The sequence below is a fragment of the Lemur catta genome, chromosome 1, assembly GCF_020740605.2.
Source record: "Lemur catta isolate mLemCat1 chromosome 1, mLemCat1.pri, whole genome shotgun sequence".
NCBI lineage: Eukaryota > Metazoa > Chordata > Mammalia > Primates > Lemuridae > Lemur > Lemur catta.
This window is the reverse complement of record NC_059128.1, coordinates 76,793,156-77,081,513: the sequence shown is the minus strand read 5'-3', so window position 1 is coordinate 77,081,513 and position 288,358 is coordinate 76,793,156. Positions and strand designations below refer to the sequence as shown.

Sequence of the window (288,358 nt, the reverse complement as noted above, 5' to 3'; positions counted from 1 at the left end):
TGCCCACAGGGTCTTAAAGTCTGATTTTACGTCCTCAGGAGATGTTGCTGGACAGAGAGGAACAGGCAGTTTTGAGACCCAGGCCTGCAGACTCGCACAGCGGGTCAGAGCCCCTCTGCCCCCCTCTTTCCCAGGACTCCTCTCTGCCGGGCCCTCCCTCACCCTACTCCCGCCTGCATCCTTGTGTCTACTTGCCCCAGTCTCCCATACCCACCTCCACTGGTCCACAGGCATGGAGGACCCCCCAGGGTGCTCAAACTCCAGTCCCTGCTCCCCACAATTCCCTGCCCACCACAGAGCCTGCTCCCTGCAGGGTTCTGAGTCCACCCTTACCTGGTGGTCTCCACGACATCCTTCCTCAGTTGCTGCAGGTATTCTCGGCGCCTGCTGGGCAAGTCAAGGTCCCGGCTGGGGAGATCTCTGCTCGGCAGGAGGCTCAGTTGTTTCTGGGGGCTCAGGCTTCGTGTCCCGCGGAAGTTCTGAAGTCGCTCAGCCCGCTCTTTCCTGAGGGTCTCAATGGTTGTTTTTTGCCTGAGACAAAAAAAATTGACTCACTGAAGTTGGCCTCGAATGCCCTTGACCTCAAGTCCTACCTCTGACCCCTGGAAGATCCCAGAGATGAACAAGGGCAGAGGGAAGAGCAAGCTGTTAGTCCGCTCAGGTTCTTTCCTCTCAGCCCACCCCTCGCCCTCCCAACTCCAGGCTGGCAGCCCTTACCGAGCACAGACCTCCTCCCAGGTGGACAGCACAGGTTCAACGGGAGCAAGCGCCTCCCCTGTCCCACTCTGTAGCACCTGCAGCAGGGCATCTGCCTCCCCGAAGCCATGGTGCAGTTTTGCTTCTGTGAGCTCCATGCTCAGTGAGAGGTTCTGGGCCCCAACTTGCAGGGGGATCTGCTCCCTCTGGGACCACTCAGGATTCTGGCTCTGGCCTTCAGGAGGTTGTGGGGGTCTCTGTCCCTGCTCTCCAGAGCTGACATCACAGCTGGCCCCCAGCTCTTCAGTCACACCCACACCCCCAGAAGAGCCACCCTGAACCCCACACCAGTTACTAAATTTATTATGCACAGGGAGGTCCCTCAGACTGTGAAGCTGGGGCTCGGGGGCCACACACATCTGGGAACTGGGGTGCAGCAGCCCCTCGGGTTGGCAGGCCTGAGGTGGGCTCAAGGCAGAACCCCGCAGCCGTGCAGTATCGGTCAGCTCAGAGACAGGGCAGAGGCTGAGGTGTCGTAGGCCTCCCCACAAAGAGGAAAAGTCCGGAGTAGGCTGTGGCTCCACTGGAGACACTGAACTCTCACCCCCACTTTCTGTCCTGCTCTGCCATCGACTTGGCCCCCTACTGCTCAGTGGGCCACGCTCTGGGGAAAGGACCTCCTCAGGCACCGGGCCGTTGGCCAGCCTCTGGCTCCTGCGCGGTGGCGGCGGAGGTGGCAGTCTGCTTGGGCCCGCGATGGCGGACCTGGGCTGAAGCTGCTGAGGCGGCTGCCCTACGTAACCAACCTGGAGTTGTGAGCTCTCCTGTGGGCTGCGTGGGGAGCAGAACTCAACGAAGGGCCTCCCGTCACTTCTTTCTGAGGGACCTTCTCCACCCAGAGTCTTGGCTCTCTGGGAACCATCTGACTCGTCAATGGTTTGGGAATAATTGTCCATTAGAGGCTCTAGGGTACCAGGAGGAGGATCCTGGCTGGAGTACAGCTGCTGGTGACGGTCAAGAGGGTGAGCTGAGGGGGCTGAGGGAGTCAAAGAGCCTGGGGGGAGACCCAACTCCGGGGTGGTGGCACTAAGAGTGAGGATTGGGGAGGAGGCCCTATCCACCAGCAAGGCACTTGTGGGGCCCAGCTTCTGCACCCCAGGCTCCCCGATGGACTGTGAAGCATGGGGGAAGGGCCCTGGGGAGCGAGAGGTGCCGAGGCTGGAGCTGCTGACAGCCGTGCAACAGGATTCCTCTGGCTGGGAAATGGGGGGCAGGAAAGAGTCAGGAACTGGTGGGATTACAGAACGAAGGGCCTGCCCAAGGGGGTCTTTTTGAAACCTTAAGTGGGCTGAGAGTGTCGGAGGGCTCTGGGACCTGCAGTGAGTGCTTTCTTCCTGAAGGTCTGGGGGCTGTGCCATTTTCCATGCTGTTTCCTCTGCCTCTCTCTTCGGAGATGCACCTGGGACATCTCCCTTTTCTTGAGACATGGTTGAGACATCTGAGCTCAGCACTTTAAGGATCACATTGTCTTCCTGAGGTTTGGCCTCTGAGGCCTGGTGGCACGGAGGTGAGGCCAGGTCGGTGTGGCTGCCCTCATCCACAGTGGTTTGAGTATAGCCATCCATCATAAGGGCCTGCGGGGCCTCATCAAGGATGTCCCTTTTGGTGTCCTGCTCCTTTTTGGCCACACCGGGCTGGGAGAGACTCCCAAGCAGCTCCAAGGTACTGTGCAGGAGCTGTGAGAGGTGGAGAGACAGGCTGTGCATGCTGGCCCACGAGGCCAGATCAGGGGCTGACGCCGCACTGACTTCAAGCTGAGCAGAGGAGATGTCAGTGCAGCTCCAATGGAGCCTGCAACCCAGGGTCTGTGTGCCCTGCTCAAATGTGTTCGTCCTCACCTGTCCGGCACGGCAGTCTGTCTCTGACAGATATGGCGGCATAACCTCATCCACTGGACCTACAGCACTTCCTTCAGCCAAGCGGGACTCGCCCCTCAGACAGCCTGCTCCCCCAGGGGGGCGGGGTCTCATCTCAGGACCCGAAGTGGGGGCTGCTCCTTCAGGGCCGGTCAGGACATGGGGGCCCCCTAAGACAAGTGAGGAACTCCATACGTTTGAAGCTCGGGCATTCTCCATGCTCTTGCAGGTGCTTGTCAGGTCCCAAGCACCGGCATAGGTACCATGGTGGGAGTGGAAGGGGGAGTTCTGGTCTTCTAGGCCATTGCCCATGCTGGAGCACAGGGCCACATTTGACGGCATCAGGCCCTGGGGTTCCTGGCTACCGGAGACATTGACTGCACTGCCAAACACATATTGCTTCCAGCCGATACATGCAGGCCCCTCTGGACGCCAGGGTGGGATGCAGGGATTGATATCCCTGGAGCCAAAGTGCAACATTCCTTTGTCCACCTGAGAGAACCAATTCTTTGGCCTGACCTGGACAGCCAGTTGCTCTGGCTTTCCCTGCTGCGCCTGATCCAAAGCACCAGCCACCCAGCTGGTCACGAGAGCAGGGGTTGGCATGCACGAGCGAGAAGACAACGTCGGGTAAGGAGGGGTGGCAGGTTTTAGGGGCCTGCAATCAGCAGTGCCATCATGCAAGTTAGATGAGGCTTTCTCATGGCAGTCCTCAGCCTTCAGAGATGTTCTTAGCACTGACTTTCCTGAGGAAAAGCCCCTGAGGTGTGGGTTCCACAATCTGTTAGGCCCCTGCGTATCCTTGTCTGCAGGGGAAGTAGGCTTCGCACTCAAGTTCAGCTCTTGAAGAGATCGAGAAGAGCTGACCACAGAGAACTGTGGTCTAGGGGAGGACTTGGAATGTTCGGGGCCAGAGAAGACTGCGATCACAGGACGTGAGCACCAGTGGTGGGGCTGGCCAGGCCTCTGGGCAATAGGCTGTGGTGCTTCACTTGGCCCCAAGGGCACAGCAGCTGGATCCTCAAAGTCCAATGAGAAAGGCTTAGCCACAGCCACTTCCTTGTTCCCAGCATTTATAATCTGACAGCCATCCAAGCCACCTTCCTTGGAAGGTGGGGTATTCCTGCACTGGGCAGGGTCTTCACCATCACCTGAATCCTGGTCTCTCTGCTGTTCTTCCTCCTCCCAGGGACTGTTACCCTGGGGACTGCAGGTATGTTTGAACCTTGCTACAAACTTGGCTTGGGGATCCAAGCAATTATGATCCCTGGACTCCGTGGCAAGTTGTGGGTTTTCTGAAAGGCATGTGATGGTATTTTCGAAACATTCATGCTGTGACTCTACCACTGACCCACTCTCAGCAGATCTTTCACTTAAATTCAGAGTATGTGGTCCTTGAGTTGCTGCAGGTGGTTCTGCCTTTGTTTGAGACACGTGTGCATTCTGGCAACCTACAGGGCTGTCCTGAAACTTCCTCAGTGCCTCAGAGTACATGCCTGCAGGGAAACGGGCAACCTCAAGTTCTGTGCTGGCTTTCTTCTCAATAACCTCTTTTTCAGGAACCCCTACTGACCTTGAGCTTCTGTCAGCAGCTGAGTGGCTGAGAAAACCGGTCTTCACATCAGGGGCAGAATGGGAGTTGCAGCCTTGAGCTGGAAATAGGACAGCAGCCACAGAGGAGGGATCAAGAGTGCTGCTCTCGGTTGGCCTAAATTCCGTATTCATGTCTTGGGGCTCAAGACCATGTGCCAAGAGCATGGCAGGTTCCCTGGAAAAGCTCTCTCTTCTCTCATCCATTTCACAGGCCCTAGAAGCTACTATACAGGCTGGGTGGACAGTATGTGGGGCGGTCTTGAAAGTCTCCTTCCCCAGGTCACCATCTCCACAACATAGTAAAGTGGAGGAATGGGAGGAACAAGCCTGAGTAGCAGCATGTTGAAGACTGCACGACTGGCAGCAAGGAATTCTGCTCTCCTCTTCTCCTCGAGATGGGCTGAGAGTCCGGCTGCCTTTAATGCTCCCTGAGAAGACAAGGCAATCTAAAGTTTCCCTTTGGCATCTGCTCGGAGCTTCCTCCCTAACTCCCCCAGGATCTGGGCTAGGTCTTTGATCTGGAAATGAAGTTGGCTCCGGATACTTGCTGCCAGCCCCGCAGGCTTCTGTCAGCCCAGACACAATACTTCTCTTCCACTTCACAGGCTGCTGCCTGGGAGCTCCCAGTTCAACCCTCCTCACGGTTTCAGGCAGAACAGTCCCTTGTTTGGGACTTGCCCTCCCTTCTTCTAAGCCAATGTAAGCCTCAAGGCTTTGGACGTGGTCTTGCTTAGCAGAGAGACTTGCGGAATTCTGAGCATCACAGATCACAGACTGACTTTTAAGTTGGGCTGTTTCTTTTCCCTGTGCAGTCTCTAAGAAGTTACCTGAACCTTCTCCATATGGGGTGTCTGGAGTTCTAGGTTCCCGGTGCTCTGGGCTGCTGTCCCTACTGCCAGGGGGCACGCCCTCTGCAGTCTCCCATGGAACCGGCTGACTTCGCCTAGGCAGAATCACTCCAGGATCATCACAAGGGGCCTGAGGAGATAAGGCAGCCACTGCTTCCTCTGATACTGCCTTCCTGTCCCCCTCCACAGCTGCTGAAGAAAGACGACTGTCTGAGGCCAAAGGATCAGCAGAGGAAGATGTCCTGGTTGCTTCTTTCTCTTTCTCTATGATTTCAAAAGAACTAGAGTGACATGTGACCTGTTCACAAGCTCCCAGGAAATGTCTCAGTTCTCCAGTACAATGTCTTTTGCCCAACGCAGAGGCAGCATAGGGGGGAGCTTGCATGGGATGCCGTGGCCCTCTGTCAATTTCAGTATTAGGTGGAGGGTGAAAGCTGTCTGCAGAGAGGGGTGTGGCCTGGACTTTCCTCTCATCAACTGACAGATGTCCTGGTTCAGCAGATAGAGAAGTCCCATGAGATCCCTGTGCTTCACCCTCATTCCTGGTTCCGTCTGACACTGACTGGTCCATTTGTGTACGCTGAGGCCTGCCACCAGCCCTTGAAGAACATTCAAGTTCTAGTAAAGTTTCATAGTAAGGAAAGACTGTCCCCCCAGCCACAAGGTCATTAAGCTGCTTTCCCTGGGCCTTTGCCTGTCTGATTTCCTCCAAGATAGCCAGGCACATGGATGCATAGACAGAGGGCTCCAACAGCCTGGGCTCCGGAGTAGGTACCCTCGGCAGGGAAACAGGTGTTAAGAAAGTACCGCTGCTAAGTCTGAGAGCCTCGGCCTCCTGCTCTGTCTTCTGCCTTGCCTCTGTACCCTGGTCGTCATCATCTTCTAAGGAGAAGCTGACCCTCTTTTCAAGCTGGCTAGAGACCCTGCTCAGGGAACTGGATCTTATTTTTTTTTGTACAGCCACCTCAGCTTCAGAAGCAAAACCTTCCCTGGTACTCAAGCCCATAGAGGCAATTCTGAGGTCCCCTCCTTGGCCTTGGGGGATGGTCCTTGCTGCTATCCTGGCCTCAGTGCTCTCTGGTGCACCAGACTGATGATGAGATCCCAGGGCCGTGGATATCACAGACTCACAGTGAGCAGCATATGCCACAAAAGAGCCTCCTCCAACATTTCCCAGAGGGCTGTGGCTTCTGGTCTCTCTACTCTGGTCCTGAAGCTCAACTCCAGTTACCAAGGGGCTACTGTGAATTTTCAACAATGTGGGATCCAGCACAAAGTCAACTGAAGAGATGCCTATAGCATCAGACTCGTGAAGACAGCTTCTTGGCAGGCTTGGAGAATTCAAGGGCAAGGTATTACCCAGGTCTTGGGGAGGAGCTGCAGAGGGGTCTGTCTGGCTCAATAATGGGCAGACCATCTCCTGGCTGAAAAATGTGTCCATATAAAGCTGATTTGGACTAGGAAGTTTCCGAGTCAACGAGACTGTCTTATTTTCCTCCTCCTGTAGGCTCCCTTCCCCTTGCACAACCATTCCAACTCTGCCTTGAGCTTTTGGCTCCTCTCGCATGGAACTACTTATGTGTTCAGCAGTTTGGCTTTCCTGAAAACCTTTCACAGTCTCCAATTCCTCAAGACTTCCTAAGCCCCAAGGCTGCCCTTTGAGGCTTGCTGACGTCTTTACCCACTCGCTATCATTCTCAGAAGACCTCTCTGGCCTGGGCTGCAATGGCAGCGCTCTGGCCAATGATTTCATTCTCCTTGGATGAAGAGAAGTGTTGATGGACTCTCTGTGAGTTGTGCATGTCCCTAAAGAATCACACATGTCCCTGGCAGATCTGTCTAACTCTGCTGAATGGGTGTGCCCTCTCACAGATCTACTCTCTTGTACACATTCCCTTGACATGAAGGGACTTGGGGTGATTTTCTGGACCTGGGGATCATTCCCAGTGCTACTGTTAACCTCCATTTCTCTGGCTTCACCACCCCTAAAGACAACATCATCTGTCTGTTTTGGAGATGGCTGATCCGTGAAGGACAAACAGTCTCCAGAGCTGGCTGGCCTAAGGACATGGTCAGCCTTCTCCTGATCCTTCTGGTCCTGGAACATAAATTCCTTATCGATTCTTGGTGTATGGGAAGCCTGAAGCTGCTTATCCTGCTTAGATTCAATTTCTAAGATGCCACTTTCCAGCTGCATGACACTCCTAATTAACCTAGCCATTTCATCAGTACCATTCTGTTTCTTTCCAGAAGGTTCTTCCTTGGGGTTTAACATTTCTTGTGACTTTCTAGGGCCCTTACATTCACTGGGGTTTCTTTCCTGAGAGCATGTAACTAACTGGAATCTTTCATATGTAGACTCTGTCCCTGGAAGCTTAAACTCTTCTGAGCTATCCTGGGGATGAGGAGCTTCTCCAAACAGCCCAGTTTCATTCTTCCCTTCCCACAGTGGACTCTCATCCTCAGCCACTATCACTGGGCTGCTTACTCTGTGACGTACTGATCTAGACTCTAGAGAAACAGCAGTTTCCCCTGGCATGTCCTTCTCAAGGCCTAAACTGATGGTTTTACAGATGAAATCAGACCTGGCCCCAGAGAGGAACTGTCTCTTTACACCAGAGGCCTGGGTCGGCCTCAGATCTGCACTCTGACCCTGCTCTTCCTCCCCGCCAGCCTCAGATTCACAAATGAGGAAGAAAGGCTTCCCAGACCCCCAACTATCTGAGGAAGTGGCCTCTTCTCCCTCAAGTGCTTCAACATCATGTTTTATATTCAAAATTCCCACTTGATTTTCAAATTCACACACTTTTGTGCTGGCAGAAGGGAGAAAAGGTCTGTTCTGAGCAACAAAAAAATAAACTGAATTATGGCTTTCTTCTTTAATATTTCCAGAGCATTTCCCTAATTCTCTGATAACTCCCTTGGTGTTTAGATCAACTGGCCTCTCTGCTGTGACCCACTGAGATGAGGCAATCTTGGAATTCTGGTTTTGTAACAGCACTGGCAAATTATTCTTCAAATAAGCATTCTGGAGGACTTGGTGGTGACCAAAGCCCCAGGCTTCCCTAGCAGGTGGGGAAGGCACCCTTGCTTCTCTGCAAGCCGGAATCTCTAAGGCAGTTTCTGTGAGGGCATCCCTGCTTTTGGTCACATAGAATGTTTCCAAGGCAGGTGGCTGCAGGGAAGATGGGAACGGATTCCAGGGAGCAGAGTGGAGGTACAGCTCTGGACCTGAGGGAAAGGCAAAGGAAACATTTGTGTGTCTTTCAACTACTTCCTTAGCGCCCTCCTGGCAATCTGCCTTCTCTTCCTGTAGGGCACAGTGGCTGTTGGGACTTAATTGCCTTGGCTGGATTACACTATTTTTCCTGAGAGGGGCCCGGCCTTGGGGTGAATGGCCTGCTTTGGTGGCTATGGTGACATTACTGTGACAAGTGCTCTTCTGGAAACAATACTCATCAGAGGAAGTCATAAGTCCAGGTTTCCGGCTACCCTGAAAGCACTCTTCCACATTGTTCTGTTTGACTGCACGTGATTCTATCACAGAATTTGGTATTTTGTTCTCTTCTGAAAAGACCTGTGCCTTCATGGATCCAGAAGCCAGTGATTCTAAGTCTGCTGAATAAGTTTCATTATAACTCACCTCATTCTCACTAGTGCTAAAGAAATCTGAAGTACCTTCTAACTTGGCACTCAAACTGTCCTGCTCTTTCTCTGCTCTCACACGCCTGATTTTGGATAGACAGACTGGAAAGTTATTAAAATCCAGACTGCTAGATACCCTAGGACCTGTTGGCAATATGGTATCTCCTCCTTTGCCAGAAGCTTGGGTCAGGAAACCAGAGTCCTCCTCAAGGCAGCGGAAAGCTGGCCTGGGCTCTTCTACGGCCTCCAAACCAGGACGAGAGAGTTCAAGAAGATACTTTTGTTGAAGGGCAGCCCAATCCCTTTCCTGGGTGCTGCCTACATAAGTGAATGAGGTGGCAGAGGCAGCTGGCACACCTGATACACTAGAATTCTGGGATACTTCAGAGCTGCCCTGCTGGGCTGTGTCAGGGATACCTCTGCCCTGAGAGGTGCCATCAGCTCCTGGTTGAAGACAACTTTGAGTTCCCCAGAGTGACAGCTTGGATGTACCAGAAGCAGAGGTTGTGTCCTCATCTCTTGCACTGCAGGATAGCACAGTAATGCCTTGGGGCAGTTTGGAGCTATATGACAGGACTGTTTCTATGCCTGATGGCTTTAGTTCTTCAATATTTAGCCAGTATCCAGTCCTCTCCTCATCACAGGACTGAAATTCCTGTATATCAGGACTTGGACATAAAGAACCCACTATTCCTGGAGGGCTGCTGAGATTGGTCTTAGAGTCGCAGGAAAACCAGGAATCCATGGACATCAATGGGCTGTCTTTTGAAAGCTCCATGTCTTGGGGAGGGTTGGCTCGTTCAGAGAAGCTCGCCTCCACCTCTGACTCAGACAGCTCATAATGGGGCTGGAACTGGGGGTCAAGGTGAAATGAGCTGCTCATTGGCAGGATGCCATCCAGCCTAGCTCCTGTCCTGTGGTCGATGGAATCAAGCCTATGCGGTGCCTCCTGGTCCACTACAGGCAGACTGGAGTTCTGCGGGTGCCAAAAAGTCTCTGTGGGTATCTCACCAGCTGAACCAAGCAAAGGCTCTTCCTGCTGGTCTTCCTCCAGTTCCCCTCCAGCACCAATCAGGCTATCCAAGGAAAAGCTCCTGTGAGCTTGAGCAAGTAGGACACTGTCTGAGGGCACAGTGAAGCCCCTCACAGAGGTTCTAGTTCTGGTCCTGGACTGGCCATGGTTGGTGGGATGACTGCCCGTTGGGCTATCTTTTGGACTTTGGTACTCCTTTTCAGCCAGTGAGTCCTCAGATATTTGGCTGTCGTCACTGTCAGAGTTCTCTGGCTCTGGGAGATTCCATTTCTTCCCCTGGGGGTCCTCTGGCTTCAGTGGTTCCTTCAGAGCTTTGGCACAGACACAGGAGAGAGAATCCTCTGAGTAATTGCTATCTGTGTCAGATAATTCACTGTCTTTTTCCCTTGCATAGAATCCTACTGGGCTGGAATCTCTACATGGGGCCGTGGTGTCTAGGTCCCCTGTATTGTGTTGTCTCTGCAAAGGACTGCCATGAGGCAAATGAGAGAATTTTTTGGCAATGTCTCTGACCCTTGCTGCCAATGCCCTCTGATGCCTTTTTGATGCCTTGATTGGAGAAGGTGCTTTGTATTCTCCCCGAAAAGTCTTGGCTGCCTTTCCATGCACAGCTGCCTGCTTGGGTCCTTGAGGACATAGGGAACTGCAAGTGGCTCCCTTAGCAGCTTTGTGGGTCTCAAGGTTCCCTTCTTCTCGCCACCCAGCTTGTATGTGGCCAGGGCCTGCTAGTCCCTTAGCCCTTCTGATCTGGGTGGTAGGGGTGAAGGTCTTTGGCTCATCCCTTGCCTTTAGCTTGCCAGCTGACTGACTCAGAGATGCTAAGCTCTGGGACACTATCCAATGGGGCTGCTTACCCACTCTATCCATTTCCTGGATGCCAACAGACTCGGGGCTCACAGTGAGGCAAGTGTCTGGAGCTGAGGCTCCCCTACTGGCCAAGGCTCCTCTGGCTGTACAGGGCTTCCCTGGGCCTGAGGAGTCGAGGCCATTCTTGCGGAGATGCCCTGTCTTTGGTGGGTAAGAAGCAGCCCGTGGCAAATATTCTTCTGATGGTGTTTTCTCTGATATTTGGTGAGTGGGGTCAGGCACAGGTAGTGACATGGTGGCGGGATCCAAATTCAGGAAAACACTGTGGAGACAAGGAAAGCCATCTCAGAAGAAGTAAGAGGTCCCCTACTTCCTGCTGACCGAAGGAATATAAATTTCCACTTAGTTTGCTCTGAAAGACATTAAAAACCAGGCCCATGTTACTATCTCTTATAGACTGCAAAACCAGAGAAAAGCTCTAAAGGTGTAATAGGTAACTGTGGACCATGGTCTTGGCTCTCTGAGAAGCCCCAGGTACATCCTGTTCCTCAATTTGTTTTTGTTTTGTTTTGAGACAGGGTCTCATTCTAGAGTGCAGTGGCATCATTATAGCTCACTGTAGCCTCAAACTCCTGGGCTCAAGCGATCCTCCTACCTTAGTCTCCCTAGTAGCCAGGACTACAAGCGTCTGCTACCACATTCGGCTAATTTTTCTACTTTTTGTAGAGATGGGGTCTCGCTCTTGCTCAGGCTGGTCTCGAACTCCTGACCTCAGGCAATCCTCTCCCCTTCTCAGGCCTCCAAAAGTGCTAGGATTATGGGGGTGAGCCACCACACCCAGCCCTCAATCTCTTTAATATTATAAAAATGTTGAACTGAATCTAATCATACCTTTAGGGAAATTTTCCAGTTGATAGGCAATATGAGAATGGAGAAACAATTTAAATGATATGAAGAATCTATGGATAAGTCTATATAAAGCGGTACATTCTACAGAACTGATCCACTTTAATATTCATATTCAATAATATGAAGAAATAAAAATAAAACAAAAAGAAGAATGATTAAAAGAAACCTAAAAGACATATCAGTGTGCAAATCTTGGATCTTGATTTGAAAAAACAACTATAAATAGAGATTTTTTGAGGCAATTAGAGAATTTTTTTTTTTTTTTGGGAGATAAGGTTGATCAGGCTAGAGTACAGTGGGCTCACTATGAACTCAAACTCCTAGGCTCAAGCAATCCTCCTGAGTAGCTGGAAATAACAGACATGCACCACTACACCCAGCTGATTTTTTTTTTTTAAGAGATGGGGTCTTGTTGTGTTGTTCAGGCTGGGCTCAAACTCCTGACCTCAAGCAATCCTCCCACCTTGGCCTCCCAAAGTGCTAGGATTACAGGTGTGAGCCACTGCACCCAGCCCAACTAGAGAAATATGAATGCGGCCTAGGTTTTAGATTGTATCAAGCAATCTTAATTTTGGTAGTTGTGATAATGACATTTTGCTAGTAAGGCAAATTCTTATTTTTTAAGAGGTATAGACTTAAAAATGTAGAATTAAAATGACATGATGTCTAAGAGTTGCTTTGAAATACATGAGAAAGCAGGAAGATGGGGAGACATAGCAAGTGTAGTAAATCCTGATAATTGCTGAATATGGGTGATAAGTGTATTATTCTCTCACCCTTACATATGTTTAAAATTTTTTTCACAATAAAAAGTTTTTAAAAACCCCACCTAGTACTCTGAAGACCAGAGAGGTGAGCAAACAATGGCAACAGACATCAATTGTGAACCTCCTGCAGAGGCCCTGAGGATATAAAAAGGTCTAAGATACAGGCCTCTGGTCCAAGGAGTCTGGGAGATAATATATCCTTCCCCCTTTACTGCATGTAAGGAGTGATGGAGAAAAGAAATAAGGACGATCCTAACGTGAACCTGGGAGTCAAAAGATGTACTCGCTTACCAGGTGAGAGGTGCGGCCAGGAAGCTGATTTAAAGAGCAGGGCAAGGAGGGAGGGAGGGAGCAGGAGGCAGTGTGGGAATGAAGAAGTCTGGTCTGAAGCAGGAGGAGACTGAGGTGGGAAACGCAGGACATATACGGAATGTATATGGGTAGTCCGGGTCTAAGGAGCAGATGAAAAATGAGGCTGAGAGCCTTCCTCAGAAGACAGCATCAAAGAAGCCAGAATCACTACTCTGAGGATGAGGAATAGGGAGAAGCCCGAGTCTGAAAAGATACACAGAGAAGGAAGAGAAGTAGCCAGAGGAGGGGAAAGCGATGAGGGAGAGAGGAGCACACATGTCTCTCACTTCACAGATGGAGGAAACTGAGGCACTGGGGCGTAAAGAACATTGCCTGGGCAACAATGTTACACACTTTAGCCAAGTGCTTCCCGGTGACAACCACTGGCTGTACCTGTGTAGCTGGGGCGAGCGCTGGCTGCAGAGGCTTCGGAGGCTTAAAGAACTGCAATTTGTCAATCTGCCTCTACATAGAGGCCCTGGAACCGTAGCATCAGGGCTGGGGACCCAGTATGGGGACTTCTGGGTGCTGTCATCCTGCAGCCAGCACAATGCCCTGAGCTGCTCCAGTCTCTTCTGGGCTTCCAGCAATCTCTGCTTCTTGATGATCCTCTCTAGCTGGAATGAGACATTTTTTCGCCGGACATTCCGTTCTGCGGCTCGAACAGCGTGTCTCCGCAGGAGTTGCAGTTGTACCACCCTCTTCTGGCTTTGGACAAGTGGGGATGGTTGAGCCTCAGGATCTGTCTGAAGCCAAACAGCAGGTGCCACAGATGCCTCAACTTCTTTCTCTGCTACATGGCTGTCTTCCTGCTGCTGCTGCTGCAAGCTAGCCAGCCAGGTCTCTTCTCTGAGCAGCCACTGCCGATCTGGGAACCAAAAACACCCAGAGAGAAGGTCAGCACCTTCCTCCCTGCCTGTGGCTGCCTGGACCGACTCCTCTGGCCATGGCTAGACCTATGTGGAGTGACAGAGCTGGCCAGGGCGATGTTGCAGGATGAGGGCCGCAGGGCTACGGGGCCTAAGCACAAGAGTGGGCACATGCTAGGGCAGGCGGCAGGGCATGGACAAATGTTAAGTGGAGTGGGCAGGAGGCCCACCACTCTGAGGGACAATAAGGAAGTTAGCTTCCTTATTCTTGCTTCTAGCCCCCTTGTAAGAGCCTCTTGTCTCTGAAAGACGCGAGAGAACACCTAATACCAAAGGTTCCATCATATCACAAAGAAAACAAAGGAGAGAATACAGAAGGCTGGGGCAGCATGAAAAGGAAGAAACGAGAAGGTAAGGCAGACATTTTAAATGGTGGGCACCTACTTTCTTTAATCTGCTGGCTGATGCAAGCCTGGTCAAATTCCAGTTCCTTCTCAGCTCTAATCTGTTCTGCTAGGATTTGTTGCCTCAAATCATTCACATAGCACTGCTGCTGCCGAATCTGGGCCCTGGGGGACGTCTCTCCATCCCTTGGTGGCTGATGGTCCTCGTCACATTGCTCTTCAAGCACTCTCCTGTCACAGAAGCATCCAGGGTTACCCAAGAGGAAATGCAAACCAAGCTCAGGACAAACTGGTAGCAGTCTAAACCCCTCCAAGACAGCCCCTGAATTCAACAGAGTAGAGAAAGGCTTTGGACTTCTGGCAACTTAGGACAAATAGGCATGGTGTCATAGGCAGCTTGTGATGTCACAGTGTAGGAGGGGAGAGTTGTCATTAAACTGGCATATTCTTAGATTTGTGGGTTTAGCAGAAACACAAGTTCATTTTGCTTAAGGAAAATCACCAGGAAAGCTTTTGTTTTTTTAGGAAAGTTGTTTTTTAAAAGACACAAAATTATCTTTTGATTAAAACCAAGATGTTTTGTCCTTTAAAAAAGAATAAATATCTTCTGGAAATATCAAGTAGAGAAGCAGCTCCAGAAACACCATGGGAATGGAAATTCTCCCCTACATGTTCAGCAATTACTGTTGCACCTCCATTCCCTGAAACAGAAGTCCTCTGTAACCTGGTAGTAAGAGGCGGCCGACCCAGGGGGCAGAGAGAATTTACATGCACACTACACCTGCGTGTGCGGCAGGAGACCCAGAGGAGAGCTGGTCTCCATTCAAGGGCTGTCCTCGGTGAACAAGCCCTGGAATAGAATCAAGAGTTTTAGTCTCTGCCATATCTTTCAGAGATAATACTGAAGCATTTACTGGTGAAATGTATCATGAATTTGTCTAGATCCAGTGGAGAGGAATAGGGGAAAGTGAGTGTGGATAAAAATGAAATAATATTAGCTAAGAGTTGATAATTTGTGTATTCAACATTGCCCATAATAAAAAGTTTACAAAGAATTCTAGATTCTAGTCATGCCTTACTCTGCCACCAGGTTCTTGTACAACTACGGATGAGTCAGAGGCTTCTTCTGAAAACTGACAGCTTCCAACTACTTGCTGACCTTTCCCTGGGGTCACGCGTGGTCTTCTATGCAAGTACCTCAAATGTTTTTTCTGCAGAGTATTTCCAGCCCTGTCATCCAGGTTTCTAAAGGGGCCAACTGCATGAGCACTCCAGGGTGGGCACAGGAGGGAAGTGGCTGAGAAGAGTCAGATTTTGCTAGAGGCTAACAGAAAAGCCAGAATCAGACCTGCCTCATCCAGCACTCAGCCCTCTACAATCCCAGAACATCATGACTCAAAGGCTTGAAGAGGCTCACTTAGTGGTCTGATGCTAGAACCAGATCTCAGGCAGTACGAGAAGTGTGCTGTAAGGGATTCACTCATTTTAGGAGAGTTACTATTTTGTAGAGCAGAATGAAATCACAGAAAGTATCAAAGCAGAGGTCCAGGCTGGGTGCAAAGGCACAGTAGCTTATGCCTGTAATATCAGAGCTTTGGGAGGCTGAGGTGGGAGGATCACTTGAGTCCAGGAGTTCAAGACCAGCCTGAGCAACACAGCAAGACCCCATCTCTATTAAAAATAGAAAAATTAGCCAGGAGTCATGGTGCGCACCTGAAGTCCCAGCTACTTGGGAGGCTGAGGCAAGAGGATCCCTTGAACCCAGGAGTTTGAGGTTGCTGTGAGCTATGATGGTGCCACTGCCTACCAGCCTGAGTGATAGAGCCAGACCCTGTCTCCAAAAAAAAAAGAAAAAGTAAAAATAAAAAAAAAATGCAAAAATAAGGCAGATGTCCACAAACTAGAGCCTGTGGGTCAAATTTGGTCTGCTGCCTGTTTTTATAATTTATAAATAAGGTTTTACTAGAACACAGCCAAACCCATTCATTTATGTATTGTCTAAGGCTGCTTCTGCATACTTGCTTTGCCACACTGGCAAAGTTGAGTAGTTGCAGCAAAGATCGTATGTCCCACAAAGACTAAAATACTGTCTTGGCCCTTTACAGAAAAAGTTTGCCACCCCTGTCTTAGAAGAAGTTAAGATTTTAAAATGCAGTCTTGGGAAGTTAAGATTTTAAAATGCAGTGGAAGATGGATGGCTGGAGAGGGAAGGGTGGAGTAGACAGACTGGGGGTGGGAGTGGAAGCTGACACAACCGCAGTCCCTTCCCTGGGAAGGAGGCTGTGAAGTGATTCAATCTGCAATGGGTCCAAGGACTAAGACAGGCCCAGGTACTTGTGCAGGTGTACTCAGCAGAAAATTGGTGCCGATTACTGTGGCAAAAGGCCACATACACACAGCTGGAGCATATATAAAGAGGAAAGGTATCTCTAGCACAAGTGAGGCAGAAGGCCAGGGATAGAAACTGGAATAGAAAACCGGTTAATGGCAAAAATTAGAAAAAACAGTTAATGGGAAACATTTTGTACATCTATTTATAGGTATCATGCCTGTATACTGCTCCCTAGATTTTGTCTGACCACAGAAATGGCTGAATTACAAACATGAGCCCACCAGAGGATCCTAGACAAACCCACCTAAGACCCACAGACCACCAGATGCAATAGGCAGGGAGGGGATCTTTATTTTGAATTCCCTGAGATGACTTAGTTTCCTTCTCTGGCTGTCTCCCCAACCTTCAAATTTACAATTTGCTTCTCCCTAGAATAGCATTTCCCTCTACCCTTCCCCTGGGAAAGCGGCAGCTATGATATAGTTTCCTTCATAGCAGTGCTGGGACCTGCAAGGAAAGGGTGTCTGGGGTGATCACCCAAGATGCCACACAGTCAGACAGAATGGCTCCCTCTGCTAAGCACATTAGTCAAATTCCCAGAAAGCAAGTGCAAAAGGAAATAGCAACCTTATGCTACATGTCTGGGTAGATTACAAAGAGCAAGTCTTCATTTACCTGCCAGCCAAGGGACCCCTGTCTCTATCAGATGACTGCCCTTCATCTTCGGTGGCTCCAGCATCCCCCAGCTGCTGCCTGGTCACCTGCTGCCAAGGACTCCACTGCGCCCTCCCTCTTCTTCTTTTCGCAGCCCTCCTCCACTGCCTCGGGGTCTGGCAGCTTCTGCAGCAGAATGCAGCAGCATCTACTTACTAAAGCAATAGTGGCAGCAGCAGCAGCAACAGTGTCTCCCAGGCTCTAGGCACTTAAGGTTAAGCCCCTAAAATTCCAAATGGGAAAATGCCAAGAACAGAGGCAATGGTATTCAAGGACAAATTCCTCTCTGGTCCAGATTACTGCTGCAAGCAACAAAGGAGAGCAAACTGGCCAATTCCCCCTGGATCTGGAGTCACCTACAGCTTTGTAGGCCCCACAAATGCTCCTCAAGAGACAGAAATGAGGGAAAGACAGCCTAGCACAAGAGGCGGCTTTGGAGCCACGCCCATCCAAGAGCAGAGGGAGACACTCTCATAGACACACAGCCACAAATCCAGACTGGGAGCCCAGCTGGCAACGTGCATTTTTCTCTGTTCTTATGGGTTCCTCTACCTGGTCATTTTGCCCAATCACAGGCTTGAGTAACATACCACACCACCTCCACCAAAGGCTGGCACACAGATGCTGGCTATGGTAGCTGGGCAGGGCCAGCCCAGCCTACAGGCTCCTAGTACTAGGGCTGAACAATGGAGGCAGGGGGTGGGAGAGGCCTTAATTCTGAAATCCTTCTCTGTCCTCACTGAAAGGGCACATTCTTGGTGTTTCTGAAAGGTCATGGCAGTGCTCACGGGGCTAGAGAGACATACAAGAATTTTAAAAGGCAAGAGGAGACCACAGTGTACTGTGGGGTAGATGGGTCAGCTAGGCAGAGAAGAGAATACAGGAAAGAGAAAGGGGGGCAGCCTTCCTGGGCAGCTCCTTCTCAGAGCCTCCCAGCAGTGGGGGCTTGGGGTGTGTCAGCACTGCACACAGACACTTGCTCTTTCAATCCTTGTCACAAGATCCCTGGGAAAGAGATGGAGATGGTAATATCCTTCCTTTAGAGATGAGAAAACAGGCTCAGAGATTCAGTGACTTGTCTAAGGTCACACAGTTTTTTTTATTTTTGAGACAGGGTCTTGCTCTGTCACCTGGGCTAGAATGCAATGGCGTCATCATAGCTCACTGCAACCTCAAACTCCTGGGCTCAAGCAATCTTCCTGCCTCAGTCTCCCGAGTAGCTGGGACTACAGGTGTGTGCCACCAAACTCAGCTAATTTTTCAATTTTTTGTAGGAATGTAGTCTTGCTCTTGTTCAGGCTGTCACACAGCTTTTATGTAGTACAGCCAGGATGTGGACTAGTTTTGTCCAATTGCAGTATCTCTCTTCCACATCCATGGCTCTTTAAGTGGCAGTATTTTCTGTGAAACTTTGAACTGTGAAGGAAAAAAAGATCTTCAACGAGTCTTCCCAACACAAACCTTACCTAACACAGGACCTCCTGACTTCACTACAAAAAGGGAGGGCCACTCTGACAAAGCAAAAGTTCCAGCCTCAGTCCTGAGTCTGCCTTGGCCATGACACTCTCCACCCTATGTCACCTCTTCTGACTCACCCTTCACTGCACAGAACTCTCGACACTAGGACCCTCCTCCATAAACTTCTGTTGTAGTGTCCTTCAATGCTTCACAGCCCTGCTGTGAGGACTTGCCCGCTGTTCATGCTCCTCGAATCAGAGCACTTCTGCTCCTGTAACCAACACCAACTACCAAGTTCAGACCCAAGACTCTTCATCTGCCATCAGATGCTGCTGGCCTGATGAAAGAGAGTCAGATCTCTCTGAAGGAACCAAGGAACCAAGGGCCATCATAACTCTACCAAGAACCCTGTGCGGAAGGTGCGTGGCAGCTCCCGATGCCAGTGATGTCACAGGTACCATGTGCTACAGGAACTCCCTGAGGCAGAGGTTACGTGACTAATGGGAAGAGAAGGATTCCCAGCACCCAGCCTGCGAGGCATCTAGATCTGGGAAGGGGGTTCTATGAGGAAATGGATGAAGTATGACTATGAAGTGATAAAGTAGTTACCATCAGTCACACATCAAACTCTGACTAAATGCCTTAGTCACAGAGCAGGTGCCATGGTTATGAAAGGGCAGAACCCCAAGATATTTTTATATTGTTCTGATAGTTCCTGACCCTCTTATGTACCAGTCCGGTTTCTTGGTTATGAAGGGGAAAACGGATTCTCAGTCACACACTATCTTTTAAAAACTCAGAAGAAGTCTTAAGTTCTGGAAGCTAACTGACATACACTATGAGCTCACACTAGGCAGGCCAGAGTTTAAAGAGAGAGATAGAGAGGTAAATTCAGAATCAGTATCAAAGACATCTGCAAACACATCACAGTTAAATCTTGTTGCGACAAGAAAGTGGGCATAGGAATATCAAATAATATACCTCTTTCAGTGATGAAGAAAGTTGAAATACCAGAGGAAATGAATGAGGGCCAAGACCACTCTCCTGCCAACTACAAACTCAGCCGCTAGTTCAGCATTTTCAAATTACATTGATTCAGATCAGACCTCACTCAGATCTTGTCTGCTACACTAATCACCTCCCTGCTCCATGTTGTAATGGACTGAGAAGCAAACCCAGTGGTTCCACGTCAGTATGAGCACCTGTTTCTCACCTTTCCTTCCAAAACAAAGGGTAGAGACCCAGACGGGAAGCAGTGACATCTCCATCCAAGTCCAGCCATTCCAAAGAGCCACTGCCACCAACAGCCTCTCCAACCTGGAACAAGAAAGCACAGTGAGGCTGGTGTCATCACTCCCAGCCCAACAGAACCAGATAAGGCTCAGGCTTTTCCTCTAAAAAGGAGAAACAGGGAGGCCAGCAACAACCTAGAAAACACAACTGTGCTAACCTGCCTTCGCCGCCGCAAAACAGCAGCCTCTGCTGGGTTGCTGAATCGGAACTTCTGTGCTTTCCCCAGAGTTATGACAGCACCTGTAGCACAGAGACAAATGAGAATTCAATAAACAGATCATGTTTTGAATACATACTACGTCCAGGACACTGTTCCTTGAGACAAAGTCATGCTCTCGATAATTGATCATTTAGCTGAGTGATAAGATATTAATAATATATCTCACAGCATGCATTTTGAATCAATAAAATAGACAGGAGAAGGTCTAGTACTCCAAGGAAAAGCACGATGAGTTCCAGGTGGAGTAATCAGGCAAAGCTTCATGGAAGAGGAGGAATCTAAGCTCAGTCCCAAAGGAAACAGAATGTGAATAGATTAATAATAGCAGTGACAGTGACAGAAATAATGACAATGGGTGTTTACTAAATGCCAAGCATACTGTTAAGAACTTTACATGGATAATGTTCATTCAATCCTCACAACGATCCTATCATCATCCCCATTTTACAGATGAGGAGTGTGAGCTCAGAGCCTTTCCCAAGGACACAGAGCTAATGAACACAGGTACAAATTTCAGAGAGTCATTCTTCACTCTGGGGCTCTGGAACTGAAGCTCATTTAGGGGAACAGGATCACATTAGAAAATCTTCAGATCTCTGGGTGTAGAGGCTGAGTGATCCATCTTTAAAGCCTGCTTCAGTGAGTTCTCTGGGCCCATGAGACTAGAGCTGGTCCATCACTCAGCCTGGTATGAACAGTGCTGTAGACAGTCCTACCTTGGGTCAGACGGCAGGAGGCAGTGACCTCCCTGCCATTGACTGTGCAGCGGGCCCCCCGGGCAGGCCGGAGAACGACTACCCCACAGGCGCTGGTGATCGTGCAGTGGTCTCTTTCAATCCACTGACCCTGCAGGACTGCAGAAGAGACAACGGTCACTCAGGTCAGGGGACAACCCAGGGCAACACCCCTTCCATTCTTTCTGTGAGATCAGAATCCAACATCTCGAAGATCTCACACCGTAACAAGAGAGGAAGAGCCACCACCTAAAACTACCCAGACCTGAAATCCTCCCACGGTGTGGGTCTCCTATCACACATCCCAGCTCCAAAACCTAGCAGCAGAAAGAGAAGCAGACCCTTTAATATAATACTTCAAAAACTCCTTCCTCTCAGAGCATAAGATTCCTCCCATGAAACCTTTCAGGCACAAATACTTGCCCCAAGTGTCAGACCCATATTCTCTGTCACTTACCAATGTCCTGTTCCTGGTCTGAGTCACTCCTTCCTATTTTTGTTGTCCCCTCCTACAGGGAAAAAAAAGCCATTTTAGTGAGACTAAAAAAGCATACAGCCTTGCCCCCGAAGGAGACTCCACAGTCGAGTGTTATCACTGTCCTCCCATTCTTATCCCAGCCTTTTCTGTGCCACTTCCTAACTTTGGCCCCAGCTGCTCTGACCCACCTCCTACTTACTCTGCAGCCCAGGAAGCCCCTGAGAAGGCAGAGGTAAAATAAATAAATAAATAAATGACAAAGCAGCAGCAGCCACTTGCAAAGTCCAACAAGTTTTGGCAAACTCCGTCTTTGTCCTATAGCCTGAAGTTAGGGAATAGCCACAGCCATCAGTCAGAAGTTCTCTAGTCTGAGGAAGTGAGCCCACAAGCACAGCTTTCCCCCAAGGGGCTAAGCGTGGTCCAAGTTTGGTCTAGTAAGTCTCAAAGAGACAAGCGTTTTATGAAGATTTATGGAAACACGGGGTTTTTACCTTCTTGGTCCGCAGATGAAGTTTAATAGACACCAGATTCTAAGAAGGGTAAAGCACAAATAGGAGAAAAGCACTTCTAGAATAAAAAAGAACTGAAAGAGAGTATAAGAAAGGAGGGGGAAATTGGAGTTAGTACACATGAATCACTGGGTTAGTAGAAGAAAGGGCCTTTGGCCTTGGATTACGGCAAATGCACTTACGACCACATAGCCCTATTTGAAGAAGGCAACAATACAGCAACAGAGGTGCTAGATTTTAGATATGTCTTTATGATTTATTGAATAACCATTCAATATGTCACAGGCATTATGCTGAGTGCTTTATAGATATCATTACATAATCCTTGAACAACGCAAAATGTAGGTATTATTTATTCGTTTATTTTTTGCAAAACAGGGTCTTGCTCTGTTGCTAGGGCTGGAGTGCAGTGATGCAATCATAACTCATTGCAGTCTTGAACTCCTGGGCTCAAGGGATCCTCCTGTCTCAGCCCCTTGAGTAGCTAGGACTATAGGTTCACGCCACCATGTCTGGCTGATTTTTTTTATTTTTTGTAGAACCAGGGTCTCGCTATGTTATCCAGACTGGTCTCAAACTTCTAGCCTCAGGCGATCCTCCTACCTCAGCCTCCCAAAGTGCTGGGATTATAGGCTCATTTCCTTTTTATATAGAAGAATCTGAAGCTTACAGAGGATAAATTGCCCAAGAAACCCACATATGAAATAGGGGAGCTATGACCAGAATTTGGGTCTCTGGGTCTGCAGCCCATGCTTTTCCAACCTCACTATACCACCTTCCCAATGACTAATGTTTTCAGGGTGGCCGGAGAGTTCTCCACTAGGCTTCACTGTCAGCAGCCAAAGCAGGGAGGTTCCTGCAGGTCCCCCAAAATAGCCTGTGAGAAGGAAGAATCCTGGAAGAAATGAGGCTCTTCCCTGCATACACACAAATAGCCAGAGCCCAGCCTTTCCTGCTCAGCCACTGAGGACCAAAGGACACAGACACTGTCAACAGAAGCAGAGGGAAGTTCAAGGGAAAAAGTTCAAAACCCTTCATGTGAGTTCAGGGACAGCTGTGATCACGAGGCACATTCCTCCATAAAGGATAAAGGCCGTAGCACATCATAACATCTAGATTTCAGGGCAGAAACCACACAAAAAAAGTGATGGCATCTCAGATGACAAGGACTGAGTTGGTGCCTGTGTTTTCTGCCCCCTATGCCTCTTTAAGCAGGGAGAATTAGTGGCATAAAGGCAATTATGAGGATGAAGTTCAGGGTTATCAGTAACCTGTGCTCCACCTATCCTCCCCTCTGCCCACTTCCTGCCCAAGGAGCTTCCTAAGGTGACCCAAGGGAAACGGCTCCCAGGATATTGCCAGAGACTAGTTCTAGGTCTACAACCAAGTTAGCGAAGTAAATAAAAATACAGAGAATCTTGGGCCACTACTGTTATATCATTACCTAGACCAATATGTAAACAAAGAAAAAGGGGAAAAATGGGTACATAAAATGCAGAAATGTCAAGATTAGAAACAGACTAAAATCTCATCACCCAGGTCCACTGGAAATGCACCAAGGAGGGATGAAAATCTTCACTATGTATTAAGCAATGAAAATCAGCAATCCTATGTTCAGATGAGGTCATCACTAGTCTGTGTGTCTACAATTCAATCTAATAGTCATGTCCTTTAACCCTCTGCTGCTATCCATAGCTCTATTACTTGATTTCTAGCTTCGTCTGCTCATTCCACATCCAACCAATACCATCAAATCAGTTCTACTCAAATATTGACCATTTTAATGGATCTGGTCTCTTCCTGACCCCCAATTTCTCCTTGTGGTTCTGACTAATGGAAGGATCTATATAGCCATTTGGTATTTAGATCTGTTGCCAGGGTAAAAGTAGACAGCCACTTCTGCCTGAGGCATTTTCACTGAGATAATTTATTCCCACTGTGCCAGAAAATAAGCTACTTTTAACTTTCTGTTTGAGAGGCTCAGTCTGACAACTTCCCTAAGGGCTTATCCCAAGAACACAGATGAGCTTTCCCGACATCTCACTTCCATATGCTCTGCAGCATTAGGAGCCTAATTTCTCCAGGGATAACAGCACATTACAAATCCCCCATAAACTCTTTCTTTGTTCTTTTTAAGTATTAGCTGGGGACAATTATGAGAATCAAAATTAGATTTTCAGTAAGCACAGGGATTTTGGCCATGTGAAGTGTGTTCTGCCATCCATAGGAACTGTCCTCCCACAGTCGGACATATTTGATTAGCACAGAATACAAGACTGTCTACCAAGAGTCACTAACTCTCAAAACTGTTGCAATTAGAAATAAGGACTAGCCTCCAGGTGAGCCAGGTCCTGTTTGGAAAGCCTTTACTTCAATCTATTTTTTTCTAGATAGATGCATGTTGTCCCGGCTACCCCTCCACCCCAGCCCTCTGGACTCTTCCCTCATGCTTTAAGCTTCCTTTATCTACGTTCTCTCTCCCTCCTTCTTTTCCAGGAAAATGTAGTGATGGAGAAGTGGGATGTGCACATTTTGTTGATTTGGGGTTGAATGAAGTGGGGAAGTGTGAGAAGAGAACTTTCAAATCTTCCGAATTCCCCTTTACTCTCTGAAAGCTACCTTTGAGCAGCCTGCATTTGCAGAATTTAGGAGCACTAGCGGTATTTTGAGGTTAGGACTTCACTCTCCGTGATTGTACCACTGTGCTGTAGGAAGCCAGAAAACGAATATGAGAAGCATCATTCTTTAAAATGAGGAAATTAAGGCACAGAGAACAAAAGTAATTTACATAAGAACAATAGTAACAGCAGTTGAAAAACAAATGATTGTTCTGACTTCCAGTCTTCTACTCTATATACCTGCAAAAGCAAAACATCACAATTTGTCCATTAGACCAGTTTCCTGAGAGCAAACCTTAAGGCAGCTCTGTGGCATCTGTGTCAATTCACAGAAACACAGCGGCTGCCCCTGGCTTTTCCCTCCTTGACTATTGGGGCCCGTGGCTCAGGAAGAAAAGGAGTACACCAGCCTCCTCACCTTGAGGTGATAGAGCACAACACCTGTGCTGAGCATGTCATCCTCCAAGGCCATCAGGTGTGGCAGGCTGGAGTCGATGACCACCCCAGCCTTCCTCCTGTCGATGTCCACGCTGTAATGCTCCAGGAGGGCCTGCCAATCATTCCACTTCTGGGTCCAGTCTTTAGTCATCTGGTCTACCTGCAGAGGCACAGGAGGTGATCTTAGACACTCAGCATGAGAAGCTGACGAAAGGTCAGAGGTCATCCTGACCTGTTTCTCCAGGGTATATTACTTTCTCATGATCCTTTTACTATTCAAAGCCCCACAGAGGCCCATGTACCTCCTCCAACTGAGAGCTCTCCTTGTTTTTCAAGGTTTTTTTCAATAAGCAAGTGTCAGTTTTATAAACAGAAGCTCCTTCAGTAAATGTTATTTGTAAAGTTTTCTGCAATGAGCATGTATTGTTTAAATAATTAGAATAACCATAAATGTTATTTTTAAAAGTTTTTGAAATTAATTGGGATGTTAGACATCTTTGTTTATAATTTCCCCCTTCCCCCACCCCACTTCTATATGAGCCATGTTTGAGAATCCTTTTATGACCTAACACTTCTTTCCCAAGGTGCAATACCTTGAGTTATAATGTAAGCTTTCACATGGCTAAAGGATCCACAAAGCACTAAGAGGAATCTCCCCAGGTAGAATTAAGTCTATATGGAACTAATCCGGAACAATGTAATAAAAACATATCAATAATAACAAGAAAATACTATGCATCAGTTACAGAATTTTAAAAGTAAATATACCTATGCTTGGAGGCCTTAAGCTACAAGTGCCTTAGGGACATGAATAAACAGTGTTGAACGTAGGGTCCTTTTTCTTCTTTTGGCAGAAACTGATGCCTAGGCAGGAAGCTTATCCTGAGAATGGAAGAACTGAGGAAGCTCAAAAAAATTAGATTCAGGGCCGGCGTGGTGGCTCATGCCTATAATCCTAGCACTCTGGGAGGCCGAGGCGGGAGGATTGTTTGACCTCAGGAGTTCGAGACCAGCCTGAGCAAGAGCAAGACCCCGTCTCTACTAAAAATAGAAAGAAATTACATGGACAACTAAAAACATATATAGAAAAAATTAGCTGGGCATGGTGGCGCATGCCTGTAGTCCCAGCTACTCGGGAGGCTGAGGCAGTTGGATTGCTTGAGCCCAGCAGCTTGAGGTTGCTGTGAGCTAGGCTGATGCCAGGGCACTCTAGCCCAGTCAACAGAGTGAGACTCTGTCTCCAAAAAAAAAAAAAACTAGATTCAGGTTAAGTACTTCTCTGAAAAAGGTAATACTTCAGAAAAAAAATTATGCCATGTTTAGCACAAGTATTTTATGTACCCTAGAAACACTGTTTTAAAATTACAATCATTGAGTTGAAATCTGAAAACCAGTGAGAATACAGGGTACCCCCAAAGAGCTGGCTGGATTGGGACCCCCGGCATTGGTGAGTGGCAGGGCACTCTGGCTGACAGCCTGGCACAGCTGCCCCTCTGGGCGGCTTCCACTACTCACTCCTACTCTGCCTAAGGTCACACAGCCAGCAAGGCGCACATTCATGTCCAGGTTGCTGGCCTACATAATGCAAAATGCCTAACGAGCTTGGAATGATTTTGGCTCTTCTACTTCATCCCTTATTATAGAGGGATGATACTTTCTCAACCAAAAATCAGAATACATAGCTAAACAAAGATTTTTTGAGAAACTTCTGGATGTATAATGTAGTCCTAAAGTTTATATTTAGGGTATCAATACTGACATGGCCAGAATACTTGAATAACATATAAGGATGATGCAATAGAATACTGGAAATTGGGACATTTGGTTGTAGGATCTAAATCTAACCTGTGACCAAAAAAAATGCCCACCATTTCTTCCTTTCAAATGTCTCTGGGAACCACCATTTAGTCTACTGTTCCCAAATGTCCTGTCCTTCCCCTTACAAGAACAGTCTCTTTCCTGGTTGATCTCCCTATTTCTAGGGTCCCCCCGCCGGCTTTTAATTCATCCTGCATACACTTCCCCAAGATACTCTTTCATGATGTCACCAACCTGATTCAAAAAGCTATAAATCCTGTTTGCATCAAGTTCCAATCTTCCAAACTGGCTGTAACCTTACCTCCACTACTGTCTGCCATGAACACCTATTCTAGCCTATTTAGCCTTCCTCACAGTGTGTGCTTCCACACGGCCTCTCTCAACACCTCCTTCTCCACAAGTTCCAAGACTCTATGTTTTCCCTCCCTCACCCCAAATGCCTTACCACTTGTCCCTAACAAATCTATCAAACCTTCAAAGGCCACTTCAAGGTCAGTTCTCTGCCTTCCAGCTCCAGCACATGAAGTCTTCTCAGAAAATTCCAACCTATAATGATTTCTTCCTTCCCTGAACTCTTTTTGTATAGATAATACAGTTGAAACACGCCACTCTCTGTGTTTCCAACTAGACTGCAAGTCACTTGAGGGCAGGGACTTCTTTGTATCTCTTGCAGCATCATGCTGAGCACCTATTTGGTGCTTAAGCAACGAATACATGTTGGTTGATTGATTTACTGACTAGGAAATAAATTGTTCCCCCCACCCAGGCTACTCTCACTAGTGAGTTATCATGAACCCCTAAAGAAAACACATCAGAAATTCAGAAGGCCATTTACTAGTCCCTAAGGCAAACATATCCCCCCCACTTCAAGGCTGAAAGGAGATAAAAACTGTCTTTAAACTAGATAGATCCTCTCTGCCCTGCCTAGGGAACAGCCCTGGCCCAGGAATAATGGAGGGAGCTCTCAGGGTAATGTAAAGCACAACTGAGTTCACCCAACACACCCACCTTCAATTCATTTTGGAAAACGAGTTCTTTCAGATCTTCATCCTTTTCATCATTCAATGAACTGAAGTTCCTCTGCACAAACAGAGAGAGAGAGATGTACTTTGATATTTTCCTGATCTGAACTTCAGGTGGGTCCCACCCTTACACTTGTGAAGGAATATAAGGTACAGCTAAAGGAAAGATTTTATCATTAAAATCAGAAATAATTCAGGAGCCTAGGCATTTGGGCTCATATTGGCACAAAGAAGGAGAATTCAAACAAATTTTTCTGGACGGCCCCATTCCCCATGTCTGCCCCAACAGAGCAAGGCCCAGTCAGGCAAATGCCCTTTGGACAAAAGATGATATAGTGAGAAAATGTCCACCGCATCTGAAGCTACACAGAGAAATCAAAGACATCCCCCCCGCCCAACTTTGCTCCTGCCTCTGCTCCATGAGTGTTTATCAAACAACATGGAATGCAGCAGGGCCCTGATTCTATGCAGAAGAAAAAGGGCTCAGGAGGAGAACTTCACTTAAGTATGCGGAGTTCTGATTGCCTGCATACCAGTTCAAAGCTCAGCAGCATGGCTTTCAGTCTTTCAATCTCTTCTCTGAGCTCTCTGATCAGCTTTACGTTAGCATCCTGAAACACAAAGAACTCAGTCACCACTGATTGGTATCAGGTCTCACCCAGCTAGGAAATGCTACATGTAATGAACTTGGAAGTGAATTACTCCTTTGGAGTAACTTCTAAAGCAGTCATTCCCCATATGTGGTCCCGGGATCTACAGCATCAACTTCACCTAAGAACTTGTTAGAAATGCAAATTTTCGCCCCACCCCAGACCTACTAAATCAGAAACTCTTGGGGGCCCAGCTGTGTTTTAACAAAACCTCTAGGTGATTCTGATACACACTGAAGTTTGAGAATCATGGTCCTAGAGGAGAAGGTCAAGCTGGTAACACAAACAACAGGGCACGTACAGGTAGGAGATACTAATCTTACTGTATTCTAACTAAATATTTTTTTCTCATACCCAGAGAAATGTGACTAAACGTAATACCCGCCCAGTCACACTGCCTTGTAAAACAGTCCCTGTACGGGCTGTACACGTGTCTGGCCACCAGCTATGATCCCTGCTCTGGAGCTTTTCGCTGAAATTGCAAAAGAGATAAGGAACATTTGGAAAATTCTCATTATTATTCAGCTTTCAAAAACCAATGAATTCCTATACTCTCTATTTAAACAGAATAGTCACTGAAATTTGGATAGAAAAAAATACGGGCATAAATCAATATCAATTCAAAATAAAAGCAGTAAACACAATTTAAATGGCCTTTCTTAGAGTGGCAATGTTACACCAGGAATCTTAAGAGAAATGGCCTTAGAGAAATATCTAAAATATTCATAAAAGGTTACTGAATGAAGGCAGTAGAGATATAAGGGAAGGAGATGACATTAGCAAACAGACTTCTACTACTTCATTATTTGGAGAATAAGTTAGGCGGGTTGGGGTGAGTACAAAAAGAAAGAAATCAATTGGAGAAAAATAAGGAGAACTTTGTGTAAAATAAACCAGACTTCTGAGGAAGGTCTCACCTCATTCACCCGTGGCTTGTTGATAATATTTTTGGCATTGGATGCATATCTCAGCGTGCTCATTGTCTCACTGTAGCTAGTGTGCGCAGGAGACACAGCTGAGGTACAAGGAGAAAGTTAAAAGACATGCCAAGCCCTTCCATCCCAGTCCTTAACCACTTGGCTTGCTACTATTGCCCATGCTGTGTAAGTCCCATGATGAAACGAGAAACCTGGGTGGTCACGGCCCTTTCTCTGAGACAACGCCAATCCCAACACAGAACCAGCTCTAGCATCCCACTCACTGGCAACCATGATGGTTTTGGAGTTGCCTCCAAGACTGTCCTTCAGCAGCCAGGTCAACACAGAGTCTCGGTATGGGATGTAAGACTGTCTCCGGGAGGGTCCCTCTCCACTGCTGGTCCCAGAAGTAGAGCTAGGGATCCCACTGTCACCGCCATTGCTGGCTGAGCTGTTGAGGCTCAGGCTGCTGCTGAATAATTGGGAGTTATGGGCTTAAAGACAAAAAATAAAAGTGGAAGAAAGAAGGAATTATGAAGAAATGCATTAAAACACTAAAACAATGATTGGAAAACACAGACTTAAGTATCACACTTCCTAATCCCTTTCTGCATATGATAGGATATTTTAAGTTTGAACCCTGAATTAGACTTTGGATCCAAGACAAGGAGTGGATAGCCACACTATTTTTAAGTCTCCCCTCTTTTTAAAATGATAGTGCTGGGATGATGGTCACATTGTGCTCTAAAACCATAGACAAATATTAAATTTTCATGCCCCAAACCAGAAGGTAACCTTATCAAAAAAAACCTTGTAAAGTGTCTACCCTTTTGACAAAATGAAAACATGAGTTTTTTTCTCAAAGTCTCCCTCCCACTCCAATCATCCAGTGTATCAGCAAAATACCTAAGGTGGAGATGACAATTCCTAGAGTCACAAGGGACTTGTTGATATTGGCTCCTTCAGTAATCCGGTCCTTACAGTAACTGGGATCTGCTCTTTCACTAAAATACAGTCAATGAAAACAAAAACAAAAGCAAACATTATTTTTATAACGCTGCTGAAAGATACTATTAAGTTATACATAATGTTGTAAAAGACTCACATAATAAATTCCTTTCATAATTCAGTTCCAGAAAAAATGTTACCATCTTATAATGAACTGGCCTTCTTCAGTTTCTCAGGCAATAAAAATCAAATAATTCACTACATTTCTGTTTTCATTTTGGCTGCCAGAGCACTTTAAGCTAAACGTAATAATGCTCATTTACAGTAATGATATTAGCATAGCTTTTTGGTATATCCACTTCCTCTCTATCTCTATTGTTTTAAATTCACATATTAATGGCTTTTTGGTATCTGCATCAACTGCTAATAGTCTCAAATTCCTTTAAGTAAATGGCAGATATTAAAAATTCACACTTCCAATTGGCTGATTCTTCTTTCAGATAGCACTTAGTTTTTAAGGAAATGCTATACCATATTAATTATTTAGCAGTTTTAAAAGAAAATTTGCTTTTTTTTTGTGATCACATTATCCCTAAGACTTTCTTTTTTCTAGATATATATGTAACTATAATACAATTCATGCTTCCTTCTAATACTTAATAAAATGCAGTATCTTCTTCTCAACCTCACAGTATTTTTAAAACTTTATTTTCAGAGATTGCATCTTGTTACGTTGCCTAGGCAGCCTCAAATGATCATTCCACCTCAGCCTCCCAAGTAGCTGGGGCTACAGATGCACACCACCATGTAAAACTTTTCTTTTTTATCTTTCTTAAGTAATGTATAGAGCTGCATAAAATCAATATTAAGTCTGGGAGCAGTGGCTCATGCCTGTAATCCCAGAACTTTGGGAGGCTGAGGCTGGAGGAGCACTTGAGGCCAGGAGTTCCAGACCAGCCTGAGCAACACAGTGAGATCCTGTCTCTACAAAAAATAAAAAAATAGCCAAGCATGGTGGCACATGTCTGTAGTCCTAGCTATTCGGGAGGCTGCAGGGGGAGGACCACTTGAGCCCAGGAGTTTGAGACTGCAGTAAATTAAAGAAAAAAAGGTATGCTTAGTTACCTTCACTTAGAGCAGTGGTTTTCAATCTTGCCTAAACATTGGAATCACCTGGACAGCTTTAAAATACACTGATGTCTACGTTCTCCCAAACCTCACTAATAATTTGATTTATTTGCTCTGAGGTGCAGGAAAACTGGGAGTTTTAAAAAGTTCCCCATGTGACTTGGGCAGTCAAGATTGAGAACCCTGATATAGAGGAATTTTTCAGCCCCTGAAAAACTACAACTTCTTAGCATTCAAAGACTTTTCCTTTCTAATTTTCTCAGGATGATTGAAATATTAAAAAGACTGGACAAGCTTATTCCCTGTAAAATGGGCAAGAACAAGATCATTGTCAAGGGAGTAATTCCCCTTGGCTTTGAAATCCAATTACCTGCCTGCTAGGTCCACAAGGTTGATCTTGCTAGCAATTTCAGTGGGGAGGTTGTTCTCCAGGATTGCCTAAAGGAGAAAACACATTTAAAGCGTGTCGTTTGGAATGATTTGGATTTTTCCCCCCTTAGACACTTTTAACTAAGGTGATATTTTGGATTTTTATCCAACTCATTCAACAAATACATGTTCTAACTTGCTCTGAACCAGTTGAACTCTCCATATCTGATACATAAAATCAGTAGGTCCTGGATCATCATTTCATTAAAAACACTAGCAGACTTTCACAAAGTAATAAGGGCAAATCCCCACGAAGCTCTCTGAGCACAAATTTCAGGCGCACCAGGAATTTCCGTACAATTTACCAGGCAAATGCACGCCTCTCCTCCCAGTGCTCTGACTCTTATCAGCAGAGAGCCACAGCAGATGTGTGGCCCTGATGAGGTTTATCCCTCAGTCACAGCATGTTAACTTGCTAGGGCAGGAACTCTGCCCTGTTTGTTCTACTCAGGGGCATCGGACCCAAAAAACAAAACTACTTTTCTTCCTCCCTGCCTCCCAATTCAATGTGGATTTTTTACTGTGTCTGTTTTAGAAAATTTTAATGTTATTATGCATCTATCACCAAACTCCAGTTTTAGAACACTTCCAATAACCCCCTTTCAAATTCCCTGAAGTCTGTTTGCAGTTCATCTCTGTTCCCATTCCCAGCTCCAAGCAACCACTCATCAACATTCTATCTCTATATAAATGGAATCATATAATGTCCAGCTTCTTTCACTGTGCATAACTGAGATTCATCCATGTTGAGGCATGTATCAACAATACTTCATTTTTGGCCAGGTGTGGTGACTCACACCTATAATCCTAGCACTCTGCTGAGGCTGAGGCGGAAGGATCGCTTGAGGTCAGAAGTTCAAGACCAGTCGCAGAAAGAGTGAGACCCTGGTTCTACTAAAAATAGAAGGAAATTAGCCGGGCAACTAAAAATAGAAAAAATTAGCCAGACATGGAGGCGCACGCCTGTAGTCCCAGCTCCTCAGGAGGCTGAGGCAGGAGGATTGCTTGAGCCCAGGAGTTTGAGGCTGCTGTGAGCTAGGCCGACATCACAGCACTCTAGCCCAGGCAATGGAGCTAGACTCTGTTTCAAAAAAAAAAAAAAAAAAAAAAAAACCTTCACTTTTATTGCTGAGTAGTATTGAGTAGTATTCCATTGTGTGGATATACCATAGTTATCCACTCACCTCTTGATGGACATTTAGGTTGTTTCCATTTCAGGGCAATTACAAATAAAAATGTTGTGAGTATTTTTGCACAAATTTTTGTACAAACATATGATTTTTTTCTCTTGGGTAAATACCTAGGACTGGAATGGATGATCATATGGTAGGCATATGTTTAAATTTTTAAGAAACTGCTGAACTCTTTTCCAAAATTGCTGTACCATTTCATATTCCCACCAGTAGTGCAGTGTATGAGAATTCCTGCTCCTATACATCTCGTCAATATTTAGTATAATTTTAACTTTAGCTATGTTAAAAGGTGGGTAGTTATATCTCATCTGTTTCTAATTTGCATTTCCCTAATGACTAATAATGTTGAGCATTTTTTCAAGTACTTAGCTGTCCTCTCTATATTTTCTTTTGTCAAGTGTCAGTTCTCAATTTTTGCCTGTTGTTTACAGTTGTTTTCTTATCAAAGAGTTTAGAGAGCTCTTTATACATTCTGGATACAATTTCCTTATCAGATGTATATTTAGCAAACAAGTTCTCCCCATCTGTGGCTTTTGTTCTTCTCTTAACAGTGTCTTTTTATTAAAAGAGCAAAAGATTTAAGTTTTGATCAATTCCAAATTTCAATTTGTATTTTTGTGTTTTTAGTGCCATAGCTAAAAAACCTTTGCCTAATCCAAAGTCACAAAGGTTTTCTCATATTATCTTCTACCAGTTCAATAGTTTTGGATTTTACATTTAGGTCTATAACTCAGTTTGAGTTAACTTTTGGATAAAGGGCAAAAGGTAAAGATCAAAGTTATTTTTTGCCCACATAGACATCCAAATATTCTACTACCATCTGTTGAAAATATTATATTTTCTTCACTGAATTCCCTTTGCAACTTTATTAAAGACAGTTGTCAGCTGAGCACGGTGACTCACTCCTGTAATCCTAGCATTCTGAGAGGCCGAGGTGGGAGGATTGCTTTGATGTCAGGAGTTCAAGACCAGCCGGAGCAAGAGACCCCATTCTCTACCAAAAAAAAAAAAAATAGAAAAAATTAGGCGGGCATGGTGGTGAGCACCTGTAGTCCCAGCTACTCAGAAGGCTGAGGCAGGAGGATTGCCTGAGCCCAGGAGTTTGAGGTTGCTGTGAGCTATAATGACACCACTGCACTCTAGGTCAGACAAAAGAGACTGACTCAAGAATATAAATTTAAAAAAAAAGTTGCCTATATACATGTGAGTCTGTTTTGAACCCTCTCCTGTTCCATTAATCTATCTTAACGTTAATACCATACTATCTTGATTACTTTCGTTTTATGCAGTGTATGGTTTATCCTGGAAAATGTTCCATGAGTACTTGAAAATAACAAGTATTCTGCAGATGTTAAGTGGAAAGTAGAGTCTTCTGAAAATGTCAGGTCACACTGGTTGATAATGTTGCTCAAATCTATATTCCTCACTGATTTCTGTTTGGTTGCTCTACCTATTATTGAAAGTGGCATACTGAAATATCCAACTATTGTTGAATTGTCTATTTCTCTCCTTTCAATTCTGTTAGTTTTTCCTTCATATATGTTGAGACCTGGTTGTTGAGAGTGTATGCATTTATAATTGTTATATTTTCTTGATGTCCTGTCCCTTTATCATTATGAAATGTCCCTGTCTCTAGCAACTATCTGTCTTAAAGCCAATTTTTTGCCGGACATTAATATAGCACTCCAACTCTCTTACAGTTACTATTTGCACTGTACATCTTTTTCCAGCCTTTTACTTTCAACCTATGTCTTTGGATCCAAGGTGTTTCTTACAGACAGCACATAGTTGAGTCTTGCTTTTTATCCTGACAATTTGTACCTGAGTCTAATCAAATGTAATTATTGGATGTGCTCAGAACCACATCTGTTTTTCTTTTTTCTATGTCTCATGTCTTTTCTGTTCCTCTGCTCCTCCTTCACGCCATTAAATAAGTATTTTTAGAGTACCATTTTAATTTCTTTTGATTTTTTAAAATTATATTTTTGAGTTATACTCTTAGTGGTTACTCTACAGATAATATGCATCTTGACTTATGATCTACTTCAAAATAATACTAATTTCTGTAAAATATAGAAACTTTGCTCTATATCTCCTTTCATGCCCCCTTGTGCTATTATTTTCATATATATGACAATGTCTATATATGACAATGTATATTAGTGTTACAGTTGTTTTAGACAATCTTATTTAATGACATTAGAAGAAATAATATATTTATGTAGTTTTTTACATTTACTCACATATTTACCATTCCCAGAACATTTCGTTTCTACCTGTAGATCTAAGTTACTTTGTGATATTATTTTCTTCCAGCCCAAAAGATTTCTTTAGTTTTCTTTAAGGTAGGTCTGCTAGCAATAAATTCTCTCCATTTTTTCTTTTTTCCATCTGGGAATGTTCTTATTTCATCTTCATTTTTGAACGCTAGTTTTGTTTCATATACAATTCTTAGTTTTCTTTCAGCACCCTACCTTCTGGGGTTCAGTGTTTATGATGAGAATTTAGCCATTAATCATGTAATTGTTCTCCTGTATGAGACATTTTTCTCTAGTTATTTTCAAGATTTTCTCTTTGTCTTTCAATGGTTTAACTATGATGTATCTAGGTGTGGATCTCTTTGTGTTTATTTTACCCTGGAGTCCTTTGAGCTTCTTAGATCTATAGACTAATGATTTTCAACAAATTTGGGAAGTTTTGGCCATTATTTTCAAAAAAAATTTAGCACCCTATTCTCTGTCTTCTCTTTTTCTGGGATTCCCATTGTATCTATGTTTCTGTAGTAAATGTAGTCCCAGAGGTTTGTGCAGCTCTACTCATTTTTCTTCAATCTTTTTACTCTATCTTCTGCAAGCTGAATGATTTCTATCAGTCTATCTTCAAGTCCACTAATTCTTCTGCGATCTCAAATCTGCTTTTAGTTCCACTTGTGAAGTTTTATTGCAATTATATATTTCAATTCCAGAATTCCCATTTTAGAAATTTCTAAAACAAATTAAAATTTTAAAAAATTTCTATCATTTTATTGAGATTTCCTATTGAGTTGCTGTCATCAGGCTTCCCCACCCCACCCCACCTCCCCCGAGACAGACTGTCACTCTGTTGCCCAGACTAGAGTGCCATGGCATCAGCCTAGCTCACAGCAACGTCAAACTCCTGGGCTCAAGCAATCCTCCTGCCTCAGCCTCCCGAGTAGCTGGGACTACAGGCATGTGCCATCATGCCCGGTTAATTTTTTCTATATATATTTTTAGTTGTCCAGATAATTTCTATTTTTAGTAGAGATGGGGTCTCGCTCTTGCTCAGGCTGGTCTTGAACTCTTGATCTCGAGCGATCCTCCTGTCTCGGCCTCCCAGGGTGCTAGGATTACAGGCGTGAGCCACCGCGCCTGGCCCTTCCCTTAATTCTTTAACCTTAGTTTCCTTCTGTTCTTTGAATATATTAGCTGCTTTCAAGTCTTTGTATGGTAAATCCAACATCTGAGGCACTTAGAGTCAGTTTCTATAGACTGGTTCCCCCCCCCAACACTTGCATCATACTTTATTTTTATATGTCTAGTAATTTTTGGTTGAAAACTAGACACTTTGGACAACATATAGTAGCAGCTCTGGATTTTGATTTTCTCGAGGGTGGCAGTGATGGTTGTTGTTCTGTCCACGTGCAGACAGTGGAATATATTAAAAATTCAGGCCCTTTTTAAGATTACCCCAGCATTCACTAGCCACAGGGACCTCTTGTGCCCCCTCTGCACATAGGGGCAGGTTCTGTCAGTCAGTGTTATATGGGTGGTTTGGGCTCACTTAGGTTTGTGCTGTGTATGTACACAGCTTCTGGTCAACCTATGACATATATGAGGATCTTATCAAGTCCCACATGGCTGTATCGCCTCCCAGAATTCCCTGTTAAATCTCCTGACATGTTTTGCCTGAAACAGACCCACAAGCTGAGGCCAGTGTAGTCACTGGCCCTCTTTATTTGCTTGCTGTAGAGATTATCACTTTGAGAATGCTCCAGATCAAGTGAACCCCTATGGCAGTGGCAGCAGAAAAGCTGCTGGTTTTCACAGCCTTCTTTTCCCTGACTGAACCATCCCATTGACAGAGATCAGAGTTTGAGTGCAATGGGAACGGCTCAAGGCAGAACACCAAACATTTGCGTTGTTCTTATCTGAAATTCAGTAGTTTTCTTGAATAAATGCTTCTCAGTTTATTATATGCCTTTAGTCTATTTTCAGATCACAGAAATGGTTTTGTCCAGCTTTATAGTTGCTTTGGGGGGATATAATTTGTTAACCTCCTCACTCTATCATAATGGAAGTGAATCTTCTAATTTCTTCATTTTAATGCTTATTTTCCTTTCAAGTTTGATTTTGTTTTAAATGCCCATAATGATCACACAGATGTGAAGATGTTTGAAAATGTTAAAAATAAAATACAAGAAGAATATATTTTGATTAGTCTTCATGAAATACCTATACCCTTCCCAGCTTAACAGATTGTATGTAGGTCCTCTTTACAATATTAGGTTATTTCAGAGGACCTGTAAATATGAGGGTAGGAGGGAAGGAAAAGAAATAGGAAGAAAGACAAGAAAATAGTCAAAAAGGACAAGGAAGAAATCTCACCAAACATAGGGATAACCCACCTGCGTGTAGTGGATAGTGAAGATGGCATGAGATCTGCTGCTGGCCTCGTGAACATGGGTGGCTGCTGTGATTCTGTGTGTATAAGGGAAACAGTTAGGACAAGGATTGTTTATGCATGGTGGATCCTTAAGGATCCATAGAGAACACAAGAAATATTAGTGCTGAAGTTACAGAATAGAATCATAAAACATCCAGATTTAGTCCAGTATAGTTAGGAGAGTAGTCCAAAGAGGGCAGAAGCAGCACTTTAGGTGCTGATATCTGAGTATAAAAGGGAGTGTAGCTTCACACTAAGCCACACTGGAACATTTTTTAAAGCCATAGAAGCAAAAATCAGAGTGAAAGGGGGAATACTAGAGTGCCATCAACCTGGAAGGAATAACCCAAAGACAGACCCATTTAAATAAGACAAGTGGAGGGAAAGAGCTTGCTGGAGAAGCAGTCTCAAAGACAAGGTAAGTTTTGCTCAAACACAGAATATTTTTTTTTATTCCTTTTTTTGTTTTTTAATTTTTTTTTATAAAATTTAAAATTTTTAAAATTATTTTTTACTTCCTTTGTAGACCCAAGGAACAATATTAATCTTACGGTGTCAGAAAGGTCTTAGAAATGAGATCTCGGATTATGTCAATGTCATGCTTAAGCCAGATGGAATTCGTAATCTCCCTTAGAAATCCATTCCAGTGTTAACCCTTAAAGTCAGGAGAGTCTTCCTTTTATCTAAATCTAAGTCCATTGTGCTTGATCTTAAGACCATTCACTGACTTCCGTTCTCAGAGGAGCTGGAGAATTAACGAAAAGGGTCAAAATCTAGAGGCTAGTTTAGTGATTCAAGAATAAAGGGTAAATGCTGAAGCCTGACACTTAAAGATCAAGGAGTTCAGGATATCCTAAAGACCACAAGCAAGTACCTCCAGGAGAGTTCCATGAAACCCTAGCAGAATGTTAAACTTAAATTTTTTCCTTTATGTTCAATTAACTTGGGCTAAATACAGGGCTATAAACACCTTTTTTCCTTATAAAAAGCCTTTTTTAAAAAAAGACATTTATTAGTAACATTCTAGGTATTTCATAGTAACTAACAGCATGGAATGTCATCACAATCTGGAAGACCTTTTAGGAGAGTCTCCAGCACTTAGTTATTCACAGCAGATTCGAAACAGTCTTTTGGGGGTTACCTTGTAAGTATGCAAAACTAGAGTAAAAATAGTTTCATGAAACATTCTACACTATATTCGTCCTTCTATCTATCAACCCTAAGGAGAGGACAATGCAGGCAAGAATCTTCTCTTTGATCAAAATACCAGAAGCTGTATATTATAAAACAAAGTATAGAATAATTTCTCTGGGGTTACTGCCTAATATTATTATATCCAGAGCAAACTGAAGCATCATTACTAATGACAAGAGTACTAAATCTTGTCACTGCCCCTTATCCTGGGTACATAACTATTCTGGGAAGGGCCTCCTGGTTGTGAATGTCTCTGCAGACAGAGAATTATAACTGTCATCAAGCACTCCCCAAAGGGGAAGAATAAGGAGGATCAAATGATGATAGGAACAAACAAACCTGTTACCTGTTTGCAATTCCCTCCTCCAAGAGTTGGATTACTTGCTTATAGTTAGTAACTACATGTTGAGATAAACCTATCAGATTTGGGAAGAGGAAAAAAAAAATTAAATGCAGTTTGTGAAAAAGTTTAGCCTTTTCCTATCGGTCTTCAACTTCATCATTCCTGTTTTATATTATCTGACAGATAGGAATGAGGGAATTTGGCTGAATAATAAATTCAACCAAGAAATTTTTATTGATAGCCTACTGTAGGGTACTGTGATCAGCTCTAGGAACCTATGTCTCTGCCCACACAGAGATTATGGTCTAGAATTCATATACTGACTATGCTAATAACAGTAACTATAAAATTCTTTACGATTTTGCTACATTGGTTATAAGAAATGTTCTCATATAACAACTTCATTTGGCCCTCACAAAATTCCTGAGTTAGGCAGGTACTGTTTTCCCCACAAGGTGGCAGAATCAGTTTGGCCTACACAATATACAGAACACACGTCCCAACCCTCCCACTATTTATAATCATGTGAAATTATACTATACAAGATAACATGGCCAAGTGCCACAGGAGTAGGAGAGAGAATAAATGCCACAGAGATCCGAGGAGTGGTCAGGGCAGGCTCCATGGAAGAAGTGAGACTTGGATTTAGCCGCTGTAGAATGGGGAAGCTTTAAATAGGTGAGGAGAAGCCTAAGAGCATGAAAATAAATCTTCATGGCTGGTTACTGACCAAGTCACAAAGGGCCTTCACAACTGCTCTGTAGAATCTCTGTATTAGAGATTCAGGAACAAAGTACTTCATGGGCTTATTGCTAAACACAATTACATCAAAAATTAACAAAGTAATTCGGACATTGACTGGATTTTTTAAAGGAATGATTGCTATTATTTAGATGTGATAATAGTTCTGTGATTATTTTTTAAAAACATTGCTAGCTAGGTGTGGTGGCTCACGCCTGTAATCCCTGCATTTTGAGAGACTGAGGTGGGAGGATCGCTTGAGGCCAGGAGTTCTAGATCAGCCTGGGCAACACAGCAAGACACTGTCTGTAAAAAAAAAAAACAGAAAAATTAGTCCAGCGTGATGGCATGCACCTGTAGTCCCAGCTACTTGGGAGAATCACTTGAGCCCAGGAGAGTTTGAGGTTGCAGTGGGTGACAGAGTAAGACCCTGTCTCAAAAAACAAAAACAAAAATAACACAACACTGCTTATCTTTTAGGACTATGTACTAAGATATTTACAGATGAACTGAGGTAACATTTGGACTTTGCCTCAATACAGGATGAGAGAAAGTGGACAAGAATCAAGATAAACCTTTGGTACCAACTGAATGTTTTTGTAAAACAAAAACAAACAAAAAAATGTAGATAAAGCAGGACTGGCCAAGGCTTAATAGTTATTGTGACTGGGTAATAGCACATGGCGGTTCATTATACTACTCTGTTTTTGTATATGTTCAAAATTCTCCATAATGAAGAGTTTTTAAAAATTTAACCAAGGATGGAGACCTTCTGCTTTTGGTAATGGCAGATCAGACAATATAGACCAACTTTTCCACTAAAGACTACTAGAAAAAGCTCGACAAAATATAAAAGATATCTTCTTCTTTTTTTTTTTTTTTTTTTTTTGAGACAGAGTCTCACTTTGTTACCCGGGCTAGAGTGAGTGCCGTGGCATCAGCCTAGCTCACAGCAACCTCAAACTCCTGGGCTTAAGTGATCCTACTGCCTCAGCCTCCCGAGTAGCTGGGACTACAGGCATGAGCCACCATGCCCGGCTAATTTTTTTGTATATATATTTTTAGTTGGCCAGATAATTTCTTTCTATTTTTAGTAGAGACGAGGTCTCACTCTTGCTCAGGCTGGTCTCGAACTCCTGACCTCGAGCGATCCACTCGCCTCGGCCTCCCAGAGCTAGGATTACAGGCGTGAGCCACCGCGCCCGGCCAAAAGATATCTTCTTGAAGGCACAGAGGAACAGCCAGACAGTAAAAAATAGCCAGACATACAGTGGGGGAGGATGGATGGAGGCCAAGAGAGATACGGCCAGCATTTGGAGATGGAGGGGGAGTGACTGACAGTTTTATTGACAACATCACAGAGACAAGGAGACAAGGATTGCAGTCCAGAGCCTACCCAGGGTGGACTCTTTGAAACCCCATTTCTTTGGGCTGGAAACTCAAAAGGCTAAAACACAGGAATAGGTTAAATTAGAAGTAAACAAGCCTTTGAAGAAACTGCAGCTCAGCTTTGAGCATTCCCAATCCTTAAATTGGACTGAGGTGATTCTGGATCACTAGTTTGCACAGGAACCTAGTATAAATAAACATTAAGTTTTCTGCAGAGGAAGACAATATTTTCCTAGGCCTCCAAATTCTTTTTATAAACAATTTTGTAAATATTATCTGGCACAAAATTACAATAAACTAAACACACAAGTAGAGCTGGCAACATAAATGAAACCAGCAAAACTAACAGTAAGTAGAAAGCAATGCAAGAAAGACTTAGATACTGGAGTTACCAGGCAGACTTAAAAGTTAACCTGCTTACTATTTTACAGAAGCTAAAAGATAAGATTGTAAAATTTCAGAGAAAAACTGGAAATTAAAATGAAAGAATCAAATGGAACTTTAAGAAATGAAAATACTACAAGTGAAAATACGAATCCAATATATAAGTTAATAGCAGGTTTAATAGCTGAAGAAAGAATTAGAGAACAGGAAGATAGATTAGAAACATTCAAAATTTATAACAGAGAGATAAAAGATTAAAAAATGCAGAGGAGAAGGTAAGAGTCACGGAGTATATGGAGAATAGATCTAACGTATCTGTAATTGGAGTCCCAAAGAAGAGGAGAGAATGGGGGTAAGAGCAATGTTGGAAAAGGTAATGGCTAAAAACTTTCCAAAACTGATAAAAAAAAAAAAAGGTATAAAATCAGATTCAAGAAGCCCAGCATGATTTCTTTCCAATCACCTGAATAGTGTTTACCGCACATGTTAGATAAGTTTTTACTCCTTCCCTCCACCGCCCTCCCATCCATCATGATTCTTAAAAAACCTAAATCAACCCCTAAGTACTTCCTAATAAACTGCCAAAAACCAAAGACAAAAAGAGAAGCCATAAAATAATTAGATTAAAAGACGACTTCTCACCAGAAACAATGGGAAGCAGAAGATAGTGGAATAATTTTTAACTGCTGAAAGAAAGTAACTATCAACTTAAAATTCTATATTTGGTGAACTTACCCTTCAAGAAGAAAGAAGAAACAAAGATTTTTCAATCAATTGAAAGCCAAGAAAATTTGTCAATAGCAGACGCACACTAGAGGACATACTAAAGATTATTCTTGTGGCAGAAGGAAATTCCAGAAATAAGGTAGGAAATTTTTAAAAAATTAAGAGCCATAAAAATGGCATATAAGTCAAGAAGGGATAAACAGAATTCAAGTCTTATAAGGTTCTTTCATTGGGAAGAACTAAAATTTAATATTAGTCTTTGATAAATCAATGATCCATGCTGTAATCTTTAGAGTGACCACCAAAATAATAATAAGACAATGTGTAAATAAGCTAACAGAGAAGAAACATGGAATAATTTTTAAAAAGTTGAGGTATACGTAGGATCAAGATGGCCAACTCGACTAGAGGTAGTTTGTGCCTCCTGTATAGACAGGAACCAGAATAGTAAGCAGATTCTCACATTTTGAAAAGATTGTCTAGGAAAGAATGCTAGGATTCACCAGGGAAGTGACAGAAAGCACCATATAATAAAAATATGAACAGAAATTAATAAATATGAAATAAGCTTACAATGGAAAGAATCCACAAAGCCACAAAGTGATTCTTTAAAAGGACAAATAAAATTAGTAAGCCCTTAAACTGAACAAGGAAAAAGAGATAAGCTATCATAACCAGTGTTAGGAATAAAAAAATAGACATCCTAATTTACTAAAATGATAAGAGAATATTATACTTCATGCAAATACATTTTAAAAATTTAGAAGAAGTATTTTTAGAAAAATATAACCTTTCAAAGCTGATGTAATAAAAGATAGAATACGTGAAAGAAATCAAGGCCATAATTTTAAACTTCCTCACAAAAAAAAAATCCCTTCAGACCCAGACAGGCTTTACCATTAAGTTCTGCCAAATATTTAAGGAAAAAATAAGCCCAATCTTATTTTTTAAAAAAATTCTTCCAGGAAACAGAAAAAGAGGGAGCATTTCCCACCTCATTTTAGCAAACAAACATAACCTAAACCTAACAAGGAAGAAAAGGAGAAATAGAAGAGGTGAAAGAGAAGAATAGGAAGAAGAGAAAGAGGAGGCAGAAGAGGAAGAGGACAAGGAAGAAGATGATCACTGTAGGCAAATTTCACCCTTGAACATAGATGCCACAACTCCAAATAAAATATTAGAAATGCAAATCCAGCTATATGTAAAAAGATCAATATAGCATAACTAAGTTAGATCTACTCCAGGAAGGCAAGATTGCTATGACATATAAAAATCAATAAGTATAATTTACCACATTAACAAGATAAAGCATGAAAATCATATGATATAGAAAAGCACTTGTGGGCCGAGTACAGTGGCTCACGCCAATGGCTAATGTCAGGACTGAGGCAGAGAAAACAGAAAATGAGCCTGGAACATTTTATCCCAGAAAGCAAGGAAGTACTCAAAGAATGATGAAGATATGGCAAAATGTTCCACTTGAAGGAGATCCCAATGGTTAAATCTGGGGTAATTTGAGTGTCAAAACAATAAATAGGCCAGGCACAATGGCTCACATTTGTAATCCTTGCACTTTGGGAGGCTGAGGCCCGAAGATCATTTGAGGCCATGAATTTGAGACCAGCCTGAACAATGCAGCAAGACCCTGTTTCTACAAAACATAGAAAAATTAGCCAGGCTTAGTGGTGGCATGCCTGTAGTCTCAGCTACTGGGGAGGCTGAGGCAGAAGGATCACTTAAGCCCAGGAGTTGGAGATTGCAGTGAGCTATGATGATGCCACTGCACTCTAGCCTGGGCAAGAGAATGCGACCTGTCATCAATCAATCAATTAATGAATGTAACTGAAGGTAACCCATTTGAGTAAAATAGGAATGTATGAATCCATACTGATATAAAAAATAAATTGAAAGTTTGACGAGGATAGGATTTTTACATGGTTTCAAAGCACCATTCCACAAAATATTCATTGGTTACAAAGGGGAAATGGTAACTTCAAAGTGAAGAATCCTGGCAGACATCACCTTACTAATGAAATGAAAAATCCTGAGTAATGGGACCAATCAATCAAGTGTACCTCACTTGATGGTGTCAAGTTTATGAAAGTCAAGGAAAGACTGAGGAACTTTTTTGACTAAAGGTTACTGGAGAGATACCCGAACTAAATGCAATCCAAAATTTCAACTAGATAATTATTGGAAGAATTGGTAAGACTTAAAAGTGGGATCCTTTTAATACAGAGATTTGTTCTGTGAAGTTTAGATTTGGTGGAGGGACAGCACTTGGGGATCTGGAGGGCCACATCTGGCCTTGAGGCCGCAGATTCCCCACCCCAGGGTGGTAGTGGTGTATCAAAGTCAATTTCCTGATTTTGTTGGCTGTATTGTAATTATGTAAGAGATTATTCCAACAACCTAAAATATTCAGGGGAGATAGGACATCAGGTCTGAAATTTACTCTCCAGTGGTTCAGGGGAAAAGTTTTTTATACTGTACTTGCAACTTTTTTGTAAGTTTGATTTATTTAAAATCAAAAAATAAGAACTCTTATAAAACTAAGAAGAAAAGAGAATTCCCTTATTTGCTAAGGCGGTGCTACTCAAAATTGGTCCATAGACTGGTTCAGTTCTCAAATTGTTACTGGTACGCAATCAGGTAAGTACAGAAATTGAGAGTGTTAGAAACTTTTATAACAATAAAAGAATAGTTTTGATAAAATAATTTTATATCTCTTGACTTTAGCAAAGAAGAATTGGAGCTTGTAATTAAGATACTGTTTTCATTTTTCTATTAAAATGAAGAGTGGTTCCTTCTGTTCTTATTGTATAAATATACTGGTATACCAAGGATTGGAATTTAGAAAAAAAAAAAAAAAACCTGATTCTTTACCACAGAGACATTGAGAAGCATGTGATAGAGGATCTATTGAAATAACCACTATTGCAAACATCAAAATTAATGGTAAAATGTTGAAGCTTTCCTCTAGAAACTAGATTAGATACTGTTACCACTTTTATTTTATATTGTACTAGAGCTCCTAGTCATTGCAGAAAGGCAAGGAAAAAGGGATATTAAAGGGGTGTGGGGGCGGGGGGCTCCTGTTACTTGAAGACTGAATACACAGAAAACACAAAATAACTTTTTTTCAGAGTCCAAACTACCTTCCTCTAACATTTCTTGCTTTGCACCCATCCCTTTATATCAAAATAAAGGCCAAAGCAAAAATATCATATTGTCTTTGTCTTAGATGCCAGTTTAAACTCTGTAATCACAGGCCTCTTATGTGCGCTTTGGGCAGGGCTCTGTACATTTCAGATTTCAACCTAATCTCTTATCTAGTTAATAAACATTTTAACAGAAAGTAATAGGTTACCCCTTTCCTTTTCTTTGAATTTAGGCAGCTATCAAGGTCCACCTCACAATCATGAACTGGAATTACAAATTCTTTAAGGGCGTTATATTTTCATAGTTCCCATGGCACCCTAAATAGTATAGGCATCTAGTAGGTACTCAATAAACTCTCGTGTAATTGTTTGCAAGCCAGAAACCACTTTCCACTTTAGAGTCATATTCACAAAATGCATAAGCCTAAATACAGACAAATAATACATAAAGAAAGCAAACATTTTCAAAAATAAAAAGTTTTCTAAAATATCATCAGAGGGTAGTAACATGAATAACACAGTTCAGTGTGACTACTCCTAGCTTCTAAGGCTAGTTATATACTATTTGAGCCCATGGCTCCTTTACTAAAAAAAATGGAGAAATGTCCACCTATCTTTGTAATGGTTTGAGAAAGTCTGGACTGACTTCAAGAAACTTGTAACCCAAGACCTAGGAGACTTTTCCTTGGCTTAGAATTCAGTATTTCCTACCAAACATCCTCTCTCTCCCTTCAAGAGGTCACTCCATAAAGGTGTCCAAAAGAGCCCTTAACTGTGCACCATGAGCCCTGAGATTTCAGTCCTGATCCTGTCACGAAGCTGATGTACGATCCAAGCTATACGGCCTTGCATGAGTTCACATCTTCTCTCAGTTGCAGGTACTACACCAACCAAAGAATTTACGATCCTAGGTCTCCTTCCAGACTCTCAATGTATAGTATTCTGTCCATTCCTTTCTTCCAGTCCTAGGCAAGGTCCCAGTTGTAAATCCTGTCCCAGCTAGCTATGTGACTTTGGGAACATCCCTTAATCTTTTCCCAGATTTCATTTTATCTTTTGTATAATGAGGAAGGCATTTGGACAATGTCTGAGGTATCCTCTGGTTATTAAACGCACATACACAAACATACACACACATACGCAGACACACAGAAAACATTTTAAGAGGAGAAGCTTGATACTCCTGCATCACCTCATGGTCTGCCATGAAAGTAATGCTTTACATAGAAATGTTTACCCACAGAAGTTTTGTGGGTTTTTTGTGGTTTTGTTTTGTTTTTTAAGATGGGATCTTGCTCTGTTGCCGAGGCTGGAGTGCAGTGGCATCATCATAATTCACCGTAGGCTTAAACTCCTGGCCCAAGCAATCCTCCTGTCTCCCAAGTAATTGGGACTATAGGTGCATGCCACCACACCTGGCTAATCTTTTTTTTTTTTTTTTAAGAGGTGGGGTCTTGCTAATTGCCCAGGCTGGTCTCAAACTCCTGGCCTCAGGATCAATCCTCCTGCTTCAGCTTCCCACCATCTTCCTTCTTTCATTAGACTAGCTCTTGCTATTAAGTAGGAACAGTTGGGTTCTTCTGTGGATGAAGTTTTTACCCTTTCAGGCCAATTATAAGAAGTAACATAGAGTCAGGTATGGTGGAGCATGCCTATAGTCCCAGCTACTTGGGAGGCTGAGGCAGGAGAATCACTTGGGCCTGGGAGGTCGAGATGAAGGCCCAAGCCAGCATTGAACATAGTTGAGACCCTGTCTCTTAAAAAAAAAAAAAAAAAGTAACATAAATGTTATGTTCCTGTTCCTCCAGCATTATGCTTATTTAAATCCTGACAAGGAGAGGAACATGAAAGATTAAGAGCTGATCTCTTATCAGGGCATGGCCAATGAATGACACAGTAGGTATGACAGTCACTGATTCTGCTACCAGTGTCTTTTCCCAAATATTCCAGCCTGGAAACAACAACAAAAATACCACTTACTTTGCCAGGAGCCAGTTTAAGTTTCCTCTATAAAACCGTGCCAGGCACTGTAGCTCATACCTCTAATCCCAGTGACTAGGGAAGCTGAGGCTTACTTCATACCGCTTTCCCCCCTCATTTACCATGGTTTGCTTCAGCCACACTGGCGTCCTTGAAAACAGTAAGCCTTCCCTCAGGTCTCTAGTTCATGCTACTCCCCCTTCCTGAAACACTCCTCCCTAGCTACACCATTCTTCATATGACTGGCTCCTGTACTTCTTTCGGGTCTCAGCTTAAATGTTACCTGCACAGAGAAGCTTCTCCTGACCACCCCGTACAGGTGGGTCATCTGCACCTACCAATGTTCTTTTTCTTCACTACATCTAGTTATTTTTTATTAGCCTTTATCGTAACTTGTCATTAAGTGTTTGTTTTCAGACTCACATCCACTAGAGTATAAGCTCGCCTGTGTGGGCAGGACCACATCTTTTCTACTGATCAGTGCATACCCAGTGTCTAGTACAGTAGCTGGCACATGCAAGCGTTCATTACACATATGGTGAATGAAACAGTGCACATTAGGAGAGCTTCCCAGGCTTCAGTTTGGTCTCGGATCCCCAGGACCACAGTAGCTCACCTTGTACATAGGGCCCCAGCTCTGGATGCTCCCTGACCCGCAGGGTATAGGACTTTTTTTGACCAGATTGCTTCAACAGATCCCGCACCCGTTCATTATAGATTTCTAGGAAACTAGAGACAAGCAGAAAAAGGCAACATAATCAGATTTTTAAAAAAGTAGGAAAAACATTAAGCCAAGAATCATAAGGTCCTAGTTCCTGTTGCAGCTCTACCTCTGACACTAGTCTAAGGCTTTGATCCAGCCAGAGTTCTCCCTCGAGTCTCTTTCCATACGTACACAATACAGTTTTGAGCATTGGCTGTCTTTATCTCGCACTTTTAGGTTTATAATATCAGTGCTGATTTAAATTTAGCCCTCAAGGGGCTATTTCAGTGTGGTTTTTAGGGCATCCTGTCATCAGATTGTGCCTTGATCAGGCCTCCACAGCATAGGGTCTACAGAGCTAGTTTCCTGAGTGACTTTCAAACACGATCCTTCAGATCTTTTGTTCTGTGAAGGTTCCTCAAGTGCAGATGCAACAAGGGAAGCTAAGTAAGAAGGGTTCCAGTCCCCACCCCTGCTTTAAGTAGGATAATTATCATTTTATATGTTTTATATACTGGGATTCTATATATAATATGCTGTCTCATAGGTATCTACTGAAATCATATTCCTTTAAAAAAATAGTTACAATTCTTTATTAAAACCAGTAAAGATTTTGTTAAACAAGAAAGTCGACTTCTCAAAGAAAGGTCTTCCTCACCACTCCACCTGATGCCTCCATATGGTTAAATAAAAAAAAAGAAAGGTCTTCCTCACCAGAACATGGATGCTTGCCTACTACCTATGGAGTAAGCAGTCAAAAAAAAAAAATGTTCCAGTTCAAAGATGACCAATATTCACACTTGTCTCATAATTTTTTTCCCTAACCTTCTCATATCTGGACATAAAAACCCCAGCTGTCTCTCAAAATAGTGATTCCCAGATTTTATGGACAATAAAACATTTTATATATGCATACATATAAATGTGTATATCTACACAGAAGTTTGAAAATTATTTTGCAAACTTAAAAAATGTAAAAATAACATTCCCAACCATTTTTTAAAAAAGCAATTGTTCTTTTTGGGGTGATGAAAATGTTCTGGAACTATTAATAGATAGTGGCCATGGTTGTACAACCTTGTAAATATTGTAAAACTCCCTGAACTGTACACTTTAAAATTTTATGGTAAGTTCATTTTATGTTAGGTGAATTACAGGTCAATTTTTTTAAAAAAAGATATTGAATACCAAAAAAAAAAAAAAAATATGGAGAATAAAGGGAAATTGGTAACCTGACACCAATATTTCACTATAGATTGGTTAAAACTTTATCTTGGAATAGCCAGCACTAATCTGGGAACTAGAGTTTGAGAACTACTGCCCTGGAGAATAATCCAGTAGGGGACTAGAAGAGAATCCTAAAAGACAACAGGAATCTGTACAGAAAATAAAGAAAAGGGAAACTAGACACCCAGGCTAAGCTGGGCCACAGGAGAGAACTGTTTGTTAAGTCTAAGGATAGGGAATTAGGTTTTCTACAATCAAGGACCTAAGTATGTTTCTCATCTCTCTGTACTGCAAGATAGTTCTTCTGTGGCTTTTCTCCATCTCTCTGGTAAATCTGGAAGCAAAGAGAGGACCAGCTGAACGTGCTAGAATTTGGAGTGGAAGTAGAAACACTGTAGGTCCCACATCTTGATAGGTGCTTACCTTACTTTTATCCTACAGGAGGAAGGTGGTGAGGCATAGTCTTCCTCCCTGACAAAGAGACCCTGCACAAATCAGAGGGTTGAGGTTTCATTGTAGGGAGTGTACAAAGGAAACCTACTTTGAAAGGAGCCAGTCAAAAGAGAGTCTCTACCTCACATATTCGAGGTGTCAGCCCAACAGAAGCCTGGAGAACAAAAGAAAGGAAAGCATTATTGTTTACTCAAGGGGATGCTCTCCTCCACCCAACACCCAGGAACCATCCTCAGCATGGGGGATGGGCACGTGGACTCCTTGTAGCCTCTTCACACTTTAGGTAGTTTCCATGGAGGCAAATATAAGACTCACATGCCAGTGCTCTCAAGACACACTCATGGGAGGAATGTACCAGATGAGAGGCATATTATCACAAGATGGAAAAGAAGAGAAGCTAGCAAACCCAGATACCTGCTTTTATGTAATGGAGGTTATGTCATTCCTGGATAAACTGACTTTACCAGCGTAGTTCCTCCTAGACTCCTATACCTCTTAGCCCTACACACATGTAGACCAGAATACATGGGTATTCAAAATACACATTTAGAGAGAGGTGGCTTCTTTCCCCATCTTGTATTCAGTGCTAACTTGTACTCAGGATAAGGGTTTTATACCTTTGGTTTAGTGGGCGATTTCTTCTTTTAATTTCAAATACTGTGAAATCACACTACACATGGGCAAATTAAGAAATGAGTTGGGCCCAAGGCAGCAGGGATGATCATTTAGGAGGAATAGTGTCCTAGAGAATGTCCTCGTATAGTGTTATTTGTCAACCACCTCAACAGGGTACTTCTGAACCTAAAACAGAGGTATTCTTGAGGAATTCTGCCCTTTTAATTTTCTATAATAAAGGAAGATTCTCATTAAATCCTATATACTACTTTTTAAATCCCCCAACCCAGGAGCTGGTTCTGCTTCCTTCTAGTGCACGGATTTAACACATGTAGGTGCGGAGCTGAGCCACAGTAATCCCATCTCTGCACAGCCCCACTTAGCACTTAAGTGGGGTCTTGTCTAGGTCTTGTCCAGAACAAAGGTGCTATAAAAAGCTTCAAGTGATGAACTTGGAAATAATGGGAGAAATTCAGTAAAACTGACTGAGGTCTACTTCATCAAAGGGGGCTATAAAATTCTAAGGCTTTCTGGGTTTTAATAAAGAGAAGCTAATTATTCAAAGTTTATCTTTCTAACTTAGTGCTGAAAGGCCTATTCTTAATACAAAAGAGGGCTCACTAAATCTTGTTAAAGTTGACTACAGAAATCAATCACATTCCATCTGACAGTGGCAAGGACAATGTAAGATTCAGGCTCGCTGTGGCATTAGGAAGATAGCTCATTACAATATTAAATAATACTCACTGGGGTCCCCAGCATGGTATATGTCTTCCCAGAGCCTGTCTGCCCATAGGCAAAAAGGCATATATTATAGCCTTTGGCAGCTCCAGATAGTACTTCCATCCCCAAATCCTGGAACACCTGTAACAACAAAAGCAGAGAGAATGTCAAGGTGGTCCTTCTTCCCAGAACAATCTAAAAAAAAAAAAAAATTATAGGCCCTGCATGGTGGCTCATGCCTGTAATCCTAGCCCTCTGGGAGGCTGAGGCAGGTGGATCGCTCAGGTCAGGAGTTTGAGACCAGCCTGAGCAAGACCCCATCTCTACTAAAAAAAAATAGAAATAAATTATCTGGACAACTAAAAATATTTATAGAAAAAATTAGCCGGGCATGGTGGCGCATGCCTGTAGTCCCAGCTACCTGGGAGGCTGAGGCAGGAGGATAGCTTAAGCCCAGGAGTTTGAGGTTGCTGTGAGCTAGGCTGATGCCACAGCACTCACTCTAGCCCGGGCAACAAAGTGAGACTGTCTCAAAAAAAAAAAAAAAATTATAAAATATTTCAAACATACATGACTCATTTCATAAAAATTTCACCACCATTTCACAAAAATCCATTCAGCTTCAGAAAAAGATGGCTAAGGAAAATTCACTCAGCCAGCCAGTCATTTAAATATTTTTAAAAGTGCCTATTATATGCTGGGAACAATATACTTAAGATTTAAAAAAAACTATATGGTTCCTAGTCTTAAGGCAAAGAGTCTACAAGAAGGGCAAAGACATGTAAGTAAAATTATTCTTTTTCCTTCTCACAAGAAGATGTTTAATATGGTTAATAGGGTAAAGCTACAGTGAAAAATATTGCCCATAAACATATAAATTCAGTTTCTTAAGATGCCACACTGAGGATACATTAAGCCCTGAAGTTAGGGAGGGATTTTCCCTGTGGGTCTATTTTCTATCCACTGTCTCTTCAGATTGACCCTAACAGCTGGCTGGTTCTGCTGGCCATTTACCTCTGAGGTAGTTTTAGTGAATCAGAAACAGCTATTCTCATGTGAAAACTCCTACACTTTGTGTACTTCCTGAAAGTCCTGTTGTCACAGGAAAAAATAGTCAGGCACAGCTTCCCAGTTTAACCAATCTTTGGCAGAATGTCACATGGACATCTGCATACCACAGCTTGAATGGTAGACACTGACCCTTCATATTGTTGCTGCCCAGCTTCCAAATACTCTTCCTGTTTGGGGAGAATCTGATTGTGTCAGTCTTGGTGGGAACCAGGGCCCAATCCTATACTAAAGAAGCCAAACAGGCCAGATATTCATCCCCACCCTCCTGGCCCCCAGAACACTAGCATACGAATGAGGCCTGCTAACTAGATAGATGTTCTCACTTGAATTTTGAAAGAAAGACACAAAAACAAAGCAATAGTTGATAAATTCTCCATGGTGGCATTAAGAGTCCAACAGCATTTCTTGCTTAGCACACAGTGGTGGCAGTGCCAGGTGTGGGTGCGATGGCTTACACATGTAATCCTAGCACTCTGGGAGGCCAAGGCAGGCACACTGCTTGAGCTCAGGAGTTCAAGTCTTATGGAGAAGGCACAGCTTCCCTGAGCAAGAGTGAGGCTTCATCTCTACTAAAAATAGAAAAATTTTTAGGCATTGTGGTGCATGCCTGTAGTCCTAACTACTGAGGAGGGTGAAGCAGGAGGATCACTTGAGCCCAGGAGTTTGAGGTTACAATGAGTTATGAAGATGCCACTGCACTCTACCCAGTGAGACTGTCTCAAAGATAAAAAATAAAAAAGAAGTACCAACTGTGGTGCTCAAATCAGACCATTCAGTGATATGGCTTTGCCTAGGTTCCCTGCTGCCTAGGGTCCCATGCCTTCCTGCCCATTTTTCTACTTTCCCTTCAATTCTGTGAATCATCTGCTATGGTTCCAAGTTATACTGTGGTTCTTATAATTCAAAGCTGTATGATCTTGGGCAAGTTACTTAAACTTTGTAAGCCAAATTATAAGTTTCTTTACTTGGAAAATGTATATTTTGTATCTATATCACAGGTTTGTTAGAAAGATTAAGTTAAGAAATACATGTAATTGGGGACAACAGGGACAAAGATAGGAGTTACTAACTCAAGACCACACTATCGTGCTCGCTTTGGCAGCATATATACTAAAATTGGAATGATACAGAGAAGATTAGCATGGCCCCTGCACAAGGATGACACGCAAATTCGTGAAGTGTTCCATATTTTTTTTAATTAAAAAAAAAAAAGACCACACTATCTGTTCTATGTTTTAGCAGCTGCAGTTGGCTTTTTAGCCAGTGAACTGTTTATGTTTTATTTTTAATGCTCCCAATATTCAGACATAGGGCCAAAAGAACCCAGGGAGCAGTGAAAAGACTTCGGCCTTAGACAATTCCCACTCCCTTCCCCAACCTTCCTCACAGCACTCTCTGTTCATGACTCTGTAGTAGCAAAGATAAAAACTGGGCAGGGTTCTCCTTGCCTCCTGAATTCTGTCCAGGTGAAATTTCCAGGGACTGAAGGAGGGGTTATTTCTCTTCATTAGACCACCTGAGTTAGCTGCCCTCTATTTATTAGTTGGAAAATCTTTCACAAAACCCCACCTTTCTTTCTAGTACCCCAGCAGGAAACGGGAACAGAGATCCAGACAGAGCAAAAGTCACATCTAGATTGAAATGTTACTTCTTCCCACAGCTCATGCCCAGCTGAGCAGAGTGAGCTCAGTGGATTCTGAGAAAAACAAAAATGTTACTTTGTTCATGTCTTTATCCAAATTCAAATAATTGCCTGGAGGTTTTATGAAAATATCTTTGAAGATATTGTTTTCACCCAACAGTAAAAGATGTCAACAGGCAAAACCACTAGGCTCCAAACCTGGGATTGGTGGAAAATGTTAAGATGTAGCTACACCATTCTTCAAGAACTGTGGGGGCTTAGTTCATTTTAAGTACCTGGAAAAACTGCAGCCTTAGATAGAGTACCACACAGGGGCAGATGACACCATGTCCCACTCCCACCATGACAATGTAATGAAGCAGATGGAAACAACTCCCTGTGAATACCAAGAACAGTTTTAAGGGTAAAATAAGTCACCAAAAGGCAATCTGAAACTAGAGGGTCGACTTGAGAAGGAGAGGTGGGCAGTCTGACTTTTTTCCTGGAGTACAAGTAGATGAAAGCATTAGATAAATAATGTTTAATGTAGCACTTCCCATCTTTTTAAGCATAGCTAGATAGGTGACAGCCCACTGGATGCTTCGTACAGGGACTCCTAAAACCTGAAGCCAAAACCAAAAGCCCTAGCAATACCCAGTATCCTAAGGGCAATTGAATCTAGAAATCAGAATTTTTTTTAATTCTCAAAAGAATAAGAAGACAAGCCACAGACTGTGAGAAAATATTTGCAAAAGACATATCTGACAAAGGACTATTATCCAAAATATACAAAGAACTTTTAAAACTCAAAACACCAGCCTGAGCAAGAGTGAGACCCTGTCTCTACCAAAAATAGAAAGAAATTATCTGGCCAACTAAAAATATATATACAAAAAAAAAAAAAATTAGCCGGGCATGGTGGCTCATGCCTGTAGTCCCAGCTACTCAGGAGGCTGAGGCAGTAGGATCGCTTAAGCCCAGGAGTCTGAGGTTGCTGTGAGCTAGGCTGATGCCACGGCACTCACTCTAGCCCGGGCAACAAAGTGAGACTCTGTCTCAAAAAAATAAATAAATAAATAAATAAATAAATAAATAAATAAAACTCAAAACAATGAGAAAATGAACAACCTGATTAAAAAATGGGCAAATGATCTGAACAGAAATCTCACCAAAGAAGAGCTACAGATAGTAAATAAGCACATGAAAAGATGCTCAACATCATATATCATTAAGAAATTGAACAATGTGATTAAAACAAATTAAAACAATGTGATACCATTACACACCTACTAGAATGGCAAAAATCCAATACACTGGCAACACCAAAGGCTGGTGAGGATGTGGAACAACAGGAACTCCCATTCATTGCTGGTGGGAATGCAAAATGGCGCAGCCACTTTGGAAGTTTGGCAGTTTCTTATAAAACTAAACATACCGTATGATCCTGCAATCCCACTCCTTGGTATCTACTCAAAAGAGTTAAAAACTTATGTCCTCACAAAAACCTGCACATGGATGTTTATAGCAGCTTTATTCATAATTGCCAAATCTTGGAAGCAACTAAGAATGTCCTTTAACAGGTGAATAGATAAATAATTTGGACAATGGATTATTATTTAGCACTAAAAAGAAACAAGCTATCAAGCCATGAAAAAACAGAGGAACCTTCAATACATATCACTAAGCGAAAGAAGCCAATCTGAAAAGGCAACATATTGTATTATTCCAACTGTATAGCATTCTGGAAAATTCAAAACCATAGAGACAATAAAAGGATCAGTGGTTTCCAGGGGTTAGGAGGGAGGGAGGGATGACTAGGCAGAGCACAAAGGATTTTTAGGGCAGAAAGTATTCTGTATACCATAATGGTGGTTACATGCCATTATGGTATACCTTACACATGTGTCAAAACCCACAGAATGTACACCAAATCTGAACCCTAACGTAAACTATGGATTCTGGATGATAATGATATGCTAATTTATGTTCCTAGACTGTAACAAATATACCACTCTGGTGCAGGGTGTTGATGGGGCGGGGACTAGGGGGAGGTATTTCATGTCCAGGTGGGGGTGTATCGGAATTCTGTACCTTCCGCGCAATTTTGCTATGAACCTAAAACTCTTCTAAAGAACTGTCTATTTAAGAAAATAAATTCAGCAAGATAAATCTTAAGGGATGGATCTCCCTGATTATTGCAGATGTGTCAGCAATATTATGAGACATATTCTTAAATCCAACTAGAATTGACATCTCTGGAGATTTCAAGATGACTGTCTAAGATCCAAGAATAATGGTAGGCCTGTATTTTTCCAAAGATATTTTTCACTGATAGGTTCATTCATTTGGTTTTAGTAGTTCTACAGTTCTTTTTATTATATACTATGTTACCTACCCAAAGTAGACTCATAAGATTAAAAAAAAAGACTTTAACTTAGAATAAGGGAAGAGTTCAAAATAATTAATATAAACAATTGATTTCAAATGTAGCCATCGGAAACTCCTGAATGAGTGGGAACTAAGGATACTTTAAGGTCAAAAGAACTTAAACAGTTAAAGAAAACCAAAAACTAAAAACTAACTCGGTCTGTTAGCAAGAACTTTTAAACTGGAAAATGATTCTAGACAACTCCTGGAAACTGTTCAAACATATGGTTTCACTAATGCTGCTAGTGACTTAGGAAAACCTTAAGTAACCCAGGGTTGTACATACTTATACTTGACAACACACAGAGATGCTAAGATAAGGCTGATACCATTTGTGGATCTACTGACCCATGCATGCTCTCCAAACTTCTTGCAGTAGTATAGAAAAGCAGGGTTCAGGGCCCCTTCTATGAAGACAGAGCATTTGTGTAAAATATAAACTTAATGGGGCCTCAACTTCATTGGGGAAAGGGCTTAGAATGATTTCTCTCTTCCTCTGAACAGTTACACTAATAGTTTAATGGTTAAGAGAACAGATGTTAGAACTTCTAGGTTCAAAATCTGGCTCTCTGGGCAAGTAACCTTACTCAGTTTCCTCATCTGTGAAATGGAGATAAAAACAGTATCTATACCTCACAGGGTTTTTAAGAGGATTAACTGTGTTAACACATGTAAAGCCTTTAGAACAATGCCTAGCACAAAGTAAATACTAAATAAACATCAGTTTTTATCGTTATTATCCTATATTTTTCCATTTTTCTGTATAAAGACTAAAAAGAGTCATATTTCTCTCTGGTTCCCTCATATTTATATTTCTTTTTTTTAAGAGAAAGATGACTCTTGAGTAGTCCTTGTACATAAAAATGAAAAAAAGTATAACAGTACAATAAAGTATAACAATAAAGTATAATAACCAGATACCTGAATACAAATACCATGTTTAGTACGTCCCAACTTCACATATATACCTTTTCAACAACTTTTATCTCTCTATCCTATTAAAAATTTATTTCTGGCTGGGAGCAGTGGCTCATGCCTATAATCCTAGCACTGTGGGAGGCTGAAGCAGGAGGATTGCTTGAGGCCAGGAGTCCAAGACCAGCCTGAGCAAGAGCAAGACACTGTCTCTAAAAAAAATAGAAAAATTAACTGAGCATAGTGGCACACGCCTATAGTCCCAGCTACTCAGGAGGCTAAGACAGGAGGCTCTCCTGAGTGCACGAGTTTGAGGCTGCAGTGAGCTATGATGAAGCCACTGCACTCTAGCCCAAGTGACAGGGTAAGACCCTGTCTCCAAAAAAAAAAAAAAAAAAAGCATTTCTGAAACCCCCCTCACAAATCATTAAAGAAATAATTAAAACTCTTTCTTTATATCTTGAAGGTTTTGCTAAAGTTTGGGGGTTATTCTTTCCCTTTTATAAATATGAAAATCATCCCAGCACTCTGGGAGGCTAAGGAGGGAAAATCACTTGAGGCCAGGAGTTTGAGACCAGCCTGGGCAACATAGCAAGACCCTAGGTCTCTACAAAAAACAAGAAAAAATTAGCTGAGTATGGTGGCATGTGCCTGTAGTCCCAGCTACTCAGGAGGCTGAGGTGGGAAGATCGCTTGAGCCCAGGATTTTGAGTTACAGTGAGCTATGATGAGATTGTCGCACTCCAGCCTGTGCAGCAGAGCAAGACCTCATCAATTACATAAAGAAATAAATAGAAACAGAAATGATATATGTGTGTATATACAAATATGTATATGCAAATATGCATTCCCTAGCTTTCTCTAACTTCTACTGAAAGAACCTGAGAACAAGAGAAATGATCACATGTAGCACCCAGAACTTGGCTTCTAAATATCATAACAACATGGACATCACAATTGTTAAATTAAGTTTAGCCTAAAGCTGCCTCCTTATATTTTTTAAGTTCAGCCTAAAGGTTTCTCCATACACAGTGAACTGTAACCTAACTGGATGTATGACAGACTGTAACCTACTCTTGTAACAAGTAGCCGAGTCTCAGCCAATCAATCATAGGTGGCCAACTGTTCAACCATGTTCAAACCTGGGTTCATACGGGTATCAGCACTGCTACTTCCCAGCTGTGTGACCCAGTGTGAGTCACTTGCTGTTTCCTTTTTCCTAAGCAATAAAATAAGGACAGTGACGAAACCTCAAAGTTTATCGTAAGACTCAAATGAAGGGAACTATGAGAAAACAATACATGAAATTGCTAATCAAGCTCAAGACATTTATTTTACAATCCTTTTGAGACAAATTAACAACCATAAAGAGAAAACTAAACACTATAGATACAAGAAACAGGCTGTGGCACTATATCAGAGTTTGAGCAAGAACAGATGGTATAATCAAATTAGAATAATTCAAGATCAGTTAAATAAAAAGACTACTTACAAAGGTAGGAAATGGGAACCACAAAGGATAGTGCAGTAACCTGGAACCAGTAACAGTGGAAATTCACCACCCCTAGGCCCAAAGGGACAAGGGAAGGAATTAGTCACCAAAACCTGGAAGGAGAGAGTCACGCAGAGAAAGCCAGCTTAGGAGAGCCTTGAGTTTAAATCAAAAGATGCCAGACTGAGACAATCCTACAGGAGGAAACCCCTTCTTCTGATCCCCCTCTAGGGCTCTCCTGTGTTCAGCCCCATCCTTGAGCCAGAGGGCAAGTGAGCCATTGATTAGTACAGTAAGTCAGCCCTTGGGGCACAGAGTAAGGTGGAAAAGGGTGAAGAGTTGACACGGAGGGGTAAAAGGAAGATATTCAACAGAATAATTATAGGGAAGAGAATACCAGGTGGAAACCAGGGAAGACTTCATGAAATAGGGGACACTGAACTGGGCCTCAAGACATGACTTGGATCTTAACTATGAGGATGATTTTCTAGGGAGCATGAACAACACATGTAAAACTGTGAATAATAAAAATGCATGGCTCTTCAGGTAGAATTGAGAACATCAGGTATGCTGGGAGATAAGACTAAAATGCCATATACATACATAATGAGTGCGATGCACATCATCTAGGGGATGGACATGCTTGAAGCTCTGACTGGGGGCAGGCAGGGGGGCAAGGGTTAAAGCAGTGGGGACTTATTATGCTTACTCAGGTAGACTGGGTTATACTGTTTTCAGGAAAAACTGGTCTGTTTTGGTATCTTTTATGTAGCATTTAGCATGAGTAACTCCATTTTGGTTTTGTCTGGTTTGTTAGGGCCTAGTGCAGGTGCTGAGCCCAAAACAATAGCCTCCTATAATTTTTAACAGTAGTTTATAATTTCAGCTTTGATTTCCTCTTTGATTCAAGGGTTATTTATTAGTGATTTCTTAATTTCTGTCCTATCCAGTTGTCCTTGCGCTGTTCATGTCTTACGGTGGAAAAATGGCTCCCCCTATCATGTTCCTTGAGGCTCTACCATAAATAGTGCAGTGCATGTTAAGATGGAGGAAAATGAAACCTAATCCTTAGCATGGCCCTGACATTTTAGTCTTTTTTATTTCAGCATATTATGGGGGTACAAAAGTTTAGGTTATGTAGTGGCACACACCTATAGTTCCAGCTACTCAAAAGGGGGAGGCAGGAGAATCACTCAAGCCCAGGAGTTTTGAGGTTGCAGTGAACTGTGATGATGCCACTGCACTCTACCCAGGCTACGGAGCAAGACTGTCTCATAAAAAAAAAAAAAAAAAAAAAAGTGAAAGAAAGAAAGCTGTGTATATTTAAATAGATAGCAATGTCTTTTATTCCTGAATATGTTAACTAGGATTCACCCAAATATCACCCTATAGATGTACTTTCCTTCAAATTTTCTGAGATCTAATAAAAATATGTGAAATAATGGTAATCTAATCAGAGACTAATAAAATCAGGTGAAAATGATTTATTCAACCAGTATTTGTAGAGCATCTACTAAAGCAAAATACTGTGCTAGGTACTGCTCTTATTGTTTAAGGTGAATTGTTAGGATTAGTTTGCACAATGAATACTTCATTGGAAGTGTTCTATTGAAAATCAGGGTTTTAGATCCACATAGCTAGTAACATTTACTAAGCAATTATTTTGTATTAGGCTCTTTCCTTAGTACCTTAAGCATTAACTCATTTAATCTTCATAATACATCTGTTAATATGAAGTAATTACTATTATCAGTCTCTAATTTTTATAGGAGAAAACTGAAACCACACAGCCAGTAGGTACTAATAAAGTTCTTGCTCTCACTCACCGTGATAATCTGCTGCTAACAAAATAACTTTGTTGGCAGGGTTACCAGGAAAAGCAAATCTTATCTGTTGAACACTAAGCTATTACCCTACAATTTAAAATTGTTCTTCAAGATTTCCTTATTTCCTGTTGTTTTACTTTACACCGGAAGAAACTTTACTATGTTTCCCTTTCAGTATTTCTGAATAGCAGTTTCACTGATATTTCGTAATGGCCTTTGGCCAAAAATAATAAAATCTGATCCTACCGCCATTTGTTAATCATTTTTGGAGTCTTTTTGTTCTAGTAACCTTTCATTTATACATGAAGAGAATTATAATCTCATCCCCAACTTTCACCTACATGGCCATTATTAAGTGACCAGAATTTGAAGCCTCATTAGAGACTGACATATTTTTTCTTTCTTTGTTGTTTTCAAATTAAAAAGAATGCTCACTTCTTGTACCAAGTGAAAAAAATACAACAATGTATAAGGAAAAAGCTCACCCCTAACCATACTCATTAAAGTGCTCCAAAAGTACCTTGATGTGTACCCTTTCCTACCTTTCTCCACGTATACAAGGACATACGTGGTCTTTTTGTTTTTATTGAAATAGATGCATATAATACACATCAACCTGCAACTTGTTTTTTATCACATAGCATATCATGAACATACCAGTTAAATCTATTAGCTATACATGTAACTCCCTTTTTTCTTGTCAAGGATGAAATGTCATGTCATGATCAACATATGGTACACATGTAGCCACAGTTACACAAATACCATTCGCAATATTTGAAACAGCATTATGCTGTAGGGGAATGCTTAATTTTCTTTTTACCTACCTTCTCTCTTCCCTCCTCCTCCATTAACCCCTACTTCCAGGTAACATGTTAACAACAAGCATCGTTTCTTGTTCTTCTCAGTTATAATCATAAACACACATACACATATTTACGGGTTTTGATTACCTCTTTTAAAAATGGGGTATTATAAGCTGTTTTTCTCAGTCAACACCATCTCATGAAAATTCTTCCAAGTCAGCTGCGATATATTCTGTGGTGTGAATGCACCAAAATTGATTCAACTATTCTACAGTGTGAATGCACCAAAATTGATTCAACCATTCTACTATGAATGGAATGAGCAATAATTTTGTTTCTACTATCTTATTCCTACTAACAATGCTTCAATAAACATCCTTGACCACATATCCTTATGAACTAGTGTTTTTATTTTTATAAAATAAGTTTCAGGAATGAGACTGCTATGTCAAAGGGTAAAATATTTATTTTAATAAATATTGCCAGATGGCTTTCCCAAAAGGCTGTAACAATTTACATTTTCATTGACACTGTATAAGAGTACCCTTTTCTGCACATTTCCACCAGCAATCTGCATTATTGTTCTTTTTAATTGTCCTTAGATTGAGTGACACAAACTCATATCTTGTTACTGTAACAATGAGTTTGAACTCATTCATTTTGTGGTCATTCAGATTTGCTCTGTGAAGTGCCTATTCATATCCTTCATCTATTTTTCTACTGGATTGTTTTTCTTTTTCTTGTCCATTTGAAAAACTTCTTATAATATTATAAACAGCAGTCCTTTATCTGCCATATGCATTGCAATTTTTTCCCCAAATCTGTTGACTTTTTTAAGTTAATAGACTTTTTTTTTTTTTTTTTGAGACAGAATCTCACTTTGTTGCCCTGGCTAGAGTGAGTGCCGTGGCGTCAGCCTAGCTCACAGCAACCTCAAACTCCTGGGCTTAAGCGATCCTACTGCCTCAGCCTCCTGAGTAGCTGGGACTACAGGCATTCGCCACCATGCCCGGCTAATTTTTTCTATATATAGATTTTCAGCTGTCCAAATCATTTCTTTCTATTTTTGGTAGAGACGGGGTCTCGCTCTTGCTCAGGCTGGTCTTGAACTCCCGACCTCGAGCGACCCACCCGCCTCGGCCTCCCAGAGTGCTAGGATTACAGGCCTGAGCCACCTCGCCCAGCCTTAAGTTAATAGACTTTTTGAGCAGTTTTACATTTACAGAAAAACTGAGCAGAAGGTAGAGTTCCCATACACCCACTCTGTCCCCACCCCTCAGTTTCCTCTGTTATTAACATCTTCTATATTGGGTACATTTGTTATAACTGATGAGCCAATATTGATAATTATTAACTAAATTCCATAGCTCACATGAGGGTCCACTTTTTGTGCTATATATTCTGTGGGTTTTAACATGTAAATGTATACTGTATTATGAAATGTATCCATCATTATAGTACACAGAATAGTTTCACTTCCCTAAAAATCCCCTGTACTCTACACCTAATCATCCCTCCTTCCCTTCCCCAGAATCTCTGGCAACCACTGATCATTTTTACTATCTCCACAGTTTTCTTTTCCAGAGTGCCATATAGTTGGAATCATAAAGTAGGTAGCCTTTTCAGATTGGCTTCTTTCACTTAGCAATATACATTTAAGGTTTCTCCATGTCTTTTCATGACTTAATAGCTTAACTTTATCACTGAATATTAATCCACTCTATGAATGTACCACAATTTGTTTACCCATTCACCTATTTAAGGACATCTTGGTTGCTTCCAAGTTTTGACAATTGTAAATAAAACTGTTATGAATATCCATGTGCAAGTTTTTGTGTGGACATAAATTTTTTAACTCATTGACCAATGTCAACTTTCCCCTCATCTCGAGCCAAGATCTCCTAAGAATCCATGCATTCCAATCCTTACCGCCAGGCACTACAAAAGAGCCCAGGTCTGTACAAAGTTCAGTACCAGCATCCTCAGAGGAACCTGAGGCTTCCCCTGAACTCTCTAGGCTGATTGCTGCCGACCCCAATAGCTTCTTGGTTTAATAAAATTTAGGGCTAGGAATGGAGGGCAGCTGAGAAACATTCAAGCCTTGATCTTTCCAATTATCCCCTAAGCATGTGATCTTCCCTGATTCTTCAGCTTCTTGGCACAATGTGCCCCAGTTTTCCCTATCACCCTGTAGAGTACTAGAAATCCTCTCTCTTAGAGCAATGTGTCCGGAATTAGTTGTACCTTCAAAGTGCCCTTATTAAAATGCACATGCTACCAAAATGAAGTATTACCAATATATTACCACAGAATCCAGGTTGGAGGGATACATAATTTTGAACAGAAACATGACTGGAGAAATTATAATACACTGGACAAGTTCTTGATTCTGATATCAGATAAGTCAACGATAATAATGACAACACTTACATAGTATTTATCTGCTAAGCACTGTTCTAAGTGCTTTACATTTATTTACTAATCTAGTCCTCACAATAACTCTAAAGTTTGTTTTTTTTTTTAAGAGAGGGTCTTGCTTTGTCACCTGGGCTGGAGTGCCCAGGCATCAGCCTAGCTCACAGCAACCTCAAACTCCTGGGCTCAAGCAATCCTCCAGCCTCAGCATCCTGAGTAGCTGGGACCACAGACACATGCCACCACGCCCAGCTAAATTTTTCTATCTGTAGTAGAGATGGGGTCTCCGTCTTGCTCAGGATGGTCTCAAACTCCTGAACTCAAGCAATCCTCCTGCCTGGGCCTCCCAGAGTGCAGGTGTTACAGGTGTGAGCCACCGCACCCGGCCCTTTATTATCTCCATTTTATAGATGAGATAACTGAGGCAAAGAGATATAAACAGACTTGCCCAGGATCATAGCCAGTAACTTGTGAATCTAGGAAATAAACCACACTATTAATCACTATGCTTGACCACCTTTCACCTAGGAAGGCGTTAGGATGCCAAAGAGGAAAGTCTAGGGCCTCTCTGATATCTGACTCTAAAATATCCCCTCCCTGATAAATGCAACTGTTTTATTACCTTTATTGGAAGATAAAAACGGAAATTCCTCTCTGTTCCTAAGCCAGTCCCGAGTCCCTAACTACAACTTCCCTTTCTGAAAAGTTAAAAAAAAAAAAAAGGAAAGAAAAAGAAAAATAATAACAGCATAACAGCAAGAGCTTATATATTGGCAACAGATATGCATACTCACTTATACAGATTACAAATAGACATAAATTCACACAGAAACATAAATTCACATTCCTAGCTTAAGCCCCTAGTTCCTGGCTGGCCGAGGTGGCTCACGCCTGTAATCCTAGCACTCTGGGAGGCCGAGGCGGGCAGACTGTTTGAGCTCAGGAGTTTGAGACCAGCCTGAGCAAGAGCGAGAGCCCGTCTCTACTAAAAATAGAAAAGAAATTATACGGACAGCTAAAAAAAACATATACATACATATATATATATATATATATATATATATATATATATATATATATAGAAAAAATTAGCCGGGCATGGTGGTACATGCCTGTAGTCCCAGCTACTTGGGAGGCTGAGGCAGGAGGATTGCTCGAGCCCAGGAGTTTGATGATGCTGTGAACTAGGCTGATGCCACGGCACTCTAGCCCGGGCAACAGAGTAAGACTCTGTCTCAAAAAAACAAAAAAAGCCCTAGTTCCTGAAGGAACCAGAAATGCTGAGCTTTGAGATCACCAAAGGATTTGTCTTTGTTTATACAGGATTTTGCTATTGCTCACAGTGCTTTTTGTGCTAAAGAATGTTCCCATGTCCAAGTGGCATGTGAGATCTGATATGTCCCATATGTGGCTGTCCTACCCTCTGGATATAAGCAAGGAATTCAGAGAACAGACAGATGGATATCTAGCGCTAATACTTCCCTCCTCTCTACAAAAAGATGGATTCATTAGCTAGAATCCTGTGAGAAATTATTAAAGATGGCTTTACTGGAATAGAGTCCAGAAGAGTCTAAGTTCTTGCCATTCCCATAGCCTTTTCTAAAAAGACAACCACAAATGATTCCTTGATCATAATTTGCCATGTTTTATGTCATTTGACTCTGCTTTCCAGGCACTCACTGACTCAAGCAAATGTAAGCAAATTTAGCATGAGCATAAGCGACACTGTCAGCTATTATGTGACCCAAATAAGAATGCTAATAAGGGTATGCTAAAGATTAAATGACACAATCAACTCTCTTGGGGAGCTCTCCATCGGAGACAGAGCTACCACTGGCCTCCTTCAGTTACTGTCAAATTCTGAGCAGTAATGAATAATATTGTAGTGCCATGTGGTTTGGCTGTGTGACTGCTGAGTTTCCCGTTTCCTTATTTCTCCACATAGCCTTACATTAATGGTCCACAATGTGAGATAGCCTAATCACACCTTTCTTCCTTGCGGCCTTAAAAAAAAAACCCTATCACAATGGCAAGTTTAACAGCCAACAGCAACAAGCACAAAGCAGAAACACTGAAAAGCAGTTGCATGAGAAGTAGACTTGTTAGCAGTCTGCCAGCAGCTAGCTGGCCTGGACAAGGACAATAAGGGTGGCAAGATGGAAGATGATATAGGACCAGGTGCAGTGCCTCACACCTGTAATCCTAGCACTTTGGGAGGCCGAGGCAGGAGGATCACTTGAGCCCAGGAGTTCAAGACCAGCCTGCGCAATAGTGAGACCCCCATCTCTAAAAAAATACAAAAATCAGCTGGGTGTGGTGGTACATGCCTGTAGTCCCAGCTACTTGGGTGGCTGAGGCAGGAGGCTCACTTGAGCCCAGGAGTTTGAGGTTGCAGCAAACTATAATGATATAATGAAGCCACTGCACTCTAGCCCAGTTGACAGAGTGATAACAAGACCCTATCTTCAAAAAAAAAAAAAAAAAGATATGATATGATTATCAGTGTTGAGGGAGTCTTTGTCTAGTCACAGGCAGAATCCAAGAGGGGTAAGCTGTGTCACTGCCTAAAGGATAGTATATAAAATAAGAGGACACTAGAGATACAGGAGAAGGCTTTCATTCCATCAGGTGAAACTTCCAAAATTGAAGATGTCTGCAATAATTGAGGCAAATTATCTGGGAACCTTTCCATTCACAATAATTAAGAATCCCATAGGGCAGAGGTTAGCAAACTTTTTCTATTAAAAGCCAGATAGCAAATATTTTAAGCTTTCTGGGCCATATGGTCTCTGTCACAACTACTCAACTCCACCTTTGAAGTATACAAAAACATCAGTAAATATTACATTAAAAAGTGGACGTGGCTATGTTTCAAAGAAACCTTTATTTACTAAAACAGGTGGTGGCAAACAGGTGGTGGCCACTTTGGCTCACAGACAATAGCTTACCAGGCCCTGCTACAGGGCAAAAGTCATTTTTAGAGCCAACTTCTTCAAAAATATAAACGGATTTGTGGGTTCCAAGAGGAAAAAGGAACAAAGTAAGACTAAAGAGAGTCCTGCATACATGAACAACCTTCCAATCTTTGGAAACACATCAAAATAATTTATCATTGAAAACAAAATGAAAGCACAGGTACAGAGCACCTTGACTCGTTTTCTTACTATGATTGATATTGTCTTAAAGTTAAAGCCATTCAGTAGGTTCAACATTGAATAATCTAACAGCCAGGAAAGGCTAAGTTAGGCTATTATAGCAAACCCCAAAAACATATTGGCTTAAAACAACCAAAGTCCATTTCTGGCTCATGCTACATATGGACCCAATTGACAGAAAAACCTATCTCCAATGTTGCTGATTGTGGTGCCAGCAGGAAAGAGGGCTTTGGAGGGTCATACCCCAGAAATTCCTTGCTCAGATATTATTTCTGGTATTAATAATAACCCATTGGCTAGAACCAATCACACGGCCCCACCTAACCACGTGGGTCCATGAAGTGAAATCCTATCATGCAGCAGATGAAGAGCCAAGAATATCTAAAGGCATAGATACAAGAAAAAAAAAAAGAGCCAAGAATATTTGGTGAGCAGCATGAATGACTATCACATAAGCCACTTTTACCTAAATGATCACAAAATGAGACTTATTCAAATACATTTCTGATTAACTGGTTAGCCAGAAACCACCATCACCTTCTTTTAAAGTAAAATTTTAGGTTAGGCACAGCGGATCACACCTGTAATCCTAGCACTTTGACAGGCCAAAGCAGGGGAATCACTTGAGGTCAGGAGTTTGAGGTGGCACACCAGCCTTGGCAAGAGAGCGAGACCCCCATCTCAAAAATAAATAAATATTAAAATTTCAAATCGTTTGGTAGATTTTTCTTTAACGTCTAAGGACTTTGAAATCGCAGGATCCCAAAGCCATCATTATGAATATCAATTCTTAATGACCACAATGATAGATGCAGAGGATATGGGAAATTAAGCTGAGTGTTAACTGACCATGTGACATAACAAGAAACCACTTGGGGAGCAGGGTTCTCCTGGAAAATCGTGGGGACAGGATACACAAAGTGGTTTTACCACATCCCCTTTTGGGACTGGTATGTATTTCACAACTCCTTAGTTACCTAGTGCAGACTTCTAGACGTAGCAGATATTCTACCCATGTACACTTGGATCCCCTCACCAAGACCAAGCTGCTGGTGTGCTTTCACCCCCAAAAGTCAGTGCCTGTGTCTCTTTGTTGGAGGACTGTCCTCAGGTTGCTGGAACTCCTTTTGAAAGCCAGATATCCTATGGGACAGCCTTAACCAATGACTGATGGGTGCAGAAAAACTCTGATGAGGAAATTATTGATCAGGAAAATTCTACATTCTGTCTATAAGGCATCCCTGTGAAGTTGAGCCAAAGTTACCCTCCAAGGGACCCTTGCTTGCCCTCCCTCCCTTGCTGGTCGCACTTCCCCACCCCAGCTACCCTGGCAATATGTCCTAATAAATTACTTTCACACGACTCCTCATCTCAAGGTCTGTTACTGCAGAAGCTAACCTGAAAAACTGCCCATGCACAACTTTAAACCAGAAAGGCTACGTTATGTGGTTCTACAAAAAGAGCCCCAGATTTGGACTTGAAAGACTCCAAATGACAGTCCCAGCTCTACAATTTATTAGATAAAGCTCTATTAGCCCTCCTAAAATGAAGAAATAATGGCAACTACCACAACAATTTTCTGCCAATCAAATGCACGTGAATGTGACAATCTACGTGAAAGCACTTCATAAACTAAAGGATACTGTACTATGAAGAAGTCAGCTCATTTAAGATAGCTGTTTTCCAACTTAGAGTGATCCTTCCCCTAACCTATGACTATGCGCCAGCACGGTGGCTCATACCTGTAATCCCAGCACTTTAGGAGGCTGAGGCAGAAGGATCACTTGATACCAGGAGTTCAAAATCAGCCTAGGCAACATAGCAAGATCCCATCTCTACAAAAAATTTAAAAATTAGCCAGGTGCAGTGGCATGCACCTGTAGTCTCAGCCACTCGGGAGACTGAGGCAGGAGAATCACTTGACCCCAGGAATTCAAAGTTACAGTTAGCTATGATCATGCCAGTGCGCTGCAGCCAAGGTGACAGAGAGAGACCCTGTCTCTAAAAAACAAAACAAAAACAAAAAGAGTTATAACTATGCGCCTACCTATCTACAAATAGTAGAAAATTTGTAGAAAACTGGTTCTCAGATCTTAGCATGCAGCACAATCTTCTGGAGGACTTGTTAAAACATAGTTTGCTGGCTCCCATCCCCAGAATTTTTCTAGGGTAGAGCCCAAGAATTTGCATTTCCAACAAGTTCCAAGGTAATACTGATGCTGACCTCACTTTGAGAACCACTGTTATAAAGGAAAACTTCAGCCACCTCTGCAAGTGGAATTTACAGAAGTTTACAGTGGTTCTACCATACCACAGAGAGAATTTCTAGGAAACAAAGACTCCACTTTAAAAAATTATTGTGAGATTTTCTTTCCATACTATAGATATCCTTAATTTATGAAATAAACATGTACAAGCAAAATTGGTTGTAAAGAAAATTTCTCGAGGAAACCTTGTATCACATCTTAATCCAAAACTGATTTGCATTTAAAAATCAACAGTTTCTTCCATCAGAAAAGAATCCCCTCACATGAAATTAAAAAGCTTTTAGTTTAAAAAAGGAAAAAAAAAAAAAAAAAGAGGTTCAGATAGCTGCCAGTCTAGTGTCTTGATAGATATTAAAGTATCAAGAACAGGCCAGGGGTGGTGGCTCACACCTGTAATCTTAGCACTTGGGAGGCCGAGGTGGGCGGATCATTTGAGCTCAGGAGTTTGAGACCAGCCTGAGCAAGAGCGAGACCCTGTCTCTACTAAAAAAAAATAGAAAGAAATTAGCTGGACAACTAAAAATATATAGAAAAAATTAGCCGGGCATGGTGGCACATGTCTGTAGTCCCAGCTACTTGGGAGGCTGAGGCAGTAGGATTGCCTGAGCCCAGGAGTTTGAGGTTGCTGTGAGCTAGGCTGACGCCACGGGACTCTAGCCCGGGCAACAGAGCAAGACTCTGTCTTTTCAAAAAAACAAACAAACAAAAACAAACAAACAAAAAGTATCAAGAATATCAACAATTTATTCAACATTTATGATGTATCAGGTAATGTTCAAAGTTCAGTGTTCACATTGAATGTGTTAAGTCATTTACTTTTCACAATAACCCATAAAGTTGATAGTATTATCATCTTCATTTTACAGATGAAGCATCTGAATCAGAGAGAGGTCAAGAAAGGTGCCCAGAGTCATGCAGCTTAGTAAATTCAAACCCCAGCAGCTTGGCTCTCCTTCCATTCCTATGTGAGCCATACAACCAAGCTTGGAGCTACACCAAAACCCACTACGGCTCCCCAGGAAGCTTGCTAGTTGTTTCGCCTGGAGGTGAATATCATCTAATAATGCTGGGCTGTAATATAATCCTATGTGCAAATTTTTTTTTTTTTTTTTTTTTTTTTTTGCAACAGAGTCTCACTCTTGTTGCCCTGGGTAGAGTGCAGTGGTGTCATCATAGCTCACTGCAATCTCAAACTCCTGGGCTCCAGCGATCTTCCTGCTTCGGCCTCCTAAGTAGCTGAGAATACAGGCATGTGCCACCACTCCCAGCTAATCTTTTCTATTTTTCGTAGAGACAGGGTCTCACTCTTGCTCAGGCTGGTCTCAAACTCCTGAGCTGACACGATTCTCCTGCCTCGACCCAGAGTGCTAGGATTAGAGGCATGAACCACCATGCCCAGCCAAGGATGGAGTTTTTGTTTTGATTTTTTTTTTTTTTTTTTTTTTGAGACAGAGTCTCGCTCTGTTGCCTGGGCTAGAGTGAGTGCCATGGCGTCAGCCTAGCTCACAGCAACCTCACACTCCTGGGCTTAAGCGATCCTACTGCCTCAGCCTCTCAAGTAGCTGGGACTACAGGCATGCGCCACCATGCCCGGCTAATTTTTTCTATATATATTTTTAGCTGTCCATATAATTTCTTTCTATTTTTAGTAGAGACGGGGTCTCGTTCTTGCTCAGGCTGGTCTCGAACTCCTGAGCTCAAACAATCTGCCTGTCTCGGCCCCCTAGAGTGCTAGGATTACAGGCGTGAGCCACTGTGCCCTGCCGAGTTTCTGTTTTTAACACTCATTCCTGCCTATGTGAAAAAGTTTTCCTGCAACTATGCTGCTAGGAGCAAATTTCCTGTTTTTAAAATTGTTTAGTCTGAATGGGTCTCTCAGGACCAATCTTTTTTTTTTCCCCCCTCAAGACCAATCTTAATGCAGGAGAAGTGAGCTGAGCCCCCAAGACAGTTCCAGTTTCATAGTTGGGTTCTGCTGGCCCAGATGAAGCCTGTATCATTCTCAGCAATCCAAGGTCTTGTTGAAGAGATTAGTGTTGTGTTGATTTAAACAGCACCTGCCTCATGCATTCCACTGTCAGGGTACCTTCTTCCTTCAAGCCACACTTCCCTCCTCCAGTCCTAAAGACTAGCTTGCAGAGGGGAAGTGCTGCATGTTAGAGTCACAAGATCTCTGACCACACTCGTCTTGTGGCACTTCTTCCACCCCAGCCCCTCATATCAAGTCACTTTAACCAAGCAAACAAAGTGTGACTCTAGCCTTAGCCAATATCCCTGGGACAACACTGCTTCTCAAGGTTGTCTCAGCCACCTACCAAAGAGCACGCAAAAGACAAAAAATAAAATGATGGAACAGACCTAAGGTGGGTGAGCACTCAACAATTACTCCCTAGTGACAACTAGGAAATATACTGACACAAACCTGGACAGGTGCTCAGGAACTTGAGTCTGATTTTCAATGAAGCATAGTAAGACCTAAAAATCCTAACGGAGCTGATAAATGCCTGAGAGATGCATTCTCTTTGCTGTATAAATACTTCTACTCAGAGGAGGTTCATTCATGCTAAAAAATAAATACTTGGAAATTAAAGCAGGTGGAATTTATGATAAACCTAGAAAACGATAATGGATTTAACTCAAAAACATATATTAAGATTCTTCTAGATTCAGTCTGGAGGTCCTGAATTCATTCTTTCTCTTCCTAATATGAAACTGGACTACCTAAGGTACTTAACAGATGAGAAAAATCTGCTCAGAAAAAGAGATACTAGGAAATGCAGAGCTGTGCTGAGAAGCAGCATAATGGCTACAGGGTTGCTACACAGATCCCAGACTCCTTCAGGGGCACCTATGGTTACATTTCACTACTTTTAAAAGTACACTTCAAAACCTGGCCCAAGTCAGAATGGGTGAAATGAAGCATCCATTTGCTATAACATGTGAGCCATTTTTTGTGTCTCAGAGAGTAGCTGGGTCAATGAGGGCTATTCAGGGTGTTCAGAAAAAAGCACCCTGACTGCATCTGTATACCAGCACTTGCTCTGGATACAAAATTAAAAATAGGTGGTGGTCTCCCCTTCTCAGAGAAAGGAGTCAATAGGGAGGCTTGAAAACACTTGTTCCTTATTCATGACTCTTGCCCTTTCCTACAGTAGATGCAAGATTGACAGTCCAATATTTTCTAATTTCTAGCTAATTCACATCATATTTCAAATGTTAGAGGCAAGCACATAGAAGAGGCGAGTTCATCCAACAGGTAACAAGGTGTAGCGGCAACAACAAGGGCTTTGGAGGCAGCAGACTCAGGCTTAAATCTGGGCTCTACCTCTTAGCAGTATGACCGCAGACAAGTTACCTAACCTCTCTGAACCTCAGCATTCACCTCTGTAAAATAGAGATGATAATAACCCACTTTACAGGGTTGTTGTGAAGAGTGAATGAGATGATTTAAGTACTCAGTTCAGTACCTGGAACAGGGTAGGTTCTCAAAAAGTGCTGTTTTCTTTTCTCCCTTCCCATTGAAGCAAGCTAGTTATGAGAACATTTTCCAAAATTAAGTATAACTTTTCCAAACCCTGAAATTGAATCTCTAAACTCCATGGGAATGTTTCCAGATGCTTATGGAAGGAGGAAATTGTTTCTATTTTCTTAAAATCTCTGATGTGGGAGAAAAGGAAAAGCAATACTAGCCAGAGACCACTGCATGTTTGTGCTTTAAACATCACCACGACACCACCACGAACAAGACAAAATTAGTTTAATAGGGGAGGAAGAGTAAAGAAAGAAAAGCAATTATGGGTTTCCATTCCTGTCAGATCTCATCTCAGCAGAACCACTATCTCTACCAATTGCATGGAAGCTATATTAATTTTTCTCCAACATCAATTCAACACATGTACCCAGAAAGCATTTGTATCTTGTCTAAACATCTCCCTAGAGAGACAAGAGTTGAGCAATAAAATTATTAACAAAGGAATAATCCTCCACTGCTAGCAAGAGGAGCAAGAAAAATGAGTTTGTGCACTCCTCTTCCATTCCTGAGGACCAGCTGTTTAAGGAGCTGTTTGTGTACAGATGATGATCTCATGGGCCTGAGAGCATCTCTTCTGCCCTAAGACTAACTCCCCAAGGGCTCTGCCTTTTACAACTTCAAAATCCAGACTGGGGGTTGCCTGGACACATCTGGTCACCATTTGATTTCAGGCTTCTATTGTGTTCAGCCTGTAGGGGGAAGTGAGTCTATAAATAGCTCACGTTCCTCTGCCTCACACTTGAAAAATAAGAAACTGTTAACGCTGCTTTTCCTACTGAAATAAGAGATGTTTTTGCTGAAGTTTAAACATCTGAACCCAGCCCCCTCCGTAACGATCATACATCGAGTTAATAGGCTAAGTAGCCAGCTTCAACCAAATGATTCATACACCTATTTTATATAGTACTAAATGGTATCCAGAATGAAACCCAGGAGGGAGCTCCAAGTTAGGATTAGTGAATGATTCATATAATGCTTTGAGAAGTCTTTGATCTTTTTGGAGACTCACCCAGCTGTGAGGTTAAATCTATGTATGTGAAACACTACCTTCAAATTTTAAGAACTGTCCCTCCTACCTTTGGAAAGGGATCTATAGATTTAAATCCTAATCGATCCTGAATAAAGCAATCAAACTGTGAACCAGATTTCCTCCCCTGACAAAAACAACCTATATTCCTCTTCAAGATTCTTCAAACACTTGGTTAAAAAATTTATTAAAATATTTGCCACGCTGTGAAGTAATCATCTCTTTATGCATCTGTCTCCCTCAACAACTATTAGTTTTTAAAGGGCAAATACAGTGTCCATTTCATATTGGTTCCAGTGCCCAGCACAATTCTTGGCATATTTTTAAATAAATGTATGTTGAATGAACAAACAAGGTAGAACAATCACATATGACCTTAATGAGCTTCCACAAATAAGAGAAACATCAAATTTGATGTTGATTTAAGGGAAAGGTAAGAGAAAAGCAGGTCAACCAAGTAGAAGTCGACAGAATAAAGATATAAACAAATTGGTTTTGGGGGCGGGTGGGTTAAAAAATAAACAAATTGATTCCTCTGCATCCCTACACTTGCTCACAATTTTTAAAACGCTATTTTTACTAGAAGCTGAGCTTACATAAATGTATGTAAATCACAGAATAATTAAAGCTACTATTCTATAATGACCACTCCTGATTTCAGATCCTAGAAAAGAAATATGAGGCCAAACTCCTGTCCCAAGAAATGTACTTCAGAAAGAGCATCAAGTAGCAGCAAGGATCCATGTTAGATATATCCAAAGACCTGCAACTGGAAATGCTCCAAAATGTTTCATAGTAAATTATCAATTTCTGGCTTTGTTTGGCTTTAGAGTATAAAGAAAAGTCACCCAGTCATGCTATAGAATCCACAGCATGCTATCACTATGCCTGACAAAAGGTTCTGACTGGCTTTGGTTTAGGAGACAAGCACTAAATTAAAATTTGCTCTAGAGTCGATAGAATAAATCACAAACCATGTGGATCATCTGCTGACACCAGATTTAATGCTCTGGTTTGTGAGATAGAATTCAAACATATTCTCCCCATCTTTGCAGTGATAGCTGAAATAAAGGATATACTAACAATAGACAAAAAAGCTGAGGGTTTTGCTCAGAAAACCCTCATGTAGAAAAAGATATACTTTGAATGGTAAAAATTGGAGAGGTGAGATGTAGTAATATATACCAGGAAAGGAGCTAATATAAGGAAAAGTAGGAAAGTACATGGCATTTTGGGGAATGGCAATAACAAAAATAACTAGGATAGTCTGAGAAAGAAATGAGAATGGAATAGCCCTGTCCAATATTAAAAGGTAGTTAAACAATATGGTATGTGTTCTATATATATTTGAAAATTTCTGAAACAGTATGGTTCTGGCACAAAAATACAAACAGATCAAGCAAACAAAGTTTTAAAAGAGTCCCCAAGTATATGTAGGAATTTACTAAATGATAAAAGTAGTTTTTCATTTCAGTGGAGAAAGAATGGGTATTCAATAAATGATATTGGGCTGGATAGAAGGAACAAGTTCTAGTATTCAACAGTATAGCAGAAAAATTACAGTTAACAATTTATTGTATATTTCAAAATAGCTAAAAGAGAATTGTAATATTCTCAACACAAAAAAAAATGTTTGAGGTGATAAATATCCCAGTTACCCTGAATTACATATTGTATACATGTATCAAATATCACATGTATCCCCAAAATATGTACAATTATGACACATCAATTTTAAAAATACAATAAATAAATAAATGGTATTGGGACAACTGGCTATCTGGGAAAAAAATAAAGCTGAAGCCCTACCTCATTTCTTACACCAAAAAAATTTCAAATGAATCATATATTTAAATACTAATAAATCCATTAGCATGTCAGGAAAAAAAACCTATGGTGAATACACTTATAATCTCAGAGTGAGAAAGCCTTTCTAAGCCTAACACTCCAGAAAACCATAGAAAAAGTTTGATAAAACATTATCAACCTACATTAAAACATACACATGTACAATCATAAAGAGAATCAAAAGTATAAACAGGGAAAATATCTGCAACATCTGTGACAGATGGATCAATTTCCTTAATACACTAACTCTTAAAAGTAAGAAACATGATGTTTGGAAGGAAATTCTAGACAGTGGTTACCTCTAGAGAATGAGAAGGGTGGGAGGTGTGCAAGGGGAAGGCTTTTCTGCTTTTTACATTATACTCTCCTATATTTTTTAATATTTTACAATTAGCTTATATTGCCTTTATAGCCAAATATTTTAATAAACTAATTAAGTAGGTGATACTTTGGTTTATGCCACTGTCTGCTTTCTGCTGAGCACTAGAGAGAAACCAATCCCATCTTTTCCCCACACTTTCTCTGAACCCTTTTCTGAACACTGCATATAGAAGCAGCCATCTGTTGGTCAGCTGCATTGGCTCCCCAAACAGAGGACTACTGAAATGGTGTTGAGAAGGTATTTGGACACAGGCTGACTGCACAAGTGTGTAGGAAGAAAATTCAGCACCTGGTGAGGCAGACCAGGCGGCTTCCTCTGGAGAGACCTACTGTTAGAAGTCTGCCTGTGCATACTTGCCTACTGTGGTGGACATAACAGATCTTTTGTTCAAAGGGCTGCTCTTCATTTTATATCCTTTCGCTTAGATGATTTTGCAAACCAGTTTGTCCACAGACTCTCAAAGTAATCATCACTATCATGCTTGTCTTCTTTAGCAATTGACAATTCCTTTAAATCCCAGGACAAATCCAAGTGTAAGGGGCAAAGTAGGAGTATAAGGCAATTTCTCATCACTGCAGATGCAAGCAAAAGAACTTCTGGGTAACATCAAGCACAACTGTCTCAGGAACTCTGTATTTATCCTTAGGCTGCTCTAGGTCTGCAAACGACAAGCAAGCTTTGGTCATGCCTCTGCTACAGACAACCCCTCTCTCCAACCCAGACCTCAAGGGCTTCTGCAACTACCAGGAATTACTGTTGGGTCACAGGGTATTAAAAAAAAAAAAATACAAACAAGCTTTTGCATTTTAAAAGATTTTAGTTTCCACTGTTCATTTTTATAAAGGCATTTAGCACCAGCAGCAAACATTAAGAATAAAAGGTATCTAGACTGGGGGTAGTGGCTCAGGTCTATAATTCTAGCAGGCTGGGGGACTCAGGCGGGAGACCAGTTGAGGCCAGGAGTTCAAGACCAGCCTGAGCAAGAGTGAGGCCACATCTCTACAAAAAATACAAAATTAGCTGGGCATAGTGGTGTATGCCTGTACTCCCAGCTACTCGGGAAGCTGAAGCAGGAGGATTACTTGAGCCCAGGAGTCTGAAGCTGCAGTGAGCTATGATGATACCACTGCACTCTAGGGATAGCTGTTCCTGTATTTATGAGTCTGAAAGCTACTCTTTAAAGATCCAAAATGAAGTTTCTAGGGAGGGGCAAAATGAGTTAGATGAGGCCAAAAGAATGATCTATTCTTTTAAAATCTAGCTCACGCACTGCTTATGGAGTTAAGCAGCTGTGCTGCTGGCAGAGGGAGCATACTGAAATGAAACACTCATGGTAACTTCCCTTCCCCCACTCAGGCCTGCAGAGCCCCATCCAATTATTGCACAAAAAGGCTTTTTCTTATCAACTTCTCTCCCTTCTACTGCTGTGTCCATCTTGGTTGGGAAAAAAACAGCACTAGTGATGGAATGTACACAGCTCTGCAAATAAATATTCATGAGAAAATGCTTTGACACCCACACGCTCCCCAGCTCCCCTAGCACATACATGCATCAGGGAAAGGGGAGACACAGAGAAACTGACAGGCATCTGTGGTTCTCTGAGGCGATCTGTGAAGCTGTCTCAAAACAAGCAGCAAGATTCAAGAGTCAGAGTCCTACCTTGTCAGTCACCCATCAAACCATTATTAATTAATCCAACAGCCATTGATTATTTAATATGTGTAGCACTAAAAATGTGGAAATAAACAGAGCTGTATTGTAGTGTGGGGGAGAGTTTGGACTATGGAGTCACACAGCAAGTGTTTGAGTGCTGGTTCCACCACTTGGTTGTATGACCTTAAGCAAGCTACAGACCTATCTGACCCTATTCCTATCTATAAAATGGAGATAATACCTACTGTAAAAAGTGATACAATCATAACAGCACCTGACCCTCTGTGAGCTCTTAAATTCCTCCTCACCTTCATGTTTCCCTCTCCTCTTGCTCCTCCAAGCTTCCTCCTCAGTTTCACTAATCCTTCCACCTTCTTTACTCTTTCCCCAAAGGCTTCATTCACACACCAAGTTCAGGAGATAAAAGAAAAGTGAGGCACAAAAAAGTGCCGGTCATACTCCTCCTCTCCACCTCACCCTACTTAACAGATCACCTGTCTTCATTGTGTATTGGATTAGGGTTTCCAGGCAAAAACTCTGCTTTTGTGGCAACAGTATCTAATCACAGCCTGGTCACAGTAAAGAACCCATAACAGACACACTCAACGCTCACCCATACTACTAGATGGCAATAGTGTAATTTCCTCATCTCGATTGAGTACAGAGGCAGGGATACATCTAGGCTAAAGAAAGAGAGCTTTCTTGGAATTCTCCTAGCAGCACATTACCTGCCATGCTGGGACCTTTGGGTTGCAGTTCATGGCCCCTACCACTAGAATAAGCAACAGCCATCCCTCTGCAACACCAAGAACCATTCTAGACAAGCCAAAAAGAAAAAAAAAAAAATTCTTTAACTGTTATTTTGTTTCTCTAGGCCTTCAACCTTTTTTGAGACAGAGTCTTACCTCTGTCACCCTGGGTAGAGTGCAATGGCATCATCATAGCTCACTGTAGTCTCAAACTCCTGGGCTCAAGCGATCCTCCTGCCTCATCCTCCCAAGTAGCTGGGCCTACAGGCGTGTGCCATGACAGCTAGATAATTTTTCTATTTTCATTTATTATTTTTTGAGACAAAGTCTCACTCTGTCACCCCGGCTAAAGTATCGTGGCATCAGCCTAGCTCAAAGCAACCTCAAACTCCTAGGCTCAAGCAATCCTCCTGCTTCAGCCTCCTGTAGCTGGGACTACAGGTAAATACCACCACACCCGGCTTATTTTTAGTAGAGATGAGGTCCCGCTCTTGGCTCAGGCTGGTCTTGAACTCCTGAGCTCAAATGATCTGCCTGACTCGGCTTCCCAGAGTGCTAAGATTAGAGGCATGAGTCACTGCACCCAGCCTCAACTTTAAAATATAATAAGTGTCTTGGCCTGGTGAGGTGGCTCACGCCTGTAATCCTAGCACTTTGGGAGGCCAAGATGGGAGGATTGCTTGAGGTCAGGAGTTCTAGACCAGCCTAAGCACCATAGCAAGACCCTGTCTCTATAAATGACAGAAAAATTAGCCAGGCATGTTGGCATGCTCCTGTAGTCCCGGTTACTTGGAAAGCTGAGGCAGGAGGATCCCTTGAGCCCTGGAGTTTGACATTGCAGTGAGCTATGATCATGCCACTGACTCTAGCCTGGGCAACAGAACAAGACCCTGTCTCAAAAAATAAATAAATAAAAATTAAAAATAAGTGTCTTGAGTGGTCTTTAACATTTCTTCCAATATTAGCATTCTGGAATTCTAAAGTCAAACTATTTAGCTACCATATACCAGGATTCAAAAATTCTCCATGAGTTACTCTTCCTGTCCTAATTACATACAATTTTCTACAATTTAACTGAAATCCTCTATTTTATCCTATAGAAATGAAGACCATCTGGTTTGTAAAACTCCTCATGATCTGTACTTAAGGAGCATTATCACTTCTATGTCTTCCCATCTCTGAATGAACATTCCTTCATTAAATAATTACACATAGACTGCCCATGAAGTATACTATACAAATAGTGGCTTTTCTCTTGGCTCCTACAGCCCAGCCCTTTAATCATTTCTGGGAGCGTGTGTGGTTTCCGTCTAAAGCCTCTCCAAGTTCTTGACTTCCACATGCTGAAGTCCAGAACTAGATAAAATACTGACCAAAGAAATCTTGTAACTACTTCTCTGTTTCTCTCTCTCCCCCCGACTCTCTCAGGGCTCTTCAAGGGTAGGCAACGATGAACTCTGTGTATTGTTTGGTGTTCAGTGTATTGTGGAGACCAAACAAATATTTTTAAAAAAGCACAATCCTATTACTACTATCATAATTTCAGTTTTGAATCGGTGGTTGTGGGAAGAAAATCTCCTCACATGTTTTTTTTAATCTAGAAAAGCTACAAGTGTTTTAGCCAAACAGACCATTTTAAAATAAAGATTCCCAGGAGAATAGGCACAAGTGCTTTCCACAAAGGGCTGGGTGGCTTTTTGTTCCTGGTCATGCTTTATTGTTGACTCAGTCTGCATTTGTTTTGAACATCCGCTTACAGTCATTGGTGGGTAAAGCTGAGCTAATGCTCCTCATGGAAACTTTTACAAACATACAATCACCCAAACACAATATGCTTCAGCAGAGCATTCCTGCTCCAACAGATGTTCCTCACTAGGAGGAAGGAAGGGAAGTTAGTTTTCCAAGCAGAGCATGCTGGCCCCAAAAGGGATCATAACGAGATTCAGAACAGAGATTTTCAAACCTAGTTAAACTCTTAGGAAAAAAAGCATGAGCCTTGTGATAACGGTAATCACACAGGGACCCAAGCCACTGCACTCACTTATTTTACTCCTAGGTGCCAAGCACAGGGCTGAGCACTTTACAGAATTATTTCGTTTCCTCCTCACAATAACTCTTTCAGGCATGTATTATCTCGATTTTAGAGAGAAAGAAACTAGGATGCAGACAGGTTAAGTAAGTTGTCCAAAGTACGACAGCCAATAAATGGCTGTGCCTGAATTCAAATCCAGGTTTAATTTCAGAGTAGACGTATTTTGACTTTAATATAGATTCAAGTCAGATAAAATGTAGCCCAATTTTGAAGAAAAGCTTCTGCTGCAAGTCTAAATGCTAACAAAGACTGAAAACACAACTTAGACCAATAATGACTTGCCTCAAGAATAGCAAGATAGTGACACCAGGGTCAAGGGTAATGGACAAGACAGGTAGTATGATCCCCTGCATCCCTCTATTCACTATAGTCATCTCTCTCTCTCTTTCTCCTTCCCAATTTTCCATCTCTTCCTTTTCCCATATCCCTCTTTTTCTCTATTTATACTGTAGCATAGTGATGAATACGAACTTTGCATTCAGCTGATCGTGTGTTCAAATCCAGAACTCACATCTTATTGTGTGACTTTGGCAGACCATGTAACCTCTCTAAGCCTAAATTTCCTCAACTATAAAAGAGAGGAAGGCCGGGTGCGGTGGCTCATGCCTGTAATCCTAGCACTCTGGGAGGCCGAGGTGGGCGGATCGTTCGAGCTCAGGAGTTCGAGACCAGCCTGAGCAAGAGTGAGACCCCATCTCTACTAAAAAATAGAAAGAAATTAGCTGGACAACTAAAAATATATAGAAAAAATTAGCCAGGCATGGTGGCACATGCCTGTAGTCCCAGCTACTTGGGAGGCTGAGGCAGAAGGATTGCTTAAGCCCAGGGGTTTGAGGTTGCTGTGAGCTAGGCTGATGCCACGGCACTCTAGCCCGGGCAACAGAGTGAGACTCTGTCTCAAAAAAAAAAAAAAAAAAAAAAGGGGGGGGGGGAATATCCTCTACCCTTTAAGGTGTGTTCAAGGAATTGAAACAGGCCGGGCGTGGTGGCTCACACCTGTAATCCTAGCACTCTGGGAGGCTGAGGCGGGAGGATTGCTTGAGGTTAGGAGTTCGAGACCAGCCTGAGCAAGAGCAAGACCCCGTCTCTACTAAAAATAGAAAGAAATGATCTGGACAGCTAAAATTATATATATAGAAAAAAATTAGCCAGGCATGGTGGCACATGCCTGTAGTCCCAGCTACTCAGGAAGCTGAGGCAGGAGGATCGCTTAAGCCCAGGAGTTTGAGGTTGCTGTGAGCTTGATGCCATGGCACTCTAGCCCAAGCAACAGAGCGAGACTCTGTCTCAAAAAAAAAAAAGGGAATTGAAACAGACAATATATATAAAGATATGAACAGGTCACTAGTACAGTAAATGTAATTTTTTTTTTTTTTTTTACCTTTGAGAGTCAGTGAGTGAGGCTTAGTGGAAATGACATATAATTTAGAGTTGGACAGTCTTGGATTTGAATCATTGCTCCACCACTTACTGGCTAAGTGACTGGGGCAAGTCTTGTAAGCTATGATTCAGTTTCCTTATCTATACAATGGAGTAAATAATATAGATTTAGGCTGGGCATGGTGGCTCACACTTGTAATCCCAGCAACTCAGGAGCCTGAGGAAGGAGGATTGCTTGAATCTAGGAGTTTGAGATTAGCCTGGGCAAAATAGCTAGACCCAGTTTCTTAAAAAAAAAAAAAAGAAAGAAAAGAAAAAGAATATTAGCCAAGTGTGGTGGTACATGCCTGTAGTCCCAGCTACTGGGGAGGCTGAGGCAGGAGGATTGCTTGAGCCCAGGAGTTTGAGGTTACAGTGAAATATGATGGTGCCACTGCACTCCAGCTTGGGTGACAGAGTGAGGCCTCATCTCAAAATAACAATAATAATATAGACTTAACAGAAATTAAATGAAATGGTAAACATTTATAATGGTATCTGGATGTCAACAGGCATTTAATAAATAAAGATGCCTCTCAGTAGAGCTGGCAGTAGATGACGTGTCCTCTAGTGCTCCATAGTAGCTGACACCTGATCTATTTACCAAAGTATGTCACCACTAAGGACCAGGAAGTGCCAAAGCACTAAGGAATTTTAACCTTGAACCTGTCTTTTGGGCTCAAGCGATTCTCCTGAGAAGCTGGAACTATAGGCACCTGCCACCACGCCTAGCTAATTTTTCTATTTTTATATAGAGGGGGTCTTTCTCTTGCTCAGGCTGGTCTTGAACTCCTGGCCTCAAGGGATCCTTGCCTCAAACCTTCCAAAGTGCTAGGTGTGAGCCACCACTCCTGGCCTTGGAGACATTTTTGATTGTCACAAATGGGGGACTGCTATTGGCATTTAATGGGCAGAGGTCAGGAATGCTGCCAAACATTCTACAATGCACAGGACAGACTCTCCACAACAAAGAATTATATAGTCAAAATGTCAGTAGTGCTAAGGTTGAGAAACTAGCCTAGATGACTACCAAGTTCCCTTCAAGCGCTAGCATACTAAGACTATGAAGAGGCAGCACCAACACTGAACAGGTAACTTTTTTTTCAAAATTTATCTATGAATGGCTTTTTATAATGTTGCTCAAAATCCCCCTAAAGCTAGATATTTGGAGAGTCCCTCAATATCCATTCCCTCAATATTCATTGAGGGAAATTTAAATATTTGGATATCTGAAATCACTGCTACATTTCTGAGAGTGATGGCAGGCCTTCCTTCAAGAAAGAAGGAAGAGACCCAGAGATGAAAGAGACACTGTCCTCCGGGGACTTGGTTCCTTACCATTTATAGTTAGAATCAGTGGTTCCGAAGCCATGAGATATGATTCCTTTTGGGAGAGCAGATGATTTAACTAAGTATGAATCAAGGTCAGAAGATGATATGATACACACAACAGCAAAGATGAATCTCAAATACCTCATGCTAAGTCACAGAAGCCAGACCCTAACAGCTATATACTGTATGATTCCACTTATATGACATTCTGGAACATATAAAACTGCAGGGAGGGAAAGAAGATTAGTAACTTCCAGGGGCTGAGGGTAGGGGAGATAGACTACAAAGGAACATAAAGGATTTTGAGAATGATGGATTGTTTTATATATTAATTGTAGCGTCAGCTACACACCTATATGTATCTGTCAAAATTCACAGAACTGTATACCAAAAAGGTGAATTTTACAGTATCTAAATTATACTTCAATAAGACTGACCTCTCCCCTCCAAATGTGATCACAAATGCTATGGAGAGGATGAACTGGATTATATTGAAATTCTTTCTCATCCCAAGTCCTAAGATTTTACGAATTCTGCCACTCCTACCCCTGGTGGCCTCAGAGCCATAATGATTAAGGTTAAATCTGGGCTCCAATTTATGTGTTAAAGCCGTGAGGCTCTGGACTGGATCATGTGGATGTGAGCTCTGCCACCATTTTGGGACCTCTGGCCCTACTCTGACTTGTGACAGAGGTTCCATTTCTTCTCTCTTCTATCCTGACTCCTCTTGGGACCGATGAGGGACTCAGACAATTAATAAACAAGCTGGAATAAACCTCAGGAGACACTGGTTTTATCTCTCTGCACAGGCTTCCTGTCTGGATCTCATTTGATCTTTCCATTACATTTCAAGGCAGGCAACAGAATTATATTTATGAATTCCCCTCCCCTTTGCCTTTTGGGCTTTCACTAGATTATTTTTATATAATTAAGCCACATAAATATAAAACATGGGCCTCACAACTAAACTCATAGCCAAACTCATTGATAATAAGCTGACATAAGTGTGTATCTATACATGTTTTAAGACATACACATCTCCTGCAAAATTACCAATTTATCAAATGTTACACAAAATAGTTAATTCTTTCTATGTACAGAACAGCACAGGTATACCATAGGCAAGGTGGTCTGAAACAGCTATCAGATGCTCATACCTTCTGTTAACAGAAAGACCACTGTCTTCTATGCCACAAATGTGATCACAACTGTGGACTTCTGTAGGAGTCCCATCCTCGCTTACTGAGAGTCAGTTACTTCCCTGGCTCCTTTTGGAGGATCTCAATGGAACAGTTACAAATACCAGTAACCAGATACCTCATACACAAGTGAGTGCTGGGATAAAAATCAAGACAAGCTTGGATCTGCCAGTGTCCTTATATTCCAAAGGACAGAGAAGACTCAGTAAGTGGAAGGTAATGTCCACACTGCCCTTTTCCACTGAGCATTTACAGCAAACACGCTGGGACTACAAAAGTAGGGTGCTTATCACAGAAGGGGCCCACAGAGACAACAAATCCCAAAGCAGTCCAGGGTCTTGTTTCCACATCCTCAGATGACAAGAATGGAGTAATCATACTGCCATGGTTTAGAACTATCCAATCATCTTCAGAAGTCTGCATCAGCAGAAAATCAATACTGCAACCTCTAAGTCACTCAGACTTGATAATGTTGTTTCTCGGGCATGGTTACTAAAAGTTTCCCGGCCGGGCGCGGTGGCTCACGCCTGTAATCCTAGCACTCTGGGAGGCCGAGGCGGGTGGATCGCTCGAGGTCAGGAGTTTGAGACCAGCCTGAGCAAGAGTGAGACCCCGTCTCTACTAAAAATAGAAAGAAATTATCTGGGCAACCAAAATATATATAGAAAACAAATTAGCCGGGCATGGTGGCACATGCCTGTAGTCCCAGCTACTCGGGAGGCTGAGGCAGTAGGATTGCTTAAGCCCAGGAGTTTGAGGTTGCTGTGAGCTAGGCTGATGCCACGTCACTCACTCTAGCCAGGGCAACAAAGTGACACTCGGTCTCAAAAAAAAAAAAAAAGTTTCCCAAAAGACTAAAATATTTGGCAGAAAACATACTTTGGCTTTTTATTCAAAGGTATACAGACTTATTTCCAAGGGTTTTTCCTAAGACATAGTCCCATACTATTCTTTTCTTTCATATGTAAGTATGATGATACTGAACCATAGAAGGCCAAATAAATGGCTTTTCTAATTCTAGGGATGGACTTTCACAGAGTACCCTGGTGGCTGCTGGGGTGAGGGATAATGTCTGTGGTCACAGAAGTGAACGAGGCAAGGCTTGCTGGCCACGATGGGAACTGAGTGCATGGCCTCTGGCAGTGCTCAAACCAAGGCAATGTTGCCGCTTCACAGAAACAGCGAAGTCCTGCAGACTCACTGGCCACACCTCCTGCTGCCTTGCAAACTTGAGAGCTGTGCTAAGCAGAACTATAAGACAAAAGAAGGCTGACCTTGGCTGGTCCTCTCAATCCTCAGAGAACTGACCAATAGAATCTGCCTCCTTGCAGGCTGGCAGACTAGCTGTCTAGCCCTTTCCCACTCTGCCTAGGGGAACAAGTATAAGCCTAAGGCTCAAAGAAGATACTATCCTCTAAGATTCTTGAACCTTTGTGCTACATACAAGGTCATTCAACTAATATGGGAGAACACTACCTGAACTAATATTATACCCACCTGAATCATACTGAGGCCCAAGCCTAAATGGACACTAGCTAACTCCCATGCCCTGATCAAGCAGTCTTTTCCCACCTCCTTTGTTCTTTCTGGAACTAGTATCTCTCACTACCATTTCTCAGACCCAAGACATCATTAGTTTCAGACCAAAATATCATAAGAAGTTGTCAGGGCCCAGATTCCATGTTAATTTCTCAATAATTACCCATTTATGAAGCACTGAGGAAACACATGATGAGATTACTGCATTTGAAATAAGTTTCTTTTGTTAACATTACCACAGAAATGATTACTTGAAAAGGCCAATGTTTTCTTGATGTATTGAAAGTCTCTTCGTGGTTTTTTTGTTTGTTTGTTTGTTTTTTAAGACACAGGATCTTGCTCTGTCACCCAGGCTGGAGTGCAGCAGCACGATCATAGCTCACTGCAGCCTTGAACTCCTGGGCTCACAAGATCCTCCTTTCTCAGCCTCTTGGGTGGCTGGGACTATAGGTGTGCACCACAACACTCCATGCCCAGATAATTTTTCTTATTTTTTATACAGAGGGGGTCTTGCTATTTTGCCCAGGCTGGTCTCGAACTCCTGGCCTCAAGCAAGCCTCCCACCTCAGCCTCCCAAATAGGTAGGACTACAGGTGCACACCACTGTGCCTGGCTCTGAAGTTTCTTCCTTTTGAAAACCTGTCAGTTGTATTGAAATTTTCTTACAGATTAAAGCACCAATTAGGGTATTTCCAATCTGTGCAATTGTGCCATAACAACCTTGAAAAGTATCTTAACAATAAAGATTTTAAATAATTTTTTAAAAAAGAACTGAAGAGAATGAAATTAAAATAAGTGACATTACCACATCCTGTGATGCATACTGGGGGTCTTCTGGGTTGACTGACCAGTAGCAGTAATCAAAGCCGAATGCCACAATCTTCTCCCGGGAGTCCCCAAAGCTATCTGGTCGATTGTCCACCTAGAATTAAACAAAGAATCTCATGTCTTCTCTATCATAGTATCAGAATCTGTCCAGTGTCACTTGATTACCCTCTACTTTAGCTAGAGACATAGACTGGTCATGAGAATGTTTATTATATCTACCAGAAAAAGAAAAAAGTATCCACCTCATGAGGTACAAAGTGCCAGAGAACTAAATGTGTCTATCATACTATCATGTATCAGCCTACATGTAAACCAACCATATGAGACATAAGAAAGCTTGGGAGAGGCCGGGCACAGTGGCTCACGCCTGTAATCCTAGCACTCTGGGAGGCCGAGGCGGGTGGATCGCTCGAGGTCAGGAGTTCGAGACCAGCCTGAGCAACAGCGAGACCCCGTCTCTACTAAAAATAGAAAGAAATTATCTGGCCAACTAAAATATATATAGAAAAAATTAGCCAGGCATGGTGGCGCATGCCTGTAGTCCCAGCTACTCGGGAGGCTGAGGCAGTAGGATCGCTGAAGCCCAGGAGTTTGAGGTTGCTGTGAGCTAGGCTGATGCCACGTCACTCACTCTAGCCAGGGCAACAAAGCGACACTCTGTCTCAAAAAAAAAAAAAAAGAAAGTTTGGGAGAGAAATTCTCTCCTTCTCTGGGCATCTTATCATCACTACAGGTTGAGTACCCCTCATCCGAAATGCTTGGGACTAAAAGTGTTTCAGATTTTTTGGATTTCAGAATTTTTTGCATTTTGGAATATTTGCATATACATAATATCTTCTGGATGGGAACCAGTCTATACAGGAAGTTCATTTATGTTTCATAACTATCTTATGCACATAGCCTGAAGGTAAGTTTTTTTTTTGTTTTTTTTTTGAGACAGAGTCTCACTCTGTTGCCCAGGCTAGAGTGCCATAGTGTCAGCCTAGCTCACGGCAACCTCAAACTCCTGGACTCAAGCCTCCTGAGTAGCCAGGATTACAGGCATGCGCCACCATGCCCGGCTAATTTTTTCTATATATATTTTTAGTTGGCCAGCTAATTTCTTTCTGTTTTTTTTTTTATTTTTTTATTTTTTAGTAGAGACGGGTCTTGCTCTTGCTCAGGCTGGTCTCCAACTCCTGAGCTCAAATGACCCACCCACCTCGGCCTCCTAGAGTGCTAGGATTACAGGCATGAGCCACCGCGCCGGGCCCTGAAGGTAATTTTATACAATCTTTTTAATAGTTTTGTGCATGAAACAAAGTTTTAACTGCGTTTTGACTGCAACCTTTCATATGAAGTATGAAATCTTTCCACTTGTGGGGTCATGCCAGCACTCAAAAAGTTGCAGATTTTGCAGCAATTCAGTATTCGGATTTTCAAATAACGGATGTTCAACCTGCATTATTTCTTCTCTAAGTATTTCTACAAAGGATATTGGGAATGCATGAGTGGTTCAAGGGCTTTCACTGAGGTCCCTGGAGTATATCACCCCGAGTAAATTAGAAACCACATTGGACAGAAGAGCCAGGAGCAATCCAACTGCTCAAGGTAGATGAAGGTAGAGCCACAGCTTAGAATTGCACAGAACTCCAGGTACTGGGGAAAATGGCATTATTCACAGAAATGCCTTGTCTCAACTATTTCAAATTTACACTCTGGTCAGGGAAAGACAATTCTGGCATGAGCCATCATAAACTATAGATGAATGAGGTTGTCAGAATGATTAAGAGATTCTTAGTGGGTAATTGACCTCAGGGAAGTAAGCAGCCCCAGGGAGGTGTGTAGGGGGCAGGTTAAAGTTTGATCTTGACTGAGATTTACTCTTAAGAGCCAAAAATATGAGATCTCAGAACAAAGCAGCTGAAGTAATTAGGAAACAGAGATAAATAAGACACAGGAGACAATAAAAGGTCCTTTGTCCCTGCGGAGCTCCAATTGATAGTTTGCAGGTCCTGTTCTCTTTTAGCAAAAAGAAAGATTGCGTCACAGGAGTAACACAAAAGTGAGCATGGCTTTAAGGCCTGAGGTCCAAATAACCCTCACTTTTGCCAGTTTCCTCAGCTCTCAGGAATGCTAAGTACCACCACCTGCAAGCTGACTGTAGCAGTAGTTACATGGTCAGCTTCCCCTGTCTTCTCTCCATTCTCCAAGGCCCAGAAAGGAAGAAACCCTTCCATCTTCTGCTGGTTTGGTAAATGGAGGAACGGGGTGGAAAAATGAGCCCTAAGAGGGGATGAAGGTTATAAGAGGAAGTTCTATGTTTGCCCAATTGTAACTCAAAATTCAGCCTGATTTGTGAAAGACAATTTGTAACAACACTCAGGCTAGTGATCGACTCCCTTCTGGGATCTGAAGGCTGTTTACTTGGCCCTCACTATGGCCAAAATGAATCCTGCATTAGCAGGTGCATACTGAATTCCTAATAATGCCTGTAGCTGAAGTGATATCAATTGAAAGCACTGGGAGAGAGTCTTAAGTGATGGTCAGGTGAGTTAAATAGACATGTGGATTGCCCTCAGCATGATTTAAGCTAACCATGGCCCTGTGTTTACTTTCAAAGCAGCTACCAACCGATTTCCAAAACAGCTGCTCCCCATTTGATAGAATTTAGGCTGTAGCAACCAAATGCCCTACACTTATTTCTTGGTTTATTGTTTACTTTATGATTAGTCCAAACTCTTCCCACAATTCCCCTTATATACCCTTCGATTCCCAACTCTAAACACATTCACATACACACCCGCACCCCAGAAGCCCCTGTAATAATACTAGCTCCCTGGTGGAAAGAAAATGGAAAACAATTTCAGGCTTACCTTTAAATTCCTGATTTTTGCCACTTTTCCATCAAGTTCCACAATAATTCTTCCCCCTTCTTTGGTCTCCCTAGAAACAAGACCCAAACTCATATGAGAAGAAATGTTGCGCTTTTTTTTTTTTTAAGTCAAGAAAAAAAAAGAAGCTAAGACCAGCGCTAGTGGGACAAAATGTTTCTCTTCTGCTGTACCCATAAGTGAAGAGTCTGTCTCCAGAAATAGCTGTAAACATCATGTCAAGAAGTCCACTAGCTGGCATATTTCCCTGGATCATTAGAATTTGGCTCTGGAACAGCTAAAAGTCACCCCTTAATTGGGCACCCTCTATGTATGAGGCACTGTATTAGGTGCACTACATACTGTACTTTATCTTATGCTATCCTAAAATATCCTCCTGACATAGCTTCCTAACGTATCTTTTTGTTTCTTTTTTTGAGATAGAGTCTCACTCTTCCCCGGCATCAGCCTAGCTCACAGCAACCTCAAATTCCTGGGCTCAAGTGATCCTCCTGCCTCAGCCTCCCTAGTAGCTGGGACTACAGGCATGTGCCACCATGCCCAGCTAGCTAATTTCTTTCTTTCTATTTTTAGTAGAGATAGGGTCTCGCTCTTGCTCAGGCTGTTCTTGAACTCCTGAGCTCAAACAATCCTCCCACCTCAGCCTCCCAGAGTACTAGGATTATAAGCATGAGCCACGGCGCCCAGTCTTCCTAACATATCTTCATTTTACAGTTAGAAGCTGAGAGAAATTATGTAAATTGTCAAAAGCAGTGGCAAAGCTGAGATGTAAACCCAGATTTGTCTGACTACAAAGCCTGGGCTCTTAACTATATTTTAGAAGTCAGGCTTAGAAACTCTAGGGAGTATCCTTGGCCCAGCACATAACACGGCATCATCTCGCATTTTTTCTGGGATTTTGAACATGGATATCGATGAAAAAGGTATTGGAGTCCTCTCTGTTGAGACCATGAGAACATATTTCTCAAATCCTTTCTTTACATCTTCTTAAATCAGAATGAGAGCCAAGAACCTTATGAATCTTGCATATTGCAGTTGTGTAACAATGCTAACAACTAACCAACCTCTACATTCACTTAAATGGACTTAATCCAGGTGACTCACATACCTGAAACCTCTTTTTCATAACAAAGATCTTCAGCTGAAGACCATGAAGTTAACAGATGAAAATTACATTAATTGGCAGCTGGGGAGAATGGCTCACACCTGTAATCCCAGCACTTTGGGAGGCCAAGGCAGGATGATTGCCAGGAGATCAAGACCAGCCTGGGTAACAAGTGAGACCCTTTCTCTATAAAACAAACAAAAAGGCCAGTTGTGGTGGCACGAGCCTATAGTACTAGCTATAGGGGAGGCTGAGCCAGGAATATCACTTGAGCCCGGGAGCTGGAGGTTGCAGTGAGCTATGATCATGCCACTGCAGCCTAGTCTGGGCAATAAAGTGAGACCCTGTCTCCAAAAAAAAATAATGAAATAAAATGAAATAATAATCATCTCCTCCACTACAGTGAAAGTTATCAATCAAATTACTCCCAGCCTGGAACCTGAAAGTTGAGACAACACCTTCAGCAATCTCATTTTTATCCTTCCTCAAGCTTCCCAGGCTGTGATGTAGAGCACCAGTGGTCCCCAACCTTTTTAGCACCGGGGACCAGTCTCATGGAAGACAATTCTTCCAAGTATTTGGAGTGGGGAGAGGGAGGAAGTGGAGTTCAGGCGGTAATGCCAGCAATAGGGAGGGGAGCAGCTGTAAATACAGATGAAGCTTCACTCACTTGCCTGCTGTTCACCTCCTGTTGTACGACTCCCCCCACCTTCCTAAGTTTCGGGGAAGACAATTTTTCCACAGACAGGATGGGGAAGGAGGATGCGATGTGGTGGAGCTCTGTGGCCTCCCGGGGTTGGAGACCACAGAAGTAGAGGAATGGGCAGGGGGGAGCACAGTGAGACAGAGGTCTTTTAGATTTAAGATTTTGTAAAAAAAATCTGTGAGTCTAGGATAAAGTCCTAGATAGAAAATTTCCCCCTCCCAGGTAATGATATTTGTCACTTAAATTTCCCCAAGGCCCTAATGCACTTTCTTGCCCACTTCATACTAGATGGTACTTAAAGTGGGAGGGATATTTTTAATCCTTCAAGATCATAATCTGCGGCCAGGCGTGGTGGCTCACACCTGTAATCCTAGCACTCTGGGAGGCCGAGGTGGGTGAATCATTTGAGCTAACGAGTTCGAGACCAGCCTGAGAAAGAGCGAGACCCTGTCTCTACTAAAAAATAGAAAGAAATTAACCAGACAACTACAAATATATAGAAAAAATCAGCCAGGCACGGTGGCACATGCCTGTAGTCCCAGCTACTCGGGAGGCTGAGGCAGAAGGATTGCTTGAGTCCAGGAGTTTGAGGTTGCTGTGAGCTAGGCTGATGCCATGGCACTCTACTACCTCGGGCAACAGAATGAGACTCTGTCTCAAAAAAAAAAAAACAACTCATAATCTGCCCATCGGAAGCTAAAACTGCCCAGTTCCCCTACCCCCAGACCTCAGATAATCTTTCATCTTTGGTGTTAACATTTTATAACACTTTTTTCTTTCTGCATCTTTATGTTGGTTTATTTTATCCCTCTACCCACTATAAAATATACCAATTATAGTAAATTAGGACAATAAAAAAAATCATACAATAAATTTTTCAAATCTGTTATCTGGGACCAGGCACAGTGATTCATGCCTCTAATTCTAGCGCTTTGGAAGGCTCAGGCAAGAGGGTCCCTTGAGGCCAGGAGTTCAAGACTAGTCTGGGCAACACAGTGAGACCCTGTCTCTACAAAAAAATTAGCCGGGTGCAGTAGCATGCACCTGTGGTACCAGTTACTCAGGAGGCTGAAGCAAGGGGATTGCTTGAGCCCAGAAGTTTGAAGTTGCAAGTGAGCTATGATGACACCACTGCACTCTAGCCCAGATGACAGAGAAAGATCCTATTTCTAAGAAAAAAAAAAGATTATCCAACAATTTTTTTAAATTTGCCTTTTTGTGAAGGTTCATTTGGGACTCTCTCGCATAAAGCAGCAAAGGAGAAAAAAGAAAAACAGTGTCCCAAACTTGACCCCTTAGCAGAAAGATTTGACACTATAGGGGGGTGAGATGCTGCTCCTCCCCTACCTAGACCACTGCCATTGGTAACCTACTAGTTCCAAAATATCCTAGAACAAAACGAGGGCTAATTGAAGTTAAACAGAACAAAAAGGGCACCGGCCTTTCAGAGAGCTAGCCTTAAAGAGCTCGATTTAAATCTACTGAGGTGGAGCCTTAAACAAGACAGAGTGGCTGCTACTACCGCTTACCTCTGGGATGTACCAATATGCGTTCATTCATTAGGGTTAAGAGTTTTGAAAAGGGGTAAGTCCACAGGCTGCCCACAGCAGAATTACGGTGATAGGAGATGGGCTAATTCCAATTTCTGTTTGAGGAGGCCCAGGAATGTTAACAAGCTGCAGCATAACAAGCTCCCCAGGTGGATTTTATGTATACTATGGTTTAAGAATCACTGTCCTAGAGGGGAACATAACCAAACTGTTATCACTTAGTATCTGTTCCTCGTAAAACTTTCAAAAACCAGACAACCAAGTACAGGGGCCTGAGGAACACAGTTGTTATTTATATAGTGAACATCTTAGTAAACACTTAAAAGGAACCAGGCTTTAAATATTTATAATGTATTCATGTATTTAATTTCATAAAAACCATTGAAGTAGTTATCCCTATTTTACAGATTTAAAAAAAGAAGAGGAACAGAAAGCTATATCGTATGTGAAAAGTAACTTCTGACAGCACGGTGGGGGAGTTTTCCAGAGCCTACAGTAGTAGCAGACCAAACACCTTCTCTCAATAGTGAATGCTTCTGGATAGACAAGGGGCACTATCTCATTATGAGATACGGAATTTCTGATTATAGGAAACAACTGTGAGGTACAGGGGAGGACACCAAAAACATTTCCTATACAGTACTATCATTTTATTGAGGGTCAATTCTAGTCCTACTGAAAAATTGGGCATTTGAGAAAGAAGGCAACTTTTCTGTAGTCTCAAGGAGGAGCCTGGCTTGGTTTCCTGGGAGATGGGCTCAGCCTACTCCACCCTCCCCTCAGCCAAGCCTAGAGTAGAGGGGCCAGGCATCCTCGCCAGGGGAGAAGCATTTAAGTAAGGAGCCTCACCTGGGCTGTCCTAGCCTCACATTTACTTGGCCACGATAACCTGGCAGGAGGAGCTGGTGAAAAGGATGAAGAGCTGACTGATGAGGAAAGATGAGAAAAAAAAAAAAAAAAAGGAGCAATGTGGTCTGGTGAATCAAATCTTGGTTCTAAGTACTTTTAGGCCTTAAACAAGACCTGGAAAAACAAAAAATGGAAACTTGGACCAGATCATCTGTAAGATTTCTTCCCAAGTACAACATGAGATCCAATGACTTTGTTAACCAAATCTGTGCCAATGATTTGAAGGTTGAAACAAACCACATAATCAGCAGATTCCTCACATTCAGATGAGCCCCAGCAAAGACTGTAGATGTGTTAACACACCTGGGAGTATAGCTGCCATCTCTGAAGGATTCTGGGAGAAGAGAGAAGTGGTCTGGACTTCTTAGCTAGAGCCACACTGGCATTATCCATATCTGCTCCTGAACCTTTAGCCTGCAATAATCTGCTCACACCTGGATATCTGTAGTCTTGGCATTCTACCACTTGCTATTTAAGGTGCTTAACTTGAGCTAAAACTAAATAAATGTTTGTGTTCTTCCTTTCACTTTTGTTTCATGAGATGTTATTCTCTACCATGGCTGCCAATAATAACCCAATTTCAACACCATTCTCTTAATCTAATCGATGCTATTATAAATTCGCAGTTTCCAAGAAATTGAGAAGTTACTGTTAGGACTGGTCAATACTGTTAGCCTGAGAACCCAAAAAGAACAGTTTTACAAAAACAGGATCTACCAGAGGCTACCTCGTGGATAGCAGCTGCACCTGTGAACCCTATCCCTGACCCCCAACCCCATTCCTGAGCCACTACATCCAGTTATGCAGAACCCAGATGTCTGTCATAAGCCATTTACTAATCAAAACAACAGTTCAGGCACCTGCTGCTTTCCTTCTTTCTTCATTGTACCTCTTTTGCCTTTTTCCTATTCTTTTCTTTTTGTTTCTTTCCCCCTTCTCATTACTCTTCTCATTCTGTTAATTACAAGACTTTTCAAAGCCAATTACTTCTATAGGAGGACAAACATAATCCCCACTAGTAACAAATTCTTTCTACGTACTGGATTTTTTTTTTGAGACAGAGTCTCACTTTGTTGCCCTGGCTAGAGTGCAATGGCATCATCATAGCTCACAGCAACCTCAAACTCCTGGGCTCAAGCAATGCTCCTGCCTCAGCTTCCCAAGTAGCTGGGACTACAGGTGTGAGCCACCGCACCCAGATAATTTTTCTATTTTTTGTAGAGACGTGGTCTCGCTCAGGCTGGTGTCAAGCTCCTGACCTCAAGTGATCTTCCCACCTTAGCCTCCCAAAGTGCTAGGGTTACAGGCATGAGCCACTGCACCTGGCCTGTCCTGGAAATTTTTAAACTTCCCAAATGATTCCAGTATGTGCCTTCTGGTCCCAAAGCCACACTCTACCAGCTTTATCTTTTATCACTCCCTCTCCCACAACAACCGCCCCCCCCCAAAAAAATAAAACTTATCTCTGTTCCCTAACAGCCTTTGCTCTTGATATTAATATTTCTTACTACATAAAGGGCTCTTAACGCTTTCTCCATCAGCAAACTCTAACAGATCTTTAAAAAACAGTTCAAATACCAACCTTCCCTGACTTTACAAATATGAGTGGAAAATTAGCGAGAAAGAGAAGACATTATGTGGTGGGACACTGGATGCCTCAAGACCCGAGAGGTGCAGGATCAGATTTACCCATGAGAAAATGAGCACTGAGGACGCTGAGGGAAGACATTGGAATAACTTCCCCTCCTTCCCAGTTCTGCCCTTGATCAAGTCAGCTGTCAGCATACTTGAAACCACGATCTCTCTGGGCCTCAATTTCCCTCTCAACGCCCTTACAATCTGCTTTCTCCACATCTTCGCAGAGAAACCCACGTGCTCCCAGAAACACACACCATTCTGCCTCAGTCTTCACCCGTACTCCAGAGCCACCAAGGAGGCAGAGGAGACTGCCCATCCCTCTCCCAGCCTTTCTCAACGCGCCGAGGGAGAAAGGCCCCAGTCGATGCATCAAGACTTGAGCCGCGGTCCCTCGAAACTCCTGCTGGCAGGACGCCCGGGACGTCCGCACGGGGCGGCCCTCCCCTTAGGCCATCTGGGAACCGCTATCGCGCAGAGCACGACGAGAAAGCTCGCCAGAGGCCCTGTCCCGCCAGGCCTTCACGGTTTCCGGACCCTGAACCCCCGGGTCACTTTGTGTCTGATTTCTCCGCGCCACAATCTCTTGAGGCGGAGGCGGGGACCTCGCGCTCCTCTCAGTTCACTTGACGGCTCAGGCGCCCCCTCCCGCCTACACTCACCTCTTGCTGAGGGGACGGACCCTCACGGCTACTCGCACGTTCGCCATCCCTCGGCCACAACCCTAGCCCTGCAGGTCAGCCCAGCGGCTGCATCCCCTGCCCCAGCCCCAGCCCCGCCCGTGCCTCTGGGGACACCCCCGCCCTAGAGCGCGTCGCAACCCGAGGGGGGCGGAGACTGAAAAGCATTGACCAATCCTGAGCCCAGTGGGCGGGAGGACACCCGGCCCCGCCCCGCCTCGCTCCACCCAACACGCCTCCGGGGATGCCTCCGCCCTAGCGCGCGCCGCAGCCCGAGAGGGGCGGTGCCGGCAGACCGTTGGCCAATCCTGAGCCCAGTGGGCGGGAGAACGCTCGGCCCCGCCCCTACTCGCTCCACCCTGTTCGACCTCCCCCCACCCCGGGACGCCACTGCCCATGCGCGCGCTGCTGCCCTGCCCGGGCGGTGTTTGCAGACCCTCTCCTAATGCTGAATCGTATGGTCGCAAGGTGGTGGACTAAGTCTGTAGTTCCCGGCCCTCCCTACTAGGAGATAGCCTTTGTTCTCGAATGCTATGTGCATGCAATGTAGAGTCAAACAAATCCGTGTTGGTTAACGTCCGAAGGTTTGCAGTGTAATTTGCTAATTTTTTTTTTTAAGAGACAAGGTCTCCCTCTGTCGCCTAGGTTGGAGTTCAGTGGCTCCATCATAGCTCACTGCAGCCTCCAACTCCTGGGCTCACGCAGTCCTCCCGCCTAAGGCTCCGGAGTAGCTAGGCCTACAGGTGTGCGCCACCACACCCGCCTGGCTTGCTAAATATTTTTACTCACTGCATTGGCCTGAGCTGTCAGTTCTGTGGTTAAATTTTAAGGGCAATCTGGGTGCGGTGTTGCCCAAGTGGCGTGCTCCTGTAGTCCCAGCCACTCGGGAGGCTGAGGCAGGAGCATCTCTTGAGCCCAGAATTAGAGGCTGTAGTGCACGATGATCCAGCCTGGGCCACACAGCGAGACCCCGTCTCAAGAAAAAAAAAAGGCAGAAATGAAATGGGCAACACCGATGTTTTGCAGTTCCTCGCATGGAGTATTTATTTGGAGCGTGGAGAAGAATTTAGGGTGCTTACTGGCGAGCTTCTCTCAATTGTGCTGTAATCTCATGGCAACCCTGGCAGCGTTTGTGGTAGTGGAGGGAATGCTGTCTGACCAGAATTGGCTTATTAGTTCATCCTAGAAATGCTATTGAATCAAGCACTGATCTAAGGCACTGAGGATACGGTGTCAAACAAAACAAAGTCTCTGCCTTCGTGGAAATTAGAATCTACAAGGAAGCGGGGAAAGAGATAAATACATAAATGTGCAACATGTCAAATGGTGATAAGTGCAATTTTAAAAACTGTCAACTTAAAATCATGAGTTCTATAAATGTAGAAGAGGAAGAAAGCTTTATTTCCTAAGAAGGGGATCACAACCTGCAGGCAGGGAAGCAGAGGAAACCAGAGACAGGAACTTTGAGGAAGGGAGGTTCAGAGAGAAATTTATGCTGAAGATGTTGGCTAAGAATACATATTCAACAGGATATAGGAGGAGCTGTGAACATTCATGAATGGGAGGACACGTACATGTATAGTAAGCAAACATGCGTGTTACGTAGGTCCGGTGTTCACTAGGGGGTGGAAACTTAACATATAAATGTATTTCACTTAAGCCCTATACATCAAAAGATGAAGCAGGGACATAAAGACCCTCAGCTCACAGCCTCTGTAAACCAGCCAGAACCAGTCCACGGTCAGTAGTCTATTATCAAGAGAAAGTTACTGAAATCAGTCTCTTGTTCAATGAAAGCTGTAGCTGTGGCTTGTGGAACGGGGGTCGATTAGCATCTGGTGGTGGATGAGCTGCAGTTGTTTCTTTATCTTGAGGCCAGTGCTTGTTTAGCTGCTAGAAAAAAAGGAAAACCTTGTGGCAGTTAGAACATAGTTTATTCTTTAAGTGTGTGGGGGTGGTGTGTGTGTGTGTGTGTGTGTGTGTGTGTGCGCGCGCGCGCCGCGCGCGCATGATTTAACCCTTTCCTGGCATAGACTTAGATCCTGTTTATAATTTGGTATTTTATTGCCACAAAGAGGCCATTCTGTCAGTATGATCTCTACTTTAACAAAAGTGAGGAGATATAGTAATAGTCTCTGTGTGTGTAGGCAGAGGGAAATGTGCTATTTTGTATAGGGTCTTCAGGAAAGGTCTCACTGATGAGGTGGTATTTGAATAGATGTGAAGAAAGTGAGGGAGGGGGTCTATGCAGGTAATCAATTATTTAACAAATATTTCCAGCTGGGTGCAGTGGCTCATGCTTGTAATCCTAGCATTTTGGGAGGCTGAGGCAGGAGGATCACTTGAAGCCAGGAGTTCAAGACTAGCCTATGCCTACAGGCATGTGCCACCACACCTGACTCATTTTTAAAAATTTTTTGTAGAGATGGGGGTCTCACTGTGTTGCTCAGGCTGGTCTTGAAGTCCTGGCCGCAATCACTTGATCCTCCCACCTTGGCCTCCCAAAGTGCTAGGAGTACAGGTATGAGCCACCACACCCACCCAAGGACTCCCTTTTTGACATAACCACAAAACCATTATCCAAGAAAATTTGTTCCTTAATACCATCAAATATTCAGGGTTCAAGTTTCTCTGATTGTCTCATAAGTTTGTTTTTTTAAAACAGTCTCTTTGTTTGAATCAGTATCCAGATAAAGTTTGGTGTGTCTTTTAGTCTTATAGCTTTCTTGTCCCTCTCTTTTCCCCCTTTGGCACTTATTTATTTAAAAAAAAATTAAAACCACAATAAAATACCACCTTACCCCTGTCACAATGGCCATTATTAAAAACTCAAAAACCAATAGATGCTGGTGTGGATGCAGAGAGAAAGGAATGCTTATACGCTGTTGGTGGGACTGCAAGTCAGTACCACCTCTATGGAAAACAGTATGGAGATTCTTCAAAGAAATAAATGTAGTCTTACCATTTGACCCAGAAATCCCACTACTGGGTATCTACCCAAAGGAAAAGAAGTCGTCTTATCAAAAAGACACCTGCACGGAAATGTTTATCACGGCACAATTCAAAATTGCAAATAAAAAGGAATGAAATAAAGTCTTTTGCAACAACTTGGATGGAACTGGAGACCATTATCCTAATTGAAGTATCTCAGGAATGGAAAAACAAACACCCCGTGTACTCCCCAATAATTGGGAGCTAATCAATGGGCACACATGGGCACAAAGAAATGTAAAGGTAATTGGAAGTCATGAAAGAGGGAAGGGTAAAGACTTACCTGTCCGGTAAAACGAACACTATTCAGGTGATGAGCACACTAAAAGCCCCAACTTAAGCATTATAAAAGGTATCCATGTAATAAAAACATTGGTACTCCCTTAGTATTTTGAAATTTAAAAAAAGGAAAGAAAAACCCAAAGAAAATTTTCCTGTAAATTGCCCACAGCCTAGATTTTGCAGATTGATCCTCGTGGTAATATTTAAATGTTGTTTTATTTTCTGTATTTTCTGTAGATGGTAGTTTGATCCAGAGCCCCAATTAAATCAATAGGCACCTGTCTTTCTTTTTGTGCTATTTGCAACCACTAATGATCATCATCCAAGCTAATTAGGTCATCATTTCATTAGGGTTTGCAAAGTGATGATATTCTGATTTTGTCATTTTTCATTTGTGATCTAAAATACTTCTACAAAGAGCAACTTCTCATCAACTATTTGGTTACCCTGAGGTACAGTTCACATAGCAAATGCAAGACAAATGCTTGATCCTTTTCCTTTATTTACCAGTTTTCAAAATAAGATGGTTTCCTGGGCCTCTCAAAAGATAGCTAATGAGGTTTTTCTTTTTTTAAGTATCATCATAAACTCACAGATTTAAGCTTATTTGATTTGCTTCAGGCCATTGCAGTTACTATTTCTCTTCAGGGCCAAATAGCCCCAACTTTGGCCAGCGAGAGCCTCATTGACTTTTAGGTCAGCCTCAGTAATCTTTGATAGCTTCCTTTATTTTTTATTTTTAGTTACTTATGTATTTATTGATTGAGTGAGTGAGTGAATGATTAGCAGATTCTTGCTCTATTGCCTGGGCTAGAGTGCAGTGGCATCATCATAGCTCACTACAATGTCAAACTCCTGGGCTCAAGTGATCCTCCTGCCTCAACCTCCAGGATAGCTGAGACTACATGCACGTGCCACCACGTCTGGCTAAGTTTTCTATATTTTGTAGAAATGGATGTCTCACTCTTGCTCAGGCTGGTCTCAAACTCCTGACCGCAAGTGATCCTCCTGCCTCAGCTTCCAAGAATGCTAGGATTACAGGCATGAGCCACCTCGCCAGGCCCATTTCTGGTGACAAGATGTTCCAGGTTCATCTTGGACATTTCCCACTCAATTGTGAAATCAGCCATTTCTTCAAGGAGTTTGGGTTCCATTTATTAGGAAATGCTATTTAAAGACCGTAATCTAGATGTTCATTGTTATGATTTGATTTTAGGCCTTTTTTCCATTTGGATACTTTCAATTCAAATTCAGGACCATGGAATTTTTAGCCTCATCAAAATTGTATTTCTATATGCTTACTGCTACCCTAACTACTCCAACATACTCATTTGCTTTATCTCACAGTATATTCACTGTTTCAGAATAATAATAGGAATGTTAATTCCAAGACCAAGAGTACTGAAAATAGTTTGTTTTTCAGTTGTTTTTGCCCTTAGAGAATCCCACTAGGATAATTCAAATTTGCTGAACTTTAAAGTCACTTGAAATAATTACTCTCAATTTGATTATACCATCAACTTCATATACACTTATGTTTTATTTTGCTCTTAATTTCAGGGATACTTCAATTTTATAATTATGTAAGATGTTTACATTGTTCCAAATCAAATTTACAAAACAAGATCTATTCAGAGAAGTCCAACTTCTACCCTGTTGCCTCACTCTCCTATAGATAACCGTGCTTTTTAGTTTTTGAGATATGTATCTATATATCTGTATAGATATAGATATACATATATGATATTTTAATCCCCCCTTATATAAGCAGTAACATATTATACACACTATTCTGCTTTGCTTTTTAAACTTTACAATTCATCCTGGAGAACACCCCATATCAGTATTATATGCACAATAATCTCAGGTAAAGTATCTGAGCATTTTGCAAGGTAAAACTCTAAAGGTTTATCATAATGTGCTTTTTTCTTTGCTTTGCTCTGCTTTTCTTCTTTACCTATTCCTAAGGCTATCAATGAACACCCTCAGGAATTCCTACTGATCAAAAATAATTGTATGTTGCCTTCCTGAAGTAAATTGGTTTTTGATAAGAAAAAGTATTAAGGCAGACTAAGTATAGAGTCTCCTTGAAAATGTAACCTTACCTCAAATTTAGCAAATGAACGGCTTTGCACTTTTACTGGTCTTCTACATTAAGAAAATTAAGTGGCTCACAGTCTCAAGATATTTGACTCATATTTTATTACCCTAAATTCTGGTACAGCAACATTAGAAGTCTGTAAATTTAGTCACCCAGGAAAGTTTCATAAACTCATCATGGGGCTCTTCTGCTCTTACCACATCCCAATGGAAATAATCTTTTCCTCCAAACATTTATAAGACTTTTCCAAAAGGAGAAGAGAAAAACATAACTTGGGAATGGGAAAAGAAAAATAGCCAAGTTTTAAAAACTCTAGAACATGTTTTGTTTATCCCTAATTACAGTTGACCCTTGAAAAACATGGAGTTGGGGTGCTGACCCCTTTCGCAATTGACAATCTGCTCATAACTTTTGATTGCTCAAAAACTTAACTACTAACTACTAATGGCTTCCTATTGCCCAGAAGCCTCACTGATAACAGAAGTTGATTAATACATATTTTGTATATGTATTATATACGTTATTCTTACCATAAATTAAGCTAGAGAAAAGAATGTGATATTAAGAAAATCATAAGGAAGAGAAAATGTATTTATAATACTATTCATTAAGTGGAAGATTATAAAAGTCTTCATCCTTGTCGTCTTCACACTGAGTTGGCTGAGGAGGAGGAGAAAGAGAAGGAGATGGTCTTGCTGCGTCAGGGGGTGGCAGAGGCAAAAGAGGTGGAAGAGGAGGTAGGTGACTCAGGCACACTTGGTGTAACTTTGCAGAAATGCATCATAATTTCTAATTTTTCTGCTTTTCCATTTCTCTAATGATGTTTCTATATTGTACCAATACTTCTTCCACCATTTGCTTTAGTTTCAGTGCTTGTATCACAGAAGGGTCCATGTCATCAAAGAAGTCTAAAATAGTCTTGAATAATCAGAACTTCTGCCACACAGCCTAATGTCAATTTGTTCTGGCACTGCTTCTTCTGTCTTCCTCATTGTCTACCACTGGTTTGGAAGTGCTTATCTCCATCAAGTTACCTTCTGTTAATTCCTCTGGTGTGGTGTCTATTGGCTCTTAAATTTCTCCAAGATCAATATTTTAAACCCGATCTTGTTTGCTATATCCACAATCTCTTTCATGATTTCCTTAATTGGTTTTGCCATACATCCTCTCAAGTCATGGTACATCTGGACAGTTTTCTCCAGCAATTATTTATTGTTGTGGGCTTCAAAGCTTTCATGGCTTTTTCTATAACAATGGCTTTTTCAATGGTGTAATCCTTCCAGACTTTCATGATGTTCTCTCTATTGGAGTTCTTTTCTATAGCATTGACAATCCTTGCCACAGAGCACTGTGTGTACTGAGGCTTAAATGCCCTTATGATCCCCTGATCTAGAGGCTGAATTAGAGACATGTTTGGCGGCAGGTAGACCACTTTGATGTCTATAGTGCTGAATTCATGGGACTCTCAGTGGCCAGGGGCATAGTCTGATATCAACCCAGGTAACACAACCAGACCTCTGTCTCTAAAAAAAAGAAAAAGGAAAAAAAAAAAAACTGTTCAGGCAGATATCCTCTCTTGGTCAGCAGAAGCTGCTTCTGTTGTTACCTTGACATTTTTTAAAGCCAAATCTCTGTAAAGTTATCAAATCATCCTTTGCTGGCATTAAATTCTTCAGCTTTAGATCCTTCACGTTCCTTTTGCTTTAAATTGTCATATGACTTCACTCTTGACTCTTATTAGTATGCTATCTCTATAGCAAACCTGCACCCATATAGAAGCTGCATTTTCAATATGAGATAAAAAGGTATTTCACAAAAAGTGCAAGGTTTTGTGTCTGCTGGCATAGTTAGTGCTGGCTTCACAATTTTTTTTTTTGAGATGGGGTCTTGCTATGTTGCCCAGGCTAGTCTCAAACCCCTAGGCCTCAGCTTCCCATGTAGCTGGGATTATAAGTATGTGCTACTATGCCCAGCTCCTTTTATTTTTTTACAGTGGTCCTTATATTGGATTCATTTACCTTGAAATTGTGGGCAATTGCAGCTGCAGACCTCAATCTACAGTACATATCAAGCAATTCAAATTTTTCTTGTAATGTCATGACTTTTCTCTGCTTCTTGGGAGCACTTCTAGCATTACTAGTTGCACTTCATATGGGTGCCATGGTGTTATTCAAGGTTTATGGTATTGCATTAAACATGATGAAAAATATACAAGAATAAAATAAACCAGTATCTACATATATTTTATGCATTCATGACATACCTTTTTCTTAATTTTTTTGATATTTCTAGGCTACATGGTTCATCTTCAGATTTTTTCAAATTGTCACAAAACTCCAAAAAAATCTTCCAATATATTTATCAAAGAGATCTCATGTATAAGTGGATACACATAGCTCAAACCCATGTTGTTCAACGGTCAGCTGTGTATTTTTTCAATAAATTCACTTACATGACTGGATTCCTCAAATTTTGGAATCTTTTGTGTAAATTCATTTGTTTTACAGGGATCTGAAGAAATCCCATAATATACTAATCACAGTTTTATTAATATCCCAATTCTATTCTTAAAGATTTTGCATGTCAAAAAAACTTTTAGGTTCTCCTATTCTGCAGACTATCTTCATGCCTTTATTGGAGGTTTGAGAGGATAAATCAAGGATCAGTCTGGCAGAGTCATAGATCAGAGAAAGGACTAAAATAGAAAAACCAGGCAGCACCTCAATTCCTCCAGAACAGACTTCACAAATTGGCATCATTGTTATGCTGGAAGTGAATCTGCAAATCTCACACACCTCTCCTAGTGTAAGTAGAAAAAAAGACATTCCAGAGCTCCTTTTTTTTCCTTCTTCTCCAAATTAGAGATAGGATCTTGCTATGTTGCCCAGACTGGACTTGAAATCCTAGGCTCAAGCAATCCTCTCACCTCAAGCTCCTAAGTAGCTGGGATTATAGGCATGACCCACCAAGCCCAACTCAGAAGTAATTTTTTGTTTTTAGTATCCACATGTATAAAAGTTGAATTTAGAAAAAAATTAACCAGCACTTATGGACTGTAGAATAGTATTAAATTAGCTTTTTCCTTTTAGGTAGACCTTAACCTTAATTTACCTCAAGCTCTTTTGAGTCAGATAGCCTATATGTCTACACTGTGTAAGCTCAATAGAGAATCTGTAGCTCTAGTCTGAATCAAGAACTTAGGATTCAGACTAGGGCCACAAAATTTTAGTTAGAAATCACAGGGTTATTTTTCTATTTTGAAAAAGACATACAAAAAAGTTTTTTAAAAACCTGGCATATCAATTTGTGAAATGTGACATGAATATATGTATGTACACACATACACATATATATGAAATCACATGAAGAAATAGCATAGTAAGGTATTTTGAAACTAAGACTGAGTGTGAACAGATTTCAGATGAAATACAACTAATGGTTTTGCTTAAGTATCTAGGTAATGTTCAAGATATTACAATCACTCTTCTATATCCCACTTGCAAAAATTAGCAAAGTAGGTTTCAAAACATGATTCCTGTTGTTTTAGCAGGATATTTTCTGCTAATGATCCCACTTCCTTGTGAACTTCTTTACTCATCACTGCTGAAGTCTTCTTGTGTGATGAATACAGGGTTCTGTGAACCCCTAAGACTCAGAGAATTGAACAGTATAAAAATACTGATACACATATTTTAAAGCAAAACAGAACCCCAAGTCTAAAAATAAAATAAGCCAGGGGTATAGTATTGATAAAAATGAGTACATCTTGAGGCAGTATTACTACCACTCCCTATTATATGCAGAATAACCTCAGATAGGTAAAATATCTGAGCATTTGCAAGGTAAGCCTCTAAAGTTTTACCATAATGTGCCTTTTTATGTGTTCTACCGTTTTTCTTTCCTATTCCTAAGGCTGCCAGTGAACACCCTCAGGAATTGCTTAGTGTGTCAGGATCCCCAAGACTACCCCCAGGTTGAATGATTTGCTAGGAGTTGTCACAGAACTCAGCATAGCATCACACTCGCAGCTGTGAATTATTACAGGAAAAACAAAATAGAAAAGGAAAAAGGTGCACGGGGGAAACCAGGCACAAGCCTCCAAAGTCCTCTGCCAGTGAAGTCACACAGAATGTGCTTCATTCTGCCAAGCACCTGAATTGTGACGTGTGAAATGTCTACCAGGGAAACTCGTGAGAGATGCAGTGCCTAGGGTTTTTACTGGGTGCTGGTCATATATGTAATTTCTACCTAGCATGTACGAAAATTCTAGACTCCCAGAAGGAAAGCAGGTGTTCAGCACACACCACATTGTACCAACAGCTTAGTCACATTGAACCACTCTTATCAGTCAGTATGGGGAGGGAACCCTCTTGTTATGATAAAAGGTAAGTTTGGCCCCATATAACTCTCATGCTCATTGGCCATGTGATGCCTTCTGCCATGGATTGACTGTCGCCAGACTCTGGTGCCATGTATGCTTTTGGACTTCCTATCCTCTAGAACCATGAGCCAGATAAACTTCTGTTCTTTATAAATTATCCCGTCTGTGGTACTTTGTTATAGCAGCAGAAAATGGACTAAGACACATTCTGATATCTAAGTTCCCAGATGCATCAGCCAAGGAAAAACCTTGTAAGCAGATCTTTCAAAGGATGAGAAGCCTGCTTTGTTATTCTGTTCTGCATAATCACTGACAATCCCACAGGAATAATTACCACAGACATTTTCAATTCAAGAAGACTCTTCTAATTCAGAAATATGCATTTTTTTAAAAGACAATACAGAATTTACTGCTTGAGAAATGGTTAATTCACTTATGTTAATAGATCATCATAATTATATTTAATCTTCAGTAGCTTTATTGAAAAGTGGAATGAAAATATATGAAAAACAAAGAAAAAGTCAGTTTGGTCTTAATGAACCTTAATCCTCCAATATAAAGAGGACTCTTTCAGTATTGCTAGCAGCAAAGCCTATAAAATATGTCACAATTGACTAGAAATAGACTTAATATATGACTATATACAATTAAGCAAAAATAAAGTTGATGATCACTTGGCAATAACAGTTTAGACACGAACTTTAGAAGTGAAAGGTAAAGGAGGCATAATAATGTTATGTTTATGAAGATAATTTTCTTCAGCTAATATTTTGGGGATACAAGAAGAAACTTCATTTTGTTGTTTTCGCCACTTGAGTATATTCTCTGCTAGTTCTTCTGTTTCAGTCATCAAAACATCCATCTTTGCGAAAGCCTTGCTCTGTAACAGTTGAAAGAAAGGGAAAACAGGAGAGAAATTATATCTGTCACTAATTCGTTATCATTACATCACAAATCATTATGATACCAAAAGTTAATACCTGATCTTCTTCCAGCCCCTTACTGTAAAAGCTCTTTAATATTGTGCTCTCCCACTTTTTACAGTACACACCTTTTCTTTGTGAATTCATCTCTCCTTTGTCTTCAGTTATCACTTCAGTGCAGATGACCCTCAATCTTTATTGCTAAACCTAACCTCATTCCTAAAATTCAACCCACATTCAAATCTGCAGGCAACCTCTATCTGGATATACATTCTATTTAATGATGGTTCAAGTCACTCTGACTAGAAACTTCTTTTTTTTTTTTTTTTCAAAGACAGAATCTCTTTCTGTCATCCCAGCTGGAGCGCAGTGGTGTCATCATAGCTCACTGCAACCTCCAACTGCTGGGCTCAAGTGGTCCTCCTGCCTCAGCCTCCCAAGTAGCTGGGGCTACAGGTGCACACTACCATACCCAGCTAATTTTTCTATTTTAAGTAGAGACGGGGTCTCCCTTAGGCTGGTCTTGAACTCCTGACCTCAAGTGATCCTCCCACCTTGGCCTCCCAGAGTGCTAGGATTACAGGCGTGAGCTAGCGGGCCCAGCTTTAGAAATTTTCATTACCTTGGATATAGTCCTTGTTGAAATAGTAGCTAAGTTCTAGAAATTTGTCTTCCACAATCTAAAAAAAAAAATCTATACAATCCTTTATATTCCTATGCTTTAAATCTTTTATCAGAATGACTGTAATTATTCTCCAAGTTTCTCTGACTTTGGTTTCTCTGTCTAGTCTTCTAACCCAGAGCTGATCAACCTTTAATGTGCCTAGCAATCACCTGAGGAACTTGCTAAAATGTAGATTCTGATTCTGAACATCTAGACTGAATGAAGTCTGCAGATCTACATTTCTAACAAGTTTCCAGGTGATGCTAATGCTCTCTGCCTATATGCGGAATGGCAAGGCTCAGTGTACTCTATCCAATATTTTCTCCATTACCAAGGTACAATTCTGATCAACTCACTCCTCTGTGCCATTCATTAAAAAACAAAACAAAACAATTCAACGGCTCTCCAATATCAGACAGTAAAGTCTAAAGTTCTTAGTCTGGTTTTCAAGGTGTTCCATAAAGTAGTCCTGAGTAATCTCCTCAATACCTTTAAGCATCAGCCTAAGTGGAGTGCCACTTTCTCCTCAAACTACCTGTGCTGACTTGCTGCTTTTGGTCAGACTATTTCTTCTGATGTACATTCAAATTTCACCCATTCTTTTAAGATTCAGCTCACCACTAACTCCTACATAAAACTTTACTGAAGGCTTCCTACCCCCTATTCTACTCTGAATACCTCTAAACTGGAAGCATTCCCTCCCTTATCTATGCTCAATAGATAGCATCTCTTTATAATTCTATGCTGCATTTATTACACAAATATAATCCTATAAAGTAGAAAGTATATATCTTATAGCTGTCTTGCCAAACCTTGAGAATTTCAGGGCAGGGATTGGTCATACCTATCTTTCATGATATATGAAGCGTAGCCCTGGTACAATAAAGATAACACATTAATTAAATCTTGGAAAAAAGGATTTAAAATAATTTCTAAAGAAAAATGATGTAAAAAAAGTAAATGCTTCTTGATTTTAAAAATAATTAGCTTGACTCAGCCACAAAAAACAATGGTGATCTAGCACTTCTTGTATTATCCTGGATAAAGCTGGAGCCCATTCTAACTGAAGTATCCCAAGAATGGAAAAACAAGCTCCACATGTACTCACCATCAAATTGGTATTAACTGATCAACACTTAAGCGCATATATAGTAATAACATTCATAGGGTGTTGGGCAGATGGGAGTGGGGAGGAGGGGATGGGTATATACACACCTAATGGGTGCAGCATGCACCATCTGGGGGATGGACACGCTTTAAGCTCTGACTTGGGTTGGGGCAAGGGCAATATAGGTAACCTAAACATTTCTATCCCCATAATATGCTGAAATTAAAAAAAAAATAATTAGGCTGGTTGTGGTGGCTCACACCTGTAATCCTAGTACTCTGGGGGGCTGAGGTGGGAGGACTGCTTGAGCTCAGGAGTTTGAGACCAGCCTGAGCAAGAGTGAAACCCCATCTCTAATAAAAATAGAAAAATTAGCCAAGCATCGTGGCATGCACCTGTAGTCCCAGCTACTTGGGAGGCTGAGGCAGGAGGATCCCTGGAGCCCAGAAGTTTGAGGTTGCAGTGAGCGCATGATGATGCCACTGCACTCTACCCAGGGCAACAGAGTGAGACTCTGTCTCAAAAAAACAAAAAGAAATTGAACCTCACTCCCCCCACCACTTCATATTAAAAAATAAATAAAAATTAGCTCCTAATATTAGCCATCAAAAACTTAAACCAGGAGAGCACACTTATGAGATTCTAGTATAAAAGAAATAAATATAGCTATATTAATACTCACCATTTTCTTTAGATTTGCATTTAAATGAGGGATATTTCTAATTGTTTCAAGATGGGTTTCTAATTCCTCAATGAAAGTCACAGCCAACTCCAACAAATGTACCAAATATCTGAAAGAGAGAAAAAAGTCAACTATTTTTTTGTGTTCCCATTCTTTTCATTTAATCAGGACTTCTAATTTGAGATAAGAGAATTACAATCAACCTAATGAGCCAATAACAACCTTCCTGCATTCATGAAAATATCAGTGATAAAATATATCCTTCTCTTTTACTTTAAGCAAGTCTGAACTTGTCATCCAAATAGAAAAATGGGGCCGGGCGAGGTGGCTCACGCCTGTAATACTAGCACTCTGGAAGGCCGAGGCGGGTGGATCGCTTGAGGTCAGGGGTTCCAGACCAGCCTGAGCAAGAGTGAGACCCTGTCTCTCCTAAAAATAGAAAGAAATTATCTGGCCAACTAAAAATATATATAGAAAAAATTAGCTGGGCATGGTGGTGCATGCCTGTAGTCCCAGCTACTCAGGAGGCTGAGGCAGTAGGATAGCTTAAGCCCAGGAGTTTGAGGTTGCTGTGAGCTAGGCTGACACCACGGCACTCACTCTAGCTCGGGCAACAGAGCGAGACTCTGTCTCAAAAGCAAAAAAAAAAAAGAAAAATGGAAAGAAACAACACTAATCATATCTGAAACCCAACCTAATGTTAGATAAACCTCAGTGTTAATACTTTTCTCATATGGCTGGGCGCGGTGGCTCACGCCTGTAATCCTAGCACTCTGGGAGCCCGAGGCGGGAGGATTGCTTGAGGTCAGCAGTTCGAGACCAGCCTGAGCAAGAGTGAGATCCTGTCTCTACTAAAAATGGAAAGAAATTATATGGACAACTAAAATATACATAGAAAAAATTAGCTGGGCATGGTGACGCATGCCTGTAGTCCCAGCTACTCGGGAGGCTGAGGCAGAAGGATTGCTTGAGCCCAGGAGTTTGAGGTTGCTGTGAGCTAGGCTGACGCCATGGCACTCTAGCCCAGGCAACAAAGTGAGACTCTGTCTCAAAAAAAAAAAAAAAAAAAGGAAAAAAAATAATAATTTTCTCATATAAGTAAAGGATACAATAAAACCTCATTCCCTAGATAAAACCTCATTCCATTTCAATCTACTTATTCTCAGTAAAGAGTGAAGATAATAAGGGTAAATGTACTTCATTGAAATGGTCTATCCATAAACCTACTTTCAATCTTTGGGTTTACAAAATGCTTTAAAAATCATTACTCAGCTTTTGTTTAAGGTAGTATAATATATACATTAATGGTAATATACTGTACTAAATAGATACTGAATATATTCACAAGAATGGGGTTTTTGTATATCTATTATTTTACTACGAAATAAAAAGTCTAGGCTGGGCGCAGTGGCTCATGCCTGTAATCCTAGCACCCTGTGAGGCCGAGGCAGGAGGTTTGCTTGAGATTGAGACCAGCCTGAGCAAGAGCGAGACCCTGTCTCTACTAAAAAAATGAAAAAATTAGCTGAGCAACCAAAAATAGAACAACAAAAAAAATTAGCCGGGCATGGTGGTGAGTGCCTGTAGTCCCAGCTACTTGGTAGGCTGAGGCAGGAGGATCACTTGAGCCCAGGAGTTTGAGGTTGCTGTGAGCTAGGCTGACACGATGGCACTGTAGCCCAGGCAACAGAGCAAGACTGTTTCTCAAAAAAAAAAAAAAAATCTGACATATAAAAGATACTGATTTGTTCAAGGTAAGCTAGTGAGGCACTGGTACAGAAAGTTAGCAATTAGATCCCCAGATGCTTGCTTCTTTGTTTTTATTATTAATTATTATTACTATTTTTTAGAGACAGGGTATTGCTCTGTTGCCAGGGCTAGAGTGCAGTGGTGTTATCATAGCTCACTGCAGCCTCGAACTTCTGGGCTCAGCCTATGCTCCTGCTCAGGGTCCCAAGTAGTTAGAACTACTACTAGTAGTTGCACCACCACGCCTAGCTAATTTTTAAAAAATTTATTGTAGAGACAAGGTCTCACTATGTTCCCCAGGCTGGTCTTGAACTCCTAGCCTGAAGCAATCCTCCCACCTTGGCCTCCCAAAGCACTGGGATTACAGCCACTGCACCTGGTCTATTATGTATTATTAGCAATAACCTATATCTTTAATTTGATACCTAAAATATTCCTATCAGGAAGAGGGCAATAGAAGTCATCTCATAGTCTATGCATTGGGAAACTGAGGCAAAATTTTAAATCATTTGCCCAAGGCTTTGAGGCATGTAAATAATACAGATGAAAAAAAAAATCCATTTTTTTCCTCCTTTGGTTGACATTGTTTTCATATGTCCTGGCTAAACCTCCTCAACGGAGTATTTACATATAGGCAATATTAACTCAACAATAAATTTACTTCTCAGAAAACAGTTTATATATAATAAAAATGATTTTTACCTACCTTGCTACATGTTATAGATCTAATTTCTTTCATTAAAGTCATAATTTATAATTCCCAAAACACAATCGGCAAAAGGAAGTTATCTGTTCACCACAGGTATAATTCTTTTTTTTTTTAATTTCAATAGATTGAGGGTGCAAGTATTTTTTGTTATATGGATGAATTGTATAATGGTGAAGTAAGGGCTTTCAGTGTACCTGTTATCAGAATAGTATACACTGTACCCAACAGGTAATTTTTGATCCCTCAAACCCCGCCCACCCTCCCCTTTTCTCACCACTTTTCTCACCACTTTATGACAACATTTACCCATTGTTTAGCTCCCACTTATAAGTGGGAACATGTGGTATTTGTTTTTCTGTTCCTGAGCTACTTCACTTAGGACAATGGTCTCCAGTTCATCCAAGTAGCAGCTATAATTCTTTAAAAGCAAAGGATTTTCTTTCTGGCTTAATGTATCAACATTAATAATGTTAACAAATACAATCATTAATACATTGCTTCATGAATTATGCTACAAAGTAACTGCTAACCTAAACAAAAATTACCCTCAGAAAACATGCATAACTGTTAATTTCTACTTTTCAGTCTAACCTGTGATAAACAGCTTCAATAGGTAAGTTTTCTTGGCACATGGGTTTCAGCAGTCTTTGCCTGAGGGACCTCTTCTCTTTTAGCACTGCTTCCAAATGATTATTCATGCTTTGCAGAGTATGACACTTCTGAGCTACACAAACCAGAAACAGTAGTTACAGTTAGCAATCAGAAAAGTTTTGGAATTACTAATAATTTCTTCTTTGCTTTGGTTTGACCCTATCAATGTCAAAACTTTATCCCATTGTTTCCCTCCCAAATATCTCCTCTTTGCTATGTTTAATACTAATACCAACTTCATTTTCAACTACTTTCTCTTACTTTTCCTACTGTTAACCGGACATAGTGCTAAATTCTTTCTCTGTGTTTCTCAACTTTACCTTTTATTCAGTTTTCATAGCCAGAGCCATATTCTTCACATAAAGTCTTTTTTTCTATCCCTGCCTCTAATAGTCTACACTGGAACATTAAAAAAGAATCATTCTACAGCTATTTCTTTTTTCAAAACAGGGTCTCACTCTGTTGCCCAGGCTAGAGTGCAGTGGCAGCATGAAAGCTCACTACAACCTCAGACTTCTGGGCTCAAGTGATCCTCCTGCCTCAGCCTCCCAAGTAGTTGGGACTAAAGGCGCATGCTAGTATCCCCAGCTGATTTTTAAAATTTTTTGTAGAGATGGGGTCTTGCTACTACCCATGTTGGTTTCAAACTCCTGAGCTCAAGCAATCCCCTGGCCTTGGCCTGTCAAAGTGCTAGGATTACAAGCATGAGCCATCATGGCCCCTTTAGTCTCCTTTAATCTGGAAAGTTCCTCAGCATTTCTTTGTCTTTCAAGTTCTCCTGACTTTGAGGAGCCAACATGGTCACTTTTTATGCTATTTGCACTATTCAAGTTAACACAACTTCTACTGGAGTGTAGAAATAAAAGACTTTGTTAGCTTTGGGGCAATACCTGGAAACACTATGGTATATCATAATTTTGCTACCTGGTGCTTATTTACAATAACCCAAGAAAAAGTTGAAACTCCAATGATTACCCACTTAACCAAACCACTTACCCAAAAAGAAAGGATGAACAATATCTGCTGTATCCTTTGCTAGTTTCAGGAGTTCAATTTCCAGGTTTTTCTACATGAAAAACAAAAGTAACTAACATTTAGCTCACTCAGAAAGTATCCTGAAGTTAAAATTTGGTAAAAATAGATAGTCTTTAACCCAAGAACATGCCACAAGGAGTATATTCCTTAAGTGAGATGGGAGGATGATTTGTTTAAGAGCCCAAGGGATTTACTGAAGCTTTTCATTTTGGTGTTCTTGCCCTGCTGTTGCTATTGTTATTACTACTATTACTATTAGTATTGCTTCTACTATTAACTACTACAAGTAAACATCTATCCAGCTATGTGCTAGACACTGTTTTAAGTTCAAGCGAACTGCTGTCTGAATCAGTAAAAAAATGTTTTTTCTGTACTAGAAGCAGAAAGTGAAAAATTCAACATAATTTACCTGATAGATTTCAGCTTGAATATTTGTGATCTGCTGTAGTCTGGAGAAGTTCATAAAACAAGAAGTTGTTTTCTTAGATATATTTAACATCTCCTATTGGTAAAGGAACAGGGAAAATAGCAGTTTGTCACAAAAAGTTTCTGTGTACACTGGAATAGCATGCCCACAGGTCTAAAATGAGAATACATAATATACAACACTGTCCCTGAACATGAAGTACAGAGTAAAACAGTAGCAATGTGTATTTCCTGTTTTTAGAACCTTCACTATCACAAATCCCTTGCCCAAATAATTAAAAAATAAGAAAAACAAACAAGACAATCATTTTGTACTATTTTCCTAACATATTATACATAACAGATTTGTGTTACTGATAGCTTATCAGAGGATTCTAAGGCTCAACCTTTCCAAGGGCACAGGCCTAGTTTCTCTGACCTCCCTGGGGCTAAAATCACTACTTCCCCATGGAATAGTTTATCTAATTGTTAAATGGTCGCAATTGTCTACAAGTCATTCAAAGTGTCTATGTTCACATTTTCACTCTCTTAAAGGAATGTTTGTGTCCAAGCATAATCATTCTTTTAAAAAGGATACACCTTTTTTTATCCTTTCATTTTATTATTCTGTTATACCGTCCTCTTAAATTGTAGGTTACCTCAGAATATGAATATTATCTTGTTTAGCCCTAGACTTCATCCATAATTTCCTGTATCATCTTCTTTTCTAGAATGTTAGCACAGGAAAGAACTTCAGAGATCATATAGGCCAGAAACTGAGAAACTATAGTCCATGAACTAAGTGTAGCTCATTGCCTGTTTTTGTACATCCTGTAAGCTAGGAATGGTTTTTATATTTTCAAATCGTTGAGGGAAAAAAAAAAAATCAAAGAAAAATTTATACTTTAGGCCAGGCATAGTGGCTCACACCTGTAATCCTAGCACTATGGGAAGCTGAGGCCAGAGGATGGCTTGAGGTCAGGAGTTCGAGACCAGCCTGAACGAGTGAGACCCCGTCTCTACTAAAAATAGAAAAAAAAGATTATATTTTATAACACATGAAAATTAAATGAAATTCAAATTTCAGGGTCCAGAAATAAAATTTCATTGAAACAGAACTTCTCTCATTCATTTACATAGTCTCTCTGGCTGTTTTTACACTACAATCACCTATATGAATAGCTGCACCCATATGGCCTGCAAAGCCTCAAATATTTCCTATCTGGCTCTTCATAGCAGAAGTTTGCTGACTGAAAATAATCACTTTTATAAACACTTATTGAGTTAGGCAATGGAAGATACAAGGATTAATGAAATAAGCTTTCTGTCCTCAAGTGGCTCCTGATGGTTGGGAAGGAAAAGGTAGAAAGAACAAAATATTATAAATGCTCAATAACTGTCAGTATTAACATATATGTGAGAAGAGCAGGGGAAGATGTAGCCAGAAATGTAGTTTCCTATATAATCATAGATGATCTTGAGTGCTATGCTAAACAATCATAATGCAAAAAACAGGAGCAGCTGTACATTTTCTGGTTAAGAAGTAACATGATAATATATAATACTTAATTTAGAAATTTAACCGGGGGTAATATGAAAATTGAAACTAACGGAGAGCCAGGAGCTAGTGGGCAGAGGAAATAGAAAGTGATTGCTCAATGAGTACAGGAATTCCTAGGCTCACGCAATTCTCCTGAGGCTGGGTGCCGGCTCACACCTGTAATCTTAGCACTCTGGGAGGCCCAGTGGTAGGAGGATTGCTTGAGGACAGGAGTTCAAGACCAGCCAGAGCAAGAGTGAGATCCCCGTCTCTACTAAAAATAGAAAAATTAGCTGAGCGTGGTGGCAGGTGCCTGGGGAAGCTGAGGCAGGAGGGTCTCTTGAGCCCAGGAGTTTGAGGTTGCAGTGAGCTATGATGATGCCACTATACTCTACCCAGGGTGACAAAGACTCAGTCTAAAAAAAAAAAAAAAAAAAACCCAAAAAACAAAAGCAATCCTCCTGCTTTAGCCTCCCTAGTGACTAAGACTCTAGGCACATGCCACCATGCCTGGATAATTTTTTAATTTTTTGTAAAGACAGGTCTCACCATATTGCCCAGGCTGGTCTCAAACTCCTGGCCTCAAGCAATCCTCCCACCTCAGCCTCCCAAAGTACTAGGATTACAAGCATGAGCTACCATGCCCCGCCCAAATGTCTTATAGTATGAGTTTACCAAATTATGTTATGACAGGGGAACTGGACAGTACAAGTGAGAGTACTAGGTAACTTGGTAGAAAGAAAACATAGCAGAGAAGTGAGGAAGGATTCAGCTGGGGAGTGCTATGGTCACCCCTGGAAAAGCTGGTCAACTAGGACCACCTGAACATCCCCACCTCCAACATAACACTGCATCTTCAAAAGAAGTTTAAAATCTTTCAAGATAGTATCATAGTATCTTATCACAGTTCATCTTAAGAGATGACACAATGTGTTAGAAAAGGGACAGTGATAAAATCTAATTCTACTTCACTACTTGAGTGACCATGGGCAAGTTTTTTACTCTTTTAGGTCTTAGTTTGTTAAATTAAAAAATACTGTAAGGTATTAGAAGTCTCTAATCACTCTTCTAAGTATAAAAAGTTATCTATTTTATACAAATCTTCCACCATGTTCGTACTGCAGTTTTCTGCAGATGTGAGTTTACCTTTTAACTTTTCTCAGCTTCCTGTTTAGTGAAATTCCTCAACTTCTTCTTCACATGAAAATTTCTTTCCCTTAGTCTCAATGCCCTTGACCCCACCTTCCCCATTCCCTTCTGTCACTTGCATTCCATTATTCCCTCACATGTTCAATTTCTCCCTCTGTTGGCTCCTTTCCCCTGGCCTATGAACGTGCTCTTCCTGTCCAACCTAAAACTGCCATCCCTTGTGTTAATCTCTTTTCTCTCCTTCTCAAAATTAATCTTTCCCTCCATTCACGTTCCAAGGTCTTCTATGCCTTTTTCTCCAATACTTTTTTTTCCTTTAAAGATGCCAAACAAAGAGCTTCCCCTGGTGATCTTCTGTACCCAGCGCCTTTCACCCCAAATATGTGCTTCAATGCTTTCCACAAACGAGCGTTGTCGGGAATGCTTGTTTTAATTACCTACCCTTATTTCCCAACCCCGCAGCACACTACAATCGAGAGGCAATATTACTGAGTGAAAAAAAGCAGGGAAACACTGGTCTACCTTATCTCCTACAAACGGGCCTGGGATAATTTACCTACAGACGCTCAAAACGCAGCCTAATAGTCTAAACACCATCTACTCAGATCCCTGCTTTCGAAGAACCCACGGCAGAACGGTCACAACTGTTGCCTAGAAGAGGCTCTACCCGCCGTTACTCTAGTACAGCGCTCAACACGCACCCTCACGCACACTCCCGTAGCCAGCCCCACCACCTCACAGCCATATCCTGCAGCCACGGTGAGCACCCCCTTGGTGACGCCATCGCTGCCCCTACGCACCTGCGTGACTATCCCTGAAGCTACGAAGTGGCTCAACAGTAGCCCAGCACCGTTTGGCGCCGAGGCCGGGTCCCAGGGGTTGGCAGAAGCCATGGCTCGTACACACCTCCCCGGACGGCGCCAGGACAGAGCCGAAAGCAGCGCAAACGCGCGGCGCGCCTCGATGATGTCACAGGCCGTTCCCGCCCAGGCGGAAGCGCGGGGAGCGCATCTCCAGCTTGCGCTGGTCCTGGGTCTTCCCCTGCGGAACCCTCAATCAGCTAGCGGCAGGCGGTGAGTCTGGATTTCCCTGATCCTCCGTAAGCTCCCAGAGGCGCCTGGCCTCGGCTGCAAAAGCGGCAGGGCTTGGTGGTCGGGCTGTTTATTCTTCCCTTTCTTCCTTACCGCTCTTGGGCTGGCCCCCGGGATCCAAGGATCGGCGGGAGATGACAGCTGGGGCAGGAGACTCAGCCCGGAGGCCGACGGGGTGGCTGTGTGCCCGGACTGGGCTGTGACAGCTGCGCTTTCTTCCCGCAGGGACGTGAGTGGCGGCGCTAGGATGGGAAACAGTGCCCTCCGCGCTCATGTGGAAACGGCGCAGAAAACTGGTGTCTTTCAGCTTAAAGACCGAGGACTGACCGAGGTGAGACCGGGAGGGACCCGACCAGGGAACTTAAAGGGACAGGGACGGCGGGGGCTGCGAAGTTAATCGGTGAGGGATTCTCCACTCTGTGAACTCCTTTCTCCAGTTCCCCTCAGAGTTGCAGAAGCTGGCGAGCAATCTCAGGACCATCGACTTGTCCAACAACAAGATCGAGAGCCTACCGCCTTTGCTGATAGGGAAGTTCATTCTCCTGAAGAGCCTCTCCCTGAACAACAACAAACTGAGTATGGCTTTTGCCTGAGAAGCTTTTGCTAGTGATCAGCTGTTACCAAGGGTGGTTTTCTCTTACAAGCTGATTTTTTTTTGTTGGTGGTGGTGTTATGAAACCGTTCAGAGGGCTCAAGATGCAGAATGTCAGAGTCCTCGAAGCTTTCTACTTCTTGTAATTACATCTACAAGCCTCCTTGGGTGGTGTAATGATTGTTACTGGGTTAATTTGGACTTGAAAGGGAAGAACATCTTTGGGATGTGATATAAACAGAGCTACCTAATTTGGAAGGGAGGAAGGATGGGAAGGGGAGGAGCCTTCAAATCTCACAAAATTTCTGTTGGATTGTGCCTGGGCCCCTTTACAAAAAGAGCCCATTATATACATAAATGCTCTCCTACATTTTGATGGCACCCTCACCTTCTGAAGACTGTGTTAGTAAAATGCAATACCTAAAAATGGCACATGTGGGAATTCTACCTATATTAACAAGAGGCAAAGTAGGCTGCCATATAGTCTATATAAACTTCATCAAAGGTGTTTTAGCTCTATCAGATTCAGGTTTTTAAAAAATTTTCTTTGCTAGCTGTTCTTCCTGAGGAGATATGCAATCTGAAAAAACTAGAGACGCTAAGCTTAAACAACAATCACCTGAGAGAGCTGCCATCTACCTTTGGGCAACTCTCTGCCCTCAAGACCCTGAGCCTCTCTGGGAACCAACTGGGAGCACTACCACCCCAACTTTGTAGCCTACGGCACCTGGATGTGGTGGATCTCTCTAAGAACAAGATTCGAAGTATACCTGACATAGTAGGGGAACTGCAGGCCATCGAACTCAACCTCAACCAAAACCAGGTCTGGAGCTTAAGGGTTTTTTCTACAATATATGTGTGGTTTATGGCCTCCAGATAACCTCTTGTTTCCTAAACTGTCATCATGGAGCTAGGTATTAGAGTCTAGATGAGAGATATATTCTATGGGCTGAACTAATTTCAAAGCCCAAAGTGCCATGGAGTTAGTTGGGACACTGGGTGTGTTAGTTGTGTAGCTGTTTGGGGGAGGGTGGGATAGGTAACAAGGTGAGATCATTCAAAAATTAAATTACTGTCTCACAAATCTTGAAGAGTTCTTCAGATCCTCCTCATATATGCCCCTAATCATCTAGCAAGGAGCTATATCAGGGACATAGCATGGAAATGAGGCTTAAGCTCAGGTTCTGAGAGTCAGACATCAGAGGTAATTCAGTGCTCTTTTTTTGTTTTACATCTTTGTTAATCGTGTGTCCAGCTTTTGCTGAAAAACCTTAAGTGATAGGCTTTCTGGAGATAGCCCATTTCATTGTTGCACAGCTTTAATTATAATATTTAAAATTTGTTTCCATTACTTTGGAAGCTTTTTGGTTAATATTTATCTGTCTGGAAAAACAATCCAAAGATAGTTGCCTAAGCATAAAGCACAAGTGATGAAACATTAAATATTGTGAGATTGGGTAGCCTTTAGTTTTCCTTGTGTCTGCTTCTAGATCTTCGTGGTCCAATGCAGTAGCCACTAGCCACATACGGTTATCACTGTTCTAGATTGTAGTGATCTTAAATTGTGATAAATTCAGCCAGTCTTTGAGAAGATTCGCTTCATCTTTCTCTTAAAGTGGATATTCCTGTATGTTTTGAACTTTTTGGGAAAAAGTTGTGGATCAGTTAAGCATTAAGTGTCAGCTGAGGACTTACTCCACATTCACCTCTCCTGATGCCCTTAGTCCATGGTTCTCAGACTATAGCGTGCATCAGAATAACCAGAAGAGCTTGTTTAAGGACATCACTGCATCCCTACCCTGAGTGTTTCTCATTTAGTAGCTCTGGGATGAGGTCTGAGAATTTGCATTTCTAGTAAGTTCACAGGTGATGATCTGAGATGATACCAGGCAGAAACAATAGAATTTGGTGACTTATAGCATTTAAAAGGCAAAAGAGGTGAGTCAAAGACAGTTGCTTGATGGCCTAATATAACAGTGGTGCTACTGAGAACAGATACGCTGATATGCTAAATTGTTTATGGTGAATCATCTAAATGGAAATGTTTTGCTGAAAGTTGGAGACATAGGAGTAGAGATGAGTAGATATGAATGTAGATACATACTTCGTGGTCATAACATAAGTGATGGCTTTAAGAATGAATGTGCTTTCTAGGAGAAAATTTGGAGAGATCACATATGAAGTATTAGGGATTGCTGCTTGAAAAGTGTCCATAGGAACAAGGGAAGCCAAAAATCAGGAATAATTCAAAAGATAGGAAGAAAAACCAAGTACTTAAGCACAAGAAGAGTTTTAAGGAAGGGATAGATGGTACAGTTAAATGCAACAGGGAATGAGGACAATGGATTCCTGAATTTGGAAGTAAAGGAGTAAAGTGGTATCTATGTACATATAAAAGATTGATAGTAGGCCGGGTGTGGTGGCTCATGCCTGTAATCCTAGCACTCTGGGAGGCTGAGGCGGGCGGATCGTTTGAGCTCAGGAGTTCAAGACCAGCCTGAACTAGAGCGAGACCCTAGCTCTACTAAAAAAAATAGAAAGAAATTAGCTGGACAACTAAAAATATATAGAAAAAATTAGCCGGGCATGGTGGCGCATGCCTGTAGTCCCAGCTACTCGGGAGGCTGAGGCAGTAGGATCGCTCAAGCCCAGGAGTTTGAGGTTGCTGTGAGCTAGGCTGACGCCATGGCACTCTAGCCCGGACAACAGAGTGAGACTCTGTCTCAAAAAAAAAAAAAGATTGACAGTAAATGTACCAAAATGTTTATGGTGGTTATTTCTGGGTGGTGGATTATAGGTAAACTTTTTTCTTTAAATTTGTGTGATTCTCAAATTTTATACAATGAACATATAGTGCTTTTATTATTAGAAAACTTTGTTTCCAAAAAGCCACTGGTGACCTTCATAAAAGCATTTTTTTTTTTAAAGTGGAGGAGTAGTAACAGAAGCTAGATAACAGAAGCTTCTGGAGTGAGTAGGTAGTGAGAAAATGGAGGCGGTAAAAGAAAGGAAAACTAGGACAAATAGTCAAGTAAAGATTTTTAGTTTTAATGTACTAAAAAGTAACCATTATAGTGCTTATGCTTTTTCCTATTATTCTTTTGTTGTTGTTCAATAGATATCTCAGATCTCAGTAAAGATATCTTGCTGTCCTCGCCTTAAAGTTCTTCGCCTGGAAGAGAACTGTCTTGAGCTTAGCATGCTTCCACAGAGCATCCTCAGTGATTCCCAGATCTGTCTACTTGCAGTGGAAGGCAATCTTTTTGAAATAAAGAAACTTCGAGAACTGGAAGGCTATGATAAGGTATGAATTAGTTTTATTCTGCATATCTAGTCACTGCCCCAGAGAAGACAGTGGTGAAATAACCCACATTAGCTTACAGCTTACAGCTAATGTCAACAGAATTTGTTCTCCCCCATTTTGGAAGTGGGTTCTAAGAACCAGCCAAATTGTATTGTGCCAAGATGACTTTTTCTCTATAGACAGCTTATCATAAAGCATCTTGTCTTTTGATGTGTTTCCTAATAAAATACAAAATCTTTTTTAAAACTATGTGCTTTAAATTTGCATTTAGAACAGGTAGATTTTGCAGGAAATGAAGGATCATATCCAATAAAAGCCAAAATGGAAAAAAATATATATATAAAAGCCTAAATAACAAATAGTATGGCTTGTATTTATTTGCTCATACCAAAATACTACATATGTATTATTTCATGTTTTTTAGTACATGGAGAGGTTCACAGCCACGAAGAAGAAGTTTGCATGATGTTCTCCAGGACCATGGGAACCTTACAGGATACTGACTTGGATCCTCTGTTGGAATCTGGCTGAATCAAAGGATCCTATTGTTGTCAAGGATACCTGCAGTGAGAAGATGACACTCCAGGAGATTATATTTCACGCAATGAATTGTTTCCTTTTCAGGGCTCTTCTCAAATAAGGAATCAGGAGATAGGAGGATTCCTTAATTTTGAGTCACGGATAGAACAATGCACAAGGTTGATCTTCAAAACCGTCATTAGTTTGGCTTTCAGAAACCAGTAGCTAGTTGCTATTTATACAGTGAGGGGTGCTGCCTGTATCAGAATAGCTCCACACCACAGCTTGAGATTTTGTTTAGTTTCAATGTGTGAGCTTTCATAAAGTCAGTTGCCATTCCATCTCTGTGTTAACATTTCATATTTTTATGAAATTCAAATAATTTGTGAGAGGCTGCTATGGTTAATGTAAAGGTTTATGATTTTATTGCAGTCCATCAGTTCAATTGCAGTGTTTATACTTAGAATTTAGGACATAAATATGTGACTGTTTGTCTTGATTAAAAGTGTACTTTGTCAGAGAAGCACCAACACAACACTAAGATGTTTCCCAAGGCTGCAGTAGCAAATTCTTTACTATTGCAGGTGCCTTATTGGTAGAGGGCTCTTAAGAGCAAAAACTGTATATGCAACACTTGTAAGACAAAAGGGATTTTAATAATCAAGATTTTCCTGAAGCTTTGTTAGAAATATTATGTTTTATTTCTGGTAATCTTTTCCCCTTTTTGTATTTATAACACTACTAATCAAATTACCTATCAAGAAACCATTGCTACAATATTTTAAAACAACCTATGTTTATCAAGTTTATTCTCTGAATGAGAGCACATACTAAATAAAGAATTTTTAATGAACTTTGGCTGGAAGTTTAAGAGTAATCCTTTACGGGAAGAAGACAGGAGAACTTTAACCCATAAATGGCCCTTTGTTCTTTGAAAGTAAACTGATTAGGAAGAAATGTTTCGTGCTCTTTTTCAGGTTGCATGAATAGTGAAATGCCTTCATGTGACTGATGATAAACATTTTATGGTACTGGAACCATGCTTATTAAGAGAACCTGAAGGTACAAAGGTAGAGGATTTCAGATTGTCACTGACGTCAACATTTAGAAAACTACCATTTTGGTCATTTTCTGAAGTTTTATCTTAGCCAAGGAGCTATTGTTAGCCATAACATCGACAGTTCTCAATAATAGTTAAACCTAGCTTATCCATTAAGCCAAGAGATCCTAACAGGCCAGGAGCAGTGGCCCAAACCTGTAATCATAGCACTTGGGAGGCTGAGGTGGGAGGAGCACTTGAGGCTAGGAGTTTGAGACCAGCCTGGGAAATAGCAAGAACCTGTCTCTACAGAAAGTTTTTAAAACAGTCGTGGTGGCATGTACCTGTCGTCACAGCTACTTGGGAGGCTGAGGCAGGAGGATCCCTTGAGCTCAGGAGTTGGAGGTTGCAGTGAGCTATGATGATGCCACTGCAGTCTAGTTCAGGCAACAGAGTGAGACTCTGTCCCCCGCCCCTGCCCTCCCCCCAAAAAAAAGAGGAAGAAGAAGAAGGAAGACATCACGAGAGCCTACTGTATATTTAATTCATATGAGGAGGTCTCTCTGACCTTAAATCTGGTCTAGGTAGTCTCTTTTCCCATAGGTTATTTTTTCTGTTTCTCAATTTTGGGAGAGCTAGGGTGCACCAGTTTTACCAGAATCAATTGAGGTGTTTTCTTTTTTCTAAATTTTAATGTTTATTAACCTTATTGATCCGTTTAAAAATTAACATTTCTCTAAATATTTTATCAGAACTTATAAATTTAACAGCTGAAATGTTTCCATTTAATTAATTGGAGCTTAATCCCCACCCCTGTAAGAATCAGTCACTATCACCCTTTACAACTTGAACCCAGACTTATTTCTAAATACTCTTCCTTCACTCTCATTTGCCTGCCCACCCTTACCAGATTATTCTACGCCTTAAACCCATGGTGCAATAACTTTCTCCTCTAACTGCCTTTCTACAGTTCAGTTCATCCCTCAATATCCATGGGGGATTGGTTTCAGGATACCCCCCACCGCCCCCATGGACACCAAAATCCGTGTTGCTCAAGTCCCTTACATAAAACGGCATAGTATTTGCATATAACTGCACATCTTCCCAAATACTTTAAATCATCTAGATTACTTATACCTAATACAATGCCTACACATCACTTCATTCATGTGGATTTGACATAGTATCTTCATACGCAGCAAATTCAAATTTTGCTTTTTGGAATTTTGTGGATTTTTTTCCCCTGAGTATTTTTGATCTGCAGTTGGTTGAATCCACAGATGTGGAACCCAGGGATATAGAAGGCCAATTGTATTGTTCACTAGGTCAGGAATGCCTTCTCTCACTAACATGCTCCTTCCCTATGTCTAAGCCCCTTCCCTAAGTCTAATCCGAATTATAACTGCTCTTCCATCTGTTCCTATAGCACTTCTCACGTTCTATATTTATCTGTTGCTTGCTAGACTGAACAACTTGAGGGCAGGGGCTATATAAAGTAATATGCCCAAACTTATAGTGAACAAGACTTAAATATGAGCTAACAGAGTAGATAGACTTATGGTCTTGAGACCCAGATTCTATTAATAGTTTGGCCACCAGCACTAAGTCCCCTAAATTTTTTAGAGCTTGATTTGGAAGTCATTGTAGCATATTGAGTAAGATCATGGGCCCTGGAGTCAGAAAGATCCACGTTTGAGTCCAGGGTCTGTCATTTACTAGCTTTATGAATTTGAACTAAATTACTTTCATCTGTAAATGAAAATAATGCCTACCTCTCAGGTATGTTACACAGATATGGTAAAAAGTTACATAAAAGCACTTAGCCTAGTGACAGAGTAAGCACTCAATAAATTGTGCCCTTTATCTCATCTGTAAGGCATGAAGGTAGAATTTAGCAAGTTGTTCTAAAATAGAAGGCTTGAAATAGACACTACATTAACAGGATAAAAAATGGAGCTAGGCATAGTGGTATGAGCCTATAGTTCCAGCTACTTGGGAAGATTGCTTGAGCCCAGGTGTTTGAGTCCAGCCTGGGCAACACAGAAAGCTCTCATCTCTAAAAATTAAAAAAATAAAAAAAGATAACAAATAGAGGATAAGGAACTTGAACATCAACCTGAGAAATATAAATCTGATTAGGAATGTAATTGGAATAACCTAGAATTTTTTTCCTTTTCCTATTTTTGATATAGATTTGCACATATTTACAGGGTACATGTGATATTTTGATACATCCATAGAATGTATCAATTCTACTTTCTACCTCCATAAGATCAACTTTTTTAGCTCCCACATAGGAGTGAGAACATGTGATATATGTCTTCCTGTGCCTGGCTTATTTCACTTAACATAATGATGTCCAGTTCCACCCATGTTGCTGCAAATGACTGGATTTCATTTTTTAATGGCTGAATAGTATTCTATTATATATATATATATATATATATATATATATATATATATATACCACATTTTCTTTATTCATTCATCTGTTGATAAACACTTAGGTTGATTTTGTATCTTTGCCATTATGAAAAATGCTACAATAAACATGGGTGTGTAGGTATCCCTTTGATATACTGATTCCTTTTCCATTGGATAAATACCCAGTAGTGGGATTGCTGGATGGTATGGTAGTTCTATTTTTAGTTTTTTGACAAATCTCCATATTGTTTTCCATAATGGCTATACTTATTTACATTCCCACCAACAGGGTATAAGAGTTCCCTTTTCTTCACATCCTTGCCAGCATGTTATTTTTTGTCTTTTTTCTGTAATAGCCATTCTAACCGGGATAAGATACTATCTCATTGTGGTTTTGATTTGCATTTCCCTTATAATTAGTGATATTGAGCATTTTTTCATATACCTGTTGGCCATTTGTATGTCTTTAAAGAAGCTAATGCTAAGTGCAACTGAGTACAGCATGTCTCGGACACAGATGTTTAACTGAAAGGGAGATTAATAATCTACACGTGACATGGAAAGATCTAGTTGAAGTGTGTAAACAAAGGATGAATTAAAACTGAAGGAAGAATTGATCATTTTCTGTAGAAATTTTAAAAAATGGAAGAAAAAATAGGTACAGCTATAGGGGATAAAGATCATGGTCATTATAAGACTGGAAACCTGAAGAGGGAGGGAGATTACTGTTAAAAAGCGAGTTCAGTTCAGTGAAGTATAGTTTTTTACCTCCTTAGTTATAATTTAGTATTATGCTCAAGGTCACAAAACTAGTCAATGACTGAACCAAAACTGAGCCAAGGTGGTCAGACTCCGGAGACTGTGTTAACCACCTGTTACTACTTTCCAAAAGTAACAGAAACAAGTTTCCAGACACTGTTAATGGGAGAAAATCAGAAAAGGCTTTAAGTAAACAGCTTCTATTAATATTTCTAGTGCATTGTGGGCCTAATTTCTATGGCCTCACCTCTTTCTCAGTAGAAGAAGCTGTTGTAAAGTTTAACCTGGCATCCACAGATGGGCTTTCAAGAAACTCCATGATTTGCATTTATGCATAATTCACATTTGTGTGCCTATTTCTCTGCGGAGAGGGGCTATGTTATGTCTTATCAAATTAACAAAGGGGTGCTAGACCAAAGAGCTCCACTCTAGAGAGAACAGCAGTTAGTTTATTAAGTTCTTATATTTGCCAAGCACTGTTCTAAGTGGTTTACCTGCTAAGTTACAACTCTATGGGTTACAATTCTGTAAGGGAGGAATTATAGGCATACCTCATTTTATTGCACTTCACTTTATTGTACTTCACAGATATTGCATTTTTTTAACAAATTTTAATAGGTTTGTGGCAACCCTGCAATGTGTTGCCGTTTTTCCAACAGCATGTGCACACTTCGCTTCTGTGTCACGTTTCGGTAATTCTCACAATATTTCAAATGTTATTATTTTACCTGTTATGGTGACCTGTGATGTTAGCATTATAATTGTTTTGGAGTGCCATGAACCATGCCCATATGAGACAGCCAACTTAATTGATAAAATATCGTGTGTTCTGACTGTTCCACCAACTGGCCATTCCCCTGTCCTCTCCCTTTCCTTGGGCTTCCCTATTTCTTGAGATACAACAATACTGAAATTAGGCCAATATATAACCCTACAATGGCTTGTAAGTGTCTAAGTGAAAGGAAGAGTTGCATGTCTGTCACTTTAAATCAAAAGCTAAAAATGATTAAGCTTAGTGAGGAAGTCATGCCAAAAGCTGATAGGCCAAAAGTTAGGCCTCTTGTGCCGAACAGTTAGCCAAGTTGTGAATGCAAAGGAAAAGTTCTTAAAGAAAATTAAAAATGCTACTCCAGTGAACACAAGAATAGTTAAAAAGCAAAACAGCCATCTTGATGATATGGAGAAAGTTTTATTGGTCTGGATAGATCAGACCAGCCACAACATTCCCTTAAATTGAAGCCTAATCTAGAGCAAGGCCCTAACTCTCTCCAATTCCATGAAGGCTGAGAGAGGTGAGGAAGCTACAGAAGAAAAGCCTGAAGCTAGCAGAGGTTGGTTCATGAGGTTTAAGGACCGAAGCTATCTGCATAACATCGAAGTGCAAGGTGGAACAGCAAACGCTGATGGAGAGGCTGCAGTAAGTTATCTAGAAGTTCTAAGATAATTGATGAAGGTGGCTACATTAAACAGCCGATTTTTCAATGTAGACAAAGTCTTCTATTGAAAGAAGATACCATCTAGGACTTTCATAGCTAGAGAACTCAATGCCTGGCTTCAAAGATTCAAAGAACAGGCTGACTTTCTTGTTAGGGACTAATGCAGCTGGTGACTTTAAAGTTGAAGCCAATGCTCATTCTCCAATTTGAAAATCTTAGGGCCCTTAAGAATTATGTTAAATATACTCTGCCTGTGCTCTATAAATAGAACAATAAAGCCTGGATGACACCACATCTGTTTATAGCATGGTTTACTGGATATTTTAAGCCCACTATTGAGACCTACTGCTCAGAAATAAAGATTCCTTTCAAAATATTATTGCTCATTGACAATGTACCTGGCCACCCAAGAGCTCTGGCGGAGATGTACATGGAGATGAATATTGTTTTCTTTTTTTTTTGAGACAGGATCTCGCTCTGTTGCTCAGGCTAGAGTGCAGTGGTGTCATCATATCTCACAGCAACCTCAAACTCCTAGACTGAAGTGATCCTACTGCCTCAGCCTCTGGAGTAGCTGAGATTCCAGTCACAGATCACCATGCCTGGCCAATTTTTCTATTTTTTTCTCCATAACCCTTCAGAGGGGATAATTCTTCTTTTTTATATAGGGACAAGGTCTTGCTATGTTGCTCAGGCTGGTCCCGAACTCCTGGCTTCAAGTGATCCTCCCACCTTGGTCTCCCAAAGCGCTGGATTACAGGTGTGAGCCACTGTGCGGGACCTGAATGTTGTTTTCATTTCAGGTCAGGTCAGGTTGTTTTCATTCAGGTTACGTTACTAACACAACATCCATTCTGCAGCCCAGTCGATCAAAGTGTAGTTTTGACTTTTAAGTCTTATTATTTAAGAAATACATTTCATAAAGCTATGGTGCCATATATCAGTGAGGAATCTCTGACAGATCTGGACACAGTCAATTGAAACCTCCTTTAAAGGATTCACCATTCTAGATGCCATTAAGAGCATTCATGAATCACACAAGGAGGTCAAAATATTAACATGAATCAGTGGTTTGGAAGAAGTTGATTCCAGCCCTCATGGATGACTTCAAGAGGTTCAAGACTTCAGTGGAGGAAATAACTGCAGATGTGGTAGAAATAGCAAGAGAACTAGAAGTGGAGTCTCAAGATGTGACTAAATTGCTGCAATTTCTTGGTAAAACTTGAATGGATGAAGAGTTGCTTCTGATGGATAAGCAAACAAAGTGGCTTCTTGAGATGGAATCTATTCCTGGTAAAAATGCTGTGAACAATGTTGAAATGACAACAAAGGATTCAGATTACATAAACTTAGTGCATAAAGCAGCAGCAGAGTTTAAGAGCACTGACTCCAATTTTGAAAGAAATTCTACTATAGGTAAAATGCTATCAAATAGCATTGCATGCTACAGAGAAACCTTTTGTGAAAGGACGAGTCAATAGATGTCACAAACTTTATGGTTGTCTTAATTTCAGAAAATGCCATAGCCACCCCAACCTTCAGCAACCACCTGATCAGTCAGCAGCCATTAACATCAAGGCAAGACCCTGCATCAGCAAAAAGATTACAACTTGCTCAAGGCTCAGATGATTGTTAGCATTTTTTAGCAATAAAGTATTTTTAATTAAAGTATGTACATTGTTTTTTAGACATAATACTATCGCACACTTAGTAGACTACAAAATAGTGTAAACATAACTTTTTTTTTCTTTTTTTTTTGAGACAGGGTCTCACTCTGTTGCTTGGGCTAGAGTGCAGTGGTGTCATCATAGCTCACTGCAACCTCAAACTCCTGGACTCAAGTGATGCCTGGCTAATCTTAAAAATTTTTTTTGTAGAGATGGGGTCTCACTGTGTTGCTCAAGCTGGTCTTAAACTCCCAGCCTCAAGCGATCCTCCCGCCTCAGCCTCCCCAAGTGCTAAGATTGGGTGTGAGCCACTGCACCCAGCCAACATAATTCTTATATGCACTGGAAAACTAAAAAATTCTTGTGATTCACTTTATTGCAATATTTGCTTTATTGTGGTGGTCTAGTATCAAACCCACAATATCACTGAGATATGCTTGTTATAATCCCTATTTACATACAAACTAAGGCAAAAAAATGAGTTTATAGTCATTCTAGCCAACAAGTCGCAGAGCTAGAGTGTAAATTCAAACAATTTGGTGCCTTAGCTCATGCTTCTAACCAATTATACCATGCGTGCAGCATACTGGGTTCCTTAGAAAACTATTTTTTTTAGTCAGAATAATGTTAAAAAAAATTTGAGTACTTTTTGGAAGGGGATTTAGGTATAGCATAATCCCCACTGTTTTACACCTTCCTACTTTACACATTTACCATCATCTGCCAAACTACTCATTCTGACATGGAGCACTTCTATTACAGAGGGTCTACCTGAGTCTCACTTTAATATTTTCCTCTTCAGACTTTGAAAGTTCCCATGTTAACTGTATCTTCTCTAGTACATGAGTTGTCATTCTCAGAAACTATCCTTTCAGTCACTAGTATATTTAAGACCAAATGAATAAAAGACTGGTAATAATTTAAATGAATCTCATGACAAATTATAGAAAGTCCTGTCAATACCTCCAATAAAAATTGGGAAGGTGCTAAAGGCAGCTTTCTATTGGAGTGCTTCTTTTGCTTTATTCAATTTGTTAAACAAGAGCTAATGAAATTATTGACCCCCAAATATGTCATAAAAACATGTTACTTGAAAGAACAATACCATTAGTTAGTTACAAAATTTAATTGAAAGGATCAAGCAGTGGTTAGTGGCCAAACGAATCCACATTGATATCTTTGAAGTGTTCAGGTGCTAATTTTTAAATAAAGGTAACAAATACCAATCAGAGTCTCATAACATCTACATAAACTTGATTCTGGACATAGTTCAATACACAAGGGTGAGAGAATGACAGTGTAATCACCAATAATTAAACCAAAGACACAATTTTCCAAATTCCTTTTAAGTTAAGACAAGACAAATTCTAATTTTTTCAAAATCTAAAGCCACATAAAACTCAAAGCAATTTATTTTTCTACCTGAGATCAAAATAAGTTTCCTTCTTCCTATCTAAACATAATTCTTGGCACTGAGGTAAATCTGAATTTACATGGTACACTTTGTCAAACTTTTCCAAAAATTTTAAGCCCTGCTTCAGAGAGAAATTCTCATGTTACAAATATATATTTACATATTTTTCTTCAAAGACTAATGACACATTTATGAGGTTAATAGGCCTGTAATGGGACCATGATACTACTAATAATATGAAGATAAAAAACTATTCATTTATCCAAAGTGTTCCTGAATAGAGCAATGAGAAATGGGATCATTGAATCTATGTACATATATGAACCACTAAGAGTTCAGAAATTAAGCTCATTTTAAGAAAACTCATTCTATTCTAACCAGAGGAAAGGTTGCAAAATTGTGATGTATAACAAAAATATTATGTATAAAAGCTCCAAATCAAGCATTAGCCTAAATTGGCAATAACTGCAACTTAAATTAAAAATTATACCCAACTAGATCTTTACTGTGGCTATGCAACTTCTTGTTTTGTGGCCTGCAGGTTTTTACTGAGATAACAACCTCTTATCTCTTGCTCCTCTCTCACCCTTCTGCCACCACAAAAACAAAGGAATAAACCAATCAGCTCTTCAGCTTCCTTTCTCAGGGTTGTCTTTGGCAATGCTTCCAAATTTTGAAAGCAAAAGAAACTACTGAAGTAAAGAAGAAGATGAAAACACTATATGTGATGTATGAAAACCAATCTAAGACTATGAACTGAGAAAGAAAATACCAGAAGGAAGGCTGAGTAGCAGTCTACCCTCAACAGCAACAGAAAATACAAAATGGGGGTTGGGGAAGCAGCTGTTGCTCTTCTAGCCCTTCTTCCACATTATTTCCCAATTAGAAGAGTATGGAACCAAAATTTCAAACTCTGAAAAAGGTAATGACTTTGGAGGAGGAGCTAGGGAAGTGAATAAATGATAAACAAGTACAGCAGTAGCTTTAGCTGTCAATGAGTTTCTTTGCTCTGGCATTGGCAATGTCAATACGATCTTTGTTGGTGTCAGCCTGAAAAAAAGAAAAAGAACCAGCATTACTTCACAAGGTAAGTAACTCTAATAAAAGTTAAATTTTATATACTTAGAGTGGTCAATACACTGAGAAAATTTAAGAAATACTTGAAGTCACATTACAAAATTCATTTTAGGCAAGAAGTAACAGAATATGAAATTCATTTGGGAAAACCCAGGTGTATAAACATAACAAAAGCATAAAAGAAGACCCTGGGCCTGGCGGTGGCTCACGCCTGTAATCCTAGCACTCTGGGAGGCCGAGGTGGGAGGATCACTTGAGCTCAGGAGTTCGAGACCAGCCTTAGCAAGAGCGAGACCCTGTCTTTACTAAAAAAATAGAAGAAATTACCTGGACAAATGAAAATATATATAGAAAAAATAATCTGGGCATGGTGGCACATGCCTGTAGTCCCAGCTACTCGGGAGGCTGAGGCAGTAGGATTGCTTGAGCCCAGGAGTTTGAGGTTGCTGTGAGCTAGGCTGACGCCATGGCACTCTAGTCTGGGCAACAGAGTAAGACTCTGTCTCAAAAAAAATAAAAATAAAAAAATAAAAGAAGACCCTGCCAATATTTCATCAGTTCTTTTCCTTTATTTTTAAGACAGGGTCTTGCTCTGTCGCCCAGGCTAGAGTACAGTGGCCTCTACACAGCTCACTACAACCTCAAACTCCTGGGCTCAAGCAATTCTCTTGCCTCAGCTTTCTGAGTAGCTGGGACTACTGGTGGGTACCACTATGCCCAGCTAATGTTTTTTTTTGCTATTTTTTGTAGAGACAGGGGTCTTGCTGTTGTTCAGGCTGGTCTCAAACTCCTGGCCTCAAGTGATCCTCCTGCCTAGGCCTCCCAAAGTGCTAGGATTATAGGCATAAGCTACAGTGCCTGACCAGTATTTCATCAATTCTATAACAAATTTTTTCATATTTTAACATGTCTGAAACTGGGGTGCATTTTATAATCAGTGGCACTTTTGATGCAATGAAACATAAGAGTGCTCTTCTCTGTATAGATCTGGACTGTGTGGGAGTGCCGTGAACTGAATCATAGACTCTCATCTGCAGCTACCACAGGTCTAACCCAGAGAGACTGAAATAACCTTTCCAAAGATCTTTGGAACAGATGTATCACCACCCACATCAATACCCAAATTAAAATGATGGGTAGGCTGGCTGTGGTGGCTCATGCCTATAAATCCTAGCACTCTGGGAGGCCAAGGTGGGAGGATCACTTGAGCCCAGGAGTTCGAGACCAGCCTGGGCAGCAAAGTGAGACCATATCTTTGCAAAAAAAAATACAAAAAGAATTAGCTGAGGATGGTGGTGTGCACCTGTAGTCCCAGGTGCTCAGTAGGCTGAGGCAGGAGGATTGCATGAGCCCAGAAGTTTGAGGCTGCAGTGAACTATGCTGATGCCACTGTACTCTAGCCGGGGCAACAGAGTGAGATTCTGTCTCAAAAGAGTAATATGTAGCCTAAACCCAGACTACAGCATTGAAAACATCTTATGAATCACTATTTGCTTCAGTGAAATCTATTGGAAATGATTCAACACAAAACCAAGCTTAAAAGCTCACCCCATCCTTTAAAGTACACTGAGATTTTAATGAATTATAACTTTCAGATATGACACATCTAAACACCCAAAACAATTTCACTTTCAGTACCTATTATATCATGTGAAATAAAAAAAAAAAAAGAATAGGAACCACAATTTTTCCTTCACTGATATGAATCTATTTTGTATGTCCACTCCACAAGAACCACTCTGCAGAACTGATTTTTGCCTCAACTCTTTCATGAGATGAGGATTCAGAAACTTACTAATTTGTTATTAGTTAACAAAATAAAACTCTAAGAGATAACTTACTAATTTAGGGGGGAAAAAAGCACACAGAAAATTTAGAGTAGATATTAAGCTTCATGTGTAAACATTTTAAATAAAACCACTTCACTCTAAGGCTGTGGTTTTAAAGTGAATCAACTGCCATGAGCAAGAGATGGGACCACATGGCTCTTGTTTTTCAATGTGTTAGAACTGCTGCTTCATCAGAACTGTAAGACCTGTGAGGACAGGATTTTATCCCATTGTGTCACCCAAAGTATCTAGCACAAACGTTCATCACTAAAACACGGGACTGGATGTTTCATTTTCTGGTGGCAACAAAAAGCTTTTACCTTTTCTGTGATCCGTTCTATTTGTCTGTTTTGAGCTTCAATCTCAGTGCCCATGTCCAGAGCCATATTTTTTAGATTTCCCAGGATACTGCCCACTTGAGTCAGGTTTTCTTCCATTTCATCTTCTCTGGCATCATTAGTTATACTATCACAAAAAGATAGTCAATTCAGTAATTTTTGTTGGACTAAATCTGGATTTAACTTTCATAAAAATGTGTAACCAAAATGACTCTCAGCAAGTACAAGATCCAAGGGAATTTGGGTTACTATTCTTGGGAAACATTCTATAATAAAAATTGAAAGACTGATCAAGGAGAGCATAGTGTCTTAAAGCCATGTAGGAGAAGATTAAGAAACAACTCAAGAACAGCATTTCTCGAAGTGTCATTCCCAGCACCACCTCAGAATTTGTTAGACAAGGGAACGTGCTAATTCTCACACTCCACTCCAGATCTGCTAAATCAGAAACTCTAAGTGGATTCCAACAATCTGTGTTTTACTAAGCCCCCAGGTGATTCTAATGCACACTTAAGTCTAAAGAACCATGACTCTAAAACAGAGGTTGGAAAACTATGGCCTAAGGGCCAAATCTGCCCTGCCGCCTGATGGTGTAAATAAAGTTTTATTCAAACACAGCTATGCTCATCTGTTTACATATTGTTTATGGCTGCTTTCACCCTACAACAACAGGGTTGAGTAACTGCAACAGAGACTGTATGGTCTGCAAAGTTTAAAATATTTACTATATGGCCTTTTACAGATGTCCTTATAGGACTCTATACCTTATCTCCAAAGTGAGCCCTTCCTTAGCAAAAGTGCATTAATATTGGGAGGAGCTGGCATACCGTTTAATGTATCCTCCACTGGCTGCTCCTGTTGTTGGCTGCTGAGGCTGACCATTTGCCGCACGGCCTGGCTGCTTAGATATTACGTTGCTAGGTGAGTTGTCTCCGCCATCTCCCCATGTCGTCTTATAGGCCTTACCAGATTCAAAGTTCTTTGTTCTATACAAGAGTTAAAAGTGTGGAGAGAGATCAAAAAGTAGGAGAGGGAGAGTTGTAATTATCAGAGCTTGTTACCTTGAGGATGACCCCAATATCATTAGCAGAAAAGCTGCACACACCTAAATCTAAATGATTTATACTATGTACCATGGCAATACGGGATAGGAAAAAGATGAATTATGTAAACCCACTGACATTAAAATATTTTATTGGTTTTTCTTTTTTTTTTTTAAAAAAGGGACAGAGTCTTGTTATGTTGTATAGGATGCTCTTAAACTCTTAGTCTCAAGCAATCCTTTTGCCTCAGCCTCCCAGGTAGCTGGGATGACAGGTGTGAGCCTGTAGGTGTGAGCCTGGCCTAAAACATTTTCAAAGGTCCAAATACTACTTCTGCCAAATCTCTACTAAGCTGTTAGCAAGTAGCAAAATGCAATTATTTGATTTTTCAGGTTCCCTTAGCCTCCAGCACTCTCTAGAAAAATCCCTCAGGAAAGGTATTCCAGGATGCCCTATGAGGTTCTTTGGAGGTATCTCAGAGGTTGATGAGGGATGATAGAGTAAGAAGACTGAGTAGGTAATAGTTTTTTTAATTTTTTATTATTATGCATAGATAATAGTCATATATTGAGTAGGCAATACTTTGACCCCAGCTGCCCACTCTTATTTTAACCAGAGTAGTTCTAGATGATCAGTTTTTGTAAGTTAGAACTTTGCATCAATTTTTAAACAAGTTTCTTAAAAAACAAACAAATAAAATACCAGGAAGGAAAGGCATGAATTATTTCCAAATTGGACAATCAGCCAATGCATAACTATCTTGGCCATATTGGTGCCAGTTACAAATCATTATTGTAGAGGATTTTCATTTATGAGCTTACTTTTCCTCCTTAAAAAAAATGTTCTCGGCTGGTCCAAAGGTAGTGAGTTATCTTACTTGATTGTTCACAGTTATAGATGGAACCCCTTGTTCTACTCTTTCCCCCCTTCTCACTACTGCACTTGACTAGTCTTAAAAAAAAAAATAAAAAATAAAATAAAATAAATAAAAATCCTAAGTCTAGGCCTCTTAAAAGTATATGCTTTACGTATAACTGGTACAGCCAAATTTCAGTCAAAGCCAGAATTTAGCCAAGTAATTCATTACTCAAACAGGTGCAAATGGCAAGGAAAAAAGCCTAGGAAAGTGGCTTTCAAATGACTATTACAAAAACGCGACACAAACTTTTATAGATTATTTGGCTAGGTAGAGTCAAGCTTTCAATTTTAGTTTTTACTATTCTATAAACAAAAACAAAGTAGTATGTTGCTATAATATTGTTCTCTGATTTATTCCACATTTTTCATTAATGAGGAAGTTCCAAAATTACAAAAAATGTGAAGACAGGAAGAGATTTTATGAAAAAATTAGCTCCTCCCTTTAACAGCCATGTGAGGATTCATTTTTGGCAAACCTAGAAGTGAATTATAGATCTTAATCATTAATGCTGCAGAAAGGGTACTACTTTTTTTTGTGAGTGGTGCTGCAAAAATAAACAAATTTATAACACTGAAGAGTTAGTTCTCAAAGTAACTTTTCTTGGTTCCATTTTAAGTTCTTATAATTATATTTCCTATTTATGCTATTTTGTTTTATTAATTAATCTGTTTATTAAAAAGCCACGTTAAATCTTTCCTGGAACAAAGTAGGATATATTAATATATTTTTTAAATGAATATTTTCATACAATTATCTGTTGGCATGGTGAAATTAATTTACATGTATTCTTTGTTAATAAGAAAGATCCCAGGCAAAATTCTAAAGCAGAATAATAGCTAATAAATGAAATAAACAATATATTAGTTTATCAGAAAGTCAATAATCAGAAGTATTAACAGAAGTAATAAAAGTGGAGCTTTTTTTTCTCTTTTAGGTTTTTATTTGGGAAAGTGGGGCTTTTATTAGGATGTCAGATTACGGAACAGGCAGAAGAGAGAAAGTTGAAATTCAAAAGTAATTAACGAGATATTATGTTTCTTAGCACAAAAAGAGGAGTAGACTGGAACATGACTTGTGGGCTTCTGGTCTATCATGGTATATATACGTGCTCTAACCTCCTTCCCAACATTAAGAAGCAAAATTTGAAATTCCTGAAACTTATGAGAATCTTTCTTTCCACAATTAGATATAAGGGGCATAAGATGAAAATGAATTGTTTTAACATGATAATGTGAATGAGTTTCAATTAAAACATTGTCTATAAACAGAATCAGATTGGTTATCAAACTGTGCTCAAAAGTATGGATCTTTGAAGATGTTCTTCCAGTATTAAGGAGAAAAAATACAAAAAGCTGACACTGAATTTTTTTACAGCTTTGCATTGAATTGGCATGTTTACCTTCAAATGGGCTGGGAAAAACTGCACTTTTTTTCTTGCAGTTATATATTCTATATGTTTATGAAAAGGTGGTTTTTAAATGCTATTGGTAATTCTTATTAGGTCACTAAATATGAAATGTCTGATTTCAAATGAAAAATTTAGTGTATTATATCTCAAACAACAAGCAGTACAATAAATCAAAGTATGCGCCTAAACTATCCACACAGTTTTGCCATCTTAATGGTTAAGAAGCCTAGAGAGTGAGTGGCGATGAAATCTCGAAAGGTGTTTTTCACAACTTGTTGTGAATTGGATATTTTTCCTTGCAAAAAGTGGTCCAAAGCCTGGAAGAAGTGGTAGTCAGTGGCTGCAAGGTCTGATGAATATGGTGGATGACAAAAGAGTTTCCACGTCCAGTCTCTGTAGTTTGAGCAGTGCTATTTTTGCGACATGTGGTTGAGCATTGTCGTGGAAGAGGATTGGCCTGTCTCTATTGGCCAGTCTTGGTGGCTTAATCACAAGCATCCTCATCATTTTGTCCAGTTGGTTGAAGTAGACATATGCTGTAATCAATCAACTGACCACACTTCATGAAGCTGCAGCAGGTAATACCAATGCTGGACCACCAAACAGAAATGATTACCTTTTCCCCCCCCTTTTTTTTTGTTTCCCAACTGAGAGCACACATTAGCTTTTTTTGATGAATACTTGGTTTTGGACTGTGTTTCGGCACTTCATCTTTATCCAATCATTGTGCCGAACACTTGCAATTGTCAAAAAGATTCCATTTGTCGTCACACGTAACAATACAGTGTAGAAATGGTTTGCCTTTATGTTGTGACAGCAAAGAAAGGCAAGCTTTGAGATGATTTGTCTTCTGATGGTAGTTTAATTCAAGGAGTACCCATCTAATCCAGCTTCTTTACCTTGCCAATTTGTTTCAAATGGTCCAATACTGTTGGAATAGTAACGTCAAACCTTGCTGCTAATTCATGCATAGGTTGAGATGGATTCGCTTCCACTACAGCTTTCAGGCCATCATTATCCACCTTGGTCTCAGGTCACCCACGTGGCTTATTTTCAAGATTAAAATCACCAGAACTGAACTTCTCAAACCACCAACATACTGCATGGCCATTAGTTACATTCTTCCCAAACACTTCTTGATATTTTGAACTGTCTGGGCTGCATTAGTTCTACAATGGAATTCATATTCGAAAATAACACAAATTTTTGACTTATCTGGTTTCACAAAAATCGCTCTAAAAAAAATGTGAAAGATAATCACAAGCCAAACCATACGTTTGAAAGACTGAGGATGTATCTTCATAATAAAAACAAAACAGTAAGTGTCAAAGTGAAATGTCAGAGATATCAACTGTCAAATGTAGTATAATACTTAAGGGAATCGGACCTTTCTTTTCTTTTCTTCTTTTTTTTTCTTTCCTTTTCCTTCTGTCTCTTTCTTTCCGTCTTTCTGTTTCTCTCTCTCTCTCTTTCTTTTATTTATTTATTTTTATTGTTTATGCATTATTTTTTTCCCCAGACATTTTATACTTAAATATCTCCAGTCTTGTGATAGCTCAGTGTCTCTCATTCAGCACCTCAACTCAAGGTAATGCCTTTTGGTTGCTCAGGACCCTGCCTCTTGTCATCACCTTGGAGATCATCTTCTTTCCAAAGCACTTTAAACCTTAAAAATGATTTAAAGGTAATACTTCCCAAACTTGACCAAGTAGCAGAGCAATCTAGGTGCTTTCGAACACACAGACACATAGGTTAGACTTTGAAGATTATGCTTCAAAATGTATGGAGTAGATCATGGGAATCTTTTAATGTTGTTTCATGTAAGTTCAGAGGGTCTATTAGCTACCCAGGAAGAATACTTCAGATTACTCCAGTAGTCTATATATATTGGAACACTGAGGAATTAATCTGGAGGAAGCCAAGGGATAAACCAGGATTAAGGAAAAAAAGCAACAAGATTTGGAGTAAAATGACTTGAATCCCAATCTTAGACCCATCACTCAGTAGCTATAGAACCTTAAGCAAACTTCAGTCTCTGACATCCTTGTCCTTATGTGTGAAGCTAGGATAATAACAATACTTAATACCTCGCAGGGTTATGAAAAGGATTCTGTTGATAATGGATGTAAAATCGCTTTGTAAATCACTGGATAAATATTCTTATTCATTGGCGTCAACCTTAACCCAACCCTTAGTTGATAGTGCATTCCTGTAAGTGCACAGATTACCAATTGGCATGTACTTTTTTTGCCCATTAATACTCCCTTGATTTGAGGTCTATAGGTAGCTGAATATAGCTGGAATATGGTTAGATAAAAGACATCCAGACCCAAGTTGTTTTAGTCTACAGTAAGAAAGAATGGCTCTAATTTGCAACAGAACTCTTTTGCAAAATAAAATGTATAGCCCCTTCTGGGAAGACATTAGTCTTCATGATAAAATACTTAAACAAAATTGTGATATGTTTTAATTAGATTGAGAAATCCATCTGGAAAGCTAGATTTACACCTGTCAGTTTTGAGGAGTCTAATAATCTTTAACTTTTTATTCATTTAAATCTCTCATTCAAGAATGGCAAGTTTGAAATAACAATTCAAAATGTCCCTTAATCAATTCAAGAAGCTGCTATTAAGCAAAAACAGCAAGTATCAAGATATAAGCAGCACAAAAACATCAACAATTTCTTTTCCTAGTTTTGGTTGTCACTAACACTAGTACTAACTGAATTAAAACAGCAAAAAGAAAGCCAAATATTAGCTATTATTCTTCCTTATCAAGTAGAAAAGGGATTAAATAAATACCATTTGTCATATCTGTATGTGTATGTGTGTGTTTTGGATGGACAAGCTAAGAAAAGAAAAAGGAGGGCAGGAAACAAAGGGTATAAATCAAATACTTAATTTTTTAACACTTAATCATGGTTTTCATAATTCTCATAAAAATTGAAAATTAATGAGTCAGACATAATGAACAATAAGCTGACAAAAGTGTTAACTCCCAGTGAAAAATTAAGATTAGTTAGCTCCATATTAATTCAACATGAAATCATGGCAAGCTAACACATGATATAATAGGAATTATGGAACAGATTATAACATATTAAAGGGGGGAAATCCTTACTTAAAAAGATACAACATATGATGATATTTAAAATTTACATCCCACCTTGTTCCAAACAGGATTTAAGATGACTAGACTGGCATTTAATTCCTTGATTTGGTAGTGGCCTAAATCATGGGGAATCCAAATCATTAGAAGCAACACTTTAATAGAGGAAATCTTGATTCAGGAACCAGAAAGGAGTGGGGAAACCTAATGAAAGACAGGATGCTGAAATCAAAGCCCTATGAAGAGAAAGATACATTTAGGCTGAATTCCCTTACCTTTGATCATCACTAGATTGCAGCAGCTGTCTCAAAGATCAACCTATTTAAAATTTCTTAGGAAATCCAGCAAAAATGCTCAGGAGTATTTTTATTTTGGTATTCTTAAATATTATTTAGCAAAAAAACCCAGTCATTGGAGGCATTTGTCAAACAATGGTATTACAAATTAAGATCCTTTTGTCAAGTTTATCTTTTGTCGGACAGCACCCATCAAGAACAAATTTACTTGACATTACACACCACAGCACAGTTTTTGAGACAGTTTCCACCATTCACAAAATACATGCACATGCACAGAAAAGCCATTTGAAGCATCACCTTTAGATAGCAGGTTAGAAGCCCAAACTGCGCCATAAGACTTCATCTTAAAGTTCCCTTTGATCAGTTACTGAGCCCGGCTTCTGGTGTTAAATCTTCATTTTTAGTAAGCAGATTAGAAAGGAAGAGATTAGGTGAGAGAATGAAATGCAGAAAACAGTAAATGCCACTCAAACAGAACAGAAGCAGGTTTAGAGTTTTAAAAACATAATGCATTCAAATTCCTGCCTGGTTGGACAGAAACCACCAACATCTGAGAATCTAGACAAAAAGAAAAACAAGAACACTATTTAAACCAGAACGCACTTTATTATTCCTTAGAATGTTTGGGTGATGATATTCTTTCCTAAACTTATAAAAATTAATATGAGAGAAGGCAAAAACTAATGGAGATGTTGTAAAACTTTCTCACTCTTTCCTTAGTGATTATAAATTTCTCTTAATTACTTCTACTATGTGTTTTATTTGCATTGTAATTTTAAAAAATCTTTTACATGTCTAACTCTCCCACCAGCTAACAAGTTTCTCAAGGACATTCAATCAAAAAGTATTTATTGAATACTTGCTATGTATCCAGATACCCTGTGAAGCATAAAAAATAAGAGTAATGATAGATAAATAAAACAGAGCCAGAGGTATGACTTGTTTGTATTATATTTGTATCTCCAGTGAGTAGGAGGAAGGAAGCATTCAACTGTTACTCTACTAAGAGGTCCAGAAATATCAATTTGTCTTCAAACTATGTGTCATCATGTTAGACTTTATAAGCCCACTTTATAAGACAGGGAAGTTAAGACAGAAGAATACCTTATCTAAGAATGGTTAAATTGGGACATTAGAAAGTTTACATATTCTGAGACTTCCCATTTTAACTCTGCCTCTTTTTAAACTCTTGTTAATTAAAATTACAACTTATCAGTTACTGTCAAAAATACAGGATTTCAAAAAAGGATCTGTACTATTTTGCTTTTAGAATTCAAATGTGGCAAGCTAACAGAATGGCATTTATTCACAATTTTAAAGTTTAATCCCGGCAGTCTGTTATTAAATTCTAGTAGTCCTTTAGAAAGAATTAGCTATAGTTAAAACTCCCTTCTCATACAAAGTTCTTTTGAGCAAAGCTATTTCCATGTCTTATAATAAAAAAAAAGATTTGCTAGGCTGGGTGCAGTGGCTAATGCCTGTAATCCTAGCACTTTGGGAGACTGAGATGAGAGGATCACTGGAGCCCAGGAGTTTGAGGTTGCAGTGAGCTATGATAACGCCCCTACACTGTAGCCAGGGTGACAGAGTGAGACTCTGCCTCAAAAATAAATAAATAAATAAATGCTGACCTGGCATCAGTAAATCCTAATGAACAAAAAGAAGTTTCAAAGAACAAATCTACTCAAGACATTTTCTATATAGCAATACATCTAACAACAGCAACAATAAAAAGTTTCATTCTTTTTCTTTCCATCTATGTATTTATTTATTTGAGACAGGGTCTTGCTCTGTTGCCCAGGCTGGAGTACAGTGGTGTGATGATCACTCACTGCAGCCTAGATCTCCTAGGCTCAAGGGATCCTCCCGCCTCTGCCTCCAGAGTAGCTGGGACTATAGGCTCATGTCACCATGCTTGGCTAATATATATATATATATATATTTTTTTTTTTTAGAGATGGGGGTCTCAGGGTCTTACTATGCTGCCCAGGCTGGTCTTGAATTCCTGGCCTCAAGTGGTCCTCCCATTTTAGCCTACCAAAATACTAGGATTACAGGCATGAGCCACCATGCCCAGCCCATTATTTTCTTATAGTCAAGCAATGCAGCATATAATTAAAGCAAGGACTCTGCTTGGTTTTGAATATCAGCTCTTCCACTTGATAGTGTAGCCTCTTTGTACACGTTTCCCCAGATGTAAAATGATGATAAGAACATCTATCGCACATGAAGATTATTGTTTAAGGATTAAATTTAAATGCTCAGAATAGTAGCTTAAGTTAACATACAGGCCCACAACTGTCATATAAAACCCTTGGGTGCAAGATGTCAAATACATCAATATTTCTGCAGTGAAACAAATTAATATTTACACTAAGAGTCATAATAAAAGACTATAAATAGCTTCAGTTCAGATTATATTTTGTAGCCTAATGAGTTGTAGCACTGTTATGAAGAAGAAAAAAAGAATCTTGGCTTTTTTTAGATTTCTGAATGGCAAATAAGAGACTGTGGATGGACCTACATTGCTATTACTACTACCAGTATTCAGCTAGCCTTATACAAAGAGAACTAAGATCCTGTGTCTGTCTTTGAGAAGCTCATGTTATAGCTATTCATACAATGAGCCTAACCGAAACACAGATTAATAGATAAGATTAGAATGATCAAGACACTGGCCAGATGACAAGAAACAGAGCTGAGGACAAGAGATATCATACTGGCCAAGGTCTCAGTGGTATAAAGAAGAAATAGGTGGAAGAAAGGCAATTACAATCAGACATCTTTAACTGGGATATTACTCTCTCCTTTTTAGGGAAAAATTGTTCTGTCACAATAGCCCCTTGATTCCATCTCTTAGGAATTGCCTTCTCTTCACCCACTGAGAAAGGGTTCTCCTGAGGTTAGAGGCTGAATACTGCTTCAGGACCACACTCTACCTTCTCTCCCATGAGCGTCCAAGAAAAGCTTGCAACTGCTTGGCTGGGATATACAAAGAGAAATAAAATCAACACTTCTGTAGCGCCATTTCCCACTTTCTGTGATATTAGACCATCTTAGGAGTCACTGCTCTTCCTGTTTATCAACCCATAACTTAAGAGCTGACCTTGCTCTAGATTCTAGGACATTCTACCTCCTTGCTCTTCTAACATTTGATCTCAAGAAAATTTACCTACTTCCTCTCCTCTGCACTCTTCTAAGAGGGTACATGGAAAACAAGAGAAAGGTATAATAAGTTTGCAAAACATAGCTAAGAGTTTGAATCAAATCATCTGTGCATTTATAACTTATTTGCTTAATATGCTAAACCTGACTGACAAGTCAGAGTTATTAAAATATGGATTTTCAACAAATCAATCGAGGTTTAAAAAGGTCTACAGACTTATGTTAGAATAGGGAGCCAATGATAAGACTAGGAAGAACACTAAAAAACCTTAACTTCTCATGGCCAAAACAAACACTAAAGTTGAACAGGCAATTAAACTCTATTTTCCCTAGTAGAAATGGCACAGAAAATGTCACATGAAAACACATATCTGAAAATATGACAATATGACAAAAGCACCTCCATTCCTAACTCCTTTGAGGAGCAAAAATGCTGAGAGTCTGTAAGCCTTTATATTCTACTCTTGGTTTACCAGACCAGCTGAGACAACTGAATGAAGTACTAATGTCTATTAAGTTCTTTAAAAATGAAAATTTTTCAAAACCAACCCGGTGAGCTCCCTCTGGCCCCAGCCGGGGGGTGGGTGCCAGCAAAAAAATTAAAAAGAAAGGAAAGAAAGGAAAGGAAGGAAAGGAAGGAAGAAAGAGAAAGAGAAAGAGAAAGAAAAGAAAAGGAAAAGAAAGGAAAAGAAAAGAAAAGAAAAGAAAAGAAAAGAAAAGAAAAGAAAAGAAAGAAAATATCCACAATGGAGTCACCAAAAAGAATGAATTCCTTTGTGTCAAGCATAATCTCATACACTATGCAGGAATGGTTTGAAGACCTTTCATTTCCTAGTCTCTAAAGACTCGAAATGTTCAGTTTTTGATTCTTCCTTCATGTTTTGTATACAATCAGATTATCTAAAATGAATTCTTTGATTTATATTTTCCTTTCTAATCTCAACTGATAAAGTCTCACCGCACAGACCTAGATTATGAAAGGTTTTTAACTAGTCTCCTAGTGTGCAGTCATATACTCCATGCCAATCTACTGACTCCTTAGTTTGGCATTCAAGTTCCTACACTACCACTACAGCTTATTTTCTACTTCTCATATACATGAATCATGCTGCTCAGTTAAGTCAAGCTCTTCCTTAATCTTTAGTTTGAAACTTCCATAGGAAATGTCCTCACTGTTCCTCCATGTTCATCCAAATCCTTCTAATCATTCAAAGCCCAACTCATGTCCTACCTCTTCTATATGATGTTCTCCAATCCAACCTTTTATGAGTTCTGTATCCCTAGCCTTAGCTGGTATCACATGAGCTAACACTAGATCACATATTTTTTATTTTTTGCCATTCTTTCTCACATATACAACCACATGGTTCAAGTCTTCTGAAGACAGGGTTCAAGTCCTTTACTCCCTTGGCCATTCCTCATGTGCCTACCACAGAATATATATTTTGTTAATACTCCTTGTTTGAAAGGAAAAGATACTAACTCCATCCTGCTCTGTATCATTCAGATATATATTTCCCAACCTTTTCAACTGCAATTGGGACTTGACCTCAGGATTGGTCAAATTTAAGCCATGGTTTCCAGTGAACACGCCCTATTTCCATGAAAAGTTTGATCTGCCGGAAGGAGAAATAACTTAAGTTTATCTAACAAAGTTCCTCATTTAGGGCCAGTCATACGTCTGACCTTATTTGGGAGAAGAGAGGATGTGGGGGAGGGGTGCTCTCATTCAGTTATTTGCTTATTTATTTTAAAAAGGTCTTGATTTATCAACTCACCTATTACATGGACAAACACAAAGGCCACAGCACTTGTTGAGTTCTGTTAAAGTCTTCTCTGCCTCTCTCATGTCTTTATTTATTTGGTCCATGCCTTCTTCTATGCGATTTAGTTGTTCTAAAATTTAAGTTGTGGAAGTTACATTTTGTGCTACATTCACAATGTCAACCAGAAAATGCTATTATGATAGAGTATCAAACTTTAACCCCAAATCTACCAATAACCCACCAGAGTGAATATATCAGTGTCAGAAGGTATTATAAGCTGTTCAACATGAAAACAATCACATAGTGATCCTGAGGCACCTAACCTCGTATTGTAGAAAGATTTGTTCTAAGAAACTTATACACTAGGAGCAAGTGAGGATTATTTAAAGATCATCCTTACAACCAAGTTAAGTGTACTTTGACCAGACTACATTCCCAGCATTTCTAATTTAATAGGCTCAAAACCTGAGGGCTGTCACAAAACTAATAAAAACTAGACCAAATTACTCAGGGTCAACTCAAACCAACATTTCCAAGCTCATCTCAACCTAGACCTATTTTAGGATTTTACTTGATTTCTGTGGATGATGCAAGAATATCATATGTCTAATGTATACACACGACCAATGCATATAATAAGCTATACTGGCCTAACACATACTTAGTATATAGTTGGGCATTGTTTCCCCCATCACTAGTGAACATGACATAATTCAAACCAGAAAAAAAAAGGAAACATATCACTCTTATCTTACAAAGGAAATGAATTTCCAAAAGCTGAAATTTATATGTGGCTCATTGGATAGGGCTTTTTGGAATCATTAAGTCAAATTAAGAGTTTCTGCCAATGACTTCAACTCACCCCCTTGCTCATCCAGCATAGTGATGGTCTTGATTCCTGCATCCTGAGACTAAAAGAAGGAAAAAAAGTCAATAGTACAACAAAAAAATCCCAAAACAACAGAAACAAAACCTACAAGAACTGACAAACAACAAGACAGAATCATTTAGAAACAAGTTCCCAGAAGAACTACAGATAGAAATAATATTCTTAAACCAACACACTTTAACATATTAATCCCCCCAAATAATTAAGTCACAAACTCATGATGAATTAATCTTCCTTGTCATATGCCAATACCGTCAAAGGGAAAAATGGAAAAGGCCTTTTAATGCATTGTTCGACAATTTCAGCAATTGCTCGTTTTAAATAACAAAGTGTATTGATACAGTACCCTTTAATACCAATTCCAGCTAGTGGAATTAGGATCTCTCCTATAAATTTCTATATTTAACTTAATGATTATACACTTTCTTACCTCAATGGCTAAACCCAGGATTCTCCTTGTACTTTCCAGAGACTAGGAAAAAATACAGAGTTTTAGCATTCCAAACTATGTAGGAAAAAAAACTTACCAAAGGCCATATTCACGATGCTACTCTGTTTTTAAAAATTGCCAGCCCAACCCTCCCTTTAAAACAAAACAAAGAAAGTTGACCACTATTTTTTAGTTATTTCCTTCCAGGTATTCCTTAAGAGAACATTTAGATGGTAGAGTTAATGGGAGTCACAAAAATTATATGGAGCCACAAAATTTAATATAAGGTATTAATAGAAATCTAAGTATATTACACAAATATTAGGAAATCATTAAGTAAAAAAGTCCAGAATTCCTTAAATATAGAGTATCTTTGTTGTAACTGTTAAAAAAAAATTCTTTTCACTTACTTAGTTTTTTGGTGAGTTGGAAAAAAAAGAGCTAGCAATGGCACTATGGGGCAAATGTGTTCTTTGAGATAAAGGGACTAGGAAAAGGCCAAAATGGTCTCTAAGAATGCCCTCTCATCCCTCCAATGTGAAAACAGAAATAGAATTAATTACTTATTCCAAGTAAAACATTTACCTCATCAGTAACCTGGTGAGCCCTCAGCTGAATTTCTTCTGATGACAGATTATCCATGATGACTCAAAACTCTATCAGGCACAGAAATGGAAATGCGGATATTCTATAAGAATAAGGATACACAAAAGTTTGTGTGAACAAAGAGTGTAGATTTATGGAATTTAGGTACTTGTCAGGAAAACAAAATAAAAGAGCTTATGTATGTGTCTATATGACAAGTAAAGAATTATGACAGAGAGGGGCTAAATGGATGTCTAATGCTAGTTAGTTCCAAAAGTGAACCTAAAACACAGGTTTTAGGACTTCTAGTGAAATACTCTTTCCAATTAGGAAAGTGGTCTCTCTGCTTTGAGAAGCAAGGCATCACTGGAAGGCAAGCTTTAAAAGGCTGTAAAATGAATTCTTGATTGTACAATGTTCTTCCTAAGTCTGACTATGGAAAAGCAATAAGGTGAAGAAAAGTCCAAGTTAGTATCATAGCAAAAGTCAAAGTCATGTGCTTAACAAACACAGGAGACATTTATCAAATATGCCGGTTGTCCAGGCTACTCAATGGAGAAAATGAAATACTTTCATTCTTAGTAAGAAAAGGGTAATGCTGGCACAAAGAGCTCAGAAAAGAACTAAGATTTTTATTATGAGCAGACTCTCCCCCTCCAATTCCTTGTGTTGTTTGTTGTTTTAGCGAAGTCCCTAAGAAACCGAACAATTATTCTCCTATACGTAGTAACTCAGAGAACACCTCATAGATACCCAAGCTAAAAAACAAAATATTAATAGGTGTTATTCAGTACCATTTTTGTATATTCCTCTTTGAGAAGTCATGTATAGTAATATGCATAGTTCGACAGATCTACGTTTTCTATGTTACATTTGCATTAAATTTTTGAAAAGTCATTTATCAAAGCTCTTTATCAATGACAGATAAAGTCTGGTTCATATTCTGGAGTTACCCCAGGGATGTGGCAATGGCTGGAGACATTTTTTTTTTTTTTTTTTTTTTGAGATAGAGTCTTGCTTTGTTGCCCGTGTAATGGAATCATGATAGCTCACAGCAACATCAAACTCCTGGGCTCAAGCAATTCTCCTGCCTCAGCCTCTGAGTAGCTGGGACTATAGGCCCGTGCCACCACGCCTGGCTAATTTTTCTATTTTTAGTGGAGATGGGGTCTCACTCTTGCTCAGGCTGGTCTTGAACTCCTGTCCTCAAGCAATCCTCCTGTCTCAGCCTCCTTGAGTGCTAGGGTTATAGGTGTGAGCCATACTGGTACTAGAGAAATTTTTGATTGTCACAATTTGCGGGTGTGTATGGTTACTGCACCTAGTGGATAGAGGCCAGGGAAGCTGCTAAACATCCTATAATGCTCCTCAGGAAAACCCTCCCACAAAGAATAATCTGGCCCAAGATGTCAAAGTGCTGAGGTGAGAAACTCTGCCATGGAGTATACTCACTGATAAGCAGGAAACCTAATTATCTGTGAATGGACTAGACCCTCTTGGAAGGCAGGGATTTTGTTTTATCTGGTATCGCTAATACCTAACAGGATGTGACAATAGGTACCCTGAAAATGTCTGTTGAATGAATAAATAAGTAGAAAAACACAGTGTACTTTCAAAGGGTTTAATTGGCTCATAGAAACAAAGCTATAGGTAACAGTAGCACAAAGCCTACAAATAACCATTAGAAACCACAAACCAAAAACTGCCATTGCACTGTATAACCTGCAACAGCCTGCTGGTCACATAGAAATAAATCTTTCCAGTCTCTTTTAGTAGAATCACTACTAGCCATCACTTTTAGTAGAATCATCTTTTTTTTTTTTTTTTTTTTGAGACAGAGTCTTGCTGTGTTGCCTGGGCTAGAGTGAGTGCCGTGGCGTCAGCCTAGCTCACAGCAACCTCAAACTCCTGGGCTCAAGCAATCCTCCTGCCTCAGCCTCCCCAGTAGCTGGGACTACAGGCATGCACCACCATGCCCGGCTAATTTTTTCTATATATTTTTAGCTGTCCATATAACTTCTTTCTATTTTTAGTAGAGACGGGGTCTCGCTCTTGCTCAGGCTGGTCTTGAAGTCCTGAGCTCAAACAATCTGCCCGCCTCGGCCTCTCAGAGTGCTAGGATTACAGGCGTGAGCCACCGCGCCAGGCCAGTAGAATCATCTTTGTTAACACTAAAAGCGACTATATACATTCCCAGTACAGGAAGGCATTGCAATTAGAGTCCTGTTGTAATTATACTGTCATACCTAACTGTTTTAAGGTTTAAGATTTTGAAGCCAGGCATGGTGGCTCATGCCTATAATTCTAGCACTATGGGAGGCCAAGGCAGGAGGACTGCCTGAAGCCAGGGGTTTGAGAATAGCCTGGGCAACATAGCAAGACTCCCATCTCTACAAAAAATTAAAAAATTAGCTGGGCATGGTGGCATACGCCTGTAGTCCTAGCTACTTGGGAGGCTGAGGCAGGAGGATTGCTTGAGGTCAGGAGTTCAAGGCTGCAGTGAGCTATGATCATGCCACTGCACTCCAACCTTGGCAACAGAGCCAGACCCTGTCTCAAAAAAAAAATATATATATATACATATATATACATATATATATATATATATTGAGCCTTGATTAAAGTTATTAGTGCTCATGAAAAAAAATTTAAGTTCATATCTTGCTTGCCATAGTAAGACTGTGGTTCAGGCAAAAGGTTCATATTCTAAGGTATAATCAGGATATAAAGGCCTCTCTTGAATTAACAACTGTTCATTCATTAGATATAAGCATAAATGGAGCCATGTGCTATTAATTTGCTAATTGCTTGTGAGCCTTTAGCTTTATCATACATATGTCCATACTAGTGGTCCTCTTTTGTCAATCTTTCATATTTACAACTATGCCAAGAAAATGAAGTTATTTTTTTGCACCTGGTGGTCTTCTTTTGTCAATCTTTCATATTTATAACTACGCCAAGAAAATGAAGTTATTTTTTTGCACCCTCACACCTCTGGATTTTTATACACTGTTCCTTTCTGTAATACTCCCACCAGCCTGCCCACGTAACCTCATATTTCTCCATCACTTTCTAGGGTCCCTGCTGAGACACCTCTCCAAAGCCTGCCTTTCCCAGGCAGTAGGCTCTAAGGTTATCTACCCTTCTCATGAATAACTCCTCAATGACCAAGAACAGAAAACAGTGATAAGAAAAATAACACACAGTAATCAATTAGTGCTTGGAAAAGGCACCCCCTAGTCAAGTTTTCAGTATCCTGTGGGTAGGGAGACATTTTGGGATAAGGAAGCCCAGATATTTCAAATTATATAATTTTATAATTCTATTCCCAGAGGTATTCTTACCAATTACAGGTCAATATTTGCTATCTTCCCAGTAAAAACAGGCAAAATTCTAAAGAGTTCAGAAAGGCTTGAATGCACAACTGACCTGCGTCAAAACTGAAGATTCTAGGGATCCTGGCCTTTAAATATTAAAAAACAAAAACAAAAAAACAGATGTAGCTGGGAAATAGTTGAGAAGAATCACTCCTGACATGGTAATGAGGTCATTTTGAAGGACACACCCTTTCAGTGAACTCAAGTTCTGCCTAATCTTTTTTTTTCTTTTTTACTCCCCTGAGCAGATGACACACAAGACAAGATCAGGCATCTGCAGAGTTCTGATGTGTTTGGCATGCTGACATCAGGACAGAGCTGCCTACAATTTCTCTACTTTGGATTCTTGAGGGAGTTGAGCATATGATTATAGCACAGTCATCCCTGGTATCTGGGGGAAATTGGCTCCAAGACTGTCCATGGATACCAAAATCTGTACATACTCAAAACTATGTTCAATCCATGTTTGGTTGTGGATGCAGAACCGCCGGTATGGAGAGTCCACTAGATTGAAAAATTCTGCGTGTAAGTGGACCCGCCCAGTTCAAACCCCTATTGTTCACAGGTCAACTATATAAGAAAGTAAGAAAGACAAAGTAGAACTGCAAGGGGAAGGACGAAGAGTGACAGGGAATCATGCTCCTTAAGTTCTTACTGGCCTTTGTAAATCTTCTCAGAAGTGTCAGAGAGAGTGTAACCTAGAATTACATAGCTTTACTCATATTTATTATTATATGCAGAAGTTTTTTTCTCACAGAATCAGGAAAAGTTTACCAAGAATGCTGGGGAAGACAGAATTCATGGAAGTGGGATAAAAAACATCACTTGACATAAAGATACCATTAAATTTACTTTTCTTAGATTTAATCTAATAGAGTAAATATCTATTATTTTTCCAGTGCTCCTGAGAACTTAATCTACTATGCTAATTGTGTGCCTTTGAGAGGAAAATGCAAGATTTTTCTCAGTGCTTTTATACCCTATCTCTTACTATGTTCACTTGGGCTTACTAGAAGATTCCTAATTTAACTTTCCTAACTTCTTTTCTGTTTTAACCTGGGCAAGGGAAGAATGTTCATTGAGTACCTACTATTCATCATATACCCTATTAAGTATTTATATACATCATTAAGTTTGCTTAAGATGACTGAGTCAGTGAAGAGTAGATTTATTATTCCAGTCTCGATCTACTTTCAAACATAGTTCATGGTCTGATAAATGGTCTTACTGTAGACTGTACCACCTTAACAAATAAAATCATACGAGAGCTGCTGAATATTAGAAAACAGGCTAAGCAAAGCCAATGATGGCTCATGTCAAAATTTCAGATGTCTTCCATAATAAGACCATGAAAACTTATCTCTTCCACAGACTCAAATAAGACTGTTAAATTGAAGGAAGAAATATAAAGATAAGGGTAATCAGGTTTTCAGCTGCCTTCCAGTATTTTAGAACTTGAAAATATCTACATTAATTTAAAAAATGAAAATAAGAGCATTGGAAAGAAATGCACAGAACAAAGGCCTTGTAACTTAAATAAGGCCTTGGAAGATCCATATGGCTTCATTCATAAAACTGTACAGTATGTGGGAAGTAACAGAAGAAAGAGCACTTTAAATCACTATCATTTCCACAGGGTCCTGCTAAGAATGATTTTTAAAAAATAATTTATTTTATACTGAAAAACAGGATTTTGCAGTTAAAATATTCTACCTAGTTTCCTGCTTTAGTCCTTCTCTTAAAATTAATCACAATGGCTGGGTGTGGTGGCTCACACCTGTAATTTTAGCACTTTAAGAGGCCAAGGAAAGAGGATCCCTTGAGGCCAGGAGTTCAAAACCAGCCTGAGCAACATAGCAAGATCTTGTCTCTACAAAAAATTTAAAAATAAGCTGGGCGTGGCAGTGCACACCTATAGTCCCAGCTATTCGGGAGGCTGAGGCAGGAGGATGCCTTCAGCCCAGGAGTTTGAGGTTACAGTGAACTATGATTATGCCGCTGTACTCTAGCCTGGGCAACAGAGTGAGACCCTGTCTCAAAAAAAAAAAAAAATAATAATAATAATCACAATGAAGATGCTCTACGAGTTACACTTATAGGGTTTATTTCCGTACTCTTATTTTTAACTTTTTTTTCATTGTGGACTTTGTACTGTTGTAATTATTGCCCATTAAACGATCATTAGCTAACAGTCACTAAATTTACAAATTAAGGAAATTATATATAGAATACTACAAAAACACAGTAAGAAGACTGAAGTTTGCCCATTTCTGCTCAGGAAGTCCCTTCACTCCTAAGCCCCATGTTGCCCCTTTGGCTCCAAAATTTACTACTGTTTCTCCTCCTTTTGATCTTCCTTTTGTTCCCCAGTGCCATATTTCTGTACTCTTAACAGTGGTTGATAAAGTTTGGTATTCTCTTCGGCATATTTTGATTATATTTTCATGGTAACCAATGCATCTGCAACAAGTAGAACTTCTGTTTATAGCAAGGTAGTATAATGGGAGTTACAGCATTCAAATTCTGGCCTCACAATGTGTTTGTTGTATGACCTTGAGCAAGATACCTAATCCCACTAAAACTCATTTTCTGTGTTTGTAAAATAGTGATAACATTTTTTTCATAGGTTTTTTTGGTGAGGATCCACAAAAAATGCTTAGCATGGTGGCTGACACATGGCTGGTGTTCAATGTTAGCCATTATTTTAATATTACTGAAGCATAAATAGTAGGCATTACAAAAATAAAGTAACAGTGTTAAATATAAGTGACATTGATGTAAATGCAGTTGAAAATAACAGCTACTAAATATTAATTGTTCCATCTTCAAGGCTAAATTTGAATATTAATGTTGACGATACTGTATAGGTTATATACATCTGAACTATTTTCATGCCAGTCATCAGTCTGCACACATCAAGACAGATATCAAACAGGTTTACATTAAACCAAGTTTCCTATTCATAGGTACCTCTGTAGACAAAAATATATAGCTTTGTATGCCTAAAAAAATAAAAAAATTTGCTGTGTGTAAAGCTGACAAAATAATGAAAACAACTAATCAAAAAATAAGATAATAAAAAAACGGAAAAAAATTTAAAAAAGGAAGTAAAAAATAAAAAAATTTCTTTAAATGTTCTTTTTTTCCTGGCTAAAATCAAAGAACAAAGTGACACCACAAAAGGGGGATTAGATTATGAAGGTTAGTATATAAGGGGAACAAACTAAAAAAAAAAAAAAAAAATCAAATATGTGCTATAATTACCCAAGAGAAAAAAAAATATAGGTAGACAAAATCTAAAATACTGCCATTGGCCATTTAGTATTAGAAAAAAATTAAGAATGATTTTTCTTCTTCTTTCCCCAGTTTTCCAAATAGTTTGCAATGCAGTTATTTTTAAACTTCATACATTTATTTTCATCATAAAATGATAGCTTATAACAACCAAGAAAACAGACTTATAAGATTATGGAAAACAAAGGAATAAATTCTGGACCCTGATTCACAAACATAATACAATTGTTTATCTTCTCTTGAGAAAAGTCTTCAGTTGGCACATATAATACGTTTGTGAGAACATACCTATCCATTGACAGATGATCATCCATTTCAAACCATAAAAGTACAGAAATAATACAGCAGAACATTTGTCTTAAACACTGCTAACAGAAGTTTAGAGGACAAGTCCTTGCTAAAGTTTGGCTGGGAAACATTTCACAGTAGGTAGCAGGAATGGGTTCTAATCGGGTCTGAACAAGTTCTTAGTACTTTCATGGCAAAATATTAAGAAGTGGATAAAAGAGGAGGATTCCATAAAGAAAACAGAGAACTTAGCTGGAATACAGAATTTGTAGCAGTTCCAGCCTAGAGTACAATCTCCTGTCATTGCCCCTGATCACCAGAGTACCCTCTTTCTCTAACTTTCCTACCAAAAATCAGTATCCTCCAGGATCCAAAAAAAAGTATGAAATTAGAAGCTATTTAATTGGTAGTCTGTAAGATTTGCTTTAAAATAATTCAGAGGTGGGAAAGTAGGTAGGGATATAGAGGAAACAAGATTGGCTATGACTGTTGAAGCTGGGTGAATAAATAAATGGAGGTCACATGCTTTCATAACTTTTTATTACAAAAAATTCAAGCACATATAAAAGTTTTTAAAAAATGGCAGCTGACTTTTTAATAGTCTTTGCTCAGCATTTTGAAAGAGTTTAGATAGTGGGTAGTGGACGGAGAGGAAACACAGTAACAACTATAATAGTTAATACTTATAAAGCATATATGACCAGCACCATTCTAAGAAATACAAAAAAATATACAAATATATACATACATACACATGCTCATTTAATCCTCACAACATACTGTATTTATATTTCACAATTTACAGATACAGAAGCTGAGGAACACTGAGGTTAAACAACTTTTTTACAAGGTCCCACAGTCGTAGAGTGACTGAACCCAGGCAGACTGCTGCAGAGTATGTGCTTTCCATTACTATCACACATAGTAAAAGGAGGCAAAGTAGAGAGCCAAATCATATTAACCAAAGTCATTCAAATCTGCAGCTGCTTTATCCAAAGAAAAGTACATAGATGAAGTCCCTGGCTTCTACTTTTCAAGTAGCAAGTCTAACTCCAGGCTTAGAGTAAATTTTAATTTTAAAGCAGTGGTTCGCAACCTTGGCTGGACATTATAATCATCTGGTGAGCCTTTAAAAACCTAGAGGTCCATGCTGCATCCCAGATTAATTAAATCAGAATCTCCAGAGGGTGGGACCCTGGACGCCCCCCCCCCATTAGTCTTTTTTAAAGCTCCCCAGGAGATTCCAATGTATAGTTAAGCCAAGGTTGAAAAACCACTGTGTTATACATTAGGGTTTTGGGGCTTTTTTTGTTTGTTTCTAAGAGATAGGGTCTTGCTTTGTCACCCAGGCTGTAGTGCAGTGGCATGATTATAGCTCACTCACCGCACCCTTGAACTCCTGGGCTCAAGTGATCCTCCATCCTCAGCCTCCCAAGTAACAGGAACTACAGGTGTGCACCACGGCACCTGGCTGGTTTCTCTTTAGGAATATATTTTTTGCTCCTACATTCCATTTCTAATATGAAAAGTTAAAAATATTCACATACTCAAAAAATATGGGAATATGCAAACTATTCACTCATCCCATGGGTTTTTGATTTGAGCATTCCAAAATACTCTAGGCCAGAAAGACATTAAACTGTGATTAGGAAATTTAATTCTTCCTGAAGGCATTTAGGTAAGAGTTTCATTTATGTTAAGGATAGCTTCCTCCTTTTACTTCCTCTCAAGTTTCTTTTCTACCTCCTTCTAAGTGAACAACTTTAACCATTCTTATATAAAGGTCCCCAAACTATGCAAATGTAATAGGTATGGCACAGAATCATATCTATTAAACAGCTTGGTTTCAAAGTACACTGAAGCATATGATTCAAGACAGAAGTCACATTAATGAGTGGGAAAGTACCACTAAAAATCAGGAACCAAAAAGAAAACCAAAATTACATTTCAGTTCTACAGAGGCACCTATTTTAACTTAACTGCTTGATGTCCAACACCTGGTCTTCAAGTCCCTGTCCACCTTGGAACTTCCACAATTCCACTCTAAGTGACTCACTCTAAGTAATCCTGGGGAGGCAGATGTAGCTTTGATCGTAATCCATTATATTAACCCTGTCTACAAGAATGGCTGTGGGAACAGAAAGGGGATACTCTATAAGAAAGATAAGAAAGACGCTAAGGAGCTAGAAGCTGGCAATCTATCCAGGATAGACAGAAAAACAATCTGGCAGACGTAATTACAGTATCTGCCAGGGAGATACCAAATGTATAGTGGGGATAAGTGGCAAGGATTCACCCTGCCTGAATGAAATATTCACCCAAACCATCCAAGTATTTTGCCTCTGATTCTAAGATCATTTAGATGCTTTCTACTTAGCTTCTCAAATATTCTGATACCAGGAGTCAGAAGCCACATATACAGAACATAAACACTCAGGTCCCTGGAAAAGAATATCCCCCACAGAACATTGAAAGAGTGGTATTCTTGTTTATACAAACAGCAATATAGTATAGTGGTTAAGCACTCAATATTTGGAGGCATAATGATTTCAAATCGCAACTACTGTTTACTTAACTTTTCTGTGCTTCAGTGTCCTCATTAAATGAGAACAATAATGCTTACTTCAAGTGTTATACAGATTGAGTTAACTTATGCATATTTAGAATAGTGCCTGGCACACAGTGCTCAATAAAGCTATTATAATCTTTCATAATTATTAAACATCTCTCATGATTTTGATTTGTGTGAGTCAAAATCCAAGTATGATCAACTCCAGAAAAATTTATGATTTCAAATTACCAAAGAAATGCCACAATGTAAGGCCTCAGTGGTCAAGGCAAGAACATAACAAGTGTGTAGTATAGAGAGGGCAGGGTTGCTTTAAAAGGCAGACAGAGCCAGGTGGGTTGGCTCATCCCTGTAATCCCAGCAACTGGGGAGGCTGAGGTGAGAGGATCACTTGAGCTCAGGAGTTCCAGGCTGCAATGAGCTATGATTGCACCACTGAACTCCAGCCTGAATGACAGAGCTAGACCCTGTCTCTTAAATTTTTTTTTTAATTTTACAAAAAAGGCAGACAGAAGATCTGCCAGACAGAGTGTGAAGGGCTTTGAATACTATACGAAGAAGTTTGAATTTTATTTTATACTTTTAGAGACAGAGCTTTGCTATGTTGCCCAGGCTGGTCTTAAACTTCTGGGCTCAAGAGATCCTCCTGGTCAGCCTCCTGAGCGTCTGGAACTACAGGTGTGTGCCACTGTACCTGGCTGGATTTTTATATTATTTTAATTTATATTAATTTATATTTATTTTATAAGCATTAAGAAGCCATCTAAAGTAATTTCAATTGTCAAAACATTGTCAAAATTAATTTAAAACAAACTTTAAATCTAAGTTATAGAACTCACAGAAATCAATATGAGGGAATTCCAGAAAAACACAGTGATTAGTGATTTAAATATTTCAGTAGCAACACAATCAAATTGAAACCAAAACCAAAATGTCAGTGAATTTAAATGAGGGCAAATGGAGCCCTTTTAGTCTCAATATTGAAAAAGGCACACTACATGCTGTTTCCTGGCTCCATAATTCACTTCCTCCAATTGTTGGAGGCACTGACTGGCTCCATCTGTTTCAAGTCCCTACCCACCACAACAAAGAAAAGAGCTGTCCCTGTCATCTGCTCATCTTTCAACCTATAGATCTGGAAACAAAATATAATACTAGAATTAAAAGTTCAGCACCCTTGAATGCAAGCAACATTATGTATTATAAATGCTAACACATATGTAATGCAAAGTGCAACCATAGCCCCAAAATAGATGTCCAGAATGTTTGAGATATAGGAATCAAAAAAGGGGAAAAAAGCCTTAATTCAGAAAAAAAAAAAAAAGAGACACAACTAATTTCACAAAAATGCAAAAGTGCAAACATCCTCTTTTTTCCCTTTGCTATTCTAATCTACTTTCATCTGGCGCAACCAGATAAGTTTGCTAGAATTGTGTCACAGTAATGAACACCATCAAAGGGCTCACAGAATTTTCAAGCCCATTGGCCTTAGTCCAATCTTTTTATTTTAAAAATAAGTGGATTAGGCCCAAAGCAGTATTTTTCAAAGTGCAAAACAAGAACATGATTTTAGCTGTTACATATGGAAGGTGTGCATTTAATGGTTATATATTCATTATAATGTATACTAGGAAAATGGTATAAAAATACATCAAAATCATGATTTCACAGATTATCACTTTGGACAGGGTAAGGTTAAAAAAAAAAACAATTAAAAACATGAAGTAGACTGGGTGCAGTGGCTCACACCAGTAATCCTAGGACTCTGGAAGGCCAACATGGGAGGATGGTTTGAGGTCAGGAGTTCGAGACCAGTCTGTGCAATATTGCAAGACCCTGTCACTACAAAAAATAGAAAAAATTAGCAGGGCGTGGTGGCTAACACCTGTAGTCCCAGCTACTTGTGAGACTGAGGCAGGAGGATCACTTGAGCCCAGGAGTTTGAGGTTGCAGTCAGCTATGATGACGCCACTGCACTCTAGCCCATGTGACAGAGCAAAAGCCTGTCTAAAAAAAAAAAAGAAGTAAAATATTAACAGACAGTATTTTAAATAGCAAAAATCATGATGGTGGTATGATTCATAATAAGTGAAGATCCAACAGCTATCCTTTAAGCATAGGTCTATTTTCATTTACTTTCCTTCTGGTTCTAGGTTGTGTTCTGAATGAAGAGAAAGGACGTGACCTTTAGTTAAGTGAGCTTGTGTACTGTACTTAAGTTCACTCACAAGGCCGGGCGTGGTGGCTCATGCCTTTAATCCTAGCACTCTGGGAGGCCGAGGCGGGTGGATCGCTCGAGGTCAGGAGTTCGAGACCAGCCTGAGCAAGAGTGAGACCCCCGTCTCTACTAAAAATAGAAAGAAATTATCTGGCCAACTAAAAAATATATATAGAAAAAATTAGCCGGGCATGGTGGCACATGCCTGTAGTCCCAGCTACTGGGGAGGCTGAGGCAGTAGGATCGCTTAAGCCCAGGAGTCTGAGGTTGCTGTGAGCTAGGCTGACGCCACGGCACTCACTCTAGCCCGGGCAACAGAGCAAGACTCTGTCTCAAAAAAAAAAAAAAAGAAAAAAAAAAGTTCACTCACACCAAAAGGAACCAACACCATGATGCAAACAGAAATTCTACTATTTAGAAGAAAGAGTGTAACATTATGAGGAAAATAATGGCATAAAAAGTCATCACTATTCCTGAACTGTAACAGCAATCTTCTAGTGCATACCCACAAGCTAAAAACCCTAGCAAGACTGATAAATATTTAAGAAGCAGGCTAAGTTATATGATCATTTACTTTCACATGCCCTGTCACAGCAACATGGTAATGGGAGAAGAGGTGTTTGTCCTACTTGCTGATATTTATATGAATGCATTCTTTCTCATTACCTCCTGCCAAAAGAATGAATGACAAGGGATCATTTGATGCCATAGGCATCAACTTTGCTGGTGGTAGAATATTAATTTTTCTTACTTTGCTATGAAATATTCTAAGATTAGATTTCAAAGTATTCTAGCTAATGATGTCTCCTGAATTTCAAGTGTGGTATTTTTCAGGATAGGCCAGAACGTGGAAGAATCATTTCTATCCGGCTATATCTGCACTATTAGTATTTTACTGGGACATTTAAAAAAAGTCTTAGTGGTAGCAGGGCAGTTGCAGTAATATCCCTCTCAATTCCTGAAATATCTGCTCCTAAGAAGTGACACTACTTTCACAAAGCTGAGGGAACAGTGTCAGAAAGCTGCCAGTATCCAAACTCCCCTCTTGCTCTCCCAGTCGCCGTCCCACCACCCTCATTGCAGATGACAAGTAGCAAAAGGCGAAATGATACTCCCCTCTCGTCTTTTTTTTTCCCAACTTTTTTGTCTTTTGATTTCCTCCTACCATCAGCTGCCTTTCCTAACACTGTGGTGACTAATCATTAAAAAAGAAAGAAGAGAAAGAGGTGAAACAGCACTTTACAGTACTTCTCTCTCCCCTCCACCCACTACGCCAACCCCTGAATTGTGAAATTCATTCTTTTACTGACCCTTTTCTTCGTACAGTAAAACTGCGAGGTAAGGGTCGACTTTCCTAGAGAGCAAGGGCTATCCAATACCACGACCTTCGGAATCCTTCTTCAAACAATTATCTCAGAGCTATCTGATCACTGTGTTCACCATACAGTCTATGGATCTCGCCCACAGCCACACAGTGGGGGTGAGAAGGTGGGAGGTGACCTATGCTTGCTTTCGAGGGCCGGTCCAGGGACCACCATCCCGCCGCCCTTCCTCCGCCAGCCCCTCGTTCGCGTCCTGGCGCCTTGCGTCCTCGCTCCGGGCCGGATCTGCCGAGTCCGGGCCAAAGCGCCCCCTCCTCGTCTTAAGCCTGCCTCCACCAACTTTTCAACCATTACAATATACTCTTTCTCCTCAGGACACTCTCCCAATCTTCATCCCAGCCAGGTCCCTGAGTCCTACTCCTGGAGACTCACCAAGCAGTTCCGGTCACTCCTCTCCGACCGCGGCAGCTCGGACACCCCCAGACCGGACCTGAAGCTGCACCCTTGTCGCGCCTGCGCGCGCCGAACCCGCGCGCCTGCGCACTTCCCCGGCGCTGCCGGCGCAGACACACCTCTGCAGTTGAAGCCAATCACGGTGCTGGGGGGTTTAAATCTCCCTGCCACGCAGGCGGAGAGCCCGGGAACTCACCCGTTAACCGGACAGATTCCAGACCCGCCCGAAGGTGGGAGGTGTTCATGCAACAAACATTTATCAGGGGCAAACCGTTTGCCAGGGGTTGTGCGGGATGACCACTGAGGAAAAGAAGGCGAATGGAATGCCTTCCCTGCCCTACAGGGTTTCTTAATTTGCCTAGACTGAGAGATATGTCAACAAATTACAGTGGGGAGAATACTGTGCGTCGCACACATAAAATCCAAGGCGCCTTTGGCTCACAGTGAACAAAGTGTTTTATTCGTAGGGGTGTCTGGAAGGGTTCCTGGAGGAAGTGACTTTTGAGTCATGAAGGATAAGCAGGAGTTCCCCCGGAAGTCCGGGAGGGAGGGAGATAGTTTTCCAGGCTGTGGGAACAGTCTATGTCAGGAACAGCATAGTGCCTTCCGGACATTTCTTGTAGTTCATCCTTGTTAGAGGCTTAGCACTTATTGTAAATGCTTGGGTGTAGAGGAAAATGAACTTTAAAAGGCTAACAATGGCCAGATCTTAGAAGGTCTTTGAATTTTGGACTAGTGAGCTTACACTTTATACTATGGCCACTGAGAGCAATTGAAGGGTTTTAAGAAAGTGGATGATTATTTTAAACCACTGGCTCCAGGAACTCTTCCATCCACCTCTAAGAATAAAACAAAGTGCTGGAAATCAGAAAAGAGTGTTTCAAAGAAGAGGTAGTCTATTCCTAAGGGATGGAGGAAGATGAAGCCTGAGAAACGTTTTTTGAATTTAGTAACACAGAGGTCATTCGTGATCTAAGTGAAAGCTGGTGGAATGATGGAGTTGAAAAATATATTGCAATAGTTTGTAGAGGGGGGAGATGCAGAAATGGGGACAAGTTGTAGAATACTTTTGGAAAGTTTGGCCTTGAAAGGGAGGAGGGAGAGAAGATCCTGAGGGGGTCAAGATTTTTTGTTTTTGTTGTTGGAATTAAGACAGGAGAAACTTGAACATAGTCGGGAAGATCGACCTGAGAGAAGACAGTTGAACAAAGAAAGAGAAGGGAGAAGGGGTAGTCAGTAGGTAAAGATCTTGAAAGGGTAAGAGTAGAGGTGATTCAAAGCATGGCAGGAGGAATGGTCTTGGAACAGAAGAGGAGAGAGAGAGAGAGGGAAGAGACACTACTTCAATTATAATGAGAGGAAGTATGTGTGTGTTTGTAAGTTTGTGTGTTTAGTTAAGTAACAGGAAGTTAAAGAATTGTTCTCATTTGATGATCTGTTTTCTCTGTGAAGTAGGAGACGAGGTCATCTCCTGATAGAAAAGGAAGTGGTATTCATAGTTTTAAGGAAAGTTGAGAAGACTTGGAATACTGTTGTGGAAAGTGATAGAACAAATTGACCAGAGAAAAGTAGTAGGACTGGTAAGCAGTACTGAGGGCTTGTTGGTAAAAATGAACTCACCAGTTTCTGCTCCTCTGTGTAGCTTTCTCAAGTAGTAATCACTTCTTGAGGGTAGAGGTGGAGAAAAATGTATAGTTGAGTTCATTTAGGGTTGAGATGGTCATTGATAATAATGCCATATTTCTTAATCAGGGACAATTTTGCCCTCCAGCGGACTTTGGCAATGTCTGGAGATGTTTTTTGATTATTGTGATGATAAGGGGGTACTACTGGCATCTAGTATCCAGTGATGCTGCTAAACATCTTACAATGCATAGGACAACCCCTGACAACAAAGAATTATCTGCTCCAAAATTTTCAAGATTGAGAAAACTTAATCTAGGGTTATTGGGTGCTCACCAATATCTGACCTTGAGGTCTTCTGTGGCTTTTCCTTGGACTTTGGCCCTGAGCTTATAGGGTAAAGGATTCCATTGCATGCCTTTAAAGGAGGTAGAAGAACAGCATACTGCAGACCTTGAGTGTTTCAAGGACTTGTGATGTCATAAATACAGAATTGGAAGAATTTCCTAAATCTCTAGAAGCAAATCTAGATTTACACATAAATGGAGATAGCTGCTTTGAAGGTCTTGTTAAATAGAGATGTTACTATAATTTCAATAGTATAGAAGGAGTAACACTTCACATCATTATCAACCTAATGTGACTTCATTTATCTGACTAGTCTTGGTCACTAAAATAGGGTCCTGAAGGTATGGGCTAAGTTTAATGACAAATTTAAATACTTTTAGGTATGAGTAAGAATATAATCATTGGTATTGATGGAATGTCTACTCTGTGATAGGCATCGTTCATGGATAGGCACTTGTCCTATGTTATCTCATTTAACTCCGGCAACACCCTGTGAGATATCATTATGTAAATTTTAACTCGGGATACTGAGGTTCCAAGAAAACTTGTAATTTGCCCAAAGTCACAAATTACTAGTAGCTAAAAGATTTGAACACGGGTCTGTCTGTTCTAAAGCCCTTGCACTTTAAACTTCAAGTTTCACAAGTTAGGAGTGGTTTGAAGATTTAGCCCAAACAGTTGCCACTCTCTAAAGGGAATGGCGGGGCACTTAGGAAGAGAGTAGGAGATGGGGGAGGCCCGGAAAGAGCAAGGACAGAATGAAAAAGGGGCCATGGGAGGCTTAGTTACAGCGTCCAATGCAGCGGACTGAATCTCCCGCCGGCTGGCCCACCTTTCTTCTTCCTCCATTCTTTTTGCTTAAAGCCTTTTCGTCCTGTGTCCGTTGTTCACTCTCTTGTGTTCAAATAAAGCTAGAATATTGAGAAAGGCGGACCGCAAAGGGGGTGGGGGAAGGGAGCGTGACGGCGTCGGTGTGCGCCTGCGCGCTGGCGGCGGCGGCGGCGGCGGCGGCGGAGCCCGGCGGGGAGCGGGTCCGGAGCAGGCTCCCGGACCCGAGACTGAAGGGGCCGTCTGGGGCGTCAGGGAGCTCCCTCGCCTGGCCCTCGGCGGCCTGATGGAGTAAGAGGGGTCGGCTGTGAATGTGAGTATCGAGCGGCCGGCCTGCGTTGAGCGGATCGGAGCCGGAGGATCCCGGTGGTGTGTCCCTGAGGGAGGTTGCGGGGCTGCAAGACGTGGCCGGGTCTCTGCTCCTGCAGGCTGCGGCGCAGGGCAACCCGGTTGTCCCTCTCCCAGAGCCGGCGCGGGTTTGCGGGCGGGCGGTGCTTCTGGCTTCGGGGTACGGATTTTCGCGGGGGCGTTCCAGCTCTGCTCCCAGCCCCAGAAGTAAACGTGGCTCCAGAGCCTTTGACCTTTAGGAGAAGCCGCGGACTTCCTTCAGCCCCCAGTTGAGCAGGGAGCCCAAAGACCCTGGTTCTTAGAGGTTGTAAGTCTCAGGCCAGGGACACACTTTTCGGCCTGTTGTGAGTGCCAGTCTCTGTTCTTTTTTCCTCCTTTTCGCCTTCTCTCCTTGTGGGATGCATTTTAATAATAGCAACTAATTTTGGAGCTCCCAGTATGTGTCCATTTAATATTTAGTTCGAATCTCGGTGCATAATTACGGAGAGGAAATGCCTTGCTCCCTCTCGCCTCCTTCAGTCTGTTCAGTTTAATCCTCTTGGAAAGTAAGATTAAGCCACCTTGGTGGGAAGTTTGAGATTTCCGAGGCTTTTAGCAATTTGAGACTGCCGTCCTAGTTAAGGGAAGTTCTTCTCTTCCATCCAAATGAGTGCTTTATCCACCATAATGGTTTATACCCAGGTTATTCAAGCCACAATAACTTTAGAGTACTTACTCAGAGTTTAGTACTGTTGTAAATCCCACGGGAAATCTTAAAATTTGTTTTAAGCCCTGTTCTCAAGTTTGATGGTGGATGAAACAGTGGAAGATAACATTCGGATTCAACTAGGATTTATTTAGCACTGGTGGTTCCATAGTGTAATGGTGAGGACTCTGAATCTGGTATTTAGCACGTGTGCCAAATACACTCAGGTGTCACAAAAAAAGAATTAATGAGATATTGTAATCGAAGGTGATTGTTTTTGCAAGACATTTTGGATTCTGGTGGTAATTTGCTCAAGCTAACCTAGCTAGGCGAAGTGGCAAAATTCACCTAATATGATGCCAAAGCTCATCTTTTTCCTTGTTACACCAAGTTAGATATTCTAAGTACTTTTGCTGGGAAAGCAAACTGCATTACAGTTACAGTTTCTAGAATTAAGTCTCTTTATTTTCTTTTTCTAGAGTTAACTCTTGAGTCTAGAAAATGGTAGGAGCCCTTACTTAGAAATTATTATTAGATGGTTTTTGAAGAAAACTTTAAAATGGCCTGGAAGGAGGAAGAGGATGTGAAGGAGTCTGATCAGGTTAATGTTCAGAACCTATTGCTTTAATTAAAAGCAGGATATTTAAAAAGGAAAAACTAGCCAAGCAGGGTGGCTCGTGCCTGTAGTCCCAGCTATTGGAAGGCTGAGGTGGGAGGATAGCTTGAGACCAGAAGTTTGAGACCAGCCTGGGCAACTTAGTGAGGACCTGTCTTAAAAAAAAGAAAAAAAGAAAAACTGTGAATGGTGATTATTGTACCATATAGTCTGAAGGCTACTCTACAAGAGATGTAAGTAACAATAGTAGGTTCTACACTACTTGGTCCTGGGACCAGGAATGGCTCAGAGAGAAGTATACTTATTTTGTGTTTTGTGGTTGGAATTTGTTAGTGGGAAGTTGAGGATTAATTTGTGTACCCAATGAGTAAGAGCACCTAGGCAGACAAGTTACATATGAATACTCAAATTGCACCTGTAGTGTGTGAAATTGCTAATGGTAATGTTGCAGTTAATTGTGTTTTGTTTTTTTTTATCTGAAAGAAACTACCAAGAAATATACGTTTCCAGGTGTTATCAATAAAGTATTGGTTAAGTAAATTTGTGCATTTGTTAGAATGAGCCAGTTTTGTATGTGCTAATATTGACTGATCTCCATGATACAGGGAGAAAGAAATGGTACAAAAGACGGTGTGCATTTTATAGCCATTGTGGTTTTAAAAAATCTATTGCATATACAGTCGGCCCTCCATATCCGTGGGTTCTGCATCCATGGATTCAAGGAACCGACAGATAATATTCAGGAAGAAAAATTCCACAAAGTTCCAAAAAGCAAAACTTGAATTTGCCAAGTGCTGAGTACTACATTGCATCCATTACAAATGAAGTCATGTGTGCCTTGTATTAGGTATTGTAAGTAACCTAGAGATGATTTAAAATATACGGGAGGATGTAAGTAGGTTATATGCAAATACTACACCATTTTATGTAAGGGTCTTGAGCATCTTCAGATTTTGGTATCCACGGGGGTTCCTGGAACCAGTACCCCATGGATACCAAGGGACAACTGTATAGGCATAGAAGATCTGTGGAAGGTAGTCGAAATCAGAAACAGAAAGTAGAATGGTGTGTGCCAGGGGTTGGGGGAGGAGGAAATGAGTTATTGTTTAATAGGTATAAAGTTTCGGTTACACAAGATGAAAATAATGATGGGGATGCATGGTGATGATAGTTGCACAACATTATGAATGTATTTAATACCACTAAACTGTACACTTAAAAATGGCTAAGGTGGTAAATTTTATGTTGTGTATTTTAACACAAAATAAATTGGAAAAAAGAATTTCTGGAAGAATACATAAGAAATTGGTAAGAGTGGCTGGAGGTGTTGGTGGCTGGGAAACGGGAGGGGGAATAATTTTCTGCAATTTTACTTTTTTTTTTTTTTTTTTAATAAGGCCTTGTTCTGTTGCTCTGGCTAGAGTGCAGTGGTATCCACATAGCTCATTGCAACCTCAAACTCCTGGACTCAAACAATCCTCCTGCTTAGTCTTATGAATAGCTGGGAGTACAGGCACATGCTGGCACGACCATGCCCAGCTAATTTCTTATTTTTTGTAAAAACAGGGTCTCAGGCTGATCTGAAATTCATGGCCTTAAGCCATCCTCCCACTTCAGCCTCCCAAAGTGCTGGGATTAGAGGCATGAGCCATTGTGCCTGGCCTTATTATGAAAAAATTTTAAATAACCAGAGAAGTAGGGAAAATAATATATTGAACCTCTATAAATCTATCCCTCAGATTTTAGAATCTGTCAATACTTTGTAATAGTTGCTTTAATTCCTGACATTTGACCCCTACATATTTTAATATCTAATAAAAACTTTTTTACATAATCATAATTACAGTGAAATAATAAGTTTTCTGTATTACCTAATATCCAATTCTTATTAAAATTTTTCTGGATTGTCCTTTTTTTTTTTTTTTGAGACAGAGTCTCACTTTGTTGCCTGGGCTAGAGTGAGTGCCATGGCGTCAGCCTAGCTCACAGCAACCTCAAACTCCTGGGCTTAAGCGATCCTACTGCCTCAGCCTCCCGAGTAGCTGGGACTACAGGCATGGGCCACCATGCCCGGCTAATCTTTTCTATATATATTTTTAGTTGTCCAGATAATTTTTTTATTTCTATTTTTAGTAGAGATGGGGTCTTGCTCAGGCTGGTCTTGAACTGCTGACCTCGAGCGATCCACCCGCCTCTGCCTCCCAGAGCACTAGGATTACAGGCATGAGCCACCGCGCCCGGCCCAGATTGTCCTTTTTTTTTTTTTTAACTATTTTTGATTCTATTTCTGATCAAAGGCCATGCATTGCTTTTGATTTCCTTTTATTTTTTTTTTTTTTGAAACAGGGTCTCCCTCTGTCATCCAGGCTAGAGTGTAGTGTCATCATCATAGCTCAGTGCAACCTCAAACTCTTGGGCTCAAGTGATCCTCCTGCCTCAGCCTCCAAAGTAGATGGGACCATAGGCACATGCCAGCACACCAGCTAATTTTTTATTTTGCAGAGACAGGATCTCACTATGTTGCCCAAGCTGGTCTTGAATTCCTGGCCTCAAGCAATCCTCCCGCCTCAGCCTCCCAATCCCACCCTGCTGGGATTACAGGGTAAGCCTGGATGGAGTGCTTTGAATAACCAAAGTTTTCTAAACACCCAGCTCTTCTTTCTCAATGCTTCCTCCCCATGAAAATGAGGTGCAAGGGAAGCACTACCATGCTTGCCTGCATTTTTTATTTTTTGTAGAGATGGGTCTCACTCTTGCTTAGGTCTTGAACTCCTGACCTCAAGCGATATTTCCACCTTAGCTTTCTGGAGTGCTGGGATTACAGGCATGAGCCACCATGCCCAGCCTTGCATTTGATTTTTATGTGTCTTGCAGTCTCTTTTACTATAGAACAAGTTACTCTTTTCCCTCTTTCTTTTTTTCTCTCATGATAACTTGTTGAAAAGACCTCGTCAGTTATCTAGATTTATCTAATTGATCCCTGGTGATAAAATAAATTTAATGTGTTATTACAATCTGGAAGCTAGAGCAGAACACTTGATTGGATTCAGGTTAAACGCTTTAGGGATGATGATACAGGCTATGCTATATATTCTAGTTTTCCCACGATTAGTGATGCTGAGATAGATTAGTGGATTTAGGTGGGGAGTGTGAGTCCTCCATTGCTAAGTTACATGTCTCCCCTTGAAACCAGCTATAAGCCCTATTGTACCTTTTAAATTTTGAAACCACTAGTATTACTTATTCAAAATATAAATGATTACTTTTGGGGAGGGTGGGGGACAGGGTCTTACTCCTTGCCTAGGCTGGAGTGCAGTGGCACAGTCACAGCTCCTTGTAACCTTGAACTCCTGGGCTCAAGTGATCCTCCCACCCTGGCCTCCCAAAACATTAGGATTACAGGCATGAGCCACTGTGCCTAGCCTAAATAATTACTTTTAAAAAGACAAAGCTAACTGCAAGAAATTGCTGCCTTTTTTTTTTATTCCCTTTTTACAGAGGAGGAATTTGAAGTTTGGAGAGGTTTACTCAAGGTAGTAGACCTATGAAGTATTTTTGTCTAATTTCAAAGTCCATGCTTTTTTTTAATTTTAATTTTTTATAGAGACAGGGGTCTCACTATGTTGCCCAGACTGGTCTCAAACTTCTGGCCTCAAACGATCCTCCTGCTGGAGGCTTCCCAAAATGCTGGGATTACAGGTGTGAGCCACCATGCCTGGTGGGTCCATGCTTTTTCTACAATATTTTGTAAACTATAAACTGGTATATAAATGTTAAATATTGTTACTCTAGTAGTTATGCTACTCATACGTTCATAGTATCTTTTTGGACATATTAGTATCTAATAAGATTATAATTTTTGGAGTATCAGTAAACCAAGATAACTTTATGTAGCATGATAGCCTCTAATTAGCCATTCTGAAAGTTCAAAATATGTGAAAATCAAACATCTTGATTGCTGGAGTTCGAAAAAACTTCCATACCTGGAACCGTCATGCAGTCTTTATTCTCAGGCTTAAAGTCTTCTAGGTTTAAAAAAAATTGTAGGTTAAAAAAATGTGTATTCCCTCCCCCCTCCCCCAATCTCTCTTTCCCTCTCTTCACTTTGTCTTCCCCTTTTCCAAAAAAAAGGGGGAAAGGTATGGCTTTTTGTTTTTAGTTTTAAAAACAATAATGTCAATAATGTGTATTGGTTAGAATTTGGAAAGTACAAAAGGACCTTCAGTGAAAAGTAAATCCATTCCTGATCCTTAGGCCCTTAGTTCTTTTCCCAGAGGCCTTGTCTGCTACCAGTTTCTTGGGCATCCCTCTGGAGATAGTCTACATGTGTATATATCATCAGAGTCAATTCCGACATCCATATATAAAAGCATTCTGCAGTATAATCTAAAATAGTAGTGTTGTACTCCAGTTTTTATTGTTTGTTTCTATTCCAAACATTGTCGTTAATTTGTATTCATTTATTCAACACATATTCAATACCTAGTCTATACCAAATTGTGTGCCAGGTAATGAGAATAAAATGATGAACAAGAAGGCATTCCTGCCAGCCATCATGGAGCTTGTAGTCTACTCGGAGAGGTTGTCATTAAACTAATTATACTAATAACTAAATACAGCAAAGATTTAGTGAGTACCTACTTTGTATAAAATACTTGTGTGGATTTACTAATTTATTGCTCACAACAGCCCTATGGCATTGATCCTAATAATATTCTTATTTTATAAGTGTGGAAACTGAGGCACAGGAAGATTAAATTACTTGCTCAAGATCACATACAACTAGTGAATAATATAGCCAGGTTTCAAATACGGATGATCTGACTACAGAGCTCTTGCTCTTAACCATTACCCTAATGTAGTGGTTTTCGATGAACTTGGGATCATCCCTCAGGGAGGTCTGGAAATTTGTGGAGGTGTTTTTTCAAAATGATTGACTTTAGTGGGTTGGAGATAAGGGATGTTAGATACCCTGCAATGTAAGAGACATCCCTCTATACTAAAAAATTGTTTCACATCTTGAATCACTTTTTAAACAAATTTTATTTTTAAAATTGACCAATAAAAATTGGATTGTGTACTACATGATACTTCAAAATATGCATGCAGTAAGTCCTCACTTAACCTTGTCAATGTTTGTCTTTTTTTTTAATTTAAGAGTCTTCAGGTTGAAGGTAAGTTCTTAAACTATGACTTTAAGCGAAATGATTTATAACAACCAATTTAAACTAATTGATATAAACAAGAGTTAAGTTCCTGTGGCATATTTGTGGTCAGAAAAACTTCACCAAACTTCTAAATAAAGACTGCAGATGTAGCCAGGTGTGGTGGCACATGCCTGTAATCCCAGCATCTGGGGAGGCTGAGGGAGGATTGCTTGAGCCCAGGAGTTAGAGGTTGCAGTAAGCTATGATCTGCACTGCAGCCTGGGTAACAAAGTGAGACCCTGTCTCTAAAACAAAAACAAAAACCAAAGATAAACACTTCTAATATTTTTTTTTCTTTTTGAGATGTGGTCTTGTTGTGTTGCCCAGGCAGGTCTCAAACTCCTGGGCTCAAGTGTCTTCCCACCATATCCGGCTGTACTTGTAATATTAAACATTGAAATAAATGTGAGCTATACATAAATTTTAAAAAGAGTGGTAAAAACAAGTAAGATAGTTATTTACTCAATTTTTGGTGAATCAATGAATGATGGTGGTTGTGGTTGTAGTGGTTTAAATCAAAGAATCCATGTTTGCAAAGTGAAAATTATAAGGAGAAGCTCCTACCTCCACACAGTTCCAAAATAGTGACAAATATGGTGGGCTCACTGGGTGCCTTCATATCACATTGTTTATTGTCCTGTATTTGTATGCTTATTATATACTTTATGAATTTTTATTTTATAGTAATTTGTGTTCATTCATTCATTTTCCAACCTGCTTATTCCAGTTCAGGGTTGGGGGTGGCTGGAGCCTATTCTGGCAGCTCAGGGTACAAGACAGGACCCCACCTTGGACAGGATTCCATTTCATTGCGGGGCACACTCAGACACACACCTACACTCACTTGGACTGGGACCATGTAGACATGCCAGTTCACCTAACAAGCACATCTTTGGGATGTAGGAGGAAACCCACGCAGACGTGAGGAGAACATGCACATTCCACACAGACAGTGACCTTAGCCAAGAATCAGTTTTTTTCCTCATCAACATTAAAATGACATGGAACAAAATGACATCATTTGAGGAACTACTGTACATTGTGGAATGGCTAGATTGAGTTAATTAATATTTATATTACCTTATAATTTTTTCTAGTGAGAACACTTATCTCTTGCATGACTTTCTTTTTTTTTTGTTTTTTTTGAGACAGAGTCTTGCTTTGTTGCCCGGGCTAGAGTGAGTGCCATGGCGTCAGCCTAGCTCACAGCAACCTCAAACTCCTGGGCTTAGGCGATCCTTCTGCCTCAGCCTCCCGAGTAGCTGGGACTACAGGCATGCGCCACCATGCCCAGCTAATTTTTTCTATATATATTTTTAGTTGGCCAGCTAATTTCTTTCTATTTTTAGTAGAGACGGGGTCTCGCTCTTGCTCAGGCTGGTCTTGAACTCCTGACCTCGAGTGATCCGCCTGCCTCGGCCTCCCAGAGTGCTAGGATTACAGGCATGAGCCACCGCGCCCGGCCTCTTGCATGACTTTCTAATGTCCCAGAAGATGTTCATGTAGGTGAAAAATCCGTTTATAATTATCTGAGCCTAGAACTAAGTTTCTTTTACATATAAATACACAGTATTTTTTGCACGAAGCATAGCTACCGTGTAAATCAAGGAATTGTACTTTCTTTAGAAAGATTTTTAGGAGTTGGTCACTATTTTGGAAACTCATATCACAGCAATTATTCATGGTAATTTTTATCAACAATATAAGATATCAATGTCTTTTTGTAGTTGTCAACATTCATAGTTTTATGTCTTCTAATGTAGTCATGTCCAAGCATTTATATATCGAAATACATATTATAATCATTTTTCTTTAATTTTTGTTATAGTTAGCATATTATATTGATATTTTAAATTATATACATGTAAGTTACAGTAGCTCTGAATTTCATTTCAGGAAGGATAAGGAAGTTATTATAACATATTTACAATAAAAGGGGAGTATAAAATACCTTTTTTTTTAAAGAGACAGGAGGGTCTTCCTCTGTCATCCGGGCTGGAATGCAGTGGCGCAATCATAGCTCACTGCCGCGTTGAGCTCCTGGGCTCAAGTTATCCTTCCACTTCAGCCTCCCAAGTAGCTGGGAGTACAGGCATGTGTCACTCCATCTGGCTAATTTTTTTTTTTCCTTTTTTTAGAGATGGGGGTCTCACAGTGTTGCTCAGGCTGGTCTCGAATTCCTGGCCTAAAGCAATCCTGCCTCAGCCTCCTTTGTAGCTGTGATTGCAGTTAAGAGCTACTGTGCCCAGCTGAAAATATCCTTAAGGAAAAAAGTTGTGTGGGAATTGGAGAAGCTGGCAGATGGGTACAACGGAGATTGTTACAATTCCTCTATGTTTATGTATGAATGAAAATTTTCTAATGAAATATTTTAGAAAAAAGGTTATTGGGTCTGGTACAATTCAGAATTGCTGCTCTACTACCTGCCTCAGAAATAGTCACAGTTACGATAAGTACTATAAAGAAGGGACAAAATTTTAGGATAGCAGTGGACAGTGAAGGAGCATGACCTAGTCTGGGAGATGAGGAAGTACTTCCCCAGGCAACTGACGTTTGGACTGAGATTTGAAGGATAAATAGTTAGCTAGATGAAGGAAGGCAAGAAAAAGCCCTAAGCGGGGAGGAGTGTAGTAGATGGGGAGAATTGAAAATGCCATTTTAGACTGGGCACGGTGGCTCACAACTGTAGTCCTAGCACTTTGGGATGCCGAGGCTGGAAGATCGCTTGAGCTCAGGAGTTTGAGACCAGCCTGAGCAAGAGTGAGATCCATCTCTACAAAAAATAGAAAAATTAGCCAGGTGTGGTGGTGCATGCCTGTAGTCCCAGCTGCTCAGGAGGCTGAGGCAGGAGGATCACTGGAGTCTAGGAGTTTGAGGTTGCAGTGAGCTATTATGATGCTACTGCACTCTATCCCAGGCAACAGTGTGAGACTCTATCTCCATAACCAAAAAAAAAAAAAAAAAAGAAAGAAAATGCCATTTTGTATGGAGCATAGATTTCCAAGGGAAAAGTAGCTCAAACCTAGGTAGGACACATTAGCAAGTGTTGTGTCACATGGGCCTTTTAAATATTTTAGGTTTTGGTCTCTGAGAATTCTTATTGCAAAAATAAAAATATTAAAAAAATATTTTGGTTTATGTCTTAAATAATTAGATGTCATTGAAGGGCTTTTAAAAGTGAAGGGCTGAGGCATAAAACATAAGCATGTGTGGGAATGGCTTTTTCAGTGTATGGTTGAGGGAACCGTAAAGTATATGTATAGATGGAGGTGCCGTAAAAGTGAACTAGACTGGAATGCTGAGCCACCTCATGAAGGACAACTGCCATTCAGGAGTTACCCAGGTCCCAGCGGATTTTATCACTAAATCTAGGGCTGCTCACTCCATCACAGGATTGAGGATATGTCTTCTTTGATCAGCCCCACGTGCTTGAGCGTTGCCTGAGCCATTCAAACAGGCTGCAAGCTTGAGTTTTGTCCTAGTCTGGCTGATTAAGCTCCTACTCTCAGACCTTCCTGCAGATAACTATTAAATCAGGACAGAAATACATAAAATTACTAAAATCACTGGAGAGTGACAAAAACGAGCAGATTCTGGCCAGGCGCGGTCGCTCAGGCCTGTAATCCTAGCCCTCTGGGAGGCCAAGGCGGGTGGATCGCTCGAGGTCAGGAGTTCGCGACCAGCCTGAGCAAGACCCTGTCTCTACTAAAAATAGAAATAAATTATCTGGACAACTAAAAATATATATAGAAAAAAAAATTAGCCGAGCATGGTGCCGGATGCCTGTAGTCCCAGCTACTTGGGAGGCTGAGGCAGGAGGATTGCTTAAGCCCAGGAGTTTGAGGTTGCTGTGAGCTAGGCTGATGTCACGGCACTCACTCTAGCCCGGGCAACAAAGTGAGACTCTGTCTCAAAAAAAAACGAGCAGATTCTGGAGGGGAATTGATATAAGAACAAAGCTACTTGGGGTAGTTTTCCTATTTTCATGGCTTCTAACTTGAGGGCAGACCCCAGTCTATGGCAGGTAGGGTGGATAAAATTCCAATAGTAAAGGACTGAAGAACCAAAAGATAAGGCTCAAGGCAACTGCAGCTTTTGGAAAGTAAGAGGAGAATTATGGAAAGTAGAGAACCTGGGAGGAGAAGCAGCAAACTCTGTGAGTAAACTCTGCAGACAGCTGAACTATGCATGTGTGGAACATACTTCAGGAAGCCCAGCTAAGGATAAAAGAGCTGAATTGAGATTTAAGTTTTGTAACTATATGTTAGTAAAGGAAAAAAAAATGTAAGAATATGCTGATAAAGAATGAGTATGAAATTAAGATAACCAGATCAACATTCCAGAACTGAAAAATATGTATCTGAAATAACAAACTGGATGGACTTAATAGCAGAATGGAGATGGCAGAGGAAAGGATCCATGAAATTAAAGATTAATGGAAATTATTCAATATGAAGAACAGAGAAAGAGTGGCAGGGAAAAAGAAACAGATCCTCAGTGACTTGAGGGCAATATAAAAAAAACCCAACACATGTAATTGGAATCCTAGAAAGAGAAGAAACAGAATGGGGAAGATAAAAATGTTTGAAAAAATATAGTGGCTGAAAATCACCCAAATATGGTGAAAGGCACAAATTGGTAAATTCAGTAAGCTCAGCAAACCCCAAAAAGGGGAAAACAATAAAATCACACAAACCCCAAGATTTTAAAGATAAAAGCCTGGCTGGGTACTTCATAGTCAAACTGCTGAAAGCAAAAAGTAAAAGAAAAAATCTGGAAAGCAGCCTCTTTAAACAGCATATTACATATGGAGGGACAATTGTGTTCACCACTGACTAATCATTAGAAGCAATGGAGGCCAGAAGAGAATAGGGAATCTTTCAAGTGCTGAAAGAAAAATCTGTCAACCCAGAATTTCAGATTTAGCAGAATAGCCTTCAAAAATGAAGGTAGGCCGGGTGCGGTGGCTCATGCCTGTAATCCTAGCACTCTGGGAGGCCGAGGCGGGTGGATAGCTGGCGGTCAGGAATTCGAGACCAGCCTGAGCAAGAGCGAGACCTCATCTCTACTAAAAATAGAAAGAAATTTTCTGGCCAACTAAAAATATATATAGAAAAAATTAGCCGGGCATGGTGGCACATGCCTGTAGTCCCAGCTACTTGGGAGGCTGAGGTAAAGTAAAGATACTGTCTGGGGATTCATTGCTCACATATTTGCACTACAAGAAATGCCAAAAGAAGTTCTTCAAGCTGAAGAGAAAGGATGCCAAATGGAAATTTGGGTTTTCAGAAAAGAATGAAGATTAGAAATGGTAAATAGCAGCTGGGCTGGGTGGCTCACACCTGTTATCCCAGCACTTTGGAAGGCTGAGGTGGGAGGAGCACTTGAGGCCAGGAGTTCCAGACCAGCCTGGGCAATATAGTGAGACCCGGACTCTACAAAAAAAAAAAAAAAAAGTAGCTGGGTGTGGTGGTCTGCGGCCGTAGACCCAGCTACTCCAGAGGTTGAGGCCGGAGGTTCTCTTGAGCTCAGGATTTTAAGGCTACGGTTACCTATGGTTGGGCCACTGTATGCCAGCCTGGATGACAGACAGAATAAGACTCTGTCTCTAAAAAAAAGAAAAGAAATGGTAAATGGATGGATCGATATAAAAAATGGCGTTTTTCTTCATTTCTTAAAAGTATATATAACTGTTTATAGCTGCACACAAAAACATCATCTTGTGGAATACTGTAGGTATAAAACATATACCATAGGCCGGGCACGGTGGCTCACGTCTGTAATCCTAGCACTCTGGGAGGCCGAGGTGGGCAGATCCTTTGAGCTCAGGAGTTTGAGACCAGCCTGAGCAAGAGCGAGACCCCGTCTCTACTAAAAATAGAAAGAAATTATCTGGACAGCTAAAAATATATATAGAAAAAATTAGCTGGGCATGGTGGCGCACGACTGTAGTCCCAGCTACTCGGGAGGCTGAGGCAGTAGGATCACTTTAGCCCAGGAGTTTGAGGTTGCTGTGAGCTAGGCTGACAGACACCACAGCACTCTAGCCTGGGCAACAGAGTGAAACTATGTCAGAAAAAAAAAAATTATACACACACACACACACACACACACACACACACACACACACACACACACACACACACACCATAAAGTATGGGATGAGAGTGGGTGGGAGTAAATAGACCTATATGGTTGCAAGTTTTCTACATATTACTTGAAGTGGTACGTTATTAATACTTAGTGTGGTGTAAAATGTAAAGATGCGTGTTGTAATTCCTAGAGCAACCACTAGGGGGAAATAATGCAAAGAAATGTTGCTAAAAAAAACTAGAAAAAAATTAAATTGAATAATCCAAAAGAAGACAGAAACAGGTATAGCTGAAAAATAGAGGAGTTAAAATAGTAAAATGGTAAGCTAATGTAAATAGTAAGCGTAAGAAGCCTGGAGTTAAGATGAAGTAGCCTTCAAGATAAAGAGTATTACCATGGGTAAAGGGATCATTTCATAATGATAAAGCGGTCAATTTATCAGGAATCCATAATTATAAATATGTGTCTGATATTAGAGCTTCAAAATACATTAAGCAAAAATTGATGGAGCTAAAGAAAGAAATAGTTCGCTAGAGATTTGAACGTTCTCTAAACAACTGATAACAATGAAAAATTCAGTATAGATGATTTTTACATAACAACTGCAGAATATACTTTTTTACCCTCAAGTGTACATAATAGACCAGATGCTGGGCTGTAAGTCTCAATAAATTTGAAAGGATTACAATTATACAGCATATATTCTTTGACTATAATGGGATTAAATTAGAAACCAAGATATTTCGAAAAGCCACAAATATTTGGAAATTCAGTGAAACTTCTAAATAATCTATGAGTCAAAGAAGAAATCACCAGGGAGTTAGAATATATTTTGAACTGAATGATAGTGAAAATATGATGTCATTATTTGTGGGATAACTGTCACAGCCAAAGGAGAAATGATGATGTAATGTGGTGTTCTGGATGACATGCTGGAAGAGAAAAAAGATACTAGGTAAAAAATGAGGACATCTGAATAAACATTATGTGTCAATATGGGCTTGTTAATTATGACAGATGTAACATACTAATGTAAGATATTAATATGGGAAGTTGGATGTGGGGTATATTGGAGCTCCACTATCTTTGTAACTTTTCTTTAAATCTAAAAATAAAACTATTCTAAAATAAAAAGTTTATTAAAAAGTACTAAAAAAAATTGTGGGATGCAACTAAAGCAGTGCTTACAGGGAAGTTTATATTTAAACACATTTATTAGAAAAGAAAAAAGATCTGAAGACAGTGACCTAAAGTTCTACCTTAAGAAACTAGTACATGAAGAACAAAATAGACACAAAGTAGATAGAAGGAAAGAAATAATAAAGACAACAGGAGAAATCAATAAAATAGTAAAAGAGAAACAATATACAAAATTTGCAGAGTTAGGTCTGTGGAAAGATCAATACTGACAAACCCATAGATTGATAAAGAAAAATATAGTTGACCTTTGAAAAACTTGGGGGTTAGGGGTGCTGATATCATGTAGTCGAAAATCTGTATATAACTTTTGATTCCCCCAAAAACTTTACTAATAGCCTGCTGTTGACTGGCAGCCTTACTGATAACATAAACTACAGATTAACACATATTTTGTATGTTAATGTATTATATACTGTATTCTTAAAGTAAGCTCGAGGATTTTATGTTAGGAAAATCATAAGGAAGAGAAATTATACAATTGACCCTTGAATAACTCAGGTTTGAGCTCTGTAGGTCCACTTTTACCCAGATTTTCTTTCGCTTCTGCCACCCCTGAGACAGCAAGACCAACTCCCATCAACTCACTGTGAAGACAATGAGGATAAAGACCTTTGTGATGATCCACATTGCTTGGTGAATAATAAATGTTTTCTTTTGTACTTTTATACAAAATGGATGAAGATTATTAAATATACTCTTTATCAACAAGATGAGTGGAGAACAGAGGTTTTTGAGAAGAATATTGGGTAGTCAGCTAGGCTCATTCATTAGCTTGTAATGATCATGATTCATGTCACAGAATTTCTTTTTAATTATTTTTAAAAAATTATTTTTTTAGAGACGGGATCTGTTGCCCAGTCTGGAGTGCAGTGGCTGATCACAGCTCACTGCAGCGTCCTACTCTTGGGCTCAAGTGATCCTCCTTCCTCAGTCTCCGGAGTAGCTAGGACTGCAGGAGCGTACCATCATGCCCTGCTCATTTTTAAATTTTTTGTAGAGATGGGTGTTGCTATGTTGGTCAGGCTAGTCCTGAATTACTGGCCTCAAGCCATCCTCCCACTTCAGCCTCCCAAAGTGCTGGGATTATAGACCTGAGCCACTGTGGCTAGCCATGTTACAGAATTTTAAATTATAGTGTGAACCTTTGGGGTTGCTTTGGGAAATATATGTAAATGATAGATACTGTTAAATACAAGAGTACAAACTTTTAACTATTAAATAAATGCAACAAGCTGCCCAGTCACACTTTTAAAATAGTGTTTGTGTAAGTTGTCTTTGGGCTTATGACTTAACTCTCTTATAACTTTTCCTAGTATTTTATTTCCTTGTTAGGGTCAATGTTGTAACCTAACTTATTTTTGGGTTATTTTTCCTTCTAGGGCGTAATGCTTGCCAATTTCCAGAATTGAGTAAGGAATTGGAACTTGACACTAGTTATAATACTGAATTAAAGAATCAAACCATCCTCTGCCCCGTCCATTTCCTTGTCTGGTGGTGGATGATTTGGTGACTGAGTATGAGAGTCTGAAAGGAAAGAATCAGACATAATACAGTTTTACCTAAGGAGAATGGTAATTGTATTGACAGAATAATAGTAATTAGGATGTTGAAAAAAGTATTTATTATAGGCTTTTTAGGATATTAGGTTTAAGAAATATCACAGATATTTCTCATAGTTATTTGAAGAAAAGTTGAAAGATTTCATGGTGGGTGTATTTTATTGATATGGGGGAAAATGTAAAGTGGTTAAAGTGAGGATAGCAGTTGTTTTGAGTTGCTTATTTACTTGCATTTTGTAACTTTCCAGTCACTGTGGTTGAGATCGTAGAATTAGATGGCTTGCATTTCCTTAGCTCCTAATCTTTGCCAAGCCCTTTAAAGAGAGCATTGGTTCCCATCTGGAAAGCTGTGAGCTAGTTTCAGTTATTTCAGAAAGCTTAATGGAATTTATGTGTTTACCCAATTTAACGATGTACAAATTAAAGTTCCTTTGGCTGGAATCATAGCAACTCGGTGTTTAAATGCTAGATCTCCTGTAGTGATTGGATATTTGCTAGCAGTTATGCTTTTTGATATTTTAAGAAAGTGAAAAGGAATATACTTCATACTTGCAGATTAGAAACACGGAGCTTTCATGTGATTATAGAGGCTTAGAAAAAAAAGAAAAACATGGAGCTTGTGAAAAGAAAAATAAAAAGAAGGAAGTCTTCGGCTAAAAAGTTGATATAGAATAATTTTATTATACTGTATGGCTTTATCAGTTTACTAGGGGTTTATGTCTTTGGCTTGGTGAAATAGAAATACAGTTTGTATTTTACTGCTTAGTTCCTAACTGAGTAATACATAAAAACTCCACAATAACTGCTGTTGTTTATGCCAGAAAGTCACACTTTTTACTGACTTTATTGCTTCTAAGTTTTTTTTTTTCCTGTTTTGCTTTGATGGTTAATAACTTGAAGCAGAATTTAAAACATTCCCGGACATATTTTCTTCACCAGTTTCCCCAGCCCTTAGAATAGTACTTGATGAATGAAACTAGCAAAATAATGCATATAAGTAGTAAAGTTGAAGTAAATGTTAAGCTATAAGGGAATTAAAAAGAATAAGTATGCTGTAATACTTAGCAATAGAGTGATTTATGTTAGAGATTTAGGAGATTGTTAGTAATATTGAAAATATCAATAATACTATATCCATAAAGGTATATTTTTGTTAACTAATTGACATTTAGCTTTCACGAGTGTCCAAATTGTTAACCTATAATCTTATTTTGCTGTGTTAAACTTTATTATTAAATAATTTAGGCATTTAGTAGTGTTATGAAATGGGTTGCAATAGCAAGAAAACCAGGAATGGAGAATCTTAGGGCCTCTTTTAATTGTCCTTCTGCCATATTGTCTACGAGTTAAAGATTAAACTAGGGTAGCTTATCACCTCATTATGTCACAGGTTTAAAATCTAACGAATGAACCCCAGGTGAGGAAACAGATACAACTATTAGAGCCTGATGTTATTGTGTAGAGGGAAAAACTCTTGCTTGGGGAATGAATTTAAAATTTCATGTAGTGCATCTCTAGGAGAGACTGAAGAGGAAAGTGTGCTAGTGCTAGAGGATTGTAAAACAGAAAACCTTTGAGTCGTACTCCAAACCCCAGTGTTTACCCAGCTGTTTCTCACATTTACTTGGGTTTCTAACCCAGTTGATAGTTCCATTTGGAATAATTCAACAAACGCTTATGGGTTGCTTATGATATGCCGGACACTGTTCTAAATGCTAGAACTATATACTAGTGAGCAGAATACACGAAGTCCCTGTTCTCATGGAACTTAAATTTTAATTGGGAGAAGATGGAGCATAACAAATGTATACTATGAAAGGTAGTAAAAGGTGTTTGTTTTAGATATTTCTATCACTGGCTTCATAACAAACTATTCCAAAATTTACTCACTTAAAACAACTATTTTATTGTTTCTCACAATTTTGTGGGGTTTAAAGGGCTTATCTAGATTGTTCATCTATTGGTCTCACTTGGGGTCTCTCATTGGTGGCTGGACCTGGAACCCCCAAGATGACTCACCCATATGGCTGTCAGTTGGTCCTGGTGGTGGTTTGGGTGCTCAGTTGGGGCCTCACTTCTTTTCCATTTGGCCTCTCCTTGTGGCTTTGGCTTCTCACAGCATGGTGGCGGGGTTCCATGAGGGAGTGTAACAAGTGGGCAGAGGCAGAAGGTGCAGATTTTGAAAGCCCAGCCTCAGAATTTGTACAGCTTCACTTCTACCACGTTTTATTGATCAAAATATTAAATAGTTCTCGTGAGGTTTCCCCTTTTGTTGGGTAGTGGCAAGATCCTACTGCAAAAGAGCACATGGGGTAGGAGATATTGTTGAGGCCTTCTATGGAAACACCTAATAGGAGACTAGAGGAAGTGGGTGGAGGATGTGTGTCAGAAAGTATAGTATTAATATAGTTGGTTAGGCAAGGCCTCCCCAGTGAGGCAACATTTGAGATACTGATGGAAATGAGAGAGTGAGCCAAGAGAACCCTAAGAACATCTTAGGGAAAAATATTCCAGGCAGAGAGCACAGGAAATATAGAAGCCCTAAAGCGGGAGAATCCGTGGTGTGATCAAGGAATTGCAAGGAGGGCAATGTGACTGGAATGGAATAATAGAGGGAGAGTGTGGGCATGAAATCGGAGAGGAAGTGAGAAACAGATTTTGTAGCCATAGCAAGGACTTTGGGTTTTCTGTGAGTGAGATGGGAAGGCATTGGAAAATTCTGAGCAGAGGAATTACCTACAGGTTGAGTATCCTTTATGCAAAATGCTTGGGACCAGAAGTGTTGTGGATTTCAAATTTTTTCAGATTTTGGAATATTTGCATTGCACTTACTGGCTAAAACATCTCAAATTCAAAAATCAAAAGTCCAAAATGCTCTATTGAGTATTTTTTTGAATGTCATGTTGTTGATCAGAAAGTTTCAGATTACTCTAGGAGGCTGAGGCAGGAGGATCACTTGAGTTCAGGAGTTCAAGACCAGCCTGAGCAAGAGTGAGACCCAGTCTCTACAAAAAATGAAAAATTAGCCAGGCATGGTGGTGCACGCTTGTAGTCCTACTCGGGAGGCTGAGGCAGGAGGATCACTTGAACCCCAGAGTTTGAGATTTCAGTGAGCTATGATGACGCCACTGCACTCTAGCCTGGATCACAGAGCGAGACTCTTTCTCAGAAAAAGAAGTTTCAGATTTTGGAGCATTTCAGATTTAGGATGTGCAAACTGTCTAACTTAAATTTTGAAAGAATCCTCTTCTGAGAATCTGGCTACTGTTTGTAGAGTAGACTGTAAGGACAAGAGTAAGAGCAGGGAGTCAAGTCAGTAGGGTAATGCCATATGAGAGATTACAGGGTGTGGTAGGTGTTGAGAAGTGGTTGGAATTTGGATATATTTCAAGGTAGGACTGACAGAATTTGCTTACCAGAGTGGATATGGGGTGAGAAAGAGGGATCAAGGGTGACTCTCAAAGTTTTTGCCCTAGGCACCTGGAAAATTGGAATTTATCGAGATGGGAAGACTGGGGGAGGAGCAGGGTGGAGGTGAGGAAGGTATAAGACTTACAATTTTGTCTAGGTTAAGATGAATCTAAAAAGATATTTAAAAAGGTTACTAAATGTTACTTCCTCATTGCAGGTGTGATGTTGAGTGCTTCAGATCTGGTCACTATGGTACGAGAACGAAAGTGCATATTGTGCCACATTGTGTACGGCTCAAAAAAGGTAATAATGGAAGAGACAATCTGAGGCTTTATGACTAATTTTTAAAGAGACATATGTTATTAATAGATAGGTAAAAGCATTTAACAATGTCTTATTTATGCTTCTTTCCTAAACAATAGTCTCATTCCACCGGTTTCTTTCATATTACAGCCTCATAAAAGCCTACTGGCTTTATGTATTATTTAATACTAAATTTCTATCCAGAATTTGAGGGTACTCAAAAGTAGATGATATAGAGAAATTTAATTAGTAACCAGTTAGAGAGAAAATACCTTCAAATTCAGAGGTTACTTGAGGTTATACTGTCTTCTGAAGTTTTAGAGTCACATACTTTCTGATCAGCTAAAAGAGAGCATATACTATGTGTGTCTGCGTTCAGTTCATGCCTATGCTTGGCAGCACATTCGAGATGATATTATCAAGGTGTCCACAAGGTGGGGTTGTTGCTCAAAGAAAAACAGACCTTTTTATGAACTGAGTTCACCTATTCCTTAGGGAAATTGGCCATAATTTGTCTCACTTTTTGCCTTCTCTTACCTTTATCATTTGCTTGCATGGTAGTGCTGCTAGCTTAAATGCTGAGGAATTTATTCTATATGCTTGTAAGATGTTTTTTATTGTCATTGGCAATTCAGAGAACCGGGAAATCATGGGCTAGGTTAGCCAGGGAAGTCTGAATGGAAGTAGTGAACTTTGGAAGATGTCTAGGAATAAGATAGTTTAAGATGGCCGGGCATGGTGGCTCACGCCTGTAATCCTAGCCCTCTGGGAGGCCGAGGCGGGTGGATCGCTCAAGGTCAGGAGTTCGAGACCAGCCTGAGCAAGACCCCATCTCTACTAAAAATAGAAATAAAAATTATCTGGACAACTAAAAATATATATAGAAAAAATTAGCCGGGCATGGTGGCGCACACCTGTAGTCCCAGCTACTCGGGAGGCTGAGGCAGTAGGATCACTTAAGCCAGGAGTTTGAGGTTGCTGTGAGCTAGGCTGACGCCACAGCACTCACTCTAGCCCGGGCAACAAAGTGAGACTCTGTCTCAAAAAAAAAGATAGTTTAAGAGAAATGAGGGAGAGATATTTTAAGTAGGAGAACAACATGTATAGAGACACAGAGGTTGGTTCAAGGAGGTGGGAAGAAGGCTCATCTGATTAGAACAGTTTTGTCTTGGGAATAGCAGGACTATAATTTGTAATTTAAGTGAAGACAGTTGATAATGTTGAATGCTGGATTGAGGGGTTAATTGTGATCCATCCACTAGGCTGGGGTGGAGAATTGTTTTTTCTTATTTAGGATTTCTGTTAGTGATGGAAAAAATCAGTTGAGATTTTAAAATCATGTTTAATAATGTACCTGCTACCTTTTACAGTAAAAGAACTGTAAAGTAAAAGAACAGCTCATCTAGTTTTAAAAGTTTAGATGAGGATTTATGTAAATTGTCAGTAAGTCAAAATTCCTTACGACTACTTTCAGGTTGGGGGGAGACAGGGTGAAGGTGTGCAATGGATAGCCCGATGCTCAGAGATGTGATAGCAGATTTTCGTGGAGTAGCAGCCCTATCTTGTGATATAATTTTGCCATTTTAAATCTTTTGGCATTTCTTCTACTCTGGTTTAAAACATATTTTCATTTCTTCACACTTTTTTCCACGATCATGATGAAGTTAAATCAAGGACTGCAGTTATGCATTCCTGCCTTAGGGAAAGCCAATTATAGTAGATTTTTAAGCAATGGAATGGTCTGCTTTCAGTGAGCAATATGGTTTAAGAAAATAACAGAATGGGTTAGTTGGAAGGGATAACTCTGATACTTATTTTTAGATAGACTCTGAACAATTTATGTTGAAGCAGTGCCTTCCTCTAGTTTCCCAAACTAGTGTAACCCTGATCTTTCCGAATACACTGTGGAGGAGAAGAGGTTGTTCTAAGGTGAATTGAGTATGGGAAATAGCTGCATACTACATCCCTGAGTATCCTGATGCTCATTAACTTATAAAAGACTGAGAAACCTTGGAATTAAAAAATACGTATTTCTTTGTATGAAACCTGCCCCCCCCCACTTTAAAACCATAATATTGATTAATATGCAAGGAACTAAATAGAAGCCTGGTATCTGAGAAGGTACGCATTTGGGGCTATTAATCCTATGCCTTAATCCTGTGCCTGTGGATCTTTTCTAATTATTTTGAAAGCTCAATTGTCTCACTATTTTCATTCATTCCTTGAAGCAGGATGGGGAAGGATTTTGCATGTAAACTTAGAAAAAGATTAGTGAGGTGTTTTAGAAAATCAAAAATCATATTTAAACTGATTTTGAATAATATTTTTGTAGTAAATAGAATTTAGAATTGGCATTTATATCAGAGAGAATAATCCATTTCAGCAGGTACTGTTTTGGTCAGGAATGGCTTCGTTGCAAGGAACAGAACCCACTTAAATTTAGCTCAAGAAAGGGGGATTTGGCATATGGATAAGAATCTAAATCAAGGGAAGATTGCCCAACAGGAAGCATAGGGACTTGAGAAGGTGTGGTATATTCGTGGATTGTTTCATTCTATGTTCTGTCACTAACTTGACTCAGTTTTCAGCTCTGAAAGTGTTAGTTCTAATTAGTGGCCAATCAGTTTTAGGTAGAAGGGATCACGTGTGAAGCTACTGTCTCCGTGTGAAGCTACTGTCTTCATATGAAGCATTAGTGTGCAGGGGAAGGAAATGATGGTCATTTTCAGTAAAGTTGCCATGTAAAGGAAGTGTTTTGAATCACAGCACTCTTAATCACATGATAGTAGATAAGTTAAAGTCATAATGGATTGTTCTGTACTGTTTTGATAAATGTACTGTATATAATGAACAATCTCAATGTGCTAGATGCTTATAGTGTGACATAATGTCTGAAACATTGACTTTGATGTCAGATCTGCTTGGGTTTGAGTCACGCTTTGACTACTTGATTATGACTCTGAGAGGGCAAGACTGTGAATATTCTCACACTTACCCTTTCAGTGCTTAGTTTTGTATTTGGCATATAATGAGCACTTGGTAAATATTTGGTGAGTGAATGAGTTAACTTCTCTGCATCCTTGTGTCCTTATGAAGTTAATATGATAATACTCCCTCAGCAGTATTTTGAGGTTCAAGTGGGAAAATGTTTGAGACACTTTACATGGAGCACAGTAAATAGCAATAGTCAGCAGTTATAGTATCCCTTTATTATTATATATGTAAATAGACATTTTCTAATTATGGCATGCTGCCTATATATATTTTGGAGTGACAAAGGGATGGACATTTACCTTGTTTGAGTTGTGTGCATGTGCACACATGTGTGCATGTTTTTAAGTGGCAGCTTTTCTACATATTTTCTTCCCACTAAAGGTGGGCTGAAGAGATGGGGGAACCTAGTAAATGTTCAAACTTTTCATTAGAACCAAACAAATCAATCGGGGAAGTGGGGAAGTGGGCAGTGAGAATAAAGGAATGATCTGCTATGTTCAAAGTATTTTTTAAAATTTTCTGATCTGCCTCAGAGGGGCTTTGTTATTTGTAACTCCTATCTAAATTGACATATTCATCTATATTCATTCAACAAATGCTTTTTGACGACTATATGCCAGGCCCTGGCCAAGATACAGGCAAAAGTTGTAGCTTACTCTTGAGAAACTCTCAGTTGGGTAGGGAAAGAGAGAGTATGGATAAAAGTAGCCAAATATTTGTAAAGTTAAGAGATTTGAGAGTTTTTTAAAAAATAAACTTCAGTAAATTCTTTATAATAGGATAGAATTTAACCTACTTAGTTTATACTTAAATCTTTTGCCTCCTAAAGACAATACTTGCTAACAGTTTTAGAAAGCCACTTAAATATGTCTTCCTAAGAATACCTTTTATTTAAAAATGAAATATATTAAAAACACAGCCAAAGAATTATTTAATAAGGAACTGATGTTAGTATTGAACTGAGAAGAGTAACCACAAAAAACATTTGACACAAAGTGCTTCCGCCCCAATTGTTGATTTAATAGGAACAGAGGAACTTTTTTCAAGGTATTCCCCCTTAGTTTAATCTGCTTTCTTTAATTTTGAAGGAGATGGACGAACACATGCGGAGCATGTTGCATCACAGGGAACTTGAAAACCTGAAGGGCAGGTATGGGAACGACTTTCTTCCATAAATTTGTGGATGTGGGGGGATCTGAGTGCTAATGGTGCCTGTTAGCTTGTTTTGTGTAATCCATCATAAATGAATGTTGTCTTACCACGCCGTAGAACAATCACTTCGAATTAATAACAATAGATTTGGGCATTCAAAACGGATAAACCCTGATATCTTTGTGCATCTCAAATGTGTAGAATGCACAGTAGCTCTAGCAAGTAGATTACAACAAAGGTGAGTTGGGATGAGCTAGCTCTCATTAGTAAGTGTTCTCATTCCTACACACCAGCCTTGCAACTAGGACATTTCATATTTTTGTTTCAGCAGTGTTACAAATTATTGCATGCCATAAACCTTTAGTGTTGCTGGAATTGTCTGAGAAATCCAAAGTCTGCTAAATAGCACTAAATCTCATTGGTGTAAACAAAATCAAAGTACGAACCTTAAACGTATTTAAGAATGCTATTCTGTGATTTGTAGCTTGAGTTGTTTAAGGGAAGAAAATCTAAGTAAGCACCTTTAAAAAATGAAATGTAGCATATGTGTTTATTCCATGTCTTTTTGTCCATCTGTGTAAACTTTTTAGATGTTTTTGACTTCTGCAAATTTGAAGTTTAGAGACTGAATAGAAGGAGAAACATTGGGAACCTGAGAAATATGAATTATATCTTATTCCATGAATAATAGTTACAAGTTTTGATCAAGGCTTTCAACCTAGGTCATTTGAAATTATTTGTATTTTAAGTACTACAGTTTTAGATTGTGTGGGCAAATTAATGTGTTATTAAACTTTCAGCATCTCTTTAGCCTATTAGTGGAATTTTTCCATGCCCCTAGTCCCTTTACTGTGGAAAGGTTAGGTCTTAGGAGCAATGTAAGAGAGATTTTCATTCAGATTTACTGTGGGGAGTCCTTATCATAATACCTTGAATATATATGGTATCTAACTTGTTGCCATTGAAAGCCTGTGAAATCCAGTACACTTTTGATTATCTATATGGATTATTTTAATTATTTAAAAACCCATTTCAGCAGACTTCCTTCTGGCATTCACCTGATTATTGGCTATTTACCTGCCACCTGCCCCATATGTACTATATTATAAAATCAAACAAAGCAAATGAGGTCAGTAGACCTAGTCTGTAGGAGAGAAGCCCATGCATTCCGAGGTGAATGCCTTATTAATTCAGAGATCACTAATCAGCCATTTAAAACATTTAAAAAAGTTTGATTACATACAGTTCAGTGCTGAATCATAAGAAGTAAAAGAAAATAAAAGTCTTCTCCCTCAACCCCTCCTAAATCCTACTCCCCTCTAAGAGGAAAATCAACAGTTTGTTGTATATCCTACCCAGAACTCTTTTTATATATTTACATATATTTATATACATACACATTTTGTTTTGCCTTATTAACATAACTGAACCACATTGCTATATATGTATTGTTTTGTAACTTATTTCTTCCCCATTCCCAACTTAACTGTGCCTTGGATATTTTATCTACCACATTTAATTATTTGGAACATAGTTGCTTTTTAAGGAAGAAAACATAAAAAGCCATTCTGACCTGCCAATATAAATGTCAGCTTTGGCACCCAAAATCATTTTATGTAGAGGAGAGCACTTTAGCACTTATTTACTCAGATATAGTACTAACAAGTTTTACATGGTTTCCTGGCCTGTAACAAATTATAAGGGAGAAGGCAGGCAGGTAGCAAGAAAAAACAGCTTACAAAACTATTAAAACCCATAGAAATTGCAAAAATCATTTACTGACTTGGAGCATTTACTGTAAGGACAGTCATCACCAGTTTGTACCATAGGTACAAGTAGTCATCAGTCATTCCTTTTCCCTATTATTAGTTTTATGATTATTTCCTCTTGTTTTCATGTTTAATTACTGGCTTTCTGGTGTTAAGACTTTCTGTTTCTCTTTATAGTTGTTATCTACAATTTTTGGTTGTCACCGATTTGGTTAAGAACTATAAAATGCACATTTTTTAAGGTTTTTAATGCCAACGTGAATGAGAAGTAAGTGGTCCTGTTTGGTTCACTGCTGTGGACATGTGGAACATTTCCCTGTTTTTTCCTAATATGCTTGTTCAGATGTGTGGGCTGTGAGTAGTATCTCCACATAGAGGGTATTAAAAAGGCACAAACCTTTATATATCAAGCAGCTGTTGTCGAGTAGTTAGAGCAAGCTTAATAAAGAAAAGCTTATGGAGAGAATATCTTAAGACTTTGTCTTTCACACATGAGAGGAAATTGTGTGGTAACAGGATGAAGCTAATTTAGGCCTGCCTTTAAATGCTCTGAGGAAAATTACTACCTTTATTAGCCAAGAAGCAAAGCAGTAATTGTTTTATGTATTTATGCAAAGTAGTAAGCATTTTAACAGGTAATTGATAAAGAATCGGAAAGTAGCATTGCTAAAATATTATTTAACTTGCTGTTAACTTGTAAAACCGTGGTTTCCTAAACACCATATGTGGAAGCATGAATGTCTGTTGTGTATAAAACAGTTGATACGGTTATCTCCAGGCACATGTGAATTTTCAGAAGATGTGATTTTTACTACCCTGATCTTTATCTCTATATAAATGTGGATTTTCTCTTTTCAAAGTTTCTTGTAAAGTTTCTCTCTCTTTTTTTTAAACTAGATTTCATTTGTAAGAAAAACTTTACGGATTTCTGTTTTTTTGAAAAATCATTTTTAGTATTAACTTTCATGTGCTCTTCTGGCCAGGGTCTTTGATTGTGTTTCTCTGTCAAATAACTGGAACTATGGTAATATTCTTTCTCACAAGGAAAGCAAAATGTTTTTAAAAATTTGTGTTTGAATGTCTGTTAAGTATCCATCATATGCTTGTGCTTTGGGGTTACAAACGTGTGGGTTTATGATTATGGATGTTTATTTTTAACAGTTAAATTCTGCCTACTTTATCCCACATTCTTTAATATTTTTAAAAAGTCAATGTGGCTTTCTAATTGTGTCTTTAAAGAGAGAGGGTTTTTGATTATTTAAACATGAGAAAAATTCTCTGCATTTTAGAAATAGGGGTAAAATCAGGGCTTTTATTTAAAAATACCTTGTACTAAATGTTTCCGATTAAGTGATGTCCCTGGTTCTGCTATATACAGTTAAGCATTCTATACTTTTTAGGTAGAAAAGTAGACTAAAATATTTTCCATAGTTTTAGAGAGTTTTAAGACACAGAGATTTTCTAACTGGAAAATTCAGTTGATTTGAGTGTTTATAGTGTAAATTAGGTATTCTGGGTTTGTTATAGATTGTTCTGATGCTGCCCATTATGGGTAGATTTATATTTATATATTAACTCCTTTCTGTGTTGCTGTGAGAAACGGCTTGTTTTCTGAAAAAAGTTAACATTCTCTTGGAATGAGCTACGATCAGTTTAATTGCTTGAGAGAAGCATGTGTCTATATCCCTGGTAAACTGGAGAAATTTGAGGATTATTATTCTTTAAATATATAAATGTAGTAAGGACAGTTGAAAACTATCAGTGAAAATAATGTATTTTAGGACCCGTGAAATTAGAAGGAAATTGAATATTGATATTCTGGGTAATCAGGTATTACTATTTTTAGGGAACCTGGTCAGAGCTCATCAAAATGAATCTTTAAAATGTCAGCATTTGAGGTTACAAAGTCAAAAAAAAGGTGAAAACTTGTAATTTTCTCAGTTTTTCTAAAGCATTCTCCATGATTCTTACAAAGTAAGAAACTTGGTTTTGTAAACTTACTGGGCATTGAGTTTTATACTTTATCACCCTAGACGACAATGACCATATGCCTAGCATAGTTCCTGGAATTTAGTAATTGTTCAATAAGGTTTCTTTGTTTCTGTCTTTTTTTTTTTTTTAATATATGTTCAGGTGGTTCATAACAGAAACCATTTTCTAGTCAATGAAGTGCTCAGTTTTGAGAGACTCTTCAAGTTAAGTAATATAAATTCTGCCCGTATCTTGTTAGGTATATGTGTGGGGAAGATGGAGCTGAGATGCATACACGCTTTTATGTTTTTGTCTGTCTGGCCCTAGACAGCATGTCTTTTTGTGTTGGTTTTTTATAGATTGGCATAGGAAGTGCAAAAATATAACTAGTGTAAACCCAAGACACATGATACAGAGTTAAGCCAATTTGGATTATTGAATGGATACTGCTGTCTTGTGGCCATGGTGTTCAGATGTTTTTCATAAATGACTACATAGACAGCTGACCTAATCAAAGGATTTTAGGAAGCTGAAAAGCAGTTACATTATAGACCTGCTATGGCTCTGGACATTGATTGAAGACTTTGGCTTCTTAAGACTGGCCAAGTATGAGATTTACCATTAAGTGTGTACAGTAAAAGAAAATAAAAACAAATCTCCCCAGTTTAACTAAAAACCTGGTTTTGCTTCTCTCTGAACAGCAGCATTTTCTGAAACTTGAGAAAAAACATTTGCTTAGCACAGCTGTTAACTTCCTACAAATGAAATGCTTTCCATTCCCTTTAAAATAAGTCCTTCTTAAGCAGAATGTAGATCACATGTATCATCCAGACCAAAAAAGTTTGCCTGGACTGCTCCTATCATTTGCACTGGGGTCTGGAATCTTCACATTCCAGGCAGAGCTCCAGCTGTTCCGGTTTAGTTACGCAGTTGGGATTGGTTGCATCGCCTACCCTTTTCTCCACCCCTTAACTTTCACTGGAAGAAAGCTGTAGACCAGAGATTAAATGTAAGCGCTGTCACCAGGCTTTCTGAGTGCAGCTGGCACCATGGGTGTGCTCCGGAGCAACTTCTGTTTGCTCTGAGCCCCCTGCCCTGCCTCCCCTTTCACCATGTTTCCTCTGGCAAGATTTTAAAGTACAGCAATTCAAGAAGATTTCTCCTCCTAAACGACATTAATCTGAAGTGTATTACCTCTTGATTGCTGGAAAAGAATCTTAAATTCATTTCAAAAGTAACTTATGAACAAATTTATTAAAAGTGATGAAAGGAGCATTAAAATTGATTAACACTACTTTTTCGCTGTGCCAAAGTGTGCAGTGTCTTTCAGAGGAAACTGTAACAGATCTGGTGAGTGTGCCATGCCAGTGGGGAGAATTGAATGTCCCTCATCTCCCTCTTTCCCTAGGGACAGTAGTCATGAGTGCCGAGTGTGCGGGGTCACAGAAGTGGGTCTTTCTGCATATGCAAAGCACATTTCTGGCCAGTTGCACAAAGATAACGTTGATGCCCAGGAAAGAGAAGATGATGGAAAGGGAGAGGAAGAGGAAGATGATTATTTTGACAAGGAACTCATTCAGTTAATAAAACAAAGGAAAGAACAAAGTCGGTAAGTAAGGATTTTGATTTTTAAAAAAAATCCTGTCTGTAACAGAACATAGTACAGAATACATTTTACATTTTGTATTTTCAACCTATAGCACTTATTAGTTATAAAGTTTAGCTTGAGGTTGCTGTCTTATGCATAAAAGGGCAATGGAATGCTTCCTTGAACTACTGTGCTGTCTGCTTTAAGAAATCAAACTCAGGATTGTCCCTACATAAGCTAGCGACAGCTATGTATCTGAAATTTTGTCATGTTGGAAACTATGTTTAGAACTGTTTTTATTGGTAAAGATATTAGAGTATAAGCTTCATTGAATAAATTATGTAATATTTCTTATTGCTAAAAATAACAGCCCTTAGGAAAAAATTTTTTTGCCAGATGTGAATTAACATGGTGTTTCTCCAAATTTGATTTATCTCTTTATCTTTGTATCCCTAGTGACTATTACAGTGCTTGGTTCTCTCTCTGTGTTTCTGTAAATATTTATTAAATAAATTTATATTTTAAATTTGACAGTGTTAGGATCATTTGAGCAATACAAGTTTTCTAGCTTGCATAATTTATACCTGCATTTATACATTCAGGTATAATTAGGTGTTTGTGTTTTTACCTTACTGATTGTGGTCTAGAGAGTTCAATTTTTTTTTTTAATAAATTTTTTTCTATTTTTTAGTAAAGATGGGTTCTTGCTCTTGCTCTTGCTCAGGCTGGTTTCAAGCCTCTGACCTCAAGCAATCCTCCTGCGTTGGCCTCCCAGAGTGCTAGCATTACAGGAGGGAGCCACCACTCCTGGCCAATTATAAATTTTTTTTAAAGAGTTTAATAAGATAGAAATTTTCAGATATGACTGAGAGAGAACCACTTACAAGGTGGGATAATTTTTCAAGTCCTAGGACATGATGAGAAACATGTCAAATTCTAAAATAAAAACTTAAAGATCCTTCTTGAATACTAGTTATACCTGGTCTGTACCTCCTTTTTAGTTAAAGGTTTGACTATAAAAAGGAAGTAGTTTTTACTCTATATGTTAAAAGTTTTTTGAACAAGTCCCTGAAGGTGACTGTTTAGTCTTCAAAGGTTGAGCATCCCTAATCTGAAATGCTCCAAAAATCCGAAACATTTTAAGCTCCAAATGACATCAAAAGTGGAAAATTCCACATCTGATTTCATTTAATAATTGCACAGAGTTATTTAAAATATTGTATAAAAGTTTACCTTCATGCTATGTGTATAAGGTGTATGTGAAATAAATGAATTTCGTGTTTAGACTTGCATCCCGTCCCCAAAATTTCTCGTGTATATGCAAATATTCCAAAATCCAAAGCAATTGAAATCTGAAACACTTCGATCCCAAGCATTTCAGATAAGAAACACTCAACCTGTAGCAACATGGTTCTTAAATTGTTTAGTTGCTTAGTCCTTCAAATGACGTTCTAATTAGTTTGGTATAGGTATAGTTTACTTTTTCCTTTTTTAGGGAGTTGTAGCCTCTAGGAGACTAACCTCTGTTTCGTTCTTACACACTAGTGCTGTTATTAGCTTATCTGTGTAAATGATTTAATATTAAGTTTAACAGAGCTTCTCAGAGTAGACATTCATATCATAGTTATAATTCTTAGAGTCTTCTGATATGCCTCTTTGGTGACCTATGTATAAAATCATCTACTTATTTCTTCAGGGTTTTTTTTGTTTGTTTGCTTTTTCATTTTTTTCTTCATGAGATTTTTAACCTCTATTGTTCTTTCTGGGCTGTGGGTTTAGCTGAATGCTGTTATCCCCTGGATCTAGCCAATTCATGATCTAGGAATTCTACTTTGTGAGTGACTTATTCCCCAGTTCTCCCATTTCTAATCACCTTAATATAGCTGAGTCAGGGGTCCCCTTGGATGTCAAAAGCATCTAAGAATCAAATCTGCCTAGAATCAAAACATAAAAGCATTTGGTTAATGGTTTAATATATTTTAAAAAAATTATGGCTAGGATGGCTCGTGCCTGTAATCCTAGCACTTTGGGAGGCCAAAGTGGGAGGATCACTGGAGGCCAGGAGTTCGAGACCAGCTTGAGTAACATAGCAAGACCCCGTCTCTACCAAAAAAAAAAGACAAAAAACTAAACAGGCATGGTAGTGCATGCCTGTAGTCCCAGCTACTTGGGAGGCTGAGGCAGGAGGATCAGTTGAGCCGGGGAGTTTGAGGTTGCTGTGAGGATGATGCCACTGAACTCTAGCCTGGGTGACAGAGCAAGATCCTGTCACCAAAAAAAAATAAAAATTCTGCTAATTTATGTACTAACACTTGTTACTTGGGAATTTGGAATCTCCTGTTTAGAAATTATTGTGATTTATAATGTGAGTGGATGTTTAAGCTTTTAGGTAAATTAACTTTTGATTCCATCTTGTGAAAAAGGAAGAACTTCTAATTTGTGTACAAACTACTATAGACATTGAAAGCTTTTAAAGCCAATACTGAGTTTAAGATTTTTTTTTTTTTTGAGACAGAGTCTCGCTCTGTTGCCTGGGCCAAAGTGCCGTGGTGTCAGCCTCGCTCACAGCAACCTCAAACTCCTGGGCTCAAGCAATCCTTCTGCCTCAGCCTCCTGAGTAGCTGGGACTACAGGCATGCGTCACCATGCCCGGCTAATTTTTTCTATATATATTTTTGGCTGTCCAAATCATTTCTTTCTATTTTTTAGTAGAGACGGGGTCTTGCTCTTGCTCAGGCTGGTCTTGAACTCCTGACCTCGAGTGATCCTCCCGCCTTGGCCTCCCAGAGTGCTAGGATTACAGGTGTGAGCCACTGCGCCTGGCCTGAGTTTAAGATTTAAGTCAAGTTCAAAGGAAGGAACCGAACTGCAGAAACTTTGTTTGGGGATTTTCATTGTATCAAGGCGTAGTGGTTAGGAATATAGACTCGAGTCAGACCACCAAGGTTTAAATCTCTGCTCTACCACTTTCTGGCTGTCTTGTTCCAGGCAAGTTACTTAACCTCTCTAATCCTGTTTCCTCATCTAAAGGATAGGAATAATAAGAATACTTGTACAACACTCCCCCACCCCCACTAAATTTGACTGGCTAACTAAAAAAAGAAGACTTGCCTCAGGATTGTGAAAATTAAGTGAGATAATCTATATATCTCAGAGTGCTTAGCATTGAATGCCTGAACAGTAGATACTCAGTAAATTTTAGCTACTATTACTCAATATTTTGAGCACCTACCACGGGGATCGCACCAGGCACACCATAGGCAGTTTGTAGAGAAAGTGGTTTTCACACTTATAGCTGTGATGTTTACTTAAACTTACTCATATTTCTGTGGACTCTGTGTGTAACATGAATAGTTGAAACAGCTGTAGCTTCTTTATAAAAACCTCCAGCTCATGGAGCTCCTTATAGTACTTATTGTGGGTGCTACTCACTTGGTATGTGCTATTTTACTCCTGTTTGTGACCTTATTTCCTCAGCTGGGGTCTACTGCCCTTCATGAACAGGAACTATGCATTAAAGTTTTCTTGTACCACTAACAATTATTGAATGGGTGCTTGATAAAAGTGTTTATTAATGAAAGTAACCATGCAAAGTATAATCTCGTCATTTAAAATAGGTTAAGAAACTAAATTGTTCAGAAATAAACTACAACTAGAAAAAGCATAGTATTAAGGGCAGCTGAACATAAAATTGTAGTATCTATGATAACTAACCATAGCTACAAAATATAATTGTCCTGGCCTGGTGCGGTGGCTCACACCTGTAATCCTAGCATTTTGGGAGGCCGAGGCAGGAAGATCACTTGAGGCCAAGAGTTTCAAGCCTGAGCAACATAGTGAGACCCCATCTCTACAAAACATTCTTTTTTCTTTTCTTTTCTTTTTCTTTTTTTTTCATGAGGACAGGAACAAGTGTCAGAAACAAAACATTTTAAAAAATTAGCTGGGCTTGGTGATGCGTGCCTATGGTCCCAGCTACTTGGGAGGCTGAGGCAGGAGGATCACTTGAGCCCAGGAGTTTGAGGTTGCAGTGAGCTCTGATGATGCCACTGCACTCTACCCCAGGAAACAGAGTGAGACGCTGTCTTAAAAAAAAAAAAAAAAAAATTTATATATAAAATTGTCCTTATTTTGAAAAAGCTGCATATTATAAAAGTAATAATTGGATGATAGGGACCCCAGAACATGCCAAGAAAGGGAGAAAAAAAAATATATTATATATATATATATATTATATATACATATATATATATATATATATATATTTTTTTTTTTTTTTTTGTGACCAGCCAGGCCCTCTCTCCCCACCTCAGCCCCCAGTGTCCCTAGGGGAAAGCAAGAGGAGCAGGCCACCCGGAGGAGGAAAACATAAATGTGTCAAATTTTTAATATTTCTGGGTGATAGGGGAAGTAAGATATTGTTTAATTTTTAACAAATTGAGAAATATAAGTTTAACTGTAGCATTTAAAGATATGAAAGCAACCACTATTAGAAATAAAAATAGGGCCAGGCATGGTGGCTCATGCCTGTAATCCTAACGCTTTGGGAGGTGAAGGTGGGGAAGATCACTTGAGGCCAGGAGTCACAAGGAGACCCGACCCTATGTCTGCAAAAAATATAAATATTAACCAGGTGTGGTGGCATGTGCCTGTAGTCCTAGCTACTCAGGAGGCTGAGGTGGGAGTTTCACTTGAGCCCAGGAGTTCGAGGCTGCAGTGAGCTATGATCTTGCCACTGTACTTCAGCCTGGGTGACAGAGTGAGACCCTATCTCTTAAAAAAAAAAAAAGAAAAGAAAAGAAGTAGAGGGGATGTTTGGTTGGTTGTGCCTTTAAAGGAAGCGTAAGAATTCCTTTAATTCACTAATGAAAAACTGTTTTTCTTCCAGACAAAATGAACCTTCCAGTAGCAGCCAAGAAATAAACTCTGATGACAGGCGACCCCAATGGAGACGAGAAGACCGAATTCCTTACCAAGACAGAGAGAGTTACAGTCAGCCGGCATGGCACCATCGTGGACCTCCGCAGCGGGATTGGAAATGGGAGAAAGATGGCTTTAATAATACTAGGAAAAACAGCTTTCCGCATTCTTTGAGGAATAGTGGTGGACTAAGAGGATGTTCTGGGTGGCATAAGGGTGTTGCAGGAGGCTCCTCCTCTTGGTTTCACAACCATAGTAATTCTGGAGGTGGTTGGCATTCAAGTGGTGGAATGGTAGATTGGAATCATAATGGTACAGGAAGGAATTCCAGTTGGCATTCTGAAGGAACAGGTGGCTTTTCCAGTTGGCATATGAACAACAATAACGGAAACTGGAAATCCAGTGTACGTAGTACAAATAGTTGGAATTACAGTGGCCCCGGAGACAAATTTCAACCAGGCAGAAACAGAAATTCTAACTGTCAAATGGAAGACATGACTATGCTATGGAACAAGAAAAAGTCAAGCAAATACAGTCAACAGAGATATAATTGGCAGCGGAAAGAAAATGACAAAGTTGGTATGGTTGCCCCATGTAGAGGTCCTTCTGAAGGATTTACAACTGATAAATTTCCTTCAGAAGGTTTACTTGACTTCAATTTTGAGCAGCCGGAAAGCCAAAGCACGAAACAGACAGACATTGGAGCTTCCAAAGTTAGTGGAAAGAATGTCAACGTAGCAAGGGAAAAGCCCCGACGCTGGACTCCATACCCTTCCCAGAAGACTCTGGATTTACAATCAGGATTGAAAGAAGTCACTGGTAACAAGTCAGAAATGACAGATAAGCCTTTCTTTGATTTTAGCTTGATAACACCAGGAACACAAGAACCTCAAAGTGATGAGACAAATAATTCCCCAACACTCAAAACACAGAAAGAAATATTTCCTGGATCTCTTAATCACAAAGCCACTTCTGACTGCACTGCTTCCTATGAGGTGGTGAGAGATTGCCCCATTACGGAGAAACCTGAACAAGAGTGTAACTCAGCTAAGATGCCGTCATTGAAATCCCAACTCCTTCCAGTTCCAGCCACTAAATCATTTCCTCAAAAGCAAGATTCAAAGAATCCCTCAAAAAACACCAGAACTAATTCTTTTTTCCCCGGAGAACATTCAGATCCCTTGAACAAACTCACTGTGGAAGACAACCATGGTTCTTCTTACATATCCAAATTGCGAAGTTCATGTCCTCGTATTTTAAAGGGTAATAAAAGTACATTTGGCACTCAAAAGGAATCTGATGATAATTTAAATGATACATTACGAAAAGCCAAAGAGGTGCTACAGTGCCATGAGTCATTGCAAAATCCACTTAACGCTTGTAAAAGGACCAGGAACTATGCAAAAGCAAGTAGGAATGTAGAAGAATCTGAAAAAGGATCTTTGAAAATTAAATTTCAAGTACATGCATTAGAAGATGAAAGTGATGGAGAGACATCTGACACCGAAGAACATGGAACAAAAATTGGAACCCTGGGTTCTGCAACTACAGAAGTTTTATCCTGTAGCACTCATTCTGCTGATGAGAAAGAGGGAGATGACCAAATCCTGAAAACATCAAGAAAACTATCCACTTCCCCATGTAATTCCGCAGTTCACCAGAAAGAGTCTGAGTTACAAATGACATCTGTGCCCAGTGCCCAACCCAGCTTACTGCTAGACTTGAAGACCTCTCTAGAAGACGCACAGGTTAATGACCCTGTTAAATCTCATGTAACTTATGAAACAGATGGTTTCGAGAGTACTAGCTTGGATGCAGAGCTTCAAAAAAGTGATACCAGTCAGCCCTCAGGCCCTCTCCTGCCTGAACTGAGTAAACTTGGCTTTCCTGCCTCACTCCAAAGAGATCTAACCCGGCACATTAGTTTGAAGAGCAAAACCGGAGCACACCTCCCTGAACCAAATCTCAATAGTGCTCGTCGCATTCGCAACATTAGCGGTCATCGAAAGAGTGAGACAGAGAAGGAATCTGGGCTCAAGCCAACCCTACGACAGATTCTAAATGCTTCTCGGAGAAATGTCAACTGGGAACAAGTCATTCAGCAAGTAACCAAGAAAAAGCAAGAGCTGGGCAAAGGCTTACCCAGGTGTGTGCCTTTTTTCAGTATCTGGGTTGTTTGTTTGTTTGTTTGTTTTTTGCTTTCTTTAAAAGTTACCCTTTGACCCTGGTCAAGAGAATTCTATCTGTTCCATTTAATTAAATGTTTGCAAAAATCCATTGTAGATGTCTGATTTAATATCAAAGAGTGACTGCTACTGTATGACAGATGGAATAAAGTTATTCCTAGTAGGAAATGCAGGTTAAAATGGAAGCACACCTATTTGAGAAACAGGCAGGGACATAGAAAAAAATCATCAGAAATCCATCACTTTGGTTTGTAGAGGCCAGAAAGTGACTGCATAAAAAAAAGTATGTCTATAAATCTATGTCTTTTTCTAGATCTTAATTTTGGAAGGACTAGTACAACTCTTAAGTATAACTTCTCATTACCTTTTACTTAGAACTTGTAAATAGTTACCACAAAATGCTTTCTTTTAAACACTTTTCTAATATTTTGGCTACTTATCTTATGTTGAGATACTAGACTTTTTGAAGGGTAAAGCAGTGTTCCACACAGGTTTGTTACTAGAGCATCATAATTCTGCATTGTAAGATAGAGGCCTCCAGGCTTAGGGAACATTTCTATCCTCATTGAAGTAATGGATTTATTTTGCCCCCTTTTTCTTTCTCACACCTTGTGAGTAGTACTTGAGATTATAAGTGCCTGGCGTTTGTAAGTGCTCAATAGTAGTTTTTATTTGTTTTGGTTTGTTTGCTTTTAGAAGTTACGTACTGTGTTTAATATAGAATTAGAGCTCCATATGAAATAAAACCCTCAATTTTTATTCCCTCCAATGTATTCTCATAGCTGTATACAAAGTTTCTAATCTAATACTTGTCACATTATAATATATTTACTTTATATCTGGATCACTTGTTAGACTGTGAACTCCTTGAGGATAGGAACCTCACTGGTTGACAGAGCCTGGCACATTAAAATGGCACCCCCCCAACCATGTGTCATATATGCTTTTGTTTTTTTCTTTCTTTCTTAAGGTTTGGCATAGAAATGGTGCCCCTGGTTCAGAATGAACAAGAAGTCTTGGATTTGGACGGGGAGCCTGATCTGTCCAATTTAGAAGGATTCCAATGGGAAGGTGTTTCCATCTCCTCATCCCCTGGATTGGCAAGAAAGCGAAGCCTTTCTGAGAGCAGCGTGGTCGTGGACAGGGCTCCTTCTATGTATAGCTTCTTCAGTGAGGAGGGCACAGGCAAAGAAAATGAGCCCCAGCAGTTGGTTTCACCCAGTAACTCATTGAGGGCTGCACAGAGTCAAAAAGCCACCATGCACCTTAAACAGGAAGTGACACCTCTGGCTGCCTCCCTCAGAACAGGTGAAAGGGCTGAAAATGTTGCTACCCGAAGGCGACACAGTACACAGTTACCCTCTGACTGTATGGTACCTTTGATGCATTCAGCAAAAGACCTGAACCAGGAGAGGTCTTCACCACCTTCAGAGAATCAGAATGCCCAGGAGAGTAATGGAGAAGGAAACTCTCTATCATCAAATGCATCCTCAGCCCTTGCAATCTCCAGTTTAGGTGATGCAGCCACAGATAGTAGCTGTACCTCTGGTGCTGAACAAAATGACAGCCAGAGTATTAGAAAGAAACGAAGAGCCACCGGAGTGAGTATGATTCCCTGTGATTTTTGTCAAATATCTCATGTGGCAACTTGGTTGTTTGTAAGAAAGATTTCAGTGTTTAATTTTTGTTGAGTATCTGGGATTGTGGTTCTCTCAACTCTGAAATAGAAGAATTGTGAGGCTCTTACTTTCATCATACTTGTTTCTTTCACTGAGTAATTCTACTGAATTAGATGTAATCTAATATGAATGTACAGTACCAGGAAAATATGAAGTCATCTCTAAAACTAGTCTCCAAGCCAATGATTCTTTGTATCACCTGACCAAGGGTAAGTCACATCTTCAGCTGTAACTTAATCTGTTTTGATAGGTGCATTCTATACTGCTGTTGAAGAAAGGCATTCTACTGTTGATTTGTAGGGCACGTATGATTGTTGGGTCTAGAAATGCTGGGCTTAACACTAGGTGGTTTTAATACTATTAGAGTGCATATATGTGAGCATAGTATAGAAATATTTTTAGTCTGTGTTACTCTTTCGTCCTTCAGTTACCCAGCCTGGCCTTCAAGAATTTTTTCTTTCACTGACACCACTTCTGCTTTTCTGGCATTTCTTTTGCTAATATTGCTTAACCCTCTCAGGATTCCTTTCTGAAAAGAAAGAGTTATGGGTGGTGATATCTGGTATCTGGCACCGTGAGAAAATGCGCTCTTTCCTTTAATACTCAGGCTATAAACAGTAGATAAGGGCATGGGTTTTAGACCTACTGCAAATTCCAACTCTGCTCCTTTGAGCTAGATACTATGTAGTGGTTATTGTTGGATGATTTGAAATACACTTTAAGCTGAGAGATTGTCCTATGACTAAGCTAGTATCTTGGAGCTTGTCTCATAGACTGTTTAGCTTTTTGTTGTAAAGGTTTTTCTTGCTGAAATTTAAAGTAGTACTATGCCAAAATGAAGTCAGGTGTATATATTACTGGCTTTGTCCATACTCCTACCTGTGCCCTACTTCACCAAGATAGAATGCTTTGCCTCAGCTCCATGGGCTTTACCACCTCTAGGATGCTAGAAAAGGACTTGACCTTGGATTCTGCCCCCCCCTTTTGTCAGATACATTCATTCAATTAAAATTTGAGTTTATACTATGTGTATTAGACTCCTATTGTCTTGTTGGAGATGGTAGCAACAGTGAAGAACAATGTTATGACTATCTTAGAATTGATTCCTGTTTCCCCTCTTAGATAATGGCCTTTACCTATTTATATTTAATATTCAATTTTCTTTATCCCCTCAGGATGGATCTTCTCCTGAACTCCCAAGTCTTGAGAGAAAAAACAAAAGAAGGAAAATTAAAGGAAAGAAAGGTATGGTGCAGAATACTCTGGTACAAAGAAGTTGTTCTTGTATCAATTCAGGTTTTTTACAGCAACTTTTTTTTTTTTTTGGAGACAAGGTCTTGCTCTGTCACTGAGCGTGGAAGGCAGTAATGCCATCATAGCTTACTGTAGCCTCAAACTCCTGGCCTCAAGTGATCCTCCTGCTTGGGCCTCCCAGAGTGCTGGGATTACAGGTGTGAGCCACTGCACCCAGCCAGCTTTTTTACAACACACATAGCATAGCTTGTGGAAAAGCAAGAGTCACAGAAACATACCAGTGAGGGAGTAATGCTCTTGTTGTCTTGCTTAAGGGCAGAGAAAATTGATTTCCTACTACACCCACTTACAACTATAGAAGGAATATGTGATACCACATAGACCTGTAAGCTAAAGCTAATATATCTCTTGGACAATATAAAGCCAGCAAGTTTCATTGAGCCTTATCAGTGGGATGAAAAGGAACAGGCCATTTAGTAAAATTTTGTCTCTTTTGACCATTTATAGCTATTTCTCTCACTTTCTATTTTTGAGGCATCTTGGTTGATATTAAGGAGAGATTATTAGCATTACTCCCTCACTGGTATGTTCCTGTGACTCTTGCTTTTCATTGCCTCTAGCCCAATTCCAGTATAATGGCTAGTGCAAGAAGTGATTGATGAGCCATGGGTGAATGGAGGTGATGGATAAGGGAGACGTCAAGGACAACCGCAGTTTCTGGCTGGGGTGACCAACTGCATGATGGTCATTTGTAGAGCTAGAAAACTCCATGAAAGGAGCAAGTTGAGGGTAGAGAAAGATGATGAGTTCCCTTATGGAACCTTTGACTTAAACGACCTTGGTAGAGATATCATAGTTGATAGTTGGATATGTGGGTCTGTAGGAGAGAGGTCTTGGCATATTGAATGGGAAAGAGAAAAACATAACGATGATAAATACACATGGTAGAACATTTTATTTAAAGTAAGTTACGTGTACTATTTTGAAGCTATGTTTTCTTCAGGAAGCCTTCTCTATTTTAAGCTACCAAACAGATTAGAAAAATATAGATTGGGAGGAGAGTGCAAACAGTCTAGGTCTGAGGCCCAACCTAAGCAAAAGCCGTGGGTGAAGAGGGTGGTAGATAAGGGAAGAATGGGAAATGAAATCTAGAACAATTGATTTGCATAGGACAGAGATTTTACCTGGGAAGGTCGTAGTGGAAGATGATGATTAGGTGAGACAGTATGATGTGATGGTACACTTGAACCTATGAGACACCTCCATCTCACCAATTCTTTTGGTTTCTAGCATTATCAGGTTTGACTGCATGTTTTGTGAGTTTTGATGAGTCTCCAGTGACCTATTGAGGAGAAAATTAAGACTTGTCCAAAATAATTGGTGTAGTTCATTCTTCTGAGGAGCTGTGTTATTAAAGGAAGTCTCCAGAATTAAATTGAACCTCCTTATGGTTTCTTTTGGCAGAACGTTCTCAGGTTGACCAGTTGCTGAATATTTCTTTAAGGGAAGAAGAACTAAGTAAGTCATTGCAGTGCATGGATAACAATCTTCTGCAAGCCCGTGCAGCACTTCAGACAGCTTATGTTGAAGTTCAAAGGCTCCTTATGCTCAAGCAGCAGGTAACATCATGTGGAAGGTTTAGTGAAAGTGGATCATCTCTGAAGCTTTAACCCTGTGACTGGAGTTGCCCCAAAAGCAGCAGCAGGAAGGTTCCCACAAGCAGTGCCCCAAACCATCCCAGGATGGGGCTGGTCAGGATTCCAAGGAAAGAAGCACTAAATGCCAGGGTGATCAGTCCAAAGCATTTATTAGGGGAACTTATTTACAGAATGGCTGGAGCAGCAGAGTGGGCTGCAATGGACAGTGAGAAAGGGGTGTTCTCTCTAGGTATGTCCACAGCAAGGGGGTCAGGATGTGGAGTTTTTATGAAGGAATTTAGCTCAGGGCCTAGAGCTACTTTCTTTCAGTGTTTTGGGCAAAAACCTAGATACCTTTATCAGTGCCTTGGAATGATCAAGGCCTTGGTTTGGGTTCAAATCTTCTGGGAAAAACCTCCAGCTGGCTGAGTCACAGAGTGGTCAAGGCACTCTGTGATTTTTCGGTCAAGGCACAGAAAGAAAGTGGGAGGAATTTGTGGGGGACCTTACGAGTTGGATTTCAAAATGCTTAACAAAATACTTTATTTTTAGATAACTATGGAGATGAGTGCACTGAGGACCCATAGAATTCAGATTCTACAGGGACTACAAGGTATTCAGAGGGCATCTGATGGTTTAGGCCCTCTATAGCTTGTTACTTTTTTGTTCTCTTTAGAGGGGAATGAAAAGTAGTCATGAAAAGCTCGTATGATTTCTCTCATGTCTCATTGGTTTCATACTTCTGTAGAAAGGCCTATAGACTGTACATCCCAAAGATTCTTAGCAATGGAAACAGTATGTCATTAGAAAGAGTTTTGGGCTAGGAATCAAAAGACCTGGGTTCAAATCGTTACTCTTCTGTTAGTAACCTACATAACTTTAGATAAGTCAGTTAAAATTTGACAAATCAGAATGTTGTAGCCTGTTCTGTGTGTAGCCTTGGTGGTTGTATAGGTTATATGGCATTCTATTTTGAAGTATTATGAGAAAATATCCTAATTATTTAAAATTCTCTTCTAATCTTTAAAAATACAGATTGGGTCCAAAACAAGTGACTTTTCAGATAACATTTTTACATTTAATATGTATGTATGTTTCTCATTCTAGAAACATATGAGCCTTCTGAGCAGCCAGACCAAGTTCCCTGTAGCCTCACACAAGAACAAAGGAACAGTAGATCTCAAACATCTGCTGATGTCACACTGCTGCCTACTCCCTTTTTCCCAGTTTTTCTGGAGCCTCCATCTTCCCATGTGTCTCCATTAACCACTGGAGCCTCTCTTCAAGTAACCACATCTCCTACTGTCCAAGCCCCTGGCAGTGTCCCTGCTCCAGACTCATCAGTTCAGATTAAACAAGAGCCCATGTCTCCCGAACAAGATGAGAATGTGAATGCTGTGTCACAAGCCTCTGCTTGCAATGTGTCCAAGGAATTACTGCAAGCTAATAGTATGTAAGCTTTTCTCTGGGTTCAGAGCATCCTGTAGTAGGACTAGGGCAGTTTTATATCTGTGATGTAAAGCCATACTTGCCCATTAAAACTAAAGTAATTACAATTAATTTTTCTTGGAAATTCCCTTTATACCAGGAGTATTATTTCATAATATTATTTTATTATATTTTATAATATAATAGAAATTTAAATATTCCTGACTTTTCTCTAATTTTCCCTGATTTAGAGTTACTGAGTTGACTTTGTATTAACACCTAAAAGGTTCCATTTATTAGGATAGGTGCAGAATTTATCTGGTTTTGTGAGATAAATGGGGTTAAAGTTGTTCAGCCAATTTTCTAGATAAGGTGTGTCCTCTGAATTTCTTAGTGCTTAACTGTCTTTATCATCTCAAATACAAGTCAGGATTAATACAAGCCTGAGAGGCAGGTGTCAAATGATGGAAGGCAGATGGCTCTGGGCTTTGAAATCATGTAATAAGAACGTGGGTGATTTTGAGAAATAGCCAAGGTTTTTACTCTTTTTATGAAATAACGCCTGGTTAGCATTTAGCTACAATTTCCCATTTTCCCTGTGTATGGCAACTTTTTGGACACCCTGTATATTGTTTCAGTCTTTCTTAAATCATTAAGTGTTACGTGTTTACTTGTAGACTTTGTACAAAGGAGAAATCATAGTCTATTATAACCTGACTTTTTCACTTAATATATCATGATCATTTTCCTGTGTCATAAACATAATTCATCTAAAATATTTTATTTTGCTAGTTGCATAATATATGAATAGTTGCATAATCTGGATGTACAATAATTTATATAATAAACCTTTTTTGAATATTTAATTTTTCCCACTTTTTTCATATTTTGTGTAACATTACATTGCATATGTCTTTGAGTTCATGTGTGATTATTTCATCAGTTTAAATACCTAGACATGAGATAAAAATGTCCATTTCCTTTGACTTAGTTAAGTCAGCTGACTTTTTAACTAATGTGTAGCTAAATTAGATGGGTGTGGGCAAAATGTGAAGTGAAAACTTCTAAGAAATAAAAGGGAAAGCACATCACCTAAGTAGATATTTAAGTGTCTGCTAAGAATAAAACATGCTGTTAAATATGTGGACATTTAAAAATAAGAAAAAAGATTGATAGACACAATTCCTGCTGACAAGGAGCTTTTGTTGGGAATAAGACATGCATGTTATTTATGAGATTAATACAAGACAAAGGGGAGTGAATGCTGTAACAGGAATGTGTGTGTAGGATATGGGAAACTGGGGTGGGATAACAGCTGTAATAGTTGTGGTTTTGTGAACATATCATTGAAACATTTAGTAGAGATTTAATCAGTGATAAATAATTTGCAGTTCGCAAGCATAAACAGCAAACACAAAAAAAGATGCGATAATGTTATTCTTCTCAATTCAGGAGAGATCAGTGACAGTTGTCCAGTTTATCCAGTCTTCAGTGCTACATTGTCCTTATCAGAGCTAACAGGAGGTTTCCATGAGCCTAGCCAAGAACTGAAGTTTTCTGTGGAGCAAGGGAATACCAGAAACAGAGAAAACTCTCCCTCATCCCAATCAACTGGTCTTCCTAGCATAAATAAAGAAGGTGAAAAGCCAACCAAAGTCAACAGTGGGTCTGAAGCCTGTACTAGTTCTTTCCTAAGGTTATCTTTTGCTTCAGAAACCCCTTTGGAGAAGGAACCCTACTCTCCAGCTGACCAGCCTGAGCAACAGGCAGAATCTACTCTGACATCAGCTGAAACTAGGGGAAATAAGAAAAAAAAGAAACTTCGGAAGAAGAAAACTCTGCGGGCTGCCCATATTCCTGAGAATAGTGACACTGAACAGGATGTATTTACTGCTAAACCTGTAAGGAAAGTAAAAACTGGAAAGTTAACTAAAGGGGAGAAAGTAACTACCTCCACTTGGGAAGACAGCAGGACTGGCCAGGAGCAAGAGAGTGTCAGAGATGAGCCAGATAGTGACTCGTCTCTGGAAGTCCTAGAAATTCCTAATCCTCAGTTAGAAGTCGTGGCCATCGATTCTTCTGAATCTGGAGAAGAGAAACCGGACAGCCCATCTAAAAAGGATATTTGGAACTCTCCAGAGCAAAACCCCGTAGAGACTTCTCGTTCTGGTTGTGATGAAGTCAGCTCTACCAGTGAGATTGGCACTCGCTACAAGGATGGCGTCCCTGTAAGGTAAGGGTCTTGCATTGGTCCTATCAGAACAGCTTTCACCGATCTCAAGTATTTTTTTAAATAAAACCTTTAGTTATGATCAGAATTTGTTTAAAAATCGGAATGTAGTGAAAACAGTAGGGGTTATGAATATGGAAGAATGAAACCTTGGCAGTGGAGATTTTCTGCTTTCTCTTTTGACATGTTGTAAATATTCACTCTGCTTTTATTTTCCCTCATATAGAAATTTCAGATGGAAAAACTGATCTCTTATACCATTTCTTTGCCCAGTGTTTAGAAAAATCCTTTGCATCAGGAAATTTTTAGTTTTGCTACCTGTCCTTTTCACATAGATGCTAAGAAGACTTTTGCTGTTATTTTGTAGTGTGGCAGAAACTCAGACTGTGATCTCTTCCATAAAAGGATCAAAGAACTCTTCAGGTATTGGTTGTTAAGTTTTATTTAAATTAACCACAGGAAGAAAAAAAGACTTGTAAATATTGGAGCCAGGGTTTAAATCTACTTAAATATGTTTATAGAATAGGAGAGGGGGAGGGGTTTACTACCAAGAGGATTGCCTTGAGCAGCAGTTCCAGTATCCCTAAAACCTCAAATTCTGGCCTTTCCGGTTACTTATTCTCATCTCTGTTATCTGGCTCCCTTATCTGTTCAACTAATTAGTATTAAGGTTTCACTGGTTCTAGGGATTTTTGCTTTGAGAAGAAACTGCTTGGCTAGGCGTGGTGGCTCACGCCTGTAATCCTAGCACTCTAAGAGGCCGAGGCAGGAGGATCGCTTGAGGTCAGGAGTGTGAGACTAGTCTGAGCAAGAGTGAGACCCTGTCTCTACTAAAAATAGAAAGAAATTAAGCCTGGCCCTATGGTGAGTGTCTGTAGTCCCAGCTACTCAGAAGGCTGAAGCAGGAGGATCGCTTGAGCCCAGGAGTTTGAGGTTGCTGTGAGCTAGGCTGACTCCACAGCACTCTAGCCTGGGCAACAGAGTGAGACTCTGTCTCAAAAAAAAAAAAAAAAAAAACAAACTGCTTAAAGAATAATGCCTTACTCAAAGAAATAACTGTTTGGAAGCAGGGGAGATGGTGGGGGAGAGATTGAGTACCTTCCAAGTATCACGCAAAAGCTCATTATGTCTATCTTTTTTCTAAGTGAAAGGCCTAACCTGCCTTCTCTTGTTATGGAATCTTCATGGTGAAGATCTTTAAGGAAAACTGTGGTATTCTGCTAGGGGAACTAGTTGTAAGGAGATATTTTGATTTAATCCAGGGACTACTATATGGTAGGTAATGGTTTTTGATTTTCTTAGTATCTTTTCAGACTCTAATAGCCATGTCTCTGAAATTCATTCTTGTTTCTAGAAATATCTTCAGAGCCAGGAGATGATGATGAACCCACAGAAGGAAACTTTGAGGGACACCAAGCTGCAGTGAATGCAATTCAGATATTTGGGAACTTATTGTATACCTGTTCTGCAGATAAAACTGTTCGAGTTTATAATCTGGTAGTAAGTTGATGTGACATTTTTGATGTTTTTGGTTGCAGGTTTTAGAAAATCTAGCTCATACTCTCTTAAACAATAAAGGGAATTTATTGGCTATCCAGAGGAAGGGGTGGGCTTTAGACTAACTTTAGATGCAGTTGTTCCAATAGCTTAGCAGGGTCACTGGGGACTTAATTTCTTTTTGTGTCTCTACTCTGCCTTCTCTGATGTCAGCTCTTTGTACAAGCTGGTTCCCTTCCTGCTCACAAGATAGATGTCAGGAGCCACTGGACTTTCTCTTCCCTCCCACCACCCCAAAAGAGTCCTGTGTTTTATTCTGTGAACAGTCACCTGTGGCAGAGGAGGATGGGATTATACTAATAGGCTTGGGCCAGTCAGGTCCTGGCCTTGGAGCTGGTGATGGGGTCAGTTGCATAACAGCTACATAATAGAGGGGGGATGGAATGAATACTGGAGCAGTATTAGAGGGGGCATTTTTCCCTGACAGTTGATTAATTACAGAATCCAAATTATTAAGAAAGGCAATGCTTTTCCACTACCTCACCACCTCACGCTTAGAGTAATTTGATGTTGATTCTCAAAACAATGAACTTTTGAGTTTTGAATTTGATATATGCCAAACTAATTCTGTTTATCAACAATGATAGCCAAGAAACTTTAGGAACATTATGTTGTCTGAACAAGCACCATGAAAGTATTTAAAATTCCTGAAGTTAGTGAAAATTAAAAAGTTAGGTGATGAACCAGGAAAATGTGTTTGGTATACATAACAGAGATGTAAGTTCCTTTAGCCTAATGATATGAATAGCAACGGGAATGATTGAAAGAAGGAAACAGTGGTACCAGGAAATATGAAGATCTAGGGGATTGGGTCTAACTCTAACTTTCCAGATGTATGTGTATGTATATATGTACATTCTAAATAGATCTCAGTATGTGCACAGAGATGACATTTGGGATAGTCCCTTATGAAACCACACTTGGACCACTAGGACTTGTGATAGCACATGACATGTTTTTGAATCCCATGGAGCATTCTCACAAGCTGCTGATCAAATGCACAGCTTTTCTGGGTAACTAGCTGTAGTTTAGATTTGCTAGGTCCTTGGTCCATATGTTGGAGAGCCTTGCCCTAAGCATTGATTAAAGTTCTGGTCTACCTTATACTGAATTGCCCTAAGTATTTTTGGTATGGCTTAGCTAACGTATGGTTGCAGATACCTCAGGTACATGTGACTGTTTGCTGGGCAGTCAGTGAACAAATATTTACCAAACACCTTTTGTGTACCAGATTCTACTCTAGGCACTGAGGATACAGCAGTGAACAGAATGTTTTAGCTTCCTTTTGTTGAGGAATACATTGTCTAATCCTTCTATTTCCCACAATCAATGATGTGGTCTGTGCTTGACTTCAGAGTCGGAAATGTATTGGTGTCTTTGAGGGCCACACCTCCAAAGTGAACTGCCTCTTGGTTACTCAGACCTCTGGGAAGAATGCTGCCCTTTACACCGGTTCCAGCGATCACACCATTCGCTGCTATAGCGTTAAGGTAGGTGAGTCCACAGAAATCAAAAGTGATAATATTGAGCTGCCTTTGATGGATTTACTGTGTGGAGTGAAGGCACTGCAGCAGGTGCTTCACTCTACACATCTGACTTTCTCTTTTTTGTATCTGAACCTATTTTAGCACATTGGTATAACCTTAGGTCAATATGACACTTAGATGTAAACCACATTTTCTGTCTCTCTCCACCAGTGATTTTTCATTTCCTGCTATTAATGATGGAACTTCCTTGGTCTTTTCCACAAATATTACTCACATCATATGTCAAAATTAATCCTGGGTAGAATGAAATGTTTAAAATTTTTAAACCTGCAGAATTAGAAGTGGATAATCTCCTCGGAGAGTTTTTTAAACCTAAATGCATTGAAAGAAATGTGAGAAAATTGCATTAAAAATTATATACAATGTGTTCTTAATTTCTTTAAAAGATAAGTATATGAAGCAAAATTTATAGTGCTATCGTTAGGTTTATAACATATCTAGATGCAATATATATAATGATAACAGGAACATAAAGGAGGAGGGAATGGAGCTGTATAGGTTTTTATATTTTACTTGAACCAAGCTAGTGTGGGTTCTTATATTTTACTGGGAATAAGTTGGTATTAACTTGAAACAGATTGTTATAATTTAAAAATGTAATCCCTAGAGCACTGGTTCACAACTTTAGTTTGCATCAGGATATCTGGACAGTTTGTTAAAACGTATTATTGGTCCTCACTCCCAGAGTTTCTGATCTAGAAGGTTTGGGAAACAGCTTAAGAACTGATATTTCTAAAAGTTATGTGATGCTGATGCAACTGGTCTGGGGACCACACTTTGAGAAAGACTGCTCTGGAGCAATCACTGAGAGAATAACGCAGAGAAATAGAGCTTAAAGATTCAATTGAGGAATTAAAATGGCATACTAAAAGAATATTTTACACAGGGTAGAAGGAAGAATAGAGAATAAAAATGAAAAAAAAAAATAGAAAGCAAATAGCAAATTGAAGACCTAAATCTACCCATATTTAATAATTAAATGTGAATAAGCTAACACTAAAATCAAAAGGCAGAAATTGACAAGGTACAGAAGTAACATCAAAATCTGTGCTGTTTATAAGAGACACACTTTAGTGGCTGGGCATGGTGGTGCATACCTGTAGTCCCAGCTACTTCTGAGAGTGACGTGGGAAGATTGTTTGAGAATAGGAGTTCCGGGCTGCAGTGAGCTGTGATTGTGTGACTGCATTCCAGCCTAGGTGACAGTCAGACCCTGTCTCTAAAAAAAAAAAAAAAAAACCAAAATCAGTAGCAGAGGCTGGGCAGGTTGGTTCATGCCTGTGATCCCAGCTACTCAGAAGGCTGAGGCAGGAGGATTGCTTGAGGCCAGGAGTTCAAGACCAGCCTGAGCAACCTAGTTGAGACTCCATCTCTAAAAAAAAAAAATTTTAAAAGAAAAGATCTAGGAAATCTCCAAATACAGGAAGACAAAATAACTTACTTCTAAATTACTGTGGTTGAAAGAAGAAATCACAAGGGAAATTAAAAAATATCTTGAACTAAATGAAAATGCAACATATCATTTGTGGGGTACAGCTGAAGCATTGCTGAGAAGGAAATTTATGGTTTTAAATGCTTGTATTAGGGCTGGGCATGGTGGCTCACTCCTGTAATCCTAGCCGTCTGGGAAACCGAGGCAGAAGGATTGCTTGAGGTCAGGTATTCGAGACCAGCCTGAGCAAGAGCGAGACACCATCTCTACTAAAAATAGAAAAAATTAGCTGGGCAACTAAAAATAGAAAAAAAAAATTCCCCAGGCATGGTGGTGCATGCCTGTAGTCCCAGCTACTGGGGAGGCTGAGGCAGGAGAATCGCTTGAGCCCAGGAGTTTGAGGTTGCTGTGAGCTAGGCTGATGCCACGGCACTCTAGCCCAGGTGACAGAGCGAGACTCTGTCTCAAAAAAAAAAAAAAAAAAAAAAAAAAAACTTGTATTAGGAAAGAAGAAAGGTTTAAGATCTAAGAAAACAGAGAAAGAGGAGAAAGTTAAACCCAAGATAAGTAGAAGGAAGGAAATAAATAAGAGCAGAATGGAAATCAACAATATATAATAGTGACAAACCTAGGGAACAGTCAATGAAACCAGAAGCTAGTTCTTTAAAAAGATAAATAGATAAACCTTTAGCCAAATTGATCAAAAAAGAGAGGAGACACAAATTACCAATGTTTAGAATGAAAGGAGGAACCTCATAACACCATTATTCACTATAGTTATAAAAAAAGTAAACAATATATCCATTAACTGGTAAATGGATAAATAAAATGGGTTAATAGTATATAAAAATAAATGTGAAACAAATGTATATAAAAAGTGGAATAGGCCGGGCGTGGTGGCTCACGCCTGTAATCCTAGCACTCTGGGAGGCCGAGGTGGGTGGATCTCTCGAGGTCAGGAGTTCGAGACCAGCCTGAGCAAGAGTGAGACCCTGCCTCTACTAAAAATAGAAATTATCTGGCCAACTAAAAAAATATATATAGAAAAAATTAGCCAGGCATGGTGGCGCATGCCTGTAGTCCCAGCTACTCGGGAGGCTGAGGCAGAAGGATCGCTTAAGCCCAGGAGTTTGAGGTTGCTGTGAGCTAGGCTGACGCCACGGCACTCACTCTAGCCCGGGCAACAGAGCGAGACTGTGTCTCAAAAAAAAAAAAAAAAAAAGTGGAATAATACAAGGAACAAAAAGTTAATACATTTAGAAACATGGATGGATACCAAAAACATGCAAGGTGAAAGAAGCCAGCTGTAGAAGACCAGACTATATACTATATATTCTCTTTATATGAAGCACTAGAAAAGGCAAAACTATTGTGGTTAGGGGGAGGGGGTTGACTGAAAGAAGGTACAGTGGAAATATTCTGAAAGTTAATATTGGCAGTAGTTGCACAACTGTATATTTCACCAGAACGTATTAAAATGTATATTTCACATAGGTGAATTTTATAAATTTTATTATATGGAAATTATACTTCAGAAAACCTGTAAATTGTAAGCATATTTTGGCAAAAAATAGGCTTACATAAAAATAGAGAAAAATAATTTTAATATAAGATAGGACAAAAATAGGGTTAATATATGTTGTAAAGAGCTTATACCTTTAAATCCCTATACGTACATTGGCATAAGATAGAAACAGGTTTTTTGTTTTGTTTTTTGTTTTTTTGAGACAGTTTCTCTGTTGCCTTGGCTAGAGTGCCATGGCATCAGCCTAGGTTACAGCAACCTCAAACTCCTGGGCTCAAGCAATCCTCCTGCCTCAGCCTCCTGAGTAGCTGGGACTACAGGCGTGTGCCACCGCACCCAGCTAATTTTTTCTATTTTTAGTTGCCTGGCTAATTTCTTTCTATTTTTAATAGATACAAGGTCTTGCTCTTGCTGAGGCTGGTCTCGAACTCCTGACCTTGAGCAATCCTTGCCCCTCGGCCTCCCAGAGTGCTAGGATTACAGGTGTGAGTCACTACACCAGTCAAAAACCGGTTTCTTAAAAAGAGAAAATACAAATAACTTTTGAAAATAATATAGTTTTGTCAGTAAATGCAAATTAAAACAAAAGTGCGATGCCATTTTGACTCTTAAAATTAGCAAAAAATTTAAAAAGATTTTTCAGTATTTTTAAGATTCTAACACATAGTATTTGACATAGTAGAACTGTACATTAATGTAAAAAATTTCATAACCATTAAAAAATTGTTTTTAGAAGCAGGGCCTCGCTCTGTCGCCCAGGCTGGAGTGTACTGATGCGATCATAGCTCACTGCAGCCTCAAACTCTTGGGCTCAAACGATCCTCTTGCCTCAGCCTCCTGAGTAGCTGTAATTACAAGTGCATGCCACCACATCTGGCTAATTGTTAAATTTTTTGTAGAGACAAGGTCTTGCCGTGTTGCTCAGGCTAGTCTTGAACTCTTGGCCGCAAGTGATCCTCCAGTCTTGGCCTCCCAGATTGTTGGGATTATAGGTATGAGCTACTTACTGCACCTGGCTGATGTAATTCATCTATATTGGTGCATATACCAATAGTTTGTCCTTTTTTATTACTGTGTAGTATTTAATTTCCTCTGTAAAGTTACAAAGGATCTCACATGGGTTAACTGGAGACAACATGAATCTTAATATTTGGGTGTATTTACTGTCTTTTTCTGTATTCTACAATTTCATCTGCAGCATTTGTGTTTGCAATTTTGTGGGAGGAAATTGAATAAGAGACTGATTCTTTTTTTTTGAGACAGAGTCTCGCTTTGTTGCCTGGGCTAGAGTGAGTGCCGTGGCGTCAGCCTAGCTCACAGCAACCTCAAACTCCTGGGTTTAAGCGATCCTACTGCCTCAGCCTCCCAGGTAGCTGGGACTACAGGCATGCACCACCATGCCCGGCTAATTTTTTTTTTTTCCTCTATATATATTTTAGTTGGCCAGATAATTTCTTTCTATTTTTAGTAGAGACAGGGTCTGGCTCTTGGTCAGGCTGGTCTTGAACTCCTGACCTTGAGCGATCCATCCGCCTCGGCCTCCCAGAGTGCTAGGATTACAGGCGTGAGCCACCACGCCCGGCCAAGACTGATTCTTTTTAGTATGAAACAAAAGGTTGGGAGAGGAGATCAAAGGATTTGATAGCCCACAGCTTTTCTCATCCTACATCCACAGCTTGTCCCATCCTACCCCTTTATAACCATCTTGATTTTAACATCTGTAGCCAAACCTGCATGAAAAGCTACACCTGGGCCTGTAGTCAATTACTATAATTAAACAACAAAGCTTGCATTTAATATGTGAGTGGCCCTATTCTCAATTTTATGTAATTAGATTTACTACTATAATCTAGTTCTGGGAAATTCATGGAAATTTCTTGGAGGTCAGATCAAACAGTGCTCCTTAAAACCTACATGTGCATCTGAATTACTAGGGAAATTTTTAAAAATACAGATTCTAGAGCCTATTGAATTAGAATCTCTGGGATTGGGGTAGGAATTTGGGATTCTGTGTATTTAAAAAGCTTCGTGGGTAATTTTGGCCCAGCTAGGCTGGCACCAGTTTGAAGGTAGCTATTGAAAATAGAGAGTTCGGCTGGGCGTGGTGGCTCACGCCTGTAATCCTAGCACTCTGGGAGGCCGAGGCGGGTGGATCGCTCCAGGTCAGGAGTTCGAGACCAGCCTGAGCAAGACTCTGTGTCTCTACTAAAAATAGAAAGAAATCATCTGGCCAACTAAAAATATATATAGAAAAATATTAGCCGGGCATGGTGGCACATACCTGTAGTCCCAGCTACTCGGGAGGCTGAGGCAGTAGAATCACTTAAGCCCAGGAGTTTGAGGTTGCTGTGAGCTAGGTGATGCCACGGCACTCACTCTAGCAGAGCAACAGGCGAGACTCTGTCTCAAAAAAAAAAAGAAAAGAAAATAGAGAGTTAGTTGCAGAAAAGCATATATTTAATTAATGCATTTATCAGATATGCAACTATAATCCCAATTTTCCTTTTTAGATGTCAGATGCAGCTTTATCTTTTATATTTGGCCACTTAATTTAAGAATCTAAGACCCAACTCATAGTGTCCTTTGAAGAATTTGTCCATTCTAAATTAGAAACATGGATAACATTATTAGAATGTATATTTGTTTTCATTATTACCTATAGGTTGGGAGTCTTTGGCCTCATATTTCAAGGAGGAAAAAGATCTAAGATAGTCCCCTACAAAATAGAGGATGCCACATTTTCTTCCTTACAAGAATCATTTTAAACTCTGCTTTCAGGAGGAACTGTTTTTCACATCTCATTTGCCACTTCCCTCTGCTGATTAGATGTTGTGTGCTTTTGTCAGACCCGAGAGAGTGTGGAGCAATTACAGCTGGAAGACCGGGTTCTCTGCCTCCATAGTAGATGGCGAATTCTCTATGCTGGCCTGGCAAATGGCACTGTGGTCACCTTCAACATAAAGGTTAGTGGTTGGGAAAAGGCGGCTGCATTTCTCTTAAAATAATATGAGTGTGTATGGGAAGAAGTGGCATGCAGGCATTTTCCTATTTTCTTGTGTGAGGAAGCAACACAATTAGTCACTACTCAAAAACTGTTACCTTCTGATGTAAGTGAAACAAGATCCTCTGTTCTGTCTGTTTAGACTCAATGTGCCAGAACCATAATGTAACTCTGCTAAATTAAACCAAGCCTGAAGATTTGGGGCCAAATAATGAGTCACAGGTTAAACCAGTCTATCTCATTTTAAGAATGACACCATGAAAAATGAAGTTAAATTCCTTTGAGTATGAGATTGGTGTGGTTTGGAACTGATTTAGGGTTTCACGAGGGTGGCCCATTCTGTAAAGGGAACTAAGTCAGAGGTTTGCCTTAACACCCATGTGGCCTCATTCTTTCCCTAACCCAAAGATAAATGCATTTGTTGAGCCAGGCTTTGTGGAACATCTCTTAAATGCTAGGCCCCAGGATAAGGTTTAGGAAGTTCTTGCTGACACAGAGTGCTTTGTTAAGGTATTTGAACCCTATCTTGTAGGCTTTAAAGTATGAGAGACATGATCCAATTTGCATTTTAGAAAAAGTCACTGTGGTGTTGATGAGACTGGGAAAGATTGGTATTGGCAGAGGCAGGGAAACCATTTAGAAGGCCTTGTAGTGGAAGCTGACGTGAAGGTTAGATGGAGGCTGTGGACTGGGGCTGAGTGAGCGAAGCTTCATCTGTATGTACAGCTGCTCCCCATTGCTGGCATCACCGCCTGAGCTCCACCTTCCCCCAGCCCCACACCCCTCCCTGGAGAAAAAATTATTTTCCTTGAAACCGGCCCCTGGTGCCAAAAAGGTTGGGGACTGCTGATCTAAGAGGTGGCATTGATAGTTTTGTTACCAATTAGCTGTAGCACCATATCCCCTAGTCATTTTCTAACAGTATGTTAGGGTGTTTACTATTGCAGTATCATTCATATGGTACGTGCTAGCTGACACTACTATAAGGTATGCAATAAGATAGGTCATGGTTTCTTCCTGTAAGAGACTTAAAAATCAAGTTGGAAGAATCTAGCACCTACATGAATTAAGTGCCAAGTTATTAGGTCTGCTTGGTATGAATACACCACAGAAGGGTAATTAATGAAGATTTTTGCATTCTAGATGCAAACAAGTGCCCTCAGCCTGATTAGATTGGATTACGGCAATGGAATTAGGGAAGAGAGAATAAATTAAAAGTAGTTTAAGAGATAAAAATTGATAATTACCTAATTCTCTTTTGTGAAATTCATTGATGTTATCAGAGGTAGATAGAAATTAGGAGCAAGACCTTTGAGGCACGATGATGGTAAGAAACTCAAATGGAAGAAGAGTTCTTTAAATGGTTAAAGAGCCCTGGCAAAGGTGGACCTAGAGACAGAGATTTGGGAATCTCTGCATAGACATGAATTTTGAAGGTTAGGGCTGGGCTTTTTCTGGTTTGCCCATACTCCGAGAATGTAGTCCCTCTGGGGTCTCGACAGAAAGCCAGGATTGTTTACCAGGGCCTGTCCACCATTAGGTCCTGAACTCCAATGAGTCTGTCCCCCAGCACTTCAGGTGACTGAAAACATTGCTCAGCTCTGTAGATTCCTAGCTGCTGCTTTCTGTTTAGTTTGTCAGAGCTTTCCTCTATGCATGCACCTAAAGTGCTTTTAAAGATTTGGGGGATATGGGAGACTTTACTAACAAGACTGATGGGGGAATGAGGGAAACAAGTCTAAAATCTGAGGTAAAAAAATGTTTTGGGGCTGGGCACGGTGGCTCACGCCTGTAATCCTTACACTCTAGGAGGCCGAGGTGGGAGGATCGCTTGAGATCAGGAGTTCGAGATTAGCCTGAGCAAGAGCGAGACCCCATCTCTACTAAAAAATAGAAAGAAATTAACTGGACAACTAAAATATATAGAAAAAATTAGCTGGGCATGGTGGCGCATGCCTGTAGTCTCAGCTACTCGGGAGGCTGAGGCAGAAGATCGCTTGAGTCCAAGAGTTTGAGGTTGCTGTGAGCTAGGCTGATGCCATAGCACTCTAGCCCAGGCAACAGAGTGAGACTCTGTCTCAAAAAAAAAAAAAAAAAAAAAGAATGTTTTGGGATTCAGGATGTGTCCATACCACTCTGATATAAAGGCTTCTACAGTTCACTAAATGATGTCATGTGATGACCTAGAACCAGACATCAGAAGAACAAAAAGGTGGAAGAATTTGAGACTCTTGAAACTGTCTGTGAAGGTAGTTCTCAGTAGAACTTTTTGGAAACAGCATGACAAACAGATCACACAAATTTTAGATATCAAAAAAAACAGCAGAAGAGTTCCTGGGTCTGTGTCATGGAAAATATACTGGAGTTTGAAAAAAAGATTGATCTTTCATTATCATTAACTTAAGGGAAGTCAAAGAGAGCATAAAAAGAGAACCAGTTTATAATAAGGATCAGGATAGTGTGGGTGCAAGTTACAAATTAGTTCATAATATGGGTTTGCCCCCAGTAGATCAGGGAGGGGGAGGTCATGAACACAGCAAAGAGGATTGGAGTGGGAATAATAGCCAAAGGTTGGGAAGTCAAGAATATGGAGTGGGTATGAGAATTTGAGTACACGTAATAGAATCGAGAGTTTGTACCAAAGGTAGTGATTTTGGTTAGCTGATTTTGAGGTTTGCCAGCTGAGTTGCTTTTATATATAGTTATGGCTTGTTTTCCAGAACAACAAACGACTCGAGATCTTTGAATGCCATGGCCCTCGGGCAGTCAGCTGCCTTGCCACAGCTCAGGAAGGTGCCCGAAAGCTGCTGGTTGTGGGATCTTATGACTGTACCATTAGTGTACGTGATGCCCGGAACGGACTGCTCCTCAGAACTCTGGAGGGCCATAGCAAAACCATTCTTTGCATGAAGGCAAGTATGGTGTAAGAGAACAGGAGTTGTCTCAAATAGTAGGGATTTGCATGGCATTCCCCCAGTTGTCTAATGCGTTATTTAGGACAGGATCTTGGAAAGAGCAAAGGAGATTGTAGACCTTTTTTTATGCCTGGGTTGCCAAGTGATATACTTTTATTTGAGAAACAATAAGAAGGTATTATATTACACAGTATTGGTATACTGTAATGCCCTTCTAGGCAAATCATTCCGGAGAGGTAACAAACCTAGTGATACATTGTCAATTCCTCAGAGTGCTTGGTAGGAGAGTATAAGTTTCAGTTGAGAAAATTTGTTTGAGAAACTTGTTTTATACCTAGTTCATGCTCATCTCAGGATGGGATGGAAATTAGAACTTGCCAGTGTGTGTTATAAGTAATAGAGGAAACTGAGAACCTTGTGCAGAATCTGACTCATTGAATGTTTTGCTTTAAGGTGGTGAATGACCTTGTGTTCAGTGGCTCCAGTGACCAGTCAGTCCATGCCCACAACATTCATGTAAGCTATGTTGGTCGTTCAAAGAAATCTTGAAGAAAATGGTGGTTAAAGTTTGAAGGTTTCCTCAGATCTCTTGCAGTTTAAATTAAGTCCTTTATCTAGTGACAGGATTAATAATAATTCCTGTGCATATACTCTTAGATAATAAAGAACAACATAGAAATTCCGACCTCAACAAAATTTTTAATAGGGGACAGACTCAAAGTTTATGTCAAGTTTAGTTTGAATGCCTTATTTAAATTTGAGATAAATTGAGCGGCTGAGGCTTGCATAAAGTGGATACGATATGTATTAATAGTTAAAACAAATAAAAACGACTGAGAGACTACTCCCAGGTCGTAGAAGGCAGCTCTCTGAAGCTCAGTTCCTGGTCTGTAAACCTGGGCATCATCCCACCTGATGGATTTGTCTAGATCCAATGAAATGATAAAAGGGAAAGTACTTAGCAGGCTATAGAATATATACAGATAGAATTGTGGCCTTCTCTTTCTGTGACATTAGGTTCTCCCCATCAGGATATATCCTATGTATTTTGTATAGGTAACAATGCTTGTGGGAGTCCATCAGCTGTTCAAATTAGTACAGTTACGTGTGTGTACGGAAGCCTCAGAATTATGCCTCTTAGAATTATAGACTCGTAAGTAGGAAGGAATCTTGAAAGTCACCCTAGTGACTCTGACCTCTCTTCTGATGTAGACTGGTGAGCTTGTGCGGATCTATAAAGGCCACAATCATGCAGTGACTGTGGTGAATATCCTAGGAAAGGTGATGGTGACTGCTTGCCTGGATAAATTTGTTCGAGTCTATGAATTACAGGTAGAATTAAGATCCAATATTTTGCTTCAATGATTTGGGGAGATTGTCTATTTAGGTTTGGTACTGATTGTTGATACAGTGAGGCTGGGGTGGAACCCAGGAATCTGCATTTTCACAAGCACTCTAGATAATTATGGAACAGCTGGCCCATGGACTGTGCTCGCAGAAACACTGCCCTGAGATATTTGGTCTGGCTCACGGGCATCAAAACTTAAGTGGTTTCTGGAGAGCAACTCCAGTCTCTTTAGTTCTCCTTGTATGCACCTTCAAGTTTGAGACTTGAAGTTTGATACTAAAGAAATTGGTTTTATTTTCTAATTACCAGCTCCCCCTTGAAGAGTGGGTCTTAATAGACTGCTGTTAGATTGTATTTCTGTTAGAATGCTACTAGTGCTTCAACTGAGTGGCTCAGGCCTAGTTTTAAATTTACCAAAGAACTTTGGGGATTGTGCTTATTAAAGATAAGGTATAAATAACCTTAATTCTCTCTCTCTTTTTTTTTTTTCATTTTGCCTAAGTCTCATGATCGATTGCAAGTTTATGGAGGACACAAAGACATGATTATGTGTATGACCATCCATAAAAGTATGGTGAGTATTATTTGTCATGTCAGGTATTTGCCTTTGAATGTGTTTATTAAAAATTCTACGTACTGAAAAATTACCACTTATCACTTCCAAAAGTGACACCTGTTTCTGATATACCTCATTATTAAATACCTTTCTATCTCTTGACATAATAATAGTGAGAATTAACCCAGGGACAATGTTGACTATTCTGTTTTCTATTAATAGCTAAAATAATCACAATAAAAATCTAATACCACCATCAAATAGGTAGTAAATTTAAGATGCTTCTGAAAGGTGAGCGGTGCTTTTTCCAGAGACATGATCCGAACAGAACGTTGGGGTGGAGTCAGGAGATTTGGCCAGAGTGGCATAGTTATAACAGATCTAAAAGTAGAAGCTAACTCATTTAACCCTGCCAAGCCTTGGTTTATTTTATTTTTAAATTATGAGGTTGAACCAGAATGGATGTTTTTTAAACTCTAGTAGAACCCTTTCTTCCAATGCAATACAGGTGCCTGCCTAATGTACAGCACCTGATAGAAACCAGAGCCACACCAGTTAAGTGGGTACCCTGAACCCTACCGCTCCTGCTCTCTGCCACGTCCCAAGAGTGGCTCTCAGGGAGCACAATTTCAAAGTGCCTAGGCCAGAAGATCAAGAAAATACTCTCATTCTAGTGCTCTGGAGCTGGTTTTGGCTTAGGTTTGTATTTTCTCACGATAGCTGCTACAAGTAGCTTTTAACTCTTGTTTTGAGGGTATTTTATGGTTTTTGTGTATGTCTGTTTTGGTCTAATATTCTAAACTTCTCTTTCTCCAGATTTACACTGGATGTTATGATGGCAGTATTCAGGCTGTGAGGCTGAATCTGATGCAGAATTACCGCTGTTGGGTAAGGAGGGAAGCTGTTCTTGTCACCAGACTTAGGAGTTGCTTAACCCTAGGCTAATTTATAAATCTTCATTATCATTAGTTTAGTATTTTTATATTTGAGCATCTACTTTATGCCTTCTACTCTAGGAACCTTATTTTTTAATTTTTTTTTTTAACTAATAGCCCTAAGCATTAAGAAGCCTATTTTTTTAAAACTATACGGAAAATATTTGTATACTTTAATGAAAAGTCTATGTTAAGATTAGCTGTGAGGTATATTTAAATATTATCTACTCAGAGGTTGTCTCCAAGGTAGTTTTTGTTTTGTTTTACTGTAAAATCAGTACATGCTTACAGAAATAATCAACACTACAGAAGTATATGAAATAAAAGGTACAAGTGCTTATTTTTGTGACCTATCCTCTCTACTACCCCCGCTCCTCAGGGATTGTAAGTATCAAGGGTTTGGTTTGTGTCCTCCCTGGTTTTTGAGGAATAAACAAAAAATTTGTAGTTTTGAAGTTCTAAACTTCAGTTTACCAGGCTAAGTTGTATGACTTTTATTTTGCGGTAGGGGCTGATGAGTAGCCCTAGAAACTTTCACATTGTTCCTTATGAGCCTTAATTTTTTTTTCCATCAGCTCTAAAATTGGTAGACCAAAGAAAACTTTATGGCACTGAATTTCTTTTCCCCCAAACACTAACACCCTTTTCAGCACTGATGGAATGAACTTGACACTCTCCATTTTTAAATTGATTTTTGGCTTGTCTGCAGCCTAAATACTTTGCAACTTTTTACACATGACTATCTTTGCTTTTTATTTATTTATTTTTATTATTATTTATTTTTGAGATGGGATTTTTCTATGTTGCCCAGGCTGATCTTGAACTTCTGGGCTCAAGGGATCTTCCTACCTCAGCCTCCTAAGTAGCTGGGACTACAGGCATGAGCCATTGTACCTGGCTCCTATCTTTACTTTTTAGTTTTCTTAGTGAAGGCAAAATCTAGTACAGCAGCCCCTCCATCCAAGTGGGATGTGTTCCAAGATCCCCAGTGGATGCCTGAAACCACAGATGGTACAAAACCTCTACCTATACTATGTTTTTTTGATCTGATAATCAAGACAGCTACCAAGTGATTAACAGGTGGGCAGTGTATGCAGTGTGGATATATGCTAGACAAAGGGACGATTCGCATCTGGGCCAGGACAGAGTGGGGCAATGTAAGATTTCATCACACTACTCAGAATAGCGTGCAATTTAAAACTTATGAATTGTTTATTTCTGGAATTTTCCATTTAATATTTTTGGATAGCAGTTGACCCACGGGGTAACTGAAAACTACAGAAAGTGAAACCGCAAGGGAAGGGCACCTATGGTACTTCGGGACACACAAAGGGAGAGTTAGTCTATTTAGAGAAATGGGGAAAATACCCTCTGGCTTTCTAGGTAGTGGGATGGGATATCACTGACAGAGGAAGAACTTGAATTTGCATTACTTTTTATAAGTGAACACGGTAGAATTAGAACCACAAGGTTCATTATGAACAAGCATGTAGGGGAAAGCCAAGACAAAGAGTCTGTGTGCTTCCTGACTAATATGTGAATTTTACCTGAAAATGTGGAACCTGCCAAAAAAAAATGTATTTGAGCCACATTTATAAATAAAGTTATGGTTTAAAAAGGTTGTGAGTAGAAAACACAGTTTTCTATAACAAATATTTCCACAAATGTAATTTTCTTTTTCAAGGTTATAATTCAATAGTTCTTAGAATTGTTCAAAATAACCCTTTTAGTGTTAGTGGAAAGCTCTTTGACTTTTATAATAAGTGGACTTAGATGGAAACTCAATTTTATGATGGCAAGATAAAGAATATGATTTAAACTGAATTTTATTGTAATTCATTTATAAATATTTGTTAACCTTTTATCTAACAAGATACAATGGTTACCCTTAGTTTTGCCTTCTTAAAATACCAAAGTTTCAAAAGACTTTTTGTCTTTTCCAGGTTCCTCATTATATTGATAATTAATTTGGTTGCCTCTGGCTTTTGTTATATTTCTAGCGAAGAATAAATTTAAAAATAAAGGGCTTTTGGTTCCACAGTACTTACGGCATATAAGTTGGGGGGAGGTGTTTTCTTTTTTATTTGTTTGTTTGTTTTCAGACAGGGTCGCCCAGGCTGGAGAGTGCAATGGTGTGATCATAGCTCACTACAGCTTCAAACTCCTGGGCTCAAGCAATCTTCCTGCCTCAGTCTCCCAAGTAGCTAGGACTGTAGGCACGCACCACCATATGTGGCTTATTTATTTATTTATTTATTTTGTAAAGATGGGGTCTTGCTATGTTGCCCAGGCTGGTCTCAAACCACAAGTTCTGATGGCATGTTTACTGCACTCTTTTTAACCAAGGCTCCTTATTCTCTTTCTTTCCAGTGGCATGGCTGCTCTCTGATATTTGGTGTTGTAGATCATTTAAAACAACATCTGCTGACTGACCACACTAATCCAAACTTTCAAACTCTGAAGTGTCGCTGGAAGAACTGTGATGCTTTTTTCACTGCTAGGAAAGGATCCAAACAGGTATATGAGTCGGACTTGTTAACCTGGGATTCAGTAGACTGCTCAGAGCAAGGGCCAGCAAACCTGTTTCATTTTATTGAAGTGTTCAGAATTGGAATAAATAGGGAGAGCCGAGGGATTTTTCTTTTCATTCAATGAGATTTGGGGGATGGCTTAATAAGGCTTCGAATGAAGAATTCGGTAGTTTTTTGGAAAGAGCCTAACGAGAATGTTTTCAGATGTTTCAAATCCAGTAACTGAACCCAGAGGCTTATTACAGTGCTCTTGTGCTAAGACAACAACTCATTTAAATGCAGAGTTTCCTGTAAATTAGCTAAGTGCTGGCTCCTGCCTTTCATGTGTTGGATCCTAGATACAGTGTACCCATACAGCTTTCCTTAACTTTGACTTTCTCCTGTTCTGCTACCACCTTTTCTCACACGGGCCCTTTCCCCTTTATTCCCAGGATGCTGCGGGACACATTGAACGACACGCTGAAGATGACAGCAAAATTGATTCATGAAGTTTTTTGCCTCCCATGTTGGGAAGTCGTTAGTTGAACTATTTTCACATCGGCCGTTCACACAGGCCATTCTCCTCTCTTCCCTCGTGTAGCAGGGAAGGAAAAAGTGGTTATTAGCCAGGCTTACCACTAGCATAAGTCTGGGCAGCTCTATGGGATGATAAGTTACACTTTTAAGTTCTTGCTGGAGGTTTTAAACAGATTTTAAGGAACCATACTCTGCTGAGACAATATGACATAGAGTGATTTATGCTACTAGTGTTCTCAGATGTTTATTAACGATACAGATCTTAATTGGTTACTCAGTTTGACCCTAATCATACACATATTGTATTGATTTCAGTTTATTATTTTTAGTTTATGTTCTTATGATGGTTTAAACCTGTAGTTAGGCTTTTAAGTATAAGTTCAAATGCTAGATTTTCAGGATCAGTTTTAATTTCTCCAGTTCTAATAGTGGGGCATTTAAATTGGAAGCAAATAGTTTCCTTTCCTAATAATTATGTGCAGTGTGTTTCACTATTCTCCTGCTTTGTAGATGGACAGAGCTGGCGTTAAATGCTAAAGGACACACGGTAGATTTTTCAGAGACAGCTAGCATGGCTGCTGTGCTGCCTGTATTTTAGAAATTCAGAAAGCAAATCACATAATGCCAAGTCCTTAGAGATACCACTTCCTAGGAAACCTCTCTGTGCGAGTTTTGGTGCAATGCTCAGGCTAAGGCAGCGCGTCAGCTGAATATCTACCTTCAGATGTTGCTGTCAGACCTGGGCATTCACTGCTGCAGATGCCGTCAGGCTGTTTGAACTGGAGGTTACCAAGTTTTCCTTTCCAGTTTCTGACTCTCCAAGCCTGATGTGGGTTTTGAACCCTTTTGATTTGCTCTGTTGCCAGCCTCCATCTCTCCCACTGTCTGGCTGTGCCTAGACTGGTGGCAGCCGTCAGTATCCTCTGGGCTCACAGGGTGCAGCCCCCAAGGCGGGGGTGGGGTGGAAGGTTAGAGTAAGCATCTGAATACAGTTTTTAGGGCCTCAAGCAGGCTTCCTGGAGACTTATTTCTGAAAACAGTGTCTTTGCCTTCACTTCTCTGCTAGCTAGGAGAGAGGAGTGGAGCATGGTGAAGGGAAAGACTCTACCTGTCCATTGAGAACAGCCAAAGTAACGAAGCCCTAGGGGGGCTGCTTTGTTTTGGGTTTTCTCTGGACTCTTGTCAGTAAAGCTATAGAATTGTTGCTTTCCAGCCTTTTGTTTCTGGATCCTCAAAACTCAGATTCTTCAGAGAGAACGGGGAGGAGCCAAGTGCCACATGCCAAGCTTTGGGACATGGTGCTACCAGGTTTATCCCCACCCCTGTCAGTCCACGCGTCTGCTCACATGTCTCCCCTCGGGCTCTAGGGCAGGGAAACGTCACTGTGAATTCATGGACAGGCTTTGAGAGGGTCTGTGAACCCCCTGAAATTGTACACAAGACTAAATGTATGTTCCTTTCTCCAGGAAAGGCTCTGGTGGTTCTTACTTGATCCAAAACATGTTAAGAACTAATCAAGGAGCCACTACTAGATAATGAGTTGCCTCACAAGCTATTTACTTCTGTCCTTGTGAGTGGGAGAACTTTTTTATTAATTACACTGTTGAGATTTGCATGATGCTTAAGAGAAGGTCCTATTGAATAAAGTGTATTTATGCTGTTTCTGTATGAGATTAGGAAGCTTTCCCCATCTCTCAACCCCATTTCCTGTAAGGGTGACCAGAGAAGCCAAGCTGTTTTGTGAGTTTGGGAATGGTGATATCCCAGGAAAGTACGTTTGGATTTATTGCCAAAACTGGCATTTTTCTCTGGGCTGTAGTGAAGCCGCATTTCCACATGGCTGGGCAGTGCGCTAGGAAAACCTTGAATGCTCTGGGGCACAGGTGCCCCCCTGCCCTGCCTGGGGATATGTCCGAAAAGATGAGAGTGGTGGAGCCTTGGTAGAGCAGGAAAAGGGTATGTGAGGTGTTGGGCAATTGGAAACTTCTGAGAGTACTAAAGACTGACAGAATCAGTAAGAACTGTGATTTGGGTTTAGCTTTGGTAGAATCGTGTGCCTATATCTGCCTCTCTGTGTGCATGTGTGGAAGCTCTTTTGTATGTGTGTGTATGCGTGGGTACTTGTACTTGCAGTGTTTTTCTTCATTTCATTGAAGTTTTCTTTCTGAAGCAGTGGCAATAATGTCTGTTTCAAGAACATGTAAAATTCTTTTAACACCAAGTTAGTGTGTTATTCAGAGTGAACCATCCTAGCCCTCTATTGAGAAATGAAGAGACCATGAGCATCTTGGCTGCTTATGGTTGTGTGTTATTACTTTTAAGTGTCTTCAGAGTTATGCAGAATTGTGGCTATTTGTTAAGCTTTCCACGACATCGTGACTGATTATAGCCCTCTGTGTCCTCTCAGAGAAGAGCTGTGACTCAGGGGTCTGTGTTGACTCTGGTATTTAGTGGCCTAATGAAGAAAGGAAACCGTTAAATGACCTGACAAAACCCGACTCGTTTCTTATAAGTTGTTGGAGGCCATTTTTAGAATGTTATTTTTAATTGCTTGTGCCTATTCTAATGGCCCAAAGCCAAGGAAACCACAGTATAAATCCTTCTGTGTGCATATGCTCCTGTTTTAATGGCAGTTCTGATAAAATATCAGTCACTTCATGTTTTACGTGAAAGTTAATTAGGTTCAAAATATATTTTGGCACGTTCCTCTACTCAGTTATAAAGCAATTAAATAGAATGCAAACAGATGTCAAAGAGCAAAGAATGATTTTGACCTGATGTTACTTAAATTTGAGAGGAAGTCATTACTTACTACTATACTCCTGCTTTAAGGGAAACATTTTTTTCCCTCAACGGGTTAGCAGTTGAGTGTTTTAGGTCCTGATCTACCTATAATTTATAGGCAATATTATTACTGTGTAAGTGATTATCTGCCTAACAAAGATTTTGTTTTATCTGTTTTTGGTAGATTATACAATGGACAACTTTAGTGACTAGATATGTGGATGATTTGGTGGGAGTAGGTATACACTTAGTGGAGTGGTCTGGTGTATTTTATGGAAGAGAATTCATTGGAGGGGAGATTGAAGTATATTGTGAAGTGGGATTTGAACAGCATGTACTCTCTGGTTTGCTCAACTAACTACAATTTATATATGCTTACTTATAAATTTTGTTCCGAAAGGAGAGCTCCTAGAATTATTATGAAGGCCATGCCTGCCACATTTATAAAATAGTGGTTTTATCCCTGCCCCAAATCATCAGGATCCTCAGGGTTTAAGAGAAGTGGTCTGATGGATAGCAATAGAAGCTGTAGTGGAGGTGATTTGGGATATACTGAGTTCCATGTGCCAGTGGGTGTGAAATGCTGACATAAACCAAACTTACTGCTTATCAGACAGTAACTTCCAACTTCCTCACCTCCAGCCCCAAGTATGTGGCCCACTGGGTCACATGGTGACTGAAGTTTCCCAGATTTGATCCGACTTCAAGGTGGTAACCCAAATAAATTGGGGGAGGAGGAGGTCAAGGAGGAAAGGCTGTTGAAGACCTTTCTCCTGTTAAAGAGAAACGTATGCCCTAGAGCTGCCCCAGCACCCTTGGTTTCTGAATTTTTTTTTTTATATTGAATATGGATTAGAAGAATGAAGTCAGATGACACTTGACTGCAAAAATGTTTATAAGCAAATAGCCTTCTTACATTTTGGTATAAAGCTGTGAACTTCATAACTTGGTAAAGCAAGATATAAAGCAAATAAAAGAGGAAAATAAAGTACTTTTACTAACTGACTTTACTTTTGTTACCTTGTCTTCATATTCATAGTCAACCCTTTCCTTCCCATGTTGGCCTAGAGAGCAAGAAGGAAATTGGGAAACACCGGATGTTTCTAGATGTGCTACAGACCATGGTCCAGACAAGTTTGGCAGACAGCCACAATCTAGAATTTGTCCAAGGTCATACGACAGGTCAGTTAGTGGGTGGAGGAGCCAGGATTAAAACCTACATCTCTCTTCCATTACATTCAGGTAACTGGTCCCTCCAGTTCTAGGAGACCCATTTATTCTTGACGTTCTATACACCAACAGCTATTCCCCTTTCTTCCTTTTATATTTTGGAAAGGATCTGAGTGATTCCTATGCTCAATAAATAGCAATAGGCATGATTAAAGATGGATTCGGAGGTTTTGTTTTTGTGTGTGTTTTCCATTGTTCTCTTCTCAGACTAGGCTTCCTATAGGTGATAGGTGAGTGTATGCTTAGGAGCCATTCAGCCCTGTATGGCTGATACCTAAATGTGAGAAATCAAAACACAATGGAATGACCCATACACATGCCTTTATTTAGATCCATTTTTTTCAGAATGTGATCAGACTTACAAGTCAGACAACCCAAAGTATCCAGCCCTATTCCACTGAGTTAGTTCACCCAGAGCAGGCCTCTCCTAAAACAACCAGGCAGACCAAGTGCTGGTTTGGTTACTGTTGAGGGGTGGGAGAACGTAAAGGTGATGGAGGTTTCCAGCACAAGGAAGGCAAATGCTTCTGCCAACAGCCTAGAGCAGGGTAAGGGGGAAGCATTTGCTTCAGATCAGCCCAAACCTCTTGGGCTAGAACTAGCTGAGGCAGATACTGTCCTTCACATGGCGAAGGGACAGTGTTGTTCTCCCTACCTTATGGCTTTACTAAAGGGACAGGCTGTGCATGACCGATCAAGGGCAAGCAGGGAGTCAAGGGTAGGAGGAACAAGACCAACAAGGTGCCTGGAGGCCTGCTGGGGAGCGGCTGCTGGGTCCTTTGAGGTAAGTGGCTCTCGCTATACTGGGTGAACTTGAAATCTTGAGTGATCCTGCGTGGCTTTGGACAAGGCCAGCCTGGTTCAGGCGTACATGGTGAGCTGCAGCCACTGAAAGAGGAGGTCCCAGGATTAGCATGTAGACAGGAAAAAAAAGACGCCAACCCTAGGGATCTTATGGGGCAGGGAGAAAGAGAACAGTCCCAGTATGCCAGACCCACTGGGAAGACTTTCAAAGAAGCAGTGGTTTACTGCATCTTTTCTCCCAGATTTTCCCTAGGAAGGTACATATTTTCCAGTATAAACTGATTTTGGGAGCTGAGGCCCCTTTTGGCTTCAAATACATCTGCCCTGTGAGCCACATTCCTGGCTAATCTTCTCTTCCTCGTGGTCCATTCCTATCCCATCCCTCCACCACCATTGAGGAGTGGACCACTCCACCTTGAATCGTAAGATGCAGGGGAATGTGCCGCATCTCTTAGGCTTTACCTCTAGAACATTGAGTTTGATGATACCGTCTCCGTCCTTGTCAAAGGCATTGAAAGCTCCTGTGTGGAAGAACGCACAGGCCAGGGGCCAGTTACAGGCTCGCTCTGCCTTCACTACCGTGACTATTCTTAAGAGAACCACATGCTGAGTGCTGTCCTTTAGCCCAAATATCTGCAGGCAGAGCATCACCAGTAACCCTCCCTTCGCCATCCTACTCTGGGCCTAATGAGGGCGTTGGCCTTTGTTCAGCCTGGATGGAGTGGACTGGAAGGTTACCGGGCTGAGATTTCTACTGCCACAGCTGTCCCTGTGGGAGGGGGCTGGAAGGGCTCTGAGAGCAGAAGGGCAGTCGCCACTCACTGAACATGCCCTCCAGCCTGATGAAGCAGCAGATGAAACTGTCGAAGTCGATGTTCATGTGCCTGTCCGCGTACCGCATGGTAATGATGTCGTAGAGCTGGCTGTTGAGGTGGAATCCTATGGGGTGGGGGGAGGGATGTTAGCAGAGGAAGAGGAGTTGGAGTCCTTAGGCCTGCATTCTATTTTCCCTGCCTCTTGGCCACTCTGTGACCTGAGAAAGGAAAATGAGAAACCCTTTCCCTCTCCCTTGTCTGGGGGGGTCCTGGTAGCCTAGCCCCCCTCCCATTCCTGCTTCCACTAGCTCCAGTCCACACCCCTGCCAGCCCCTTCCTCCCCAGCACCTGCATCATTGACTGCGTTCCGCATCTCATAGCTGTTAATGGTGCCAGATTGGTCTGTGTCATAGTGTTTGAAAATTTTCTGGCAATAGAAAATGTGAGGACAGAGGTCACACACTGAATGAATCTCTGCACCAATCCCTTTCTTTCCTCACACTTCATTCTCTTCCCACCTGCCAAGCCTTAATCTTCCTCCAGAGGTGATGGAACTCTTGTAGGTTCAGCCTCCCAGAGCCGTCTGTCTGGAGGAGGGAGGTCAGGGCCACAAGGCACATAGCAAGCTCTCCCTGGATTAGAAGGGGCTGTCTGGGGGACTCGGGAAGGTGGCCCCATAGGAAGCCTCTGCCTGGGCTCTCCTTCCCACTGCCCTGTCCTGGTATTCAGCCCTCCCCTCTACTCTTACACCAGCCAAAGATGACGCCTACTTTCTACCCCAGGAGCCTGTCTCCTAAGGACCACTTTTGCTTGGGCAGGATCCCAGGCCTGAGGTGAGCACAGGGGTTAGGGGCCAGTGACAACCCAATGTCCTTCCCTTCTGCCTCTAACAATAACCGCTCTCAGACAAGCACGCAAGATGTTTTGAATCAGTATCTCCTTAAGTCTTCCCTTGGGCACAAAGTTGGGTCCTCTGCCTGACTGGGCACCCCTTATTTTTGCCCTGGCTCGGTGGGCTGATGACAGAGGGTCGGGAAGGGCGGCAGGAAGGATACATCCATGAGGGCGATCATGCTACGGCAGGACTCCAGTGTGAATCCTCGTGACTTCAGGTCCTTATCTGGGAGGATGCAGGAGAGTGAGGAGCTGCTTTCAGGCAACTAGACCCCCCTGCCCATCCCCAGCATCTCGTTTGAGCCGCTCACGTTTGTTCACAACTGTGTTAAGGACATTCTTGAGCTCATCTGCACAGATCTCCATGTCCTGAGTAGGAAGGAAGGAGAGAGTCATGGTTCAAGAGTACAGCAGCTGACGGGGCAGAGGCTTTGCTCCCAGCTGTCTATGCTTGTAAGATCCCTGTCGGCGTGTTCTGTCCTGGGACACTGGGGCTTTTCTGGGGAAGACGGGGCCAGAGACTGCACCCTCGCTGTCTACACTGCAGTGGGCAGCTCAGAGGAAAAAGCCCTCTGGGCCACCTAGTGGATGTGGCCGTCCCAAACTCAAGGACTTATGGATTTGTGTGCTACAGAATATATCCTCCAGTTCCACCGAAATCCAAATGGCCACTACTGAACAATAATGAAATAACTGGTAATTTGAGCAGTAAATCCAGGAGAGGAGCAGGCACTGGCGCGAGTGCTAGGGCCGGAGGTACTCACGTCGCCTGCTATCTGCTTGAAAATGTTCCGAAATTGCTGCTGTTCCTCACTTTCCTGGTCAGTGTTGCCAGGCCGTGGCTGTGGAAGCACAAAGGAGAACTGGTTCGCAGGAACAGGGGAGATGGGCAGACCCGTGGGGAAAGCTCCTTCTGGGCCAAAGGAGCCAACGGCCTAAAACAGCCACAGGTGGAAGCAGGAGCTGAGGGTGGGGCAGATGCTGCTGAGCTGGAGTGAGGAGCACCTGGGCCTTGGTGAGTCTCCACACCCCTCCAGCCCTGACACCCCAAGCCAAAGGAGACATGCAGACAGCCTTCTTGGTCCCCTCGCCCCAATCCCCACCAGCTAGAGCCCTCTCCATTATTTTGAGCCTCATCATTGCAACCAGAGGTGCCCCAGAGGTGTGGCAGCCAACCCCAAGACATTCACCCAAGCAGCATCCCAAATTTTAGGGGAACTTGCAGAGAACAAAGGTCTGTGATACAAATCCAAACCTCTAGGTGTTAGAAACAGCCCCAGGAAACCCTTCACCCCAGGCACCCAAGTGCATAGGAGGACCCGTGTTGTGCGCTGGCCACACCAGTCACGCCACGAGCTCAGACACCTGTGGGGATTTCTCTTGCTTATCAGGGCTTGTTTTGTCTTTGCCCTCCTCTGACTCCTGGTCCACACCCAGCTCCTTGTTGCTGTTTGCTCTGTCCGAAACGAAGATGATGGGCTGGGGAGAGGAGGAAGGTGGGAGGGGGCAGGAAGGAAGCGAGGGTTACAGACTGAGCCAGGCCCAGTGAGGCAACCTCTCCCCTGGAGCAGCCTTCTTCAGTGAGAAGAGGAAAAGATTAGAGTCAAGAGCTCTTGAACTTCAGCTCAAGCTGCATCTCTGCCACTAACAAGCTGTGTGACTTGGGGAAAGATGCTAAGCCTCTCTGGACCTCAGCTCTTTCTTTTAATACCCACTCCATCTCTCCTCATGGTAGACTTAGGAGGCTTCAACAAAGTAGTACATGTGGAAATGCCAAGAATGCTAAAAGCAGCCTGACCTAGTACGGTGATTTTCAAGTATTTCATAGACTTTTTTCCCATAGACTGTAAATTAAATTTCCCCAGAAACCTCATGTATATAAAACCACTGAAAACAAAGCTTCTCTAGGCCGAGCGTGGTAGCTCACACCTGTAATCCCAGCACTCTGGGAGGCAGAGGCAGGAGGATCGCTTGAGCTCAGGAGTTCAAGACCAGCCTGAGCAAGAGTGAGACCCTGCCTCTACTAAAAATAGAAAAATTAGCCAGGCATGGTGGCGCATGCCTGTAGTCCCAGTTACTTGTGAGGCTGAGGCAGAAGGATTGCTTGAACCCAGGAGTTTGAGGTTGCTGTGAGTTATGATGACGCCACAGCACTCCAGCCTGGGCAACAGAGTGAGACGCTGTCTCAAAAATAACAACAACAACAAAAAAACCCAAAACAGCTTCTCTGATTAATGAGGGCAGAGCTCTTTCCCCTCAGCACCCACATTACCAGGGCAGCTACTGAGCACCTCCCAGGAACCTCTAGGAGAATGCAAAGTACAGATGGATAGAAGACGCTGATCAGCAGTCAATGGGTGAGAGGTCAGAACACTGGGCTGGAATCCCAGCCCTGCCCCTCATGTTAGAAATAGCTTCTCTGGCCTCAGTTTATTCATCCTTTAATGGGGGTGGTAAAACTTGCTTTTCCTTTCTCATGGGGCTCTTGTGGGGATCAAAAGAGATAATGTAAAATTGTACTGCAAAAACATTTAAATGTTACACAAACATGAGAGATATTCTCAAGACAAGCTCATGCAAGTGAAGAGGATATAAAAAGGACGGGGAGTGGCTGCCATGTGATGCCAACGCTGGTGGGGGCTGTGCAGCTGCAGGGAAAGTCAGAGGAAGACCAGGCCGAGGGGGTAGGGGCAGCGGTGCAGCAGTGGGGCGGGCAGAGCCTCAGAGCAGAAAAGCAGCCTGGCTGGCCTCAGTCTGCATCTGCCTTTCCGTGCTGTTTGTCTAGGACAGCTCCGGCGACAGACCTGTGAGAACAGCTCCTGCAGCTTTGGCTCCCAGCAGGCTGCAGGGGCCCTGGCTTGCTCTGCCTTCTAAGCAAAGGGTCTTGTTTAAGCAGCTGAAGCTTGTGGGGGTCCCAGAGCAAGTGGAGGTCGCAGTCTGAGGGGGATGTGTGCCAGTGGGCATGGTGTGGCCATGGAGCGCCCTGCCAGGTACACATTTCCAGGCCCAAGTGCAGGTCTGGACAACACCAGCCTTGGAGTGTAGGGGCGGCACCAGAGAGGGGAGGGCAAGCAACACAGGTTTTGGAGTAGACAGATAGGGTTTCCAGTTGCATTTTTCCTACTCATTAGTTGTGTGTCCTTGGGCAAGTCCCTTCACTTCTCTGAGTCTGTACCCTCACCTGTAAAAGGGGAAAATAATAGCACCTACCTTGTAGACACTGTTATAACTGGAAAAAAAAAAAAGTTTTACCCCTAACACAGTGCATGATATGTGGTAGGTGCTTGGTGAGTGTCAGCTCCGGTTTGGGCCAGCACCAACACTTGGAGGACCCCTGTGACGGGTCCCCCAGGCACCACCACAAACACTAGCAACGATCCTTGTCTGACGGCCTGTCATGGGTCAGAGCACACACTCGGGAGCCAGACTGCCTGGCTCCACGTGCTGGCTCTGCCACTTCCTGGCTGTGTGGCCTTGGGCCTGTTAGTCGATGTATCTGTGCTCTCCCTTTGGAAATGGGGATGATTATAGTATCAGCCTCATAGGGTTGTTGCGAGGATTGAGTTATTAATCCCTGGAAAGCACCCAGAAGAGTGCCCAGCACACAGGCTTCCCCAGCAAGTGTCGGCTGTCATTGTCGCACACTCACAGCCCCAGCAGGAGCTCAGCGGAGGACGGGGAGGAAGAGGCAGGTCTGGTGCATGCACGCACGTGAGCTCACACATACATGTGGACACGTGCACACACGCACACACGTGCATGCGCACAAACACATTATGCTCTCTACCTTCTCATTCTGTTACACCCACCTTGGGTTTTTTCTTTTTCTGCACAAAGAAAGGAAACAGTAAATGCAGAATAAGTAAAAAGCAAGTTCCCAGAACAGCCAGTGGCTTTTGGCTTCCCTGTGTCCTGGTCCTTAGCTTGGGGTGAGGTTCCGGGGTCCAGAAATCTGAATCACATGGAGCCAAAAAGGAGCATGGAGGGTGAAAGGAGGGGAGAATTCTTCCTTCTTCCACCTCCACACCCAGAGACTGGCAACTGCTATGGCTTCGTTTTTATAATCTACTGTTATTGGACATAGTCAAGGAAGATGATCTTCTGGCTAATGTTTTTGTTTGAGTTTGTTTTTTTTGTGAGATTAGTTACTAAAACACCAAAAAGTGTGGCTCATTGAAACTGGCCTGCAAATGAATTTTGATTTATACAAATTTTAAATTGGGGGGATAAACATTCAACATAGGGAGATCTAATATGCAAATCTGGGTTTCAGGCTTCTTTTGTAAAGTGAGAAAGTCTAGCAGGCTACACTGGGCCTGAACCCCGTGCGGCAACACCAGCTGAGCTGAGAGCAGCCTGCTGTCTGCGCCTTCCAGGCTGCCGCAGTCACCTCCATTCCAGGTGTCTCTCCAACACCAGAGCCAAGTGTCAGTTGAGAAGTGCAGACACATATGCCAGTGCAGGGACACCAAAACCCCTACACCTGCCCGCTCTGCTCAGTGAGCTGAGATGCAAGCTCCCACAGGCTTTCGAATTTGCAGTTCCTGGTAAATACTGTACATTGGTTACCAGTGTTCAAAAGATAAGAATAGACCAAAATGCGGCCGGGCGGGGTGGCTCACGCCTGTAATCCCAGCACTCTGGGAGGCCGAGGCGGGAGGATCGCTCGAGGTCAGGAGTTCGAGACCAGCCTGAGCAAGAGCGAGACCCCGTCTCTACTAAAAATAGAAAGAAATTAGCTGGACAACTAAAAATATACAGAAAAAATTAGCCGGGCATGGTGGCTCACGCCTGTAATCCCAGCACTCTGGGAGGCCGAGGCGGGCAGATCGTTTGAGTTCAGGAGTTCGAGACCAGCCTGAGCAAGAGTGAGACCCTGTCTCTACTAAAAATAGAAAGAAATTAGCTGGACAACTAAAAATATACAGAAAAAATTAGCTGGGCATGGTGGCGCATGCCTGTAGTCCCAGCTACTCGGGAGGCTGAGGCAGGAGAATTGCTTGAGCCCAGGAGTTTGAGGTTGCTGTGAGCTAGGCTGATGCCACGGCACTCACTCTAGCTCGGGCAACAGAGCGAGACTCTTGTCTCAAAAAAAAAAAAAACAAAGACCAAAACGCATGTAATGCTAAAACCAAACGTTTATGATGATTCAGGAGGCACTTGGAAATCTGGCACTGGCACAGGGTCAGGATTATGATCATGACTGTCACTACTTGGACGATAGTTCAATGGGACATTTGTCTTCCCACTGGCCCAGGTCTCACCCACAGAGCACAAGGGACTGTTTATTAACCAGAGCCCAAAGCCCCAAGGCAGTCACAAGACTCCTCGATAGAGAGATGCCAGCACACACCAACTCCGTGCTTCTGACTTTGGGCTTCACTTTGGAGGCCGATGGCCTCAGTGTGGAGGTGGGGGAACCTCAGTCTGGAGTCAGAGGGTCTGGATGTGACTTCCAGCCCTGCCACTTACTAGCTCTGTGAACTCAGGGAAGTCATTTAACCCCACTGAGCCTCTGCTCCCTTGCTTGAAAACCAGGGATTATAACCTCATCTACTTCTCAGAAACCTTGCAAGGATCAAGTGAGATGATACATATGAAAAGTATGTAAAGCGTGTGAAAAGTAACCTCCATGTGTGCGCTCATGCTGTGCCAGACACTTCCCATACATGATCTCATGGATTTAAACCTCATCAAACCCTTGCAGGGCATATTGTTATTATCCTCATTTTACAGAGTAGGGAAGTGAGTCAGAGGGATCATATAAATTGTCCAGGTCACCCAGAAGTTAGGAGGAGGATCCAGGTCTTGACACTGAGTGCAGACTGGTATACTTTCTCTTCTCTGTGTGAGATCCAACACCGTCCAACCTCATAATCCCACGTTAGCTGCCATTCTTGTCATCCCTTCCAGTAGTCTTGTTCTCTCCCTCTTTCCCTTCCAGTAGTCTTGTTCTCTCCCTCTAATTATTGGAACTGCTTCTCCATTCTAGAACCTTCTTCTGTGCTTCTCAGCCCCTCAACTGACTAAATGGCCCCAGGACCGTAAGGCCCCTCACTTCTGGCCACACCGAGCAGAAGTTGCAGTAAATGGAGCAGTTGCTCTGAACGCCCAGACTCCCACTCTCCCCCACACCACCGCCTGCCCTCTGCGTGGATCAGGGAGTGTGAGGGCCTTTTCACACACGAGAGCTAAAATCACTCACCACTGGCCGATCCACGGAGATTGTGTTTTCAGCTTCCCTGTGAAGAACACAAACATGCAGGGGTCTCTGTCACCAGGAGCAAGTAGGAAACACATGGAGGATTTGCTCAGGTTACGTGGCGTCTTGGCAGCCACATCAGGACTAGCCTCAAGAGCCTCCCAGAAAGCAGCCCCCTGTAGGCACGATCCCCATTAGCCAAGCCCTGGCACACGGGTTCTTGTGGGCATTGCCCAGAGCTCCCCAAAGGCATGACCCAGCCCCCTACCCATGGCCTTGTGCTTCCTCCGAGGACAGAGATCAGAGTGGCAGGGGCTATGTACCCATCTGTGGTGGCTTTGCTGGCTTGTCTAGCCATGCTAACCTAATCTCAATCACCCCAACACCTCTGATCCTTCTTGCTTACTTTATTTTTGCTCCTAAGCACTTCTCCAAATCTAACATACTATATATACTTTTTCCTATCCATTGTTGTCTTATGCTATTATGTTAAGTTCCACGAGGGCAGGGATTTCTTTCTGTTTAATTTACGGCTCTGCCTCCAGCCCCTAGAAGAGTGCCTGGAATAAATAGGTGCTCAATAAATATCTGCAGGATTAACAAATACATGAATGAATGGGGGTGATGTGGCCAATGGCTCAGGAGCTGGGGAAGAGGTGCAGCAGGTCAGCATATCCCGGGACCCCTGAAGGTCCAGCAGTCTCACACCTTTGGTCTCTGGAATGGCCACGTGAGCTTCTAGGGACTGACTAGTACTCACTCAGAGAGGTTCCTCTTTTCAGAGAAGACCCGGAGGATGAATTCCCCCTCCTGGTGGGGCTCGTAGGTGGAGGGCACGATGACATACTCGCTGGGAGGCAGGCGGAAGCGCTGGGACACCTCCCGCATGTTGATGTAGGTTTTGCTCCTGGCCTTGGAGGCGTTGTACAGGAAGAAGTCCTTCTGCAGGTGCTGCTTGTTCCCGTGCATCTGGAGAGCAGGAGAGCCCATGCGACCTGAGCCCCTGGGGAGGCAAGCCCTGTCCTGCTTACAGTCCCCTCCAGGAGTCCCTTCCCAACTTCCTGGTCACCCATTTCACAGTCTCAACCTACCTCCCTCCAATTCCCAAGGCCTCAAATGGCTCAACATTCCTACCTCGCTTCCTCTTCCTTTTCTGCTGTGACTCAGGAGTGAAGGGCAAGTCTATCGTCCCCACACTCAGGGCCACTTACGAGAACTGCTGCTCCTCAGCTCTGAATCCCCTCAGGCCGGAACAACCCCCAAAAGGTCAGGGGGCTTTAGCTGGGTTCTGAAGGAAGTGATTCCTCCATCCCAAGGAGGGCAGCCACCCTCAGAATGTGTGTGTGTGACTGTGTGTGAGTGTGTAACTGTGAGTGTGAGGAGTATGAGTGTGTGAAAGCGTGTGACAGGCAGTGTCTGGTGCAAGGGGAAAATACACATCATGGGATGGCCGTCACGGGTCATGCGATACCCTGGGCATCTGCTCTGCAGTAGAATAACGTGGGCAAGGCCCTCTCCTGTCATAGCCCTCCCCACAAACCCCACCAGGAAGCTTCTCGATGAGCCACAGACTCAGCACCGGAAACGCTGTACACAACTGCTGGCCACTGCCACTGCTATACCTCTTTGGGAACCTTGAGGAGAAACAGAAAAAGAAGATGCTTCAGATCTGAATGAGGATGAAAAGCCTGCAGAAAGGAATGCTGGTGATTGCACAGTGAATGCAAAAGCCTGACTCCCCACGTACCCACCCTGCCAGTCCTGGCTCCACTTCACCACCCACCCTGGTATTTTTTGCTTGTTACAAACACAAATGGGCCTGATCCTAGGGGATCTGCGGGTCACTGAGTATCGGAAAAGCCAGAGGACCCCTCTGGAAGCCCCCAAAAGTCTCTGGCTGGGAAGGCGTGCGTTTCCTGGGCTGGAGCTTGTCGGGGACGGGCACCTCATAGATGGCGAAGCCAATGGTGAAGAGGTTGGCCCCCAGCTTCCGGTCTTTCCGCCGGTTCTTCTGCATCAGGGCCACCAGAAAACTGCAGATCACCTCAGAGTCATCCGGGTCGTCGTCCTCCTCCAGGAGCTTCAGACGGTACTGCGGGTTGGTCCAGAAAGTGTCTGCACCCCCAAGAAAGGAAACGTACTTTCAGGTCTTCCTCCCGGAGAAAGGGCAGGAAGGGAAATGGGACAGAGGGAACCTATTTATCTCTATCCCCGCATCTAGGTGTTCAATAAATATTAATGGGAAACACAATTTGTCTAATTAGTCTAATTATTAATATTTGGGGGAGGAGCCTCTACCTTTATACAGATGGAGCTGCACTGACTGGATGTGTGGTTCCTCTTTCCTCTCCAAACTTTCATTCTCAGTCTTTGCTGATGGTTTCACTTGCCTTACTAGCCCCGTACACATTTTTGGTCCCCGGGATCTGGTCCTGGGCCTCTTCTCCTCTCACCCCAGCTATCCTGCCTCCCTGGGCAATCTTGCTTCCACATTTTAACTGCCCCTATATGCTAATGACACCTGAGCTATATATTCCAGCTTTAGCCTCTCTTCTGACTCCCTCCTTTCTTTCCTTTCTTTATTCCTTCCTTCCTTTATTCCTCAAATACTTTTTGTGTTCTTAGCATATAATCAAGTACCGTCTCCCATGTGCATCCAATTCTCCATTACAGATCTTCCCCTGGGTATTCTACAGGTACATCAAACTTTCCATGCCCCAAGCTAAACTCCTTTCCCTATCACTCCACAACCAACCCAACCAAAAACAACAAACAATATACTGATTATTTTTCTCTTGTGTGTCTTATACTGCAGTGTTGACACCATCCACTCAGGCCCCCAAACTGGGATTCTTGATGTCATTCTTCATTCTTCCTTCCCCACATCATTCAGTATGCTCTCCCCTAAATCCTCCTTCACCCCCTCCATCTCTGCTGCTACTGCTTGGTCTAGGCTTCCGTGATCTCTGACTTAAACTACTTCAGTAGCTACTAACTCAGTTCTCAGTAGCGTCCTCAACATTACAACATAGTACAGACAGTCCCCAATTTACGATGGCTCAACTGTGATTTTTCAACTTCACAATGATGCAACAGTGATATGCATTCAGTAGAAACCTCACTTCAAATGCCAATACAGCCATTCTGCTTTTCACTTTCAGTGCAGTATTCAATAAATTACATGAGATACTCAATACTTTTTATAAAATGGCTTTGTGTTAGATGATCTTGCCCAACTGTAGGCTAATGTAAGTGTTCTGAGCATATTTAAGGTAGGCTAGGCTAAGCTATGATGTTCTGTAGGTTAGGTGTATTAAATACATTTTCTTTTTTTTAAATTTCAATAGATTTAAGGGGCTCAAGTGGTTTGTTGTTACATGGATGAACTGAATAGTGGTGAGGTCAGGGCTTTTACTGTACCCATCACCTGAATAGTATGCAGGATACCCTATAGGTAATTTTTGATCCCTCACCCCCTAAATGCATTTTTTACTTATGATATTTTCAACTTATGATGAGTCCATCAGGACATAACCCCATCATAAGTCGAGGAGCATCTGCATTGCTCTGACAGTTTCTCGTTTAAATGTTGCAAACTTTTAGACAGCTCCCTATTGCAAACTCCTCGGCTTGGTGGTTTCCTTCTAGGTAAAATGTGGAGGGTTTAATGAATGGATTTCTGGAACACAGTAGAGACTCAATAAGTGATAGTTAATATTCTATCTGGAACCTGTTCCGCTTGGACCCTTCCCCCATCAAGAGTGTCTCCCACCTGGGAAGTTGCGGCAGCCTCCGGCGGAGCAGCCCCTCACCCAGCGGCCCTCGTTCACAGACACTGTCCAGGTCTGAAGCTTGTCAGACTCCAGAGCATCGGCTGTGAGGTTGCAGATCTCCAGCTTTGTAAAATGGTAGATGAAATCATCATATGACATCCTGAGAGGTTGGAAGAAGAAAGAGACCCACGTGGTAGCAGGTGGGGAGAGGGTGGGAAAGGAAGACTGCAGGGCTGACACAGCACAATAACATAGTTCAAAGGAACTTGGTCAAGGCCCCAGAGAGTGGATCCTGTCCTTCCTTTTTAGGGTAAATACTGTCACTTCTGATGTGTCTATACCAAACTATCATCTCTTCAATAATGACTCAAAAATAAACCAGGCACAGAAAGACAAATATTGCATGTTCTCACGCTTACGTCGGAGCTAAATGGATCTCATGGAGATAGAGAGTAGAATGGTGGTTACCAGAGGCTGGGGAGGGACGAGGGAGGGGGCAGGATGAAGAAACGTTGGTTAATGGGTACAGAACTACAGTTAGATAGAAGAAATGAGTTCTAGTATCCCATAGTACAGTAGGGAAATTATAATTAACATTAATCTATTGTATATTTCAAATGGCTAGAAAGCAAGAATTGTAACATTCCCAATACAAAGGAAAGGTAAATGTTTGAGGTGATAGATATCCCAAGTACCCTGATTTGATCATTACACATTGTACACATGTATCAAAATAGCACATGTACCCCATGATAGGTACAACTATGATAATATCAATAAAAAGTACAAAAAAACCCTTCCCTCAGTATTACATTAAGACAATATATTTACTATCTGCCACGGTGTCAAACAAATATAGAAAAACCCTTATTTTCCCAAAAGAAGCTAAGAAAAAGGGAAAACCTTTTTTAACATATGAGCCACATGGCATGTATCTCATTTTTTTTCTTTCTTCTTTTTCTTTTTTTTAGAGATAGAGATCTTGCTATGTTGCCCAGGCTAGACTCAAACTCCTGGGCTCCAGTGATCCTCCGGCCTCAGCCTCCTCAGTAGCTGGGACTATAGGTGCCACCACGCCTATCTATGAATCTTGTTTTCTAAGTGACTGTTCTCAAAAATTCTACTGCTTAAGCTTTATTATCATCATTGATTTCAGAAAACTCAAATTTGCTTATAATGAGGAAACCTCTGTTACACATTTACCTGTTAGTTTATTCCCAAGCTCTAAATATACAATATGTGTCATGCTGCAGAAGATGAAGGAATATGAAGAGGAGGACAACTAAAGACTCAGAAATTGTCCTGAGGTTTTGATTCCATGTTGTATGTGAAATTTGATTTACAAATCTAGTATAACTTTATTAACTAACATATTTAAAAGCTTCCTAGGATTCTTATGTATTATAATTGGAATACAAATAACATGGTTACAAAAAACTAGAAACCCATTTTCATTTTCTGTTCCTATCCATTTATTATTTACATATTTTTCCTTTTAAAAATATTGAAGTACAACTTATGTATAATAAAGTACACAAATCTTTAAAAAAAATCTCAAATGCATGTGTCCTTGATGGGAAAGCTCAACAGAAATTCAGTTCTCCAAAAAGTTATGGCATGTCCCACACTGTGCACCAGGCACAATGCTAGGGAAAAGAGAGCTAGTTGGAGAAAGGACAGAAAATTAGTCAAGCCATTTTAAGGGTGATGGACATTATAAATAAACTGATATCAGTCCTGGGGGAACTTAGGAGGTCCTGAAGAAAGCTCCCTTTCAGCTGAGACTTGAAGGCTGAGAAGAAATGATCTGTGTGAGGGTGAGGTTGGCATTGGGAGATCGGGAGGAGTGGAGCTTCCTAGGCTCAGAAAAGAGTGGTGTTGGGCCAGGGAGCAAGTGTGGCTGGAACAGAGTGTGTGGTGGAGGGGCACAGGGGAGCCAAGAGCCACATTCTGCTGGCCTGGTCCTGGCTCAGTCATCACTGCGACCAGGGAGGGCTCCTCTCAGAGCCCCATCGTTGCCGGGCCTTGGTCTGGAGGGGAACAGGGCCCAGATCTCCCAAGGGCTGGAATCCGATAGGCCTTTCTGGGGATTGAGGCCTGGGATTTCACCTCTGTGCCCCGTCCCTTACCCTTCTGGGTCCTCCTGGGTTCTGGACTCACCAGAACTCTCCGTCCTCAGTGACCTGGTGCTGTAGACGGGCCTTCTCATCTCTGTCCACAAAGCTCCAGTCCTTCCAACTGGTGGGAAAATGGAGGAATTAAGGAAGGAGGAAGAAGGGAAGGCCTGAGGTAAGTTGGGACAGGAGATATCAGAGAAATACGAAGAACTGCAGCCAGCACAAACCATCAAAATGCGGATCCAATCTGTTACCCTCAGTGTAAAACTCAATAGTAATCACTTCCCACCATCCTCAGGATTAAGACCAAACCCCTTAAATGGGCTTATCAGGGCTTGACCTGTCTCCTCACACTTTAAAGATCAAGAGTTGGGCTCTGGAAATAGGCAACTAGGATCCCCATTTGATAATAGTACTAGCAATGTAACCATGGGCAAGTCACTTAACCTCTGTCACATTCTGTTTCCTCAACTGCAAAAGAGGGATGATCCTATCACTTACAGGGCTGTGACAAGTAGATGAAATGGGGCCTGCAAAGCTGTCAGTGTGGTGCCTGTCATATAGTAAGAAATTGTCCAAGTTACCAAGAAAAAGACCAACCATGTAAACATCTCTTTTTTTCCTGCCAGGAAAGAGCCTGGCATTGTGGTTCTAAAGGCTGAGCAGTTTTACACACTTGCTGTCCTCAGGAGGGAGAAAATGAAGCACATGTGTGCTTCATGCTCACTGAGGAGAAGCATACTAAGGTGGGTTGTCCCGGGGAAGGTAAGGCGTTGAGGATGTGCTTAGAGCCAGTGGACACTGGGGGCGGGGGGAATGGGCATTCCGGAGACCAGAAGGAGAGACACAGCTGGGGCATCTCCTTGAGTGACCAAGGGTTGGGCCCCGCTTGTCAGCAGCCCCTGCAATGGAGGCAACAGCAGGAAGTGGCCAAGCCTGGGCACTAAGCTCTGAGGCTGGAGAACACAGCAAGCGTCCCTGCTGGCGACTGGAACCAGCACAGCGGACAACAGACGGGGCACTGAGGGCCGTCCCAAGGCAGAGAGTGCAGTTCCAATGTTACTCCACTCAGGTAAGCCTTTTCTACTCTTCTTACCCCACCCAAACTAGGTGAAGGACTCCCTCTTTGTGATCCTTACCACGGTGTTTATCTCAGTTATTAGTGTGTGTTTGTCTGTCTTCCCACGGGACCTTAACTCCACAGGGGCAGGGCCTGTGTGTCAGCGTTCTTTCTGCATCCCAGACAGTAGCCTGGGGCCGGGCACGCAGTCAGCACTGGGGGAGGATGTGCCCACGTGAGTGTCCGCAGGAGCAGTGAGGACACAGGGTCAGCACCTTATCACTGTCTACCCAGGGGGGCTGCTTGTTCACAGAACATCCCCAGTGCCTAGACCTGGGCCTCCTATTTAGAAGGTGCTCAACAAACACTTGCCAAATGAATGAACGACAGAATGAGCCAGAACTCACAGTGCCATGGGAAAGAGGTAGGTACGTGAGCACAGGAGCTGCGGGGCCCACACAGCCTGGGTGTGGTCCTCCTCGGCCACTGAGCCCTGCCAGCCCCCTCCTGGCACTCAAGGGGCTGCCCGCCATTCACTGGACTGATCAGGAACCGGTGATGTGCTGGGACTACAGAGGCTTTGTAAATGTTCTGAGCCTTCATGATAACTTCTGCGTGTTTATCTTGGTTGTCCCCAGTCTATTCCTTTCAGTACTAAGCAGCAAAATTCTTTCAAAGGGCTTGTGTGCCTTTGTATGGGACAGCAAGGGAGAGGCAATCTTAGCAACGGCTAAGCACTTTCCAACAACGGTCACATTTACTCCTCATAACAGCCCAGGAGGTGAGTGGTAATATTCTTCCCATTTTACAGATAAGGCAGCAGAGACTCCAAGAAGGTAAGTCGCTTGTCTAGCCCAGACCCCTGCATTAAGACTCTGCTCCTGCCTGGGCCTACCCCATGCTTTCTAGATCTTTCCTTTCCAGCCAAAGGACGTCAGCAACCTCTCTGGGTCCCCAGCTCCTCAGCTCCTCGCCCGGCCCTTCCCTGGAGCCTGCACCTGTGCCCCTCTTCTCTGCAGATCATTGGTTTTGAGGATGATTTTACACCAAGCATTTGTCATACTCTCATGACTCAGTACCCAAACCAGCCTTGCCCAGGCCCTGTTGTCCCGTGGGGCCTCCTCACCTACCTGTCACTCCAAGAGCCATTCCACTCCACCTGGCCCCAGGGGTTCCGCAGCCGCACCAGCTTCACTTTCTCACCTTTGAACAGGGTCTTGGGCAAAGAGAAAAAGCTCTCATGCTCTGGAGCCTGTCTGGAAAGGGAATCTTCTGTCTTGCCCTGAGGGCTGGGAAGGGGGTGGGGAGAGAGTCCCTTATGGAGGGCTGTTCTGCCAAGAGGACTAATCAGAAACGTGCTGTGGATCGGCAGGGGGAGGGGTCAGAACTGAGTCCACAGGAGTTAGAGCTTAGCCATCCCCTTGCTATCTTCGAAGAAGTGATTTTCCCAGAGAACATCCTGGCCATTATGAGCTTTGGGGGAGGAGACAGGGCATATACGGGAGGGCTCTGCTAGCACATTAGGGGTCTTTGTGTGAATTAGGAAAAAGGCCCCTGCTGCCTGAGGAACTACAGACAAATGCCCTCTCTAGATGGACCAAGTAGAAAAAGGTGCCCCTTCCTCCAGTCTGCTGCAGTGGGCTAATGCAGACACCTGCCTCTCTCTGCCCATCTCTTTGTGCAGGGCACAACCTGCCCAACTGCGTGCAACAGCCCCAATAAGTTTCCTGTTTCTGACGGGAAGCGGGAAAGCCCAAAAGTCCCAGAAGGAGCCAAACATTATACAGTTGGCCCTTCGGTATCCATGAGCACAGATTCAACCAACGGCAGAACAAAAACATTCAAAAAAATAAAAAATTCACTCCCCAATACAGTATAACAACTATTTACATAGCATTTACATTGCATTGGGTATTACAGGTAATACAGAGATGATTTAAAGTATGTGGGAGTATGTGCGTAGGTTATATGCAAATAAACTGGGTCATTTTATAGAAGGACTTGAGCATCTACAGATTTTGGTGTCTGCAGGAGCCCTGGAACCAACCCCCCATGGATACTGAGGTACGACTGTAACCATTTGTTTTTTTTTTTTTTTTTTTTTTTTTGAGACAGAGTGTCACTTTGTTGCCCGGGCTAGAGTGAGTGCCGTGGCATCAGCCTAGCTCACAGCAACCTCAGACTCCTGGGCTTAAGCGATCCTACTGCCTCAGCCTCCCGAGTAGCTGGGACTACAGGCATGAGCCACCATGCCCGGCTAATTTTTTTTTTATATATATATTTTTAGTTGGCCAGATAATTTCTTTCTATTTTTAGTAGAGACGAGGTCTCACTCTTGCTCAGGCTGGTCTCGAACTCCTGACCTCGAGCGATCCACCCGCCTCGGCCTCCCAGAGCTAGGATTACAGGCGTGAGCCACCGCGCCCGGCGACTGTAACCATTTGAACATGAGAACACAGGAAACTCAAGAACACATGACCAACTTTGTAAAACCAAAGTGAGATTTCTACTTGTTCCTTGGAAACACTGGGGAAATTGCTATCTTCAGCACTAAAAGCAAAGATAAACTGAGCACCAGCTGTGGCAAGATCCACCTCTACCAGTTTCCACAGGCCCCCGACTCCCAGGCGCTTGGCTTGGACCTTGAGCTGAATCCCCTGATTAGAAGCGAGCTGTGCAGATGGTAAAGGGGCCCAAAATGCTAAGCCCTGACTTCAGGAGGTTAACCCAGGTAGGTCCCCAGGCCCCACCAAGCCCCACCAGGCTCACCTCCTCCAGCCCAGTGACCGAGTAGGCATGACCTTTGACCAGCCCACAGGCCATTCTTGTCTCATATTGAACCGGAACAATTGTCTGTAAAGCAATAACCAGACAGCCCGTCAGGGGTTGGGGAGCAGAAGTTCTGCTGCTTGGAGACAGTTCATACTGGTTCATTTTCTGGGCTCTGCAAGGACAAGACCTGCTCTGCTCCCTGAAAGTGTGCCTCACAGCCAAGAGCAGGCCTTCGCTGGCCCCAGGCAAGCTGGTCACCCCCAGAAGGCTCTGTTCTGACCATCAGAGAGCAACGTGGATGCTGGGATGTGGGGTGAGTGACAGCGCCCCTGCCCCTTCGTTCTGGACCCCATAGGGTCCTTCAAAGGAGGAAAGGGGATAGTTGGAGGCTGCCCTGGATGTTGGGGTCCCCCTGCCCCTGAGGCCATCCAGGGTTGACTATTCCTGGAAGAGAAAGGGGTTGAGAGAAGGGATTAGATGAAACATACAAGTCTAACCTTTTTTCTTCACATCCCCTCACCTCCTCCACACCCACCTAGAACATAATATTCAAGAAATCACGAATCACAGCACCCAGGAAGAGAATTCTGAGGAGGCCCAAGGAGATCCCTGCTCAGACCTGGCTGTGCCTGTGGGTGCAGGACTAGGTCTTCCATTTGCAGACATTTCCACGTTGCAGCCTAGGGGATCCTTGGCAGAACGGTAGTAGGATCACCAAAGTCCAGTGAGCCCTAAAGAGGTTCTACGTAGCTTCACTTTGCCTAGTAACATAATAGCTTTAAGAGGAACTTCCTGGAGTTCCTGGATCCTTTTTCAGAGTGAGGGATGTGGGTGGGGCCAGGCTTTAGGACACACAGCCTCTCCCAGATCTCAGTCCTCATGATCCAGACTATCCTGAATAGAAAGGGAAGGGACAAGAGATTCGTCCATCCTCAGTTCTAGACCTGGGGAGCTCCTAGACTCTTTTAGCATTACGTAAGCATGTCATTTGACCTAGCAGTTCCACTGCTGGGAATCTGTCCTATGGAACTCACCAGGGACGTACATACACAAAGATGTATTTATTGGGATGTTCATTACAGCATTTTAGCATAATAGCCAAAAGAGAAAAAGAAAACAACCTAACTTCCTAATAATAGGGTATTAAGTAAATTGTAACATATCTGCATGTTTGAATATCGTACAGCCACCAAAAAATGTTATAGGAGAATACTTTTGGCACATTAAGAATATAAAACTAACTGAAAAAGGCAGGCAGCAAACAGTTACATACAGTATGACAACAGTTTAAAAATAAAAATAAACATTAAGTATGTACATAGAAAAATCCTGGAAGGGTATATACAAAATGTTAGCAGTGATTATCTTTATATGGGGAAAATGCAGGTTAAATTTTCCTGTGTTTTTCTCTGTGGCTCAGTATTCTCCAGTGAACACGGCTTACTTCTGAATGTACAGAAATATAAGCTCTGTGAGGGGAGAGATTTTGCTTTTTTCACTAAGGAGAGAGAATTTGCTTTGTTTGTTAGAAGAGTGCCTGGTACATAGTAAGAGCTCAAAATTAAGTGTTGAATAAATAAATTAATAAATTAGAAGACAAAAAATATTTTTAAATAAATTAAGTCTCTCTTATATTTCTGCCTGTTAACTAGTTATCAGAGAAACTGCCTAGACCATGAAATACGAAGAAATTCCCACTGAGAGTCCCTCCAAATCCTGGCTCTTCCACCTACTTCAGGAGCCTTGGAACAAGCAAGCGATTCCTTCCCAGACCCTTGGAAGGCCCCAGGTGGGGTCTGTGGGGAGGCACTGGCTGCTGAGAGGAGTCTGACAGCAGCAAGGCCAGGTCATGCAGGTTGGAGGGATGGTCAGTCTTGACAACTGGAGTGTACACACCCGGATCGGTCTGTCATCTGAGCCTCTGGGGTCGAGGTCTGAGTCCCTGAGCAGCGAGTTATCCATATTCCTCACCATCCGTTCAATCAACTCCCCCATGTTCAGACCAGAAGGAGAGGTTCCATAGGTCATGTTCGTGCCATCCTGAGGCCCGACAGGGAAGGCGGAGGACAACCCAGGAAAGGGAGAAAGAGCAAACAAAGGAGAGTAGAAAGGGAAGGAGAGAGAAAGAAGGGAGGGGACAGACAAAGGAAAAGAGGAGAGATCAATAGAGCATGAATGGAGAAAAGATGGAGAAAAATGATACAGGAAAAAAAAAAAGTTTATCCATGGTGTTGCTTGCTGACTGATCTTCCAAGCTTTTCTATTCCCTGGGAGTGTTGGGAAAGGAAGGAGCTGGAATTCAGCTCAGGCCCCTTTCTCTGCCATGGAAATTGCCAAGACTCTCATACCCTGAGCAGACCTCAGGGAAGGCATGTCTCCTGTAACTCAGGAGGCCTGGCCACCCTCGGCCATCTCCTTAGCTTTGGCTCCTGTCTTGGTTCACACCACCTTGTTGTACTGAGAAGGGGACTGTGGGCTGAACTTCTCTCAGATAACAACACAAAGTCCATGTCCCAAGCAGGGGATACATGGTCAAAGCCCAATGACTGGAAGGCTTTCTTAGGGAAATGGTGGGCTCAGGTCCACAGCCCAGCATGTGTCTGGTATAATGGGGACATGCTGGGACTGAGGAGCACCGACAAGAGAGGCCTCCGGTAACACAGGCCTCTGGACCCATTTCCACCTAGATTCCAGGGCTTGGAATGTCCTTGTCCGATTTCTTTATTGAAAACCCCCAAGAACTATTCTCCCTTGAGAAATTCCCAGTCTTCAAAAGCCAGAGCCAGTTCCTGCTTCCCACAGTGAAACATTCACTCTGTTCCAGAACAGAGTGCTGCTGCCATTCACTGGGTAAAAGGCTCCCTGGTCCTTGGCTGCTTCCTGCCCTGTGCCCCACACCCCAGACTTACATCAATGGAGCAGCCCATGAGGGAGCCTCTCTCGATGGCTTTCTTCATGATCTTGTACATGTCGCTGGGAGCATCTCTGATCTCAAAAAACTCTGTCACCCCTCCTGTGAAGTCCTCCATGGCCTCTGTGGTGTTCCCACCTTTCAGAGCTTCATAGGAACCATGGAGCCTTGGAGAGAGGATGACCAATCTAGGGTCACTGAGTTCCAGGAAACATAGCCCAGAACTTTACTCCTGGGTCCTGTGATGTTCTCTCATCAATTCCCCAGCAACTCTGCTAGCTAATGGGCTGGGTGGAATGATTCCCTTTCTTCACAATGAAGAAACTGAGCTCAAGAGGCTGAGTGACACCCCCTGGAACCCAAGGCCACAGAGAGCCAGAAGCTCTGGGATTGAAACCTAGCTATTCCCACTTCCTCATAGTTCTCTTTCCACTCTGTTCTGAGCCTTGAGGTAGGGCTGCATTGAAGTCATTAGTAGCTGGGTAAAGCTTCAAGTTGAGAGACAACATGGCTTTATGGATATTCTACAAGCTCAAGAGGTAGAGCCAAGCAAGTCCCTGGGGTCTGAGCTCCAGAGGTATAATGCTCTGATCCAAGATTTGCAACGCCACCATGAAGGCAGAATTAAAGAGCTCACTATGGGAAGCTAAAACTAAAGATTTCCTACACAAATATTCACTTCTACTCTTAAACTTAGTGTTTTCAGTTAGAGCTGTTGTTGCCTGGAACTTATCTTATCTGACTTTGGGTCACAGTTGAACACCCATGCATACACATACGCACGTACACAGACACGGATGCATCCTCCTGTAAGGGAGACCTTGGCTGGATTGTGCAACCCACTTCCTTACCTCTAGTCCTGCCTCACATTCTAAAGTGTTGCCTTACTTAGCATAAGCCTTCTCCAGCAGAGCACTCCAGAACTCATTGCGATGGTTGGATTTGGTGAAAACCAGTTGATTGTTGTACGTTGGCAAACAGTCATCAATAACCACGTCCACCCAGTCTCCATAGCGCCAGAACTGCACAGAAGCATCAAGCAGAGTCACATCCTCAGATTACCGTTAGGAAACATGTCCTTACTCCCTCATTCCTCACAGGTTTCTCTGATCTCCAAGCAGTACAATTTCCTAGGCTCTGAGTCTTGGTGCTTATTCATCCTATTCTGGGCTTGGGGTGTGTGAATCTGTCTCTAACTGGGAGGTTTTTGAGGGCAGGAAGTGAATTATATACTACTTTGTCTCTTCCACAGAGTCCGCCCCCCTGCTGGGTACAGTAGGTGCTTCATGAATATCTCAGGACTTGGGATTTTCATTCCCTTGCTCAGGAGGTCTGGGCAGGGCCTGGGTGTCAGTATTTCTAGGTGTTCTGGATTATTCCAATGTACAGCCAGGATTGAGAACTACTGGTCTAAGCAAACGTGCCATATTGATTTATGTGTTTCCTGATGACAAAGTGAACAAAGATTGAAATGTAGGAAAGTGATCCAGAATATACTCTGGATATAGCAGGAACATTGCCCAGTTATTTCAATTCTGGGTATTGTTCTTTTTTGAAGAAATTAGTTTGAACTGAAGAAGGCCATATGTAGTTTAATCTCTTTTCCAATGGCACTTTCTCCCTCATTGAAAAGAGGAAAGAAATCTATCTGGTCTTCGAATTTATGGTCTTTTAGATATAAGACCCTTCAGACATTAGAAGGAAACTAGGGGTTTGCTGGCACAAGGAAGAACAAACTTCTGGGCCTGGCTGCCTTGCCCACGTTTCAAAGGCGCAGGATGCGGAACTTGAGCTGAAGAAAGACCTTTTCTGAGGGGTCCAGTGCTCAAGTACGAGACCAGCAGGCAGTCAACTGATGATCTGGGCCATCCTGGGCCATAGGGGAGCCTTCAGGCCTTCTCTGGACTGAGTTCTCAGAATCTCAGAACCTACTAGATCCCCACATGTAGAATTCACTTTGGCTCTGGTCCAGCACTAGGTTTTAGCTCTATGCCAAGATGATTTGGACCCAGAAAATTTCCAATGGCTGAATTGATTTGAACCATGAAACTCAGTTCTGGGCCATACCAGAAGCCTTATCCCCAGATTAACCAGAATTTTCTTCCAGGGCCCAGAAGAGGTGAGTGCCAGACTTGGTATAGACTCGCCTTAAAGAGAAAGAAGTAGACAGGGGCTGCAGTTTGTGGCCCAAGGGTTGTGTACAACCTGGAGGGGCCCATGGGTCCCAGTGACAATATCTTAGGGACCTACTTGAGAAGGGCAGTAGGCAGTGACACAACAGCCAGACAGCTGGAGAGGCAAAAATAGACCCACAGGCCAGCACACAGGATGTCTTCCTGCCGTTCTGGGACATAGCAGAAGGTGGCTGGGGAGTGGGGAGGAGGGAGGAAGACTACGAAGGCAGAGAGATAAACAGCTGCTTCCTCACAGGCTTGAAGGCTTAAGGTAGTCCCTGCCCATGGGCTCTGCTGGGGGCATGGGTGGAATCTTTCCTGGAGCCTCTGGGAAGTCAAGGCCAGGAGATCACCAGTGGATGGACCGAGGCTGGCCCTCTTCGCTATGCTCTCATTGCCTCACCTGGAAGTGGAAGATCCCTGCATAGTTTTCGACGAAACTTTGATCGTGGGGTATGACTCGGAAAAGGAGCCGCTTGTTCAGGGTCAGGCAGGCAATGGCTGCGAGAAACCAGCAGTCCCCTGCAAGCAAACAGAAAAAGACCCAATCCCCAGCCACACACTCCACTTTTCCAAAGAACTGGGATTCACTTAGTGCTCACTGTCCTACTTCCAGACCTGACCTTACAGAGGTGTCAACCCAGGGAAGAAGACGGTGACAGGAATTCCTTGACAATCTAATCAACAAGGTAACTTACTCCCTTGTGTCTGGACATTTTCCTAAAGGCTGTAGGCAATTCTCTCATCTGCAGTGTAAACTCACTTCCTTTTTGGACCTCAGTGGAGATAGAGCAGTAGGTGATCATACTTGGAATCTGCCCTGCCTCACACCTTTGCAATTTCCCCTTCTGACCATTTCCATTTCCCCTTCTGGCCTCAGTGAAGGCTGAGCATTAGAGAACTGTTGACAGAGCAGATTTGTATTGTAAGGAAGGCCAGTTAGGCAGCTGCCCTGGAACCAGTCTATAGGAGACACTAAGACATTGCTGGCAATGGATGGAGATGGGAACATTTTCTTATTCCTGACCTCCTTTCTGACAGAGTACCGTAGGTACTTGGAGGTAACAATTTGCTGTGTGTGTGCGCGTGCGCGTGTGTGTGCGTGCGTGTGCGTGTGTGCATGAATGCCCAGGGGGCATACCTGGAACACTGACAGTCACAGAGCTGCCTTCTAGGAGGATAACTCAAATTAAATGTAACACTGAGAGTGTCGAGGGCAGGCTGAGAGCTGCCTGCAGCCACCCTCCCCTTCCCTTCCTCAGAAACCACCAATCTCTCCTTGGAAACAGTGTATTGGTTTGAAGGCCCCAGATTATTAGTTTGCTCAGGGTTCTGCAGGCAGCTTTTCCTCAGGTGTAGGAACCCAGATATCTGACTTCTTTCTTTCTTTCTTTTTTTTTTTTTGAGACAGAGTCTTGCTCTGTTGCCCAGGCTAAAGTGCTTATGGTGTCAGCCTGGCTCACAGCAACCTCAAACTCCAGGGCTCAAGCAATCCTCCTGCCTCAGCCTTCGGAGTAGCTGGGACTACAGGTGTACACCCCACCAGGCTAATTTTTCTATTTTTAGTAGAGAAAGGGTCTCGCTCTTGCTCAGGCTGGTCTCCAACCCCTGACCTCAAGCAATCCTCCCGCCTCAGCCTCCCAGAGTGCTAGGATTATAGGCATGAGCCACCACACCCTGGACACTGATTTCCTCTTAGCCTCCCCGGTCTTGAGTGCCCTTTTTCCTTGAGTTTTGTACAGTGTCTGTTGGTGTTCTCTCCAATTTTACTTCATGGAGCTTGCCCATAGTCCACACTAAAGATGGCACTTCCTGAGCAAGAGGCCAAGAGAGAGGAGGGTTGGATGGAACAGCCAAGCTACCCAACCACACAGAAAATTGGGTGCTCATCCACCTGGCAATTACCATCTTTGCTGAAGGACTCTTTTCATATGGAGCTGTGCTGGGGCAATTTAAACAAGAGTTCAAGTCACGAGTGCTCTTTTTGGCAATGCATTCATTCTGTGTGTGCGTACAGAGTCTGCATGCTCAAGGGGCATGCTTGATACACAGCCAGGGAGCTGTCCTCTAAAAAAGATGGGTACAGTTAAAACCAGGGCTTTAGTCGTGCTGAGTGGGGTATGTAAGTGTCCTTGAGACTCTGGAAGGGAGGCTACAGAATGCGGCGCACCTCCGGTGGCACAGGCAAAGTGCCAGTGAGAACTGTGGGAGGAAGCAAAGGGATCACCAGCACATAGACAAACAAGCATAAAGTAGCTGTTATAAAAATCTTCCAAAAATTCATTAAAGTCAGAACAGATTTTTGTCCCTTTACCTCCTGGAAAGGGCTCACACCTTTTAACCACCTCCTAATCATCTGGCAGGATATGACCTGAGGGATTTTCCTACCTAGATCTCCTTGACAGATGTCAGTTCTGTTGGCTCCACCAATGATAAATCGGGGATTCTCACAAATTTCCTGCAAAACAAAAAGGAAATGACCAGGTCATAATAATAATAATAGTTATTATTTACTGAGTTCCATTGGTACCATGTATCAGGAGCTTTACACATACATCTCAACACAGCCCTGTGCATTGGATGCTATCATTCCTATTTTTCAGATAAGAAAAGTGAGGCTCAGAGAGGCTAAGAAATGTGTCCAAGGACACACAGCTAGTAAGTGGTAGAAGCCAGAAGCATGCTTCCTTTTCACACTGTCCCAAATTGCTCCCCACATGGTCATACTATCTGAGTAAAGATACTCCTTAGGAGTTAGGACAGTATCATTCCTGTCACAGCTTTGGCAAAGTGATGGCAGAAAGCATGGCTCTTGCTTTTTCCATGCCAGGAGAAAAGGTGCTGGAAGGAAAATAAGGATCTTTCTCCCCCAGATACGGCAACACAGATATTTAGAGTCGGTATATGTCTCAGAGTCCACAGGACTTGAGCGCCGGGAAGCAGAGAGTAAATGTGGTGCGAGCTTCGCAGCCTCCCTGTCTATTGGAGGGTGCTCGCCCCTCCAGCCGCCTGCCCAGCGCAGCACCCCTGGCGCTGGCCTTTTCAAGTCCAGGTACGACAGATGATGTGCAGACCAGCAGAGGCCAATAGAGGGTGCTCTTGTTTCTATTTGGATGTGTCTCAGGCTTTGTTTTTTTAAACTTTTTAAAATTTAAAATAATCATTGATTCAGTGTTTTGATTTTAACACCATTCTTCACAGCTTCAAGAAGCCTTGCTATTCTTGCGACACAGTGCGTGTGCCTTCTCTCTCTCTCTCTCTCTCTCTTCCTCTTCCCCTCTCAGTCACGACAATCCAATGTACCCAAGGGAGAGGAAATTCTGGCACTCAGGGATCTATCCTTCCTTCTAGATGGAGAACCTTGCTTATACCACACCATAGTATACTTCTCATCTGAAACTCTGAATGCAGTGGAAGGATAAACCAAAACCAAAAAAATTTTAAAAGGTTATCTATTTGGGGAGGGAAGGAATAAGGTGGTGGAAATAGGGATGGAATATAACTGTTTAAAAATAGTTCTGACTTAGGAATCATGCAAAGTTTTGCATAATTAAAAGCCAAAATTAAATAAAAAATAATTTTAAAAAGCAATCTGTAAAATCTGAAACCAAACAGAAGTAAAGGAACCTAACTGCCTATCAAGTTGGTGACACACAGAAAAATAATTATTTCAAGTGACTTAAAATATAACATTCTGGCTGTTCATCCTTTTTGGGATATATCCTAAGGACAAACCACAAATAATACAGAAATATGAACCGCAAGAAATAATAATATTATTTTAAAGTTTTGACATGTATACTGTAGCAAATAAGAACTTATGTTAATGTTGTTAAGAACCAAGATTTTTTTTCTTTCTTTTTTTTTATTTCAGCTTATTATGGAGGTACAAAAGTTCAGGTTATATATATTGCCCATGTCCCCCCATCCCCCTGAGTCAGAGCTTCAAGCGTGTCCATTCCCCAGAACCAAGATTTTTTTAGTGTAAAAGAAAATATGTAAAATTATAAAATCAAATAACTAAAATAATAGCCCTGCAACGTTAAAGTTGAATTGCATATATAAGTACAACTCATGGTTTATTTTTGTCTCTCTAAAAAAAATTTCCTACCTGTAGGAACTAAAAAAACTAAAAGCAATAACAACCTAGTAGTAAAGAGGACACCAAAATCCAGATTGCCATCTTTGTTTGTTTGTTTATTTATTTATTTAGAGACAGGGTCTCACTCTGTTGCCCGGGCTAGAGTGCCGTGGCGTCAGCCTAGCTCACAGCAACCTCAAACTCCTGGGCTCAAGCAATCCTCCTGCCTCAGCCTCCCAAGTAGTTGGAACTACAGACATGCACCACCATGCCCAGCTAATCTTTTCTATATATTTTTAGTTGTCCAGCTTATTTCTTTGTATTTTTTTAAGTAGAGATGGGGTCTCGCTCTTGCTAAGGCTGGTCTCGAACTCCTGAGCTCAAACGATCCGCCTGCCTCAGCCTCCGAGAGTGCTAGGATTACAGGCATGAGCTACCACGCCCAGCTTGTTTATTTATTTTTTAAGACAGAGTCTTGTTTTGTGGCCCAGGCTGCAGTGCAGTGGTGCCATCATACCTCATTGCAGCCTCGAATTCCTGGGCTCAAGTGATCCTACCACCTCAGCCTCTCAAGTAGCTAGGAGGCACACACCACCATGCCCAGCCAATTTTTTAAATTTTTTTGTAGAGACAAAGTATTGCTATGCTGCCCAGGCTGGTCTTGAACTCCTGGCCTCAAGTGATCCTCCTGCCTTGGCCTCCCAAAGTGCTAGGATTATAGGCCTGAGCTACCATGCCTGGCCAGATTGTCTTTAAACACCATTTCTCACTAAAACAAACCAGAGCACATTGAGGAAATAGCCAGTTCAACATATGAAGCGAGAAATATACAAGATGAGCCTAGGGAGCTTTTCTCAGAGTGCAAGGAAATGATCAAATTCTTCTGGGTTATGTCAAAAGGACACAGAAACCGATCTGAAGAGGTTCGTCAAGGATGGTACAATATGAGCATTAAAAAGAATGTTAAAAAGACTAGAGAGAATGAGAAGGAGATGACATTTCTATAGTCAGTAAAAGCCTGACTAAGATACGCCCACTAAGCAGATGAAAACTGTAGCCAGTTATTTCAAAATAAGCTAAAAATATTTTAAACTTGTATAAGTCATGAAAAATAACATAAATAAGAATTTGAAAAACTAGGAAACAAAGTGACAAAACTCAAGAAAGTCTTAGAAATAAAAGAAAGAATCATCTTAGAAATGAACACTAAACACAAAGGAACACATGAGCAAACAAGAACACAAGAGCAAATGAACACAATAAATAATACCTGAAGAGAAGCAGAAGGTATGAAGAAGGAAAATTATAAAAAGAAATAAAGAAAGATAAATAGGATTCAAGAGAAAATGACAAATAAGGCAAAGCAGATTTGATATACAGATAATGGGGGTTTCTCCGAAGAAAGAAAGCAAAGGAACAGAACAAATATTGAAAACTATAATTAAAAAAACTTTCCCAAAATAAAAGAATATATTTGATACCACATATTGAAAGAGCAAATGAAATACTGAGAATATCAATCCAGAATGACCAACATGAAGATATATTCTAGAAAATTACTGGGCTTAAAAGAGAGAAAAAAATTCTTTCAGCATCTAAGGGAAAAAGAACAAATGTCTTATAAACGGAAAACATTAGCTTATTGCCAGACTTTTCAGCAGCAATGAGTTATGCAAGAGGAAATTGGAGCAATATATTTAAGATCCTCAAGGAAAGAAAATGTGAACCAAGGATTTATATACAGCATAACTTCCTTTCACTTATAAAAGGTGTGGACAAACTGTTTTCATTATGTAAGAATTCAAGGAATATTGTTCCCATGAATTCTTCCTAAGGAATCTACTAGAGAATAAGTTTCAGACAACCAGAAATATTAGAAGGATATCAACATAAGAACTGGGGGTAAGTATTTAAAAAATAGTTACTTGTAAAATTCAAACTAAATGATGGTTAAAGGGAGAACATAAAGTATGTAATATATTGCCTGTATTGTTCAGGCAATACACAACTATTTAAAACTATTTTGGGCTGGGCGCGGTGGCTCACGCCTGTAATCCTAGCTCTGGGAGGCCGAGGCGGGTGGATCGCTCGAGGTCAGGAGTTCGAGACCAGCCTGAGCAAGAGTGAGACCCCGTCTCTACTAAAAATAGAAAGAAATTATCTGGCCAACTAAAAATATATATACAAAAAAATTAGCCGGGCATGGTGGCTCATGCCTGTAGTCCCAGCTACTCGGGAGGCTGAGGCAGTAGGATCGCTTAAGCCCAGGAGTTTGAGGTTGCTGTGAGCTAGGCTGACGCCACGGCACTCACTCTAGCCTGGGCAACAAAGTGAGACTCTGTCTCAAAAAATAAAAAATAAAAAATAAAACTATTTTAAATGGAAGGAGAAAGAAGGGAACATATAAAAAAGCTATTTTCAGCAATTATTTTGGTAGTGATATTATCAATATTTTTATTCTGCAGCTTGATCAAAAAAATAAAAGTTGAAGGAATTTATTATCAGCAGACTAACCTTGCAAGAAATGTTAAAAGAAGTTCTTCAGAGAGGAGAAAAATGATACAGGCTAGAAATTTGGACCCATATAAAGAAAGAAAGAGCATTGGAGAAGAAATAAATTAAGGTAAAATAAAATCTTTAGTTTACTTATTCTTAAACTAAAAGGTACCTTTGTTAAAAGTAATAATAAAAACAATGCGTTGGGCAATTATAGCATATAGATAAGTGAAATGTATGACAGTAATATCATAAGCAAAGGGAGGAAGGAATTGGTAATATATTCTGTTATAAGGCACCTAGACTATGTATGAAATGGTACCGTGTTATTTGAAGGTGGACTTCGATCAGTTGTAAATGTATATTGGAAACTCTAGCATGACCACTAAAATTGAAAAAAAAATAGTATGATTGATATACCAAGAGAGGAGATAACATAGAATCATATAAAACACTCAGTGAAACCAGAGAAGCCAGAAGAGTGAGGGGACAAAGAACAAATGCAACAAATAGAAAACAGTTACAAACATGGTAGATATTAATCTAAATATATCATAATCACTTACATGTGAATGGTCTAAATACACCAATTAAAAGTTAGAGATTGTGAGAATGGATAAAAATAAGACTCAACTATATGTTGTCTACAAGAAACCCACTTTAAATATAAGGAGTCATAGGTAGAGAAGGATATATCATGCTAACACTAATCAAAATAAAGCTAGAGTAGTTACATTAATTTCAGAAAGAGAAGACTTCAGAACCAGAAAAATTATAAGAGATAAGGAGAGGCATCACATAATGATAAAAAGGCCAATTTTCCAAAAAGACATACAATCCTAAATGCATATGCACCTAACAACAGAATGTAAAAATACATGAGGCAAAAAGTGAGAACTGACAGGAGAAATAGACAAATCTAGTATTATAGTTGGGGATGTCAACATCCTTCTTTCAGTAATTATAGATTGAGCAGGCAGGAAATCAGTAAAGATATCATTGACTTGAATAACACTATCAACCAACTTGATCGAATTCACATTAATAGACTATTTCATCTAACAACAGCACAATAAACAGTTTTCTCAAACTTGTATGTAACAAGTCACTAAAACAGACCACATCTGGGCCATAAAATATACCTTAACAAGTTTGAAATAATAAAAATCATACAAAGTATTTTCTCTGACCACAGTGGAATACTGGAGATCAATAACAAAGAAGATAATTGAAAAATCCAAACATATTTGGAAATTAAACAAAACACTTCTAAATAACACGAGTCAAAGAAGAAATTTCAAAAGAAGTTAAAAAATATTTTGAACTAAGTGAAAATAAAAGTATAACATTAAAATTTGTGGGATGCAACAAAATCAGTGCTTAAAGAGAAATTAATAGTATTAAATACATATGTTAGAAAAGAAGTAAAATCTAAACTCAATAAAAAATATGCCACCTTAGGACACTAGAGAAGAAAAATTTAAGTCTAAAGCAAGCATAAGAAAAGAAATAATAAAAAATTAAAGCAGAAATCAATGAAATAAAAAACAAGAAAATAATATAAAGTCAATGAAAGCAAAAATGGTTCTTTGGAAAGACCAATAAAATTGATAACCTTCTATCCAAGCTAAATAAGAAAAAAACGAGGAGAAAACACAAATTGCTGATATCAAAAACAAAGGCGAAGTTATCACTACTAATCTCATGGATATTAAAAGGATAATAAAGGAATATTATGGACAGCTCCATGCCTACAAATTTGATAACTGAGATGAAATGGGCCAATTTCTTGAAAGCTACAAACTACCAAAACTCACACAAGGAGAAGTAGATAATCTGAATAGCCCTATACCTATCAAAGATATTGAGTCAATGATTAATAACACTCCAAGAAAAGAAAACACCACGCTCAATGGTTTCATTGGTGATTTTTACCAGATATTCAAGGAAGAAATAGAGAGAACACTTCCTAACTCATTCTATTAGGCCAGCATTACCCTAAAAGCTAAGACAGAAAAAGTTATTACAAGAAAAGAAAACTACAGACCAGTATTTGTTACAAACATGGAAGCAAAATCCTCAAAAAAGATTAGCAACTCAAATATAAAAACTTACATGTGGAATTATATACCATGACCAAATGGGATTTATTCCAGGTATGTAAGGCTGATTCAACATTCAAAAATCAATGTAATCTACCACATCAACAGGCTAAGAAGAAAAATCATATAATCATATCAATTGATGCAGAAAAAGCACTTGACAAAATTCAATACCTATTCATGATTTTAAGAACTCTCAACTAACTAGGAATAGAGAACTTCTTCAACTTGGTAAAGAACATCCACTTTCGAAAAGAACAAAAGCTAACATTATGCTTAATGGTGAGAAACTAGATGCTTTCCCCCTAAGATCAGCAATAAGGCAAGATGTTCCCTTTTACTGCTGCTATTCAACATCATACAGGAAGTCCTAGCTAGCTAATGCAGTAAGATAAGAAAAGGAAATGAAAGATACAAAGATTGGAAACAAAGAAATAAACTGTCTTTATTCACAGAAGACATGATTGTCTATATAGAAAATTCCAGACAAATGACAAAAAACTCACCAGGAACTAATAAGTGAATATAGTTCAGTTGCAGGATTCAAGGTTAGTATATAAAAGTCAACTGCTTTCTTTTATACCAGCAATGAACAATTGGAATTTGAAATTTTAAAAAGTTCCATTTATATTAACACACAAATAAAGCAGAGTAATATGTATAAGTCAGTATGAACTCAGGCTTATCTTCATACGGATACAGATGGTATCTAAAAATATTTATCGAGGCCGTGCGCGGTAGCTCACGCCTGTAATCCTAGCACTCTGGGAGGCCGAGGCCAGTGGATTGCTCGAGGTCAGGAGTTCGAGACCAGCCTCAGCAAGAGCGAGACCCCGTCTGTACTAAAAATAGAAAGAAATGATCTGGCCAACTAAAATATATATATATATATATATAGAAAAAATTAGCTGGGCATGGTGGCACATGCCTGTAGTCCCAGCTACTGGGGAGGCTGAGGCAGTAGGATTGCTTAAGCCCAGGAGTTTGAGGTTGCTGTGAGCTAGGCTGATGCCACGGCACTCACTCTAGCCCGGGCAACACAGCGAGACTCTGTCTCAAAAAAAAAAAAAAAAATTTATCGATATGTGAGATGGTTGTGCATAGAAATATTTATAGATATGTACATATACATGGGTTAGTACACACACACATATCTCCTTTCTCTATCAGCTGAGAGGAGTGGAAGCAATCACACTCCAGTAGCACTGAGCACACCTAGCAATCAGACCTTGGTTTCTAATACAGTTTTCCAATAAAAGGAACTAGTGCTCCTTGGAGAAATGACTGATGCTAGGATTGGTGCAAAAGACGTACATTATGAGCCTGGAGCATCTTGTAGTGCCAGAAAGTGAGAAAGTGCTCAAGGGAAAAAAACTTCATATCAATAGGGGTATGTTAAATAGACATAGGAGTCAACTGAGATCTCCCAATGACTAAAGCTGGAACAATCTGAGCAACAAAATAAAGTAGTATTGGATTATAACACAAAATAAAAAATAAATATTCATGAGTCCATACTGACATAAATAAGTGGTTGAACACATAAATAGGGAGAATAGACAAAGCTTCTATGAGGAATTATTTCCACTAATTTATGTAGATACTTTGCCCTCAAGGTGGGGGCGGGGAGAGCATAACTTCCCATTCCTTAAGTATGTGTTTACACAAGGTATCTTGCTTCCAAAGAGTATCCTATGGAAAGGGAGAAAAAGTAACTTTGCAGTAGAGAAACCTGAGGAACGCTACTTCAGCCAGGTTATCAAGGTCAACATCTACAATGATAAAGCATGTGTATAGTCTGTACCCTTGATATATACTGTGATGAAAATGGCACTCTGCCTCCGTGGTCTTCCTCCCCGCAAACTCATAAGCCCATAAGGAGGAAAACAGCAGACAAATGCCAACTGGGGAACATTTTACAAAATACCTGACCAGTACTTTTTAAAATTGTGAGGACAATTTCCCTATCGAAAGCTAGGAAAGTCTGTGAGATTGTCATAGCCAAGAGGGGACTAAGGAGACATGACTACTAAACATAATGTTGAATCTTGGATGAGATCTTAGAACAGAAAAAGGATATTAGTTAAAAACTAAGGAAATCTGAATAAAGTATAGACTTCAGTTAATAATGATATATTAGTATTGGTAAATGAAATGTAATAAATATATCATACTAATGAAAGATAATAATAGGGAAAACTGCGTGCAAGGTATATGCCAATGGAGCATCTTGCAGATCCACTGGGATGCATACACCTGCTCCAGAGCTCACTGGTTTAGAGAGTTCTCGCCTGCTGTAAATGCAGTGAACACCTTTGAGGTTACGGGCAGGAAAAAAGGCCTTGTCCTATGCACCCCCAAGCACTTTGACCTATTCAAGCTGACACAAATGGGCTCCTCAGTTGCCTTGTAAGGTAGCTTGGAGCAAACTGCTTCACTCTGTAAGGAGTCTGGCTGGTCAGCATGGACATTTATGTTTAAACAGAAGTGACACCTCGCTAATGAGCCAGCCTTAGGTGAAAGGTTAAGAAGGCAAGTCTCCAGCCCCCTGTTTCTTTACTGTTCGCTACTTTCCATGGAACTGTCCCTGAAACTGAGCCTTAGTATTCTTAACCACTCTACTCTCTTGTCCCCCAAATACCTGCTCTCAGGAAGAGATACAATAAATGATTATAACTTATAGTCTCACTATCTTACTAGGGATTTAAATCAATGCATTAGCTCTCTTAAAAATATTTACAATTTCAGGGACCTACAAAGTATTATAATAATTTCTAGTTCAGGAATAGAAAATAACATCTCCAGTGTCAGGAGGAAGCAGGAAGATATTCTGAGGACACATGGATAAAAGGAGAACCTTGATAAGCCCCTTGCTTGGGTGGATCCATTGCCTCAGGCTCTGGATGGCTTCACTTCCTGTTCCCCAAGACTGGCTACTGAAGCCCAGTCCTTTCCATGCCTACCTTTGGCCTTTTCCACGTGATGGCCTTCATCTTTGTTTTCTGGCTCAGCTCATGGGAGCCCAGGGCCTGAACACCTGCTGGGAACGTGTGATCTTCAAAGAGGCACTTCTGAGCTAGACATCTTTGTTTGAGAAGGACAAAATCCTGCCCCTCAAACTTGAGGGGCTGTGTGATAGTGCCCTCTCCGTTTCTTCTATCCCGCTCTCGGATCACACGGTCACAGAAGAATGCTGGCAGCAGGTAGGGCATGGTGAAGGCTCAGGGAGTGGAGCTGGGCCTTCTCTGTGGCCTCTTTCCCACTGCGCCCTCCGCCCAGGCCTAATCCTCCTGTGAATGGCCTGGAGCCTATGTAGCTCCTCCACCCTCAGCAGCATGATGCAAATGAACACAGCCCAGAGAAAGGCCCTGCTCAGAGTCAGCAGCTTTGGCTGGAGGCCCCTGAGCCCACAGTCTAGGGGCAACACCATGAGAGGGAGCCAGGGAGGGAAGAGAGAGCACCAGGGACAGCCTCAGGACCAGTCCTGAGAACCTTTAGGGCACCTTCATCTGCCTTGCTGGGATTCTTTCTTTAAAAAGTGAAACTGGGCAGGGCGCGGTGGCTCATGCCTATAATCCTAGCACTCTGGGAGGCCGAGGCGGGTGGATCGTTCAAGGTCAGGAGTTCGAGACCAGCAAGAGCGAGACTCCATCTCTACTAAAAATAGAAAGAAATTATCTGGCCAACTAAAATATATATATAAAAAAAAAAATTAGCCGGGCATGGTGGTGCATGCCTGTAGTCCCAGCTACTTGGGAGGCTGAGGCAGTAGGATCGCTTAAGCCCAGGAGTTTGAGGTTGCTGTGAGCTAGGCTGACGCCACGGCACTCACTCTAGCCTGGGCAACACAGTGAGACTCTGTCTCAAAAAAAAAAAAAAAGTGAAACTGTAGTTACAGAGAGGCTTACACTGCCTCAGCAAAAGGCATTCATGCCTTTGACACTGGTAGTCAATGGGATATAGCATGGGGCCTTCTAGACATGCTATATGCACTAATCTTACACAGGCTGCTGAACGCATAGGAGCAATCTGCTCCAAGCCATTGTCTGAAAGTAATGAAGCCTTCATACTCCTGACATCCCTTCCCCCTCCCTGCCGAGGACCTTGGCCAGCCATTTAGGGACTCTAATCTGTGAGAAGGACCCAGAGGGTAGGTAACTCGACCTCAGATGGAAGTCCCTGTTGGAATAGGCCCCAGTGGTGGTGGACAGACATCCATTGTACAAATTCAGGACCTTTGGGGCAGAAAATGTGGTGGATGGGGAAGGTGGACAAAGGTGTGTAGGAATTATATTCACAAGAAAGCCCAGCTTTTTCGACATTTCTTTGTGTTTAAGTGGGCAGCTGTAATGCGAAAGCAGGGAGTTGAAGAGGGTGGGGGCTCAGGTCTGGCACTTGCCCGCTAAGAGGATGCCCAGGTTCCCTGTCTGCTCATTGGTGGCTGTTGGCCTTTGTCTACTCTGTGTTTCTCAGAGTGTGGTCTTTGAACTATGCATCAGAATCACCTGGGATGCCAGTTTAAAAGGCAGATTCCCAAGGCCCATCCCAGACCTGAGGATTCAGATACTTTTGGTAGGGGCCTGGGACTCTGCATTTTGAATAGGCTCACCAGGAGATTGTTATGTCCTATAAAGTTTGAAACCATGACTTTAGCATTACAAGGTACTAAAATAGCTCAAAATAATTTCTGAAGTCACGTCTTTTAAGAAATAGTTTTTTTTCCAGTTTATACATAGACAAAGTTTTAAAAAATAAAATAATACAAAGGTACACAAAACAATAGCAGTCTCTTGCCCTTCGTCTCACCACCTGCAAATCTCTCTCCTCAGAGGCAGCCACTTTTAATTCTTTTAGCTCTTTCATTGGTATTTACCTCTATATTTCCAAATTATATGCTTATATTATTCCTTTTTAAATTGTTATTTTTAGAAAGTACTAGAATTCCTATTTTGTGAATCAGATTTAAGCTTCTTATACTACATTCTGCCCACCATTGTCCCAAAATAGTCATGTCATAAATTTTGATAAAATCAAAATTCAGTATTAACTTTAGTGCAATTAGGTAAATATTATTCACTTCTCAGCTAAGTGGCATGCTGTGATTACATTTCTTTTCTGTAAAAATGTTCCTTTTCTTCTATTATTAATAATTTTCTTATTTTTTATGTATCTATTATGCTTTTTATCAGGAGTAGTTTTTCCAAATACTTAAGCTTATCAGACATAACATAGCAGTATTGCAGAATACCATAGATTGAGAGAAGATCTTAAATCAGTTAGAGAAAAAAGACAGATGGCATGGTAGGGCACACAAATGAGAAAGACTGCTGATTTCTCAACACCAGCCATGTAAGCCAGAGACAGTACTGACATCGACTTAGGACTGATTACACAGGAAAATATTTCAAGGGTGAGAACAAATTTCATACCAATAAAAACTGAAAGTGTTTACTACAAATAGAACATCATTAAATTTCTAAACCATGTCCTTCAGGAAAAAGTAAACTTATCCTAGAAGGAAAAGTCTAAGACATAAGAAGGAACAATAAGCAGAGAAATTGGTAAATGTGTGTAAATCTAAGCAAATACTGACTGGACTAAAAATTAAAATTATAATATCTCTTCTTTTTTCAAGACAAGTTCTCACTCTCTTGCCAGGGCAAGAGTGCAGTGGCATCATTGTTCACTGCAACCTAAGACTTCTGGACTCAAGTGATCCTCCTGCCTCAGTCTCCTGAGTAGCTAGGACTGTAGGTGCATGCCACCACGCCCAGCCAATTTTTTAATTTTTTTGTAGAGACAGGGTCTTGCTATGTTGCCCAGGCTGGTCTCAAACTCCTGGCCTCAAGCTATTCTCCCACCTTGGTGTCCAAAGTACTAGGATTACAGACATGAACCACCATGCCTGGCCTAATTTCTCATTTTTAAGGTTGAAAAATCAAGATAGAGCTAAAATTCTGAGCAACAGTGGCATATTAGTTAGGAGACGAATACTTAGTTAATGTGCTCTATTATGGCCCCTATACTGTTTAAGAGAAAGATAAAATTATTGATTAATTTCAGACTTTGTTAAGATAAATATGTATGTTAACATTTTGGGGGCAACCACTGGAAAAAGAAATAGTCTATAACTTCCAAATTAGTAGAAAGAAAAAAAAATAATGAGAGAAAACAGACTGAATTTAAAAGAAGGGTAGAGAGAGAAAACAAGGAGCATTAAAAACAACACAAACAGAAAGTATGTAGTTAAGATGATAGAAATAAATCCAAAATATATTAATACTCCTAATCAATGTAAATAGACTAAAATCTCCAGTTAAAGATAAAAGCTTTCAGATTGTATTTTTTAAAAAAGCTATAAGCACTTTATATGAAACAACCCAACATAGTAGAACATAGAAATGGTGAAAGTAAAAGAACGAGAACAATATGTATAACATAAAAAGATGCCCCAAAAGTTTATGTAACTACATTAATATTCAACAAAACTGACTTTAAAGCAAAGAAAAAGAGGCTTTCTTAGAGATAGTCACTACAAATTCCTAGAAAAATAAAGTTACCATCTACTCAAGAAGAAAAACAATTTCAAATGATCCCATGATTATTAAAGATGTATCAGTAGATAAAAGTCTTCCTTTCAAGAAAACACCGGCAAAATTCTACCAAATATTTAAGGAACATTTAGTTTCCATCTTACATAATCTCTTTCAGAGAATAGAAGAAGGAACATTCCTCACTTATTTTATGAGGCTAGTATCACCTTGACATTGATATTGGACAGCAGAAGAAAGGGATATAATAATCCCACTAATGAGCATAGATGCAAAAACCTAAATAAAAGATTAGCAAACCAAAATTTAGTGATGTGTGAAAAAGATAATATAGTCTAAGCGTGTGCATTCGAAGAATGCAAGAGGTCAACACTGGAAAATTCCATTAACATAATTTTGCATATTAACTGTTTAAAGGAAGAAACTCACATGATTTTTTCAACAAATGCTGAAAAAGTATTTTATAAACTTTAATAACCATTTATGATTTTAAAAGAAACTCTTCTCAAAGCAGGATTAGAGGGGACTTGCTTTATGATAAGTAGTATCTATAAATCTATTCAGTAGTGAAAAATTAAGAATATTCCCTTTTAAATTGGGAACCAAGTGAAGATGCCTGTTATTTCCTTTATGATTAACGTTATGCCGAAGGGTTTAGCCAGTACAATAAAACAAGAATTAGGCTGCTGCATAATGTACTTGCCAGCCCTGTCATTATGTGCAAATTATCTATCTGTATAGAGACATAGAGAAAGAACAAAGAATCTACAGGTGAAGAACTTGGGATCTATAATCAAATTATTAGAATTACTGAGTTTAGCAAATATCTTGCACATAAAATAAGGGTCAAATGCATGTTTATACCTGAGAAATTGAGTACAATTGTAAGAAAAATGCCATTTACAAAGGTAAAAACAACAACAAAAAAGATGACTAGTAATAAATCTGACAAAAGATATTCAAGACTTCATTGAGAAAATTACAAAAACTTGATTGAAAGACACCATAGAAGACCTGTTTAAATGGAGAAACATCCCTTCTTCATGCATAGGAAGACTCAATATTGTCAAGATGTGTATTCTTCCCATATTGATTCAGTGCAACCCCAATAAAAATCCCAACAGGACTTTTTGTGGAACTCAACATTCTGATTCTAAAATGTAAATGGAAAGGCAAAAAGAGCCAGATGTAGCTAAAACAATAATGAACAAGAGAAACAAGTTGGGAGGAGGATTTGCTCTATAGGATGTCAAGACTTATTGGCACAAGGTGTGGCACTGGTACAAAGATAGACAAATAAACCAATGGAACAGAACAGAGAGTGCAAAAACAGACCCACACATACACAGACAGTTGATTTATTTAAAAACTGGCATTGTAGAACAATGGAGAAAGGGTTGTCTCTTTAATAAGTTGTGCTGGGATCTTAGAATATCCATATGGAAAAAAAACCCCCAAAATGTGATCCTTGTTTTATATCATATACAAAAGTAATTTCTAGATATTTTAATAAAAATTTTAAAGCAAAATTATGAAACTAATTTCTAAAATTAATTTCTGTCAAATATAAAGGCAGAAAAATAAGGCTTCTAAATGATAAAGAAGAATCACCTTGGTTTAGGAAAAGCTTTCTTAACAGAGCACAAAAAACACTAACCATAAACGAAAAAATTAATAAATTAAGAATTAATTTACAACTTCTAATTAACCAAGGACTTTTTAAATAAAAAATATTCTTAAGACAGTGAAAAGGCAAGCCTCCAGGTGGGAGAAGGTATTTGCAACACATCTAGCCAATAAAGGATTAGTATGCAGGATGTATAAAGAATGCCTATAATTAGAATTGAAAAAGACAACTCAATAGAAAAACAAGCAAAAGACATTAATAGGTATTTCATGGACAGAGAAATAACAAGTGATCAAGAAATATATGAATGGCCAAAAAAGATGTTTTGCCTTATTCATAACTAGGGAAATGCATCTTTTCTCATATTTCTTGGCCATTTCTGTTCCTGCTCCTCCCATTTACAGCATTATACTGCTGAGTCATTTCAGCTTGTTCACCACGATGTCTAGAGCTCTGTCTCCATCATGACTCTCAGGAGGAGCTGCTGTCTTGTGTAATATAATTGGAGACAGTCCTAAAAGTTATTTATAGAATTGTGACTTTGACCTATGGCACTGTCATGATTCTCTGCTGAGCAGAGAGAAGGCTGGCTCTCTGCTGGGTACCTCATCTTGCCTTTCAATGATCATCATCACTGCTTATTTTTTCATTTTTTTATTTTTTTTGAGACAGAGTCTCGCTCTGTTGCCTGGGCTAGAGTGAGTGCCGTGGCATCAGCCTTGCTCACAGCAACCTCAAACTCCTGGGCTCAAGCAATCCTCCTGCCTCAGCCTCCCGAGTAGCTGGGACTACAGGCATGTGCCACCATGCCCGGCTAATTTTTTCTATATATTTTTAGTTGTCCAGCTAATTTCTTTCCATTTTTAGTAGAGAAGAGGTCTTGCTCTTGCTCAGGCTGGTCTCGAACTCCTGAGCTCAAACGATCCTCCCGCCTCGGCCTCCCAGAGTGCTCATCATCACTGTTTATTGACTCATCGTGCTAAGCATGTCATATACAGTATCACATTTAATCCTTACAATTCTACAAAAGTAAGAATCTTCATTTTTTTTTCACAGATGAGGAAACTGAGACCAAGGAATGGTCAGTAACTTCCCTGAGGTCACATTGTTAAGTGGTGGAACTGGGATCTAAGTTTGTCTGTCTTTGAAGCCTGTGCTCTTCATCACTGTGTTGTGCTCCTGCCCTTTGTGGCCTACGCTAATAGTAATTGCTGCCTTACCTTGAGCCCTGCTAGGACTTCAGGAATGGTACCTCAGAACAGCCATGTGATGAAGCTAGCCTTATCCTCATCACAGAAGAGAAAAGTGAAACTTAGAAAGTGTACGTGACCTGCTAGTGGCAGAGCCAGGGTTCAGTCTGTTCAGTTCTAAATCTAGCTGCCTTAACCACTCTGCACAGTGCCCCCAGTTCTTCCTCTCTGTGGCTAGGACAGTGACCCCAGTTCTTTCCAAACTGCCTGACAGAAGGTGACACTCTAAAACAGATCACAAGCAGACCTCTTGCCAAGCCAGCTTCATTGGAAAGAAAATAATTTTCCTGGGAGAAGCAGCATCTGGGCCCTATACCCTAGGAACAGAGGGCTCCCTGCACAGAGGTTTTTCCATAGTTCAGTCCCCTCTCTATCTTACCCTGGCATGAAGTAACTTTTATATTGTGCCAACTTAGGATTTCTTCTTTTCAGAGTTGAGTAACACAGGTCAAGTGACCCCGGGCTGGGAGGATACACAGGATGTAGTATTAGGTTTAGAGGCAGTGGGGCACATGGAAGAGGTCATTAGGGTAAGAGACCTTCTGGCATCAGCAGAAAGCTTCCAACTTGAAAGTGCTGATGTGATGGCTAAGTGCTGGGTCCTAGGAAGTCAGTGGTCAACTGTCCTCCCAATCTCACCCCCTTTTTTTCACTCAGTTTCAGACCAAAAGGAGCCAGGTTCCTTAAAGAAATGATTCATTCCAGGTCTCGGGCAAGAAATATACAAGATGGGCCTGGGACATTTGTTATGGCCAGAAAACAAGGAAACTACCAAAGATTAATGGGGTCATGTCAAATGAATCAGGCAGAATGTTGCCTTGTTCAACTTTGGCTGGGAACGTGGTATAGGGTGACTGGAAGTTTTCACAGCTCTGCACATGTCTACATATGACCACATATGGGCCTCAAGTACTGATTTTGGGGTTACAAACAAATTTTAGTAGGCAAATTTGCAAATATGGAATCTACGAGTAATGAGGATTGACTATATATGGATCATAGAATTAACATCCTCAGTGTTGGAAAAGTCATACAATGGGGTAAAGTTAGAGGGCTTTTGTGACTATTTGGTCTGAAGCAGCTACAGGAGGGATGAGGTGATTCAAGAGGGAGGATTACTGTATAGAGGAAACTAGCAGCCTCTATATCACTGTCTTCTGGGTCAGAGCCAGACATAACATGCTACACTTGCACTTGGAAGAGTTCTGGTTAGAAAAAAGGATAAACTTTCAGATTGTGAAAATTATGAGCTGTAGGTTATTGAAGGAGATGGGAATGTCCTTTTCTCTTCAAAAACTTCACATCAGGAAAGAAAGCCATCTACTTAGAGTGGCTGGAAGAAGTAGTTCCCAAACATTTTCAGTCCTATAATCTACAAGGAGTTTTTAAAACAGAAGTTTTTATACTATATTCCTGGTGTTCTGGGTTACAAAATACACTCCTATAAGCTGTGATGGTGATTAAACTTGAGGGCTGGGTGAAAATAGTAAAGCAAGTGTCACCACCTCTTAAACAGAACGTTCCCCAGAGTTAGCTGGCGCCTTGGGCTTCCTTGGAGATTTGGGAAAATGTGTCTTCTTTTTTTGTGTGTTGTACTCAACAGGTGTGAGATAAATGTGTCTTGAACCTCCACTTTGTAACCTCTGAGAGGGCAGCGCCTCCTTACCCCTGCCAGAGTTCAGTGGGTTCCTGGTAGTTCCCTTTCGTATGCTTCTCTCTCTGTCCACACTCCTGTGCTTTCCACACTCCTGTGCTTTCCACACTCAGACTTCCGGGTGTGTTGGCTCAGTCTCCTGTATAAACCAAGATAGGAAACTCTGCCCTCTACCAGAATGTTTCTTGCCTCAGGCGTTTCACAAGTTCACCAGTGAAGAATTCTGTAAGGGTCAGGCCAGGAGAGGGAGAACACTGGGGGGTGGCTGTCTGCCTTGCTTTTTCCACCACCCCACTTTGGTTTCCGTTCTAGCTCTCCTCCCTTTTTAAAGTAAACCAGCAGAGTTTTTCTTTTTTTTCTTCTAGAAAACAATTATGTTCACTTCCAGAGTGAAAGTACTCTTTCTGTAATTATAAGAATCTTTTTTTGTCACTGTGGTAGTTCATGTAATTACAAGAATCCTTCTAATTTTTTTCTTACGGGTTTTCCTCTTGAGAGGAGAAGTTTCTGCCATGTTAAGGAGCCAGAGAGCAAGCACATTTGGCTAAACATGTGCAAAGTTTTGAAGATAATTCTGTGGCAGTAACAAGAACTAACCTGAAAAATGTCATATTTTTTCCCCTGGTGTAACAGCCTTGGCACAAGGAAGAAGTTGGTTTTTTCTAGATGGACTTCGGGAAGGGGCAAGAGACCAGATCATATAGAAAGCTGCAAAAACCATCTGGTGTGGTTGGACCCATGCTTATAGGAGCATGGAAGAAAGAAATAGTCTTGGAAGAGGAGTGGGATGGGGATGATAGAACTGTGAGTTAAGTGGGAAAGGGCCCTTTGTCTTACTTTTCCATTCTAAGATGCTTGTTCTGCTCATATTTCACATTTTCCCTCACATTTCTGAATTTCTCTCACATGTGTAAAATTGTGATGCATCTTGCATTAGAAAGCTTCCTTTAATTGTGTTGAGCTGGGTGCTGGTCATGACCTTCTGTGGACACCCTCTGATATGATTAAGAAAGTACTAGCATCAAAATCCCCTAGACTTTGGGAAATATGGTACATGATGAATTGCAGCTTGGGAAACTTACCTAGACTCTAGCCTTAAAGAGTTTAGCTCAAGAGACTCCTGGTTATGGGAATATAAGGAATAAAGTCACCTGTTTGGATTATTAAGGGGTAGCTGCTGTCTGTCTGGGAAAGTGGCCTCCTCAGGCCCAGGCGTTGGCAGAGGGAACTAGCTGGCCCAAGGAGTGAAGAAGAGTGGGCTGAGAGTGAGGTTAGACTGCTGGGCAAAGCACAGCTGGATATGGGTATATCAATAATAATAATAGCAGGCAGGAGGGAAGGCAAACACCAGACAAATGTGGGTGAAGCGGAGACCCAGCTCTGAACCAGTAAAGGATAGGGCCCTGAAAAGATGAAGGGAAAGGGACAGGATTTGAGGGCAAGAGGTAAGTTAGGCAGCCCCTGGCTGAAGGTCCAGTCACCACCAGCAAATGAGAAGACGCTGGATCTATGGAACAGTGGGAAGGTGGCAAGCTCCCCCAACTCCCAGTAGCCAATAAAAGAAAAGAGCTAAGCAGAAAGTTTCAAAGGGGAAGTGCAGGGTCCCAGCTGTCAGCTCCAGGAGCCTGGAAGACAGCAGAGAAAGGGAGAACAGATTTCCTAGGGAAGGAGCTGGAAGACATGTTGGAGGTGGTTGTACATCAAGGATGCAGTTTTGACTTCAGTACTGGGCTGTGAACTAGAGGCCCAAACAGGAACAATCTCTCCCAGCAGAGCCAAGAGACACTGAGGCCATGTCCATGAAGTTTAACCTAAAGTCTGGTTTAATCCAGCTCCTACAGAGGGTGGACCCTTCCTTCTCCAGGTTCCAGGTTAGGGTGGTCTGGAAGAAGATGGAATTTACAGAAAAATGACTCCACCTAGGACCATAGACAGAGGGAAGCTCAGGAACATCATTGTTCCAAGTGTCCACTATTGGGGGCCTTAGCCAGCTGAGCTGAGTGTGTGGGTCAGCACCGCACATAGTCCTCTGTGCAGAATCCATGAACCCTGCACCCAAAGAGGATGTGAGTCAACTTATTTATGGAGGGACCCCAACTGGCAGTGGCAGAGGCACCAAGAAGGGAGAGGCTGCTCCCCAAGGGAGAATTCCCTCGTGGCTTCTGGGTCACTGTGGAATAATTCTGAGATCCTGAGTTACCAAGGGTGAGCAGGGGACAAAGTACCAACTTCATTACAGGCCTTGCAACTGGTCCCTCATGTGTTATCCTTCCAAAAGCAATAGAGACCTCAGTTGCCTTGATTTGGGGAGCGATTGAGAGAAAGCAGAGATAAACAGCATGAGAAGCTCTTAACCTGGCATGCGTGAGGCAAACACAGATAGGAAAATAGAAGCAATTTGCCCACCCTCTTGATCTCAGTGGGTCTTTACAGCCAGTCACTGAGCAAGTTGCCAAGTTTCCCAGCCAAGTGTGATCCCTCTTTGTGCAGTCACCTTCCTGGCTCTGTGATACATCCACATTTTCACCACCAAACATACATTTTACATTTGATGTAGATGACTGGAATTGTCCTAAAGGACAAGCAGTCCCCTGTCTGTGAAAGGAGTGTTCACACACATGTCCTCGTGTTCCTTTGGACAGATTCACTTAGGTCGGGCATGAAGTACTCACATACATTGCCGTGGTTAATATCTTGATTGGTCATAGGTAGAAATTAAGTTAGAAAAATGTTTAGGATGTTGCCTCTTTTAAGAGATAGTGCAACCAAATATAGGAGGTGCTAAGATGAGTCTTTGCTTATGAGCACTCCCTCATGTGCTGGGCTTAAGCCTTTGCCATGCATTAACTCAATTAACCCTCATTTAATTATGAGATGGGTTCTTCTATTGTGACTATTTCCCATTTTCAGGTGGAGAATGTGTGGCAAAGAGAGGGTAAATATGTGACCAAGATTGCCCAAATTTTAGGTAGCAGGGCCAGGACTTGAATGTGGGAGGTTTGACCCGAGAGCCCGGGCTCTTAGCCACTGTGCCATTCCGTCTCCATCTCACAGAGGCTGCTGCTTCCAGTGGACCCCTGGGATGTCACTCGATGCCTGTTGTTGCTTGAGGGGGCCCAATAAAGGACACCTCATTTCTATGCCTGAGTTTTGAGCCAATGGAAGAATAAGACAAAAGTGTAAGGCAGGCGGGAGTCCAAAATGCCGCATTTATTGTTGATGGAAACTGATATTGAGATCTAAATCCCAGAATTAGATAAATTTCATTGCTAAGAGTTAGGATGCTAGGGACAGATTGCCTGGATTCAAATCCCAGCTTTACCCTTTACTAACTGGGGAGACCTGGAGCAACTTATTAATATTTATCTGAGACTCAGTTTCCTCCTTTCTAAAGTGGGACAATAACAGTAATTATCTCACAGGATTGTTGTGAAGATTAAGTGAATTAATATACGGGAAGCACTTAGAATAGTTATTGGCATGTGGAGCTCTCAGTCAAGGTTAGCTGTTATCTTTACTATTAACCACATAGTCCCAGGTGGCACAGAACCCCTGCATGACTCCCCAGGGGCCTGCCTCTGGAAGACTTGCTGCAAGGAGGAGCAGAGAGCAGAAGTCATGCTTCTTGCAGGTAGCTTGCTTCCAAGGGAAACAAGGAAAACATGGACTGGGCTTCTCAGATAAAGTTCTCTTTATAAACCCACTAAGGGGAGGAAAGAGGCCAGAAATGCTGTGCAACTAAACCTTCCACCACATGGAATGAAACACGTCCCCCAACCCATGACCCCATCCCCAGTGTATTGGGCACGAGCCTCCCAGAAGCCCTGTTCTAGAAACCCAGGGATCTGTCATTAAGCAAACCTGGCTTAACAATTGGGAAGTGTTCTATGGTTTGTTTGCTTTCTGATCCTAGAAATAGATCATATAGAGAAAGGCTAGAAGAATCAGATTGTTTGGCCTGGAAACTCAATGCAGGATGCTCCCTAATACAGGAGGAAGAGCAGTGAGGTAGCACTGGTAAGCGCACGAGAAGAGATTATAGGTGTGCTGGAGACAGGTAGCTAGAGTCTCTTTCTTTTAAGAGGGACAGGCTGAAAGTGCAGCTTAATAATTGGCCATGAATAATTCTCCCTTTGTCATCATCATCATCATTGTAATTGTAATAGATAACACTCTATTGTCAAAGCAAAATTCAAACTTTTTTTCAGAGATTCTGTGCCTTAGGTAGTAAGAGCAGGAAGGCCTCGATTCACTTGCCTGGTGCTTGTTATCATAAGACACAGTCCCCTTTTCAGACTGCTCAGGCCTGGCAAAAGTCACCACATGCAAGGAAGTTCATGGAAAATGGATGTCTCCAAGAAGTGCTTTACACTTCAGAAAGTTCTTGAGTCATTTCAGTTTTTCAATTTCCCTCAACTTGGAACAACTTGTTGTGTGCCTGTAAATAAGTCATTTGCCCTTTCTGGACCTTAATCTGTAAGGACTTCACCTGTAAAGTGAGGGGATGGACCACATCTCTGAGGTGCTGTCCAATGCTGACTCCATCTCTGATTCCATATTTCTAACTCATGCTAATGAACCCTATAGGCCGTGTTCCTCTGATCTTAACCCCAAGGAACATACGGGCATTTTATCCAAGAGTGGTCTTTGCTGTCTGGTCCTTTAGTAACTCAAACAACAGAAAATTCAGGATCTTTGTTGTTGGTGACAGTGGTGGTGGGAGCACAGTTTGGAATATTCAGGTCTTCTGATGCCCCTCATTCCACACACTGAGACTGACAGTATAAGTTTCAGGACCAATCTATTGTCTAGAGAATAACAGGCCCTTAAAACATTTTTATTCATTTATTTATTTATTTATTTATTTTTTGAGACAGAGTCTCACTTTGTTGCCTGGGCTAGAGTGAGTGCGGTGGCGTCAGCCTAGCTCACAGCAACCTCAAACTCCTGGGCTCAAGCGATCCTCCTGCCTCAGCCTCCCCAGTAGCTGGGACTACAGGCATGCGCCACCATGCCCGGCTAATTTTTTCTATATATATTTTTAGTTGTCCAGATAATTTCTTTCCATTTTTTTTAGTAGAGACAGAGTCTCACTCAGGCTGGTCTCGAACTCCTGACCTTGAGCGATCCACCCGCCTTGGCCTCCCAGAGGGCTAGGATTACAGGCGTGAGCCACGCACCCGGCCTAAAACATTTTTATTAATTTTAAATCTAGCTTTAAAACTCAAGTCCACCAATGATTTCACTAAAAACTGTATTTAAAGGTTTTTGGTCCCTCCCTTCCCCGCAATAGTATGAGAAAGGGCTTTTAGGAACTCCCGCCTGGGAACACAGGGCTGCCCTGTCTTGGTGGCCAGGGCCCTCAGATGTGGGTTTTCATTCACCTGCTCTGTGGGCCTGGCCTGTGCTGGGGAAGGGCCCAAAGATGAACAGGAACAGTCCCTGCCCTTAGAGAGAGGGCGACAGACATGAGAAAGCTTGAAGGAAGTGACACCTGAGCAGAGTTTTGGAGAGAAAGTGAGGAAGAGCAAATCAGATAAACAAGCAGACAGAATGAGCAAAGGCCTTGAGGTTTGAGAAGACTTGGAACAACGGAGCAGCTGAACGTCCCAGCACTGCTGGGGTGTCGGGATCGAGGGGGAAAGAGGGTAAAGATGAGCCTGGACAGGTAGGCAAGGGCCACTTGGGAAGGGCTGTCTGGATTTGTCTTGAAGGCAGATGGTGGGAGGGGATATCAATGGAAGATATTTCAGCAGGGGAGTAATATGCCCAAGTACTCCAGTAGCAAGGCACTGACTGGGCTGGAGAATGAAGTCCTTTGCAGCATTATCTTTTAAACTGAGAGCCTCGATGGCAGTCATGGACCTTAGCAGGCAACTGTCAGGAGAGGAAAAGAGCCCCTGTAGAACACCCAGGGTTGGATATTCCATCTCAGGTTAATAAAGAAAAACATGGCTAATGAATAGCTCTGGGTCTCAACCTAACATCATTTCCTCAGGGAGGGCTTCCCTCCCTAGACTAGGTTAGCTCTCGCTGCCCCATGGTCCCATAGCACCCTGAATATGGTCCACTAACAGTTGTCACCCTCATTCAATGCCCGTCTTCCCCTCAGGGCCCCGGGCTGCAAGACAGCAGGAGTTTTTGTCTTCCTTATTCACTGCTGTCTCCCCAGTTGCTTGCTCAGGGTCTGGCACTAGAAGATGCTCAATTAATATTTCTTGAATTAAGAACAAGAGTATACTGGAGCATGATCAGAGAAGGGAGCCAGGGAAATATGATTTTCCTTCTGATAGATCACTATAAATGAAACCCAGAGGCTGGAAGAGTTCCCTAAAAGAGAAGGGGTTTTAATCCAGGCTCTGTCATGTGCTCACTGGATATATTTCACTCTGGTGTGCCTGGATTTCATCTGTGAAGTGAGGTATGTGGACAGAAACGACGGCTAGGTCTCTCCCTCTAATCCTAACACTTTATGCATGAAAAAAGTAGTTTTTGTCTGCCACTCTCCTCTTTCTTGGGCTGCTGTGTTTCAGAAAGACACGGTCATTGGCAAACTAGAGAAGAACAGCATCCTGATTTTAGCCCGAGAAATTAAAGGACTCTTACAAAGAGGCAAGACATTTCAACAGAGAGTACAGATCTGGACTATCTGGAATTTGTTCTGGGAAAGAAATATTTATTTTTACAGGATGAATTAAACTGAGTTTCAATCACTTTTATAAAAAGCAAGATTTTTTTTTCCCCCAAAAGAAAGCAAGAGCGAGCTAGAGAATGAGAATCAGCCCTGACTCCCCAACTCTCCATGTGGATTTTGCTGAGATTTTGTGACTCTCTGAGACTTGTTCCTCCCCTCCCTGCTTCACACTGGAGGACAGGGCCCAGCAGAGCTGCTGCCAGGATCCTTCCCCCAGCGCTCCTGTGAGGAGCTGAGCTGCAGGAGGTGCTGAGTGGGAGGACTTCTCTGTGGGGGAAAAACCCAACCAGCACCCAGGAGCTACTCACCGGAGGTCTCTTCCAGACGAACTGGATGGGGAAGTTCTGGCTATAAAAGAGAGAGGTTTGATCCGGTGGGAACTCAGGGTCCACATAAAGAACTTTCTTTTCTAGACATTTCTTGTGAAGCTGCTCAAATGTCTTCTCTTTCACTCCAATAATAGGAAAATTACGGCTGATGATGGCTGAATAGATGCCACTTGGGTTTCCGCCCCCAGCTTCGATGGTCTTGCTCTGGGCTGGGTGAGGAACTGGCCCTGGGGACCTGGGCTCAGCCTCTGTCCTTGGGGCCACAGAAGTGCTAATGACAGTCGGCATGGCAGACAACTTTGGAAGGAAAACGTTTTTTTTTAAGAAAACAAGATACAGCTACCTGCAAGGAAAGGAAGCAACTGCAAAGGGGAAGTTAGAGTGATTCTGTCATCTGAGAGGAAAATGTCCACATTCAGTTCAAAGTTTAAAGCCCATCAGAAGGTCGTCCAGCTTATATCCATCTTAAAAGCTGAGCTGTGATCCTGAAGCCATATGGTTTCCTAGGAAGGAGCACTAAAGCATTTCTGAAGCAATTTTTACTTGGGGGGCTCCTACCAGCAGCATGAATGCCAGAGAGAGAGAAAGAGTGAGGGCTGTGTTTCGGTGGCCTGAAGAAGCTTGAGCCAGGAAAACTAAAAATAGATGTGAAGAAAGATCGTGAGTATGAGAGCAAGAGAGCCCGCAAGGCAGAGGGAGGAGGACCTGGCCAGGGACATTTCTGTGTTGCCATGCAGTGCTGGTGTTGTCGGGAAAGGAAAGGGCAGTATCCGAGTAAGGTGAACGTTGGAAGTTAGGCAAGAACTGCTGATGCACTCTTGAATAGGCAGTTATACAGACTATCAAACGATTGGCCACAAAATTAATGGAAAACAATATTGAAAAAAGCTAGCTGGGGTAAATGTGAGACGCTGAATTCTAGGGGAATATTCTGGGCATTTTAGAGAACATGATTTTTACTTTCTAAAACCCTAGGATATCAGAACATCATTCAATACTGGATTCAGCATCTTTTCTAGAAAGAATGTCAGCATTCAGTAGAAATGTCTGGGTGGGAAATGCCACTCAAGAGTAGAATCCTCGGTTGAGAGAATCCCTGTCTCTTCTTGCCCACTTGACCTAGCCACCTCTTGTCTCTCCCCACACCTGGAATAAACACTGGGACCAAATCTGCTCCAAAAAGTGCACCTGAGCACAGTTAAGTCTTCACTTAACGTTGTTGATAATTAGGTTCTTGGAAACTGCTACTTTAAGCAAAATGACATGCAGTATAATGAAACTAATTTTACCATCAGCTAATTTATATAAACAGGAGTTAAGTTCCTAAAATTTATGTAAACAGGAGTTAAGTTCCTATAGCGCGTCGTATGTCAGTTTGATTAAAGGGGCAGTTTCTAAGAACCTATTGATGATATTAAGTGAGGACTTACTGTACAGATTATATATTGACAATTCAGCCATGCCATATTAGGCATCTGAGATAGAAGTTGGAATTGGATACTGAACCAGGTTGGCTGCCAAGTTCTGGGTATCATATCTAAGGAGTTGGTTTCAGGGCTCTTAGGTGAGAGCACAATTGGCTCTGAGGAAGGGAATTGCCTGCCTGGCCTCCACCTTGTTTTCTACCCGCGGCAGCTGCTCCCTGAGCTATAAGATGGCCACATCTCAGGTCTAGCAGAGCGGAGGCTTATCTCAGACTGCAGCCATGTCTGTTCCCATGTGACCAGTCTCGACAATCCAAGGTTAGAGGCTATGGGAGAAAATGGGCAGTGACAGGTGACACAGGGAGTACTACGAGGCTCATGACTCCTGGGGTTGCACCTTTGAGGAATTGCATGTCTGGGCTTGCAGGGACCATCAGCCTGGACTTCTGTCCCTCCAAGAAAATTCCCAGGGATCTCTACTAGTCTTGAAGAGGCAGAATAGAGGAGAGCAGTCTCTGGAGGCTGACTACCTCAGTTCAAAGTCTAGGTTGGCCACTTCCTGTTGTGGTTGTGTTACTTTAGGTGAGTTACCTCTTCCTTTCTTTCTATGTCCCAGTTTTCTCACCTATAAAATGGGTACAATGACAGCCATTCTGTTATTGAGTTGTTGTAAGGATTAAATAAGTTAATTTATAGATGAGGTTGAATGATACATTCACTCTGTGAGCATTTACTGAATATCTTCCATGTGCACAGAGATAGGTATGACCTGCCCAGGCTCATGTGGTCACAGTGTTTCCAATCAGAGGCTTGCCTATCTGCCTGCACTAAAAGAGCTTCTAAAAAGATTGAATTCCACTCTCAAACTCACCCATGGCACAGATAGCAAAGTTTGGGTCCCAGCCCAGTGCGCTATCCCATCCTGAAATTCATGGCACTGGCCCCCATTTTATTGTTTCTGTGTATTTAATTTCCTGCTTGCCCACAAGACTGTGAAAGTGGGACTGGATTCCCATTCTGCCCTCAGGGTTAAGCACATAGAATGCCCTCAATAAATATGTGTTATATATTTGTTGAATGAAATTTTCCCATGTGAAGAGAAATTTCTTACACTTACCGCTTTGCCAATGCAATCAAAGTTTCCTGGCTGGTTTACTTCTGGGGGAGGAGGTGTCTCTGGGCCACACGCCTGCTGAGCTTTCTTCCCTCAGCTGTCTAAGCCAGCTCCATCTGTTAGTAACTAAGCAGGCTGTGTGACACGGGTGAGCCTCTTGTCAGAGCAGAGCAGGGTGGGGATAGCAAACACATAGAGGGCAAGGCGCTATTCATTTGCTCTACCAATTGTTGTGGATAACATGTTCTCTCAGATTTGCAGGTCCAAACTCAGGTTTATTCAACAGCACAGCTGTGGAAACCAATGCTATCAGGGAGAAATTCAATCTGAGCTCATGAACCAAGGACAGATAATGAGCATGTAAACAGCTGCACATTTCAATTCCCAGAAGCCTCTTCAAGGATGAAGAACTAGTTTTTATAACATATTTCAGCCAAGGTCATGCAATATCTGTGGCTGGAATGGTTTCTGCTGCACAGCAATGTCAACTAATGGCTCTGTATCACTGTCTTTTCCATCATAAAATATTTCTTTGATTCAACTACTATTAGAAGAAATGTAGTTGCTTATAATTATAGCACCTACCATTCATTAGGTGCCAACTATGAGCTAGCCACTTTGCACAGTGTGATTTAAAAAAACTTACTTTAAAATAATTTTAGACTTACAAAAGAGTTGCAAAGATAGAACTCCTTAGTGTCCGCCAATCTCTGACAACTCCAGTCTTTGTCTCTCATGATCTTGACACTTTTGAAGAGTATTTATCAAGTATTTTGTAGAATATCCTTCACCTTGGGTTTGTTGATTTTTTCACAGGATTAGACTGGGGTTATGGATTTGGGGGCAGAATATCACAGATGTGACATGCCTTTCTCTTCAAATCATATTTGGGGGTACATGATATTGACATTTTATTACAGGTGATGTCAACTTTGATCACTTAGCTAAGGTGGTATCTATCAGGTTTGCCCATGGTAATGTTACTATTTTTCCCTTTCCCTGCAGGTTTGATTAATTCCATTTTAATAATGAGGAAACTTGAGATATCTGCTGTGTTTTTATAATTAAGTATGAGAAAACTCATAGAATTTTAGAGATTATCTCTTTTCTTTTACAAATGAGGAAACCAAGGCCCAGAGAGGTTAAATGGCATGGCCAAGATCACTCAGCCAGTTTACTGTAGAACCAAACTAGACCTCAGGTCTCCTGATTTCCAGTGAAGAAGTAAATGCATAACTAAGACTCCATTAAGCTGAGTTAGTCATGAGATCTCTGGATGTCACATAAATTTAATAAATAATCAGGCTCTCCTTCCCCTAGCTCTGATTGGATAGAGGAATCTAACACCATCAGCCTGTCTGGAAACAACTGTCGAGAAGCAGCTGTCTAATTCTGGCAGGCCTTGCTGTGGCCCTGCAGCCTTTAGCAAGGCGGGCCATAAGACAAGCAGATCTGATATCAGACGCCAATGTCTCCTTTATTTCTCCTAGCATGCTAGCTATACGGTCTCCACTGTCTGTGGCTATATGTTAGTCTGTTTCCAGCAGAGCTACTGATGGCTTCTAACCCACTGGCCTGATAAGTTATTCTAGTCTAGAGTGCCCTCTGGAATTATGCTAGGCATTCAGAGAGTTTGGTAGGTGGAAATCTTAAAAGCAGAGTGGAGTGCTTAGTATTGTTACAGGATTCCCATTGCCCAGAAGACTTTTCGGTAGGGTGGTTAATGATGAGCTAAAAACCATTCAGCTCCAGATATTTATGTGTTTTTACTTTCTGTTGCCTATCATTGTGACACCCTGATAGTAAAAGCATGTGAAAAACTGAAGGGATTCTGCATACAGGCCAAACTCCAGAATTGTGTTTTTCCTAAAACCAAGGACATTCTTCTATATAATCATAGTCCAACCCTCAAAAGTAGGAAAATTACCAAGTAATCAAAAGAGCCCATACAATGTTGCCAATGGTCTCAATAATGCCCTTTACAGGTCCAGAATCCAGCCCAGAATCACACATACCCTGTCACGTCTCTTTAGTCTCCTTCCATCTGGAACAGTTCCTCAGACGTGTTTTTCTGGCCTTCGTGTTTTGAAGAATATAGGATTGTCTTTCAATTTGAGTTTGTTCTAATGTAACTTTTACTTAGATGAAATCATTCAGTAAACATTTTGTCAAAACCATTTCTGTGTTGATACATGTAGATTATTATTTTAAATGGCTGCATAATGTACCACTGTATGGAAGTGCTATATTTAACCAATCGCCTGTTAAAGGACATTTAGCTTATTTCCAGTTTTCCACAGTATGAACCACATTACAATTAGTAGCTCTGAGCATTTATCTGATTTATCTGAAGTGGAATTTCTGGGTTAGAGTATACAAATTTAAAATTTTGATACTTTTGTCAGAGTGCCTTCCTGAAAGATTATACTTATTTATAATTCTACCAATGAGCCAATGAGGCTCATTCCCCACACCAATATCAGGACTGGACATTTTCACTCTTTGTAATCTTGGCCAATCAGGAAAAAATAATCATTTATATGATTATTAATGAGGCTGAGCATCTTTCATATGCTTATTTTATCTGTTTCAGTTTCTTTTGTGAATTACCTTGTCCATTTTTCTGTTGTGCAGTTTCTGTTTTTAAACCGATTTGTCAACTCACTCCCTGGCATTTAAGTCTTGAAGGAAAGATACACTATTTGTTCATTTTAGAGCTTTGTTAGAATCTGTTTTGAAATGATTCTAATTTCTTACATAAAATCCAGTTGCCTATAAAAACATATCAAGAATTAGCCACAACAAGGTAACTAAATACCTGTAGGCCAACACAGTCCCACATAGCTCTCTGGTACACTGCTTCAGAAACTGGAGGTGAGTAAAGTGTGAGAAATAGTAACAGTGGAGAACCATTAAAAACACCCAGACTATATTTCTTACCACTCGTCTCATCAAATTGTTTCCATATAGATTTGGGCCAAGACAAAGAAGTTCCACACTAACTTACTCTACTAGTTCTGGTTTTGTTCCACCAAAAATATTTCAAATGGAAAAACAGATATGCAATAAATATTGATATAAAGATAGTTCTTAATTATTCAGCTTTAAATGCTAATAAAAACCATCATTTATAGGAGAGAAGAGCACCCAGTTTTCCGGCTCTTATTTTAGGTAGCCAAGAGAAATTTGAAGCTGGGAACTATGACTTCAGCTATTGTAGGGTTCTTCCTTTCTCCTCAATTGCCAAACTTATAGGAATAGGGGCAAAGAATTTGCCCGGGTCTATATGACCTTATAAATGGTGCAAAGTTCAAATCTCAACTGATACAATGAAATGTGTCCAGGAGGAAATGCACCATGTTTACTATACTTGGGAAGACTCCTGTGTCAGAAAAGTAAATCAGAAACAAATATGTTCAATCCTCACTTTTTAATCAATTAAATCCACCAGTTAAGCAAACACAGCCAACAGTTACCGAAAGTCAAGTGTAACGCTGCTCTGTCAGATATAAGAGAAATAGAACATAGTCTTAAAGACGTACAGTCTAATGGGGGAACAGAGACCTACTTGCAACATTAAGGTACAATCCCTGATGATACTAAGTACAACACAATTATAAGTGGGGTAGCACTTCAGAGACTGGCACAATCACTGCCAATGGTCATGGGAGAGTAGAGGTGAGAGGGTAGTTAGAAAGGCTTCATGGAAAAGTGAGATTTGAGTTGGATGATAAGATTTGCATAGCGGGAGGGAGGAGAAGATGCTGCCGCCCAGGGAACAGAAGGCACAGGGGTGGCAGTTGGCAAGTTGCGGAGTGGAGGAAGCCTGGCAAGAAATTGTGTGTGCTGAGGAGTGCTGAAGAGTTAGGGCTGCCCACCAGATGCTGTGGCAGGCAGCAGGGAGTCCCTGGAGTCTCTAGAGCAGGGAACATCATGATGCAACTAGTGTGTTATGTTCTGTCCCATGCCAAGCCATACTGGAGCCTGAGGCAAAAGAAAACACAGTACTACTGATTCTGTCTTCATTTAAAATTTTGATATTTTGTTCATCATGGGATTTTTTTGCATAAATTTTGATTTTTAAAAATAGTACATCAAAATATTTACTTTGATTATTGCATTTTTGGCACCCCCTTAAATTTTGTGGCTGAGGCAAGTGCTTCACTTGCTTCATTCTAGTCCCACCCTATTTCTGAAGTTCAGTGGTGGTGGGGATGTGGGGTTTTATCTCTCTCTCTCTTTTTTTTTTTTTGAGATAGGGTCTCCCTCTGTCACCTGGGCTAGAGTGAAATGGCATCATCATAGCTCACAGCAACCTCAAACTCTTGGGCTCAAGTAATCCTCTTGCCTCAGCCTACCAAGAAGCTGGGACTACATGCATGCACCACCATGTCCAACTCACTTTTCTGTTTTTTCTAGAGATGGGGTCTCACTCTTGCTCAGGCTGGTCTCTTAACTCCTGGCCTCAAGCAATCCTCCTGCCTCAGCCTCCCAGAGTGCTGTGCTAGGATTACAGGCATGAGTTCCCAGCCTTATTTCATTATTATTAATTATAGCCTATTTGTGTTATGAATAATCTTTGGTTAGTAGACAGTACATAAAAAAACAATTTAAGAAATTTGAATTTTAAGAAGATTAATTTGGAACTTTTGAGTTTGAGAAGCATGAAAGGGAAAAGGATCCTGTGTGTTCCCAAGTCAATCCCTAGAGAATAACTCAGAAGAGGGTGCACCCAGAAGAGGGTTGTTCTGCCCTGTCCATGGGGGTGAAAGATAATATTTCTCCTTCATATACAAAACTTAGTTTTGCAGGGTATAAGATTCTAGGCTGGGCATTATTCTGCCTGAGAAGAGTGAGAATGGGGCCCCAGTTTCTTCTTGCTTGTAAGATTTGACAGAGACATCCCTAAACACCTGGAGCCAAGAAAAAAAAAAAAAAAGGAAAGAAAAATGAAACTATTCTCTGAGTCTTTGCATGTTGGCTCTGTGTTGGGGCACTCCTTCAACACTTAGCCAGGCCACTGGCAATTCTGTCTTAGCCTTCACTTCCTGCTTGCAGGGAACCTTAGGTCAGCCTGAAGTGAAAGGGTAGGGTCTTCTCTGAGCGTGTGTCCAGTCTGGGCACGTTGTGGCCTTCTAATTTCCTGCTGTGCGCAGGAGCTTTTCCCGGCCTTTCCTCCTCCATGTGTCTCCTTCTCCAGCCTCTTCCTTCACAGGATTTCCCATCTCTGCTTGCCCTGACTTTTATCCCTTGCCACAGGTGGCTGCAGCTAGTATGTTTGCTTTGAGATGCTTCTGACGAACACAGGCTGGGGAAGCCACTTCAGTCAGGAGAAACAAAGGCCAGCCTATCTGTGATTCTACATTTTCACCTGTCCAGTGGCTCACCTACCTGCTGGGTTTTCTTTTTGACAAGTGAAAAAATTTTATTGGGCAAAGCAGCATAAACTTTTATCTAATAGAGGCATATCTATGTTTGAACAACTTTTTACATATGGATAAATT

General features: G+C 41.2%; 6 protein-coding genes and 2 non-coding genes across 14 annotated transcripts in view; 4 read left to right on the top strand and 4 right to left on the bottom strand.

Moving 5' to 3' along the window:
• STARD9 (StAR related lipid transfer domain containing 9) overlaps nucleotides 1-96,189 on the bottom strand; it is a 113,099-nt gene extending 16,910 nt beyond the window's left edge. The window contains exons 1-25 of the mRNA XM_045539718.1: nucleotides 96,095-96,189; nucleotides 89,510-89,579; nucleotides 86,632-86,748; nucleotides 51,084-51,200; nucleotides 49,843-49,875; nucleotides 49,692-49,753; nucleotides 47,955-48,067; nucleotides 38,961-39,030; nucleotides 37,383-37,455; nucleotides 31,486-31,553; nucleotides 29,946-30,043; nucleotides 29,324-29,533; nucleotides 29,040-29,137; nucleotides 28,006-28,083; nucleotides 27,459-27,530; nucleotides 24,613-24,792; nucleotides 21,047-21,098; nucleotides 20,572-20,709; nucleotides 19,793-19,875; nucleotides 19,556-19,659; nucleotides 13,879-14,069; nucleotides 12,959-13,433; nucleotides 7,685-10,860; nucleotides 718-7,621; nucleotides 334-531 (exon numbers count right to left, since the gene is read on the bottom strand). Coding sequence (XP_045395674.1) covers nucleotides 334-531; nucleotides 718-7,621; nucleotides 7,685-10,860; nucleotides 12,959-13,433; nucleotides 13,879-14,069; nucleotides 19,556-19,659; nucleotides 19,793-19,875; nucleotides 20,572-20,709; nucleotides 21,047-21,098; nucleotides 24,613-24,792; nucleotides 27,459-27,530; nucleotides 28,006-28,083; nucleotides 29,040-29,137; nucleotides 29,324-29,533; nucleotides 29,946-30,043; nucleotides 31,486-31,553; nucleotides 37,383-37,455; nucleotides 38,961-39,030; nucleotides 47,955-48,067; nucleotides 49,692-49,753; nucleotides 49,843-49,875; nucleotides 51,084-51,200; nucleotides 86,632-86,748; nucleotides 89,510-89,579; nucleotides 96,095-96,141 — 12,827 coding nt within the window. The 5' untranslated portion in view covers nucleotides 96,142-96,189. The remainder of the gene's footprint in view (nucleotides 1-333; nucleotides 532-717; nucleotides 7,622-7,684; nucleotides 10,861-12,958; nucleotides 13,434-13,878; nucleotides 14,070-19,555; nucleotides 19,660-19,792; nucleotides 19,876-20,571; nucleotides 20,710-21,046; nucleotides 21,099-24,612; nucleotides 24,793-27,458; nucleotides 27,531-28,005; nucleotides 28,084-29,039; nucleotides 29,138-29,323; nucleotides 29,534-29,945; nucleotides 30,044-31,485; nucleotides 31,554-37,382; nucleotides 37,456-38,960; nucleotides 39,031-47,954; nucleotides 48,068-49,691; nucleotides 49,754-49,842; nucleotides 49,876-51,083; nucleotides 51,201-86,631; nucleotides 86,749-89,509; nucleotides 89,580-96,094) is intronic.
• On the top strand, nucleotides 53,217-53,323 carry LOC123631068. Its single transcript, XR_006732945.1, has one exon. It is a non-coding gene; the product is annotated as a U6 spliceosomal RNA (small nuclear RNA).
• LOC123630908 lies at nucleotides 93,622-93,761 on the top strand. The gene has a single exon (XR_006732842.1). It is a non-coding gene; the product is annotated as a small Cajal body-specific RNA 21 (non-coding RNA).
• Nucleotides 96,190-106,255: 10,066 nt separating the features above from the next.
• HAUS2 (HAUS augmin like complex subunit 2) lies at nucleotides 106,256-117,431 on the bottom strand. The gene is made up of 6 exons (XM_045539613.1): nucleotides 117,283-117,431; nucleotides 113,798-113,890; nucleotides 113,350-113,419; nucleotides 112,294-112,426; nucleotides 109,245-109,353; nucleotides 106,256-106,747 (listed from the first exon to the last, which is right to left on the bottom strand). Exons 1-6 carry the CDS (start codon nucleotides 117,373-117,375, stop codon nucleotides 106,556-106,558), a joined length of 690 nt encoding a protein of 229 aa, XP_045395569.1. The 5' UTR covers nucleotides 117,376-117,431; the 3' UTR covers nucleotides 106,256-106,555.
• Nucleotides 117,432-117,447: 16 nt separating this feature from the next.
• On the top strand, nucleotides 117,448-122,841 carry LRRC57 (leucine rich repeat containing 57). Its single transcript, XM_045539597.1, has 6 exons — nucleotides 117,448-117,555; nucleotides 117,799-117,904; nucleotides 118,011-118,149; nucleotides 118,720-118,988; nucleotides 121,284-121,469; nucleotides 121,894-122,841. The coding sequence occupies exons 1-6, from the start codon at nucleotides 117,449-117,451 to the stop codon at nucleotides 121,933-121,935; spliced, it is 849 nt and encodes a 282-aa protein (XP_045395553.1). The 5' UTR covers nucleotide 117,448; the 3' UTR covers nucleotides 121,936-122,841.
• Nucleotides 122,842-130,417: 7,576 nt separating this feature from the next.
• SNAP23 (synaptosome associated protein 23) lies at nucleotides 130,418-161,192 on the bottom strand. The gene is made up of 8 exons (XM_045539584.1): nucleotides 161,084-161,192; nucleotides 147,584-147,686; nucleotides 146,999-147,040; nucleotides 146,542-146,590; nucleotides 145,692-145,809; nucleotides 134,799-134,957; nucleotides 133,954-134,098; nucleotides 130,418-131,777 (listed from the first exon to the last, which is right to left on the bottom strand). Exons 2-8 carry the CDS (start codon nucleotides 147,638-147,640, stop codon nucleotides 131,712-131,714), a joined length of 636 nt encoding a protein of 211 aa, XP_045395540.1. The 5' UTR covers nucleotides 147,641-147,686; nucleotides 161,084-161,192; the 3' UTR covers nucleotides 130,418-131,711.
• A 2,794-nt stretch (nucleotides 161,193-163,986) lies between these two features.
• Nucleotides 163,987-229,785, top strand: ZNF106 (zinc finger protein 106). The gene is made up of 22 exons (XM_045539437.1): nucleotides 163,987-164,216; nucleotides 183,240-183,325; nucleotides 187,408-187,469; nucleotides 192,620-192,820; nucleotides 197,688-199,865; nucleotides 200,876-201,506; nucleotides 202,760-202,829; nucleotides 204,303-204,457; nucleotides 205,028-205,088; nucleotides 205,583-205,924; nucleotides 207,356-208,136; nucleotides 208,501-208,556; nucleotides 209,488-209,633; nucleotides 211,046-211,180; nucleotides 217,041-217,157; nucleotides 219,916-220,107; nucleotides 220,564-220,626; nucleotides 221,323-221,442; nucleotides 221,961-222,032; nucleotides 222,831-222,902; nucleotides 225,320-225,466; nucleotides 225,912-229,785. Exons 2-22 carry the CDS (start codon nucleotides 183,245-183,247, stop codon nucleotides 225,966-225,968), a joined length of 5,739 nt encoding a protein of 1,912 aa, XP_045395393.1. The 5' UTR covers nucleotides 163,987-164,216; nucleotides 183,240-183,244; the 3' UTR covers nucleotides 225,969-229,785.
• Nucleotides 229,786-230,314: 529 nt separating this feature from the next.
• On the bottom strand, nucleotides 230,315-281,058 carry CAPN3 (calpain 3). Of its 7 annotated transcripts, XM_045539494.1 has the most exons (24): nucleotides 280,296-281,058; nucleotides 255,921-255,990; nucleotides 253,936-254,054; nucleotides 252,247-252,380; nucleotides 251,357-251,525; nucleotides 250,344-250,487; nucleotides 248,445-248,528; nucleotides 246,806-246,891; nucleotides 244,659-244,736; nucleotides 242,498-242,658; nucleotides 240,671-240,840; nucleotides 240,348-240,359; nucleotides 239,486-239,694; nucleotides 238,729-238,765; nucleotides 236,333-236,350; nucleotides 233,889-234,002; nucleotides 233,288-233,365; nucleotides 232,835-232,892; nucleotides 232,685-232,749; nucleotides 232,148-232,216; nucleotides 231,978-232,056; nucleotides 231,637-231,753; nucleotides 231,277-231,335; nucleotides 230,315-230,898 (listed from the first exon to the last, which is right to left on the bottom strand). In XM_045539494.1, exons 1-24 carry the CDS (start codon nucleotides 280,602-280,604, stop codon nucleotides 230,872-230,874), a joined length of 2,466 nt encoding a protein of 821 aa, XP_045395450.1. In that variant the 5' UTR covers nucleotides 280,605-281,058; the 3' UTR covers nucleotides 230,315-230,871. The 7 variants fall into 7 exon arrangements, with proteins under 7 accessions (XP_045395450.1, XP_045395461.1, XP_045395472.1 ...); XM_045539505.1 differs by lacking the exon at nucleotides 236,333-236,350; XM_045539516.1 differs by lacking the exon at nucleotides 250,344-250,487.
• Between the last annotated feature and the right edge of the window lie 7,300 nt (nucleotides 281,059-288,358).

What these genes read in the sequence shown, in the direction of transcription:
- HAUS2 (XM_045539613.1), bottom strand. Translation starts at nt 117,375, where the DNA reads ATGGCTTCTGCCAACCCCTGGGACCCGGCCTCGGCGCCAAACGGTGCT. An exon ending in TTCAAGCTGAAATCTATCAG is followed by an intron (nt 113,420 to 113,797) that starts GTAAATTATGTT and finishes TTTTTCATGTAG; the next exon opens with AAAAACCTGGAAATTGAACT. An exon ending in TGTTCATCCTTTCTTTTTGG is followed by an intron (nt 112,427 to 113,349) that starts GTAAGTGGTTTG and finishes TGGTTTGTGTAG; the next exon opens with CTCAGAAGTGTCATACTCTG.
- LRRC57 (XM_045539597.1), top strand. Translation starts at nt 117,449, where the DNA reads ATGTCACAGGCCGTTCCCGCCCAGGCGGAAGCGCGGGGAGCGCATCTC. An exon ending in CAATCAGCTAGCGGCAGGCG is followed by an intron (nt 117,556 to 117,798) that starts GTGAGTCTGGAT and finishes TTCTTCCCGCAG; the next exon opens with GGACGTGAGTGGCGGCGCTA. An exon ending in AAGACCGAGGACTGACCGAG is followed by an intron (nt 117,905 to 118,010) that starts GTGAGACCGGGA and finishes TCCTTTCTCCAG; the next exon opens with TTCCCCTCAGAGTTGCAGAA.
- SNAP23 (XM_045539584.1), bottom strand. Translation starts at nt 147,640, where the DNA reads ATGGATAATCTGTCATCAGAAGAAATTCAGCTGAGGGCTCACCAGGTT. An exon ending in TCCTGGGTTTAGCCATTGAG is followed by an intron (nt 146,591 to 146,998) that starts GTAAGAAAGTGT and finishes TCCTTCTTTTAG; the next exon opens with TCTCAGGATGCAGGAATCAA. An exon ending in TGTGTTTGTCCATGTAATAG is followed by an intron (nt 134,958 to 145,691) that starts GTGAGTTGATAA and finishes ACTCTTGTATAG; the next exon opens with AACAAAGAACTTTGAATCTG.
- ZNF106 (XM_045539437.1), top strand. Translation starts at nt 183,245, where the DNA reads ATGTTGAGTGCTTCAGATCTGGTCACTATGGTACGAGAACGAAAGTGC. An exon ending in TTGTGTACGGCTCAAAAAAG is followed by an intron (nt 183,326 to 187,407) that starts GTAATAATGGAA and finishes TTAATTTTGAAG; the next exon opens with GAGATGGACGAACACATGCG. An exon ending in TTCGAGTTTATAATCTGGTA is followed by an intron (nt 209,634 to 211,045) that starts GTAAGTTGATGT and finishes GCTTGACTTCAG; the next exon opens with AGTCGGAAATGTATTGGTGT.
- CAPN3 (XM_045539494.1), bottom strand. Translation starts at nt 280,604, where the DNA reads ATGCCGACTGTCATTAGCACTTCTGTGGCCCCAAGGACAGAGGCTGAG. An exon ending in CTGGAGAAGGCTTATGCTAA is followed by an intron (nt 251,526 to 252,246) that starts GTAAGGCAACAC and finishes CCTCTCTCCAAG; the next exon opens with GCTCCATGGTTCCTATGAAG. An exon ending in GGAAGATTAAGGCTTGGCAG is followed by an intron (nt 232,057 to 232,147) that starts GTGGGAAGAGAA and finishes TTCTATTGCCAG; the next exon opens with AAAATTTTCAAACACTATGA.